The 286,190-nt window shown below is 44.6% G+C and overlaps 4 protein-coding genes, 1 non-coding gene and 2 pseudogenes across 15 annotated transcripts; 4 read left to right on the top strand and 3 right to left on the bottom strand.

Moving 5' to 3' along the window:
- Positions 1-7,865: 7,865 nt before the first annotated feature.
- SEC11A (SEC11 homolog A, signal peptidase complex subunit) lies at positions 7,866-60,518 on the bottom strand. Of its 4 annotated transcripts, XM_061181753.1 has the most exons (7): positions 60,357-60,518; positions 28,733-28,842; positions 24,039-24,188; positions 15,484-15,603; positions 14,931-14,968; positions 8,578-8,635; positions 8,348-8,389 (listed from the first exon to the last, which is right to left on the bottom strand). In XM_061181753.1, the coding sequence occupies exons 1-6, from the start codon at positions 60,405-60,407 to the stop codon at positions 8,610-8,612; spliced, it is 495 nt and encodes a 164-aa protein (XP_061037736.1). In that variant the 5' UTR covers positions 60,408-60,518; the 3' UTR covers positions 8,348-8,389; positions 8,578-8,609. The 4 variants fall into 4 exon arrangements, with proteins under 4 accessions (XP_061037735.1, XP_061037737.1, XP_061037738.1 ...); XM_061181752.1 differs by lacking the exon at positions 14,931-14,968 and having other exon boundaries at positions 7,866-8,389; XM_061181754.1 differs by lacking the exons at positions 14,931-14,968; positions 60,357-60,518 and adding an exon at positions 41,063-41,177 and having other exon boundaries at positions 7,866-8,389.
- Positions 60,519-77,536: 17,018 nt separating this feature from the next.
- TRNAR-CCU (transfer RNA arginine (anticodon CCU)) lies at positions 77,537-77,609 on the top strand. The gene has a single exon. It is a non-coding gene; the product is annotated as a tRNA-Arg (tRNA).
- Positions 77,610-83,962: 6,353 nt separating this feature from the next.
- On the bottom strand, positions 83,963-84,452 carry LOC133084933 (large ribosomal subunit protein uL23-like; annotated as a pseudogene).
- Positions 84,453-91,346: 6,894 nt separating this feature from the next.
- On the top strand, positions 91,347-146,131 carry ZNF592 (zinc finger protein 592). 5 transcript variants are annotated; one of them, XM_061179889.1, is made up of 12 exons: positions 91,347-91,433; positions 104,749-104,859; positions 108,774-108,815; positions 109,136-109,219; positions 118,530-120,792; positions 135,426-135,604; positions 141,366-141,542; positions 141,823-141,982; positions 142,096-142,383; positions 142,611-142,723; positions 143,395-143,530; positions 144,753-146,131. In XM_061179889.1, exons 5-12 carry the CDS (start codon positions 118,549-118,551, stop codon positions 145,251-145,253), a joined length of 3,798 nt encoding a protein of 1,265 aa, XP_061035872.1. In that variant the 5' UTR covers positions 91,347-91,433; positions 104,749-104,859; positions 108,774-108,815; positions 109,136-109,219; positions 118,530-118,548; the 3' UTR covers positions 145,254-146,131. The 5 variants fall into 5 exon arrangements, with proteins under 5 accessions (XP_061035872.1, XP_061035873.1, XP_061035876.1 ...); XM_061179890.1 differs by lacking the exons at positions 108,774-108,815; positions 109,136-109,219; XM_061179893.1 differs by lacking the exons at positions 104,749-104,859; positions 108,774-108,815 and having other exon boundaries at positions 91,349-91,433.
- A 12,382-nt stretch (positions 146,132-158,513) lies between these two features.
- Positions 158,514-207,175, top strand: ALPK3 (alpha kinase 3). Of its 4 annotated transcripts, XM_061179884.1 has the most exons (14): positions 158,514-158,729; positions 163,855-163,893; positions 167,451-167,572; positions 177,873-177,990; positions 178,577-179,804; positions 194,731-196,822; positions 197,473-197,620; positions 197,996-198,123; positions 198,278-198,313; positions 200,531-200,811; positions 201,370-201,458; positions 202,262-202,485; positions 204,860-204,908; positions 205,516-207,175. In XM_061179884.1, the coding sequence occupies exons 1-14, from the start codon at positions 158,587-158,589 to the stop codon at positions 205,859-205,861; spliced, it is 5,043 nt and encodes a 1,680-aa protein (XP_061035867.1). In that variant the 5' UTR covers positions 158,514-158,586; the 3' UTR covers positions 205,862-207,175. The 4 variants fall into 4 exon arrangements, with proteins under 4 accessions (XP_061035867.1, XP_061035869.1, XP_061035868.1 ...); XM_061179886.1 differs by lacking the exon at positions 163,855-163,893; XM_061179885.1 differs by lacking the exon at positions 198,278-198,313.
- Positions 207,176-207,278: 103 nt separating this feature from the next.
- Positions 207,279-281,014, top strand: SLC28A1 (solute carrier family 28 member 1). The gene is given in 23 exon segments (XM_061179888.1): positions 207,279-210,558; positions 215,782-215,870; positions 216,941-217,110; positions 218,732-218,847; positions 219,730-219,841; positions 220,670-220,687; positions 220,690-220,760; positions 222,714-222,805; positions 226,844-227,027; positions 234,311-234,458; positions 235,121-235,234; positions 236,891-236,959; positions 247,444-247,524; positions 248,918-248,998; positions 251,598-251,723; positions 258,087-258,205; positions 259,254-259,427; positions 259,548-259,699; positions 262,848-262,925; positions 263,668-263,766; positions 263,929-263,943; positions 263,946-264,039; positions 280,285-281,014. Coding segments are annotated over 19 exon segments (2,085 nt in total). The 5' UTR covers positions 207,279-210,558; positions 215,782-215,870; positions 216,941-217,110; positions 218,732-218,847; positions 219,730-219,745; the 3' UTR covers positions 280,559-281,014.
- Positions 268,691-269,129, bottom strand: LOC133084932 (small ribosomal subunit protein uS19-like; annotated as a pseudogene).
- Positions 281,015-286,190: the final 5,176 nt, after the last annotated feature.

Here is a 286,190-nt window from a genome sequence, read left to right as displayed (position 1 = left end):
CTTCCCATAATAATCATTCCCTTTTCAACCCCCTCCCTCTCCTCTGCATCAATCACAGCACCCATCCTATCTTCTCTGGTCCTCGGTCATAGAAATTAGGAGGTGGTACTGAGTGCTGCCTCACTTAAATGCTTGAAGGAATCTTATTTGGTAGGTTTATCTCTCCTCATTTTATAGCTGGAAGCTGGCTCAGAGGTTGAGTCACTTGCCCAGACGTCACACTGGAATCAGGCTTCGGGTCAGTTCAGATCACTCTGTCACGCCCCCAGAGTCATCAGGGACACATGCTGCTTTCCCTAAACCACACCCACTCCCGTTTTACCTTCCCATTTAAATATCAAGTTGGTTTAGATTTCTCAAGGGGGAGATGGAGCAGGCACTGACTGAGAGTTTCACCTCTCTTCTGCAGGTGACCCTGGGACCTTGGTTCTGCTCTGACAGGTTCATTTATACTTAAGCAAGCCTCCTCTGACATAGCCTGCACTCGCAGCTCCAACCACAGCTGCGAAAATGACCCCAGATGCCCCTAGGATCATTTTATCTGTCAGCCTAGCACAGGAAAAAAGGGGCCTCCGAGGACCCAGGAAAGAAGCAGGGCAGCAGCTCCACAGCCAACTATCAAACACTGTCCCAGGAATGTGAAGCATCAGGCACTGCAGAGAGGCGGGCTTGCCCAAGACAGCACTTCCAAGTCAGATCCCTCATGGAGTGCTGGGCTGAGTTTAGAATGAGGATCTCAACTGCAGACTGCCTGTTCCCCAAGTCCTCTCTCCCACCGGGAAGAATGACAGTGAATCACATGCACGTGCATAGAGAAGCTCTTCAGAGCTCACTCTTTTTAACAAATTTATTTATTTATTTAATTTTTGGCTGCGTTAGGTCTTCGTTGCTGTGCGCAGGCTTTCTCTAGTTGTGGCGAGCGGGGGCTACTCTTCGTTGCGGTGCGCAGGCTTTCTCTAGTTGTGGCGAGCGGGGGCTACTCTTCGTTGCGGTGCGCGGGCTTCTCATTGCCGTGGCTTCTCTTTGTTGCGGAGCACAGGCTCTAGGCACGAAGGCTCAGTAGTTGTAGCTCGCGGGCTTAGTTGCTCCGCGGCATGTGGGATCTTCCCGGACCAGGGCTCGAACCCGTGTCCCCTGCATTGGCAGGCGGATTCTTAACCACTGTGCCACCAGGGAAGTCCCCAGAGCTCACTCGTGACCTTCTGAAGTTTCTACAACATTCAAGGACATTCACAGATGATGTAGAGAAGATTCAAAGGACAACCCAAAAGATGATTAAGGGATGAAAGATACACGGCAAATCCTCTTATAACCAACACCAACAAAACATTTAAACTGCACCATGTTTTTAATTAAAAATTGCTCGAAATAAAGGACATATATATTATTGTTTGCTATATTTCATTAAATTGGAATCAATTACAAATAATGTCTTTTCACAGCTGAATCTGTTTTGTTATTGTTTTCCAAAAGCACTTACATGCATGCTCCTTTGATCACCAACACTATTTTGATGTGGTAAAGACTAGTATTATGCCCATTTAATAGATGAGTTAACTCAAGTAAAAGCAAGTTAGCTGCAGACAAACTAAACAAATGGAGAAAACCAGAGTGTAGACATCAAACACATGAAAGGTACAGAGGACAAAAGAGAAAACAAAAAGCAGAAATTTAAATTAGACATAAATGAGCCTAGAGAAAAAGGATGACAAACCTATTAGAGCTGCTCAGAATAGGATGGTGTAAAATCACTCTTCTGGCAAACCTCTGAGCACAGATCCCATCTGTATGGGTTGCGGAGAGAAACAGAAATATCCTGGGGTATCTCAGGTCCTGCTCTTTAGTTTCAGAAAGGGGAAGGGGCTGTAGAATCAGGAGAAGAGTGTAATCTTTAAGAGAGGAAGAAAAGAATCAGGGATATTTGATGCAATTTCGCAAAGTCAGAGGGAACACATAGGAACTAGCTAGAATATCAGAACATTAACCATTGATAAGGAACTATTTCAGAAACTTAAATCGCCAAAATACAAAAAAAAATTTTAAGGCAATATTCAAAAGAAAAGAGAAGATACATCTAATGAGAAAGTGATGACGATGCCAACAGTGGCTAAGAAAGCTAAGCAGCTGCTGCTCAGCTAAATGGCACAGACACTCAGGGAAGTTATGAAAACCTAACCAAGTGAGAAGCCCCAGGCCCAGCATTCATAAGATTATTTGGGTTTAACAGTCAGGTACTTCAGGGGGCATTTCCGTAACTGAAAGATATAATCTTTAAACTCCAAAGAGGTTTAAATGCTTGGAAATCTGCCTGAGAATCTCCCTATTTCTAGGAGATTTACTAATCTGAGCAAATCCATGAAAGAACAACCTAGGGCTTCTGAAGAAGAATACCCAAGGGCCTTGCAATTGTGGGGTTTATTCCAAATAAAAGAGTCTCATTAGATTTTATAAAGGTAGAAGAACTGGGTATGACACCCAGCATTGTGAGGTGATAAAAGCAAGGCTTCTGGCTCTGCCATCCATGGACAAGAAGATCCTGGGCAAATCTCTTAACTTCTAGTTTCTCTCTTTTGTAAAATGGAGTTATTCTGACGACTAAAGGAGAAAAAATAAAAATCTGTTATAAATTCAAAAGCATTTAGCAGAGCACTGGAAAATTCTAAGTACTCAGTATTATTAGCTGGATCCTAGGAAAAGCAAAGCCTGCTTTAAATCTGAAGCCCATTACAGGGAAAAAAGATTCCCTGGATAGCAGCTAAGACCATGGTGTTGACACAACAGTCAACAAAATGCCTTGGCAAAATGCCTATTACATTGTGACTTGTTTGATAAACTAAAATGCTGGCGTATCTACCTCAACTATTGACCAATTCCAAGAAATGTGTTCTATACAGCACTCTCTCTTTTCTTGCTTAAATAAGTTGTCAGGCTGACAACTCTGATCAAAGCTTCATGCCAGCTGATTTACTTCCTTGTCTGATCTAAGTCCTGAGTACAAATTATTTTAACTAGACTCCTTGAATTAAAGCTGGGATGCAGCTTAGCAATCTAAATAAACCGGCCAATTAAAGTAAGGGTTCTACAGAAATGATTCTTGATGGAGAGTAGGTAGCATTCCAGAAACTCCTAAGATTAGTAGAACAAGGATCTATAATTTGAAAGTCATATTGAATATAACTGTATATGAGAGATGAGTAACTAACGTTTTTATAATGCATACTTAAGAAAAAGCAAGGTAAAATATTCTTGGCTGCTAAGGATAAGAGGTTGGATATAACAGACCTGAGAGGAGGTTTATCAGAATGGAGAAGAGGTATGAAACTTTGTTTCTTATAAAAGACCATGAGTTTTTAAAGATTAAGGAACACTGTTCTACAGGAAAACTAACTGAAGGTTCCTGGCTGATTAGATGGGTAGCTGATATTTTGTGAGGTGGCTTTCTGCAGAAGTAGCCAAACTATACCTATACTAAAGGAACATTCTCTGAAACAGCTCTATGAAAATCATTAGGCTAATTAATATAGAGATTATTGCATAACATTACACAGCGTCCTTGCAGTGAGGTCCCAGAAGAGAAATTTCTTGATCTTCGGGTATCATTACAAGTTTTAAAAAATTTCCATTTTATACCCATTCCATGAAGCATAGAAATGATTATTTCCCTCTTCACATTAGCCCCTAAGGAGTTGAGAACCGATGCTATGGATCTCCTCCAGCAGACAATAGAATCTTTTGATGTGTCTTGTAGGTACTAACCTAACCTTCGATTTTATCCTTTTCTCCTCCCATGCTTATTTCAACACCAGATTCTTCAGTTGTTTTATATTTTACCACGTAGTACTGGATGTATCTTTATGAGCCACTCCAAATCCTTTTTGGAACAAAGCAGCATATAAATAAATCTAAAATGTATAAAAGCACTATGATAGGGACTAAGGGATATACAAGGATGAATTAGAGGCTGGCCCTGTCTTAATGCTTTCAAGGAGCTAGTTGCGGAGCAGGACACAAATAAGACAAACCACTCTGAGGGTGATGAACAAAGTACTGAGTAGGCAGCACCGAGAAGGAAGCACTATATACTTGAGATCTTGTTTGAGAATTAAAAAAAAACCCTCTTTGAGCTCCCTGTGAATCTCTAACGTTACACTTACGATCCTATGTGGAAAGATTTGTTTACATGTTGCCCCTATTAAGGCACTGAGTTCCTGGCAGAGGAGGGACCCTGCCTTACTCATCTTTGTATCCCCAGGACCTGGCCCAAAATCTGGCACAGAGTAGATGCTCAATAAATGTCTCCTGAATGAGAAAGCTTTTAGCAAGTAGAGAAGTGAGCAGGCACTCCAGGCAGGGAGACCTAGCATAAGCAAGACTGGATGTCTGTATAGTGAGACCAATATCAAGGGTATGAGAACCTGCGGTCTGCTGGGAGCTGAGGTTGGAAAATTCCTGAGGGCCTAGAATGCTACATAACTTGGAAGGCAATGTCCTCACTATTTTTTGATAACCCCTGCATATTCTAGTTCCTAACACCTCTTGGTTACACAGAATTCTTTCTACATCCAGACTCATCATAATTACCTGTGAAGGGTCATATTTGTTTATTTCTGAAACTTCTCTGTTATTATTTACGGTTATAGTAAGGGAGAATAGTGACAAAGATATACCTGGCCAGAAAACAGCTTGAGTAGGCCATCCCGACTAAGGAGCATCTTGAGGAAGGAGGACAATCCAGTTAGCCAGCTAGAATTTCTGAAGCTCAACAGAGTGATAAATGTCATACCAAAGGTACCCTCAGAACCTGGGGTAGCTCCCACACCTGAGGAGTTATTAGGACTTGGTAACACCCTTATGCAAATGACCAAGAAATGCACTCAGGGATAACAGAGCCTTTATTCCAAGCCTAGGCTCTTTGAGAAGCCTGTGTGACTCCCTAAGAAAAGTGACAAATGCCAATATTTTTCCCACTGAGAAAGAGAACACAGGAAGAGACCAAGGACACACACACAAAAGAAGAAAACAGGGTTAACATCAAAAATTCTAGAAAGGCAACATGCTGTTTTAGATGGAACCATAGGGAGATAAAGTTTTTAGATTTAAATTTGCCAAGACCAAGATAAGATACTTACTAAATAACAGGCAAATACGCATCACTTTAATGATTCATATGCTCTGCTCCAGAATAACAGCACAACAATAATGCTACCCTTAGTTACTGCCTCTGGTTCCAATGCATGATTATACTGAACATTTAGTATATGCTGCTAGATGCTACTGGGAAAACAGAGTACAGTGTCTATAAAACGGGGCTCCTGCACTGGAGAAACTTACAATCTGATGAGGAAACTTGAGTCCAGATCCACAAACTTAACACAAATAGCATAAGTCTGCAAACGCTGAGTGACAGAGAAAGAACAATTACTTTGTGAAGAAAGTGAGACTCAGACAAGCAGAAATGAGAGTGTAAGATAATATAAAGGAAAACATAGTGGTATAGCACAAGGCTGCTTCATGTTAGCTGAATTCAAAGTTTGAACTTCAAACGTAGGTAATATGTAGGGTAAATACAAAATTTATGGTCCAAAAAGAGATATTTTTTAAAGGTGAAAGGGGTAGTAAAATGAACTAACAGGTGGAAATGATCTAAAATAGGTACAGACTGCCATGTTACAGGAAAACTGGGACATAAAGTCACACAAGCAACAGGGAGCCCCTGAGTATGTTTCTGGATTCGGGTGATGGCAATGAGAATGGAATGACAGGAGTAGATGTTGGCTTTTAAGTGACTAAATATGGTAAGAAAATGAAAAAATCTAGGTGAATACTCCTTCAAAGGAAAGTGGAAATTTGGAGGGGAAGCTTGTAGGAACTGCTATGAGCTTAAGTTTAAAAACAGGACAATCAACTGGAAGTGTCCAGTGGGAACAGACAGAATATAACTGAGGATAGGCACTTGGAGATAAGCTGTAGAGACTAACGAGAGTGGATGACTAACAGCCAACAGAGAATCCCATTATTATGTTCTCATTTGAAGTTTTATCAATTCTCATCTCTTCCATTCCCTTCACTCACAATGGTTAAACCCTCCTAACTTCCCACTTGCCCTGTGAAATCTCAAAGAGCTTATAATTCCATTAAAACACCAAATTAAACATCTCTGGCATTTCTTACATTTCCAAAGAGCTCTGAAATACATTATATTTACTGGGACTTCCCCAGCAGTCCAGTGGTTAAGACTCCGCACTTCCACTGCAGGGGCACAGGTTCAATCCCTGGTTGGGAACTAAGATCCCACAAGCCGCATGGCATGGCCAAAAAAAAAAAAAAAACAACCCACAAACAAATACCACATTATATTTACTAATAAAATCTCCCAGTTTTAAGTCTTATGTTTTAGCACTAAACTAGACAATATAAAAACTGGGAACACAGTACCTCTCTCCACAAATAATCTTTCTATTTTTGGCTATTAGAGTGATTGAAATATTTTTAAATGATCTGATTACTTTTCAGAGAATTTAGCTGTTGCTTCAAACTAGAGCATCCAGCAAAGGAGGAAAAACAGTAATTTTACAAAACTGGGTGTGAAAATATGCAAGTGAGGAAAATATTAACATTTCTCTCCCAACAAGTGTAACAGGAGGAGAAATCTGGACAGCGGAGGATACAAGCACAAGGATGTTTACCCTCTGGCAAGCTAGGATCACAAAGAACTTTGGGATCCCAACCTTTGCCAACAGAACACACACTGCTTCTCCCCCAGAGAAGTCTCTGAAAGGCTGGTACAAAAACAGCCAGGGCACCATTTAGGCTGAACAATTAACCCCGTCATCTGCAGGTTACTAGGAGGGGAAAATGGAGGAAGCAGCAATTTTCGGCCACACACGGAGGTGGGAGCAGGGGGCATTTCAGCACTCTCCTTGGCTCATGAGAAAACATAAGCACGATACAGGCCTCAAAGACAGGTTCAAGAAGCACCTGCCAGCAATAATTTGCCAAGTTTCATACTCTGTTGATATCATTAAGAGCCCATATCCAAAGTTTGAAGGCTAAAGCCTGGATAATGGATTTAGGATGGCCCATCTCTACAGGGGAGGGTTTCAAAAGATTAACTGTCCCTATTCTCTTTCCATTAGCATTAAAGTATGGGCTGATTTCCACCTCAGTTGAACAAATAATAGAAACCATTCATTTAGCCCAACATTTTGCTTACTTTGAGATTTTACACTAATACAAAAAGAGAACAGAAAGGATTAAGAGTATTTTGTGCTTTAAACACATTGAGTTACCCCATGCTCCCTATTTCCCTGTTTCAATATTAAAAGAAAAAAACACAGGTGGGCTTTGCCTTTACTACTTTAAACCTTCCCTTCTTTAAGTCTGCATTAGAGAAAAGCAAAGTCAGTCACCTACAAGAACAGGTTCAGGCAAATTAGAGTCTAAAGAAAACAAGTAGCACACTTGCCCTCCAGCACCTTCCTCATGCCTCCCCAGATGCTAATACTCACTACCATCTTGTAGAAAGAGCTGAGAACGTCTCAAGTGTAGAAAAGGTTATGAGTCTACAGCAAAGTGAGATTTTCTGAACCTCTCGGCAACCAGCAGGGTTTATACACATCTGAGATCCCCTAATGAAGAATCAATTTTATGACTAAGAGACTTCTTACGAATATCAACAGCTACTTTTGCTTCACAAAAACAAAAACAAAACAAACAAACAAAAACCAGTTGTTAGTATTAGGACAACCTTCTTGGCTGAAGAATTGTTCACATCAAAGCCTGTATCTCCCCAAGGGCGTTAAGAACCAGCACAGGAAAGCAAATATCAAAAGCTTTCCCAACAAACACAAGTCAGGGATAAGGGGTTTCGATATGCAAAGTCTTTTATTTAAAATTTTGAAAAGTTAAGACGACGACCACCTCAGTATATGCCATTCCCATTATAAGGAGGAATGACAGTTTCAAACTCGTGCAGAGCTGCATTTTCATTTACAGAACTCTGTAGGCACTTCAGAAGTGAAGCTTGGCTTCAAAATACAAACACTGGGGGCTTTGGCTCAACCTTTTAATATAAAAAATTCACTGATGTACAAAAATGCGAAAGTGTGACAATGACAACATATGAAATTCTGTGATTGAAAGTCCCCTCGAGTGCACGCTGTGGTGCACATGCACCCGCCCACACGTACTCTGGCGTGGAAACATAAACTAATGCAAACCAGTGCTGCCAAGAAGCGCCAACATGTGTTCTCCATTCCACCAACCACAGATTGATATCTACTCCAAACATTCAGGAACAAAAAGTACAGCATCTTCCAGGAACAGCAAGGCAGACTTCTTACTCACGATGGACCAGCACAAATAAACCCAGCAAAAATAGTACTGCATACTAGAAAACAAACACAGAACCACAAGTCAGAGAAGCTTTTAAAAGTTCACAAATCCTCAGAGTTAATTAACAAACTGGCCTTTGTGACCATGATAAATCACTAAACTATCTAACTGGTCTTCCATCTTTTAACTGTAATCCATTTAACGGTTTCCAAAATTAATGAAACATATAGTACAGGATCTTACCTTAAATTTAGGATAGTCATTCATGAGGATCGTCACAATCCCAATGTAAGGAACGAATCTAAACAAACAAACAAAAAACTGATCATCACAGAACTTTCTAAGTAGCTGTTATCATTTACTGAACATTCTCAATATCTTCCATAGAATACTAATTTTCAGCTCACAAAATCCATTTGTATATACTGTCCTATTAGACCCTTTCAACAGCCCATGTAATAGGGAAGTTAGGGGTATAGCCATTTTATAGATGAGGAAACAGTTGCTCATGCGCAGGGTACATGGTGGAACCAGTATCAGATCTGAGGTCTCTGACCTCTAGTTGGTGACTCTAATGCCACATACTGATTCAGTGTTAGGGGTTGGGTTTGTTGTTATAACCTGTAGAGAGCTGTCAATCTAGTTGGGGAGACAAGGCAAACACAGCCAGAACATTACAAGGTACTTCATGTTAAGTGTCCAAAAAGTGAGTGTACAGCTCATTATAGTACTTAAGATTTCACCACCCTCTCATTTTTTAACCACCTGTAATCTGGCTTTGGCTCTCTTAATCCTGAAACTTCTTCGAGAACAGTTTAAATCACTGTATGCAGAAGACCAGTCTCAGCTCCTATCTTCCTTTTCATCTCTGCAGCACTTGACTTTGATGACCAGAAACTTGCCCTTGAAATCTTTCTCCTTGGTTTCTGTAACATACCAGTCTCTTTCTCTACCTACCTCTTGGCTGCTACACCTTTGTTTTTTCACTAGCTCTTGCTTTCCTCTTGTCCCTAAAATTTGTCCCCTCAAACTAGGTAAAACCACTTGTTAAATAATCTCATATCACCTCATATATTTCCTTTGAAGTCTTCATCATGAGTTTAATTACAGAATTAGTTGCCTAACTAGCTGGATAGTGTCTGTCTCCCCTACTAGACTCTAAGCTCTATAAAGGCAGAAACAGTGCCAATCTCTTCCCCACTGTATCTTCAAAGCCAAACTTGACACTTGGCACATAGCAGGCATCCAGTAAATACTGCCTGATTGAATGCTGGAATATCCAGGCCTCTTCTTTTCTCTTTCCCTTGGGGATCTCACTTCCTCCCAGGACTTCAATTCTCCCCTCAAAACGAAAGACTCTTCAACATCGTAAGAATTCAGGGTAGAGAGAGATGTGGGAGGAAATAGCAGTTAGAAATGTACAACTTTCTTCTTTCTCTTCCTCTTCTACTGTTGGATTCCAGAGTGGACTGGGTGATACCATCCTAGAGCCTGTCCTAGAGAAGGGAGGTTGACCTTTGCATACTTTAAAATATCCCAGATACTTTTATTCAGGGCACCCACAACCTCTGCACACACCAAAGGTACACAAACAGAAATTACCTCCCATATAACACCTCTAACCATCAGAGGCTTAGGCAATCTTGAAAAACAGAAGTTTTGTCTTTGGTGCATTTTACTTCCTTTTAAGAGCTCCTCTTACTTCCTGTCTCCTGTCCTCACCCCATCCTGCCCCTTCCCCTCTGGCAGCACTACCCAGACTCATCTCTCTCTCTCCCCATCCCCAAACTCCCATTCGCATAAGTTGATGTTTCTTAAAACCTACACCTCCACTGTGAGAATCTCTTGGACAGCTCGTTAAAAATGCAGATTGCGGGGCTTCCCTGGTGGCGCAGTGGTTGAGAATCTGCCTGCCAATGCAGGGGACACGGGTTTGAGCCCTGGTCCGGGAAGATCCCACATGCCGCAGAGCAACTGGGCCCGTGAGCCACAGCTACTGAACCTGCGCGTCTGGAGCCTGTGCTCCGCAACAAGAGAGCCCGCGATGGTGAGAGGCCTGCGCACCGCGATGAAGATCCCACATGCCACAGAGCAACTAAGCCTGTGCGCCACAACTACTGAACCTGCACTCTAGTGCCCGCGAGACACAACTACTGAAGCCCACACTCCTAGAGCCCGTGCTCCCTAACAAGAGAAGCCACCACAAAGAGAAGCCCGCGCACCGCAACGAAGAGTAGCCCCCGCTCGCCGCAACCAGAGAAAGCCCACGCGCAGCAACGAAGACCTAACGCAGCCAAAAATAAATAAATAAATAAATAAATATTTTAAAAAGTGCAGATTGCTCTACCTTCCCAGATTTACTGAGTTAGAGCACCTCTGGAAGGTCAGGCCCAAATGACGCTTCTGCACATTAAAGTACAAGAAGCACAGTTCTAGCAAGCAAGATGTACGAAACAGGCATGTGGTGACAAATCATATCCCCTTTTAGGGCCCATGCTTTAGTTTCAACCCCTGGGACCTCTAAGAGCTGAAAAGTAACAGTCACTACAGAATGGCCTAGCTAAGCTCTAGGAGGGTAGATAAAGGTTTTCTATATTTTTAATACACATATTTTTTCTTTTCAATGCAACAACTCTATTTCTTTTGTCTCACTTATAACATCTTCATAAAAGCAACAGTTTCCAGTCTTTCAGAAGGAAAATCGTCTAAATTTAAGAACATAAATGCAGTAAATCTGCAGTAAAATGCAGATTAAAAGCTATAAAAGCATCTGTGATTTCTATTAAAACAACATCAGGGGCTTCCCTGGTGGCACAGTGGTTAAGAATCCGCCTGCCAATGTAGGGGGACATGGGTTCGAGCCCTGGTCTGGGAAGATCCCACATGCCGCGGAGCAACTATGCCCGTATGCCACAACTACTGAGCCTGTGCTCTAGAGCCCACAAGCCACAACTACTGAGCCTGTGTGCTACAATTACTGCAGCCCACGCACCTGGAGCCCGCGCTCCGCAACAAGAGAAGCCACCGCAGTGAGAAGCCTGCGCACCGCAGCAAAGAGTAGCCCCCACTCACCACAACTAGAGAAGGCCCACGCATAGCAATGAAGACCTAACGCAGCCAAAAATAAGTAAATAAAATAAAAATCTAAAAATAAAAAAAATTTTTTTTTAATAAATAAAACAACATCAGACTGCTAATTCTGGCCTGATGATCAATCAGCAGCCATGCTCATGGGTAGAGACTTTCACTGTTACCTCCATACAATGATATCTATGCTCAAAGAACCACAATGATCACATAGTCTGCTTATGGGTTATCCATGGAAACATTTTCCCCCCCTTAGATGGTTGTTCCTTGCCCACCCTAAGTGTGAAATAGAAGCAACTTGATCTTTAGGAGTAATAGAAGCAAAACATAAGGTTGCCAGAATATGACAGGCAGTCCAGAGTCAAACAAAAGATTTAATTATATATACCACTGTTTTCCTCCATGGACAGAGACAGTCAAGAGTTGCTAATCAAGGGCATAATGCTGCTATCATCAGTCACCTTAAATTCAAATCAGTTGCACTTTTTTCCTACTAAGTTCAGATAAACTCTGCTAAAGCAGAGTTGATAATAAGCAGAGGTTTAAAATAAGTAAAACAAATGCCACCCACAAAGCCAACCTCAACACCAGCCTGTGGCAAGTTAACATCTAGAAGGTACAGTAGGGGTAAATACGTGTCCCTGGGAGTTCTTGGGATCAAAGGTGCTGCTAAGAAAGGAGCCTCAGAAGGAAGAACTATCTGCTGATGCTCTGGGTGAAAATAATCTGTCAGATGTCAAAAGGGATCTATGTCTGGGAAGTTTGGACCCCAGTAGCTGCCTTAAAAAGGATCATTGTTTCTATCCTGGAACCGTCTGTTTCAAGCGAAGTAAAAAGTACATTTTAAAAGACTCCTCCAGGACTTCCCTGGTGGTCCAGTGGGTAAGACTCCATGCTCCCAATGCAGGGGGCCTGGGTTCGATCCCTGGTCAGGGAACTGGATGCCACATGCATGTCGCAACTAAGAGTTCAAATGCCACAACTAAAGATCCCACACGTGGCAACGAAGATCCCGTGGGCCGCAACTAAGACCAGACGCAGACAAAAAAATATATATATATTAAAATAAATAAATAAATAAAAGCCTCCTCCATAAAACTGATTTCAGTCAACAGAGAGCTCAGTTACTCTGCTCCTTCCTTTATTTTTATTCTTCTTTTCGCTGTCAATATTTCTCTATTCCCTGATCTTCTGCCAGGCTTTCATCCTTTTCTCCTGTAGCTTTCTACTCGTCTTTGACTAACAGGTTCTCTTGTGTTTTTCAACTACCTGAATTTAGAAAGAATCACCCCTATTCTTAGTTGGTTCAGTATTAGTTTCACTTTCTAAAAGTGTTTTATTACATGCTATAACATGAATGAACCTTGAAAACATTATACTAGGTGAAAGAAGCCGGACATATTGTAAGACCACATATTGTAAGATTCTGTTTATATAAAATGTCCAGAACAGGCAATTCATAGAGACAGGAAGTAGATTAGTGGTTGCCAGGGGCTGCAGGGAGAAGGGGATGCGGAGTGACTGCAAATCAGTACCAAGTTCTCTTTATGGGGTGAGGAAATGTTCTGGAATTAAACAGTGGTGATGGTTTTACAACTTTGTGAATATAATAAAACTCGCTGTACTGTACACTTTAAAAGGGTAAATTTTATATCCTAATATATGTGAATTACATTTCAATAAAAAATTGTTTAAACTTGTTTTTATTTAGGGCTTTAGGCTTCAGTGTAAAATTTTTTAGTGTGCAGCTGTTTGAAAAAAAAAATTCCAAGGTTTGGGTACAGTCTGACTCTGAAATATAGTTTAGCATTTTATAAACACAATTTTCACAAAAGGAGGTGATGTGCCTCATTATGTGTCAAGGTAAGTGGTGACATAATCAACGGAAAGTGAATTTGTACAGTTAAGATTCTGTGCTCCTGCTGTTCATGTCCCAGATGTTTACACTTCATGGAAAGTTATTTAATTCAGACAGTACCAGACTGTAACATTTTTTTAATTAACAGCCAGAAAAAGGCCTATAACTTTCAATGTTGGGATTTTAGAAATAACACTGTACATAGTTTGGGACTTTTAAAAAATTCTTTAGAAAGACAAGTTACTTGAGTAAAAGAAAGCCTGGTTCCTCCACCCTTCCATAGGATGATGCATTTTTTTACCCAAACAGGGGGCCAGAATGAGCAGACAGAGCTGCATTAAACACCTAAGAATCAAGATCCAGATAAAGGGACACCCTGGGAGGAGTACAAATAAAACTGCACAGCAAAATTTGTCCAAAGCCTTAAAATATGCTTATGTTTCACCAGGTCATTACAAGTCTAAGAATTTACTGTGAAGAAATGATTGGGCAGAGGCACTGAGATACATGTAACAGGGATGCTCATCATAACACCGTTCACAATCAAAGGCATCTGACAATGGGAGATTGGCTAAATAAAAATATGGTCTTTCCACAGTGGAGTAGCATACAGCTTTGAAAATGATGATATGAAAATAAATCTTTTGATTTATAGATACTAATAACATTGGAGGATAAAAAAGAGGTTATAAGCAGTATGACCATTCTCTCCCCACACACGAAATGTGTTTATGTATATACACTTACACATTAAGATCTGCATCTTTACACATATCGGCTAAAAGAACACAAACCAAAAAATTAAATATTTATGGAGGAACTGAAAGGAAAGAAGTGACTTTGCTTTTTGATGACTGTTATTTCCTTATGTTTCTACAAGAATCTGTACATTTGCAATTAAAGGAAAAGCAAAAAGACTCTAAGAGGCTGATATTAGCAGCACCTTGGGAACTGAGGGAAATGGGGACTATCACTTCTCAGAAGCACTGATAACCTAATTTGAATTATAAAAGTATGTTTAGCTCCATCATAGGAAATCAAGTTCCCTTGAACTGGAGGCGTGCACAAAAAACCAGGTCTGCCGAAGACAAAACACAATGGTGCCTTTTCTGATCTGATCTCTCTGGCCCCAAACTGAACATCTCTTCTGCTGTAACTGAGGCAGCTTTTAGTTAATAACTTGAATTTATTTCTTTATGGTAACACAGTTCCTCAGTTCCACTGTTCCACTGTTCGCTGGTGGAATCACTGAATCCACAGTGTCTGTTCTAGGTTAGAAGGAGCAGATGTTCTGACAGTGGATAACAGTGCCATGTGGCATCTAAAGAGTGAGAACAAGCAGCTACCCATCTCAGAAGCGTTATACCAGTAATTTTGCTATGATGGTTAAAAGGTGGGCTCTGGAGTCAGCCAGCCACTTACTATCATCAGTGTGACCTTAGATAAACAACCTAACATGTCTGTGTTTCCTCATCTGTAGAATGGAAATATTAGGGTTGTTCTGAGGTTAAAATGAGGTAATACTTGTAAAGAAAGCACTTAGAATGAGTCTCTGGCACAGAGTAAGCACTAATAAATGTGAGTTATTGTTAATAGTATTAATAACATGAAGGTAGTAATAATCCCATACTTCCTCATACCAGTAACTTACAATTCCTGTCCTTCACTGATCTGTTCTCCTGATAAAATCTGAAATAAACAGGCTTAATATAACTTTTAAATTTCATTTGACCTCAATAATTTCAAAACTAGAAATAAAACAATATGGAATAAATCAACATGATGAAATTAATCTAGATGAACACTTTAAGTTGCTGACTCAATAAACACTTAAGAAATGTAAGTTTCAAGAAGCAGGATTAATACCGCTCTGGATCCCCAGAGCCTAGCACGGTATTAGACGTCAGAGTACATGGAAGGTGCCCAATAACATTTCTGAAATGAATTAAACAGACAAATGAATTTTTTAAATTGTCACTCTAATTCATCCTCATCACTAATATTCTGTTCTTCTATAGCACCCCATATCCTCCCTTCTGGAGCAGTAAACCTGAAGTTTCAGATGCATTTTAAGAAGCATACTTTTTCAAAGGACACAAGGTGATTTGGCTGAACCGGGACCAAACCATTATATTCAATTGTGTATGATCAGACAATATGATCGAGAGAGCCAATGTTTCAGTAAATCTCCCCTCTATACTTACCCCCTCGCTCTCCCCACGACATCTTTTTTCTCTAGCCAATGTTGTCCTTGTTTATAGAGGCCTCGGTCATCAACCGCATTATTATCTCCTTTGGTCAAAAACTTGATATGTCCATTTTGTCTTAAAAGAGTAAGGGAAACCAAAGTCACCAAATACCTTCATGCCATTTGAAAGTACAAAATTTGTTCATGTTAACTGAAAATTCCTGTGGAACTGTGGCATTTTATCATCATTCCCAATATCAAAATAATTATTTATTTAGCTAAAAGGATGTTCATAGCTATATTGTTTACAACAGGGAAAAACTGGAAGCAAACAAAGTCTAACAGGAGTTGAAATCTATGCAAGCATTAAGGACGATGATACAGAAGAAAATTTAATGACATCAGAAGATCATACAAATTTTATTAAGTGAAAAAATATTACAAAATAGCATGTACAGTATAATCTCATTTTTATATTAAAATAAACACAAACCACCAATATTTTGGAAATACAAAGCGCAAAGGAACACATTAAATTACTTAGTTTGGATATAATCTGCCAAACGAAGACTGTGGGAAACTAAAGGATGACCCAGTTTCTTCAACCAATAAATTGCAAGGGACAAAGAAAGTTAGAGAAGGAATTTACAGATATAAATAAAAGACATTATAAAGCCATATCAGCCAACTGCAATTGAGGACCTTCTTTGAATCTGGATTCAAGCAAATTGTTGAAAAAAGTTAAGACACAATTGGAAATTTGAACAAAGATTGGAAACTTAATGATACAAAGGAATGATTGTTCATTTTTTTTAGGTGTAAGAATGCTATTTATAGTTATACTCTTTAAAACCTCACTGGTTATGTTTTATAGCTATTTATTGAAATATTTACATATGATACCACATGATATCTAGGATTTGATTCAAAATAATACAGGCAGGAGAAGGGGAAGAGGTGGTAATGTAGGCAGAATTGGCTATAGATTAATAATTATTGGAACTAGGTGACTGGTACATGGAAGTTCATTATACTGTTTTGTCTACTTTGTGCATGTTAGAAATTCTCCATATGAAAAAAAAAGTAAAAAAGAAAAATATTAAACTGGGTCTAAAATGATAGACCAAGGTGTAAACAGCAGCTGTCTATGGCTTTTTTTTAGCTTAACTTTAGCTTCTCATTTTTTTTCTCCAACAAATATGCACTACTTTTACAAGCCAGGGTCTACAGAAACATCATCTTACTCGATCAGATAATTATTAATTTAATTCTACTAAAGAACCATGAGGCTTCTAGTAATCTTAAAATTTAACTGAAAGCAAAGTACATTTTACAGCTGATAAAGACTGTCTTAAAATTAACTCAAGTGAGTTTGGGTTAACAGCTACACTAGAAAGAAGAAAAATAGCTTTAACTCCTACTGGCTAATATCCACTTAGATTCTAAGCCAGAAACTGGCTCTCTAGACACTAAATCATCTGCAGATAAAACTAAATTGGGAGCTGCTGCAAACACCAAAAACAGTCAAGTGCAAACAGTCTCATTAAAAATGAGATTCCAATTAGAAAAAATGCAAATATATACAGAGAAAAATAATCTGTAGCTGACAACTCAGTAAGTGAAAGAATGTCTGAAAAATCCTGGAGGGTAAAAGAGGACAGGTGCCAAGCGGGGGCTAGCTGCGGAGTGAAAGTCAGGAGCAGCAGGAAGAAGAGTCCATTCAACCAGGAAATAACACCAAGAAAAGAGGCAGAAAAGTAAAGTATGAGGAAAGAAAAGCTGGGAAATGGGAAACTCCCCAGGAAAGGAAAGGGATGCTATGAGAGATCTGAGCTATTCCCAAAGACTTAATTTGTCAACAAAACAAACAAACAAACACAATTTCCCCACCTCTGGGATGCAATCAGGACCCACTACAGCTGTTTGAAAAAGCACAGGTTTCCTTCATCTACTTAATAGCGCAAGAAATATTCTCTGGTGGCAACCAGCTCCTATTAAGCCTACTATGAAGACCTATTCTAGCACTTCACAACCCACAAGCACAGAATCCTGATTGACAACACATTTATATGGGACTTTTCCCTCGCTAGCATAGGGACCAAATATTTAGTATTATCTATCTCCAAGGAGCTCAAAGCACTTAAAATTTAATTCAACCATCACAATACTGTGATGTTAGGAGGGAGGAAATAACTTAGATAAGATAAAGTAAGACCCCAAGAGCCAAACGGGTACAAAATAATCTATCTATCTGCACAGAAAAAGCAAAGCAAAGGACTAAGCCACCCCAATGGAGAATTCTCCTTCTAAATACTTGATCACATGCCAGTATTCAATATCATCAAATTATAATACTACCTATAGGCTGAACTTACTAAATACATATTAGAGTAGGCTATAAAATAAGATAAAGTAAGAGTTTATATATGGGAAAAATGTAAGTATTACGAATTGCTGACTAACAGGCTAATATGAGGAGCTATCCACGAAAATTAAGTCAACTGATAAACATTTAATAGCTATCTCACCTTTTAAATTAAAAAACAAACTTCACTATCTCCGCTTTCCTAACTCGTCCATTTTGGAAGAAAATGGAAAGCAAGAAATAGGCGAGGGGAGAGGATTCAAAGGAGAAGTTTTTTGCTGTTTGCCACAGTACATATAACCTTACCTGCATGCATATCTCATAGCCCTCCTTTTTTTTACTTAATTAAAAATACAGTATTAACTATAATCAGTGCAGGAGGTGGTTAAGTCTTTTTTTAAAAAAAAAACAATGCCGGGGGGAGGGATAAATTGGGAATTTGGGATTAACAGATACACACTACTACGTATAAAGTAGATAAACAACAAGGACCTACAGTATAGCACAGGGAACTATATTTAATATCCTGTAACACGTTTAGTTTAAAAAAACAAAAAAATAATTTTTGAAAAGATAAAATGATTAAGGGATAACACAATCTCCAAACAAAAACAAAAACTCCAATGCCAACCACTTTCTCACAATTTCCTATTGTCCCCAAATATTGGAAATTACTTAATGTTTCTGTTAAGGGAATTTTTCCTGAGCTCAGTAGTGCATTAGAGAGAAGCCCTTGATAACGCGCACTTTTCCACTGCCTAGTCAGATAGTTCAGGACACAAAATTAGTCTCATCTGGATAACAGGCAGGACTAGATGAACAACTACACTGGGCACAAAGAACAGATTCAAATTCATGGACCTAGTACCATCGTATTAAGTAGTACTTGGCAAGGTCATCTTTTAGTTCAGGGATTCTTTGCATATGTGGTAATACCAGGTATATTCTACCATATGCTCATGAGATAATCATGTTACAAAATAGTATTGAGGACACAGCTGACTCCAAGCTTCTGGGAAACAACTGAGGCAAACATCTCATTGTTTAGGTTATGTGCTGCTTGGAGGGCAGATATTCTACAGCTGGAGAACATGGGAAAAAGTCAAGTATGGATTTTTCCAGATAGTTGCAGAAATAAGTTCTGATGTCATATCAGAGCTTTTCCCAGGTAGCTGAAGTCGTGCCCACAAACCTTGCCTGCCACGGTCACGGTGATGGAGAGCCAGTCAACGCAATGCCGTGTGGCTCATAGGGTCTTGGTGCTCCGGCCTGGTGTCAGGCCCGAGCCGCTGAGGTGGGAGAACCGAGTTCAGGACATTGGACCACCGGAGACCTTCCAGCCCCACGTAATATCAATCAGCGAGAGCTCTCCCAGAGACCTCCATCTCAACGCTAAGACCCAGCTCCACCCAACGGCCAGCAAACTCCAGTGCTGGACGCCCCATGCCAAACAACTAGCAGGACAGGAACACAGCCCCACCCATTAGCAGAGAGGCTGCCTAAAGTCATACTAAGTTCACAGACACCCAAAAACACACCACCGGATGCAGCCCTGTCCACCAGAAAGACAAGATCCAGCCCCACCCACCAAAACACAGGCACCAGTCCCCTCCACCAGGAAGCCTACACAAGTCACTGAACCAACCTTACCCACTGGGGGCAGACACCAAAAACAACGGGAACTATGAACCTACAGCCTGCGAAAAGGAGACCCCAAACACAGTAAGTTAAATGAGAAGACAGAGAAATATGCAGCAGACGAAGGAGCAAGGTAAAAACCCACCAGACCAAACAAATGAAGAGGAAATAGGCAGTCTACCTGAAAAAGAATTCAGAGTAATGATAGTAAAGATGATCCAAAATCTTGGAAATAGAATGGAGAAAATACAAGAAACATTTAACAAGGACCTAGAAGAACTAAAGAGCAAACAAACAACGATGAACAACACAATAAATGAAATAAAAAATTCTCTAGAAGGAATCAATAGCAGAATAACTGAGGCAGAAGAACAGACAAGTGACCTGGAAGATAAAATAGTGTAACTAACTACTGCAGAGCAGAATAAAGAAAAAAGAATGAAAAGAATTGAGGACAGTCTCAGAGAACTCTGGGACAACATTAATTGCACCAACATTCAAATTATAGGGGTCCCAGAAGAAGAAGAGAAAAAGAAAGGGTCTGAGAAAATATTTGAAGAGATTATAGTTGAAAACTTCCCTAACATGGGAGAGGAAATAGTCAATCAAGTCCAGGAAGTGCAGAGAGTCCCATAAATAAAACTCTTAGAGGAAAACATAGGCAGAACATGCTATGACATAAATCACAGCAAGATCTTTTTTGACTCACCTCCTAGAGTAAGGGAAATAACAAAAATAAACAAATGGGACCTAATGAAACTTGAAAGCTTTTGCTCAGCAAAGGAAACCATAAACAAGACAAAAAGACAACCCTCAGAATGGGAGAAAATATTTGCAAACGAAGCAACTGACAAAGAATTAATCTCCAAAATATACAAGCAGCTCATGCAGCTCAATATCAAAAAAACAAACAGCCCAATCCAAAAATGGGCAGAAGACCTAAATAGACATTTCTCCAAAGAATATATACAGACTGCTGACAAACACATGAAAGGATGTTCAACATCACTGATCATTAGAGAAATGCAAATCAAAACTACAATGAGGTATCACCTCACACCGGTCAGAATGGCCATTATCAAAAAATCTAGAAACAATAAATGCTGGAGAGGGTGTGGAGAAAAGGGAACCCTCTTGCACTGTTGGTGGGAATGTAAATTGATGCAGCCACTATGGAGAACAGTATGGAGGTTCCTTAAAAAACTAAAAATAGAACTACCATATGACCCAGCAATCCCACTACCGGGCACATCCCCTGAGAAAACCATAATTCAAAAAGAAGCATGTACCACAATGTTCATTGCAGCATTATTTACAATAGCCAGGACATGGAAGCAACCTTAGTGTCCATCGACAGATGAATGGATTAAAGAAGATGTGGCACATATATACAACAGAATATTACTCAGCCATAAAAAGAAACGAAATTGAGTTATTTGTAGTGAGGTGGATGGACCCAGAGTCTGTCGTACAGAGTGAAGTAAGTCAGAAAGAGAAAAACAAATACCGTATGCTAACACATATATATGGAACCAAAAAATAAAAAATAAAATGGTTCTGATGAACCTAGGGGCAGGACAGGAATAAAGATGCAGACATAGAGAATGGACTTGAGGACACGGGGAGGGGGAAGGGTAAGCTGGGATGAAGTGAGAGAGTAGCACTGACATATATACACTACCAAATGTAAAATAGATAGCTAGGGGGAAGAAGCTGCATAGCACAGGGAGATCAGCTCAGTGCTTTGTGACCACCTATAGGGGTGGGATAGGGAGGGTGGGATAGGGAGGTGCAAGAGGGAGGGGATATGGGGATATATGTATACATATAGGTGATTCACTTTGTTATACATCAAAAACTAACACAACATTGTAAAGCAATTATACTCCAATAAAGATGTTGAAAAAAAAAAAAAAGGTAGTATTAAGCAGATCCCAGTGTTGCATGGGGAGGAAAACGTATGTTTATAAGACAAAAAGAGAATGACCCCCAACTTAACATTTTATCTCTGGATGCTAGGATTACAGGCAATTTTGTGTTTTCCAATTTCACACAGCATCATGTGTAAGAATAATAATGTAATAAGAATGTTCATAAGATGGAGATTCAATATATGAAAAAAAGAGTTTTATGTTATATTTACAAATTTACAAAGTTACATAAACAGCAGATGGAACTTTTAACCTGAGGGCCCAGGGTTCAAGTCCCTGTCCAGGTGCCAAAAAAAAAAAAAAATTAAATAAATAAAATTTATTAAAAAAAAAAGTAGATGGAGAAGGAAAGGAGGAATGAGACAAGAGAGAGGTTAGCTGAACAATTCCTACCTCTATTCTTAAAGCTCAGGATTTCACTTCTTAAAACAAGGTTCAGATGACAGAAACGTGTTAACAGTGCAAAAACCAGCTTGAAAACGTTCAGGACACATTTACTGCAAAAACTTAATCCATTTTGGTTGTCATTCGGTCCCATATTTAAGAACAATGTTAATACTATTAAATCAAATGATTATTACAACCAGGTATTTTAGTCTTCCCCCCACCCCAAAAAAGGAAATTTGAAACTTCAGAAGATTAACAGGATCTGTTATTTTAACAGGCCTGCTAATTGAAGGCATCTCAAATGTTTAAAGTAAATGACCAATAACGTCAGATTACAAATACCATACAGTTTAAAATATTCACAATTCTGTTAAATTTAAGGAATCTGTAATTGATATATCTGTCAGTGAACCTGTCCTGAAACAAGATAATTGTTTTAAAATAAAAGACTCGGGACTTCCCTGGTGGCACAGTGGTTAAGAATCCACCTGCCAATGCAGGGGACAGGGGTTTGAGCCCTGGTCTGGGAAGATCCCACATGCCACGGAGCAACTAAGCCCGTGAACCACAACTGCTGAGCCTGCACTCTAGAGCCTGCGAGCCACAACTACTGAGTCCACGTGCCAAAACTACTGAAGCCCATGCGCCTAGAGCTCCACAACAAGAGAAGCCACCACAATGAGAAGCCCATGCACCGCAACGAAGAGTAGCTCCTGCTCGCTGCAACTAGAGAAAGCCCGCGCGCAGCAACAAAGACCCAACGCAGCCAAAAATAAATATAAGTAAATAAATAAATTTATATATATATATAAAAAAGCCTATTCTAAAATAAATAAATAAATAACTCAATTTCAAAGGATCACACATAAAAATGGACAACTTCTGCTCTACCCAAAGCAGGACATGATTTTTTCTGATAAATTCAGGAGAAAGTTGGTGAGAACAAACAACACAAATATACTTTGAGAATATGGAAAACACTACCTGTACTGAATAAACCTTCACAATAAATAAAAGTAAAATAAAAAAAAACTAAGTTATTCCTTCCTAGTCACTAATAGAATGCAATATAAAAATTATAATCTTCCAATATACTGAAGTATGGAAAAAAAAGAGCAGTAAGATCTTTATTTTATCAGTGAAGAAAGAACTCTTCTAAGCTAGAATGTTTACAGAGATTTTTCAAAAAGCAACAGTTGACAGTTCCCTCTTCTGGAAGTGGAGAATGTAAACTACTTGAGAGGGTGGTAAGCATGAGGTAGTATCTATTTAGGGCTTCCTCATACTCAAGAACCTACATCACTCCCACTGTTTTACTTCCCTCTGTATGTCCTCCAGGACACTCCCTTTTCCTTCATTTCTTTCTTTCCTTCCTTCTGAAAGTTTTCCTTAACTAGAAATATTACAGACTTGGAATGGAGGGAGTGAGGAATATGTAGCTGCACAGGGAGGCATAGGCTTAGAGCCCAGAGATCTTTTTTTTTTTTTTCCTGCATACTTTATTTTATTATTATTTTTTATTGAGGTATAGTTGATTTACAATATTATATTAGTTTTCAGGTGTACAACACAGGGATCCAAAATTTTTACAGATTATACTCCATTTGAAGTTATCTTAAAATATTGAACCCAGAGATCTTATAGTTCATCTTCCTGAACCTCTTTCTACTACAGACAGGGAAACTGAGACCCAGAGAGGTGATATTTTTTGCTCATTGTTATGTCCCTCCTCCACACCAGGGGATTCTCAAGGTTTTACATATATCTTTTTCAATTCTAAAATGCAAGAGTCTATATTTACAAGAATAACTTAGATTTCAGAAATTTTCTTTGGAATTTGAAAAAGTTGACAAATTTATTCTTATTTAAAATATCTGTGAGATTGCCTTAAAGGTTTGTTTTTGAAAGGTTAGGGCTACCTCGTCCATTATATCAGAAGATTCTATTTGGGATCAACCTTTGTGTCATGTTTTTTCTGGGGCTATATACAGACAGGGTTACTGATCTGGTTGGGAAGTGGAAGGGAACCAAGAAAACCCTCCAGAAAAGCCTTCAGGGAAAAATGAATTACTAAATAAGTATTTAGTCTTCCAAATGTTCACCAAACCTTCAGACATTCATAAAAATGGACTGGAAGAAGGACCTAGGAGTTCCCCACCCTTTCTTAATCTTTAGGCTATCAAAATTAAATGCTGCAAACACTAAAACATAAAAATGTTTTAAAATAGAGAAGATAAAGTTTGCACATACTTTTCATGAATCTTCAAGACTCGGTGAACTATAGGAATCTCTCTTCCTTCTATCCTAAAAACAACAATTTCTCCCACTCGTATGGGATCTTCAACTCGATTTGTTAGAAAGAGAAGATCTCCTCTATGAAATGCAGGTTCCATGCTGCCACTGGGAGGGAAAGAAGAATATAATAGCAAAAGAAAGCCTGAGATTAAATTTACTTTCAAAGTTAGATATGCAACAAACAATTAAAAGTATCACCTTTGGAATATACTTAATATCTTAACAAATATATCAACATAAAATGTGTCTTGTCCTCCAAATATGGTTTCCTCAGACTAGGTATACTAAAGGTTTCCTTTAGTTAATAGCCTTCATTAACTAGTTCCATTTCAACCATTACTATTCAAAGGAGCTTAAATTTTGAAAAGGGCAATGTTACTAATTCTTTAACCTTTTAAAATTTCAAGTGACAAACAGAATATAAAAGAGTGAACTTTATAATCACTGTCCTTATTCTCACTTCATCTGAAAATGCTAAAGATATTCAGATGAGAACTGGATCATCTTTTCCTGCCATTTATAAAGATACAGACCAAGATGACCTTATGGTTTCAACCCAACAAGAAGGAAAAACAGCTCATCAAGTCAAAGAACAGTCAGCGACAGAGATAATGCTTGTGCTATCAATTTATTTATTTAAAAAAGAGAAACAAGAAACAAAACCAAGGACAAGAGCAGAGATTTTTGCCTAAGAATTTCAGAAACAAGAATTCAATTCCATGGTAATTACTGATGACAAACTTCTAGAGTGCCTTCTTACCTTTCACCTGTTCTACCTTATACCAAGTTCTTCAAAGGTCCTAAGATATTTGCACTAATTAATGAAACTTTTCTTTCTATAAAGAAGTAGCCCATCAGTATTGTTTTCAGCAACTCAAGCTCCAGTTTTCATTAACAATAAATTTAATAAGAAAAAATAGATGACAAGCAATAAAATTCAATACAGCAAAAATGACAAAGTCCAGACACTTCTGTTTGAAGACTCTGGTCCCTCTACATACATAAGGGAATATGGTGGTGGTTCCCAAATTTTGGTGCACACAAGAATCACCTGGGAAACTTAAAAATCCCCACGCTCAGGTCATATCTCAAACCACTTAAATCAGAATGTCTGTGGATGAGAGAAGCAGGCATCAGTATTCTGTAAAGATCCCAAGTGATTCTAATACGACCAAAATTCGGGAACCACTAGAAATATGGATTTTCAGTACATGTTTATTCTTAAAAGTTTTGTTTAGGTTCCTCTTGGGGCAATGAGTTCCCTTTCTCAGAAGGTGTTCAGATAAAAGATAGAACATGTGCTTGGTGAAAATATTACATAAGGTATTCTAGACATGAAATTTTCAAGTTTTTATTTTGGCTGATTTTTAAAAATCAGTGACATCCTTTGTTCAAATAAAACCTTGCTTGAAAATGATATAAATGAAACAGATAAAAGCTGAGTTGTTCTGGGTGAATGACTCATCTTTATCGAGCACTTATTATATGCAGAGTGCTAATTTTAAGAGTTTTTTTTTAAAACAATCTTCAGAACAACTCTATGATGTAGGTACTATTATTATCCCAACTTTATAGATAAGGAGACTGAGGCTTAGAATGGCCTAGAGTTGTAAATTAAAAAAATGATAAAGGTGAGATCTGAACCAAGGGGGTTCACTCTCACTGTGCTAAACTGCTTCTGAGATACTCTAGAATTTTAGCAGGGAGTATCATTATCATATTTGCATTTAAGAAACATCCCTTCAGAAACTACAGAGTATATAGAAGACATTCAAATATTTATTGAATTGTTGAGTAATCTGGAAAAGATGAGAAGGTAAATTGGGAGACCAGTTGTCCAGGCTATTACTTACAAGTGAATACTTGGTAATTATTAAAAGTGTTATTAAAAACATGGACACTGGAGAATGATAAGGGGAGAAGATTGAGAAAAGGATACACATACAGAATTACCTCAATTATGTAAGAAATAATATATATGAAAAAAGAAACTAAAATGTTAATAGTGATTATATCCCAGAACTATGGGTGACTTAGTTTCATCTAGATTTTTTTTGTGTTTTCAACATTTCATATAATGAAAATATATTAACTTTTTTCTGATTATAAAAGCATTTTTTTTAAAGGTCGCTACAACAGCCCAGGCAGGAAATGATGAGGGCTTGAAATAGAATAACAGCAGGGAGGACAGCTAAAAAAGGGTAGAATAGAGAGAGGGAAAATAACAAATTCAATGGCCAATAGGCTATGACAGAAGGGGGGATCAAGAATGACTCCTAGGTTTTTAACATTGGCAATTGAGCAGATGGCCATGACAGTCACAGAAATAGGAGGAAGAAGAACAGGTTTTTGGGAAAAGGAGATGAATTTTACTTTTATTAGGTGGAGTTTCAAGTGCCTGGTCAACATCCAGATAGAGATGTTAGTGTAGGATGAAAACAAGAGTGTAGATTCAGGGAATAAAGTTGGATTAGAAAAAAAAAAAAAGATTTAAAAATTCAGATACAGATGGCAATTAAAAACAGATAAAAGCATGTGGTAAGAGGATCATTAAAGAAATAACCAGGGGAAACTTTTTAAAAATTGAATAAATTATTGATAAACTTCTGTTATCTGATTAAACTATACTTTTAAATTTAATACATCAATCATGATCAATTTTATAAGAAGTTATATATAAATTAAACTGGGGAATTCCCTGGTGGTCCACCAATTAGGACTCCGCACTTCAACTGCAGGGGGCCCGGGTTCGATCCCTGGTGGGGGAACTAAGATCCCGCAAGCTGCGCAGCTTGGCCATAAATAAATAAAAATAAACTAAACTGACTTCAGCTTCACAAAGGGGGAAAAAAATGTTTTCAATGTTCCCTGAAACTTCAGTTAATAAAATAAATAATAAGGAAGTATTTTTGTCTTTATCCCCAGTGGTTTCACGAAAGTCCTAAAAGTGGATTCTCAGTTGGCCTGAGTCCTCTGAGGCACATTTGGTTCCAGGTAAAAATTATATTCCTTGAAGTTTTATGAAATCACATAAATAACACCCAATCACATAAATTACCTTTCTCTAATGACTACTCCCTCCAGTCTTGACCAGATTCTCTTCTAATATGACCTGGTCTCTTTTCATTTTTTTTCTTTATTCCACACCAGCAATCAGAAAAGTTTAGTATACAAATAACCTAGCTACCAAATAACTTATCCAAACACTCCTTTTAAGCCCCAACTGATATTTTCAGGACCACCAAAATGTTCCACAGGTGCTTACTCTAATCCCCTATTCACGCCATCATTCCCAGTTTAAAGGTCATTAGATTGTACTTAAACATCTCCACTGAACAGAACTCAATCTGAAATAATTCCAGAAGAATCTCCAAAGAAGCCTCCCTGGGCCTTCTCTCTACAGCTTTTCCCCACAGTGCCAATTAGTGTGGCTTCTCCTTCTGTTAGTGTCTGAACACTTCACAAATTGAAGCTCTCCACTGAGTTCAAGACTGGGAACTTAGGGCCACATAATTTTAAAACTGGAAAAGTCTTCTGACATCATCTAGGTCTAGCCTTCATTTTATAGATGAGGAAACTATGGTTCAGTCTATAAATGACTTGCTCAAGGCTGTAGTTAGACAATGAAAAAGCTAGAGACCCAAGTCTCTATACCCCTAGAATAGTACATTAAATGCTTTCCCAGGTAATAAACTCCAGACATTTCATTGGATCTCTAAAATCACAGTTGCATTTGATTACTAATAAATTCAGACCGAGGGTATGGGTATGAGTAAGGGAGGAGTAAGATACTGGAGACCCAGTGCTTCCAACCACTTGTTGCTGGAAGTATATCCTAGTATGACAATGAAAGAGTCAAATTCATCTTGTTAAGAATAATGTACTATTATCTAGACTTTAGGTAATGTTAATGATTCAATTTATTTTATATTTATACTCCATTATCTCCAGAAAAGACTTGAGATAGCTTACATAATTAAGCCCCAAATAAGACAGAACTACAATGATTCAATTAAATAACCAAGTGGTAATTCTCCAAAAATGAGTTGCTAAATTAGGTTTTTAAATCCCTAAGAGTACGAGTACAAGGATAGGGAAGGAAGACAGTGGAGAAAAAAAAGTCAGTACTATTTGTCACTTCAAGAGATGGCATTAATATACTCAGAATTCCTGAAGTCTATTTAGAAGTGATATTTAAAGGTCAGCAGGAAACATGGAAATAATTAGTGATGCTTCTGTACTGACACTGAAAACATGCTGCAGAAAAATTCTTAATTTGTAAAGATGATATATAATCTTGTAAATTAACAACTAAGTATCAGCCCTGATATACCAAAGTAAAGAATGTAAGAAGACAGAAGGATTTCAGGAAAATAAAGTATACTGAAACACTTTCTTAACAGATGTGCCAAAAATAAAGCTCACATAAACATTTCATAGAAAAGTCATGAGCCCTTTGGGATCTGAATGGAAAGTGCCTAACAAGGTTGAGAATTTCTCACAACTGAGAAAGACTAACAAATTTTCTTCCAGGCTCTCTTCTGGGAAAGAGTAGTGTCTAAAGGAATGATATATCAGTTATTCAACATTTCAATTTTTCTCCCAAGTAATGCCATGCAATTCCATGCCTTGAAAAGAAAAACTGTTACCTGAGCACCACTACAATTGGACTTTCACTTCCAGTTATGACCATTAACCCCTTCCAGATCATTAGTGCCGAGGAGACAATCATTCCAAAATTTAGGACTTGATAATAGAGCTGTAAGAACAAGAGAAGAGATCAGATCCATAATTATCCTCGCCTAGGAAAGCACTGAGTAGTATCAATTTTAAAGTTTTAAGTAGTACTATTAGGGCACCTGAAGTTCTAAGAAACTCTTTAAAATACTGTAATAATTACACCATCAGCATCCCAGAACATCCCCACCCACTCACCCAAAGAACCCTGCCGTTTTGTTCGCTAAAACACATTACATTTATATAACATTATTTTCAGAACTTTTCACATAAATTATTTCATTTGGGCTTCACGATCATTCAGCTTAAATTCAATCACATACATGACACATACCAGCCAACAGCAACATACCTCTGCTTCTAAACTCTAATACTTACTTTTCTACAATACTTATCCCTTGATAATTATGGGCTATTCAATGACATTTAACTTGACCCCTCATTTTACAGCTGAGGAAACTTAGTCTCAGAAAGGAAATGACTTATCAAAGTCATACAGCTTGTCAGTCACATCGTTAGGACTTGAAGGCCAGCCTTATGTCCTACAAAACTTACACTGCTCAACAAATTGTAAAATTCTATGACTTAAATAAGCAAATATAATACTAGAAAGGTATTTCAAGTGAGGGAAATATATGAGCTAATTGTGTTGGACTAATGCTGGATAATGAATAAAAGTAGAGAGGATGAGTGGACACCATGGCAGATAGTTCAGGGGAGGAAAAGATGGTGCTGGAGAGCAGTGACAGAAATCTGAAAAAGCATATTAAGCTCAGATTATGAAGACCCTTGAATGTACGACCGAAAATGTGAACTTAAAAAGACAGTCATAAAATAAAGTGAAAAAATAAAAGTTTCAAAAATATGTCCAATGTAAGTTCACTTCTGTCATTTTAAAAAATATATATGCTGGGACCTCCCTGGCAGTCCAGTGATTAAGACTCCACGCTTCCACTGCAGGGGGCACAGGTCACGGGTTCAATCCCTGGTCGGGGACTAAGATCCCGCATGCCGTGTGGTGCGGCAAAAAAAAAAAAAAAAAAAAAAAAAAATTTATATATATATATATATATATATATATATATATATATGCACATACACATGTATATATGAGCATATGGGCATTCTACAGGACAACTGTTACAGTCTTCAAAAATTCAATGTCATGAAAATAAAGGTGGGGGACTGGAATAAAGAGACATAATAACCAAATGTAACGCATAAACTCTGGTTAGATCTTGGTTCAAAAGAACAAAATGCATATAAGAAAAAACCCTAACTATAAAAGACATTTTGGGGTCAATTGGGGAAACTCAAGTTATGACTTAAATGATACTAGGAAATTAGTGCTAATTTTCTTACATATGATAATGGTATTGTGGTATGTAGGACACTGTCACTCGTAAGAGATGCATGCTTAGCAGTAATTAGCTAGTAGTAGTAGTTAGGGGTGAACTGTCATATCTGCAATTTGTTTCAAAGGATTCAGAAAAAATTATATATATATATATATATATATATATATATACGTGCACACACACACACCCCCCCCCCACATACACATAAGTACATACAGAGCAAATATGGAAAAATGTTAAAAACTGTTAAACCTGTGATAGCTTACAGGTGTTTGCTGTACTATTCTTTCAAGCTTTCTTTTTTTTTTAGCTTTATTGAGGTATAACTGACAAATAAAATTGTTAAGATATTTAAAGAGTACAATGTGATGATTTGATATACCTTGTGAAAGAATTCCCCCAAGTTAATTAACACATTCATCACCTCACGTATTTACTTCTTTTTTTTCTTGGGGGAGGGGGTGATACCTTTCAATTTTTCTTATTTTTTAAAGTATAGACAAAACTGGAAGAAAATAAACTGGTTACACCTGGGGTTACAATACCAGGCAATTTTGTTTCATTTGTTTATCCACATTTTCTTCTTTTCTCCTTTTTAAATTAATTTTTATTTTTATCAAAAGATTACATACACAGTCAAGAAATATATATAATTAAAAAAAAACCCGTGCATATCCTGGCCATGGCAGGCCACCCCCAGCAATCATTTTCATCTCTTTTAGCTATTTTACCCTCATCCTTCTAAAAATTAATTGCTTCTCTTTTCATAAATTTGGAACATCATCTATAAACTATTTATTATGATGAGGATTTTAGCTCTCTTATACCATTTTCTATTTTTTCCCCTGCAATTAACCTGTTTTTCCTGCATACTCTAAAAAAAGATTTCAGGTTGCATATTATTATAAACGTATAGTTAATCTCTGGATGCACACACAAGAAACTGGGGACAATGGCTGCCTTTGGAAAGAGGAACTGGAACTCAAGGTGGAAGGAAAATTCTTTCCAATATATATGCATCATGTTTTTTAAGTTCTTACTAAAGGCAAGTATCACCTATTCAAAAATAAGTTGTTTAGGTTTTTTTTCTTAAGTCCATGTTAATGGCCAGAACATATTTCCAATGAAGTATGACATACTCTATCAACATAACATCATGCACACAGGAAGAAAGAAAATATGGACGTTTTCTTACGGACACTCAGAAATACCTGCTGTTCTTTGAGTAATATAGTAATATGAGTACACAGGTGTGATGTGAAACCTAGTTTGACACTCCCATTTATGGTAAGAAAACTGAGGCACAGCGAAGCTAAGTGATGCACTCATGGCTGCACAGCTCTTGGCAGGCAGAGGAGCAACTAAAACTTAGATCTCCTAAATTCCATCTCAAGATGGTAGCTTTTTTGTTTTTTTTAATAGATCTTTATTGGAGTATAATTGCTTCAAAATACTGTTAGTTTCTGTTGCACAACAAAGCAAATCAGCCATTTGCATACACGTCTCCATATCCCCTCCCTCTTGAGCCTCCCTCTCATCCTCCCTATCCCACCCCTCTAGGTCATCGAAAAGCACCAAGCCGATTTCCCTGTGCTATGCTGCTTCCCACCAGCCAACTATTTTACATTCCGTACTGTATATATGTCGATGCTACTCTCACGTCACTCCAGCTTCACCCTCCCACCCCATGTCCTCCAGTCCATTTTCTATGTCTACCTCTTTATTCCTGCCCTGCAACTAGGTTCATCAGTACCTTTTTTTTTTTTAGATTCCATATATATTTGTTAGCATATGGTATTTCTTTTTCTCTTTCTGACTTACTTCACTCCGTATGACAGACTCTAGGTCCATCCACCTAACTACAAATAACTCAATAACTCTTTTTATGGCTGAGTAATATTCCATCGTATATATGTGCAACATCTTTATCCATTCAGCTGTCAATGGACATTTATGTTGCTTCCATGTCCTGGCTATTGTAAATAGTGCTGCAATGAACACTGTGGTACATATCTTTTTCTGAATTATGGTTTTCTCAGGGTATATGCCCAGTAGTGGGATTGCTGGGTCATATGGTAGTTCTATTTTTCGTTTTTTAAGGAAACTCCATACTGTTTTTCATAGTGGTTGTATCAATTTACATCACCACCAACAGTGCAAGAGGGTTCCCTTTTCACCACACCCTTTCCATCATTTATTGTTTCTAGATTTTTTGATAATGGCCATTCTGACCAGCGTGAAGTGATACCTCACTGTAGTTTTGATTTGCACTTCTCTAATAATTAGTGATGTTGAGCATCTTTTCATGTGCCTCTTGGTCATCTGTATGTCTTCCTTGGTGAACTGTCTACTGAGGTCTTTCGCCCATTTTTTAACTGGATAGTTTTTTTGATATTGTGTTCCATGAGTTGTTTGTGTATTTTGGAGATTAATCCGTAGTCTGTTGTTTCATTTGCAAATATTTTCTCCCATTCTGAGGGTTGTCTTTTTTGTCTTGTTTATGGTTTCCTTTGCTGAGAAAAAGCTTATAAGTTTAATTAAGTCCCATTTGTTTATTTTTGATTTTATTTCCATTACTCTAGGAGGTGGGTCAAAAAAGATCTTGCTGTAGTTTATGTCAAAGAGTGTTTTTCCTATGTTTTCCTCTAAGAGTTTTATAGTGCCTGGTCTTTCGTTTAAGTCTTTAATCCATTTGGAGTTTATTTTTGTGTATGGTGTTAGGGAGTGTTCTAATTTCATTCTTTTACATGCAGCTGTCCAGTTTTCCCAGCACCACTTATTGAACAGGCTCTCTTTTCTCCACTGTATGTTTTTGCCTCTTTTGTTGTAAATTAGGTGCCCATATGTGCACAGGTTTATCTGGCCATTCTGTCTTGTACCACTGATCTATATTTGTTTTTGTGCCAGTACCATACTGCCTTGATTACTGTAGCTTTGTGGTATAGTTTGAAGTCGGGGAGCCTGATTCCTGCAACTGCATTTTTCTTTCTCAAGAATGCTTTGGTTATTCGGGGTCTTCTGTGTTTCCATACGAATTGTAAAATTTTTTGTTCTAATTCTGTGAAGAATGCCATTGGTAGTTTGATAGAGATTGCACTGAATCGGTAGATTGCCTTGGGTAGTATGGTCATTTTCACAATATTGATTCTTCCAATCCAAGAACATGGTCTATTTCTCCATCTGTTTATGTCATCTTTGATTTCTTTCATCAGTGTCTTATACTTTTCTGAGTACAAGTCTTTTCGCCTCCTTAGGCAGGTTTATTCCCTAAGTATTTTATTCTTTTTGTTGCAATGGTAAATGGGAGTGTTTCCTTAATTTCTCTGATTTTTCGTTGTTGGTGTATAGGAATGCCAGAGATTTCTGTGCATGAATTTTGTATCCTGCAACCTTACCAAATTCACTGATTAGCTCTAGGAGTTTTCTGGTGGCATCTTTAGGATTTTCTATGTATAATGTCATCAGCAAACAGAGACAGTTTTACTTCTTCTTTTCCAGTTTGTATTCCTTTTATTTCTTTTTCTTCTCTGATTGCTGTGGCTAAGACTTACAAAACTATGTTGAATAAGAGTGGTGAGAGTGGACATCCTTGAATTGTTCATATGGTTTTTATCCTTCAGTTCGTTAATGTGGTGTATCACACTGATTGATTTGCATATATTGAAGAATCCTTGCATCCCTGGGATAAATCCCACTTGATCATGGTGTATGACCCTTTTAATGTGCTGTTGGGTTCTGTTTGCTAGTATTTTGTTCAGGATTTTTGCATCTATGTTCATCAGTGATACTGGTCTATAATTTTCTTTTTTTGTGATATCTTTTTCTGGTTTTGGTATCAGGGTGATGGTGGCTTCGTAGAATGAATTTGGGAGTGTTTCTCCCTGTGCAATTTTTGGGAAGAGTTTGAGAAGTATCAGTGTTAGGTCTTCTCTAAATGTTTGATAGAATTCGCCTGTGAAGCCATCTGGTCCTGGACTTCTGTTTGTTGGAAGATTTTTAATTACGGTTTCTATTTCATTACTTGTGATAGGTCTGTTTATATTTTCTAATTCTTCCTGGTTCAGTCTTGGAAAGTTGTACCTTTCCAAGAATTTGTCCATTTCTTCGTGGCTGTCCATTTTATTGGCATATAGTTGTCTGTAGTAGTCTCTTATAATCCTTTGTATTTCTGTAGTGTCAGGTGTGATTTCTCCTTTTTCATTTCTAATTTTATTGATTTGTGTCCTCTCCCTTTTTTTCTAGATGAGTCTAAGGGTTTATCAATTTTGTTTATCTTCTTAAAGAACCAGCTTTTAGTTTTATTGATCTTTGCTATTGTTTTCTTCGTTTCTATTTATTTCTGCTCTGATCTTTATGATTTCTTTCCTTCTACTGACTTTGGGTTTTCCTTGTTCTTCTTTCCCTAGTTGTTTTAAGTGTAGAGTTTATTTGAGATTTTTCTTATTTCTTGAGGTGAGGTTGTATTGCTATAAACTTCCCTTAGAACTCCTTTTGCTGTGTCCCACAGGTTTTGGGTCGTTGTATTTTCATTGTCATTTGTTTCTATGTATTTTTTTATTTCTTCTTTGATTTCTTCAGCGATCTCTTGGCTATTTAGTAGCACACTGTTTAGCCTCCATGTATTTGTGTTTTTTACAGTTTTTTCCCTGTAATTGATTTCCAATCTCATAGTGTTGTGGTCAGAAAAGATGCGTGATACTATTTCAATTTTCTTAAATTTACTGAGGCTTGATTTGTGACCCAAGATGTGATCTATCCTGGAGAATGTTCCAAGTGCACTTGAAAAGAAAGTGTATTCTGCCACTTTTGGGTGGAATGTTCTATAAATGTCAATTAGATCTACCTGGTCTATTGTGTCATTTAAAGCTTGTGTTTCCTTATTTTCTGTTTGGATGATCTGTCCATTGGTGTAACTGGGGTGTTAAAGTCCCCTACTATTATTGTGTTACTGTCGATTTCTCCTTTCATGGTTGTTAGCATTTGCCTTATGTATTGAGGTGCTCCTATGTTGGGTGCATAAACATTTATGATTGTTATATCTTCTTCTTGGATTGATCCCTTGATCATTATGTAGTATCCCTCCTTATCTCTTGTAACAGTCTTTATTTTAAAGTCTATTTTATCTGATATGAGTATTGCTACTCCAGCTTTCTTTTGATTTCCATTTGCATGGAATATCTTTTTCCATCCCTTCACTTTCAGTCTGTATGTGTCCCTAGGTCTGAAGTGGGTCTCTTGCAGACAGCATATATATGGGTCTTGTTTTCGTATCCATTCAGCCAGTCTGTGTCTTTTGGTTGGGGCATTTAATCCATTTGCATTCAAGGTTATTATCGATATGAATGTTCCTATTACCATTTTCTTAATTGTTCTCGGGTTGTTTTTGTGGGTCTTTTTCTTCTCTTGTGTTTCCCGCTTAGAGAAGTTTCTTCAGCATTTGTTGTAAAGCTGGTTTGGTGGTGCTGAATTCTCTTAGCTTCTGCTTGTCTGAAAAGCTTTTGACTCCTCCATCGAATCTGAATGACATCCTTGCTGGGTAGAGTAATCTTGGTTGTAGGTTTTTCTGTTTCATCAGTTTAAGTATATCCTGCCACTCCCTTCTTTTTTTTTTTTTTAATTTTATTTATTTACTTGTTTTTGAAATTTATCTATTACTTTATACAGCAGGTTCTTATTAGTTATCCATTTTATACATATTAGTGTATATATGTCAATCTCAATCTCCCAATTCATCACACCACCACCACCCCCCGCCACTTTCCCCCCTTGGTGTCACCCCCTGCCACTAGGACTTCTAAAACTATGTTGAATAGTAGTGGTGAGTGGACATCCTTCTCTTGTTCCTGATCTTAGAGGAAATGCTTTCAGTTTTTCACCACTGAGGATGACGTTTGCTGTGGGTTTGTCGTATATGGCCTTTATTAGGTTGAGGTAGGTTCCCTCTATGCCCACTTTCTGGAGAGTTTTTATCATAAATGGGTGTTGAATTTTGTAAAAAGCTTTTTCTGCATCTATCGAGATGATCATATGGTTTTTATTCTTCAATTTGTTAATATGGTGTATCACACTGATTGATCTGCGTATATTGAAGAATCCTTGCATCCCTGGGATAAATCCCATTTGATCATGGTGTATGCTCCTTTTAATGTGTTGCTGGATTCTGTTTGCTAGTATTTTGTTGAGGATTTTTGCATCTATATTCATCAGTGATATTGGTCCGTAATTTTCTTTTTTTGTAGTATCTTTGTCTGGTTTTGGTATCAGGGTGATGGTGGCCTCACAGAATGAGTTTGGGAGTGTCCTTTCCTCTGCAATTTTTTGGAAGAGTATGAGAAGGATGGGTGTTAGCTCTTCTCTAAATGTTTGATAGAATTCACCTGTGAAGCCATCTGGTCCTGGACTTTTATTTGCTGGAAGATTTTAAATCACAATTTCAATTTCATTACTTGTGACTGGTCTGTTCATATTTTCTATTTCTTCCTGGTTCAGTCTTGGAAGGTTAAACCTTTCTAAGAATTTGTCCATTTCTTCCAGGTTGTCCATTTTTTTGGCATAGAGTTGCTTGTAGTAGTCTCTCAGGACGCTTTGTATTGCTGTGGTGTCTCTTGTAACGTCTCCTTTTTCATTTCTAATTTTATTGATTTGTGTCCTCTCCCTCTTTTTCTTGATGAATCTGGCTAATGGTTTGTCAATTTTGTTTATCTTCTCAAAGAACCAACTTTTAGTTTTATTGATCTTTGCTATTGTTTTCTCTGTTTCTATTTCATTTATTTCTGCTCTGATCTTTATGATTTATTTCCTTCTGCCAACTTTGGGTTTTGTTTGTTCTTCTTTCTCTAGTTCCTTTAGGTGTAAGGTTAGATTGTTTACTTGAGATATTTCTTGTTTCTTGAGGTAGGCTTGTATAGCTATAAACTTTCCTCTTAGAACTGCTTTTGCTGCATCCCATAGGTTTTGGATCACCGTGTTCTCATTGTCATTTGTCTCTAGGTATTTTTTGATTTCCTCTTTGATTTCTTCAGTGATCTCTTCGTTATTTAGTAATGTATTGTTTCGCCTCCATGTGTTTGTGTTTTTTACGTTTTTTTCCCTGTAATTGATTTCTAATCTCATAGCGTTGTGGCCAGAAAAAATGCTTGATATAATTTCAATTTTCTTAAATTTACTGAGGCTTGATTTGTGACCCAAGATGTGATGTATCCTGGAGAGTGTTCCATGCGCACTTGAGAAGAAAGTGTAATCTGCTGTTTTTGGATGGAATGTCCTATAAATATCAATTAAATCTATCTGGTCTATTGTGTCATTTAAAGCTTCTGTTTCCTTATTTATTTTCTGTTTGGATGATCTGCCCATTGGTGTAAGTGAGATGCTAAAGTCCCCCACTATTATTGTGTTGCTGTCGATTTCCTCTTTTATAGCTGTTAGCAGTTGCCTTAGGTATTGAGGTGCTCCTATGTTGGGTGCATATATATTTATAACTGTTATATCTTCTTCTTGGATTGATCCCCGGATCATTACGTAGCGTCCTTCCTTGTCTCTTGTAACAGTCTCTACTTTAAAGTCTATTTTATCTGATATGAGTATTGCTACTCCAGCTTTCTTTTAATTTCCATTTGCATGGAATACCTTTTTCCATCCCTTCACTTTCAGTCTGTATGTGTCCCTAGGTCTGAAGTGGGTCTCTTGTAGACAGCATATAGATGGGTCTTGTTTTTGTATCCATTCAGCAAGCCTGTGTCTTTTGGTTGGAGCATTTAATCCATTCACGTTTGAGGTAATTATCGATATGTGTGTTCTTATTACCATTTTCTTAATTGTTTTGGGTTTGTTTTTGTTTTTGTAGGTCCTTTTCTTCTCTTGTGTTTCCCACTTAGAGAAGTTCCTTTAGCATTTGTTGTAGAGCTGGTTTGGTGGTGTTGAATTCTCTTAGCTTTTGCTTGTCTGTAAAGCTTTTGATTTCTCCATCGAATCTGAATGAGATCCTTGCCAGGTAGAGTAATCTTGGTTGTAGGTTCTTCCCTTTCATCACTTTAAGTATATCATGCCACTCCCTTCTGGCTTGTGGAGTTTCTGCTGAGAAATCAGCTGTTAACTTTATGGGAGTTCTCTTGTATGTTATTTGTCGTTTTTCCCTTGCTGCTTTCAATAATTTTTCTTTGTCTTTAATTTTTGCCAATTTGATTACTATGTGTCTCAGCGTGTTTCTCCTTGGGTTTATCCTGTATGGGACTCTCTGTGCTTCCTGGACTTAGGTGGCTATTTCCTTTCCCATGTTAGGGAAGTTTTCGACTATAATCTCTTCAAATATTTTCTCTGGTCCTTTCTCTCTCTCTTCTCCTTCTGGGACCCCTATAATGTGAATGTTGTTGCGTTTAATGTTGTCCCAGAGGTCTCTTAGGCTGTCTTCATTTCTTTTCATTCTTTTTTCTTCATTCTTTTCCACACCAGTGAATTCCACCATTCTGTCCTCCAGGTAACTTATCCGTTCTTCTGCCTCAGTTATTCTGCTTTTGATTCCTTCTAATGTATTTTTCATTTGTTATTGTGTTGTTCATCTCTGTTTGTTTGTTTTTTAATTATTCAATGTCTTTGTTAAACATTTCTTGCATCTTCTCGATCTTTGCCTCAATTCTTTTTCCAAGGTCCTGGATCATCTTCAGTATCGTTATTCTGAATTCTCTTTCTGGAAGGTTGCCTATCTCCACTTCAGTTAGTTGTTTTTCTGGGGTTTTATCTTGTTCCTTTATCTGATACATAGCCCTCTGCCTTTTCATCTTGTCTATCTTTTTATGAATGTGGTTTTTGTTCCACAGGCTGCAGGAATGTAGTTCTTGCTTCTGCTGTCTGCCCTCTCCTGCCACTCCCTTCTGGCCTGCAGAGTTTCCGCTGAAAAATCAGCTGATAACCTTATGGGGTTTCCCTGGTATGTTATTTGTTGCTTTTCCCTGGCTGCTTTTAATATTTTTTCTTTGAATTTAATTTTTGTTAGTTTGATTAATATGTGTCTTGGTGTGTTTTTCCTAGGGTATATACTCTATGGGACTCTCTGTGCTTCCTGGACTTGGGTGACTATTTCCTTTCCCATGTTAGGGAAGTTTTCAACGATAATCTCTTCAAATATTTTCTCAGACCCTTTCTTTTTCTCTCCTTCTTCTGGGACCCCTATAATTCGAATGTTGGTGCGTTTAGTGTTGTCCCAGAGGTCTCTGAGATTGTCTTCAATTCTTTTCATTCTTTTTTCTTTATTCTGCTCCTCCGCAGTTATTTCCACCACTTTGCCTTCCAGCTCACTTATTCGTTCTTCTGCCTCAGTTATTCTGTTATTGATTCCTTCTAGTGTATTCTTCATTTCAGTTATTGTGTTGTTCATCTTGGTTTGTTTGTCCTTTAGTTCGTCTAGATCTTTGTTAAACATTTCTTGTATTTCCTCAGTCCATGCCTCCATTCTATTTCCGAGATTCTGGATCATCTTTACTGTCATTACTCTGAATTCTTTTCCAGGTGGATTGTCTATTTCCTCTTCATTTATTTGGTCTTGTAGGGTTTTTTTTTTTTTTTTTTTTTTTATGGCTGTGTTGGGTCTTCGTTTCTGTGCAAGGGCTTTCTCCAGTTGTGGTGAGCGGGAGCCACTCTTCATCGCGGTGCGCGGGCCTCTCACTGTCGCGGCCTCTGTTGTTGCAGAGCACAGGCTCCAGACGCGCAGGCTCAGTAATTGTGGCTCACGGGCCCAGTTGCTCCACACCATGTGGGATCTTCCCAGACCAGGGCTCGAACCCATGTCCCCTGCATTGGCAGGCAGATTCTCAACCACTGCGCCACCAGGGAAGCCCGGTCTTGTAGGTTTTTACCTTGCTCCTTCATCTGTGACATATTTTTTTCCATCTAATTTTTTTTTTTTTTTTTTTTTGTGAGTGGCATTGTGTTCCTGTCTTACTGGTTGTTTGGCCTGAGGCTTCCAACACTGGGGTTTGTAGGCTATTGGGTAGAGCTGGGTCTTGGTGCTGAGATGAGGAACTCCATGAGACCTCACTCTGATGAATATTCCCTGGAGTCTGAGGTTCTCTTGTTAGTCCAGTGGTTCAGACTCAGAGTCCCACTGCAGGAGCTTCAGCCGGACCCTGGGCTCATGAACCAAGATCCCGCAAGCCGCCTGAGGCGTAGAAAAAAAAACAAAAAAGAAACAAACAAAAAACCGAAAAACAATAACAAAGTAAAAAATAAAATTAGACTAGGAACCTAATAGATACGTTAGGAAGAATATAAAAGTAAAAGTATAGATGAATCAACAACCAGAAGGTACATCAATACCACAATAGTAAAAAAGAGGAGGGGAAAAAGAAAAAGGGGGGGGAGGCCTTGGCTGTGGAGGGCAGGGCCTAAGCAGGGGCGAGGTTTGGGCGGTGGGTGGGGCCAATGCTCAGGACCCACAGGGCTGGAAAAGGCCCTGGGGGCTGTGGGGGGTGGGGCTCAGGCTCAAGGAACAGAAGGGTCCCAGGCGTGCCCCCACCTCTGGTCTCAGAGGGCAGGGGCCTCACCTGGGAGCCCAGCAGGCTCCCTGGGCTTGAGCGGGTAGGGCAATTCCCCTCCGCTCCTCTCTTGCTCCTCCTAGAGGGCCCCTCCCACCTGCCTCTCCTGATCTCCCGGGCCTCCCTCATATGCCCTCAAGGACCCACGTGGCCTGGAGGGGGCTTTGGAGAGCAGGGGACCGGCCTGGGAGCTCAGCAGGCTCCCTGTGCCTGGGTGGGCAGGGCAATCGCCCTCCACTCCTCTCCTGCTCTCTCCGGGGGCCCCTTCTGCCTGCCTCTCTTGATCTCTCCAGCCTCAGGGGTGCTGATCCTGTCTGGCCTCCACTTCTCCTCCCCCCTCAGTCCCCCTACATCCTACCGGTTCACTTTGGGGTTCCTTCCGTCTCCTTGGGCATCAGAGTCCCCCACCAGCAGCTGGCAGGCACCCTAGTTGTAGGGAGATGCTAACTCCACGTCTTCCCACACCGCCATCTTGACTCCACCTCAAGATGATAGCTTTTTAAAAGACAAAAAGTGGTCTTTTTATTCCAAAGACAGAGTTGAGGAAGTAGAGTGGCAGAGGCTAAAAGTAGGAAAACTAGCTTCTAAGAAGTGATTATGGTCAACCTGTGGATCAGCAGTCAGGAATTCAGCTAAAGGCTCTATTTTCCAAACTTCCCATGCTAAAAAAGCCATCTACAGTACTGGTTAGGACAATAGATTATGGGCCCCGATCTAGAATCACTGAAGGAAGGGCTGTGGGATTCCATAAAAACTACAAAATATAGTTTCATGATTCCTTATTTAACATCCTTGGGGGTCAGAAATGCTTCGTAACTCAGAATTGGCCAGATTTTGAAAAGGTAACATACCATATAGCACATAACACCCCAAGCAGGCAATATCCCATAATCAACCATATTAATATTTCTCCAGCAAAACATAAAAAATTCACAGTGAAATAAATACAACCAAAAATAGCTACATGTTGGCCAGTTCAAATCTGTTTCGTTGAGGAAAATCTTTCCATTTTCAGAAGGGCACAGATGTAGCATTGTCAGAACAGGTGTGCGATACCTAATAAAAATAACTGTTCTTTTTTTTTTTTTGGCCGTGCTATGCAGCGTGTGGGATCTTAGTTCCCCAACCAGGGATGGGACCCGTGCCCCCTGCATTGGGAGTGCAGGGTCTTAACCACTGGGCTGCCAGGGAAGTCCCTAAAATAACTGTTCTTTAAAAGAAAAATGAAAGACTTAAAAATCGTGATTTTCTCTGTCCCTGCAAGGAGGTCACTATAATTACCCCTCTCTTTTTCTTCAGACATGTAATACTACTTTTTGCTATAGAATCATTGTTGTGAAATGCATCTAATCATCAAGATCATCCTCATCATTCTTATTAGAGAAAGAGGTTAAAAGTCCCTCAATACATGTAACTGGCAAATGTTCCTTAAAAGGTGCCTGTTTGCATACTGCTAAGTCAGTCTGTGAGCCAAAACCTAGACAGAAGCACACTATTTGCTAAAACAAATATTCTACCTGAGCAAGTTTGAAAATGTCCTATTTTTCTCTTTCTTTTCTCCCCTTTTTCGTGACAAAAATCTTTACTGAAAAGACAAACATATTGCCTCCCTAGCCCCTGCTTTCTTCGCCACTATATCTGAATGCTAATGAATATACAGAATCAATGTACAGAAAGAAGTGCTTTTTTGGGTATTGGCAGAAATAAGGTGGCAGCTACCTAACCTTCTCATACCATTTGGCCACATCAAGCTAACTATTAATAAGACATTGTGACATATGTAGAATAATAACCACAGAATTGAATAGCCCCATTATTTTTTCTAAGAAGTGACTGGAACATTATATCTCTCAGTGTTCAAGGTGTAACTAGAAAAGAATGTTATTAAAAATAGTCAGAGCTCTATGTAATATCTTTTGGTAGCTATGGTATAGGGAGATCTGTGTGTGCTATTTTTCTTTTGCACTTTTAGGAAGTAGTGTGTGGAGACTTCCCCCAAAAGTTCCATCACTAGAATAATCCACATGACAATTTAAAATACACAGTAAGTAATAAATAACAAGAATTTAAGAAAAACCTACAACAGAAAATTCAGCAAAATAAAGCTGATAGTAAGTTTAAATATTATAATTTAACAAGCCATAATCTGGAAATTATATACTGTGTATTTATCCTTTAGTTATCAAATATATCATTATATTTCCTGTTCTTGTAAGAGATACTTGAAGTTCAACATATAAGATATTTCCATAGAAGTCAGACTTCTAGCCATCTCAAGCAAAGACAGAAGTGACCATGGAAGCAAAACTGTGTCCCAGAGCTACAAAATAGCCATTGGCCTAAGTCTTAAATTCCACTTACCTTGCGACCTCAAACTAAGAGACTCATTAATTCACAACCACAATCCCCCTGGTTTCTAACTCACAGAAGAAGCAGCAATAGAAGCTAGGGCATTAGAGGCAGATACACGGACAGCAGGTACAAGTGAAACAGATGGTGTTGGAAAAATTGAAGTGCATTCAGAATAGACACGGTTATTATGGTCCAATAAAGTCACTGATAGTCCCAGTGAGGATCTTAAAAGATTAACAACAATAACAAAAGTTCCGGAATAGTCTAAACAGGCATAATACCAATAAGATAATTTTCATTTTAAAAAATCCATTAAATCTTTTAAAAATCTGACAAATGAAAACACAACACACGTACAGCAGTTTCATTTGTAACAGCCTCAAATTGGGGAAAAAAAAGACAAAAACCCAAATGTCCATCAACAGGTGAATAAATAAATTACAACATTTCCAAGTAATGGAAAACTACTCAGGAATAGAAAACATGAACTATTGAAACACACAACATAGATGAATCTCCAATATATGCTATTCAGGCCAAATTGGAGGAATAGGGACCAAATTTACCTCCCTGCCTGAAATAACTAAAACACTGGACAAAGTATATGAAACAAAGGTTTTCAGACACTGGACATGTGACTGTGTCCAGGTAGCATAGGACTATGAAAGGAGAAACAAGGTGAGCCCTACAATTGCTCAAATTTACAGAATGGATAGTTTCCAGGCCACAGGGCAAAACAGAAATGTAGCCAGAGCCTAGAAGTCTCCTTGACTTGAGGATAAAGAACTGGGAGTTTGGGGAAGGGAAGGCAACTTAGATTGTAGGGCAGTACAGAAACGAGAACTACACAAAGATCTACAGAGGGTCTCTCCTCAAGTCTTCAGCTAAGTGATGATCAGCAATGATCAGCACATGCATTTCAGGGAAGTACCAAGGATGGAAAAAGAACCAACTAAAAGGAGCAGACAGGACAATTCTAAAAGCTCATATGGGGCAGGGATAATTTGTTTCCACCAGCCAGAGTGGAAATGTTCATAACACATGGGCTTTGGATAGCATACTCAAAAGTTATTGTTCAGTTGTGGTGCAAAATTAACCTTAGACTGAAGGCTACTCTGGACTTGCCTAACAAAGCCTTTTAAAAAAGCCTTGAAACAGGAATTCCCTGGCAGTCCAGCGATTAGGACTCAGTGCTTTCACTGCCGTGGCCCAGGTTCAATCCCTGGTCAGGGAACTAAGATCCCACAAGTTGTGTGGTGTGGCAAAAAAAATAAAAATAAAAGGTAGGGGAAAGACTGAGCACATTAAATAGAGATTCAGATGATAGAAAATATATCCAAGACCCAACCCAAACCTCTGGAGATGAAAAAGAAAATGCCTGAAATGAAAACCACACAGCATACCACCCTGAAAGCACCCAATCTTGTCTGAAAACCACACAGAATGGAATAACAGCAGATTAGACATCACAGAAGAAAAGTTCAGTGAAACTGAAGTCATAGCAATAAAAAACTATTTCAGGATGCAACTAGAGATTATCATACCAAATGAAGTCAGTCAGAAAGAGAAAGACAAATACCATATGATATCACTTATATGTGGAATCTAAAATATGGCACAAATGAACCTATGTACAAAACAGAAACAGACTCATAGACATAGAGAACAGACTAGTGGTTGCCAAGTGGGGGAGGGGGAGGGAGAGGGATGGATTGGGAGTTTAGGGTTGGTAGATGCAAACTATTACATTAAGAATGGATAGGGGCTTCTCTGGTGGTGCAGTGGTTGAGAATCTGCCTGTCAATGCAGGGGACACAGGTTCGAGCCCTGGTCTGGGAAGATCCCACATGCCGTGGAGCAATTTGGCCCGTGAGCCACAACTACTGAGCCTGCGCGTCTGGAGCCCGTGCTCCACAACAGGAGAGGCCACGACAGAGAGAGGCCCGCGCACCGCAATGAAGAGTGGCTCCCACTCGCCGCAACTAGAGAAAGCCCTCGCACAGAAACGAAGACCCAACACAGCCAAAAATAAATAAATAAATAAATAAATTTATATATAAAAAAAAGAATGGATAAACAACAAGTTTATGTATAGCATAATGTATACCACAGGGAACTATATTCAATATCCTGCGATAAACCATAATGGAAAAGAATAGGAGAAATAGACAAATCCATAGTTACAGTCAGAAATGTCAAGACCCCCTCTCAATAACTGATACAGCAGGAAGACAAAAAAATCAATAAGCATAGAGAAGATTTGAACAACACTACCAACCAATTTGACCTAACTGATATTTACAGAACATTCTGCCCAACAACAACAGATACACATTCCTTTTAAGTACACACAGAACATTCACCAAGATAGCCATATTCAAGACCACAAAACAAGTCTCAATAAATAGAAAGGGATTTGAATTATGCAAAGAGTATTCTCCAATCACAATGGAATGAAAATAGAAATCAGTAACAGAAAGATACCTGAAAAATTCCCCCAAATGTTTAGAAATCAAATAACACTTCTGAATCAGCCACGGTAAAAGAAGAAATCAAAAGAGAATAAAAATACAACATTTCAAAATTCGTGGGATGCACCTAAAGTAGTACGTAAAGGGAATTTTATAGTAGTAAAGGCCTATGTTAAGAAAAACAGAAATGTCTCAAATTATATGTTGTGTTTTTGTTTATATTCAGTTCAAAATATTTTGCAATTTCCCTTGTGATTCTCCTTTGACCCATGGGTTATTTAGAAATGCACTGTTTAATTTCCAAATATTTGTGGATTTCCCAAATTAAGCTTCCACCTTAAAACACTAGGAAAACCAAATGAAATCTAAAGTAACTCACAAAAAAAAAATACTAAAAATATGAGTAGAAATAAGTGAAACTGAAGACAGGAAAACAGTAAAGAAAAGCAAACCAAAAGTTGGTTCTTTGAGGAGATCAATTAGCCAGACTAATCAGGAAAAAAAGAAAGAAGATATGAATTACTGATATCAGGAAGGAATGAGAGAGGTGACATCACTAGACTAATACTTATTAATTTGTATTAATATACAAATATCAAAAGGATAATAAGTATTGTGAATACCTTTATACCAATATATTAATTTTTGAAATACACACGCTACCAAAGCTCACTGCAGAAGAAATAGATAGAGCTGAACAGACCTAAAGAAACTGAATTTACGATTTAAAAACCTTCCCACAAAGAAAAACTCCAGGCTCAGAAAGTACTCACTAATGAATTTTACCGAGCATTTAAAGAAAAAAATCATAATAATTCTATGCCAACTCTTCTGGAAAACTGCAGAAGAGGGAATACTTCCCAACTCACTTTATGAAGGTCAACATTACTGATACCCAAATCAGATAAAGATGTTACAAGAAAACCACAGAATGGTATCACGGATATAGACATAAAAAGTATCTAACATTTTAGTAAATGTTTAGACCAAACAATATACACCTTATGACCAAGTAGGATCTATCTCAGGATAGAAAGTTAGAGACTTCAACATCCTCTTCTTAATAGTTGATAGAATAAGACAGAAAACCAGCAAGGATATAGAAAACTTGAATACCTCAACCAACTAAACATCTATAGAACACTCCACCCCACACAGTAGAATACACATTCTTTTCAAACAAACATGAAACATTCTCCAGAGACCAGGCTCCAGGCAAATTTTAAAAGGGGACTCAATTTTAAAAGATTGTAATCATACAAACTATTTTCTTCAACTACAACAGAACTAAATTAGAAATCAGCACTGGAGAGAAATTTGAAAAACCCACAAATACATACTTATAAACATTTTTTCCCAAATAACCCATGGTTCAAAGAGGAACCACAGGGAAATTACAAAATATTTTGAACTGAGTGTAAACAAACACAACATGTCAAAAATTCTGTAGTAGCTAAAGTACTGCTTGGAGAGAAATTTATAGCTTTAAATACATATATTCGAAAACAAAGACCTTAACCCAATAACCCAAGATTCCACTTTAAGAAACTAGAAAATATAGCAAACTAAACACAAAGTAACCAAGGAAGTAAATAAAGTTTAAAGCAGAAATCAGTGAAACAGAAAACAAATAATGAGAAAAAAATCAATAAAAGCCGAACTCACAGAGACAGAAAGTACAATGGTAGTTTCTAGGGGCTGGGGGAAGGGGAGAATGTGGAGTTTTTTAATGAGTACAGAGTTCTAATTTTGCAAGATAAAAAGAGTCCTAGAGATGGGTTGTTCAACAATGTGAATGTACTTAACACTACTGAACTCTACGCTTAAAAAATGGTTAAGATACAACAAGGAAAAAATGGTTAAGATACAACAAGGACCTACTGTATAGCACTGGGAACTATATTCAATATCTCATAATAACCTATAATGGAAAAGAATCTGAAAAAGGATACATATACATATGTGTATAACTGAATCACTTTGCTATACACCTGCAACAAACACAACATTCTGATCAACGACATTTCCATTAAAAAAATAAATTAATAAAGTTTAAAAAATGGTTAGGATAGAAAATTTTGTTATGTGTATTTTACCACAATTTAAAAAAATCATGTGAAATGAAAGCAATCAGGGACTTCCCTGGTGGCACAGTGGTTAAGAATCCACCTGCCAATGCAGGGGACACAGGTTCGATCCCCGGTCCGGGAAGATCCCACATGCTGCGAAGCAACGAAGCCCATGCCCCACAGCTACTGAGTCTGCGCCCTACAGCCTGCAAGCCACAACTACTGAGCCCATGCACCTCAACTACTGAAGCCTGTGCGCTCTAGGGCCTGCGTGCCGTAACTACTGAGGCCATGTGCTGCAAATACTGAAGCCTGCACACCTAGAGCCTGTGCTCCACAACAACAGAAGCCACTGCAATGAGAAGCCCCGCACACCTCAACGAAGAGTAGTCCCCGCTCACCGCAACTAGAGAAAGCCCGCGTGCAGCAATGAAGACCCAACACAGCCAAAAATAAAAAGCAAGCAAGCAAGCAACCAGCTACAAATGACTACATTTTTATAGGATTCCATTTATATAAAATGATTTAATAAAAGCTAATTGTTGATAAAAATAAAACAAAAAAATAAAATGTCTAGTAAAGGCAAATCATAGAGATACAAAGCAGATTAGTGGTTGTCTGGGGCTGTGAGTGGAAACAGGCATTGACTGTAAAAATGCACGAAGGATCTTTCAGGGATGATGGAAATGTTCTAAAACTGGATTGTGGTGATAGGTGCACAACCCTATAAATTTACTAAAAAACATGAATTACACACTTAAAATGGGTGAATTTTATACTTTATACCCCAATAAAGCTGTTTTTTTTAAAGCATATATTCACAAAAGTAATAGAAGAAAACAAAGTAGGCAAGGCCTTGAAGTAAAGAGGTTTTTTAAACTGACCTGAAATCCAGAAGCCATGAAGAAAAGACGGGTAAATTTGACTACCCAAAACAAAATAAAAGAGCAAATAACCAAAAAAATCCGACAACTATGCATGGCAAATTATACTATAAGCTAAATCAAAACACAAACTGGGAGAAATTATTTACAATATATACGACAAAAGACTAATCTTCCTATAAAGAGCTCCTAGAAATCAATAACAACAATCCAAAAGGAAAATAGGCAAAGGATTATGAACTGCTAGTTCATGGAAAGTGAAATAAAAACAACTTCAAAATCATATGAAAATATGTTCAACCAAACTGATAATGAGGGAAATACAAAGTAAGACTGTCCTGAGATACCACTTTTCATTTATTAGAATGGCGAAAATCTAAAAGTCTGAAAACACACAATGCTGGCGAGACTATAGGAAAAAGTTACTCTCACTTTTTTGTGGGGGTTGGGGAGAACAATGTAAATATATTACCTATTTAAACTATTCATTAAAAACCAGGAAGAGGGGGACCTCCCTGGTGGCGCAGTGGTTAAGAATCCGCCTGCCAATGCAGGGGACATGGGTTCGAGCCCTGGTCCAGGAAGATCCCACATGCCGCGGAGCAACTAAGCCCATGCGCCACAACTACTGAGCCCACGTGCCACAACTACCGAAGCCCGCGCGCCTACAGCCCGTGCTCTGCAACAAGAGAAGCCACTGCAATGAGAAGCCTGTGCACCGCAACAAAGAGTAGCCCTGGCTCACTGCAACTAAAGGAAGCCTGCGTGCAGCAACGAAGACCCAACACAGCCATTAATCAATCAATCAATCAATCAATCAATAAGTTAAAAAAAAAAAAACCCGGAAGAGGGAGTTCATGAACTTATTTTAACTACCTTGTCTTTCTGAGTCACTTGACTTGATTAACTTTCTTCTAACTCCCTCATCCCTTGGTTTCTATGTCACCGACCTCAGACCCTGACCTGACCTCTTCTCTGACATCCCATTAAATACAAGTGTTCTAGGAGTCCAACCTTTGCCCTTTTCTCTTTCCGTTCTGCACGCAATCTTGTCTATTCATGGTTTCAATTACAACATATATGCTGATGACACCCAAATCTCTTCTCCATACCAGACCAATTATATCCAATTGGTAAGTATATCCAATTACTTACTGAAAATCACCTAGATGTTACACAGACACCTTAAATTCAACACATCCAGAGCTGAACTCAATCCTTTTCCTCAAATCTTTTCCTCCTTCCACATTCTCTTGGTGATTAGTATCACCATCCACCCAAGTCCTCTAAATTTTATCTCCCCAACATTTCTCACATCCATCCCATTGGCTTTATTTCTATGACTATTGCCTTACTTCATGTCTCGTCTCCTCTTACCCAGACTACTGAAACAATCTGAGAGTCCTACCTCTAGACTTGTATCCTTCTAATTCATCCACCTATATATAATTATTGTTCACAAAGTGAAAATAAAATTATTGAGGTGTCTGCTCAAAAACTTCTCTATCTATAGGATAAATTCTGAACCTCTGAGTATACAGGGCCTTCCATGATCTGGCTCTTGCTGTCCTCTCCACTCCTATTTCTTGCTACAAGTGATATTCTAGGCTTAAACCATAATTCAGCTTGTAATGCACAATATCAGTCCTTAACAATGCTACTACATGTAGCAATAACTGCATAACCAATCAAAACTAAAAGTTACATATTCTTAATAAGTCTAGATGATTAAAATAAAGTTAGGTTCCCTGTCTTAGTAAGACAATCATCAGCTTCTAGCAATTCCAACTTAGAAGAGGCTCATTCTGCGTTTTTGACAGTTTCCTATCCCTGAGGACTCCTGTAGCAAGAGGAATAAGACCACTAGAAGCAGTATGCTTTTGGTGGCAGGGCCTACTTGAGGGCTCAATTAGCTCTAGAGCTTTCTATCATAAAGGTCCATGGGGACCTTGATTGGCCCAACATTCACAGAGTAAACATGTTCACTATATTGATGATATCACAGTGACTAGACTGGGTGGTTGAACCTCATGACCTAGACACCTTGGTAAAACACATATGTGACCAGAGTGTGAGAAATAAATCCCACAGAAATTCCTATCCGCATGAAAATTCTTGGGGTTCAGTAGCCCCAGTCATGTTAAAATATCCCTTCCAAGATGAAGGACAAGTTGCTGCATCTGGTTCCTGTTACTACTAAGAAACTTAAAGCCTAGTGGACCTCTTTGGATTTTGGAGGCAACATATACCTCATTTGGGTGTGCTACTCCAATCTACTAACCTAGTAAACCAATTTTGATCCAGTTTTGAGGAGGGCTGTGCAACAGGTCCAAGCTCCCATGCAAGCTGTTCTATCACTTGGGCCATAAGACCCAGAAGATCTCATGGTAACTGAAATATCTGTGACAGATGGAGAGCCTCTGGCAGTCCTCTACGGGTGAACAACAGCACAGGTCTTTGAATTTGGGGGCAAAGCTATGCTATCCTTTGGAGAACTATTCTCCTCCTCTGTAACAGCTTCTAGCTAGCTGCTGAATTCTAGTAGAGACTAAACCCTAGACCATGGATCACCAAGTTACCATATAACCTGAACTCCTCAGCATGAACTGGATGCTGCCAGATCCACCAAGTCATAAAGTTGGGCATTCACAGCAGTACTCCATCATCCATTGTAAGTAGTATATACAAGATTGGGCTCAAGCAGGTCCTGAAGACACAAGTAAGTTGTATGAGCAAGTGACTCAGATACTCATGGCTCCTACTTATGCTACATTGCTTCTTCTCTCTCAGCTTACACCTCTCGCCCCACGGGGAGTTCCCTATGACCAGCTGACTAAAGAAGACTTTAGGCCTGGTGTTTAGATGATGGTTCTACATGAACCATCTAGCACCAACTGAAAGTAGACAGCTGTGCCATGACATCCCCATTCAGGGTTCACCATAAAGGATTATGATGAAGGGAAATCCTCCCATGGGCAGAACTTCAAGTGATACAATAATTGTTTGCTTTTCCTGGAAGGAGAGATGGCCACAGGTGTGGATTTACACTGATTCAAGAGTGACCAGCAATTTGGCTGGATGGCCAGGGACTTGGAAGAGACATCACTGGAAAGTTAGAGACAAGAGGTTTGGGGAAAAGGTATGTGGATGGAGCTTTCCAAGTAGGTACATAGAATGTGAAGATATTTGTGTCCCACCAAAGAATTACCTCAGCAGAAGAGTATCTTAATAATCAGGTGGATAAAATTACCTGTTTTGTGGATGTCAGCGGCCTCTTTCCCTAGCCATCCATGTCTTACCCAATGGACTCATGATCAAAGTGGCTGTAGCAGCCAAGATGAAGGTTAGCAATGTGGACTTTCACTCACCAAGACCAATTTGGTTCTAGCCAATGATGAGTGCCTAGACTGCCAACTGCAAAGACCAACAATGCCACCATTCCTGATACTGGATCACTTCCATCATGGAAGGGGCAGCAATTTCTTCTATCTAGAATAGACTCTGTATATGGATCTGTCTTCCTTGTCCTCAGTATTTCTGTCAAAACCACCATCCATGAACTTACAGAATACCTTATTCCGCATCATGGTATTCCATACAACACTGCTTCTGACCAGGTAACTTATAGGTAATTAAAGCACAACAGTGGGCACATGGTCATGAATTTCACTGGTCTTACTGTGTCCTCCATCATCTTAAATGGCTGGCCTGAAAGAACAGTGGAACAGTATGCATTATCAATTTATTGTCTCTCAGCACCAAATCCATCCTTCTTTGTGTTACTAGGCTGAGCCTATAAACAAGGGCACCTTTTCCAGTTGGCTCAATGATGTTAGGTTTTATTAATAAAGGCACTGCAGGGCCACTGCAAGGTGATAGAGTGGGAGGGGCTTCTCTTCCCATGGAGTGTTTTTATTTCACCCAGTAGCTAGTGGATCTGTGTACTGGAGGTCTGCTAGTACTCACCTCAGAGACCATCACAAACTGGCTCCTGCCCACACGCACTCTGGCAAATTTCTCAACCTCCCAGCAGGCCACTTCTATGAACCAGCTCCAGCCCACTGCTCTGGTAAATGTCATTGCATGTCCCTGTGACAGCCACACCCTCCCCAAAGAGGTCTACATCTCAGGTTAAGAAGGGGTGAAGGGGGTTGGCGGGAGGTATTTTGCTAGTTCTTTCTTTGTTCACTCCCTTATCCTAGAAGGTAATAACTGTTTTCTGCATACGCTATTTCTGAACACCTTAAGAGTCCTCTTTTACACATTTTAGTGGTTGAGCATCTTTTACCAGTTTACAATTCTTTGTATTTAATTTTTCCCTGTTCAATTACTGGTGTTGTTTCTATCTTCTGAGTGATACAAATGGCCTTTTGAGGACAGCTAGAGTACCAGCTAGACAGCAGCAACACTTTGTTGGGCTGGGATAATGTCTAATGTCCTCCAGTATGTGGTATATGCTCTTAATCAGCAACCAATTTCTTCTGTAAGTAGGATTCACTAGTCCAGAATTAAAGGGTGGGAATGGAAGTGACTCCTCCCACTACTACCCCTAATAATCTGCTAGTGAAATTTCAGCTTCCCAGCCTCATAGTTTTGGGTTCTGCTGGTTTAGAAGTTTTCATTCCTGGGAATTCCCTGGCGGTCCAGTGGTTAGGACTTGGCGCTTTCACTGCCATGGCCCGGATTCAATCCCTGTTCGGGGAACTAAGATCCCACAAGCTGCCCAGCGCAGCCAAAAAAAATAAGTTTTCACTCCTAAAGGAGATTTCCTTCCACCAGGAGACACAGTGGTTCCATTAAACTGGAAGTTGAGTCTGCCCCCTTGCCACTTTGGGATACTCATGCCAGTGAACCAAAATGCAGGGAACGGGGTGGTTACTTACTGGCAAAGGGGCTTGACCCTGACCATCAGAGAAAAACAGAGGTTTGTTACTACATAATGAGGGAAGTGAATATACAGGAATATAAAGAATACTCTGAGGCCTTTCTTAGTACTTCCATGCCTTACAATAAAAGTTAGTGAAAACTATAACAGTCCAGTTCAGGCAGGACTCCTCATGACATTACCCTTTAATAATCAAGGTTTGGGTCACGCCGTAAGGCAAGAAACTATGACCAACTTAGGTTCTTGCTGAGAGCAAAAGGAATGTGGAATGGTTAAGAAGAAAGATGACAGCTACAACCATGTAGCCAATTACAGAAACAAAGGGAAGCTGCATATTAGACAGAAGTATAATCTTGCTTTTATCTTTATTTGAAAAGTGAAATATGATTAAAAGAGGTGTGTAAATGCCGAGCTGACAAAGGGTAGACTATAATAGTTTTGAAAACTACAGTAGTTTTGCCAAATTGGCTTAGCTAGAACTAGGCTTCCCCAAACCCCCCTCCATGTATGGTTCTGATTTAGATTTGGCAAAAGAGAAATCTGCCCAAGACCTAGAAGGTGAAAGAGAAGCAGCTGCTATTATGCTGAAGGTCATTGTGGTTAGACATGGTGAGAGACAGACATTAAAGGCCTGGCAGAATCCAGTTTGTCCTCGCATTCACCTGCTCCACATCCAGAAACGAGCTGTAGAGGCAACAGTCTTCCACAGACTTCATCTACTCTCCTTTGGTGTGATTCCACTCCATCAGCCAGATGTGGAATCTAGTCCCAGATTCCATGGCAAGCTTCCGTCTACCCATAACAGTGCTACAGAACTGGTTAGTGACATTCTGATTCTGCATCTCTGTTTTAGACTCCTGACTCATCCAGCTTCTCCTACAGTTGTATAAAATCTTATTCCTATAATAAATCCCTTAATTCTAAAATATTCATAGTGGTTCTGCTTCCCAGACTAAACCCTGACCGATAAGCCATATTTTTCAGACAAAGCATTCTATCCCCATGAACATTTTCTGTGTTTGGATACTCTACCTCACCTCCTTCCTTGAAGTCAGAAAAGACAACTCTTTTTTTGGCTACGCTGCGTGGCATGCAGGGTCTTAGTTCCCTGACCAGGATTCCAACCTATGCTCCCAGCAGTGGAAGCACAAAGTCTTAAACCACTGGACTGCCAGGGAAGTCTCAAAAGACAACTCTTTTGAAGAAGATTTATGGTCATAATTTCTGCTTAAGTGGAATTTGTCTTTATTGTTGGAGGCTTGTGCCATCTGGCATGAGAATAAATAATCATGCTTGTCTGTATGTCCATGGAGAGAATACTATGGGGAAAAAAAAAAACCCTAAAAAATATGAAGTATCTAAGAGCCATAACAAGTAAATGCCTAATCCTTACTATGGTACTGTATTCTAGATTTGCTCAAAGTTATACAGGATGAAGAATGATTTTTGGATGCTCAAGAAGAATATACTCGAGGACAGTAAGTGCAGTTTTTAACATAATTTTACTTGTGATTTCCTTGTGTGTATAATGGAGACTGATATTTCTACATTGAAACTTGGCAGTTTATTACTGAATTTTGATACCCTGCCAGTGATAAAGAGTTTCCTGATCCTAAACAAGACCAGATTAGTTTTCAATAATCAAAAAAAGTAATGGATCTGTCCTCTGCGCTGTATATACCTCCTATTCGCAGCACACTTACTCATATTAGGTCCAAATCTAGGAAAAATCTAGGCTTCTATGTGCTTCACCTGAAGGCCAATTCATTAAAAAAAAGTTACCAAAGATATCCGGAATTCAATCAGGTATCACTACAATAGCCATTAAGAGTTAAGTGAGCAGGACTTCCCTGGTGGCTCAGTGGTTAAGAATCCACCTGCCAATGCAGGGGACACAGGTTCGAGCCCTGATCTGGGAAGATCCCACATGCTGCAGAGCAACTGAGCCCATGCGCCACAACTACTGAGTCGGTGCTCTAGAGCCATTGAGCCACAACTACTGAAGCCCGCATACCTAGAGCCCATGCTCTGCAACAAGAGAAGCCACTGCAATGAGAAGCCTGCGCACCACAACAAAGAGTAGCCCTGGCTCGCCACAACTAGAGAAAGCCCGCGTGCAGCAACGAAGACCCAATGCAGCCATAAAATAATTAATTAATTAATTAATTAATTAATTAATTATTTTAAAAAAAGAGTTAAGTGAGGGACTTCCCTTGCGGCCCAGTGGGTAAGACTCCACACACCCAATGCAGGGGGCCACGGTTCAACGCCTGGCTGGGGAAGTAGATCCCACATGCATGCCACAGCTAAGAGTCCGCATGCCACAACAAAGATCCTGTGTGCCAAAATGAAGACCCAGCACAGCCAAAATATAAAATAATAATAAATAAATTAAAAAACAAACAAACAAAAGAGTTAAGGGATCCTAAGAGACTGAAAAACATAAAAAGAGGGACTTCCCTGGTGGTCCAGTGGTTAAGACTCAGCACTTCTACTGCAGGGGGCAGGGGTTCGATCCCTGGTCAGGGAACTAAGATCCCACATGCTGTGAGGCACAGCCAAAATATTAATAAATAAATAAATAAATAAATAAATAAAAAGAAAGGATCGTGCCAAGTCCTAAGGTCTTCAGATTTAGGTAGGAAAACATACAGATAATTAAAATCCAAAGAAATGCAAAATTCAATCAAGTAATGCAAAAGGTCTAAGGAGGAGCTAATAAAGCAAATTCTGTGAAAGTCAGATTAGTCCCATCAGGGCTCAAACATGGATCTAGTCACATGCTGGCCAATATCCTCTGATCATTAAGAATTCTCAGCAAGCAGAGAATTACACATGAAAGTAATATAAAAATTACTTGGCATGACATACTTATTGAGTGAATAAGCATCTTTTCACTCCAGGAAAATTCATAATTAAGAACAGAAATGCTTAAAGGAAATTATGTATAGTATTAATACTTTTACGTTAAGGGTGCTGTGCATATTTGGTATCCTAAGTTTTTGTAAAATGTAAGAGAATTTGGAATATTAAAGTAATAGGTCAGATTTGTAATTCCACTTTAAAATGTACAATCAATTGTAGATTTATTATTTTATTATTATTTTTTTTTTTAATATAGATGCCAAATAATGGCATCCATTTTTAAAAAATTAATTAATTAATTAATTAATTTTTGGCCGTGTTGGGTCTTCGTTTCTGTGCGAGGGCTTTCTCTAGTTGCAGCAAGCGGGGGCCACTCTTCATCGCGGTGCGTGGGGCTCTCACTATTGCGGCCTCTCGTTGCAGAGCACAGGCTCCAGACGCGCAGGCTCAGTAGTTGTGGCTCACGGGCCTAGTTGCTCCGCGGCACGTGGGATCTTCCCAGACCAGGGCTCGAACCCGTGTCCCCTGCATTGGCAGGCAGATTCTCAACCACTGTGCCACCAGGGAAGCCCAGATTTATTATTTTAATCAGAAAGCTTACTATTTATACCTTATATTCAAATGTTGAAACATTTAGGAGAACCTAAGCTCCAGATTTATAAAAATTATATAAGTATGCAGTGGTGTTTGTTGAATAATCGATGTTTTTAAAAAGGAAATTCTTTAAATTTACAAGTTAAATTTAATGTTTTAAAGATGTCTGTTTATAAATTAGCCCAAATATTCAAAGGCCCTTAAAAGTGATTGTTAAAATTTGCTAGACCTGGGAATTCCCTGGCGGTCCAGTCTGGCGGTCCAGTGGTTAGGACTTGGAGCTTTCACTGCCGGGAGCCTGGGTTCAATCCTTGGTTAGGGAACTAAGATCCCACCAGCTACTAGACTTTAAATAGGATAAGATTTGAGAACTGATTCTGAAAGGTTTAAGAACTTGGTTTTAAAATTTTAGCTTTTACAAATTGAATATTATGTTTTTAAATATAAGAATTCTAAACAGGCTTTTCTGCACACAAAGGTTACCTCAATGGGCATCAAGAAACTAACCTACAACCAGAGGTGTGCTGGAGCCAACCTGCTAAATTTTCAGGACTCTTGCAAGCTGGTTGTTAAACACAGTGTTACTAAAAATTAGTACAATTAAATTACTTTAAAAACAAAGTCAATAAATACTCTAAATCAGTTTCTAACTATTTTACTACATTTTACTATTATCTGTGTTCTTGAGATTATTTTTAAAATTTTACCTGTAAGGTGGAAATTACAGTTGCATGCTACCACATTTCTTCCTAATTCCACATTCAGTGATGTCATGTTAGCAGCTTGAAATCAACCATGTTGGAAGTATTTACCACAGAAACAGGCAAACTACAAATCAGGGCTTCATGGATTAAGAAAAGCCTCAGGAACACTGTGCTCTGACACTACAGTAAAAGAGCCACACTGCAAAGGGGAGAAGACAAATAGAATAGTACATAACAGCTGAAAGGGCTTTAGAGATCACCTAATAGTCTAGGGAGGTCCACAAAGACTCAGAAATAATACAAGGGGAGTTCTGAAGACAGTTAAGTACACAAAGCTTGAATAGAACAATGTTCATATACACAGTGAAATGAAACAGGAAGAGTAAACAGGAAGAGTAAACTGGGACAAGACTGAAACAGTGAGAAACGGCAGACTGTAAAATGACTGGGACTTACTTCAAATGCTATTCTAAGGGGTTTGGACTTAACCTACAAGGCAGTGGGATCTACTGAAGGTTGGAGGGCAGGAGAGAAGACATTAATCTGGCAACAGTGTATTGGATGCCATGAAAGTAGTGAAACACTTTAATTTTGAAAACTGGGAAGCAGACAAAAATAAAAATTACATACCGTAAACAAAAGTCTTGAGTAAGGTGTTAAAAATCAATTAAAACTTGCAGCTCAAAAGAATACATACTCTGTGATTCCATTTCTATCAAATGCAAACCAGGGACTTCCCTAGTGGTCCAGTGGCTAAGACTCCATGCTCCCAATGCAGAGGGCCCGGGTTCGATCCCTAGTCGAGGAACTAGATCCCACATGCCACAACTAAAGATCCCTCATGCCGCAACTAAAGATCCCACATGCCGCAATGAAGATGCCGTGTGCAGCAACTAAGACCCAGTGCAGCTAGCTAAATAAATAAATAAATAAAATATTTTTTTAAAAAAAGCAAACCCATCTATACTGACAAAAAAGCAAATCAGTGGTTGCCAAGTGCTAAAGAAATGAACTACAAAGGGATCTTGTGGGTGACAAAAATGTTCTGTATCTTGATTGTAATGGGTGTATATAACTGTAGAAACTTATCAACTGATACACTTTAAATGGATGGAGGTTTGTTTTTTTTGTTTTTTTTTTTGGCCACGCCACGCAGCTTGTGGGATCTCAGTCCCCGGACCACGGATCAAACCCAGACCCCATCCAGCGGAAGTGTGGAATCCTAACCACTGGACCACCAGGGAATTCCCCTGGATGGAGTTTACTGTACTAAACTATTCCTCTATGAACCTGATAGGAAAAAAAAATTACAACTCAAATTAATCAGACATTTGATGAAACTTCTAGTTTCCCTCTTTTCATCTAATTAGCTCTCGGTACCTACAGTATCAATTTTTTCCCCCAGATATTATGTGCAGGTAAAACCTCATTTCTAACTTTCTCTCATCCCATCCCCATGCTATCCAATCCTTCACATCCCTTCCTAACAATCTCTGGGAGGTTGCTCATTTTCTTCACTTGTATAATGGGAATAACATTATCTACCTCACAGGCATATAAAGGATTTCACACATAGCAAGAGCTCAAAATAGTTATTGTTTTGCCTTAGTCATTTTCTACATATTTATGATCCTTGAAGGCAGAATCTGTCTTATCTATCTTTGCATTTCTCTAATTGTACTTAGCACAGGGTACAATAAACAGTAGGCCCAAAAGAAGAGTTTCTTCAAAGCAATGTCTCTGCACCTAGAAATTCAGATATGGATGAAAAAACACTATACAAGTGAGAATCTGAAACGTTTTGTGCAATTTGGGGAAAAAAATGATCAATTATGACTGAAGGAATTAGGAAACATGTCTAAGAAGAGGTGGCACTGAGCTAGCTAAGGTCTGAAGGGAAGTAAGGGGAAGTTGTATATCTTCTTCCCTAAATGGTAAATATAAATAGTGCATAATAGAAGTCCAAGAGAAAAACCTTTAATAGTGACATCAGGACAATTCTTAACAGCAAAACACTGTAAAAAGGTCCGAGGCAAGCAAAAGTGGGCTCTACAGACACACTTGGTGTAGAAGACAAAAAGGAGCAACTTTTTCCAATGACTAAATAATTACAACAGTATTCCCAGTACCATTTGGAATATGATCTGTAAGTTCAAGACGGAGTAAGGTTTAAGGACAAAATCAGGAGATGGAAGTTTCAGGATCCCTGTACCACTAACACTGGGAGGTATACCCGAGGATCCTGAGGTATACCTTAATGCTAAGCGGACTAAAGGGCAAGGAGAGTAACTGTTTCAACTCTGAACTCGGAGGTGGTTCAAGTAAGTCAGGACAGCCCGCTGAGACCCAGCTGTACTAGAAGGGTTGTAACGGGCTCAAAGTAGCCAAACGGCTTTTGTGGGGCCTTACAACCGCCTTCCGGAGCATCCCAGAGTAGCGGTGAACTGCTAAACCTAGCTGCCGGAATCCATCGGAAGTCGCTGCGACTGGAGAAATCACGAGTTTGCCACCTAACTAAGCCTAAAACAATAAGCAACCCCAACTCCCACTTACAAAGAGCCCTACGGTTTCCATTTGCTTCCCCGCCTCAGAGGGGGCAATGGAACGTGAAGTCCAGGCTTCCCGCTCCGCCCTTATAAGGCCCCGTATCAGCTAGCGGCTAAAAATAGGGGGCGGATAAAGCTACCTCTGGACACAGACCCCACAAAGAGATGGAATAATCCAGGCGTCCGACCCGCTCTGGCCCTCACACTAGGGCCCAGAGGTCCGCGGGGCACCGCAGTGGCAGCGTCGAAGGGACAAGGGGAACAGTGGGCGGCCAACCTCACCTGCCGCTTGTTCATCCGCCGTACATCGTCCAAAAAATCTAGAGACAGCATGGCGGGGCCAGCGAGGGGACACGGGTAGAAAAGACGGCGAGATGCGACCGGCGGGAGGAACGGCTGGCGCACGGGCCAAGCTCTCACTGGATAGAACCCCAGGGTGCCCGCACTTCCGCTTCCGGGGCGGAACCGGCGCGGCCCCGCCCCTTCGCCGGGGGGAGCAGACAAAGGGTCTCGCGACCATCCTAATCCAGCCTCCTGGCCTGACCTCGCTGTAGGAGGGCTCTCGTACCCCGAACCTCGTCTGCTGAGAACAGAATGAAGCCCACTTCCCTCTCTCAGCCCCGTGGACCCACAAGGAGGCCGCCACTCGGGGTTAGATAGGAGGCCGCCCTGCAACTTCCAGAAGGCGGGCCCTGGTGCACGCCTGGCCAATAGGGAGCCGTGTTTCTGGAGTCTGAGGGCAGAAAAGGCCCCTGAGCGGCCGGCGCGTTCAAGCCCCGGTCGTGGGTCTGGGTGTGGCCCTGGATGTGTCGCCAGGCCTTGCCTCCTCTGCTGCGGCGGGTCTCCTGCGCTACGGGAAACTGACGGCTGAGGTGTTTAAATAAGTGCTGTTGGGTAAGGGCGGAGGATGTGACTTTCAAAGCACTGCCTGACGCTTTCAGGAGTTTAAGAAACTCTTGGCTGGAGAGAAAACAGCCCGGTAGGATTAGAAAACTACCAAACCATGCAACCGTGTGATGAGACCACCAGTAGTGCGGGTTGTGAGGTAGTCCCTTCCTCCCCGAAATTGACCTTGCTAACAGGATCTGATTGTCTACTAGACGAAAACCTGGTTTTGTTACCTCGGGCACCATAATGTGACCCTCTTATCGCTGATAAGGGTCACATTCTGTCTCTACACAGATCTCCTTGACTTACCTCCCAATAAACCCATGGTAAATTGAAAATACCGTAAGTCAAAAATGCATTCAATACGCCTAATCTACTGAACATCGTAGCTTAGCCTAGCCTACCTTAAGCAAGCAGAGCACACACTAGCCTACGGTTGGGCAAAATCATCTGACGCAAACCGTTTTTTGTTTTTATTTTTTTGCCGCACTGCTGGGCATGTGTCACTTCCCGGACCAGGGACCGAACCCGTGCCCCCTGCAGTGGAAGTGTGGAGTCTTAACCACTGGACCACCGGGGAAGTCCTACACAAGTGTATTTTATAATAAAGTGTCGAATATCTCATGTAATTTATTGACTACTGTACTGAAAGTGAAAGACAATGGTTGTGTGGCTACAAAAGGTTGTAAGTATACTGGTTGTTTGCCATCTGTGCTCATGTGGCTGACTGGGAGCTGTGGCTTGCTGCTGCTGCTGCTGCTGCCCACCATCAGAGAGTATCATACTGGGAAAAGAAGTACAGTTTCTAGTGAATGCGTATCACTTTCACACCATGGTTAAAGTAATACAAAAGTTGTAAGTCAAACCATTTTAAGTCAGGCACGTCTGCATATAAATAGTCTTTGCTTTGACTGGCAGAAGCTCCTAACACCTAGGACAAGAAAAACTAGAACTGGTCTCTGGCTATTATTTCTTTCTTTTTCAAAATATTGATTATCTCACACCAGGGGAAGCTGAGTGAGGAAATAGCACTGGAACTCTTTGTACTATCCTAGCAATTCTTTAAATTGAAAATTATTTCACAATAAAAAGTTAAGTATATTTGAGGATGGTTATAATAAAAAAGACAGTTTTTATTATGAGTTTGGGGGAGGATGGAACACTTGTGGTGGGTATGTAAAATGGTGCAGCCACTTTAGAAAATAGAGCAATTCCTCAAAAGGTTAAACATATTAACTATATTACTGTAGTTACTATCTTGACCATATTAACCAGCAATTCCACTCCAAGGTATATATCTAAGAGGACTAAAAACATATGTCCACGCAAAAACTTGCACATGAATGTTCATGACAGCATAATACATAATAACCAAAAAGCGCAAATAACCCAAATATTCATCAACTGATGAAGGGATGAACAAAATGTGGTATATCCATACAATGGAATATTATTTAGCAACAAAAAGAAATACTACAGCACAGATGAACCTTTAAAACATTAGGTTCTTAAAACATTTCTTCTTAATGAAAGAAGCTAGTCACAAAAGACCATGAATTATATGATGCCATTTATGTAAGATGTCCAGAATAGGCAAATCCATAAAGACAGAAAGCAGTGATTGCCTAGGGCTGGGAGCGTTGGGAGAAATGGGAAGTGATATTAATGGGTATGGGGTTTCTTTTTTGGTGGGGTGTTGAAAATGTTCTAAAATTGATTGTGGTGATAACTGTACAACCATGAATACACTAAATTGGTGAGCTGTATGGGATGTGAATTATATCACAATAAAGCTGTTACAAAAAAAGAAAAAGAAAAAAGAACCATTGATTTCTTGTTTGTTGTTAAATTCCCAGTGGCAAATGTACAACCTGACAAGTATTGGGCACCCAACAAATATTTGCTGAATTTAAAATACGTGTGTTGCGGGGGTGAGGTATCCCTAACTGTTCCCCATAGGTAACCCACACTTACTGAGTTGAAATATGAATTCCTGATTTCTCCAAATTAGGAAGGCCTGTGGAGGAAAATACACATAAACTCTGTGAGGGCAGGGACCTTTTCTACCCTTCTATCCCCAGCTTTCTTAACAGTACCTGACTCTTTTCTCCATATGTTTTAAATTACACAAATAATACATGAGTACATTCTCACCATAAAAGATTAAAACATGACAGGCAACCTAGACATTCCACTGCTGGGTATATACCCAAAAGAATTGACAGCAGGGTCTTGAAGAGGTTTTTGTACACCCATGTTCATAGTAGCATTATTCACAATACCCAAAATGTGGAAGCAACCCAAGTGTCCCTCAATGGATGAATGAATAAACAAATGTGGTATAAACATCCTATGGAATATTATTCAGCCTTAAAAAGGAATGAAGTCCTGACATATGCTACCACATGGATGAACCTTGACGATGTTATGCTAATTGAAATAAGCCAGATACAAAGGGACAAATATTGTCTGATTCCACTTATATGAGGTACCCAGGATAGTCAGATTCATGGAGACAGAAAGAAGAACAGTGTTTAAGGGGTTAGGGAGATGAGATGGGTAGTTACTATTTAAGGGATACAGAGTTTCAATTTTTCAAGATAGAAAAGTTCTGGAGATTGGTCGCACAGTAATGTGAATGCACTTACACTGCTAAACTCTACACTTAAAAACAGGTAAGATGGTACATTTTTTGTTATGTGTATTTGACCACAATTTGAAATAAAAAAGATAAACATAGGGACTTCCCTGGTGGTGCAGTGGTTAAGAATCCACCTGCCAGTGCAGGGGACACGGGTTCGAGCGCTGGTCTGGGAAGATCCCACAGGCCACGGAGCAACTAAGCCCGTGCGCCACAACTACTGAGCCTGTGTTCTAGAGCACGTGAGCCACAACTACTGAGCCCGCATGCCACAACTACTGAAGCCCACGCGCTTAGAGCCCATGCTCCACAACGAGAAGCCACCACAATGAGAAGCCCACGCACTGCAACGAAGAGTAGCCCCCACTCGCCGCAACTAAAGAAAGCCTGTGCAGCAACAAGGACCCAACGCAGCCAATAAATAAATAAATGTTCCTTAAAAAAAAAAAAAAAAAAGGATAAGCATATATAGAGTAGAATGTGATGGGTTCCCTTTGCTCTCCTAGTCTCTCCCCTCTCTAGACTGATCACCACTACACACTTTTTCGTTCTAGTGCTTTTTTCCTATGTACTTAAAATTTACGCTCACTTTTTAACATAAATGGGATCACACTGTACATTTCCTTTTAGTTTTTGCTCTCCTTTCTCTTTTCCCCTTCAATGAGTCCTCTAGTCATGTGACTGCAACTTTCTCCCAATCTACCAGCATTTTTCCAACATGAGGTGCCTGAACCAGTGATCTATCAAGTTATCTACAGGATATTTTAGTGGGATGAGAAGCTTTTATTCACATCTACTTCATAAATTTTAAATGTGAGATTAATCATGATTTTCTCAAATCATGTAACATCTCAATAGTCGTGTCACTCTTAAAGTTTAGGTTGCTCTATAGTTTGTCTCAGCTAATAATGTTCAGTTGATATGATGCAGTTAATCTAAACTAATGTATTTTTTCATAATATGTGTTATTGTTTATGTGTTAAATTTTAAATTTCATTGTGTTACATTTTATTTTCAATTCACAAAAATGGACATTAATTCAAATCAGTTAGTTGAAAGTTAAATCAGGACACTGAATACTTTCAAACTCAGAAAAAAGTTGTAACTGAAACATTGCCCAGGAATACAGTGCAAATACATATACTGGGTGAATCTGACTGTGCTGGGGCTGGGTAATCCACAAGTGTAATGAATTATGATGAACAGCTGAAAAAGAAAAGTGCTAATTATGGGACTTCCCTGGTGGTGCAGTGGTTAAGAATCCAACTGCCAATGCAGGGTATACGGGTTTGATCCCTGGTCCGGGAAGATCTCACACGCGCAGAGCAACTAAACCTGTGCGCCGCAACTGCTGAGCCTGTGCTCTAGAGCCCCCGAGCCACAACTACTGAGCCCTCGTGCCACAACTACTGAAGCCTGCGCACCTAGAGCCAGCACTCCACAACAAGAGAAGCCACTGCAATGAGAAGCCCATGCACCGAAACGAAGTATAGCCCCCATTTGCCGCAACTAAAGAAAGCCTGTGTGCAGCAACGAAGACCCAACGCAGCCAAAAAAAAAAAAACACTCTGTAATGACCTATATGGGAAAAGAATCTAAAAAAGAGTAGAGGGACTTCCCTGGTGGTCCAGTGGGTAACACTCCATGCTCCCAGTGGAGGGTGCCCAGGTTTGATCCCTGGTACGGGAACTAGATCCTGCATGCATGCTACAACTAAGAGTCTGCATGCTGCAACCAAGATCCTGCATGCCACAACTAAGACCCAATGCAGCCTAAATAAATAAATAAATAAATATTTTAAAATGTATACATTAAAAAAATTTTTTAAGTAAATAAATAAGAGTAGATATATGTACATGTATAACTGATTCACCTTGCTGTACACCTGAAACTAACACAGCATTGTAAATCAACTATACATCAATAAAAAAATTTTTTAAATAAATAAAATAAACTAGTAGTCTATTTGCCCCTGGTTCCTAGTACACTACATATGTTTCATTACATAGATTATGAAACTTGGTCAAATAGTGTCATAAAGTCAATGAAGTTTTAGTGCCATTTTTTAAAAAGCACAGTGGCCAATCCGATAATCAAAATATTTTTTTTCTAGAGGAAGAAAAACCCACAAAATAATGCTTCCTAATGTAACTTTGATAAAATTCCTTCCTAAAGATAAGAGAAGGGATCAAAAATATAAAACTATCCTTTAAAGTTACACTTTTTGTAGCCGAAACAGTGACAGGTCACATTCCGGCCAAAAAGCTTTTAAAGTCAGTCATAGTGTTAATGATTAATAGCTCAGTAAGAAAGCGAAATACGATTTTGGCAAAATTCCTTTATCAAAAGATATTGTTGAAAAAAAAGATACTGTTGGACATTGCATGATATCAGTGGCATATGAAGTAGACAAACACATGGTCTGGAGTTGTCTAGGGCTGCTGGAGAAGTCATCCAACCATGCTAGGTCCTGGAAACCTATCACACCACTTTCCCCTCATTTTCATTGATCTGATGATTAGTTATCTATTTCTGTGTAAGAAATTACCCCAAAACATAGCAACTTAAAACAAGAAACATTATCTCACAGTTTTTGTGGGTCAGAAATTTGGAGCTCCCTGGTGGTTAAGGTTCAAGGTCTCTCATAAAGTTATAGTCAAGCTGTCCAGAGGGGTTGCAGTCTCATCTGAAGGCTTAACTGAGGGAGGATCTGCTTCCAAGCTCACTCATGTAGTTGTTGGTAGGTCTTGGTTATTCCTGGGCTGTTGGACTGAAGCCTCGGTTCCTACTTGGCTGTTGCTCATAGGTCTCCCTCAGTTTCATGTGGACCTCTCTTTTGGCAGCTTATAACATGGCAGCTAACTTCTATCAGAGTGAATGATCCAAGAGAGAAAAGAACAGGATCAAGCCTAGGATAACCAACTCATCCTGATTTTCCCATAACTGTCCCAGTTTTTGCACTGAAATTTCTGCATCCCAGAAAATCCCTCAGTCCCAGGTAAATCAGGATGGTTGGTTACCCTATCAAGACAAAAGTTGCAGTCTTTTTTATAGCCTAATCTCTGAAATGACATATCATCATTTCTTTCATAGTTTATTCATGAGAAATGAGTCTGGTACAGACTCAAAAGGAGGAGATTAAATTCCACCTTTTGAAGGGAGGAGTATCAAAGAATTTGTAGGCATATTTCTAAAACCACCACATGTGTAGTCCAGTTTCATGGGAAAAGAAAGTATTAAAGAGAGACTCAACTTACTACCTTACTTCCTATCCAACTTATCCACTTCCATAAACATTCCTTCTTCCTCATTTCTTCCTCTATCAGTGAAAGAGGAAGCCCTCTTTCTAAAGCTAATCCCTTGTCTAAAGCTAATCCTTCCACCTGCTCAAAGCTTCTCTCTTCCACCTCCTCAGGACCTTTTCCCCTTAATCATCCCTTCTCTCCCTTAATTTCTTTCCCTCAGTATGCTCTTCTCCCAGCATATTTGATCACGTTCAAATTTTCTTTCAAAATATTTATGCTGAGTGCTTTATTGAGGTACAATTTACATACAATAAAATGCATAAATAATATGCATACAGCTTGATTAATTTCAACAAATATACATATCCATTTAACCATCATTTACATCTTTCTTCAATTCACTAAAAGCTCATTCTTGGCCCCATCCTGCGGCTAAAAGTCATAAAATAACTGATTGAAACCTCAAGGTCCATTAGGTCCCCTTTTCCAACTTGCCTCCTATCTCTCTGGCTTGTCATTCTCAGCCTCCACCATGGACTCTTTCGCTCACTCCTTTTTTTTTGGCTGCGCTGTGCAGCATGCGGGATCTTAGTTCCCTGACCAAGGATCAAATCCGTGCCCCCTGCGTTGGGAGCGTGTAGTCTTAACCACTGGACCGCCAGGGAAGTCCCATAGCTCGCTCCTTAAATGGTGGAATCCCGCACCATCTTCTCACCCTACACTGCCTCTGAGTGATCTTATCTGTTCTCATGACTTCAACTATCTTCTCTATGCATTCAACTCTCCAATATCTACAGCTCTGATCTCCTCCTGGAGGTCAGGCCATTATATCAACTGCCTCTAGACAGCTCCACTTGGACGTGCAGCAGACACCTCAAATTCACTATGTCCAAATGTCTCCATCCTCACTATTCTCCATAAAACAGCTGTTCTTCCTTTTATGTTCCAAGTCTCCACAGAGGCACCACCCAATCACAGAAACAAGAAATCGGATAGTGGGACTTCCTGGTGGTCCAGTGGCCAAGACTCTGTGCTCCCAATGCAGGGGGCCCGTGTTCGATCCCTGGTCAGGGAACTAGATCCCACATGCCTCAACTAAGAGTTTGCATGCCGCAACTAAAGATCCCACATGCCACAACTAAAAGATCCCGCATGCCAATGAAGATCCCTCACCTGGTAATGAAGATCCCGGGTGCCACAACTAAGACGTGGTGCAGCCAAATAAATAAATATTTTTTTAAAAATAAAAAAGATCACAGTTTCCGTTTAAAAAAAAAAAGAAATAGGATTGTGATTCTTGATTCTTCCCTCTCCCTCAACTCCCAAATCCAATTAGTTACCAACTCTTATTATTCTACTTTCTTGATCTCTCTCTTATCCGACCACTTTCTCTATTCCCACTGTCACTAGTTTGGTTCATGCTACTGTCACTTATCCTAATTATTGCATTGAACTCCTACTCAGTCTTCCAGCTGCAGTCTTGCTCCATGTCTTGCCTCACTCCAGTCTACTCTCTATACTGCAGCCAGAGTGATTTAACCAAACCATTAACTTGATGATGTTACCTGCTTACATAAAATCTTTCAGTAGATCCTCCTGACTTGCTGGATAAGGTCAAATTCCTTAGCATGCTACAAAAGGCACTTTGTGATCTGGCCCCTGCCTACCTCTCTGACTGGTCTCATTCCTCTCGCATTTAAGAGCGTGTAGTTCCCTGAATGCTGCATACTCTCACTTTTGTGTAAGTTGCTTCCTCTTCCTGAAAAGACCTCCATCTCACCCCAGCACTTTTTAGTCTTCCTTGCCTTTCAAATTCAGCTCATGCATCACCTTCTCTGGGAAGCCTTCACTGCACTTCTCCTACCTGCATACTTACCATCATTTGTGTATTGTGTATTGTGTAGTTGTGTATTGTGTATCTGTTGCTCTCACCAGAATCTGAGTTTCCTGGGGGCAAGAGCCTTATTACTTATCTTTTTACTCCCCAAAACTTACATGAAACAAACACACAAAAAAAGTTGTCAAATGAATGAATGAAGGTCTTAAAGCCGAGGAGGCCCAGACCTTCCAGAGACAGATGGATCAAGAATGATTCTTCTTTTTTTTTAACTGTTAATTTTATATTGGAATATAGTTGATTAACAATGTTGTGATAGTTTCAGATGTACAGCAAAGTGATTCAGTCATACATATACATGTATCTATTCTTTTTCAAATTCTTTTCCCATTTAGGTTGTTACATAATATTGAGCAGAGTTCCCTGTGTTATATACTAGGTCCTTGTTGGTTATCCATTTTAAATATAACAGTGTGTACATGTCAATCCCAAACTTCCAGTCTATCCCTCCACCCACCCCCCGACCCAAGAATGATTCTAAGGATAGGATTATCCTCACTCAGATCCACAGGGATAGTGGCCCACAGTGTGTGCTCTAGGCTGAAAATGGATTTATCAAAGTAAAAAGCAGAAGATATAGCCCTAGTCCTTGAAGAGCTTTCAGTATCACTTGCAGCAGAAAAAAAAAGGTATCTTTATGAAAGAAAGCTAGTTAAGGTATAACTGCTAGTTTATACATGCTATTGAAACTTAGAGAAGAAAAGAATCTTTCAGGCATGCCTTAGTCAAAGGAGATTCCTGAGGGAAGCTGGGCCACAATTGGGCCAGCTCTGCACTGTAATAGAGGAAGCATAAGCACAGATTAGAAATGGGGTTAGGTATGGGGAGATGGCTAACAACCAGGCTTCGTTCCTTGGAGCTTACAGTTTTGAAGAAAAGATAGGCTGAGTAAGAAATAATTGGGCTGAAAAGAATTAGTTAGGAAGGAATAGGACCTGGAGAGATTCATACAAACTGGGTGGATCTGGAAAGGCTTAAGGAGGTTTCCCTGCAGTGCTGGGGTGGAAACAGTATCTCTTATGAAAATAATTCAGATATTTAGGACAGGTGATCCCACACTAGATAAAGATGTAAAGCCTAAGGAATTAACTTTTCCGAATGTGGGACTCTAACATGCTATTTTCTCTGTTCACTGGACTGCCAATCTTTCCAAACACATAAGTCTTTTGGACCCCATCAATCACAATGGCATGCCTAGTATTTTCCTTTATATCAATATATAGGCCTGCTTGAAGGAAGCATCTTATAGAGTGTGTCAGGTCCAGGTGACTTTGAATTACATATCAACCACTCACTAGCTGTGTGACTTGGGCCAGTCAGTTAACTCTTTTTATCCTCAGTTTTTTGATGTGTAAAATGGGAATAAAAATCATTTTCATCATTCGAAGGTTAAACAAGATAGTACATGTTAGTAAAGCCATTAGCACAATGGATGACAAATGGTAAGTGGACAATGAATGATAATAATTATTAAAAATAGGAAGTGGGTTCAAACTGATGTCCAAATCCTCAGGCCTGTCATTATATAACTGAGCCCCGGTTAGTCACTTCTATACAAATCAAGGGTGTCTACAGCAGAAGCAAAGTTGACTCTATTTTTGAAAACCCTATTCAAAAAAAACTATGACCTCACCAGTTTCTCCTTGACCTTCCCAATGAAGGAAGTGGTGGGTGGAAGGAGAAGGACTCCTTATGACCCTGACAGGAAAGGAAGTGGCCCAGGCATATCAGGGCAGGCCAGTGCACAGACCACACTGGAAGCCTAGCTCTTCCCCGGTGCCACCTCCCAAAAGGATCTATCTGGGTTTGCTGGGAGGACCCATCCACACAGCCTCCCCAAGGTCAGGTCAGGGGCTCAAGAGATGAGACTTTCTGCCCACCAACCCAGTGGCTATGGTCATCAGAGACCATGGTTTTAAAAGATGCTGTAGTTTGGGACTTCCCTGGTGGCTCAGTGGTTAAGAATGCAGGGGACACGGGTTCGAGCCCTGTTCCGGGAAGATCCCACATGCCGCGGAGCAACTAAGCCCGTGCGCCACAGCCACTGAGCCTGCGTGCCACAACTACTGAAGCCCGTGTGCCTAGAGCCCGTGCTCCGCAACAAGAGAAGCCACTGCAATGAGAAGCCTGCACACTGCAATGAAGAGTAGCCCCCGCTCACTGCAACTAGAAAAAGCCCGCGCAGCAACGAAGACCCAACGCAGCCAAAAATAAATAAATAAATAAAAGATGCAGTAGCTCTGTATAACATGGGGCGTCAGGAAGAAATATCATTCCCCCAAATCAAAGGTGCCTTCTGTGCAGAGAGATTACTAGAGTCACTCAAGTTTCCCTGGAAGATTTTTGGAGCGCTCTCTTTAAAAAGTCCTGGACAGCTGCAAGGGCAGCTGGGAGAAAGAAGCACAGGCTTTCCGGGTTGGTATGTGTGTACAAGGGGGCGGGGGGTGGAGGGCACCAGTTTCCTGTTTGGCCATTCTACTTTGGCTAAAAGGAGAAAGGGGCCTTGCTGTTTGTTTTTTAGTTCTTAGAGAGGAGAGAGCCGTGTTGTGAATGTGGAGGTCCTGTGGGTGAAGGACCAAGAGTGGGGGCAACCGTAGCCTCTCCCCCTAACTGGGGCTTACACCTCCTCTGTCACTGATGAGTTGCCTTTTGAGCTTTTGCATCTTACAGCCAATGATAGGGGTTGGCTCTTCTTGATAGCTTAGGGATCCTGTGGGAATCTGTTGAGGCAATGAATCACCACTCGAAATGTGGTTTGCGTAAATCTGGATTTGAATATAATGTTCTCTTAATGTAACTACATTCAAAGATATGATCATTAGCAATCATTTATACTTTCACTGAAGTAATAAAAAACATTAACCTGAAGGCTACTATGAGCCTGTCTTCAAGGTGCTCATGCTGAAACTCTGCATGGTTTGGCCACTGCCTCTCTCATCAGTTTGATCTCTGATTCTTTGTCAACGCTTCGCCACACAACCCAGGCATATGCAAACACCTGCAGCCCCAGGATGTGACAGAGGGGTTAATGAAGAGTTCTGGACCAAACTGCTTTACCCTTTACAAACTGTGTGACTCTAGACAAGTTATTTTACTTCTTTGTACCTCAGTTTCTTTATCTGTAAGCAGGGATTGTGGTATCTAAAGTTTTTATGAAGATAAAGTGAGCTAAGAATGTAAACCACTAGAATGGTACCTGATACTTAGTAAATAATGGCTATTATTATTATCAGAATGTCCTTCCACATGGAGGCCTGAGAAACTCCTACTTCTTCCAGACCCTGTTTAAGTGTCATCTGCTGTGTGAAGCCTGCTCAGACCTCCCCTGGGCAGGATTAACACTGCTTCATTAGTTCCACTCCTGAATTTTATATGTACTTTTATTTGTCCTTTGGTACATGGAACTTCAATCATGTTCAATTGTCTGAATCAGAAATACAGTATCAAGGCCTGACATAATCTGAAAAGAGAATAATCACTGTAGGAGAAATTCTTGCTTTTATAAAGAAGAGCTAGTTAACCCACTTGAGGCTGTAACTAGTAAAGTTGAACTGAACTGGTGAAGGAATACTGTTGGGGTGGAGTACTTCCTGTGCTGGGCCTGCCTATTCCAGATTTGTCAACATCCTGCCTTCCAGCTCCCACTGTTAAATAGGCTGACCAGAGAAAAATGCATGATACCAGCCTTACCTCTCACCCTGGGGGCCCCAATCGCACCAAGCTTCTTTCAGTTCCACAGAAAGCTTCTGGGCCTTCCCTACCTCTGCTCTTTCTGCCTCGAGCATTTTCCAGCCCTCCCTTCTCCCTTTTCTTAGCCACTCTTTAGGCAATCTTCATTCCCTCCTCCTCTCCAAAGGCCTTCTCTTATCTCTCCAAGATGGGTTAAATTATTCTCCTCAGTAGCCACTCAGCCTCTCATATTTCCCCTATCACAACACTTACTACATTTTATTTTACTTATTTGCCTGGCTTTTCTGCTAAATTGTAGGTTTCACAAGCCAGGGAATATGCCTGTAAAACTAGCCCTAGGTGCAACTGACCCATGGTTGGTGTTTAGTAACTGTTGTTAAGAGGAAAAAAATAAACGAACAAGTGAACAGAAGGAATGAACATTTGGTAGCAGGCATCACATTCCCTGTGATGCATCACATTCCCTGCCTTTTTAGCTTCCCAAGCGATTCTGTGCACCGTGGAGCTAAAAACAAATAAACAAACAAACAAAAAAAGCCATTTCTCAGGGATAGAAAGAAAATCGACTGGGAGAGCTGTACCTGAAACATTTAAAACTTCAAACTGGAGACTCTTAGAATATGAGAGTTTTCATCCACTTCTTCATAATTCAATCCTACCCAATTCAACATGTTTTGAAAGAAAGAAAGAAAAAAAGAAAGAAGAGAAAAATATTTAGACAAAATAAGTTAATTTTTCTTAAGCTTGGGCTGCTTGATACATGGTCCACTGAGCACTTGAAATGGGGCCAGTCTGAACTGAGATGTGTGCTGCAAGTATAAAATACATCCTAGATCTGGAAGACGTAGGATGAAACAAGAAATGTAAACTATTGGCAATATTGGTTAGAAGTTGCAATGATAATACTTTTGATATATTGAGTTAAATAAAATACATTAAATTTAATTTCACCTATTTCTTTTCATTCTTTTTAATATGGCTATTAGATAATTTAAAATTGCATTTGTGGGCATGTAGAGGTTAATTTGCAAGCTGGGTCAGGTGGCTACCTCTTTTCTGCTCAGATCTGCTTTTTCAGTCCTTTCCTGGTCTACTAAATGCCCATGAACCCTGGCATTTTCTCCACTGCCTTTGTTGTGACCTCTGGGGCTGAAACTTTGGTGTGGCAACAGGGTCTGCCCCCTGTGTCCTGACCTTGGGTCCTAGTTGCCCAGTTTGCTCACCAAAGCTCTCAGTTTCTATCCCTGGCCGGAGCCTGTGACCTGACCATAACACTACACAGTTCCCTTTGGACTATGGTTTGGTTTTGGTTTACTCTGTGTTCACTGCACGTGGGAGTTTAGCAAAAAGAAATGAGATCTGTTCTTTAGGCAGATATTTTGAAGTCACCTATCAGAAAACATTCATAGATGAGAATATACCACAAAAGGTCTCAGGTTGATAATTGTAATAAACAATTTGTCAATATGTGCAAACTCTTTTCCCCTCCATTCCCTTGAATTAGGAGATTGATGCTACCATGAAGCAACCATTTGGGTAGAGGGTTGGGTGAATCAATTGACTACCCAATTGTCCTGCGTCTTCAGCTGTAACTTTTTGGACCATGCCAACAAATCCTCTTACTACAGAAAGGTCACCTCAGTTCTCTGGCTTGAATTTTCTCCTACGTAAAGCAAGGCTTTCTCAATAATGCCAACTTCAAAAGTCCATACGTTTACATATGTGAGCGGGAAGGAGAGTAATTCTAAATAAACACAAATCATTAGTACACTCGTCTCTCCCAACTCTTTCTTCCTTCCCTCAGTCCCTCCTCCTGAGTAGTGCCAGCTTTTCTGCTTATCTGTGGTATACGAGTAGACAAGCATTGGTGCTTTAGAGCCATAAGACCTGGTTCACATCCTGACTCTGCCCCATACTAGCAGCATGATTTGGGGCAAGTGACTTCACTTTCTAAGCCTCAGTTTCTTCCTCTATAAATTGGTGATAACGTCGTCTTATGGAAAACAACTGGCTCAGAGGAGCTGTTTATTACCATGTTATGCTTGTATCATACCCCTGCTGGCTTTGGGGAGCCCTATTCCTGCCAGCATGTACAATTGCTGCCTTTGCCTTATTAAAAAATAATAATAATTAGGGAATTCCCCTGCGGTCCAGTGGCTAGGACTCCACGCTTCCACTGCAGGGGGCCGGGGTTCAGTCCCTGGTTGGGGAACTAAGATTTCTGCAAGCTGGGCGGCGCGGCGAATAAATACATAAATACATACACACATAAATAAATAAATTAATTAAATAATTATGTATACAAAGCTTTCCCGACCTTTAGAAAGAAAAATACACCTCACTGACTTAATTACTTTCTTTGGTTAATGTCTTACTTTGCCCTTTCATTTCACAGTCAGTGTTCTTGGAGTGCACTTGCTTTACTGCCCTGCCGTTCTTTCTCTCCTTTCTTCTCTGCCATGTGTCATCTGCTCTGACACTACAGTGACCCTCCAGACCCTACTTCAGTAATGCCCAGTCCACTGGCAAATCCAGCGGTCCCCTATCCGTCCCCATTCTCCCCAACTTCACCACCATTACATTTGGCACTCACCACCCCTTCTTTGGATGCTTCCCTCCTCCTGGAGTTCCCAGGACCACCGGAAGTTACCCAACAAGGCAGATCAGTACCCTTGTAAATTTACCAGCTCCTGGCAGTCTAGTCTGCTTCCTCTAGTTTCTGACCATCCCATTTTTAAATAGTATGGCACAATTTTTTCTTCTCTCTCCTCAGACCTCCCACCAGCCGCCGCTCCTCGCCCCTCCCCCACTGGTGAGATTCCTTCTCGCTTGCCTGTGTTACTTCAGAGCCAGCACCTGCAGCCACGCAACGTTCAGCACCACTCCTCCAGCTCACAAGCGGAAGTGGCTTCCTAGCTAAAGCTGGGCCTTTCACCTTTGCCAGAGAGCCCTCCCCTCCTGCCATCTGGGTACCCTCAGCGGGAAGGAACAGACCATCAGTGATGTGTCTTTAGCCTCTCCCACTCTACTACATCCTCCTTGTGAGCATTTAGGATATCTTTCATCTTAAAAAACAACACAAACAAACAAAAAAACCTTCCTTGCCCTCACTTCCCCTTCTAGTCTTCTCTCTCCTCTATTTTAACAAAAGTTCTTGAAATAAAGCCCATGCCCTCTGCTTCCTCCTCTTGCTCTCCACTCTGGTTTCTGCCTTACAACTCTGCTGAGGGCTCCCTGCATGTTGTGAATTCTAAGTGCTTTATACAGATGTAGGACCCCCTTAATCACGAGGGTGGTGATAGTACTGTCTCTGTAAAACACCTGTGGGATGTAGATGACTTCAGTAAATTAGCCAAGGTCCCAAACCTCTGGCAGGGGTTTGCAATCAGACCGTTGGGCTCAAGAGTCTATGCTCTTGGCCACCATGCCATACCATACTCCACGCCTCAAACTGTTCTCAGCACTCAGCCCAGTGCCTTGCATGTAGCAGGAGATGGATAAACATGTCTGAATGAATGAACACATCCTGGCCCCATGGTTCAGGTTCTTATTCTCTCACTCTTAGAATAACCAACCCAAGAACAAAGGGTTCTTAAAAAGTGCATGGGCTTGGGTTTATGCCTATTTTTCTGACAGAAACATAGTTCTCATGTTTTTCATGGGTGCCTATGTCCCCCCAGAAGTTAATAACTTCTTGATTCATTCATTTTTCTGTCTTCAGTTTCATTTTCCCCAACCTCCTCCGCTTTACATCCTGTACATTGCCATTAGATGACTGGATTGTCAATGTTTTGTTCTAATTCTGTTGCTGGTAAAAACATAAGAACAAATAACCTCCCTCCACCTGAAAAGTCTTGAATGCCTCCCTGGCTGACTGCCTCCAAGATAAAAATCAAACACTTTTGCCTAACGGCCAAGACTTTTGGTAATCAAGCCCTAACACATTTTACCAGTGCTATCTCCCACTTTTACTTGAATCCTCTGTTCCAAACTGAAGTCTTCTTGTAACTTTAAAATTTCTGTTCTAACCCAGCTTGCAGCAATTCATTCAACAATAATGTACTGCGTTCCAGGTCTAAACCAGGCACTATGCCTGGGCCTGAGGATACAAAGATGAATACAACACAGTCCTTACCCTTGGGAAATTATCAGTCTAATCTGGGAGAGAGATGTGACAACAAAATCCTCGAAATATGGGATGGCAAACAATTCATGGGAATTATTCCTGCTTGGAGGTGGGCTGGAGCTGACAGCAAGGAAGACTTTCTAAGTTAAACATGTCTGTATTCTTTACATGTTTCTTTTACAACAAGCATGCATTAATTTTGTAACCAGGAAAAGGGTAATATTCAGTGAAGATTATGGTTAATTTGATTTTGAGCTTCTGAGTTTCAAAGGAGAATAACCATAACTGTAAAAGAATTTGTAAAATTAATGAGGAAAAGACAGTCAAGCAATGGAAAAATAGGCAAAAGCTTTGAAGAGACATTTCCCAAAAGATGAAACATTTATGGTCAATAAATATATGAATACATGTTCAACCTCATTAATCATCAAGAAGTACAAATTGAGACCACAATGAGATTCTATTCAATATCTATTTGAGAGGCGAACATTAAGAAATCTGACAAAACCAAGTGTTGAAGAGGATTTGGATCAATAAGATCTTGTATACAATGTTGTTGAAACTGTAAATTGGTAAAAACCACTTTGGTTAGCAGTTTGGAATTATCTTGTAAAGCTGAAAGTTCACTTAGTCTTTGACCCAACAAGTCTACTCCTGTATAAATATGCAAGAGAAATTCTTGCACTTGTGCACCAGTGGGTTTTATACGAATATTCTTAGTAGCACTTTTGCAATAGCAAAAACCTGCAACAATTCAAATGCTCATTATCAGGAAACTGGTTGTATTAGTTTGAAGTCCCCAAAAGCAGAGACTGGGATGAGGACTTGGGTACAAGTTGTTCATTTGGGAAGTGATCTCAGGCAGCAGGGGTGAATAAGAGGGAGAGATTGAGGCAAAGTAGCAGGAAACGCCAACATACGGAGTGTGAGTCCATGGAGACCTCTGAGAAATATACAAAATGCCTCCCAGGGACTTCCCTGGTGGTCCAGTGGCTAAGACTCTGTGCTCCTAATGCAGCAGGCCCGGGTTCAATCCCTGGTCAGGGAACTAGATCCCACATGCTGCAACTAAGAGTTCACATGCCGCAACTAAGAATTCACATGCCACAACTAAAGATCCCGTGTGCCGCAACTGAAGATGCTGCGTGCCACAACTAAAAGCCCTCATGCAGCAACTAAGAGCCCGCATGTCGCAACTAAGATCCCACACACAGCAAAAAAGATCCCGTGTGCTGCAACTAAGACCCAGCACAGTCAAATAAATAAATAAATAAATATTTTTAAAAATCCCGTATAAAAAAAAAAAATGCCTCCCAGAATTGTCCATCTGAAGAAAGGGAGCTTGGGGCATTTATCCCTTGGCTTACATCCCCCATTGGTTGAGGGTTAATGCTCTTTACTTTCAGTCTGTGTTTGGGAGAGGGCTGAGAAGGCTCTTGTGGCTTTTGAGAAGGCCTTAAAGCAGAAATTGGAGAGGCCCACAGCCTAGCACTTGAGGTGTGCATTGTCAGTAAATGGGAGGCCCCACAAAACTGGCTACCACATATTTGGCTAAAACCAGTTGTGGGCCAAAGGGAAGAACACAGGGTACCAAGAGCCTTTGCTGCAAGCAACAAAGTAATATTAGCATATTTACACATTGAAATAGTCGACAGCAGCAACCATAAATAAACTCAGCTCCAGGCAACAAACCTGAGATGGATCTTAGCAATAAAACATGAAAAGTGAAAAAGAAGTCCCAGGACACACCACTATGTATAAAATATCAATAGATAAAGAACAAGGATTTACTGTATAGCACAGGGAACTATATTCAATATCTTGTAATAACCTATAATGGAAAAGAATCTGAAGCTATACACCTGAAACTAACACAATATTGTAAATCAACTGTAGTTAAATTTTAAAAAAAAGGTCCCAGGTTATTATGTAGGGAATGATACTACTTTAATAAACAAAACAACTAAAATTAATAATATATGTTTTGGAAATATGTATGCATGTTCACACACACACAAATATATACTTATGTATGTATGTAAATACATAGACATATACAAAATTTTAAAAAATTTATTTATCTTTGGCTGCGTTGGATCTTTGTTGCTGCACGCGGGCTTTCTATAGTTGCGGTGAGCAGGGGCTACTCTTTGTTGCGGTGCGCAGGCTTCTCATTGTGGTGGCTTCTCTTGTTGCAGAGCATGGACTCTAGGTGCACGGGCTTCAGCAGTTGTGGCAAATGGGCTCAGTAGTTGTGGCGCATGGGCTTAGTTGCTCTGCAGCATGTGGGATCTTCCCTGACCAGGGATCGATCCCATGTCCCCTGTACTGGCAGGTGGATTCTTAACCACTGCACCACCAGGGAAGTCCCTCCACTCTTTTTTATATTCTATTCCCATGTAGGTCATTATAGAGTATTGAGTTCCCTGTGCTATACAGTAGGTTCTTATTAGTTATATATTTTATATATAGTGTTGTATATATGTCAATTCCAATCTCCCATTTTATCCCTCCCGCCTCCCTCCCTTTACCCCTTGGTAACCATAAGTTTGTTTTCTACATATAGGACTCTATTTCTCTTTTGTAAATAGGTTCATTTGTACCATTTTTTAAGAATCCACACACAAGCGATATCATATGATATTTGTCTTTCTCTGTCTGACTTACGTCACTCAGTATGACAATCTCTAGGTCCATCCATGTTGCTGCAAATGGCATTATTTCATTCTTTTTAATGACTGAGTAATATTCCATTGTTTATATGTACCACATCTTCCTTATCCATTCCTCTGTCGATGGACATTTAGGTTGCTTCCATGTCCTGGCTATTGTAAATAGCGCTGCAATGAATATTAGGGTACATGTATCTTTTCGAATTATGGTTTTCTCCAGATATATGCCCAGGAGTGGGATTGCTGGATCATATGGTAGCTCTATTTTTAGTTTTTTAAGGAACCTACATACTGTTCTCCATAGTGGCTGTACCAATTTACATTCCCACCAACAGTGTAGGAGGGTTCCCTAAAGAAGCAAGACTTTTTAACTTTAAATTTTTATAAAGCTAGGACAATTTTTTAAAATAATTTTTTTGGAATTCCCTGGTGGTCCAGTGGTTAAGGCTCCACAGCTATCACTGCTGAGGGCGTGGCTCCGATTCCTGGTTGGGGAACTAAGGTCCTGCAAGCCACATGGTGCAGCCAAAAAAAAAAATTATTATTTTTAATAAAATGTTTTTTGTTTTTTTTTATTTTTAAAATTTTTTTAAATTTTATATTTTTATTTTTGGCTGTGTTGGGTCTTTGTTGCTGTGTGCGGGCTTTCTCTGGTTGTGGCGAGTGGGGGCTACTCTTCGTTGCGGTGCACGGGCTTCTCATTGCGGTGGCTTCTCTTGTTGTGGAGCACGGGCTCTAGGTGCGTGGGCTTCAGTAGTTGTGGCACGCGGGCTCAGTAGTTGTGGCACACGGGCTTAGTTGCTCCGCGGCATGTGGGATCTTCCGAGAACAGGGCTCGAACCCTTGTCCCCTGCATTGGCAGGTGGATTCTTAACCACTGTGCCACCAGGGAAGCCCTAAAATGTTTATTTTTTACATAAAAATATTTTTAAGAGCAAGAAAATGATAAACACAAGATTAAGCAATGGGGTGGTGATCATTCTGTAATGTATAAAAATATCAAATCACTGTGTTGAACACCAGGAACTAACATAGTGCTGTAGGTCACTTATACTTCAAAAAACCCCAAAGAAACAAGCAAACAAACTCTAAGAAAAAGAGATCAGATTTATGGTTGCCAGAGGCAAGGGTATGGGGAGGGAGATGGGGAGGGGAAGGGGAATTGCACGAAGGTGGTCAAAAGGTACAAACTTCCAGTTATAAGTACTAGGGATGTAATGTACAACATGAGTAATATAATGAACACTGCTGTATGTTATATATGAAAGTTGTTAAGAGAGTAATCCGAAGAATTTTCATCACAAGGAAAACAATTTTTTTCTCTTTCTTTTATTATGTATCTATAAGAGATGATAGATGTTCACTAATCTTATTGTGGTAATCACTTCATAATGTATGAAATTCAAATCATTATGCTGTACGCCTAAACTTACACAGTGCTCTATATCAGTTATATCTCAATAAAACTGAAAGAAAAAAAGATTAAGCACTGGATGGGGGGATATATGTAAGTTGTCAATTCTAGTTTTTAGGTTGAATAAGTAACAAAAGATGGTCACACATGAACAAAAGAATATAGGGTCCCTGACCCATGGAACATATTTAACTCCATCATGTACACCTGAGCCCCAAGCAATAGAATTATATGGTATGATAAGTACATTTAGACGTACCTATACAGTAAGATGTACTGATAACACAAAGGTGGGAACTGGAAGATACTCCCTCACACCAGGGAAGGTCAGGGAAGCTTGACCAAAAAGGTGGCAGTTAATGGGCTTAAAAGAATAAGAAGATTGCCAACCTTGGGAGGAGGTGGGGAGGTCCTGGAGAACGTTCCAAACGGAAAGAGCAGTATGGACAATGGTACAGAAATGAGAGACAGGGCAGCATTCAATAGACTACAGACAATTAGGGTTGACAGAAAAGGAGAATGAAAGAGGTACATGCAAGTGATGGATCCAGAAGATAAGGTCCATGATAAGGAGGTTAGGCCTTATTCCACATGGTAAGCAAATAAGAGCATTGGAGGGTACTTTTTATTTATTATTTAAACAATCTTTTTAAAAATAAATTTATTTATTTATTTTTGGCTGCATTGGGTCTTTGTTGCTGTGTGCTGGCTTTCTCTAGTTGCGGCGAGCAGGGGCTACTCTTCGTTGCGGTGCGTGGGCTTCTCATTGTGGTGGCTTCTCTTGTTGGGGAGCACGGGCTCTAGGCGCGCGGGCTTCAGTAGTTGTGGCTAGTGGGATCTAGACTGCAGGCTCAGTATAAACAATTTTTTAACATTAACATTCTTTAATTTAATTAAATTAATTTATTTTATTTTTGGCTGTGTCGGGTCTTAGTTGCAGAGTGCAGGCTTCTCTCTCTAGTTGTGGAGCTCAGGCTTCTCTCTAGTTGTGGCGCACAGGCTTCAGAGTGCGTGGGCTCTACAGCTGAGGTGCGTGGGCCTGGGCTTAGTTGCCTCACAGCATGTGGGATCTTAGTTCCCCGACCAGGGATCGAACCTGTGTCCCCTGCCTTGGAAGGCGATTCTTAACCACTGGACCACTAGAGAAGTTCCTGGAGGGTACTTTTTAAAGCAGGGTACTGACAAGATTTGTTTCAGAAAGATCCTCACAGCAGAGTGGAGGACTGGTTGGAGTGTGCTGCAGGCGGGAAGATCAGTTAGGATAGTCTGATCTTAGGTCAGGTGAGAGATATCAAAGTCCTGATTTACTCAGGAGCTCTGCTGTGTGTAGGCATGTATGGGCTTTTTTTAAGAGGTAGAATGGGCAGAATTTTAGTTCCATTCTCTCCTGTGCTTTTCTTTATAGCACCTATCACCCTTGACTTATATTTACTTATCTGTTGTCTCTTTCCCCCCACCAGGATGTAAACTCCAGGAGAGCGAGGATGTTAATTTTGTTCCTTCCTCAATCCCCAGGGCCTAACAGTTCCTGGCACATAATAGGTACTAAACAATTACTTGTTGAAGGCAAGAAGTTTAGCTGGGAAGGAGACATGGCTGGGTAATAGCCAATAGGGGAAGAATTTCTAATGCTACACTCTGATTTAGCTCTGTATCTCCTATTAATCTCTTCCAGAGCTCAGACTCTAGCTCGGTATTTGACCAAACAATAAATCATTCCCGCGTCTGGCTCTCATCCTTGTCTCAGCCTGAGTTAAATCTTTCCTGCCCCCTCTACCCATCCTACCTGTTCTCTAACTACCTCCACTTTTTATCCCTACAAACCCTGATTTTCCAGGTTCCCTTAAGGTCCTCGACCATATGTTTAGATGGTTCTCACATTGCTATATGATCACATACCTGCTAGATAATCTGCTTCCAGATCCACTCCTCTCCATCCTTCTCTAGAGGCTGACCTCGAAGGGCAGCGTCATCTGGGGTCACTTGCCCTTAGGCTTCCTCTTGGGTTCAGCCAGTGGGAGGTACCACAGGAAGAGAGAGAGAGAGAGAGAGAGAGAGAGAGAGAGAGAGCGCTGTATTCGTCAAAGTTCCTATTGGCCCTCCCTCTCCTTCATCTGTCGCTCTAACTGAGCACTGGTTCCATCTCTTTGCCCCTTCAGGCCTTTGGTTGATAATGGCTTCTCAGCATTAGCCCTGGGGTATTTCATTATCCCTTGCTGGTTTCCCTCAACCCTGCCAGCATCTTTATACACTGTCCCTTCATTAACTTTCTTCAGTTACACACATCGAGCAGGCCATCTGTTTTCTGCTGATCTTGGCTGACACAAAAGTAAAAATGGAGAATTTTATCTTTTTAAAAGAAATTGATATGATTCACAAAGTTCACCCTTTTATTTTTTTATATTTTTTTGGCCACACGGGGATCCGACCAGGGATTGAACTCAGGCCCTGGCAGTGAAAGCGCAGAGTCCTAACCATTGGACCACCAGGGAATTCCCAAAAGTTCACCCTTTTTAAAAAATATTTATTTATTTATTTTATTTATTTATTTTTGGCTGCGTTGGCTCTTCCTTGCTACGTGCGTGCTTTCTCCAGTTGCGGCGAGCGGGGGCTACTCTTCTTTGCGGTGCATGGGCTTCTCATTGCCGTGGCTTCTCTTGTTGCGGAGCACGGGCTCTAGGCACGCGGGCATCCGTAGTTGCGCGGCTCGCGGGCTCTACAGTGCAGGCTCAGTAGTTGTGGCGCACGGGCTTCGTTACTCCACAGCATGTGAGAACTTCCCAGACCAGGACTTGGACCCTTGTCCCCTGCATTGGGAGGCGGATTCTTAACCACTGCGCCACCAGGGAAGCCCCACCCTTTAAAAGTATATAATTCAGTGGTTCTCAGTATAGTTGAGCTAATTATATCTTTTTTCATTTAATATGTAATCAAATGTTTTCTGTTACATACTCAGTGGTAAGTTATACAATGTTGCATGCCATAAGTTACTTATTCATATGTTTCAAACTTTCACTATCACAAATAAGGTTGTAGTAAATATTAGGCATGTGGCCATTCTCTTTTGGGTAGGACTCTTTCTTTCTTTCTTTCTTTCTTTCTTTCTTTCTTTCTCTCTCTCTCTCTCTTTCTTTCTTTCTTTCTTTCTTTCTTCTTTCCTTCCTTCCTTCCTTCCTTCCTTCCTTCCTTCCTTCCTTCCTTTCTTTCTTTCTTTCCTTTCTCTCTCTCTCTCTCTCTCTCTCTCTCTCTCTCCCTCTCTCTCTCTTTCTCTTCTTCTTCTTCTTTTTTTTTTAGTGAAAACTTTTATATTGAGAATTAGCCAGCTGGACTCAGTTTAGGTGATCCCAATTTTGTTGGCAGCATCCAAAGCATCATAGTCAGGAGCCAGGTGAACATATGCCTTCTTTTTTCCATCAGGCCTGGTCAAGTTGTTGACCTTGGCCACGTCAATGTCATAGAGCTTCTTCATAGCCTGTTTAATTTGATGCTTATAGGTCTTGCCATCTACAATGAACACAAGTGTGTTGTCTTCTGTCTTCTTCATGGCTGACTTGGTGGTGAGGGGGAACTTGATGATGGCATAGCGATCAAGCTTATTTATCCTAGGGGTGCTCTTTGCAGGATATTTGGGCTGCCTCCTGAGCCTCAGTGCTTTGGGCTGTGGCAAGGTGGGTGACAGCCGAATCTTTTTTTCTGTTTTCTGGCCGTGGACACATTTCAACTCTGCTTTCTTGGTCTTCAAAGCCTTTGCTTTGGCTTTGGCTTTGGGAGGGGCAGGGGCTTCCTTCTTTGCCTTCGGTCTCATCTTTGTGAAAAGGAGGGAGGACTTTTTCTTAAGGAAAAGTTTCTAGGAGTGGTACTGATGAGTCAAAAGAGAGTCACGTCTCTATTAAGGCTCTTTGGAAGTACTGTCAAATTGCTTTTTAAGAGGATTATACCAATTCCCATTGCCACGGCTTTCTCTGAATGGACCAACTGCATCATCTCATTAGCACTGGAAAGTACATAAGGTGTATATATATGTGTATATATATATATATATATATATATATATATATATACTGTTAATGTAGTAGGTGGTATTACCATGGGGATTTCTGTGATAGCCATGCCAATCCTAAGATATTTAAAGCCATTTTTTAGCTAAGTGGGAATGGAGGGACAGTGATTTTGAGGGGATGGAGTAGAGAGAAGGTAAAGGGATTTGCTCCTTAACATTCCTCCTTCTCCATCCTGCCTCTTCATCCTGTTTACATACCAGTTTCTTCCTTTTCAGTGAGCTGTGCTTCTTCAGGGCCTAGTATAGTGCCTGGCACTGTCCTGAATATCAATAAACATTTATAAAGTGGATACATAATGGAAGAAGAATGTTAAGATATATGCACCCAGAGTTGGTTATACTAGTATATGAGCATTAACCGGTTTTGTTTTAATGAACTCTCTGGAATCAACACTTTCCATTCCCTCCAAATAAACATATTGACTAATGCCCATGCCTGCTGAATGCTTTGGATTAGTGAGTCCATCTCTGGAATATCTACATACTTCTTCCTACCAGTTTTGTTAGATGCCTAATAAGAATCTGTTGTGTTTGATCCCAAAATTGCTTATGACAGCTGTTTGCCAGAGTATAATTAATTTAATTAAAATTACATAAACTGATGACACATAAGCATGAAAAAGAAAGAGTTGTTTCTATGAAATGTCAGTTGAATGCTTTGGAAATATTAGAGACCAGTTGAAAATTACTGTCAAACCAGACGTGAGTGAGAGAATTAAGAAGGATTTTTTTTTTTTTTTTAAGAGGGAGCCTCTAGTTATATTGCTTTGCAAGAAGCTCTAAGTCCTCAGTCAACTTTATTTTTTTAATTTTTTATTTTTGGCCATGCTGCGGGGCATGCGGGATCTTAGTTCCTGGACCAGGGATCAAACCTGTGGCCCCTGCAGTGGAAGCGCGGAGTCTTAACCGTTGGACCGCCAGGGAAGTCCCCCTCAGTCAACTTTAAAAAAACGAATTGGAAAGCATAGAAAATATATCATGGATATGAATTATGTAAGAAAAACAACTCAAGAATTCTAATTGCCACTGTTGCTCACATAAAAGTTTTGACCTCACATCAAAAGATTCGCAAGTGGGTGTTCCTCATAGGTTTGAAATGAAAATGAAATATTAAGGTTTGTATTTGTCACTTTTTATAATTCACTGCTTTAATATACTTTTCCAATTAACTGACCAACTACTGGGCTAGGTCCAATTTGTTTGGGCAGGGATAAATCCTTATTCCCCATTCTTTTTTTTTTTTTTTCCCCATAGGAGGTCAGGTAGGAGAATTTGTCCTGGTTCTTCCAGGTGACCTACCTAATTGGTGAATTTGGATCTGCCTGCCCTTATAGAGAGGGCAATCTTCTCTAATCATACATGGTTAAAGTTGCTAGACCTCTGCAAGTTGTAGGTTGGAGTTTTGGGGGAGATTATTTTAATTCAAAGAATAGTAAAAAGCCTATTGGTCATCAACCAGAACATTCTTCAGTTCAGCTTTATTGGTAATAAAGTTGATATTTTCAGCTTTTCACTGGTTCCAAACTTCTAAGTAAGGGATAAAATTTACTGTCCCTATAGTACTCCAACAGCGTTGGATCAGATGGCTTCTATGTATTGTCACAATCCAGACATATTATTTTCCCTTTTATTTTAGTCCATGATTCTGTTCATTCAAATAAATAGTTGTCTCTGGTAGTCTGCAGGCAGGAGTCTAATCTTGTTTGAAGTTCAGTCTATATCTCAAGCTAGACAAAGGAGAAAACATTTATGCCTCCTGAGAAATATTGATATCAGGAAATATTTACTGAGAAGGGAAGAGAAACTCAAACATGGCTCCTGCCAATCCTTCTATTCTCTCCCCCACCACATCCTGAGAGAGTCTTGCCTGTCCTGAGGCTTTCTGGGACATGTAAACATGGCAAACTTAAGGTCACTGCCTGTATGGATATTTAAATGAGAACTGCAAACATACGGAATAATAGTCTAGCCTTTTTTCAATGTCCTTTAAGGCATTTTGGAGCCCTATAATGGGTCATAAGATCAATGACCACTATTTAAAAAGAAATAAAAATAATAAAGTTGAAAATATCAGAATGCATTGTATAAAATGGTAATATTTCATGAAATGTTTTGTTTCAGAGGTGTGTGTGTCTGTGTGCACATGTGTATATATTCTGGGTTGAGATGTGGAATATATTTCTTATGGAGGTTCACAGTCAGAAAAGAGTGCAAAGAATATTATTCAGCCATAAAAAAAGAAGGAAATCATGCCATTTTTGAAAACATGGATGGATCTTGAGGACATTATGCTAAGTGAAATAAATCAGAGAAAGACAAATACTGTGTGATTTCACTTATATATGGAATCTAAGAAAAAGCTGACCTCATAGAAAGTTGTAAAAAAAAAAAAAAGTTTTTGCAAAGCATTGGTTTAAAATGCACATTTCTTCTTCCTTTCATTTTCACTCTTTGCTAATTTGATCTCTGAAACTGCTGCCTTGTGAATAAAAATTGTAGTAATGAATAACCAGAGAAGCAAGAGCCAGTTCTCACTCTGTGAACAGCTGGAATGCAAAAACTGTTGCCCCTACCTCTTCACTCTGAGTCAATCAGATGCCCAGATATCATTAGGGTATAAGGGCTAAAACCTAGAATCTCATTAAGGAAGAGGATACAGGAACATTTATTTTAAAATTTATCACCTGCACAGTTCAAGCTCCAGGGTTCTCCCAGCTGTCAAATTACAAAGGGTTCAGCTTGGCATTCAGGACTATTGCCCTACTTGTCCAGACTGATTCATCTAAATTTCTTCCACATGAATCTGTGCTCCAACCAAACTGACCTCTTGGTGTTTGCTGCACTTCTTATTCTGTATCATTGTACTATTCCTTCTGCATAGGGCAGCCTCCTCAACTAGCCCGTCTCTGCTTGCCAAAGTCCCATCCATCCTTCAAATATCCATTTCCAATTTCCTTTCCTGATTCCTAATATCTTTCTTCTGAATTCCATAAATATCTTTAAAAAAATACCTTTCATAAAAATACACTTTAAAATATCATTTTTCCTGATTTCAAGATAAATATTAATGTACTACTGTAAAAATAAGAAAATAAGAAGTCACAGAAGAAAATAAAAATACCATTTAAAAATCTATGTGTGATATTATTTTATATTACGTAGCTCAAAAGTACTATTGCCTCCATCTTACCGAAGAGGAAAGGGATGATCAGAGAGATGAGGTGACCGGTCCAGGGCAGCACAGAGAGTTGGTAACAGAGGCTGGACTTGAAGCCAAGTCTCCTGATTCCCTCTGTGATGCTCTTTGATGGACACCATGCAGCCTCTGGGCACGGGAGGGGACTTTGGAAATAGCTAGGCCTGGGACTTCCCTGGTGGCGCAGTGGTTAAGAATCCACCTGCCAATACAGGGGACACGGGTTCAAGCCCTGGTCCAGGAAGATCCCACATGCCACGGAGCAACTAAACCCGTGCGCCACAACTACTGAGCCTGGGCTCTAGAGCCTGTGAGCCACAACTAATGAGCCTGTGTGCCACAACTACTGAAGCCCACGCGCCTAGAGCCCGTGCTCCACAACAAAAGAAGCCACCGCAATGAGAAGCCCGCACACCGCAAAGAAGAGTAGCCCCCGCTCGCCACAACTAGAGAAAGCCCGCGCGCAGCAACGAAGACCCAACGCAGCCAAAAATAAATAAATAAATAATAATAAAAAAAAAAGAAATAGCTAGGTCTGCTGTCCAGAGCCCTGCTTTATTTTCCTGTTTATACCTGGTGATCCAGAACACTACTAAAAAAGTATATGCATTAAAAAAAATTAAATTGCATTTATTTGTTCTTTATTGGTAAAGCACATGGTATAAAATTCAAAGAGCACAAAAGGGCATACGGTGATAAAAGGTCTCCCTCATGCTCCTGTCCCCCAGCCATCTAGTTTCCCTCCCCAATCTCATTTGTGTCCATCAGATATGTGCTATGCCTGGATAAGCAAATATATATGTGTGTAAATATTAATTATATATATAATTTTTATAAAAAATGGAATTATATTCTACCCTGCTCTCCACCTTGCACTTTAAAAAATTTGAAGGGGAGGGGCAATATGGGGGTAGGGGAGTAATAGGTACAAACTATTAGGTATAAAATAAGTGACAAGGATATATTGTACAGTATGGGGAACATAGCCAATATTTTATAATAGCTATAAATGGAGTATAACCTTTAAAAATTGTGAATCACTATATTGTACACCTGTAACTTGTATAATATTGTACAGCAACTATATTTCAATTAAAAAAAAGAATGAGCAGATTCTGGGATTAAAGATATTCAATATGGTGTTATCCAATAAACCCAATGCAAATAAATGTAAAAAAAAAGTCTATGTGTGATACACATTTATGTATATTTATATATTACAAGCTGGTATCATATCTTTAAAACAATATTTATTTATTATTTATTTATTTTTGGCTGCGGCATGTGGACTCTTAGTTGTGGCATGCCTGTGAGATCTAGTTCCCCCACCAGGGATTGAACCCGTGCCCCCTGCATTGGGAGCACAGAGTCTTACCCACTGGACCACCAGGGAAGTCCCGGTATCACATCATCTTATGATGTGCTTTTTAATTACAAGTATATACTATGTCATTAATCTTTTTCTTCAACATGATTTTTAAAATTTTTAAATTTTATATCGGAGTATAGTTGATTTACAATGTGTTCAACATGATTTTTAATGGTTACAAATGAACTATAATTTAACAATCATATAACACTGGGCATTTTGCTTGTTTTCACAAGCATGGTACTGTATTTTGGGGGAATATAAATGGAGTGGTATCCAGGGAGTAGTGACAAATTTCCTAAAAGAGCACAATGGAGTATATTTTTGGAAATAAGAAATTGGGGCCAGTGATAATTTGAAGAAATGTAAGTTCTCCCGTGAATCTTTGGAAATGTTGGCAGGTATGCTGGGTTTCCCACTCTAAGTGGAATAGGGGTTTGAGCCAATTGCACTTAAATTTTAAAGGGCAGTGACCCCCCAGCAGAATTATGGTTGACTTTGGGGGGCATCCAGGCAGCTGACCCATGGAAACATGCAGGACTGAGTATGCATGCCTCCCCGCCTCAAAATATTTCTATCTTTGTGTATCCTTTAAATCTAGCAGGAAGAGGTGTGCCTCTTCTCTGATTTCTTCCTCCCCCTTCCCAGCTCTATTTCCTTTTTCTTTTCTGAGATCACGCATCATTAATTATCCTATCTCTTATCTTTTATTCTCCCCTCTCAGCTCCTTTGATAGCTCTTCCTCAAATAGGAAAAAATAAAAATCACCTCTCTCCTTTACTCTTACTACCCCTGGAGCTATAGGCTTACTCTTTTCCCCCTCTTCCTGCCAAACTTCTGGAATCATCACCCTTTACTGCCTTCATCGCTTCACTACCACACACCCCCTACCCAAGTGGTCAACTCAGCTTAGAGCCTGGCCCACAGCAGGCCCTGGCTGAAAATCAGTTGCACCCCTCGAACAAATTGGCGTCTCTTTCCCGGTTCTTCAGAGGGCATTTCTCCGTGGTTAGCAGTGGGTGCTCACTGCCAGACACCAGGGCCTCATCTCCGTGCTCTCACACCCTCAACCTAGTTGCCACCTTAACGCCGCCAGTTTCCAGGTACTCTGGGTTCTTGGAAGGTCCTGCGCTGGCCATCTGCCCGCCTCTCCGAGTTCTCACCTCGCACAGTCATAGCTTCCCCTGTAACTCAGAGATGTTGCAGTCTACCCCTGGGAGGCACCCGTTGCCAGGCCTCCAACTCTGTTCGCCGCGGGTCTCACGGTCACCCCAGAGACAACATGTCAGAGCGCCCAACACCTCCAGGCCTGCTTGCAAGTCCCTAGATCCAGCGATGACCGAACATTTAGGGCGCACCTACTAAGTGCCACGCCCACACCACCTCTGCTACCTTTCACTTAACAGCCTACTAGGCCCCACTAGGTGCCAGATCTGAGGGAAGAGGACGCCGTGCCGGCTCCAGAGGCGCTCGCTGTCCGCTGGGGCGAGACAGCCGCGTAGGCAGATCGTGGCCCTCTAGTGGGGGACCTCGGCCCTGACCGAAGGCCCCTGCCCTGGAGGCCGGTCAGAGAACGAGAGGCCCAGGTTGCAGGGAGCGGCCGCCGGACCGGAATCGCGCCGGGTGCTCGGCGGGGCAGACGGGTCAGACGAGGGCGGGGGCCGGGCCTGGGTCTGCGAGGTCTAGGGTCCGGCTCTGCCCGGCCCCGCCCCCGCCCCGCCCAGCCCGCCGCTGTCGCCACCGCCGGGTCGGTGCCGCGCAGCCCGCCTGGGGCAGGAGGCGGTAGGCGGTAGGCGGTAGGCGGTAGGCGGTAGGCGGTAGGCGGTAGGCGGCAGGCGGTAGGCGAGAGGCGAGAGGCGAGAGGCGAGAGGCGAGAGGCGAGAGGCGAGAGGCGAGAAGCCGGGCCCAGGCCGGGGCAGCCCCTCAGCCGCACCGCCCTGGGCGGGTGCCCAGGTCCGAGCCGCCTTCCGCCTGCCCCCCCCGCCCCCAACCCCCGCCCGCGGCCCCAGCCAGGTCCCGCCGCCAGGCCGGCTTCCGCCCCCGCTCCGCCCCCGGAGCCGCAGCCCCGCCCGCCACCGCCGTCGCCATGTTGTGGCTCCCGCAGCCGGCGCTGGGGACGCGCGCGGCCGAGCCCGGGGCCTGCAGCCGCCGCCGCCGCCAGGTAAGCGCCCCCCGCGGGCCGGGCCGGGCGGGGCTTGTGGGCCGGGGCCGCCGCCGAGGCCGCTCCAGCCCGAGCCGGGGCTGAGCGGAGCCAGGGCCGAGGCCGAGCCCGCGCCCGCACCGCGGCCCGGCCCTGCAGCCAGGCGGACCCTGCTCGCTGCCTGAGGCGGCAGCCACTTCCCCTGACCGCCGCCTGGCGGGCCCCGGCCGCCACCCCACCCCGCCCCCGGCGGACGGGCAGCCTGCCCCTTCCGCCACCCCGACCCGCTGCTACCCCGCCGGGCGGGCACGCTGCTGTCCTCCCGGCGCGGGACGGACGGCCGCCCTCGGCGTCGGCCCGCGGCCCCCCGCCCAGGCACGGATAACGGTGCCACTTTCCCCCGCTGGGGCGCCCTGTCAGCCGGACCGTCCCGGTCGCCCGAAGAGCTGGCGTCGTCACGGGACAGACACTTGGGGGATCGACCTTTTTTGGCGCCCCTCAGTCCCTCCCCCCACCTCCGCCCAAGTTCTGACCCTGGGGGAGGTTTCTTCGGGAGCTGACGGGTATTCCTGCTCCAGAGTTGGGGGCCCAGGGGGTGACCAGGCCTGTTGATCAGGGTGGAGATTGTCTTTCTGCAGGGGCTCTTCCTGCCAACCCGGGGGGAAAGGCTCAATGTGACCCGAGGGAGGACGGGTAGCGTCTGCTGGACAGATGGCCTCCTGGCCTTGGATCAGCGCATGTGAGGGGGAGGGGTCCGTACGACCTTAGGTATGTCTGTTTCTGAGAACCCCAGGATTATTCGAGCTGCTCAGGGATTTTTAACTTTTTTTTTCTTTTTTGAGTAGGCCAGAGGTGGCATTAAAAATCCTGGATTGGAATAAATCCACGGGCCCACCCAGGGCAGCATGTCTGGCACCCAGGACTAGCCTAGAATAGGACTGGCAGTCAGAGAATGGGACTTGGGGGTAAGATGGTATTTGGCTTAGGGTTGGCCCACTTGCCTTCAGCTCTGTGTTCTGGAGGACCTGTACAGTGCATCTGTTGGTGTGTACAGTGTGGCTGAGGATACAGGATGTGGACAGATAGATGCCTGGCAGGTGCTTGGTGGGATTTCAGGGGTCTGTTTCCTCAAACTCACAGGTACATTATACAGTGAAAGAGAAGAGGAAGCAAGGTGCTAACACATATTTTGACCATTTTCCAATTTTTCCACTGGTCATGGCTTTGATTCATTTAGTAAAATTTTCTGAGCACTTATTATGTGCTAGGCACTGGACTAGGTGTTGGGAGTACAGTGGGAAACCAGAAAGACATGTTTTAGCTTGAGCTCATAGACCAGTGAGAAGGCCCGATAATAAATAATCTTGAAATTTCATTCAACAACAAATATTTGTCAGCCAATATGTGCCAGCCATTGTTAGATGTTGTGAAGAAAGCAAGCAAAAATAACTGCCCTTGTGGAGCTTTCATTCTAAAGGGCCAGACAATAAAATATATAATAAAAATATTGTCTGTTAATAAGTGCTAATGAGAAAAAGAAGATAGGGAAGGAGGATATGAGTTATTGGGTAGGGACTGAATTTATATTTGAGTGGTCTGGAAAGGCCTTCTGAGAAGGTGTCTTTTGAATAAAACTTTGAAGGAAGTGGTAAACTAATCATTTCAAACTGTGATGAGTACAAGGAAAGAAAGGTGAAGAGAGTGGTAAGAGATACGGGCCTTGATTTGGGTTGGGGGCTCAGGGAAGGCTTCCCTTGAGGAAGTGACATTTAGGCTGAGACCTGAAGGAGGGTGTAGAGTTAACCATGTGTGGAGCAGCAGAGAGCTTGGCAAGTTGGAGGAAGTGAAAGAGGCCTGTATGGCTGGAGGGGGAAAAAGAGAGGGGAGATAAGTTTATAGAGAGGTGTGTCAGATCACTGGGGGCCTTGGGGACCGAATGCCTTCCCTCCTTAGTTTGGATTGTATCCCCGGTGTAATTAGGAACCTTTGAAAGGTTTTAAGTGAGTGACATGATGATATTTACATTTTAAAAGGACTCTGGTATGGACAGAGATAAACAGGTAAGGCAAGGCTTTCTGTGTTGAGTGGCCACACTACTTGATCTGCTTCAGAAAGCCTCAAGCAGTCTGGGGGAGGATCCTTTTCCTCAGAGAGACTATTTTGCCCAGCTTTTGTGAAGGGAAAGGAAAATAAATGAACATTTATGGAGTGCCTGTTAGATGGGAGAATCCATTTTAGAGACTTTTGCAAACATTATCATATTTAACTTAATCCTCCCTGCACTCTAAGAGAAAGGGGTTGTCCTGCCCCCTTTACATATACAAGCTCGGAGGAGTTAGATTTCTTATCCAAAGCCGTATTTGTAACATAATCTGTATTAAAACCTAGATCTTCCTGATTCCAGAGCGCACTGGCTCTGGAGCCAGACTACCGAGTTTGTGTCTTGCTTTTGCCACTTACTAACTGAATGTTTTTGAGTTATTTAACCCCTCTCGTGCCTCAGTTTCCTGTTTGGAAAAGCCTCAAGCTTTTCTCAGCTTAAATGCAGAAAAATGTACCTACCTCCCAGGGTTGTTGTGCTGATCAAATTAACTTAGTACAAATGTTAGCTGCTATTATTACTTAAAATTTTAAAACACCCATGCTGCCTCCGTGCCCTGTTGTCATTTTGGATGAGATTAAGTATATAGATAATTTAATTCTTGAATATTTTGAGACTCTTTTCCTCTAAATAACTTAATGCCAATGTTCCATGTGATCAGTCCTTCAAGGTTGATCTCTTATTTCAGTCTTGACACTGTGCTAGGGCTTATGGATACAATGTGAGTTCCTTGCCTCAAGAAGCTCAGGGTATCCAGGGGAGGTCAGATAATTAAAAGAATAAGCTACAATGTATTTAACAAATTCTCTAAAGCCTTTGTAGTTAGAGAGCTACAGTTGGGGGCAGTAAGAACTAAATGCCTGGGGAAGTAGGGAAGGCTTTAGGATGAGGTGACTTCTGAACTGGGCTTTAGAGGAAGAACAGAAGTTTTGCAGGCAAGCAAGACTGGGCAAAGGGCAGTCTATGAAGAGAGAGTCATGTGTGAAAGCATGGAGCCATGAGAGACTTGGTTTGTCCAGGGATGAGGCTGGGAAGCTGAGTTGGGCTTGTGAAAGGCAGGTCAAGTTTGGATTTAATTCTGTAAGTCACAGGGACATATCAGAGACTATTGGATACATCAAATACATATCACGTGATGGGTGTTGCTGTTAGAGAGTGGAGACAGATGTCATCCTGGGAGGTGACTTTAGTTTGGTGGGATCTCTGTGCTTCAGGATCTTGTTCTCAGTTTCATAAACCTGAAATTCAGTTTGTAGGGCACGCAGAGCTGATTGGATCCAGGGAGACTGATTAACCAAACTTGGAAGAGACTGATGCATAAACTCAGGGTATTAACTAGCCTTGAGAAATGAAACTGCAGAATGACAGATGTTTCTGTCCTCTGGCCATGGCCCTCCCCACCCCCACTCCCTGACTTCTGGCCAGGGCTGGGACAGACTAACAAACTCTTGCTTCTCAATTCCTGTTTGTTTTTCTCAGGCTCCATGAAAACTAACCCTTTTTGTTAACATAATCTTTCCTCAAGCTCTATACAGTGTAGTTAACTATGATTATTTAATTGATAGAATGAATGATTCTGTACCGTTAGGGTGGGATCCTGTGTTTGTGAAACTTAAGGAAAAGGAGGAATAACTTTTTTAGAAATGAAGTATTGGAAAAGGGGATTACTGGAGAAGGTATGCAGATACCAAGTGGTGTGGGTAATTTTGTGGCCAAGGGGTGGTTGTGGACAGATGCATTGGAAATTGTTCGGAGAGCAGAGGTCTGTGAACTCTTGGAAGAGGTGGGGCAGGGGTGGTTTCTTTTGGTTGCACTTGAAGGAGAGATTGGTTTAGGATTTTCATCTTCCCTACACATTGGAGACAGAAAAGAAGGTAATAATTCTTGCCCTCTACTCAGCCTGGTCATGGTGAGCTTTCCTGTTGGATTGCAATCTTCATGAGGTTTGAGCTTCGTCTTAACACTTCCTTCTGCTTCCACAAAACTGGGACGAGTGGTGGACCCTCTAGAGTTTTGAATCTGTATTTTTCTACAGCAAAAAATAAAATCCAAATAGACCAACCTAGATTATGGATTAATTATTTTTCTTTTAAAACTCTAAAGAGCATTCATGTAGAAAATTTAGGCAATTCAGATAGGTATACAAATGAAATAAAACTGATAAATCCTATAACCTAGAGCTACTGTTTTAATATTTAGTGTTTTTATTAGACGTTTATCTCCAGCACTATCTTTATATGCGTTTGTTTTAACTTTTTCTTTTCCTACAAAAATAGGAGCATCCTGAATAGGAGAGAGTTCCTAGTGTTGATGCCTGTGAGGTGGAGCAGTTGCATGTACCTACAGTCTGTGTATGTTTCCATTTGTGGGCATCTGGTCCATTGTTCTCCCCCTTCATGCTTTAGGAGTGTAGGATGGGATATCCATTAGCTTATTAATTTGGGGAAATGTTTTTAGGGATAAAAGTGCTACTTCAACCAACCATTCATTTTTATTTGACAGTGGGAAGTGTTTATGTATGTGTTGAAATGGCACATTGGATCCTTTTTATGACTGAAAGAAAAGTTAATGAACACCTTTTGAGTTTGGTGTCACCACAGAGTCATTCCTCAAATCCATCGGCAGAGAATAGGTGTCCTCTGTTCGCTGTGCGACTTTGGGTAAAGTCACATTTACCCAAATACTCCATTTCAGATTCTAAAGGTATTGTATCAAGAGGTAATGGTGTCCCCCTTCCTCTCACTTACATGCTCCAGGAGATGAAAAGGATAATGATGTCTATTTATGTGATTGATTGTAGAAAGACTTCTGCTATGTTGAGTGAAAAAAAGGGGTATGTCTGCTGAACAGATGAACTCCTGGCCTCAAGTCAGTATGTGTGTGGGGCAGGGAGTCTGTATGACTTTGTTATGTCCATTTGTGAGCTCCAGAAATATTGGTGACCCCTGAAATTTTTTCAAGTAGTTCAGGGGTGGCATTAAGGGTCTTTGAAAACAAATCCACAGACTTATCCAGAAAAGCAAGAGCAACACCCTAGGTTTAACTCAGAATAGGTTCACTTCTTCTGCAGAACAGAGTTTACTGTCGGATCTTACCTCTGAGTGGTGGGATTAGAGTGGTTTTTACTTTTTTCTTTATATTTTTGCCTGTCATTTGAATTTTCTATAAGCTTATATGTCATCATTACAAAAACAATGGGTAAATCTATTTTCAATTTTAGAGACAAACATTGAATGCCCTAAAGCAAAAACTCAAACTGCCCAGAAATATGTCCCTCTAGAAGAGGTATGATGTTGGAACTGGCTATCCCTCCTTGGTAGGCAAGGAGGCTTGCCTTTGGTAGATGTGCAGTAAAGATAGCTCTCCCCAGCAGGTGAATTAGGCTAGAAACTCTGATCGGGATAGTTCCTGAATTCAGGGAGCCACGGCTGCACCCATCTGGGAGGAGCTGATGAGCAGAATGAATTGGCTTCTAGCTTCATTTGTTGGGTGTTTTTGGGGGGCATGCTTCTAAAGAAGTCACTTCTTTTGGGCATGGCCCTGGACCCTCTCCCATGGACCACAGGGCTCTTAGTCTCCTACACATTGACATGGGGGATGCTAAAGAGAGAGGTTCCTATGTATAAACCTCACATACATTCCTGGAATTTCCCTCCTACTGGAGGTTCAGCCCGTCCTGGGAGTGAGGCAGGGAGCTGCTTCATCCTTATATCCATCTAGTCATTGGGCATAGGAACGTTTACCCACACTGCCCTTGGCAAGCTGGAGCTGAATGTGAGCCAGTGGAGTGGGTTCTGGCTCCACTTTTATTCCCCTGGTTTGCTGCAGTTTACAGCATTCTACTCCTATCTGCCAATTCAGTTCTGAAGTTAAAGTTGTTCTTTAGCAAGCCAAGGACAGAGTGAGACCAGAGAGAGAGGTCTTGAAGGTAGGTGACCTTCAAGGTGACCACTGTAACTGCAAGCCTCTCAAGGCTATTCCAGGGCCTGAAAACACCTCTGAGGCAGAGCTTTGGCATTTTTGGAGGAGAAGGGAGTCCAAGGGTGGGCAGCAAGCAGCTGTTCAGATTCTTCTGGGGCTTGGCCCAGCCGAGGCTCGGGTGTGTGTGGACAAGGGCTGTTCTCTGTCTTTGCCTTGTTAGACAGACTCTCCAGACCTGAACTGAGCTGGCTGAGGTCGTAAAAACTGCTTCACTGTCTGAGACTTCATTAAGGCTATAAATCTTCAGGACCTTAAAAATATTAGGTGTGTGATTAATACTACTGTTGTTCTTAGTTAGAATGCTTATGTGTATTTAAAATCCTTTGGAAAAAAAAATCCTTTGGAGCCTTTTTACAACTGGGCCATCAATGATCAATTATCTACAGTTGTTTATGAAAGGCCCACCCTGGGCCCAACTCAGAGCTGGATGCTCTGTGGAGCATAAAAGAATCATGTGAGATGAACTTTGCCCTCAAGGAGTTCCCCCACTGAAAGCAATTGGAGAACAATTTGCTTCCAGACCAGAAGTGTCTTAAGAGGGCTTTTCTTTCTGAGGGTGGTGGTTACTTTCACACAAGTCACCCCTCTGAGATGGCTGGGGTTACCTCTGGGGAACATTCTCTGGTACCCAAAATGGATTGAATGGCCATTTGGGAGGAGGGAGGTGGTGGCAATGATGTAATCTCATCTTTCATTACTTCACTTGTCTCCCTTTTACATTGCTTTTGTAAGCACCTGTACCCTTTAGGAGAAGGTAGCCACCTACCCACAAACTAGGCACCCCAGTGCCTATCGGTCCAACATTATAGCTGCATTCCTCTGAGGCTTAAGACATTTGCATTTCCACTTAGTGTCCCCTTTTAAAATATTTACACCCGGGACTTCCTTGGTGGCGCAGTGGTTAAGAATCCGCCTGCCAATGCGGGGGACACGGGTTCGAGCCCTGGTCCGGGAAGATCCCACATCCTGCAGAGCAACTAAGCCTGTGCGCCACAACTACTGAGCCTGTGCTCTAGAGACTATGAGCCACAAATACTGATCCCGAGTGCCACAACTACTGAAGCCCGTGTGCCTAGAGCCTGTGCTCTGCAGCAAGAGAAGCCACCACAATTAGAAGCCTGCGCACCACAACAAAGAGCAGGCCCCCGCTCGCCGCAACTAGAGAAAGCCTGCGCGCAGCAACGAAGACCCAGTGCAGCAATAAATAAATAAATAAAATTTATTTTAAAAAACTGTATGAAGAATTTAAAAAACTGTATAAAGAATAAAAAAAGTATTTACACCCCTTGGGAGAGGTCAGTCTTTTAGCAGTTCATCACTAAACTGTAACTTTAATTACCAGGAATTAATTAAGTTAGTGGAGAGAAAGACTGGGACCCAGGCAGGCACTTGGGGCAAGAGTGTCCGAAGGGACATGTTCCTGCATGACAGGAGAGAAGTGAGGGCAGCAGAAGAAACTTTCATGAACATTAGTTGCTGTAGGCAGGTACTGCTAACACTGGGGCCACCCTAGTGGTCCTGATGGCCAGGGTCTAGGGTACAGCATGGCCTAGCACGGGTACAGGGGGCTTTGAGTGGAGGTGGAATTTGGGCTCAGTCTTAAAGGATTAGGAAGATTGTTTTTCCTTCATTTAAAAAATATAGTATGGCTACTAGGGGGTAAGGGGGTGAGGGGGAGGGATAAACTGGGAGACTGAGATTGACATATACACACTATTATATATAAAATAGATAACTAATAAGGACCTACTGTATAGCACAGGGAACTCTACTCAGTACTCTGTAATGGCCTATATGGGAAAAGAATGTAAAAAAAAATGGATATACGTATATGTATAACTCATTCACTTTGCTGTACACCTGAAACTAATGCAACATTGTAAATCAACTATATTCCAATAAAAATTAAAAAAAAAAAAATGGGGAATTTCCTGGCAGTCCAGTGGTTAGGACTCCGAGCTTCCACTGCCAGGGGCCCAGGTTCGATCCCTGGTCAGGGACCTAAGATCCCACAAGCTGTGTGGTGCGGCCTTAAAAAAAAAAAGAAAAAAGAAAAAATATATATATATATATTCAGTTTAGAAAATTTTGGAACATTCAAGAAGAAAATAGGTCCCTCATAATTTTACTACCTGATGATAGACGGCAGAGAGGAGTGATCCTTTTACAATGAAAGTCAGAGCATGTCGCTCCTTTACCCCAGGTCCCCCTATAGCCTTCAATCTAAGAGTGAAAGTCAGTCCTCACAGTGGCCCTCCATTATTTGCTTCCTGCCCCCATCTCCTGTGACTGCCTCTGCTCTGGTTTGGGTTCCTTGAATGCACCAAGCATTTCCCTGCTTCAGGGCTTTTCTGCTTGCTCTTCCCTCTGCCTAAAACCTCTTCTCCCCTGTATTCACATGGCTTGCACTCTCACTTGCTTCAGAATTGAGAATGTAGTCGTTCCATTTTCTGATTTCCTACTGAACTCCTATTGAGACAATAGGACAGTTGAACTCCTATTGAGAAAGGCTATATGACTACCTGACATATCATGAATTTGCTTGTTTGTGTCCATTTGTCTCCTAGTGGAATGTCAGCACTGCATCGGGAGGGACTTAGTCTGTTCTGTTCACTGTGGTATCTACAGTGACTAGGATAAGGCCTGGCACCTAGGAGGTGCTCAACTAATATTATCAGTTGAATGAGTGAGCATGCATGTATGTGTGTAGTGTGTGTGTGTGTTGTGGAAGTCGAGTGGAAAAGGACAGTGTGGCTAGAAGCTCTTGTGGGGGGATGGGTATGGATGGTGTGGAGAGTGAGGATGCTTTGGGCAGGAATGGAGGTTGGAGATGTGGTCCAGTCTGTTCCAGGCTCTACCGTCTCATCTCTTACTGGTGCTGTTGAAGGTGACGGCAGTGATTTGGTGCTTTGAAGCAGGTGAAGAAGCAGCTGCTGAAATTTAAAGTCTAGGCCTAGACGACGGAGGTTCTCAAAAGTCTGGCCCTAGGGTTGGAGCTGATGTGATTGGCTATAGGAAATTATTGTAAGTTTTTGAGCAGAGTGAACGACCCGTGAAAATGGTGATGGGGAAGATTGGTCTTAGACGTATAGGATGACTGTGGGGAGAGACCAGAGGTGGCGAGGGAAGCGGTAACAAGGACAAGGATGGAGACATGGAGCAGAACAGATGACATCTGTGAGACTTAGTAACGGCAGAATTCTCCCCAGCTGCTGTGTGGCCTTGACAAAAGCTTCTAGTGCTCCTGACTTGGTAGAGCTTGAAGTACTGTCCATGGTTTCAAATGAGTTTTGGAAGCGGGTGGGGATAAGCGGGCACAAGGGAAAGAGGAAGGGTCCTCTCCAGGTTCATTAGGTTGATGGATCTGGTGGGAAGCGGGCCGTCGTATCCTGCACTGGGCCTGCATCTCACCGACTGTAACCCTGGATGGGAGCCTGTCCTTTCTAGTCCACTGGAAACTTTCCCGTGCGAGAGTAGCTGTAAGTGCTCTCGGGTTTTCTTCTGAACCTACTCATATACCAGGACAGTATCTGAAATCCATTTGTTCGATTACCTTCTTTCAACTCCATTTTCTGTCTCCATAGTTTTATCTGTTCCTCAGAACAAATTGTCTTTGACTCACAAACCCATTTGGATTGGATTAATTGACGGGAAATACTTATTTCTAAATGGCTTCTGTTTCATTAGGCCTCTAGCCTGTTTTTAAAAAGGCTTCTGCCAAGATGAGATCAGTGGAGAAGTGATTTTGGTATAATCAGCTTCTTTATGATCTTTTGGTACAAGTTATGTTTTGAGATTGGTCTTCCTGATGTATTAATTCCTAGAATAAATATTTCAGTGCCTGCTCTGTGCCAGGCACCATAGGCACTGGGACTGTAACAGGGAACAAAATAAACAAAAATCTTACTTTCATGGAGCTCGTAATCTAGTGTGTGAGGTCTTATAGATAATAAACAAGTAAAACATAAAGTATGAGAGATGGTGAAAAGTATTACAGAGAAAAACAACAAAGCTGGGATGGAAGATAGAGAGGTTTGGTGAGGAGGCAGATTTTCTGCTTTAAATAAGGAAGTCTCACTGATAATGGACATTTGAACAGAGTTCTGAAGGAGTAAGAGAGGGAGCCATGCATTTATCTGAGGGAAGAGCAATCAGGGTGGAGAGAAAAACTGGAGTGAGGAGGAGGAAGGTATGGGAGAGGAGGCCAGGGTGGACCCACTGGGCTTGGAAATCCTAGTGGGGGCCTGAGCCGTAGCTCTGAGAGAGATGGAAAGCCCGAGGTGGCTGTGTAGAACCACGATGGACTCTACCTCTCTTTTTGAAAGGTTTGTCACAGCTGCTGGTGATTGAAGCAGTGGGGCTTCTGCAGGGGCTCTTAGCTTAGAGTGGGCACCAGAGTCTGAATCATCTGGGAACCTTTCCCAGGCCAGCTACTGGGGCCATCCAGGACTCCAGGGTCAGCTGGAACACAGGTGTGACTTCTAAGACTCACTCAGTGCCAGTGCTGTTGTTCTCTAACCACTGGATGACTGTCACAGCTTCAGATTCCTGAGACCCACTTTATTTCTTTTTTTTTTTTTAATTTATTTAATCTATTTATTTTTGCTGCATTGGGTCTTCGTTGCTGCGCATGAGCTTTCTCTAGTTGCGGCGAGCGGGGGCTACTCTTCGTTGCAGCACGTGTGCTTCTCATTGCCGTGGCTTCTCTTGTTGCAGAGCATGGGCTCTAGGCACGTGGGCTTCAGTAGTTGTGGCATGAGGGCTCAGTAGTTGTGGCTTGCGGGCTTAGTTGCTCCGCAGCATGCGGGATCTTCCCGGACCAGGGCTCGAACCTGTGTCCCCTGCATTGGCAGGTGGATTCTTAACCACTGCGCCACCAGGGAAGTCCTGAGACCCACTTTATTTCTATTGAGTCAGTCTGCAGGTGGACTCAGAAGTCTGCATCATTAACAAGATTTTGGGGTGATTTTTGAGGCCAGTGGTCCCTGGACTATACTTTGGTCTAAAGACCGTGGTTCCCAGCCCCAGACAACATCAGTCCTCTGGGTTGTTTTCTAAAAAATGCTCGGCCCCACCCCTAAAGATTCTGATTTAATTGGCCTGAGGTGGGGTTAGGTATTAGCACTGCTCCACAGGTGTTTCTAATGTGCTTCCAGGGCTAGAATCACTAGTCTGAGGGTTAATAAGCCTTATACTGGGTGTTTGATGGAGAGATTTGAATGGGTAACTGTGAGTAGGAGACTTCAGGCCCTCTGGGAAGCTAAGGCAGGGCCAGTCACCTTGCCAGGAATAACAGGAATCTTTCACAGTAATAAAAACTCTTCAGTTTATGTACTTTATCTCATTTGATTACCTCACCTCTCTGGGCCTTCATTTCCTTGCTTGTAGAGTTAGCAGCTTAAATTTAATGGTTTCCTAGAATCTCTTGGGCTCTGACAGTTCTTAATCTTTCTGGTGTTGGAAGAACCTCTAATCTAGAACAGCGTTCTAGTACGTTGTTTTCTAATCTTGGTCTTACAACACCCTAAAGTGTGTCATAATTGTGGCAAGGGCTGTAGTGAATGTCTCAATACCAGTTGAAGGAAAATGTGTGCCATATACAGTAGCACCTTGGAAAGATGAGGATGTTGGGAAACCGAAATGTGAAGTCAGACCTCCTGGTTCAGAGTTCCTGAGTGGAAGGGCAGTCTGGTTGTTGGAGCCAAGCAGGAGCCTCAGCATTAGTCTTGGTTCTGCCACTCAACTGGCGAGTTCCCTGTGAAGTGGCAATAGTGTTATATAAACTGTAAAGTTCCTATAAATCTACGTTTGTGTATGTGGTAGGGTGACCTGAGAGAAGCAGCCAGCCTGGGTCGATGGAGCCTGATGCTCAGGTTTGCCAGCCCCTCTCTGCAGCCAAACTGTGTTATTGGGCACCAGAGATGGTCTGAATAACCCTAAAGAATCCAGTGTCTGCAGGAACTGAGGTTACCCTGGAATAAATAATCAGGCACACTCATTGGAGCATCTCAGAACTAACTTATTTTGGACATCAGATCTAAGACACTCCCTACCCCATCCCCTGGTTTCTGACTTTATCCTCATCTGGACAGCACGGTGTCTGCTTGTTAGTTTATGTTTTGAAATGTGAAGGTCCAAATAAGAAAAGAAAAAAAAGTTTTCTGTATTTCCCTTCTATAGAATTGGAATAATGAGTTTCCTTCCATTCCCTTATAAGTTTTTCCATTAATATTGTCTATATCTCTATTTAGAATCCAAACTAAATGCTGGTCTGTCAAAGTTAAGACAGAAATGAAGTCAAGCGAGGGAATGCAGAATTAGAGTGAGAGTCAGCGGAATTAGAAAAGAGACTTTTTATTCTGTCATTTGTGGGTACATGCACCTGATGGACTGTTAACTAGTTTCTCCACACGGGCCTATAAAATTGGAATCTTGGGAGATTGTGGCCAAGCATTAGTAGTTTCCAAAGTTCCCAAGGTGATTCTGATGTCCAGTTACAGTTGAGGACCACTTAGATTAAAAAAAAAAAAGGGTCTGCCAGCTTTTCCCATGTCTTCTCTTATTCTCATCCCCTGCTTGGTGCTTGTCCCTTCCCTGCCTCACCCCCACCTGTGACTTTCCCCCAGCCTACCTGTCCCCTGGTCCCCTTGCTCACTCCTTGATCCTCTGCTTCCTCAGCCCTCCTGAGCACTGGAGGATGAGCTGCGAGGAGGGGTAACCGACCTTCACTTGCCCTGTCTCTGTCCCCTGTGCATGCATCCAGTCAGCCTGACGTTTAGGGAGTCAGTGGTCTGCAGGGGCACTCTGAAAAATTATGAGGTAAAGCTTGCTGGCCACTGAGGTTGGTGGCAGAATACTTAACAAACACATGTATTTGCTATGTTTAAGGCAGTGTTGTAAGAGCTTTACAAATATTAACTCATTTAACCCCTATAACCCCCATTTTACATACGGGGAAACTGAGACACAGAGGTGAAGAAACCTGGCCAAGGTCACATGGCTAGCAAGTAGTAGAACTGGGATTTGAACCCACATAGAGTCTGGGCTCTGAACCAGCACACTATGCTAGGCGAAAGGGAGAAGATCTGGGACTGGGGATAGTTTTATCTTTGACTACATTTGAGGCCTGCTTTGAATTAGGTTTGGAGATTCTTCTCAGGGTCTGACCTACACTTTATTATTATTATTATTAACTTACTTTAACATTTGCCTTCAGACCTATTAAAAAACATTTTATTTTTCTTCTTTCCTTAGGTGGTGTTTGGAAACTAGACCATGTGCCTATAGGTAGAAGTTATTCCTTTCTCCACAGCTCTACACTCCCAGCAATACTCACCACACCCTTGTTTTGAGAACCTCACTGAGGTATGATGTCTAGGCTGACCTGAGCTGGCCTTGAAGAGCTGAGAGTTTGGACACAAGTGATTTTTTTTTTTTTCAATGTTCCTTGGTAGTTATCATTATTTTAAAAAATTGTGGTAAAACATACATAAGAAAATTGACCATTTTAACCATATTTTAAGGGGATCCAAGAATTTTTTATTAGTGTTTTTGTTATTATTTTTATTGAAGTATAGTTGATTTACACCATTTTAACCATTTTCAAGTGTACTGTTCAGTGGCATTAAGGACATTCACATAACCATCACCACCATCCATCTCTAGAACCTTTTCATCATCCCAAACTGAAACTCTGTACCCATTATATAACAACCCCTTTTCCTTTCTCCCCTTTATCCCCTGGTAACCACTGTTCTACTTTTTGTCTCTATGAATTTGACTGCTCTAGGTACCTCATGTAAGTGGAATCACACGATATTTGTCCTTTTGTATATGGCTTATTTCATTTAGCATAATGCCTTTAAGGTTCATCTATGTTTTAACATGTATCAGAACTTCATTCCTTTTTAAAGGCTGAATAATATTCCCTTTTATATTTATGTCACATTTTGTTTATCCATTCATCCATTGATGAATACTTGGGTTGTTTTCACCTTTTGGATATTGTGAATAATGTTGCTATGAACATAGATGTACAAATACCTCTTTGAGACCCCTTTCAATTCTTTTGGGTATATACCTAGAAGTGGAAGTGTTATATCCACTATGTGTAATTTTTCTTAGGAACTGCCATGCTGTTTTCCATAGTGGCTACAGTACATTCCCACCAGCGATTCACAAGGATTCCAGTTTCTCCACCACATTCTCACCAACACTTGCTATTTTCTGTTTTGTTTGATCATAGCCATCCTAATGGGTGTGATCTTGGTGGTAAGCTAGTTGCACCCATAGAGTCCACTATCCAAGAGTCTGGTTCCTAGTGTGCTGAGATGTGCATATGTAGAGAAAATGATATGATAAACTCCCATGCACTCCTCATGCAGATCCAACAGTTATCATTTCATGGCCAATCTTGTCTCATTTATACATGCCCTCCCTGCTCTCTTCCTCCTGCCCTGTGCTATTTTGAGGCAGATCCCAGATATCACATCATTTTATCTGTGAACATTTCACAGATAATATCTTAAAAAGATAAGGACTTTTAATATTCCATTTTTTTCTGATGGTGGAAGGGCACATAGGGATGTCCTTTGAACACATTATTTTCTATCATTCCCTTGGATCACCAGGGACATATACAGTGGGCATACATGCGGACACCTGGATGTTGGGTCCATTGCCATGCTGGGTTGTTGGTGAAAAGCTGCCTTGGGTGGCGCCCTGCTTTCCTGCAGGAGGCTGGCTGCCCTTGGGTCTGAGCAGCCATGGTGAAAGAGCCCACCCAGATCTCTTTTGAGAGGGGAAGGAGAGAAGAGGGAGGAACAAGGGGATAAAGAAGAACATCTGTGAGGGAGAGAAGAGGGGGGAAGAGAGAAAGGGACGGAGGGATGGAGAGGGGCATGTAGGAAGGAGTAGGGGGAGAGAGAGGAACGGGAAGGAGAAGAGTGTGTGTGTGTGTGTGTGTGTGTGTGTGTGTAGGTGTGAGAAAAAGAAAAGGGGAGTGAGAGTAGAGTACCTGGGAGAGGCATCCTTTACCAGGCCCTTGACTCACCAGCTCCTAAACTCCTTAGTGACCTAAGGGAACTGAAGAGACACTCCAATACTAATAGTCCATTTGCCCCCCACCCCAACCTTTTAATTTCGGGATCTTTGGGACTGTGGTTTGCCTGTGGTAGATGAGATTGGTGGCACACCCAGAGCCACCAAACACAGGGGTACCAGAGCTGGGGAAGGAGTGATCTGCGGAATGGCCACTTTTTCTTTTCTGGGGCCCTTTTATTCAGGGAGTGGAGGCTTGGTTCCCAGCAGGTCTGAGGCTACTGGCTTCTTACCTAAATTTGGGGATCCCTACTACCAAGAGATGATGCTTTTACAAAGTTCAGTGGTGGGGAACTCCTCAAGGATGGTGTGTGAACAAGAGGAGTCCTGTCTCTCTTTTTTCTGTCTCTGGGTCTTGTTCCCTTTTAACAAAGTGCAGTGTCCCTTAGTGCTGAGATCTGTTTCAAGTAATGAAAGGAAAAGGGGGTACTGGTTACAAAGTATCAGTTTTTATCTCAGTTCTTAGCTCTGCTTAAACTTTGTTGCCTATACCTAGTTTCCACTTGTATCATCCCAGTCAGTTGTAGTCTCTTATAATCCCGGTTCCTTTCGGTTCTATCCTCTTTTCTTCCTTTTTATCTTTTCTAAAAATCTAACAGCTTTATTGAGATATAATTCACATGCCATACAGTTTACCCATTTAAAGTGCGTAATTCAATGGTTTTTGGTATATTCACAGAGTTGTATCCTCTTAAGACTCAAGACCACCTTGTGTTCTCCTCTTCCCTGCGGTTCTGAGAGCTAGCCTTCCCCCTCCACTGGCGTCACACTGATCCAGACCTCAAGACAGATGACCTTATTGTGGGGACAATGGCCAGTAGGCACTTTCCACCAATAAAATATAATATTTAACTTAGCCCTGCAGGGGCCCAGGGTTCATAGACAAGTGCGACTTCAGATAGACCCTTTCCCCCGGCAAGGCCCCATCACCACTCAAGGTCTCTCTATTTATAAAAAGTTTTAAAAAGCTAAATACAAACAATGTAGCAAATTTGCCAGCTGCTTGACTGGTAATAAACTTGCTTAGGAATCTGTGACTATCCTTGAACAATCTTCCTTCTGGACAGATGAGCCTGTCACATCACTCCCCCTTTCTAACGGTGGATTACCATCTAGTAAACATAGTGGAGCTTACACACAGACAATAAATAAATGAGCAATTATATAATGTGTCAGATGCTATAAGGGCTGTGAAGGAAAACAAAGCAGACTAAACGGACAGAGATTGATGGTGAGGGTGGGGATTGGTATCTTATGCACAATGGTCATAGAAGGCTCCTGACAAAGTGGTGTTTGAATAAAGACCTGAAGGAAGTGAGGAGTGGGCCCACAGAGATCTGAGGGGAAGAACATTCCGAGCAGAGGGGATAGTAAATGTAGAGGCTCTGAGCAGGAGTATGCCCTGCTTGGTTGAGGAGCAGTAAGGAGTCTGGAGCAGACTGGCAACAGAGAGAGGTGTAGGAGACAGAGGGCAGTTAGATCATCCTGGCCATGTAGGCTGGGGTGAAGACTGGATTTTACTCTGCGCGAGGTGGGACGGTATTGAAGGGTTTTAAGGAGAGGAGGAACATGATCTGGTGGATGTTTTAAAAGCAGCACTCTGGCTGCTGTGTTGAGAGTGAGTAGTAGAGGCAAAGAGGAGAGGCAAGGAGACCAGTCATCAGGCTTTTCTGGGAATCCAGGAGAGAGAAGAAGATGGTTGGAGGTGGTGAGAAATGGTTGGATTTGGATACATTTTGAAGGTAGAGTTGACGGGATTTGCTTATGGATTGGATGAAGGGTATGAGGGAAAGAGAGGGCTCAAAGATGCCAAGGTTTGGCCCAAGCAACTGGAAGGACTGAGTTGTCATTTACTGAAATGAGAAAGAATGTAGGAGGAAATCAAGAGTTAGATTTTGGACATATTAGATTTGAGATGCCTATCCAAGTAGAAATCCAAGTCTAGAATCGAGGGATACCAATTAATTAATGATTCAGTGAGTGCCTGTTGAGGGGCTTACGAAATAGCAGAAGAGAGAACATTTTACTGGTAAACTACATTAAAGGTAGTTTAAAGGTACTACATTAAAGGTAGAAGATTATGAGGAGAAATAAGTGAAACAAAAGGGAGCACAAGGGAGGATGAGATGACTTCTGACAAGGGTAGTCAGAGAAAGTCCCTCTCCCTTCCTTGCCTATAGGAAGCCTGTGTCCCCTTGATGAGCCTTTGGTGGCACTCACAGGTATGTGGTTGCGAGGTGTTTTCAGTGGGTTGTGGAGGGGAGGGCACTCAAAAACAGGGTCTGGGCCTTCCCTTTGTGTCCTCAGTGCCTGGCATAAGTCTTGGCATTTGGTAATTATTTGATGGATGAACTTCCCCTTTCTGAGCCTCAGTTCTTCATGTATAAAATGAAGAGTTTGGACTAGACCAGTGCCCTGGAATCAACTGGGAAGCTTTTTAAAAAAATGCAGGGATCCATCCCAGGCCTACTGAATCAGAATTTCCACAGTGGAGCCTGGGATTCTGTGTTTTAAAGTCACTCCCCATGTTATTCTTTTGCAGTCAGTCCAGCAGCAGTCTGCAGACGGGCATTTGGAAGCCACTGGACCAGGTCATTTCTGAGGTCCACTTCAGCTCTAACATCCTGTGAGTCTTGTTAGAATGCTTGCAATGCAATTCTGTTCTTGGGAAATGGAATTTTTGGTTGGGGTGGAAGGGCTGAGACGGGGAGAAGAGAAGCTGCCTCTGGGTGACGGACATCTTGGGCAGGGCAGGCAGGGACAGGTGTATCAGCCAGGGTTTGGAGAGGCTTCAAGGGATGGTTCTGGGAGGGGTGGGAGCAGTGACAGCCCCCATACCATTGGGAACCAGGTGTGTTAGGCCCTGGACATAAAGGTAAAGGACATGACCCCAATTTTGGGGAGACTCACAGACTGATGAGAAAACTCCGGATCCCAGCCTACTGTGGGAAGTGCTGCCATAGAGGAAGGGAGGAAGGGAGGAAGGGAAGGGCAGAGGACTCAGAGAAGGCATCCAGGAGGAGGGGCCCTGGAACAGGAGCTTGGGGATGAGGAGGAGTTCTCGGGCAGATTTATGTTTGGGGCCACTCAGGAGGAACAGCTCAAGCTCTGACACCAGTGACTGAAATGTACCCTGGGAAGTGGCTGGAGAGGTGGACACAGACCAGATGGGAATGGCTTCTGCATGCTGGAAGAAGAGTTTATTTACTGAAGGTGATGGGGATTTTGAACTGGGACGTCTCTGTGATCAGATAAGTGCTTTACAGCAACCATTCTGGCAAAATATGCATTGGCAGGACTAAGACCAGATAGAGGAAAAGACAAGTGAAACGCTTTGTTGTTTTGCCTGGGTCTGTTGGGGCACCTGTTTTCTTGTATACTGCTGAGAATCTCTTTGGGCTGTTGTTTGCTAATGATTAGAATGCCAGGTGCCTCATGAAATGAAGCATTGGCCACTGATTGACTCAGAACGTCTGTGACTTGGGATCACTTAGACCTGTAAGAAGGCCTCAGAAGTGTATTCAGGAGGGCAGTAGTATATATGTGGTAGAGAGTCTGCTTGTCTACTTTAGGACTTAAGTTTTATGTAGAAATCCAATAGTTCTAGATTAATTTGCCCAGCCGTTGTAGCCTAGCCTGTTCAAGGTCTCAGAGACCCTTCAAGTTAGTTTAATTTTACATATTAAACCAAGGCTTGCCTAAGATCCTTACATAGGTAATTGGTGACAGCATAGGGGTGAAAGCTAGTTCTCTGTGGTTCACAATTTCTTATTCTTTTAGCTCTACTATTCCCAGTCTGGGGCTTCATTCTGGGTCCAGGAACATGGAACTCTTTTTTTCTGTTTCCTTTGATCCAGCTAAAGTTTCACTGAGCTCCCTTCTCTACCACCCATAGAAGCAGTGTCTCTTTCTGATGAATGTTCCAGCCAGAGTCCAGATTGAAGTTCCTGCGAGTCATGGGAGTAGCAGCTTGCTCTTGTGCTTGCTTGCTCATTCTCTCTTTCCCCTTGCCCAGTTTCCATTCCTGGTACAGAAGTTCTCCCACCTGGGAACCAACTCAAGTACTTTCTTAGGGTCTGCTAAATAATCTCTCTCTCTCTCTCTCTCTCTGTGTGTTTCATACAGTTTGAGTTATTTTTTGCTTTGTTATCCCCTGGGATGTTCTTTCTGAAATAGAAAGCTGAGGGAAATTTTATTTATTTTTATAAATTTATTTTTGGCTGCATTGGGTCTTTGTTGCTGCACACGGGCTTTTCTCTGGTTGTGGCGAGCAGGGACTACTCTTCGTTGTGGTGCACGGGCTTCTCATTGCGGTGGCTTCTCTTGTTGTGGAGCACAGGCCCTAGGTGTGCAGGCTTCAGTAGTTGTGGTACGCGGACTCAGTAGTTGTGGCACGTGGGCTTAGTTGCTCCACGGCATGTGGGATCTTCCTGGACCAGGGCTCGAACCCGCATCCCCTGCATTGGCAGGCAGATTCTTAACCACTGCGCCACCAGGGAAGCCCCTATTTATCCATTTTTAAACTCTTAACTGTTATAACAATAATTGAACACAGTTTATGTCAATATCTATGCCATATTCAGTCATGTGGGGCAGTAGGGTAAAGAGTTCACCTACAGGTTGTAAAACATACATACATTCATCCTTCCTTCTAGTCCTCATCCAACAAGGTGGCAAATAAAAGGAAACAATTTTGTTGTCTCACAGCCCAGTGTTCCATAAATCATGTGGTCTTTCATTTTCATCGTGTAAATCTGTGATGTTACCTTGTTTCATTAGACAGAATATACTGAATAGAGATCAGACTTTTCTTAAATTTGGAGTGTCTCTGCCCCCTTGATGTCCTGTTATTGCTGAACTTAATATTGTTAAGAAAAACAGGTGATCAAGTTTAACATTATTTGAAATTCAAAGGCTTCAATGCTGAGGGAAAGAAAGCTCATGGATTTAGTGACAATTCCTCGTTCTTAGTTTCTCAGAGCCTTTTAAAAATAAAATTCTAGATTTGAATAAGTGTGGATGTTACTACATTTATATATTTTACCTTTAACAATATCAATATATTTTCTGACTAATGGATTAAGTTGTTGTTGTTGTTGGTTTTGGTCTATATCTTTTATTTACTTCAAACTTCAAAAATGCTGCCCTCTGCTCTCTAGTGTTTGAGGTTTGATGAACAAACCTATACTTAATTATGTTCCCCCTTTCCCCTAAATCTTCATCTCTCTAGAATAAAATAGAGTTCTAATTTTTAGGCTCTCATTAGAAAGCTCTTCCATCTACTCAGTCTCATTTCTCAGGACCTTTTCCAACTCCGGTACATCTTTCTTAAAGTGTGGGGAGCCAAAACTGCTCAGCACATCTCTCTGTGGACACTGAGTGGTTGTGAATAAGGGCAGGATCACAAGTTTTGTTTTGTTTCCAGTGTCCTTTCTGATAATGCCCAGTGTTTTCTGGGCCTTTTGTGATGAAACATGCAACATGGTGTCTTAAGGGAACAGTCTAAGCTGATGCTTCTTTATTGAACAGTTTAGCTTAGAACCCATTATTCTAACCATAACCATATACATTCTAGTATAATTGGAATTGCTTTTCCCTAAACATTCCTTCACATTTGCTTTCACTAATGCTCCTTTGCCATAATTTCGCCTATTCATACAGCCTCCTGAGAACTTGTCTTTTAATTTCGCATTTTCATTTCTGGAACAGCTTTTAGGCCATTTGCAGTCTTGAAGGTTTCATTTTATTGCTTCAGCAAATATTTATTGACTGCCTAATGGAGAATGCAGTGGTGAACGAGACAGATAAGCCTCTTCCCTCATGAATCTTACAGCCTAATGTTTTTCTGCTAGATTATTGGTTCCCAAAGCATTGAGACCTCCTTTTCAAATTAATTTTTTCATGGACTCTCATTCAGTAGTGGTGTTTTTAATGGCTGGTCATTGGGAACACATCTGTGGATATGAAGTTGGGTCCCCATTGGGTTGGGAACTATCATTCCAGGCAATTTATGAAAGCATCAAGCTCCAGTCCAGAACTGGTCAATGGGTTAAAAAACACCGTCGTTCATGGTTTCCCATAAATGACAATCACATAAAGACAAACATACATGCAACATGGAATTCAGTTTGTTGTTTTTTGGTGGAATTTTGGCATTAGAAATTCTGCCTACTAGTTCTGCCATAATCATATTGTTTTTATCCCCTCAAAGAATTCAAATAGGTTAATTAGGCCTGATGAGGCCCTTTTAAAATTAAGGTGTTCTTCCCTCCCTCTCACCTAGTTTATATGTTTACTTAACTGTTTGGCAAAATTTCCTGGACAGCTAGTAGACCCTGCAATGAAAACTGGGTATTTATATTCACTGTAACTTTTGTTTTAGTTTCCAGATCTTCCCTGAATAGAAACTTACCCTGAGAGGATACAGGGTCAGTCTGCTGGTTCATCCCCAAGGGGGCTGTATGTATCATAGCATGGTTCCACCTTCTCACCTTTGAGTGAAATTTGCTCTCGGCCTAGGGCTCAGAGAACTGGGGAGCCTGCCTTGCCTGTTGACTAGGCCATTCTAGATCACTGGGTGAGCTCACCATGCATGGATCTAGCTTGTTCAGATGCTTCAGGGTGAACCCTGCTGAGTGCTCTGCAGGGTGAGCCATGGTTCCTAGGCTGGTATTTGTGGACATGGGGCAGGGGCCATCACCTCTGGGTCCTGAGAACTGCCCCCAGGCAAGGTAGGCAGGCAGACGTCTGTGGTTTGCTCTTTCCAACTTTGGCTGCTTGCAACAAGTTGCAGACATTGGTGTATGCTGAAGCTTTTTATTTTGACTACACCTTTAATTTTAATTAAGTTACTTCACCGATTTTCTAGCTGGCAGTCCCTTGCTGAGTCATGCCAGATGTGCTTAAAGAGTTTTATAGTAGTGATTTTTAGAGTCCTCTGTAAGAAGCTCCTCAAATTTTTTTTTAATATAAATTTATTTATTTTATTTTATTTATTTATTTTTGGTTGCGTTGGGCCTTCGTTGCTGCATGCGGGCTTTCTCTAGTTGCGGCAAGCGGGGGCTACTCTTCATTGCAGTGCGCGGGCTTCTCATTGCAGTGACTTCTCTTGTTGCGGAGCTCAGGCTCTAGGCACGCGGGCTCTAGAGCACAGGCTCTGTAGGTGTGGTGCATGGGCTTAGGTGCTCCGCGGCATGTGGGATCTTCCCGGACCAGGGCTCGAACCCGTGTCTCCTGCATTGGCAGGTGGATTCTTAACCACTGTGCCACCAGGGAAGCCCCAAGCGCCTCAGATTTTTTGGCCTGCCTAATTTCTTCTTCTTTTCATGGGTTAAAAATATAATTTAATAAAATTACTTAAGCAATAAAATTTGAAATAAATCGTTTGAATAAATAATTTGAAAATGTAGATAAAAATGAAAGAAAATAATTTCATTATCTGTTGAGATATTTTTGACATTTTAGAGTATTCCTCTGGCCTTTTTCATAAGAATTATGTATAGTAAAAAAATTTTTTTGTTTTAAATAGAGATTGTACTGTGTATACACTTCAGTATCTTTTTTCCTCATTTTAGGAGCATTTCTCATAGTCTTAAATATTGATCTATAATGATGCCTAGTGTTTAATTGTGTAAATAGACCATAATTTATTGAACCAAATTCCTATTGTTGGGACTTTAGGTTGTGTCTCATTTTTTGTTATAAAATTATTTATTTATTTATTTATTTAATTTTTTAATTTTTGGCTGTGTTGGGTCTTTGTTGCTGCATGCGGGCTTTCTCTAGTTGTGTCGAGCGGGGGCTGCTCTTTGTTGCGGTGCGTGGGCTTCTCAGTGTGGTGACTTCCCTTGTTGCAGAGCACGTGCTCTAGGAGTGCAGGCTTCAGTAGTTGTGGTGCAGGGGCTTAGTTGCTCCGTGGCATGTGGGATCTTCCTGGACCAGGGCTTGAACCCGTGTCCCCTGCATTGGCAGGCGGATTCTTAACCACTGCGTCACCAGGGAAGCCCCATAAAATAATTTTGTTATAAATAATTCTGTAATGATTATTTTTGTCACATGCATCTCTATTTCCTTAGGATAAATATCTGGAAGTGGAATTATTGAGCCTTATGTATGTATTGCTAAATTGCTCTTTAGACAGGTTGTATCAATTTCTATTACTTTCAAAATGCTTATTTTGCCACATCTCTGGCAACACTGGGGATTATTAGTTTTTTAAAACTTTGGTCAATTTAATAAGCCAAAAATGTTTCTCATGATTTTAATTTGTATTTCTCTAATTTTTTGTGAGGTTGCAACTTTTGTTATGTATGAATTGTCCATTTGTGGTTGTTCTTTTTTTAAGTGCCTGCTCATCACTTTTGCTTATTTTTCTAATATGTTGATTATCTTTTACTAACTACTTTTTAAGGACCTTTTACATATTAATAAAGATATTAATGATAGTAATTATCATATGTTGCAAATATTCCTTTTGGTTGTTGGCTTTTTAACTATGCGTTGGCAGGTTTTTGATGAATAGAACTTTTTATTGGTAGTCTTTTTCTTTGCAGTTTCTCCTTTGCTTTTTTTTTCTACTTTTTTGGCTGCGTTGGGTCTTTGTTGCTGCGCTCTGGCTTTCTCTAGTTGCGGTGAGCAGGGGCTACTCTTCAGTGCGTGGGCTTCTCATTGCAGTGGCTTCTATTATTGCTGAGCATGGGCTCTAGGTGCGCGGGCTTCCGTAGTTGTGGCACGCGGGCTCAGTAGTTGTGGCTCATGGGCTCTAGACCGCAGGCTCAGTAGTTGTGGCGCACGGGCTTAATTGCTCCGCAGCATGTGGGATCTTCCCGGACCAGGGATCAAACCTGTGTCCCCTGCATTGGCAGGCGGATTCTTTTTTTTTTAACATCTTTATTGGAGTATAATTACTTTACATTGTTGTGTTAGTTTCTGCTGTATAACGAAGTGAATCAGCTATACGTATACATATATCTCCATATCCCCTTCCTCTTGCATCTCCCTCCCACCCTCCCTATCCCACCCCTCTAGGTGGTCACAAAGCACCGAGCTGGTCTCCCTGTGCTATGTGGTTGCTTCCCGCTAGCTATCTATTTGACATTTGGTAGTGTATATATGTCCATGCCACTCTCTCACTTCTTTGGCAGGCGGATTCTTAATCACTGCGCCACCAAGGAAGTCCCTCTCCTTTGCTTTTATAACAGGGTACATTTTGATTAATTTCTACTTTCTACTTATAAACAATGCAGTACTTACTTTAGAGCAGAGTTTAAAGAAGTACAGACACTTGGGCACACTGTGAGTCTTTTTTTTTTTTTAATATTTATTTATTTATTTATTTGGCTGCACCAGGTCTTAGTTGCAGCGTGCAGGATCTAGTTCCCTGATCAGGGATCGAACCCGGGCCCCCTGCATTGGGAGCGCGGAGTCTTAACCACTGGACCACCAGGAAAGTCCCCCACTGTAAGTCTTTTAACAGTTATCGATTGCTGCTGATTTTGGTTGTCATTACTAGGGCTAAATAGAAAACAGGATTTGATCTTTGGCTTTTAAAAGTATCAGCCTTGGTATTTAAAATTCAAAGGTTATAAAAGTTTTTCCTGCTGCTGATGTTGAGCTACCACACCATTTATTAACTCTGATTTTCCTAGCAAAAGATACTTTTTGCTCTGACCTCTGACCATTCTCGGCCAATCCCTGAGATTTCTCTGTGTGGAGAACGTCATTACTTTCATGTTGTATCTCTCTGCTTAAAGCCTCTGTGACTTGGAGTTAAACAATAGTAGACTTCTCGATAATCCTTGCACACACTGCCAACTGCTACCCCTCCTCCCCCACAGGCTTTTCCCAGCACCTTAAAAAGACCAATCTATTCCACCCTTCTCCCTCAATCTTTTTTTCCTAGACTGAAGGGGGATAGGGGGGAGTTGGAGATAAGCTTATAAAGCAAATACCACATAGGTGTTTCCTTATAGTTGGGATCAGCCTGCATAGTAGTTCACTTGGTATTGGGATGCTGATTGCTTCCACTGATATCCAGTATATTCCCCTCGCTTATGGGCTCCAACACTTCTATTCCACCAGACAATCATTTGTTGTCCAGAAACTTTACATCTCGTTTCAGCGAGATATTCTGCCAACTCATATTTAGTTAACTGGTATTTCACTTTATTAGTATCTACCATAATTAGATATCTTCCCAATGGGGCAGTCTGTTTCATTTTCCGTGAGCACTCTTAAGAAGGCAAATGTGTTTTGTTGGGGCTTGGTGGGGTGGGACAAGAAACCAAACCTGGAAGCCTGTTGATCCCATGGGATGGCAATAGATATATCTCTGCCAGCTGTTCCCCTGTGGTTCTAATTTTTGTTTTTTTTCTTTATTTTCCCTTTTTAAAATTATAAAGGCAATCTACCGGCACACACACACAAAAGTTGTGAAAAAATAACCCGCCAGTAATCCCACCACCCTGCATAAATTACTTTTCTCTTTTAATCTTGGCTCAAATGCATACTTAGTTTTACATTGTCATAGTTTGACAACATTTTTGTATTTGTTTTTTATTTTAATCTTAATACTAAGTAATTTTCATGTTGCTACATAGATTTCATAATTGGGATTTTTAATAACTACATAATAGTCTATCCGTTACTTAACCATTCCCTGTCCTTGGACATTTAGATTCTTTGTGTGTATGTGGGTGTCTCCTTTTTGTGTTGTTTTAATAATGCTGTATACTTTTGCATATAGCTTTTGGGAATTTTTGTTCTTAGGATAAATTTCTGGCAGTGGGGTTCCTGGACCCAAGGATTTACCCCTTATCTGGTTCTGTGCAGCTACTGTACTGCTTTCTAAAAGAGTTGTGTCAATCTGCATTCACAGAGGCTTTCAGTACAAACATGGTGTAGGAAATACTTAAGCAAATAAGGCTCTGGGATGCTGAAGCAGTTGCAGGATTTATGGGCTGAACAAGGGAGATAGTGGGGTTTTTTCTTCCTCTTTCCAGCAGGTTTGAGCCAGGCAGCTTCATGTCTTATCTAAGTGTGAGTATTTTAGTAACTTCCTAAGGGAAGGCCTCTTTCGTAGGATCTTGGGTTTCCTCCTTTGCAGTAGTTTTGTAGCTCTGCTTTTCCAGATCATGAAGGAAACAGGATTTTCTTTCCTTTGTGTATTAAGTTAAAATAAAATTTAGGACTTCTCTAAAACTATTCCCTGGCCAGTTTGATAACTGTGTGCTTCTTTGAGAGTCACCCTGTCCCTCAGGTTTAGTGATCCATTCACCAACCAATAACAGATTTGGGGTGATAATTAAGGAATCAAGCAGACACTGACTAGAGAAAAAACACCTAGGGGATGATATAATCTGCTAGAGTTTGTTTAATCCTGGCAGTGGCAAATCATTTTGGATTTGCTTGAATTCATGCAGCAAAAAACCAAGTTATACAAAGTTAATGATTAATTACTAAGAGTAAATTAGCAGAAGTTATAGCCAAGTCTCATATATGAATCAGAAGTTTTCTAAAGAACGGAGGTGCTGAGCCATGCTTTTTTTTTTTAAAGGGCTGAGTGATTGGTTTTTTGCTAATGCTTATGATCATGGAGTGATGATATTCCCTGAGAAATTGAGGGAGTGTGGTGTGATTGTACCCTCTTTTTGGCTATGCAACCAACCAGGAATTTCCACGTATTAATGTTTAGAGCCTGCCAGGCAGGCTTGTCACTACATACTAACTTTTCTTCCACTCCTCCCCCAATGTCCCCAGCATTTTGGAAACCTGTTGGGGTAAAACTCAGGTGTGTGACTTCCCATAGCATGGGGATTTGTGCATGTGCGTGCTGGCTGCATGTGTGTTAGCGAGATGGGTTTGTGATGAAGATGATGCTGGGCAGAGCCCAGTGGGATCCTGGTGATCACTGATTCTGTTCTCTGTTTCTGTTACAGCCCTTGCCAGCATCCAGCCATGGGGGATATGAAAACTCCAGATTTTGATGACCTTCTGGCTGCCTTTGACATCCCAGACCCCACCAGCCTTGATGCCAAGGAGGCCATCCAGACCCCTAGTGAGGAGAATGAGAGTCCCCTCAAACCTCCAGGCATGTGTATGGATGAGAATGTGTCCTTGTCTCACTCAGGATCAGCCTCAGATGTGCCAGCCGTGAGTGTCATCGTCAAGAACACCAGCCGCCAGGAGTCATTTGAAGCGGAGAAAGACCACGTTGCTCCCAGCCTCCTACACAATGGATTCCGGGGCTCGGACCTGCCTCCAGATCCCCACAACCTAGGCCACAACTGTGGGAAGTTTGATTCCACTTTCATGAATGGAGATAGTACCAGGAGTTTCGCCAGCAAGCTGGAACCTTCCAAGTCAGAGCCCTTACCAACTTTTAACCAGTTCAGTCCAATCTCCAGCCCCGAACCCGAGGATGCCATCAAAGATAATGGGTTTGGGATAAAGCCCAAGCACTCTGACAGTTATTTCCCACCCCCTCCTGGGTGTGAGTCTGTGGGGGGCCCGGTCCTGGAGGCTCTGACTAAGTTTCCAGTCCCAGAGCTGCATATGTTTGATCACTTTTGTAAGAAAGAACCCAAGCCAGAACCCCTGCCCCTGGGGAGTCAACAGGAAGACGAGCAAGGTGGGCAGAAGGCAGTGGAACCTCACAAGGAGCTGGATACCAGTCGATTCTTTGGGGAAGCTTTGGAGTTCAACAGCCACCCCGGCAACAGTATCGGAGAGCCTAAGGGGCTTGCCTCGGAGCTAGGTACCTGTTCGTCAGTGCCCCCTAGGCAGCGTCTTAAGCCAGCTCATTCCAAGCTGTCCTCTTGTGTTGCAGCCTTGGTGGCCCTGCAGGCTAAACGAGTGGCCAGTGTCACCAAGGAGGATCAGCCTACCCACACAAAGGATCCCTCAGGGCCCACAAAAGAGGGCTCCAAAGGCAGCCCCAAAATGCCCAAGTCACCAAAGAGTCCCCGGAGCCCTCTGGAGGCCACTAGAAAAAGTATCAAGCCATCAGACAGCCCTCGGAGCATCTGCAGTGACAGCAGCAGCAAAGGCTCCCCTTCTGTGGCTGCCAGCTCCCCACCAGCAATTCCCAAAGTCAGAATCAAAACCATTAAGACATCATCAGGGGAAATCAAACGGACTGTCACAAGGATCCTGCCAGACCCTGACGATCCCAGTAAGTCCCCTGCTGGGTCACCTCTAGGAAGCGCCATTGCTGAGGCCCCGAGCGAGGTGCCAGAGGATGAGGTCACTGCCCTGTCTGGGGCGGAGCACTTTCTTGAGGTGGGCACAAATTCAGGGAGCCCCCAGGGTGACAGGAAGGGGGATGAGAGCATGACAAAAGCCAGTGAATCTTCAACTTCCTGCTGCAGCTCTGGGTCCCAGGGCCCAAAGGGGGCTGCCTCGGGCTCACAGATGGGCAAGAAGCAGCAGCAGAGCACAGCACTGCAGGCATCCACCCTGGCCCCTGCCAACCTCCTGCCCAAAGCCGTGCACCTGGCCAACCTGAATCTGGTCCCCCACAGTGTGGCCGCATCCGTGACGGCCAAGTCCTCAGCACAGAGGCGGAGCCAGCCACAGCTCACGCAGATGTCGGTGCCCCTGGTCCACCAGGTGAAAAAGGCCGCCCCACTGGTTGTGGAGGTCTTCAACAAGGTCCTCCACAGCTCCAACCCCGTGCCCCTCTACGCGCCAAATCTCAGCCCGCCTGCGGACAGCAGGATCCACGTGCCGGCCAGTGGGTACTGCTGCCTGGAGTGTGGGGATGCGTTTGCCTTAGAGAAGAGCCTGAGCCAGCACTACGGCCGGCGGAGCGTCCACATCGAGGTGCTGTGCACACTGTGCTCCCAGACGCTGCTCTTCTTCAACAAGTGCAGCCTGCTCCGGCACGCCCGTGACCACAAGAGCAAGGGGCTCGTCATGCAGTGCTCTCAGCTGCTTGTGAAGCCCATCTCTGCGGACCAAATGTTCGTGTCGGCCCCCGTGAACTCCATGGCACCAGCAACCCCGGCTCCCCCCTCCTCCCCCAAACACGGCCTCACTTCAAGCAGTGCCAGCCCCCCCCTTCCAGCTTTGCCGCTCTACCCAGACCCTGTGAGGCTCATCCGGCACAGTATCAAGTGTCTCGAATGTCACAAGCAGATGCGAGACTACATGGCTATGGCTGCACATTTCCAGAGGATGACGGAGGAAACCGAGGGGCTGGTAAGCAGACCCTCTCTGTGATAGTTGTCAGGCCCCTGGTTCGCACGGTTCCATGACTGGGCATGGAGAGAGAAGCTCATTGATGTGGGGCAGTGTGGCATCTTAAGAGTCCTAGAAGAGGAATCTGGCTTGCTGGTTAGCGACCCACCTGGATATTTAGTGCTTGGTGTTTATTGGGAAAAGCGTCCTGCCCACAACTGAGGGGAGACCCTGAAGATTTAACGAGTGTATTTATGGACACTCCGCTCCCACTCCAGTGGGCTCTCAGGGTCCATTGTTGGGCCGGGGCTAGGGCTCTGCTGGATGGTCCCCTGGTCTCTGGCAGCTGTCAGCACAGTCCTTGCACGTGCCCAAAGAACTTGGGGGCAGACGTATGTGCATCACTGCCCTGCGCCTCAGTCTGTACTTCTGAGAACCTTGTATTTACCAAGTTGTTGTGCCCCACGGTGGACATAACTGTGTTTGCAGAATCCCTTTGGGGAAGCTGTCGTAGGGCCAGTAGCAGGGTTGATGGGGAAGGAGAGTAGACTGACATGTGGGCCCCGAGTCAAAGGCTTTGGGGCCTCTTCCCTTCATCGCTGTTCTCACCACTAAGAAAGCAGCTGCCCTTATCTCTTGTTCTGATTCTTGGTTATTCTTGATGAGAACTTGATGAGTGTGTGTGTGTGTGTGTGTGTGTGTGTGTGTGTGTGTGTGTGTGACTTAAGGCATTCCATGCTGAAAACACCCTTTGGCACCTTGTGTGTCAGTGGTTGTCTGTATTAGCAAGGTGCTCTGAAGAAGCAGGCCTCCAGAAGGCTCTTCTCTTCCCTCTCCAGGTGGCTCCCTTAACAACTTAGCCAAGCCCAGCCCCTCACCAAGCCTCCCTAAGCCAGGGCCACAGAGGCCTGGAAGGAAAGCAAACCAGCTCTTTTTACTTCAGTTCACAGTGACCCACGCACCTGTTGGTGTCTTGATGAGCTCTGCCCTTGTTTATCGAGTGTCCCCCGTGTGCACAGAGGCTCTGTGTCAAGAGCAGGGATGCCTGTAGGAGGAAGTCGCACCATTCTTCCAGGAGCTCACGATGGCTCAGCAAGGGCAGGGCTCCCTACCCGAACTGCTAGAGTGTGTGGCAGGCTAAGACTGGGCTGAAAACAGGCTTATAACATAGTTGCATAGAGTTCCTCAGAGGGACTAATTCCTCGTGGTTCCAGACATAGGGAGGGTGCCACGTGGACATGACATTTGAGCTGGACCTGCAAGGATGAGTTTGGAGGAGGGGGAGGGGCAAGGGGTGTTCCAGGTATAGGGAACAAAGGTATGGGAAAGTGCAAAGTGGTTTGAGGTACAGGGAGTTGTTGGGAGTGAGACCAGCCTTGGGAGTGTTGGGCTAGAGACAGGAGGTGGAATTCAGTAGGCAGCCCCTGCAAGGGGCCAGCAAGGTGCCAGCAAGGTGCCATAGGTCACTGTTGCCTCTCATCTTCACCTTCTCTCTTTCAGTTTGCATTTTCTTTCTAATGAGTCAGGTGGAGTGTGGGCCCCCCAGGCCCTTTCCTCTGGGGCTTCAGGTATTCCTGCTGTACCAGCATGGTTGACTTGGACAGGATCACTTCTTCTGGGTCATCTGATCAGAACCTTTGCCAGTGAAGGTCTGATGCCTGTGCCTGTGGTTTTTCCCCCACACTTTTCTTCACTCGCCTTTTAAAATCTGAGCAGGCTAAGGTCTGGGTGTAGGATCCCAGGCTGGCACCCTTCTCATCCTGCATCTTCTCTGTGTCATTCTCCTTCAGTGGGAGCTGGACAAGAGGGCCCCCCAGAGGGAAAGGGAGGGACTGCTGTCAGGCTTCTCTCAGTCCAGCTCTGTTCTCTCACAAAATCTCCTGCCAATAAATGTGGCCTCAGAGTCTCAGGGAAAGGGGAAGGCTTGAGTTCTGGGATCAAAATCTAACCTTGATGGCTGTTGGCTTTGGGTTTCCCAAGATGGTATCCACGCTTTAGGCCATATGAGGGGCAGGCAGTGGACCAGTGGCGTGGGGTTGGGCTCCACTCTGCTGGAGGGACTGTAGGACAGCATGTTTGGGCCTTTGACTTCTTCCTGGGAGTCTGAACCACTTATGCCTCCCTCTGCAGTGGCTGGAGGGGTCCTTCCCCTTACATTCCAAGCCACCTTGTTGGACAGATGTCAGCACAGAGAGGTTATTTCTTCTTGTTCTTGAGCTTTTGTTTAACTATGTCATTATCACACCTAACAAAATTAATAACAATTCCTTAACATTGTCTAATACAATTCATATTCAAATTTTCCCTTCATGTCAAAATTGTCTTTTTACAGTTGAGCTTGTTTTGAATCAGAAACCAAATGTGGACCAAGTGTTGTGTTTGTTTGTTATATCTTTGAAATTTCTCAATCTAGAGCAGTACCTCTTCCTACTCCACCCAGCAAGGGCCCCCCGCCCCCCCTTATTTTTCACATCATTACTTTGTTGAAGAAACTGGTTCGTGTGTCCTGAGAATTTTCCAGGACAATTCTGGGTTTCACTGATTGCTTCCTGAGAATTTTTCAGGGTAATTTTGAGTTTGACTGATTGCTTCCTCATACAGTTAATTTGTTCTATACCCCATATTTTATCTGTAGACTAGAAGTTAGCAATGAAGACTTGATTAGATTCATCTTGAGGAGTGGGAATACTGTGTTCTTCATAATTCATTACTTCAGGGAGGCACAATGTGCTTGATTGTCTCCATTTTAATGATGCTAAACTTGATCAGTGAGTTTAGGTTGGTGATGTTCAGATCCCTTCCTTATAAAGTTTCCTATCTTTTTACCTAATGATTTTAGCAGCTGTTAATAATTGCTGCTTGAGTCAGTAATTTTATTAGGAGTTGCAGGAGGTTGTTTTAAATTTTATTATTTCTTTCTCATTTATTAGCTGGAATTCTGTATAAAATCTTTTCCTCTTCCTTGAGGGCTATTAGGTTACCCTGAAATACAGTTTATGTTGGAAAATTGGATAAATTTGTTTCCCTCAGTTAACAGTTTTCACAGTAGTGAATTGATGCCCCAACAATCTTAAATGGTGTTTTATGAGTCCCTCCTCTATTATTTTTAAAAATTGTGGTAAAATACACGTAACATAAAGTTTACCATCTTAACCATTTTTTAAGTGTACAGGTTAGTAGCGTTAAGTACATTCACATTGTTGTGCAATCAGTTTCCAGAACTCTTTTCATCTTGCAGAACTGAAACTCTAAACCTATTAAATAACAACCCCCTATTCTCCCCTCCCCTTTCCCCCTGGCAACCACCATTCTACTTTCTGTTTCTATGAATTTGACTATTCTAGGTACCTCACATAAATGGAATCATACAGTGTTTGTCTCTTTTTGACTGGCTCATTTCCCTTAGTATAATATCTTCAAGGTTCATACATGTTTTAGCATTTGACAGAATTTCCTTTCCTTTTAAGGCTGAATAATATTCTATTGTTGTATATACCACATTTTGTTTATCCATTCATTCATTGATGGACACTTGCGTTGCCTCCAGTTGTATCATGAATAATGCTGCTATCAACATGGTGTACAAATATCTTTTCAGGACCTTACTTTCAATTCTTTTTTTGTGTGATCAAATATTTTATTTTATTTTATTATAGCTGCTGTACAATATTATGTTAGTTAGAGGTGTACAATATAGTGATTCACAATTTTTAAAGGTTATACTCCAAAATTTATAGTTATTGTAAAATATTAGCTATATTCCTTGTGTTGTACAATATTAGTTCTTTTGGGTATATATCCAGAAGTGGAATTGCTGGATCATATGGTAATTCTATTTTTAATTTTTTGGGGAGCCCCCATACTGTTTTTTACAGTGGCTGTACTATTTTACATTCCCACCAATAGTGCACATGGGTTCCAATTTCTCCACATCCTCACCAACATTTGTTATTTTCTGTTTTTTTCATAGTAGCCACCCTAATCGGTATGAGGTGACTTCCTCTATTATTTTTAGTGGTAGTGTTATAATGAACTTATTGGTTTCTATATATTCAGTATGTTTATGTGTTCAGTCATTCTTTTTTTCTCTTTTCCATTATGGTTTATTACAGGATATTGAATATAGTTCCATGTGCTTGCTATACAGTAGGACCTTGTTGTTTATCCATTTTTTATGTAATAGTTTGCATCTGCTAATCCCAAACTCTCAATCCATCCCTCCTTAATCCCCTCACCCCCTTGGCAACCACAAGTCTGTTCTCTATGTCTGTGAGTCTGTTTCTGTTTCATAACGAGTTCATTTGTGTCATATTTTGGATTCCACATATAAGTGATATCATATGGTAGTTGTCTTTCTCTTTCTGACTTACTTCACTTAGTATGATAATCTCCAGGCCCATCCATGTTGCTGCAAATGGCATTATTTCATTCCTTTTTATGGTTGAGTAGTATTCCATTGTGTGTGTGTGTGGGTGTGTGTGTGTATGTGTGTGCGTGTGTGTGTATGTGTGTGCATGTGTGTATGTGTGTGCATACAAACATACCACATCTTCTTTATCCATTCATCTGTCCAGAGACATTTAGGTTGCTTCCATGTCTTGGCTATTGTAAATAGTGCTGCCATGAACATAGGGGTGCATGTATCTTTTCAAATTATAGTTTAGTCTGGGTATATGCCCAGGAGTGGGAATTGCTGGATGATATGGCAACTCTATTTTTAGTTTTTTGAAGAACCTCCATACTGTTTTTCATAGTGGCTGCACCAATTTACATTTCCACCAACAGTATAGGAGGGTTCCCTTTTCTCCACACCCTCTCTACCATTTGCTATTTGTAGACTTTTTAATGATGGCCATTCTGACTGGTGTGAGGTGGTACCTCTTTGTAGTTTTGATTTGCATTTTTCTAATAATTAGTGATGTTGAGCATCTTTTCATGTGCCTACTGGCCGTCTGTATGTCTTCTTTGGAGAAATGTCTGTTTAGGTCTTCTGCCCATTTTTTGATTGGGTTGTTTGTCTTTTTGTTATTGAGTTGTATGAGCTGTTTGTATATTTTGGAAATTGAGCCCTTTTTGGTTGCATTGTTTGCAAATATTTTCTCCCAGTCTGTAGGTTGTCTTTTTGTTTTATTTATGGTTTCCTTTGCTGTGCAAAAGCTTATAAGTTTGACTAGGTTCCATTTGTTTATTTTTGCTTTTATTTCTATTGCCTTGGGAGACTGACCTAAGAAAACATGGGTACAATTTATGTCAGAGAATGTTTTGCCTATGTTCTCTTCTAGGAGTTTTAAGGTGTCATGTCTTATATTTAAGTCTTGAAGCCATTTTGAGTTTATTTGTGTGTATGGTGTGAGGATGTGTTCTAATTTCATTGATTTACATATGGCTCTCCAGCTTTCACAACACCACTTGCTTGAAGGGACTGTCTTTTCTCCATTGTATAGTCTTGCCTCCTTTGTCAAAGATTAATTGACTGTAGGTTTGTGGGTTTATTTCTGGGCTCTCTATTCTGTTCCGTTGATTCATATGTCTGTTTTTGTGTCAGTACCATGGTGTTTTGATTACTGTAGCTTTGTAATATTGTCTGAAATCTGTGAGGGTTATGCCTTCTGCTTTGTTCTTTTTCCTCAGGATTGTTTTGGCAATTCTGAGGCCTTTATGGTTTCATATAAATTTTAGAATTATTTGTTATTTCTGTGGAAAATGTCCTGGGTAATTTGATAGGGATCGCATTAATTCTGTAGATTGCTTTGGGTAGTATGGCCATTTTAACAATATTAATCCTTCCAATCCAAGAGCATGGGATATCTTTCCATTTCTTTGAAACATCTTCAGTTTCCTTTATCAGTGTTTTATAGTTCTCATCATATAAGTCTTTCACCTCCTTGGTCAGGTTTATTCTTAAGTTGTTTTTTTTTTTTTTTTTTTGATGTGATTTTTTTTTTAACATCTTTATTGGAGTATAATTGCTTTACAATGGTGTGTTAGTTTCTGCTTTATAACAAAGTGAATCAGTTATACATATACATATGTCCCCGTATCTCTTCCCTCTTGCATCTCCCTCCCTCCCACCGTCCCTATCCCACGCCTCTAGGTGGTCACAAAGCACCGAGCTGATCTCCCTGTGCTATGCGGCTGCTTCCCACTAGCTATCTATTTTACATTTGGTAGTGTATATATGTCCATGCCACTCTCTCACTTTGTCCCAGCTTACCCTTCCCCCTCCCCATATCCTCAAGTCCATTCTCTAGTAGGTCTGCATCTGTATTCCTGTCTTGCCCCTAGGTTCTTCTGACCATTTTTTTTTTTTAGATTCCATATATATGTGTTAGCATATGGTGTTTGGTTTTCTCTTTCTGACTTACTTCACTCTGTATGACAGTCTCTAGGTCCATCCACCTCACTACAAATAACTCAGTTTCATTCCTTTTTATGGCTGAGTAATATTCCATTATATATATGTGCCACATCTTCTTTATCCATTCATCTGTTGATGGACACTTAGGTTGCTTCCATGTCCTGGCTATTGTAAATAGAGCTGCAATGAACATTTTGGTACATGACACTTTCTGAATTATGGTTTTCTCAGGGTATATGCCCAGTAGTGGGATGGCTAGGTCATATGGTAGTTCTATTTTTAGTTTTTTAAGGAACCTCCTTACTGTTCTCCATAGTGGCTGTATCAATTTACATTCCCACCAACAGTGCAAGAGGGTTCCCTTTTCTCCACACCCTCTCCAGCATTTATTGTTTGTAGATTTTTTGATGATGGCCATTCTGACTGGTGTGAGATGATATCTCATTGTAGTTTTGATTTGCATTTCTCTAATGATTAATGATGTTGAGCATTCTTTCATGTGTTTGTTGGCAATCTGTATATCTTCTTTGGAGAAATGTCTGATTAGGTCTTCTGCCCACTTGGATTGGGTTGTTTGTTTTTTTGATATTGAGCTGCATGAGTTGCTTATATGTTTTGCAGATTAATCCTTTGTCAGTTGCTTCATTTGAAAATATTTTCTCCCATTCTGAGGGTTGTCTTTTCGTCTTGTGTATGGTTTCCTTTGCTGTGCAAAAGCTGTTAAGTTTCATTAGGTCCCATTTGTTTATTTTTGTTTTTATTTCTATTTCTCTAGGAGCTGGGTCAAAAAGGATCTTGTTGTGATTTATGTCATAGAGTGTTCTGCCTGTGTTTTCCTCGAAGAGTTTGATGGTGTCTGGCCTTACATTTAGGTCTTTAATCCATTTTGAGTTTATTTTTGTGTTATGGTGTTAGGGAGTCTTCTAATTTCATTCTTTTACATGTAGCTGTCCAGTTTTCCCAGCAACACTTATTCAAGAGGCTGTCTTTTCTCCACTGTATATTCTTGCCTCCTTTATCAAAGATAAGGTGACCATATGTGTGTGGGTTTATCTGTGGGCTTTCTATCCTGTTCCATTGATCTATATTTCTGTTTTTGTGCCAGTACCATACTGTCTTGATTACTGTAGCTTTGTAGTATAGTCTGAAGTCAGGGAGCCTGATTCCTCCAGCTTCATTTTTCTTTCTCGATTGCTCTGGCTATTTGGGGTCTTTTGTGTTTCCATACAAATTGTGAAATTTTTTGTTCTAGTTCTGTGAAAAATGCCAGTGGTAGTTTGATAGGGATTGCATTGAATCTGTAGATTGCTTTGGGTAGTAGAGTCATTTTCACAATGTTGATTCTTCCAATCCAAGAACATGGTATAGATCTCCGTCTATTTGTACCATCTTTAATTTCTTTCATCAGTGTCTTATAATTTTCTGCATACAGGTCTTTTGTCCCCTTAGGTAGGTTTATTCCTAGATATTTTATTCTTTTTGTTGCAATGGTAAATGGGAGTGTTTTCTTAATTTCACTTTCAGATTTTTCATCATTAGTGTATAGGAATGCAAGAGATTTCTGTGCATTAATTTTGTATCCTGCTACTTTACCAAATTCATTGATTAGCTCTAGTAGTTTTCTGGTGGCATCTTTAGGATTCTCTATGTATAGTATCATGTCGTCTGCAAACAGTGACAGCTTTACTTCTTTTATTTCTTTTTCTTCTCTGATTGTTGTGACTAAAACTTCCAAAACTATGTTGAATAACAGTGGTGAGAGTGGGCAACCTTGTCTTGTTCCTGATCTTAGTGGAAATGGTTTCAGTTTTTCACCATTGAGGACAATGTTGGCTGTGGGTTTGTCATATATGGCCTTTATTATGTTGAGGAAAGTTCCCTCTATGCCTACTTTCTGGAGGGTTTTTTATCATAAATGGGTGTTGAATTTTGTCAAAAGCTTTGTCTGCATCTATTGAGGTGATCATATGGTTTTTCTCCTTCAATTTGTTAATGTGGTGTATCACGTTGGTTGATTTGCGTATATTGAAGAATCCTTGCATTCCTGGGATAAACCCCACTTGATCATAGTGTATGATCCTTTTAATGTGCTGTTGGATTCTGTTTGCTAGTATTTTGTTGAGGATTTTTGCATCTATGTTCATCAGTGACATTGGCCTGTAGTTTTCTTTCTTTGTGACATCTTTGTCTGGTTTTGGTATCAGAGTGATGGTGGCCTCGTAGAATGAGTTTAGGAGTGTTCCTCCCTCTGCTATATTTTGGAAGAGTTTGAGAAGGATAAGTGTTAGCTCTTCTCTAAATGTTTGATAGAATTCGCCTGTGAAGCCATCTGGTCCTGGGCTTTTGTTTGTTGGAAGATTTTTAATCACAGTTTCAATTTCAGTGCTTGTGATTGGTCTGTTCATATTTTCTATTTCTTCCTGGTTCAGTCTCAGAACGTTGTGCATTTCTAAGAATTTGTCCATTTCTTCCAGGTTGTCCATTTTATCGGCATATAGTTGCTTGTAGTAATCTCTCATGATCGTTTGTATTTCTGCAGTGTCAGTTGTTACTTCTCCTTTTTCATTTCTAATTCTATTGATTTGAGTCTTCTCCCTTTTTTTCCTGATAAGTCTGGCTAATGATTTATCAATTTTGTTTATATTCTCAAAGAACCAGCTTTTAGTTTTATTGATCTTTGCTATCATTTCCTTCATTTCTTTTTCATTTATACCTGATCTGATCTTTATGATTTATTTCCTTCTGCTAACTTTGGGGGTTTTTTGTTGTTCTTTCTCTAATTGCTTTAGGTGTAAGGTTAGGTTGTTTATTTGAGATGTTTCTTGTTTCTTAAGGTAGGATTGTATTGCTATAAACTTCCCTCTTAGAACTGCTTTTGCTGCATCGTTGTTGGTTTTTTTTTTTTTTTGATGTGATTTTGAAAGGGATTTTTTTTTTCTTTCCCTTTCTGATATTTCATTGTTAGTGTAAAGAAATGGAATAGATTTCTGTATGTTAATCTTGTATCCTGCTACCTTGCTGAATTTGTTTATCAGTTCTAGTAGTTTTTGTGTGGAGTCTTTAGGGTTTTCTCTATATAGTATCGTGTCATCTGCATATAATGATAATTTTACCTTTTTTTTTAAAAAATAAATTTATTTATTTTATTTATTTATTTTTGGCTGTGTTGGGTCTTTGTTGCTGTGCGTGGGCTTTCCTCTAGTTGGGGTGAGCGGGGGCTACTCTTCATTGCGGTGTGCGGGCTTCTCATTGCAGTGGCTTCTCTTGTTGAGGAGCATGGGCTCTTGGCGTGCGGGCTTCAGTAGTTGTGGCACACAGGCTCAGTAGTTGTGGCTCGCGGGCTCTAGGGCGCAGGCTCAGTAGTTGTGGCACACGGGCTTTGTTGCTCCACAGCATGTGGGATCTTCCCGGACCAGGGAATGAACCTGTGTCCCCTGCATTGGCCCGCGGATTCTTAACCACTGCGCCACCAGGGAAGTCCCAATTTTACCTTTTTTAAAAAACATTTTTATTTATTTTTAGTTTTTGGCTGTGCCCTGTCGCTTGTGGGATCTTAGTTCCCCAACCAGGGATCAAACCCATGCCCCCTGCAATGGAAGCATGGAGTCTTAACCACTGGACCACCGGGGAAGTCCCTATCTATTTCTTCTTGATTCAGTTTTGGTGAGCTGTATGTTTTTAGAAACTTGATCATCTCTTCTATGTTGTCCATTTTGTTGGCATATAGTTGTTCATAGAATTCTCTTATGGTTTTTTGTATTTCTGCAGTATCAGTTGTTATTTCTCCTCTTTCACTTTTTACTTTGTTTATTTGGGTGCTCTCTCTTTTCTTCTTGGTGACCCGGGCCAGAGATTTGTCAATTTTGTTTACCCTTTCAAAGAACCAGCTCTCGGTTTTATTGTTTTTTTCCTATTTTTTTTAAATCTCTATTTTATTTATTTCCTCTCTGATCTTTATTATTTCTTCCCTCTGCTGACTTTAGGTTTTTTTGTTCTTTTTTTAATTCTTTTAGGTGGTAGGTTAGGTTGTTTATTTGAGTTTATTCTTGTTTTTTGAGGAAGGCCTGTATCACTATGAACTTCCCTCTAAGAACTGCTTTTGCTGCATCCCATAGATTTTGTATGGTTGTGTTTTCATTGTCATTTGTCTCAGGGTATTTTAAAATTTCCTCTTTGATTTCATCATTGACCCATTGGTTTTTTAGTAGCATGTTGTTTAGTCTCCATGTAATCATTTTTTTCTCATTTCTCTTTCTGTGGTTGATTTCTCGTTTCATGCCCTTATGGTCAGAAAAGATGCTTGAACTAATTTCTATCCTCTTAAATTTGTTGAGGCTTGTTTTGCATCCTAGTATGTGGTCAGTCCTAGAGAATGTTCCACGGGCACTTGAAAAGAATGTGTATTGTGTGTTTTTTGAATGTAATGTCCTGAAAATATCAATTGATCTACCTGTTCTATTGTATGTCGTTTAGGATCTCTGTTGCTTTATTGATTTTCTGTCTGGAAGATCTGTCCACTGATGTGAGTGGGATGTTAAAGTCTCCTACTATTATTGTATTCCCATCAGTTTCTCTCTTTATGTCTGTTAGTATTCATTTTATGCATTTGGGTGCTCCTGTATTGGCTGCATATATGTTAACGAGTGTAATATTCTCTTCTTGTATTGATCCTTTTATCATTATATAGTGTCCTGCTTGATCTTTCATTTTGGCCTTTGTTTTAAAGTCTGTTTTGTCTGATATGAGTATTGCTACACCTGCTTTCCTATCATTTCCTTTTGAGTGAAATATCTTTTTCCATCCCCTTACTTTCAATCTTTGTATGTCCTTCACCCTAAAGTGGGTCTCTTGTAGGCAGCATATTATAGGCTCTTGTTTTTGTTTTTTTTTTTTAAATCAACAGTCTGCCACTTTGTGTCTTTTGATTGGAGCATTTAGTCCATTGACATTTAAGGTAATTACTGACAGATATGTATTTATTGCCATTTTAAACCTTGTTTTCCAGTTGATTTTGAATTTCTTCTTTGTTCCTTTCTTTTTCTTTTTGTTTTTCCTATTGTGGTTTGATGGTTTTCTTTTGTGTTATGCTTGTGTCCTCTTCTTTTTGTTTTTTTGTGAATCTGTTGTATGTTTTTGATTTGTGAGTCATTCTTTTTTTTTAAATATCTCATGAGTATTTATTTTATTTTATTTTTTTATAAATTTATTTATTTTTGGCTGCATTGGGTATTCGTTGCTGCACGTGGGCTTTCTCCAGTTGTGGCATGTTGGGGCTACTCTTCATTGCGGTGTGGATGCTTCTCAGTGTGGTGGCTTCTCTTGTTGTGGCACGTGGGCTCTAGGTGCACGGGCTTCAGTAGTTGTGGCACGTGGGCTCAGTAGTTGTGGCCTGTGGGCTCTAGAGCGCAGGCTCAGTAGTTGTGGCACACAGGCTTAGTTGCTCCGTGGCATGTGGGAACTTCCCGGACCAGGGATCAAACCCGTGTCCCCTGCATTGGCAGTCAGATTCTTCTTTTTTTTTAATTGTTGTACACAACATTTATTGTTTTTGCATTTGCTGCCAGGAATGTTTGCCACGAGTTTGCGGCCAAGTTGTAGATAGTGATCTGTGACTCTCAAAGCATGACGGTGTCCACTGTTCCTGAGTCCATACCTGGACTCAGTCTCCACTTGGCTTGTTTGGGTTGGTTTAAGCTGTAAGCTGATTCACACCTTTCTACACAAGCTGTGTACACATTCCAAACACAGACCATCTATCACCCTGGTGGTGAAATGACAGGAACAACATAAAGTGGTTTATAGCACTTACTGATTTTAACTTGGCTAATGTCCCAAACTAGTTAGGAGATAAGGCAGTACTCAGCAGGCAGGCAGATTCTTAACCACTGTGTGACCAGGGAAGTCCTGTGAGTCATTCTTTTTGATGCTCAATTATCCCATCTTTGATCAGTGGGAGCCCCTTCAAGCTGGCTCCTGTGTCCTTTTGATATGAACTCATTAAACCTTGAGAAGCTTTCTTACTTTGAGCCCCAACAAGATGTCCTGGGCACATTTCTTGTGCTAAACCTAGAGTCAGTTGTTTTTCCAAGAAGCCAGGGTTTTTTTTGTGTGTATGTGTGTGAGAAATGATATTTAGAGACCACATTCTGGGCACCAGAGATGCTTATTCTGCTGGATATATCTGTTCCTAGGCCTTTTCAGTGGTCAGAGCTAAAAAATATATTTTTAAAAAGAGGAAAGGAAGATCATGAGTTTATGCTGGTATTAAAATGTAAGATTATCCTTTTTGTGTAACTGATTTTATACTGAAAATCTTGGTTTCTAAGCTTTTCTTACTACACACACACACGCACACACACACATACACACCAATTTTAAAATATCAAAATCAATATTATTTCTAATGTTAGGACAACTGCATAAAGTTGAGGGTGTATTTGCAGTTCTTTTTGTCCTTAGAATATATCATATTAAGAATGTATAAGTCAAAATACTGTTTTAAAAGTCACTGGGGATAATTTTTTTCTCTACATGGTTATGTCACCTACTTGATACATAGGTAGTTTCTGTTTTTCAATTTTAGGGAATGCTTTTGTTTATTTAGTTTAATTTTGTATATGTATTTGAAATTATGTAAAACATTTATGTGATTCCAAAATTACATAACAAGGTATATTCAGAAAAGTCTTGCTTCCATTCCTGTCCGTTTCACCCTGCTCTCTCCTTCTCCATAGGTAACCATTTTTATTGACTTTTGGTTTATCTCTCCATTGCTCCTTTTTTGCAAATATGAACAAATGTGTGTGTGTATGTATATGTGTGAGAGTGATTATTTCCTCCTTTTTTACACAAAAAATAGCATACTTGTTTACTGTTCTGCACCTAGAGCAATAGTGAAACAACAACAACAGCAAAAACTTTTATTATGGAATGTCCCAAACATATATAAAAGTGGAAAGAACGGTATAATGAACCTTCTTTTAACAGTTACCAACTCAGTGGCCCATCTTGTTTCATCTATGTTCTTGCTCACCTCTCCCCCAGTAGATTGTTTTTAAACAAATCCCAGCATTATAGTATCTATTTCAGTATGTGTATATCTAAAAGATAAAGCTTTATCCTCAAAAAATACCAAAATATAGACATAATATCATCACATCTCAAAATTAATAATAATTCCTTATTATCAAATCTTAATATCAAGTGGCAAATGTCTCAGTATTGTCATCATTAAGTTAGGGTTAAAGTATCTGATTGTCTCGTTTCTTTTTACACTTGGCTTGCTTGAATCAGGATCCAAATAAGGGCTATACAGTGCAGTTGTATACACTGAAAATGTCTTTTAAGTCTCTTTTAATCTGTAAATTCCTCTTCCCTTAATCTTTTTTTTTCCATTGAAATTTTTTTTGTTGAAAACACTGGATTGTTTGTCCTGTAGAGGCCCTACATTCTGGATATTGCTGCTTAAAGCAGAGATCTTTTCCTGGCCTCCCTAACAACTTATCCCTCTGAGCACTCCTCTGACCCCAGGTCAGTGGCCCCCTCAGTGAGTAGTACAGTTGTCCCTTTTTTACTAAGAAGGGCCTCTTCAGATGCAGGCACCAGCTTAGTCTCTTGCTTTCCCTCTCTGGGCTCTCCCCATTAGAGAGCTTCAATGACTCTGCCTGTAGGACTTGTTAGCCTCTGGTTCTCTCCTGGGGCTGAGAACAAAGGAGCTGCTACCTATCCTGTGCTTTCCTGTGGGTGTATGTGGTCAGTTGTGGCTCAGGGCACCCCCCAGAGTGGGCTGAGGATATGGAAGCTCAGTTAGTCTGCACTGGGGCTTCTGAGCATTAACCAGGGTAGGCTCAGGTCTACTTTGGAAGTCCCTGAGCCAGCTGACTAAAGCTGTTGAGTAGGAACCTGCTGAGCTAGGGTAGAGGCCCTGATGAGTCTGGCAGTGTAATGAGGTCTTAGAATTCAAGAAGTGCCTTGGGCCTCTGAAAAGGAAAACGTGGTCCTCTGCTAAGCCAGGGGAGAGAAGTACTCACAGTCCTACATGTAGGACTAATCTTTGGGAAAATACGATCAGGTCTGTTTTTGATTAATAAGGTGAGAGGCAAAGCTAGCTTGGGTGTCAGTGTCAACACTTCGTGAGGCCTGGGGATTTCACTAGTGTCCTAGGAGAGCTGGAAGAGAGAATGGTTGGGGGAGGAGGTCATTCTGACCCATGTCCTAGGAAAGCCAGACAGCTCTGATTGGAGAGCTACAGGCCTGTGGCTCCTGCGTGAACTGCTTTCTTGCTGTTCTTTCCTAGACTTGCCAGGTGTGCCAGATGCTGCTGCCCAACCAGTGCAGTTTCTGTGCCCACCAGCGGATCCACGCCCACAAGTCCCCCTACTGTTGTCCGGAGTGTGGAGCCCTCTGTCGCTCTGCCTACTTCCAGACCCATGTAAAGGAGAATTGCCTGCACTATGCCCGCAAGGTGGGCTACAGGTGGGTGCTACCTGACTCACTGTCCTGGGCTTGCCCAGTGGCTGGTTCTTTTTCTGCACCAGAGCTCATTTAAGACTTGAGTTTTTGGAGTTCCCTGGTGGTCTAGTGGTTAGGATTTGGTGCTTTCACTGCTGTGGCCTGGGTTCAATCCCTGGTTGGGAAACTGAGATCCTGCAAGCCACGAGGCACGGCCAAAAAAAAATGAGTTTTGGTCTTAAGAGGCCTGGGCTCCAGCCTAATAAGAGAAGAATGTTGATTGGTATGTGGACAGACATTTTTATCTTGTAGGGAACCAGAAGAGCAAGGGGAAGAAGAATAAGGAGTTAAAAAGTTAAACATTAAAAAAAAAAAAAGCTTTGGGACTTCCCTGGCTGTTCAGTGGTTAAGACTCTGTGCTTCCACTGTAAGGGACGCGGGTTCGATCCCTGGTCGGAGAACTAAGATCCCACATGCCGTGTGTGGCACAGCCAAAAGATAAAAAATAAATAAATTAAAAAAAAAAAAAAAAGAAAAAAGCTTTAAATGTGAAGATTTGGGGGAGATTAGAATATATATAACATGCACTTTGTCAGTTTGTTTTTTAAAAGTATATAAATTTGTTCACAAAGTTATGTTTGGCATATTAATTTTAAAGTACTATTTCAGTCATAAATTTACAACTGTCAGTACTTTCAAATGTTCTCAATTTTTGTTAACAAATGGCAAGATGCCAAACTCAAAGGACTCTAGTATCTTTGTGTTGATTAGTTTTTGTCAGTTTGTGAGAAGCAAAACCTGAGAATGGAAAAAAATCATCAGCTTCATGGTAAAACCGAGAAAACTCTATTTTAATTAAACTGAATCTTCTCCATTGTGTCGAACAAATATAAGCAAGAAGTCATTTTCAGGAAAAAGATCAAAATGAAGGAGAACACTCCCTCCAAAACTCATTGATCCATCATTTTACATTGACTCAATCAGGTCTCCTTTACTGGTTTACTGGTTGCTTGGGAGTTTCTACATCTTCTCATGCTTTACTTGATCATTTTTACTTCAGAAATATAATTTTGCCCAAATTTATTAAGGTTTTCTTCTCTTTGGTATTAAATTTTTTTATTGATTTAGTTCATTTAATAAACATTTTTTGAGTACTTACTGTTGTCTTTAGCATTGTGCCAGACACTCAAGATACAAAGATGATTAAGACCCAGCTCCTGCCCTCAAGGGGCTTCAGTCTGATAGGTTACAGACATGCACACAAGTAATTACGATTCAAAGTGGTAAGTCCCATAGTTGAGGAATGGTCAGGAAAGCTTCATAGAGGAGATATTAGGAGGTTTTAGGTAGAAGAAAGGGGGAGAGCGTATCTGGCAAGAGCATAGGCAAGGGATACCAGCACACATAAAAGGGCTTACAGGAATGATGAGCATTTCAATAGATGTAGGTCAGGACGAACTGGAGGAAGGGTGAGAAATGAGACTAGGGAGTTGGTAGAGGCCAGGCCATGCAAGACCTTGTATTCCTTGGCAGACGTTTGGACTTTATCCAGTGGACAGTGAGGAGCTACAGAAAGATTTGCAGCAGGGGAGTGATCCAGCTGGATCTGTGTTTTAGAAAGATCATTCTGGAAAGGTGACATGTATATTAGAGGGGAGAGATTAGAGACTGGTTGTGTGACAATCCAGATGAGAGACCGAGGGATTCAGCTAAGGAATGGTTGTGGGGATGGAGAGAAGGTAAATTTGAGAGAGATTAAGAAGTAGAAACATTAGAGCTTGATGATAGTTTGTATACTGGGGTGAGGGATGGGGAGTGGTTAGTGATCACTTCCAGGTTCCTCTCTTGGTATAAGCATTTCCAAATGTAGACTGATTTCTTTTACATGTTATGGAGAATGGAGAAGCTAAAGTGTGTGGGAAGAAAATAATCCAGAGGTGGGGTTATACAAAGCCCTTGCCACTGTGTTGCAGAAGAGCATTGCTGGGCAGCACCCCAGGCTACATTTTAAAACCAAACACCTGAACCTGTGTTTTTTGCAGTATTCATAAAGTTTGAAAATACCTTTCTAACTTTGACTTAAGTGTATGCTGCTTGTTTCAAGATCAAATCGAATCCAATAGCAATGCAATCAACACTTTAATTTTTGTATTTGAATCTTGAATCCAAGAAATTTTCAATAACACAGATGGATTAATAGCGTTTTTTTGTCTTATAATTAAATATTTTACTTTCTTCTGTAAGAGTAGAAAGAAACCTAATGTCTCAAAAGGAATTTAGTTTATCAAGCCTTTGTAAGAAATGTCAGACAAAAAAGTATTCTGATTCAGCTAGAGGGATTACTGAAGATATTGACATTAAAATTTTCAATGATCTATGGTTGAACTCAGAAGATATACACACTAATACAGTATTCATTATACTTAAGATCTTCAACTATTAATATGTTTTTTTGGTAGCAGCTTTATTCAGATGTAATTCACGTACCATCCTATTCACCCATTTAAAGTGTCCTATTTGGTGGTTTTTACTATATCCACAGAGTTGTACAATCAGTCACCACAATCAATTTTAGAATATTTTCATCACCCAAAAAGAAACCCTTTATTTGCAATCCTCCGATCCCCCCAACCCTAAGCAACTACTTTCTGTCTCATAGATGTGTCTCCTTTGGACGTTTCATATAAATGGAATCATATAATATGTGGTGTTAGCATAATGTTTTCAAGGTTCATCCATGTTGTAACATATATTAGTATTTCATTCCTTTTTTTGTTTCTACCTGTTGGCTATTATGAATAATGCTGCTAATGAACATTCATGTACAAGTTATTATGTAACACATGTTTTCAGTTCTTTTGGATATATACCTAGCAGTAAAATAAGGAACTACCAGATTGTTTTCCAAAGTGGCTATACCACATTTATATTCCTACCAGCAGTGTATGAGAGTTTTGATTTCTTCACATATTTGTTATTGTCTGACATTTGCATATAGCCATTGTTGTGGGTATAAAGTTGTATCTCATTATGATTTTGATTTGTATTTCTCTGATGGATAATGATGTTGAGCATATCTTCATAAATTTATTGGCCATTTGTATATTTTCTTTGGAGAAATATCTATTCAGGTCCTTTGCCCATTTAAAAATTGTGTTATTTGTCTTTTTGTTGTTGAGTTCTTTATATATTCTGGTTACAAGTCCCTTGTCAGATGTATGATTTGCTAATATTTTCTCCCATTCTCTGGGTATTAATGTTTTTTAGGAAATTCTCAGAAGGTACCTATGTTCCATTTCATTGAGCTCTACTACAGAGTTTTACAATATTATATTTTTAGAATTCTATAAATTATTCTGCTCTTTGTTGAAAATTTGGAGAGTGACCAGTGTCGTAAGGGAGCAAGTTTAGACTGTTTAATAATGTGTTATTTTCTTATTATTTGTGATTATTGGCAAAGCTAAATATTTTACTGTTCTTTATCTTTTCTAAAACTTTATATGTTTGACAGCATATGGTTCTATAATTGTCTGTTTTCTCTTAAACAGTTGGTAAAGAGCTGTGTCATAGGGTTGGATTTCTCTTCTGCAGAGTTTTTCATCAGTTTGTAAACCCTGCTTGATTCAGTCCTTCACTGAGGCTACTTGGCACATGTTCTTTTACCCCTTTATATTCTTACTTTCCGTGAGGTTTCTTCCAAGAATGTCTGCTGGGTAAATAGAATGGATTTTCAGTCGCATTTACATTGCTCCTGTAGGAGTTTGGTCAAACTGCACAAATAAAACCACTTAAGAGATTCTTTACACGTCAGGTGTATTTGCCACTTTGGATGAATTTGGAAATATGTGGATTTTTTTTCTCCTCATAATTACTTGTGGTATGGATGTACTTCTGTGTGCTAGGAGTTGGTCACTATTTTGTTTAGCAGGAGAGAAAAGAAAATATAATTTAAGTGTAAGTAGTTTGTATAGTTGCTGTAACACATGTACACATTTAGTAACGAATGCTCATAGGCCTCAGTTGCGAACAGGCTTTGGGTTCTGTACACTTCTCCTCGTTGCTAATTAAGTTTGCAAAAGGTGATTCTGTCCCCCACCCCCACTCCCCAACACACACAAAAGGAAGAAAAACAAAAAGGACTGGTCAGGATTCTGTGATGAGTTATGTGGATTGCAAAAATGGGCTAATGTATTAAAATGCAGGCTAATATTTGGCAGTCAAAGAATTCTTAAGTGAAGGGATGTCCTTTCAGTAAAGCAACAGCCTCTCTTCTAGCCTCTATCTAGCCTACTGGGATGTCAAGGTTATAGGAGCAAGCAATGTTGCAACAAACGGAAAATAATAGTTGTCTCCAGAGGAATAGCTGGGAGCAGGGAAGGTGTTTTCTCATGTAGGGAAGACCTGTGTGTGTTCATAGGCAGGAAGAAAGACTGAACACATGAGAGGGTCTAGGAACCTGAATAGATGCAGGTTAGCCTGGAGGAAGGTCACATCATTTTCTGATACTGAAGGAAGGAAACACAGTGTTTATAGAGAGATATTTTGAAGTTGAAAGAAGAGTCCAACAGACCTCAATTTCAGAAAAACGGTTTAAGACAGTTGATACTTTACAAAAATGATGTATGCACTAAACAAAACTCAGAAAATACGAATTGGTAGGGAAAAAAAGAAAAATGTTATCCATAGTCCCACCAAGGAGACAGTAGAACACTTATGAGCTGCATGGTCCAAAATGGTATCAGGGGGACTTCCCTGGTGGCGCAGTGGTTAAGAATCCGCCCGCCAATGCAGGGGACACGGGTTTGATCCTTGGTCTGGGAAGATCCCACATGCCTCAGAGCAACTAAGCCCGTGCGCCACAACTACTCAGCCCGTGCGCCTAGAGCCCGTGCTCCGCAACAGGAGAAGCCACTGCAATGAGAAGCCCACACACCGCAATGAAGAGTAGCTCCCGCTCGCCGCAACTAGAGAAAGCCCGCGCGCAGCAACGAAGACCCAACACAGCCAAAAATAAATAAACAAAAAAATCAATAAATTTATAAAAAAACAAAAGAAAACCCAAAATAGTATCAGGCACATGCGACTACTGAGCACTTGAAGTGTAGCCAGTGCAACTGGCCATTTTATTTTATTAACTTAAATTTAAATAGTCACATGGACAGTGCAATATAGAACATGTCCATCATCACAGCAAGTTCCATCAGACAGTGCTTCTCTAGAGCATTTCTTCTTGGGCTTCAAGGGCTATTTATTTTAATGTGGTTGTTATGGCGAGTGTAGCATTCCGTAATTGTACATTTTATTCAGTGAACATCCCTGCCTGTTCGGCTCCAGCTTGCGGGAAGGCACAGGCTTTCTGCAGTCTCCTTCTAAAATTCCTCTTGGACTCCTGCAGTTGTTATCACACTTAAATGGATACTGTTGATGTCATTTTTGAACCATTCTCCACCCTCTCCACTCCCACCAGATTCTCTTGGCTGGGTTCAAGTTTTTGGTTTGCAGAAGAATATTCTCTGGCCAGTGAGGGGAGGGGAGACTCTCTTCCCCCTTCTCTACCAGGTTGGGTGTTGGGCTTGGGGGACCCTGGGTGACTGCATTGTGCCAGGCGGCAGCAAGCAGGCTCTCGAGGTGTACATGTGGAGGATAGAAGACTGAGTGCACAAGGGAGGGGGAGAGGGAGGGTCCCTGAGATGGCTCTGTTCCTGTCTTCTATTCCTCCTTTTCCAACACTACTTCTTGGTCTGACATGCCTACTCCCCCCGCACCCCCCACATCTGTTATCCAGGTGCATCCACTGTGGGGTAGTCCACTTGACCTTGGCCTTGCTGAAAAGCCACATCCAGGAGCGACACTGCCAGGTTTTCCACAAATGTGCATTCTGCCCCATGGCCTTCAAGACTGCCAGTAGCACCGCGGACCACAGCGCCACCCAGCATCCCACCCAGCCCCACAGACCCTCCCAGTGAGTGCAGCTCCAGGGCCAGCAGGCCTGTGGGAGCAGAGCTGATAGCTTGGGTGCTCTGTGGGGAGGTGTTGGGATGGACTGGGAAGCCTGGGCTAGTGGCAGAGATGCCTGGAGTCCTCTAAAGACATCCTGAGTCTGCGGAGTATCAACGTTGGCTCAGAGTATTGCTTTCCCAAACCTGACTCTGGTTCAGAGAGATCAGAGATGGGGTGGAGGGGCCTTGTGGTTCTGCCAGCGCAGCCTTGGTTACCTCACACGCTGGGGCTTGTCTCGGCAGGCTCATTTATAAGTGCTCCTGTGAAATGGTCTTCAACAAGAAGAGGCACATTCAGCAGCATTTTTACCAGAATGCCAGTAAGGCGCAGGTGGGCGTCTTCAAGTGCCCTGAGTGCCCGCTCTTGTTCCTGCAGAAGCCAGAGTTGATGCAACATGTCAAGGTGGGACGCCTTGGGGAAGGAGGCTGGGGAGAAGGGCACATGCCTCAGGCCGGGGGTCTGACTCTGTGCATCTTTCCCCTTGCCCAGTCAGTAATCGCTCTCCCCATCCCCAGAGCACCCACGGTGTTCCCCGAAACGTGGACGAGCTGTCAAGCCTCCAGTCTTCAGCAGACACATCTTCAAGCCGCCCTGGCTCTCGAGTTCCCACTGAACCCCCAGCCACTAATGTGGCTGCTCGGGGCAGCTCCCTGCCCTCTAGCCGCTGGGGCAGGCCTGAAGCCCATCGCAGGGGTGAGGCCAGGCCCCGGCTGAGGAACACTGGCTGGACCTGTCAAGAGTGCCAGGAGTGGGTTCCTGATCGGGAGAGCTATGTGTCCCACATGAAAAAGAGCCACGGTCGGGTAAGTGTAGCCACACGGGCACAGTGCAGCCCCAGATTCTCTGGACTTCTGTCCTGTGGGGTCATAGCCCCCTTATGTGGACGACTTCCTGGTGCTTTGGGCATGGTGGGTACTACAGATCTTGAGGTCTTGGGGCATCCTCCTTTCTGCCTTCATCATCTGAGAAGAAAGATGCACCCAGAACTGTCTTATGGTTCTGATGCTTTGCATCCTGTCATCTCCCATAGACGTTGAAGCGGTACCCATGTCGGCAGTGTGAACAGTCCTTCCACACCCCCAACAGCCTGCGCAAACACATCCGCAACAACCATGACACAGTAAAGAAAGTCTACACTTGTGGGTGAGTCCCTGGGGGCAGGAGCCAGGAGGCCTGAATTTATCAAGACTGTCCATAGTACCACTGGGGCTTTTCTCTGCTGTGAGATTAGGGCTCAAAGGCAAGAGATAAGCAGGTTTCTAACGGGAATATGCTATGGCTAGGTCAGAAATGAGGGCATTCCAGAAATAAGCTTCTAGAGCCTGGTGGCTCTGGAGCCCTCCCCCTTCCCAACTCCCTAACCCCAGGCTGGCCTGCCAGTCAGCAGTGGAGGGCCCTGAGGTTTGAGAGGAGTGGTGGCAATGTGAGCATGTGCCCCGTTCGGCTGTGAGGCTTCAACACCATCTGTCCGAGCTTTAGGACAGGACAGACCACTCTTTCAGGCTGACTACTAGCCCAGCACTTGGGTCTCTGGACCCTGATATCAGAGAGTGGAGAGTGCAGTCATAGCTCAGGGCCAGTACAGATACTCTGACTTGCTGTTGTCTGCCACCTTGGCTGGCTTGCTGGCTAGATTTCTCCGGGGAGTACCCAGCACCACCCAGCCAGCCTGAGGACCACCCTGCCTGCTCCAAACTCTCTCCCTGCTGGAGCCAGAAGCAGTTTTGCCTCTGCCTGCCTGCCAGACCTGCCTGGCCCCACTGGGCCCTGGAGCCTGTCATCTTACATGACCTCTTTCGGCTGTACTTTTGCAGGTATTGCACAGAGGACAGCCCCAGCTTTCCTCGGCCCTCCCTCCTGGAGAGCCACATCAGCCTTATGCATGGTATCAGAAACCCTGATTTGAGCCAGACGTCCAAAGTCAGACCTTCGGGTGGACATTCCCCTCAGGTGAGTGTGGGACCCCTGCCCACTGGAGCAGCTTGCCCAGTGAGGCTGGAGCTGGAGGGGCACTAGGAAGGCTACAGGGAGCCCATTTGTCCTTGTGGCCATGGAGTAGCCAGCAGTGACAGCGTCCCTCAATACCAGTCACTCTCTAGTCTTGTGTGACCTGCCTGGGGACTGCACACAAAGAAAGGACAGGAACAAAGACCCACGAGGCAGCCCACTGACCGTTTTTTCTTTTTGTTTCCCTGTCACTGCGACCCCATTCCTTGGGTGTATGCTGCATTCTGTGGCTGTCGGAGTACTTTCACACATACCCTCCTGCTTCTGCCCCTCTGCAGTCCTAGGAGGCAGGAGTGGGCAGGGCTGACTGTTAGGTGAGGGTGGCCATGCTTGGCTGAGTCACCTCCTCACCCCCACCCCCAGTTACAGAGGAGCCAGACCTAGACTCCTGCTATCCTGGACCTTCACCCTATGGCCTCATCCCTATTTCGTGCCCTAGTCCCTTTCTGGCCAGCCTCTGGAGCAGCCTCCTCACAGTGGGCTCTTCCCACTCCACGGCAAGGGGGCTGCTCCTCAGAGGGGCAGGCATGTCTGGGAGACTGCCTGGATTTTCAGGAGTTTCTTTAATGGCTATTCAGAGAAGGGCCCTGGTCTGCAAAGGCCCTTTCACACACAGCAGGAAGGGTGTCAATGGACATTTTGGCAACATCTGGCTATGATTAAAATGCATACCCTCCCTTCTCTGCCAAATGCATCCATCCTCTGATCTAGCAGTTCTGCTTCCAAGATTTATCTGTCAGATATCTTTGGCCTTGGGCATAAAGAAATGTGTCAATATATGTCTTTAAGTGAAAAAAGCAGGGTGAAGAAAAGTGTGTGTGTAATGCTATCATTTCGTAAAATGCAATAGTTTTATTTCTGTGTATGGATAGAATATCTTTTGGAGGAGCCACAGAACCCAGGCAATACGGTGTTCTCTGGAGAGCAGGGCTGGGGAGCTGGGTAGGAGGGACTTAATCTTTTCTACACCCTTCCCATATCTTTGGAATGTTGTGCCACATGTATGTGTTACATTAAACAAACAAACATAAGAAACAAATCAAACCTAAACCAGAATTTAGAGCTGGGGTGAGCCTGGCCTCGGTGGTGATTCTGTGAGTCCTTGGGCTGCGTTTATCATGTTTGGGGGGCTCATGTCTCGGGCTCACATCGTTTCCCCTTTCAGGTGAACCATCTGAAAAGACCAGTCAGCGGAGCAGGGGATGCTCCAGACACCAGCAATGGCGCGACTGTCTCTTCCACCAAAAGGCACAAGTCCCTTTTCCAGTGTGCGAAATGTAGCTTTGCCACAGACTCAGGGCTCGAGTTTCAGAGCCACATACCTCAGCACCAGAAGGACAGCTCCACAGCCCAGTGTCTCCTCTGTGGCTTGTGCTACACCTCTGCCAGCTCCCTCAGCCGCCACCTCTTCATCGTCCACAAGGTGAGAGACCAGGAGGAGGAAGAGGCAGAGGCGGCAGAGCCAGAGGAGGGCTCTGGGGAGGAGGTGCCCGTGGAGACCAGGGAGAACGGACTGGAAGAATGTGCCGAGGAGCCTCTGTTGGGTGACTCAGAGGCCAGGAGGTCACTGGGCCTGGCCCCTGACGAGGATGGTGCCCAAGATGCTCAGAGTCAACCACAGGCCTCTCAGGACCGGGACAGCCACACACCGTCCCCGCAGGTGTGACTGGAAGCTTTGCAGTGTGCAGTCGGGGTGGTGCCGTGGCGTCCTCCACCTGCTGTGCGGACAGTGGGAAAGAGAAGGCTCCGCCCCGGTGTGAGTGTGGCTGGCTGGGCCCTGGAGCAGTGTCTGCCCTGAGCTTCTGGGGGCTGGGTGTCCCCCGGCCCCAGGAGATGGCGGGGTCGCCCAGGACCCTCACAGCTCTGAATTTGCTTCTGTTATTTATGGCTTTGTGCTGCTTCTTGGTACCCCAACTTTTGTCTGCGTCCTTCCAGCCCCAGGCTGCTTAAGTGGCCCAACCCCGATGCTGTCACCTCAGCTCGAAACCCCTCGGCGGCTGTGCTCTTCTGGGAGGGTCCCCGCTCGCTGCCTTCAGCCAGGGGCCTCCTGACAGCAGCTCTCTTTCTTGCCACTGGAGCCTGGGAAGGGGGATGAGGGTGCTGGCGCAGTCCCTCTCAGAGAGCTCGCCCAGCCTGGCTTGCAGAGGGCCCTTGGTCACCATGCCCTTCCTTTCTGTCTTCTCTGATTCGTTCCACCAAAAAGAGTCCTGGAGAATTAATTGTCACACTGGCCCATCCTGTCTGTGTGGGGGGGAGAAACTTCTGCAGCACACCTCTGTCTGGCACCCAGGAGAGCAGGAAACGCAGGCAAGGCAGGCAGGCACCGAGAGGCAGACCCCCTTCAGAAGGAGCTGTGCGTCCTTGTTCTGCTGCTGTTCTGCCTTTCCTGACAAGCGGGGTTTGGGGCACAGAGACATTGGGATATTTGTACTCTTGCTCCTGTGCCATTAGAGAGGCTGCTGCCCCAGGCAGGCCAGCCCCTCGTCCTCTCGGCTGCACCCGTGTTGCTCAGACTATATTTCAAATAAAAAAATCTTCTTACCATGCAGGTAGGCTCTTGTATTCCTCTTCCAGTGAGCCTGGCCCTACCCTAGTCCACCTCAGACTTCCCTCATTGTCCCATCTCTGAGGGAGAACAGTTGTTTCCTGCTGCCCAAGGACCGTCCTCTCTAGACCTTGGAGCTGTGGTGTGGAAACCAGGAGCTCTGTACTTCTGAAGGGGTGAGGGGAGGGCCTTATGCTGGTCGAGAGTCACCTCCAAGTTCTCCCCTGAGCTAGCAGCCTTGGTTTTTAGGGCCTATTGAAATTTTCCTGGGCACCTCCATCTTTCCTACAAACGGTTTTTCAAACTAAGAGAACCCTTTACTGGTGAGAGGAGGGGGAGGGATAGAAGGGAGGAATTCTGTACTTTTCTTGCACCGTTCAAGAGGCCTTGATATCACCCCTGCCACAGGGAACTCGGGTGTGGCAGAACTGGGATTAGACATGGGAGGCTGGGCTGTCTTTTCACTGATGGCAGAGTTAGGACCTGACCGAGCGCAAGGAGCCGGCTGTGTGGAGGTGTCCTCTGACCTCTGCTCCGAGTAGCTGCTGCAGCCCTGCGTGGGTGGGATGTGGGACTGGGCCCGGCAGGATCTAGTACAGCAAAGGGAAGTGGGTGCTGACTGCATTCTTAGAGGCGATCCTTCAAGGAAGACATTGAATATCGATGATAAATTATTAAGTCAGGTAAATATGCCTGACCTTTTCACAATTGAAAAAAAAATTTCTTCCTCTATCAAATGCCAGATTTTTAGTGGAAATGCTAATGGCATTGGGAAAGGTTAGTGCTTGTTTCAGTTTCAGAGAAACAGTGCTTTTTAATGATTGCCATACCTGGCAAGGCCACCTTGTCCCTGCTTCCCAAGCAGGCAGCGAGGGCAAACCGGGCCTGATTCCGGCTGCATGCAGAGCCAGAGCTGGCCCCAACTCAGCTGTCATCCCTTCCTAATTCCAGTTGCAGGGTGCCCACCCTGCACCCGGGGCCATTCGCAAGAACAGATTATAGAGGAGGCTGATGGAAGCGTTTGAAATGGATGGCGGAACCACTTCCTGCTCAGAGACAGTATAGCTGGAGCCGAGGGAGAGGAGGTGGTGAAATCACAGGTTTGACCTGTCCTGACCTCAGATCTATCTCCTTCCTGGGAATGGCATGGAGTGGAAAGAATGTCGAGCCACTCACCAAGAAACCTGGGTCACAGCCTGGGTTCTGCCCTCAACCAGCTCTTAACAAACCCTCTTAACTTCACCAGCCCCTCCCCTTCAAGATAGACCTAGTATTTCGCATCCAACTCGATTCACAGGCTTTCGTGAGGTGATAAGTATGGAAGCATTTTCTAGTTTATGAAACACTGTCAATGTAGTATGGAAGCATTTTCTAGTTTATGAAACACTATCAATGTCAGGGATTATTGACTTGACTATGAAACACTATCAATGTCAGGGTGGAGTGTACCGTGCCGGCTATTCAGACTTGGATGCTGATGGTCAGTTATGATTGGTCTGGGACATCTCTCCACTGTTTAGTAAGAGTGGTGATTAACAGCACTTTAAGTCCTGCTCGTGGGCCCAGCATCTTTCTAAAAACACTTTGCAGTGATTCTCACTTTGTCCTCACAGTGATCTCACAGTTATCCTCCATTTTACAGAGAAGAAAACTGAGGCTCAGAGAGGTTAAATAAGTTGCTGGGTGACCTTGTAAGTCAAGCCCATCTGGTTCTAAAGTCCATGATGTCAACTGCTGTGTTGCCTTAGTGACCCGGCTACTTTGGCTGGCTGCCAGCTTATCAACAGTTTGCAGCCATCCAGACATCTGCTTTCCTACCTCCCCTGCAGTTGGGGTGCCCCACTGAGCACCAGGTTCTCTTTGGAGTCAGTCTGTGCCTTTTCACCCCAAGGAGGGCCCTGTGCATCACATTTGCTTGTGGCGTTCGGAAGCACATGCAGTGTCTCTATGACCTTTCATTCTCATTGGGATTTATCTTGCCATTTGAAGATCATCATTTTGGTGAGGCTATTCCAGAAAAAGTGGCCCAGCCCTCACAGGGAACATGGTTCCCTCAGGGTCCAATATCTTCTGATTTTTTTTTTTTAAGATGTTTTAAAAGAGTTGTGCTATCATTTGTTATCAGAAAATGCTTGCTGTAACAAGCACTTATCTGCTGGAGTGAATGCTCTACTGATCAAGTTAAACAGATAAGATCCCCACCCTTGTAGAAACTACAATTTAATACACTCTAAGGCTTGACAAATGACTAGTATTTATTTTCCAACTCCTTTATCTCTGTAAAATGATATGCCGAATTACTATAAGCTAATTGGTGTAGAAAGAGCTCTTCCCTTAACTTATGTAAACAGTCTGGCTTTTGAAAACAGCTGTGGTTCAGCAAGTTCAACACACTTTGCCTTCCCCGAGACTGCAAAAAAACCCCTCTGCCTGCCCTGGTCATCACTGTGTATTCAGCTCTGGGCACACTTTCTTTTACTTGTTTTTAAATTTTTTTTTCATTTTTTGAAAAAATTAATACACATACATGGTAAGACATCCAAACAATGCAAAAAGAGAATACAATGAAAAGTAAGCTTCCCAATGGAGGTCAGCCTTCAGTTCCACATCCCCCTCTGCAGAATTAATCACTGTTTCTATATCTTATGTATCCTTCCTGAGCAATTCTATGCATTTACAAGTTTTTAAATATGTATATTTATATATCTATTTTTAATACAAATGGTAGCATTCTATACACACAGTGTTCTGAAGCTTGCTTTTTTTTTTCACTTATATAATGGAGATTGTTCTAAATTCATCCAGTGGGTGAGTCTAATACATTAAATGCTCCTAGTACAGTTCCTTGTATACACTAGTGGTTCAAAGAATGTTTGAATGACTGAATTAATGCATGCATGCGTGACTGAAAGAATCTGATTCAGCCGGTAGCTACAAAGTTCTCTCAGGGTCTGATCTGAGACAGAATCTTCTGGATTCTGGAACATTTCTCCCTGTCTTTTCCAGGGGATTCAGGCTGTTGTCCAAAGCCTGACCTTTTCCACCAACAATTGCCACAGCAGTCTTAGAAACTGGGAGCCTTCGGTCCCTCTGGAGGAAAGAGCAGACTAAGACTCAAGTCCCAGTATGAGTTTGTTTTTTTGTTTTAGGTCTCTATTTAAAATGCTTTTTTCTTGGGGAATTCCCTGGTGGTCCAGTGGTTAGGGCTCCACGCTTCCACTACAGGGGTCTTGGGTTTGATCCCTGGTTGGGGAACTAAGATCCTGCAAGCCGCGCGGTACGGCTGAAAAAAAGAAAACAACACCTTTTTCTTATTGGAAAATGATATAGCATTATTAGAGAAATAAAAAACATGCATATTTATAATCCCATCTTTGCAGTTGTTTTCATTTTTGCATATCATTTTCCAGTCCTTGTTCTGTTCACAGCTGAGTTTATGGTATAATTATGATAATAACAGTGGTTAACATCAAACATTTCTATATGACAGACATTATTCTCACATTCCTTCTCCTGTTTAGTCTCATAACAATCCTATGAGATAAATATCAATACTACTATTATTCTTTTGGAGGTTCAGAGTGGTTGACCCTAAGGTCATGGAACTAGTAAGGGGCAGATCTGAGATTACTCAGGTGTGACTAGCACTGCACTGCCTCTGATTTTGTACCCTACTTTTTTCTACTTAACATTATGTCTGGACATTTTCCCTGTTCCTACATAGCCTTGAGAATAAACTCACTGGCAGTGTAATAGAATGAAGAAATCCAGTGACTAGAAATCAAGAGCCCTAGGTTCCAGTCTGGATTCTGTAACTAAGTCATTTGATCTCTCTTGGCCTCAGTTCTTGCATCTGTCAAATTGGGGGCGGGGGGAGTTTTAAATTCCTGGGGATCTAGAATTGAGCCTGGCTAGATTTTATCTTCTTGATCCTGTATATATTTATGTAAAAATAGAGGGGACTTTCCTAAAGGCAAGATCTCTTATTGAATTTCTTCCTTCGTTTAATTGTTTTATTTATTTATTGACTTTTGGCCTAGATATATACAAAAATGGAAGACCCCCCTCACTGGCCCCCTCCCCCAAGGCAATATCACTTTTATTTGCATTTATTTATATTTCAATTTGCATCAGGTTTCTGCTTTTTCAATTAGAATTCTAGTTCTTTTATGAGTAACTACTTCTTTTGGCTTTTGTCAAGCCTTTCCAAGTTTGAACTGTTTACTTTGTAATTCCAAAGCATCTTCAGATTCTTCTGTTTCCCAGGTATCTATTCATTAGAGACCTAGGTCCAGATGAATTCTTGAACTAGTTCATTGTGTCATGTATTGGTCTTTTAACATGCTCTTATTTTTTATAATATTTACTATTATTTGCAAATTGAAATTGAGTTTTTAGTGCATGAATACTGAAAACTCAACAAATGTGTAATTGATTGTATGGAAAATGTGTCAAAAGGATACGATAAAGCCATTTAAGTCAATTCTAACTGGGAAGAACATCCACCATAGTGAGTGCTCATGTGACAGTGGGTCAGTAGCACCATCTCGTTTCATGGGTGGGCATGGTATTATTTATAGATAGATAGATATAGATAGACTAAAGTCTACTAGATATTACTTCTAAAACTTAATCCCATAGTCTTTGCCTCTATTTTCTGTGAAAACGGAGAAAGTTGATTATATCTTTGATGCTTGAAGTGAGTAATTTAGCTGCTCTTTGATATTTTAAACTAGGATGCTCCACTGTTTCCAGGCCTCCCTTTTCAGTTATAGCCCAGGGCACACTGTATACAATTCCTATTTTCCTCTGGGGTTTTCTAGTCCTTAGACCAAGTTGCTTGAAATTTTGCCCTAAGACCCGTTGTGCATATAGACATGGTTGCATATTTTTGGTATCTGAGGAGGAAGGTGAGTTCTGCTTTCTAAGAAGCTCTTTGCCTGAGAAGGAGGTGTCGCCTTTTTCCCCTCGGCTGGATCTGAGGAGGGTTTTGAATATGATTTTTAAATGGGGAAAAGGAGAACATGAGGTGAGGGGAGTGGGGAGGTGATGGTAAGGAAAGGCACAGAAAGTTGTGAAGGAGCAGGCAGGAGAGTTAGAACAGGTAGAGAGTTTAGAACCTGGAAATAACACTTGACTTTTAGGATGGGTGATGATGGTGGTGGTGGGGTTAGAAAGTAGGAGTAGCTGATTAGGAGGAAGTGTGGCAGGTGCTAGCAAAAATGGAGGCAGTGGCTTGGTTTGTCAATGGCATCCCTTGGGTTGAGCAGTAATTGCAGCAACTATTGCCAGGAGGTATTAGCATGTTTTAAAGAATGAGAAGATGTAGCTGTTGTGGAAAAGGAGGGCTGGCTGAGATACAGAAGGACCCTTAAAAAAAGACTTGAAAGGAAGGAAAAGGACCAGTTCACTCTGCAAGAAGACCCGGAGAGGCCTGGGCTGGGATGGTGTCTTTCTAAGAATGTGGAGTTTGTGTCCTGGGCCTGACCACCTAATTGCTGCCCCCTGACCACAGAGTCACCCTCTCATGTAATGATAACTTTATTCTGGAAAGGACCTACATTTGACACAGAAATTCCTGGCCCCTCTAATCGGATGTTGAATCAGAATAGGTGGACTGGGGAGGGCACCTGGCTAGGGCAGCTCTACACTTGAGTCCCAAATTCCCTGTCCAATCAAACCAGAATCAGGAGTGGCTTCTTGTTGCCAGTAATCCTTTAATTGGTGTCCACTTACCCCAGCACAGCTGTGGCCACATCTCCAATCCCTGGAGTGCCAGAGTGGCCAGCTCATCCCAGAGCAGCAGGACCTAGAGTCTCCACCCTCCAGGATTAGGGACTCAGCTGCCTTGAGCTGGGAGCTGTGGGAGCTCTCGGAGAGCGGTCAGACAAGCAGTCTAGAGCACTGCAGATTGGCTGGCAGGAAGGGCAGCTTGCAGCAGAAGGGCAGAAGTTTCCTACAGTAGGGCAGGGCCAGCAGAAATCTAGGGCTTCGTTGAGCTCAGGGCTGAGACCTTTAAAATGAGTGGAATCAAGAGAAGGAAAAATAGAGCAAACTGGGGGGATGGACATGTGTTTGATTAACTTACTATGCTACTAATGACTTGCACTGAGATGGGCCATAGGTCTGGGGAGCTTTGATAACCGGTGTGGAAGCTGATGATGCTTCATAAGGAAGGTGTCACTGACCTCTGACCTCAATTCCTGTGCCATAGCTTGTGGAAAAGGGTACTTCAGCCTGAGTCCACATAGGTGCCAGAAAAGCAAAATAAGATCTTGAAAGTCTACTGACCAGAGTGAGGTTGATGATAGTTGTACTTTCCCTTGAAGAGCTCACCTGTGAAGTGTGACATTCATGGCACAGTAACTTAAGGTGGACATTGGCAAAGTGGACATGTTCAGAGGGGACCATCCAGCTTGGTGCGGGACCCTCAGTGCCATTTCACTCAAGATGCTATTGAAGGAACTTGAGGTTTCATCAAGAAAAGAGATGTTTCATGATCACTTTTTTCATACCTTTGCAGGACTATTATATCAAAAAAGAGTCGAGATTTCCTCTGTGTGGCCTCAGAAGGCAGAACAGAATTAGACTCCATAAAAGGAAGATCCTCCTAAAAATAAAATGGGCCACCTGGAGGAGTAGCATATTTCTAATCCCTGGAGATGTCCATACACAGGCTGGGGGGACCCCCAACAGAAGTGTCCTAGAGAGTGCTGAGGCTTCACAGTGTCAGGACAAGGCTAGAGGTGGAGGCCAAGTTCTCTTCCTGCCAACCCTGAGTGGTCCCTGCCCCCATTTCCTCCCCTTCTCACAGCTGGGGCCACATGTGCTTCCACTCAGACTTCTTCCTACCCCCGGCCAGGGACCTCTTCTGACCCCTAGGAGCTCCATGGTGACACTCAGGCACTGGCATCTGGCCACTCTTGTTGGGCAGGCCTGGCTCTGACATCTGCTTCAGCTCTGGTCGTGGGGACGCTTCTGCTTTGTTCAGGAGGCCAAAGTTTGCACTTTATCACCCAATTCTGGTAACCCATTACTGCTTGAAAACACGACTGGTTTCCTTTGGTCTCTTTTGAGAAGTAAAGGTAGTAAAGGGAAGTGAAAGATAAGGTAAATATTTCAGGGAAAACAAACATTTGATCATCCTCACAGGTTGTGAGGAAGGAGGCTGGGCAGGGGAGGACAGGAAGAGCTGATAGAGCAGAAGTTTGAGCGCCTTGGAAGGAACAGTATACGTTTTGAAGCAGAGGTTAGTGCAACTCAGGAATGATATAGATAGCCTGTCCTCCTTCAAAGTGGAAGTTCTCACCAATGGTCTCACTTTTCCCTGTATTTTGAAGGAACCGTTGACCACTGCAAGCGGGGAGGGCGAGGGGAGGTTGGAATCTTGTTTGGAACAGTTGCTATAGGGAAAGGAAAAGGTCAGATTGGGGAAACGTAAGAGGATTGCCAAGCTGCCTGAGATCGGACTCTGGTTGGAAACCAGAAATGTTGGCCAGCCTCAGAGCGAGAAGCCCACAGCCAGACTCCAGGTTAGGAACCAGCAAGGCAAACTTAGTAGAAGGTCAAGGGGCAAGTGAAATGAGATCCCTGAGGAAAGTACAGTTGTAGTTGAAGTTACTGTCTGCTCTACACTGTGTCTGTGTGTAGACGGGGATGCGATGGGCATCATAAAGAAGTCAGGAAGGAACTCATGAGCGGAGAAGTTATGGGGGAGTTGGAGTCTGGAGTTGCCCTAAAGCTGAAGGCAGGCTTGGTACATGGAAGGATAACAGGATGGCATTTTAGAGGTGGAGAATTTCCTCTGACGAGGTTCAAGTGGTGGACGTTTGATTGGGTTGCTAAAGGGAGGGGGGGTGAAGGTCTCTGAGAGGATGAAGTCAATGGACCTGCTGTCAGGTTGTTGTCTCAGTTATTAGACAGGCAGGGGACCAGAGCCTGCTGCACGGTGGCACTCAATGTGAGGTGGCCTGAATTCAATAAGTTCAGGTAGAAGATGATGAGAAATGTGGAATGGTGTCCTGATAGCTAATAAATATGAGGTAACGTATGCCCTTGGCCAGTGCTTCAAAGGAGGGTGGATTGTTCCCTTGGAATTTTGTTAGTATTAGAAGAGAGAGAGCTGAGTAGGAAGGGCAGGGATGGGACAAATTCAAAATAAAAGTCATGTTCAAACTCATCCAGACCTTGATGAGAGGAGCTAATGTAGTTGAGTCGCAATGTCCTGGGAGACCCTGTCGTAGTCTGAGAGTAGCTTCCCTTGTTACACTGAGCTAAGGATGTTAATTAACAGTAGCCTGAGATTTTCTTACCACGGGCACCCAGTTTACTTTGGGGCCCCAGGAAGTTCAAAACAATCGGGAGAGGGCATCCTGGCACCAGTAGCAACTTCCTATAACGCTTCATCAGTACTTCTATTTAATAGCAAACACTGACTGCCTTGTATTATGGTTATTTCCAAACACAGAACCACAGCACGCGCTCCTCTGTGCTCTCATGTGCAAACCTCTATTAGAGAATTGATGGCGATTCTGTTTTAATTTTCTGTCTTTCTTTCAGGCTTGAGAGGTTCTCAAGGGTAGAGACTATAACATTCATTTCTGCACCCTCAGTACCGCCATAATGCCTGGCGTGTAGTAGTCAGCAGTGAGGCTTAATAAATATTTGCTGAATCAACAGCTATGACCTTCAGGATCATAAAGGGTCATGACCTCACTCCTGTTAACAAAGGAGAAAGATAAAGCTCAGGGATGGTGAGCCACTTGCCCAAGGTCACACAGCCACTCAGTGGAAGAGCAGGATTACAACCTGAGTCTCTGGACTTCTAGCCTAGTTCTTGTTAAACAACACTTTACATATCCTCTCTCTCCTGCTAGGCAGTAAATCCAGGAAAGAGACTGTGCCTTTTCCATCTCTTCATCCTTGAACGCCTTGACACTCCTTACTCAGCTGTGCCCGTATCATCATGAAAGTCTGCTTGTTAAATTGGCATATAGCAAGAAGCTGGGAAGGATAGATTATACAATGGATGACAGGAGCAGAATTCAAAAAGAGTCAGATAAGAAGGAAAGGGAACGTGAGATGAAGAACATGAGATTTAACTTTAAAAAACAAAAGGTGAAAGTTTGCACTTAGGATAAAAAAACACTTTACAAGCAGGAGTGGGAAAGACTTAGAGGAACAGTGGTTCATGTTGAAAATTTACAGGCTCGGGATCAGTGAAATAATTTGGCTGCCAGAAAAGTTGTTGCTGGGACTTCCCTGGTGGCACAGTGGATTAGAATCCGCCTGCCAATGCAGGGGACACGGGATAGATCCCTGGTCCGGGAAGATCCCACATGCTGCGGAGCAACTAAGCCCGTGCACCACAACTACTGAGCCTGCGCCCTAGAGCCCGTGAGCTGCAACTACTGAGCCTGCAAGCTGCAACTACTGAGCCCTCGTGCCACAACTACTGAAGCCTGCGCACCTAGAGCCCGTGCTCCACAACAAGAGAAGCCACCGTAATGAGAAGGCGGCGCACCACAACGAAGAGTAGCCCCTGCTCGCCACAAATAGAGAAGGCCGGCACACAGCAATGAAGACCCAAGTCAGCCAAAGGAGAAAAAGAAAAGTTGTTGCTAATTGTGTGGAGCCCAGACCCAGAGAGGTGCTAATTCAATCGTGGGCTACTCTGGTTTGACCTCTGTGGGGGTATGTGTGTAACATTTTCAAAAGGAAATTGATAAATTGGAGAGTCACTGGGGTAACTAGCAGCACCATATCCACTGTCATGAGAAATGGCCTAAAAGGGAATTCTAGGTTCTTCATTGTACTAGGCAAGGCCTTCAGGATCTGGCCTCTGCCTAATTCACTTCTCTCTCTGTTTGCTCAAATCCTTTACACTTGAGTAACATGAGTGCCAAGCTGCTTCACACCTCCATATCTTTGTGCATACTATTCCCTCATCTGGAATATTCTGTCCACCTGCCCCCACCCACAAGAGTCTATTTGTGAGCGCCTACGCAATTATCAAAACCCTTCTTCAGCTTTAGTTTCTTCCTTGTAAACTGTCCTAACCAAATCCCCAGACACAACTAACCCCTCTTTCTTCTATACTTTATGCTCCCCTATGCATGGCTTTATAATTGTACATTTCACCTTGCATTGTATTTTGCTTATATTCCTGTCTCCCCTATGAGACCATAAGATTCTTGAAGGCGCAGATCCTGTGACCCTTGCCTCTAGCACATGTGCTGTAGCCTGATACATGGGTAATCACTTAAAAAAATGAACCAAAACTCCAAGCAGGCTTTCAGATATGTGCAGGACTGTCCTGTAGACAACTGAAGAGATTTTAATATGCCCACCTCCAGAGAGCCAAGAACAAGGATGAATGGGGGCATGTGGTCAAATGTGGCAAATTCGGGCTCATTAGAAGACAAGGCTTTAGTGTTGGTTAGGACTCTTAGATTCCACTAATAGAAGCCTAACTTGAATCAGCTTGAGCAAAGGGAGAACTTTTTGGGTATGGATTCCAGGAAATGGTTGAACTGCCAAACTGCAGGAAGGCCATGGACAAAGGTGGATCACAGGAACACTTGCAACAAGGCACCTGAAAGCCATCAGGACGCTGTACCCCTTGCCTTTGCTTCTCTCTGTGTCAGCTTCCTTCTTCCTCACTGCAGACTGGCCTCCTCCACACAGCAAGAAACATGGCTGCTAAAAGCTGGGACCTTGCAGCTCACAGCTTTCCACCACAGAGGGACAGGTTTTCTTTCCCAATTCCAGGTGAAAACATTTTGGTGAAGAACCTTGATTGACACAGCTTGGGTCTGATGCTTGCTTCTGTGGTCAGGGAGATGGGTACCATGAATAGATTGGCTTGAGTCAGAAGGGAGGGTGCGGGGAGTGGGGGGAAGGGAACATGTAGGATCAAGGCAGTTGCCATTGGAACCACACAGTGAAAGTGAAGGAAGAGCCATTTCCAAAAGGAGTGGGGATGTGAGTGTAGCTTCTAGAACAGAGGGGTTGTACACCTTTGCTCCAACTTTCTTTTTCTTTCTTTCTGGCTGCGTTGGGTCTTTGTTGCTGCGGGTGGGCTTTCTCTAGCTGCGGCGAGCAGGGGCTACTCTTTGTTGTAGTACGCAGGCTTCTCATTGCGGTGGCTTCTCTTGTTGTGGAGCACGGGCTCTAGGTGTGTGGGCTTCAGTAGTTGTGGCACTCGGGATCAGTATTTGTGGCTCATAGGCTCTAGGGCGCAGGCTCAGTAGTTGTGGCACAGGGGCTTAGTTGCTCTGCGGCACGTGGGATCTTCCCGGACCAGGGCTCGAACCCGTGTCCCCTGCATTGGCAGGCGGATTCTTAACCACTGCACCACCAGGGAAGCCCTCCAACTTTCTAATAATTATAACCATTCCAGCTCCAGGTACTTTCTGGATGCTCTCAAGGATGTAGGAGATGAAAGAATGGGTAAACAGACTGTGGTCATTCCCAATATTTACAACCAGGTTTACACAGTGCTTAGAATTTTGCTCTCAGAAATTGCTGAATGATTGTTTTTCTGGGCATTAGGACTCAGCCCATTTCCCCCTCGGGTGCTGGGAAATCGAGACTGAACAGGGTGGAGAAGGGGGTTCAATTATTCTAGAGGTGTTTACTGAACCCCTAATCTACTAGATAATGGAGAGGAACATTCTGAGGAGTACTGGCCTCCTCTGGAACTGAGGTCACTTATGCAGGTATGTGGGTTTGGGTTTGTCTAAGTGCTGGATCAACAGCCACTGGCAAGGCCAGGGTCAGTCAGGGCTGCTGCCAGCAAGAGGGGCGGGTCCCTGGCTCCCTGGTCTCCCACTGGATCCAGGCCCGCAGGTTCCGAGCAGCTTTTCCGCCCCCTCGCCCCCGGCTTCTTTGGCCTTCCAGGGCTTTGGGTCGCACACCCCACGCAGCTCCTTGGGTACTTCTGCACCTTCCCCTTGGCAAAGGCCGAAGAGCCCGAGCTTCCACACCTGCGAAACGGGGCGCGAGCAGGGAAGGAAGGTTGGCAGGAAGCCTGGGTCCTAGGGACCTGGTGAGGGGCATATGCTTGCTCTCCTTTCAAGAACCGCACCCCCCTTTCCCCTCTAGCTCCGGGAGGCCTCCCCGGGCGGCTGGCCCCGACGCCAGGGCGGCTGCGGACGCGGAGGGGGCGCTCCACACACGTCGGGCGGTGGGCTGAGGGAAGGAATCGACGGACCCTCAGGCAGGGCCTGGCGGGGCTGGCGAGGCCCCCGCGGCCCGGCGCCCCCCGGCGCCTCGGAGGCCGCGCTGGCCGGGCCGGGGGAGGGACAGCAGCAGGTGACGACGGCCGGGCCCGCGGCTATAAATAGGGGCGCGCGTCTGCCGCGGGCGGGAGCGGCGGCCGGCGGCGCGGGCCTGGCGGGCGGGGGCCTGGAGAAAGGGCAGGGGCCGGCGGCGGGCGCTGGCCGGCAGCAGCATGGGGTCGCGGAGGGCCCCCGGCCGCGGCTGGGGCTCGGGCGGACGGTCCGGGGCGGGGGGCGACGGCGAGGACGACGGGCCCATGTGGATCCCCAGCCCCGCCAGCCGCTGCTACCTGCTCAGCGTGCGGCCTGAGACCAGGTGAGTCGCGCCCTGGGGGCCTGGCCGGGCCGGGGCGGCGCGTCGGGAGGGCGGAGGCCTTCGGATGGGCCCCTGGCGCGCCGGCCCGAGGCCTGGGGATATGGTCAGGCCGGACCGGCCCTCACGGCCCCTCACGGCTCCCCTGACCTCTCATGGCCCGTGGGCCTCTAGCCTCCGGCAATGCGAGGCTCTGGGGACGAGGAAGGCCCTACTTTGGGGTGATTTCACAGGGGCCTGAAGGCTCTCCTTATCTCCCCTACCTCACTCTCGCCCCTCGCTCAGCTACTCCCGGGCCTCGGATTCCACAGCACAGCTCGAGATAAGGAAAGCCAGAGAGGCTGACATTCCTGCCGGCTGGAAGGGAGGGGGAGAACATTCTCGGGGGTGGGCAGGGGAGAGGGGGAGGTGGGGGGCGCTAGGGGCACTGCCCTGAAGGGGGCTGCTTAGCTGCGGATTCAGCAGAAAAAATAAACTCTGCAAAGAAGGGTCTTCCTCTGGGCCCAGGACTTTGGTCTTCCCCGGGATCTTGGTGGGGGCTGGTGAGGTGAAGGGGTGGCTCGAGGTGCTGGTCGGCCCTGCCTGAAGATTCAGAGCTTGTGGCTCTGAGGAAGCCAATTGCCCTGCCCAGTCTGGGGGAATGGGATGCCAAGGGAAGGGGCCGAAATGATGAGCCATTTACTCCCCTTCCAAGAATTAAAGAGGTGTGGATGCTTTGTTTTAGGAGCTAGGCTACCCACCCGTGTAAAGACTTGCAGACAATAGAGGGGCATTTTGGCACTCAAAGGCACACAGACACACAGGGACACGTGCATTAACATGGAGACGGACACTTCCTGTCCCCTCTGGGCAGCTTAGTTTCCCTCCAACTCTGGAGTCTATTCCAAAGGGAATTGTGATGGTTGGCTATTGGGTTAGTGGTTGTGTCCCAGCCCCAGAACTTGTCTTACCGTAGGTTACACAGAAAACAGCCAGTCCTCTGAGAAGCTGTCTGGAGACTTCTTGTCCTCCGTTCTTAAAACGGCACAAAAACAGACATCAAGGACATTCAGGAAAAGTCCCAGGCACTTCCTCGTGGATTGGCTGAGTTCTGTTGACCTTGGAGTTGGAAAAGTTCAAATGTAACTGGAACCGGTTTCTGCATAAAACTCGTCAAATGGTGTCACATGTCTGGGGCAGGGCTGAGGGCTGGTGTTAGTGACTGAGTCAGACTCAACAAGGTCCCTGGCTGCCAGGAAAGAATGCCCCTTCCTCCTAGCCACTGGCTCTATGGAAAAACTGGAATGACATTTGTGTATTTACTCCAGTCCATGGTGAAGCTGACTGCCTTCCAGGAGCCTCACGCTTGTCTCATACTTGTCACGGTGATTTGTCTGGGCTTTGCCTCCTGTGTCTGGCCTTTGTCAATACCAGTGGAACAAGGAGAAGCGGGAAGCAGGGCCCTTCTCAGAGACAGCATTGGGGTGGCTTGAAAACCAGGCAGAATTGGGAAGGCAGGGGATCTGGGCTGTTAGGAAAAAGGCTGGAGAGTGGACACATGTCCACTCTCCAGCTGCCACCTGAAAAGTTGTATGGTAGATACAATTGCACGTGTGATGAGCGCAAAGCAGTGTGTCAGCCTGAGAACTGCAAGTGGGTTAGAAATGTCTGGCTTAAGTCCCTTTGGACCTAAGTGAGAATGTTCTTAAATGGAGACTCTTTTCATCAAGTGTTTGGAGGGGCAGGGCTGGGGCAGTGGGAGAGAGGGTTTTCTAGCCCAGGACTGTGGGCTGTGGTTTTGCCTCTGCCAGCTGGCCACAGACTCCCGCCCCGCCCCCAGTCCTGAGGGACAAAGAAGGCTAGGTTTCTCTTACCTCTGGAAAAACCTCTGGCCAAAGAGGGGAGACTGTGAAAGTGAATGGGGCTGTGTTGGGTACTTGGGGCGGAGGCAGTTCACAGCTGTCTATCAAGGCCTGATTCCTGTGTTAGAGCAGGCAACCATATAGTCTTCTGTCTCTCAGAGCAACCTGACTGCCTGTGGGGGTGGGAAGAGGGCCCAAGAGATGGAGGAGAAAGAGGGTCCCTTGAGGACTTTGCCAGCTAACCCTGGCTCCAGCCTAGATGAGCCCTGACTATCCAAGAATTCTGATCGAGAGGCAGGTTCTGTCCCACTTACTCTTGACTTCAGTGTTTTCAGGTCTACCTTGATACACACCTATCACGGAGCTTGTGAGTCATCATTCTCATGGGACCTTGGGAGGGTGGGCTGCCCCTGGGAGCCGATGGACAGCTGTGCTGTGAGCCAGGCCACCAGAAGCCTTGGCCCAGGTCTAGAACCTGTCTTCCTGTGCATACCTTTCCTTCTTCCAACCCTGGAGGGATTTCCAGTCCATAGACAGCTCAAGGATATTTCCAGTACCCCTGGGGTCAGAGGTCCAACATGCAAGTAATCCCCCCAAACTGTAGGCCCTCCCTCCTAGGGCAACCAGCCTCTAGGACCTCACCCCTATAGGAAGGTGGGGCCTGGGTAAGCTAGAGTAGGTTAAGGAACCACAGTCGGGTGGATGCAGTTATAACTAAGTTGCTTCTGAGGGACACTTAGAAGTTCCAGAAATCTCTGACCCCTCATTTCTTGGACGCTCTGGTCCAGGTGGGCTCGGAGGAGCAGCTTTGTGACACCTCTTCTATTCTGCTTGGGTCAGGCAGGTTGTCTAGGGCTTTCAGGGAAACTGAGGCATCAGGCCAGGACTTTCTGAGGGCCTTTTATGTCCCAGAATATATGAAAGCCAGGAAGAATGGGAGGTCCCAGCTTCCAGGGCCAGTCCTGGTGCCCCGCGCTGCCGCCCCCTCTCCCCCCAGGCCTACTTTTCTCCTTTATGAAGAGACCTTTCCTTCCTGGGCCCTGAATTTCCATTCTATAAAATGAAGGTATCATTAAGAACTCTTTTAGGCCTTTCTACCCCAACTTTTGATGCCTCTAATTCTGACCCACTCACAGTCAGTAAATGGAGAGTTCCCTTCCTGGGTGAGAGCCCTGAACCTACCTCTGGCCCAGTCAGCAGCACACAGGCACCTTCTGAAGACAAGGTGCCTCCACGGCCCAGGACTCCTCCTGACATGGCTAATTATGTAAGGGTGAGGCCTAGAGAAAGCAGGATGATGGGGCCAGGGAGCAGAGCATCACAACCAGCCCTAGAGAGAGCCAGGGAGGGGGCACTATCACAGTTCAGGTCCTTGCCCACTTGCAGGTGAAACCTATCATTTTCTGTCTGAATTAGAGAGCTGATTCTCTCCCTCTCCTTCCTAGGGAAGAAATCCAGACCCAACATAGGAGAAATCTCTCCATTCTGAGGAGAAAGGCAAAGGAAGTTCATGGTCAGGAAAGGATGGAGTTGGCCAGTGCCTTGAAACCATGGGAGGTGTGCCCTCTTGGCCTCCAGAGGATTTTTAAAGCTGTGAGCAAAGGCAGCTGCATTCTGGAGCAGCAGCTCCCTCTGGGGGGCAGGACCCTTCCAGGCTGAAAGATATACTTCCCTTCTCTCCCTCCCTCCCCTTCCCTCTTTCTCGCTCTTTCTTCCATAAAACAGAGGTTGAAGACCCACTGTATGCCTAGCACTGTGCCAAGAGCTACAGAAGCTACAAGAGCTAGGTTTGAAGGCTGGGTAGGCAGGATTTAGAAGAGCAGAAGGAAAGAGGGAGGGCTTTCCAAGCAGAGAGGACAGAAGTGAAGTCTCAGAGACCAGGAATGGACCTGTCCATGCCAGTTAGGCGACAGGTCTGGTTACAGTGGAACCTGAGTATTGGGAAGTAGAGAACTGTGTGTGATGGAGTGTGAGTAGGTGAGGGAGGGCCTTAAGTGCCCAGTCAAGGAGTTGAGACTCAATAAAATACACAGTGGGGGGATTGTAGCTTTTTTTTTTTTTTTCAGAGAGGTGGTGTGATGAGGGGTGAAGGAGAAGGGGATTGTGTGCTCATCCAGTATGGAGCCATGAGGGTCTAGATCAGAACAGAGCAGCAGGAATAGAAAAGGAGAAAGAAGGGCCTAGAATTATTGACTAACTGGACTTGGGAGGGAGAAGGAGGAGTCCAAAATGGCAGATTTACAGCTTCGGGAGAGTGCTGGTAGTATCCACAAACCCAGGAGCACTGGAGTGGAAACCATGTTTTGGGGTAGAGGATGAGTTTGGTTTTTTTGGTTATAAAGATACAGGCTGTCAGTGGTTAGAGGCGCAGACAGAGTTCCATTGAGCAGACTGGACTGCTGATAACGAAGGGAGAGCTATTCTCATGGTGGGGAGAGACTGAAGGCAGTGAGTGCGGTTGGGTGGCCCCTGAGATCTCCCAGAGAGCAGTGGAAGATCGTGGCCCTAGACTCCACTGGAGATATTTGTGTTAGGAAAAGTGGAGGCAGCGGCAAAAGTTGACTCATATCAAGTGGGCTGGATCTCCACTAAGGGGCAGCTCTGTGTGAGTCCTCACCCCCCAGTGGCCTACACAGCCCCTAGCTGGTGTCCGCTTTCAGCTGCCCCGGGGCAGGAGGGATGATCAGGGCCTCTAAATGTAAAGGGCCTTGTGCTGGTCTGACCGAACTGGGTGCCTCCTAGCTCCTGCTGAATTAACTGCTTTGTTCTTCTCCTGTTCTTCACTCTCCCAGCTGGTTTGCCTTGCGTGGTCAACCGTACTTTAACATATTAATGGGTGTTCTCCAAGCCACCTGTCTCCTTCCCAGCCTGTGAAGGGATTTCCAGGAACCGGGGCTCTTCTCCCCAAAAAGGCCGAGGGTTGAAGCAGGAGCTGCCCCCAAGCTGGCGTGCTGCGGAGTGGGGAACCGTGCCAGGAAGCCATAAGTGATTCAAGGACCTGGGACACACCTTTCTCAAAGCTCAGCCCCTGGGGGCCTCCTTCCTGCCTAACCATTTCCCTGGACTCTGTTGCATTTAACGAGCTCTCGGTTTCAGATACATTTGTGTCGGGTGGTAAGGCCACTTGCTAACTGGAGCAGGCCAACTAAGACAGCTGGTCCCTTTTAATAGAAAAGCCCTTGGGCCCCAGATGGTGGCCGATTAATACTTTGCCGACTGTTGTTGATTTCTCCTCCTCCTCTCCTTGCTTTTTTGGCCTAATGATTCCATTTGCTGTTTTTGCTTAGCTTATCAAGCAACCGGTTGTCTCACCCCAGCTCTGGAAGGTAAACGCACCATTGCATTACATTTCTCTGACTGCTTTTTTTCTTGGGTCTGGGCATTGAGGGGCCTCTGGGTGACTGCTTTTGCACTAACCAGGCTGCATGGGGTGAGGGGAAGGTGGAGGGTGGTTGGGGAGGGTGTGAGAGGGCACTCACGTGAGCATGGGTCTCACAGGGGCTAGAGTTGATGCCTGCATGGACCATCTGAAAGGGGTGCCAGGACCCAGAAATAGGCAAGGGTCCCTGAGATGCCTGCAACTGTATCTCTGTGCCCCTGGGAGAGGCACCATGGGACCAGAACAGAGAACCACCAGTCATGTGCCCCATTTCTCCCCCATCCTAGGCTTTCATGGTTTTTGTAACCACATATCTAGGTTTGAAACCTTATTGTTTATCTTCTAACCATGGCTGCTTCCTTAAAAAAAATTTTTTTTTCTCAGTCCCTTAAGTTCTCCTTCTGTCATCTCTTTCTCCCAATTTCCCTTTCCTTTGGCTCCTCTCCACCTCTGCAGGCTGTGAACCCTGTAAGGTCAGGGAATACCATGTTAGTGTATTCCTGCATTAACTTGTTCTCTGAATCTGTTTCAGAGACAGATCGGGGCCTGAGCAGGCCCACGGTCCGGGTTTGCCTGTTGAATGACTGTCTTCTTGCCTCCTTAGCTGGGGACAGCTCTCCACCCCTGGCTGAACTGACAATTATGATCAAAATGGGAACGTTTCCTGGCTACTTCCAACCACTTGGGCCTCATCCCCGACTCTGGTAGATTTGGGGAGAGTTGGCTGCAGTTTCTTTACACAGAGAAAGATTTCTGCATAGCTAACTGGTTTCTGAATACCTAATAATTAGTGTCTACCATGTATGTTTCCTGTGATAGGCAAGAATACTGAGAGACCTTTGTTCTGGGTGGCTCACTGTCTGAAGGGGTAGAAGAGAGGGTATCACAACTAATTCAAAGCAGAGTGTGGTAAGTGCTAAAAGAGAGAGGGTCTTGGAAGTCTATTTAAAGCAAGGTAAATAACCAAACCTAAGGGCAGGGTTAGGTTCCTTTGAACATGTTGAAAACCAGTGATGATTCTGGTGTTCTATAGAGACACATGATTAGGCTGTGATAGCCTCATGAAGTCACAGAATCGGAAGGACCTGGAGGTGTCAGGGTGGGACCAGACCATTTTCAGATGCATGGACTTCCTGGCTTTCCAGGGGACAGGAAGCAGCAGACTCAGAGTCCATCCCATGTCTGAGTGGTTTGGAAAATGGGAACAGAAAGTGGGTGACATTCCGTAGAATATGATAGTATATGCAGTGACTCTCCCTGTCCCCCCAAATGTACCCCCGATCCACTCTCCTAGAGGGCATTCTTCTAACTATACTTTTCAGCAGTTAATATAGTTAATAATATAGTTAGGACCTAGTCTGGAAAGTTTGAGAAGATAAGCATTCTTTCTTATTCAAAAAAAGTAATGAAATAACATAACTACCTGTTGTTGAATATCTAGTGTGAGCACTTGTCTCTGCAGATTTTCTTAAAGCCTAATTTTCCTGTTTTCTCACTTACCCAGTAGCTTATTTTCTTAGATTTGCCCAAGCAGCTTCATCCCTAAGAGCCTAAGCTGAATATGAGATCCAGGCTCATGTTCATGAGTAGGGTAGGATTCAAATTATGTAGGGAGGACATAATTAGGTATGTTTTGAATTAGTTGCAAAATCATAGAAGTCTGATTTCTTTTGGCATGGCAGTTTCCTTTAGAAACTGTTGGTTGGGATTTGGTATTCCCCAAAGTCAGAAATTGCTGCTAGTATGTGAGCAGCAAGAAACGTTTTCAGATGTAATTCCCGAGTGTCAGGGAGTTGATAGTCTAGGTTCTGAAGGACCCTCTATTTTGAATGGATTAAAAGGGAAAGGAAAGGACGGTAAGTTCTTACAACAGTAAGTTGTAAGAAGACAGTTCTTACAACCGTCTAATAAGTTACTTAGGTTCCAGGTGAGAGTGTGGCAGGGAGTGTTATGGCAGCCTTAACTGCAGTCCCAACTCAAGCGTTCAGGCACCTGAGAAGTTGGGATCCCCTTTCTGGGTAGTCTTTGTGGGGGAGGACTCCTGTCAACTGCTCAAAGGCCCAGGCATCTGCATTCCTGTATAGAAACCATGGCTGGACCCCCTCAGTCCAGAAGTCTTACTTGATTCCAGATACTCTTCCTGGGATGTGACCTTTCTCCTCAAACTCAAGTCCAGAATGATAACCACAGAAATGATAAATTGAATGTGGAGCCCTCCCCACAAAGTAGGGTTTAGCTCCTATTTGCTTGTGTTCCCACAGACTCTTACCTGCTCCTGGTGGAGAGATTACAGGCAGACATACACTGCCCGTGGGCGACCACCCCCTCCTCTGAGGCTCAGAGAAAGGCAGCTCTGAATGATTTGTCTTCCCCCCCAACACAGTTCCTCCTGCTCCTCTTCACGTTACCCCTTACAGTCCTCCCTGCTGCTCACAAGAGGGTGTGTGAGTTGGGAGGGGGAGGAGGGCTGGGCACGGCTTGTGCACCACACAACCTGGCTATGTGGTTACACGTCATGCCTAGGGATGCATTGTGTCTCTGCTGGCCCATGAAAGGGTTTGGCATGGTGGTTTGCTCGTGTGTGCAGGCAGGAGAGGACTGTAAATGCTGAGCAGTGCTGGTGAGTCTGTGCTGGACTCAGTGAGCCCACAAATGCCCCTGAGTCCTGGAAGATGGACTATCACGAGGGAACTAAAAGCCCTGGCTTGCAGTGGTGGCTCTGTTTGTGATTTGGCGGTCTTGCTGGTTGGTCCTGGAGCTGCCAGCCATGTATTCACTTGAGCATGTGGATCTAAGGGGGGAGCAAGGGAGCCATGACTGGCTTTCCACTGGAAGTCCATAGCCCTCTTTAGGCTGAGAATTCATTTGAGTCTTTCTTTTCTTGTACTCCTAGGAGCTAGAGGCCACCATTGTGTCTAGACCCCTGGTATTGGCCAGCTTATTCTTTGTCTACTATAAGTCTATGCTCACAAATGCAGGGGCTTTTCTTCTGAGCCTAAGCTTTAGGAGAGGCCCCTGAGCTCCTAGGACCTATGTATACATGGGGTTGGCTGGCTTTTCCCTCTGTGGCACGAATGGAGGCTCTGCTGTGCTGGGGTCTCCATCTCTGAGGCTGGGCCTATCCATGTGTGTGTCTCCCCCATGCACGAGCTTCCCTGGAGATGAAAGGTGGAGTGTGAAGCAAGACTTCCCAATAAGGACGGAATGGGGATGCCAGGACTGGTGGTCTGGCATGCTCAGGAGTCTGGTCCATGGTCAGATGCTGCCTACTGTAATGGGTCTGGGTCAGGATCCCATTCAGCCCCTTGGTAACTTCCCTGCTCCCAACCTGGCCAAGAGGCCTAGGCTTTCTTGAGGAAAGACTTGCCCAGGTGCTGGAGCCATGGCCACGAGATGACGGATGGACATGGTAAGATTTAAGCTGCCTTGGGCAACACCAGGGTGTGGCATAACGCGGTGGAGGTGGGAGAAAGGCTGCTCTGAATAGTTCTTTGCCTTTCCTAGGAGCACCTTCTGCTCCATCATTGCTCAGCTAACAGAGGAGACCCAGCCGCTATTTGAGACCACGCTCAAGTCCCGGGCTGTGTCCGAGGACAGCGACGTTAGATTCACCTGCATCGTCACAGGTAATGAGGCCATCTGTATGATCCATGCCGGGGCTGCTGCACAGGTCAGGGTCTAAGGGGGCTGTGGGGACAGGCATGGAGAGGGGTTGGCTGTGTGCACAAAACTGTGCAAGTTGACATTTGTCTTCTTAGCTTTCTGTCCAGTTTCATCTCCCTGTGTGGGGTGGGGTCCCTTTCTCCTCCCATTCTGGAGCCACATATACACCCTGCTCGTCTTCAAAACCTGTCTTCTGTAAAGGTTCCTCACCCTCAGGCATACATACACGACTGATGAATCTTATTCCAAGGAAAGAAGCTCTCCAGTCGAAAGAGGTTTTCAAGGCTACTCCTCAAATATCCCCATTTTACAGTTGAGTAGTTTGAAACTTGGGAGTCTCAAGCCTGAGAAACAATAATGTATAGTGATTCTGACTGCAGACCCTGGAGACAGACTGCCTGGCTTGGAATGCTGGCTTGTCCCCTTTCCAATTATGTGATGCCGAGCACCTCACCTGCAAAGTGGGGATGATAATAGTATGAATACATGAAAAGCATTTGGAATAATACCTGGCATACAGTAAGTACCATATAAGTGTTAGAAGTGAAGACTATCATGTGTGCATTTCACTGAACTCCGTGGTGGAATTTGAAGCAACAGTTTGGCAGACTAGGAAGCAGAGAGATACTCCTTGGAAGGGGAGAATAAAGGGGTGAGGGTACTGGGAAGCTGGCCCTGGGCATTGTATCCCTCCCCCAGACCTCCCAGCAGAGGCTCCATTGCACTAACCCGACCTGCTTCAGGGCCTGCAGGACTCACCAATGGGTGCCTACCTCTCCCAGCTCTGCAGCCACCAGGTCAAGATTCCCTCCAAGAGCCCATTTTTTTCAGTAAATCAAGGGCGTTGGTGGTTTCCAGCTATGACATGCCCTGATTCTGGGGGACCTGTCTGCCCCAGCCAGCTAAACATCTTCTCTGGGACTGGGTTCCCCTGGGCAGTTTTCACCTTGCCCAGAACCCTCTGTGCTAAAAGCTGAGAACTCTTCCGAGGGACGCAGAGATGCGCCTGCATCCCTTAACTTTGTACAGGGTAATACCTTTTGCAACGTTTATCTGTTTCCATTGTTGTCAAATTCTTGCAAAACCCTGTGAAGTCAGTGCTATTATTAGTCAAATTTTACAAAGGAGGAAACTAGAATCGGTTAGGTGGCTTGCCAAAGCCCACAAACCTGGTGAAGAGGAGAAGCTGCTTTTGCTCTCTGCAGCATCTGATGCTGCTTGCTTATGCCTGCATCTGCTATGTTACTGTGCTTCTCTGCTTCCCCTCACTTATCTCCTTTATTTATTTATTTATTTATTGGGTCTTCATTGCTGCACACGGGCTTTTTCTAGTTGCGGTAAGCCGGGGATACTCTTGGTTGTGGTGTGCGGGCTTCTCATTGTGGTGGCTTCTCTTGTTGTGGAGCATGGGCTCTAGGCACGCGAGCTTCAGTAGTTGTGGCACGCGGGCTCAGTAGCTGTGGCTCGCGGGCTCTAGAGCGCAGGCTCAGTAGTTGTGGCGCACGGGTTTAGTTGCTCCGTGGCATGTGGGATCTTCCCAGACCAGGGCTCGAACCTGTGCCCCCTGCATTAGCGGGTGGATTCTTAACCACTGCGCCACCAGGGAAGTCCCTCTAATAGCCTTTTAAAATAACTTTCCACAAGATCAATGCCATCAGTACCCTGTCAGTTACTTTCCTTAGAGACATCCCTATTCTTCTATGTGAACTGGTGGCCTTTTAGGCCTAATACACAGCTGTTATACTGGGTCTTCCCTTTGCCTTTCTTCTGGGTTTGATTCAGTTTCCTGGATCTCATGTCTTCCTTTTTCTTGGCTTACTCTCTGGCTTTATTGAGCTACATCCTCCAGTGGCTTCATCAGGTCCCAAAGATGGTACAATAGCAGGAGGCATTATGATGACAAGATCTCAACCTATCTCTCCTTTGAGTCATTCTGCTCCAGTATGACTTAGTTGTTCTCTGCGTCTGGTACACAGTCATCATCCTAGGATCTCCCTTCATCATCATCCTGTGGATTTCCTTTACCCCTTCTGTAATGGATTTCTTGTTTATTTGTATTCCACATTTGTCTCTTTCTTGATTTACATCCTTGTTTTGGTAGCTTCCTAGGAGGAGTACATGGTAAGTAAATGTTAGACAACTTGTGTCTGAAAATGTCTTTTTTTCCTGCTTTACTCTTGATGGAGAGTTTGACTAGGTATAGAATTCTAAGTTGAAAATAATTTTCCTTCAGAATTTTGAAAGCATTACTACACTGCCTGCTTCCAAAGTTTCTGTTCAGAGCAGGAAGACAGTTTGATTCCTGATTCTGTGCATGAGACCAGTTTTCTCCCTGGAAGCTTTTAAGAGTGTTTTGATATTTCATAATGATGTATCTTGTTACGGGTGTCTTCATCCAGGGGCATGCTTGGACGCTTTCAGTCTGGAAACTGATGGCCTTTAGTTCTGAGAAATTTGAGATTATTTTGATGTTGATTTCTTTCCCCTGTTTTATCTGTTCTTTCTTTCTGGAACTCCTGTTATGTGCATATCTGCTCCCCTGGACTCATTCTCTTATTTTCTTATCTTTTCTTCCCTTCATCTATTTGTCTTTTTGTTCTTTCTGAGATTCCCTCAGTGTTATATTTCAACTTTTCTATTGGGTTTTTAATTTATAAGAGCTCTTTTTTAATCCTTTTCTAAAACATCCTGTTCTTTTCATGAATGTAATATTTTCTTTTAACTCTCTGAGACTAGTAATGATAGTTTTCTAAACGTTTCCTGCATGGTTTGTGTTTCTTCCAGTTTGCTTTTTTTCTCTTTAATTGTTTTGGTCCTTAATCTCCTGTTTATAGGCTTTCCTCAGATATCTAGGAATCTTTGGTTGTCAGATAATGAGTAAGAGTAGGAGAGTAAAAAGCTGATTGGAAGTTCTGAGCAAGTAGGAGGGGCCTGAAACCTTGGGTCTTCACTCTAGGGTGATCTGGCCACCACTAGAGTTGGGAACTGACAAAGTGAGTTTCATTAGTTCCTTCCTCTTGGACTAGCCAGATTCCCTAGTGAGTATTCTTCTAGTGTCTTGCCTGAGTTTTCTGGAAGCTATGCAGATGAGAGGATTGGGTGGGCTCTCACCATAAAGCATTTATTTTTTTTTATTTTTTAAATAAATTTATTTATTATTTATTTCTGGCTGCATTGGGTCTTTGTTGCTGCGCATGGCTTTCTCTAGTTGCGCCGAGTGGGGGCTACTCTTCGTTGTGGAGCTCGGGCTCTAGGCGCGTGGGCTTCAGTACTTGTGGCTTGTGGACTCTAGAGTGCAGGCTCAGTAGTTGTGGCGCATGGGCTTAGTTGCTCCGCGGCATGTGGGATCTTCCCGGACCAGGGCTCGAACCCGTGTCCCCTGCATTGGCAGGTGGATTCTTAACCACTGCGCCACCAGGGAAGCCCAAACATTTATTTTATAGATTCGTTTTTCCATAGAATATTCATGCCCTCCACCGAGCTGGCTTACCCTCAGGGCAAAGTTTTACCTTTCCAGGTGCTAAACTGCATCTTTGGACATGGGGGGAAGGAGCAGCTAGTTACACAGTGGTATGGAGTGGGTGAGGGGATCCAGAGATCTGACTGTTTTCCACACCTCTTTTTACCTTTCCTTCTTTCCCTTTACCCCCAGTTCCAGAGGTATCTGGTTGCCAGTTCCCATGCCCTTTGAGGATTTTCTGGTGTTCAAAGGGTAGTTCTCAGTTTCTCATTGGGTTAAGCTGTCTTGGGTCTGCTAAGTCAGTTTCTACTCGTCCATCTGCTTTCCAGCTTTCCAAATGTTGTTGTTCCTGTTGCTCTCCTTGCCCTTATTCTCCCCTTTTTTAGTGGCTATATATATACACACACACACACACACATACATACACACACATTTTTTTTTAAATAAAAAAATCTCAGTGTAGCTTAGTGGGTTTGGGTGAGAGAGTGAAAATAGATGGTATGCTCATGCTGCCTTTTTACCTAGAAGCCTGGCAAGTTCCTTATCATCTTTCAAGGCCCGGCTCAAACAGCTTATCCTCCAGGAGGTCATCTCCAGCATTTCCACAGAGAGCTCTTGCTCTGTCTTTCACAGTACAGCTTCTTGGTCCATACATCTCTCTCCCCAGTGAGACCGTGAGATCTGGGGGATAGAGCACACACCTGACACATCGTGCCTCTGGAGCAGGCACGAAGAAGGCGCTCAGTACATACTTGCCAGTATGACCACAGTGACCCTGACTGTGTGGACAACAAAATCAGAATCTTTTCCACTTTCCGCATTGCCTGTTCACTGCAGCTGCAGCTTCGGTGCCTTGACAACAGCAACTGCTGTGGGGGCCTCCCTCCTTTCCTTCTTCCATTCTGTCCTTTGTAGCCATGGACTCTGAGAGCAACATGCTGAAGCCGACATGAGTCTGACTTACAGAGTCTTGGGCTATTTTACTGGATGCCCCCAAGGTCATCATGGGAGTAAGCTTTTCCCTGTCTCAAGCCCAACTCAAAGGAACAAACTTTTATCCCCTCAATTGCCATAATACCCATGTCTCATGATGACCAGCCAGGGCCGTGGTCTTCTGCTCAGGAGCACCTGCCATGATGAGATCTACGACTCTGCTGAGTAAGGCTGTAAGATTTCTAGGGCTCTAGCTATCTCTAACATCCACACCTTAGTCCACTGTCGTACCTAGTTCCCTCCTCCCCCCTCCTCATCCCCACGTATATAAAAAAAATCTCAGGTTACCTGAGTCTTTTGTAGCAGATTAAGAAAGAAGTCTCTGTGATCACCATAGTACACTGTAAATAAGCCTTTCCCAATTAACAAGGAGAAAAGGTAGACTGTAAGAGAGGGGCCAGGGGGAGGGGAAAGCATTATGCAGAAAGATCAGAGAACAAAGGAAACAGGGCTAGAAACTGGGTCTCCCCTCCGCCCCCATCTGGAATGGAGGATGGTGGATGGGTGTGTGGCTCAGACTGGCCTTTGTATGAGACTGGTGTGGTGATCCTGGCTCGTCCCGTGGAGATAGAGTGACCACACTCACCTCACTTCCTCCCCCCCTGCTGGTAGCACTCCTTGAATGAGGTTGTGATGAGTCAGTCTAAGCAGGGCCCTGCCAGGAGTAGGTGATGCTTTCGTGGTGGGTCAGGACTTAGACCAGGTGAGGAAGAAGAGTCTGTGCCAGTGCCCCAGCTGGCTGAGCTCTGAGGGAAGCCCTTCGGGACTTGGAGAAGTGGTATATGACCCTGGGGTTCTCCCCTCTCAGAGTGGGCATATGGGGGATAGCAGGCCTTGACTGGACCTTCTGACTCCTGTCTCCCCCAGGGGCCTCTCTGGCCAGAGTGCAACTGTCCTCCTTGAGGCTGCCCATCTCTGTCCAGCATGGTGACCCCTTTCCCCCACTCTCCTCAACTCTGTTGTAGATTCTATGTTAGCCTGTGTGTGTATGTGTGTGTGTGTGTGTGTGTGTGTGTGTGTGTCAGGCCAACTAGACAGAGGGACTTAGCCTTTACACAGAACCAAGTTCTTGAAGAAACTCTTTTTAGAGAAATAAGTCTAAGATAATGACTGCTGGGGGCAGAAACTTACATATTAGTCCCAGAGTCCCCAGTGGAAAGAGCAGTGGAATAAGGAAAAGGACACCAAGGGCTTTGTCATGTGCCAGCTGTGTGACCCTGAGTAAGTTACTTGATTTCTCTGAGTCATCTTCCTTTTGTGTAAAACAGGGATTCAGACACCTGCCTTACCTGTTTTATAGAAGAGAGGAATTTGAATTTTGGCTCTTCTGTGTACCAGCTGGATGACTTTGGGCAGGAGCTTTAATTTCCTCTTCCTTAAATTGAGGATTAATAACAGTACATTCCTCATAGGATTTATGAGAGAATTAGATGAGATAATACATGAAAAATGTACAGGTCAGTATCTGGCATATAGTAAGTCTTCAGTAAATGTTCACAATTGTTTTCACAGGTTTGTTATGAAGACCAAATGAAATTTTATATTTGAAAGCTCTTTGAAACCTCTAAATTTACATTCATCATTATTCTTCTCCTGAATCTGAGCTTCTCCAAAATGGGAATGGTTAGGATGAGGCTGTAAGCCTCCGAGCTGAGTTCTGGACTCAAGCATGCTGGCTGTGGAGCAGAGGTGTCAGTGTAGGAAGGGGAAGAGGGAAGGCCTCAGGCTTCAGTACTGCTGTGGGCTCTCCTGGTCAGGGCCAAGTGTGTGTGTGTGTGTGTGTGTGTGTGCGCGCGTGTGCATGCCAGCCTTTGGGCACACATACGGGCACACGTGTGTGTGCAGCTGGGAGTGAAGGACCTCCCTTGCTTTTGTGTGTTTCAGAATACAGTTCATATTACCCAGGGGACAAAGAAATGTTTTCTCCCCAAATAAAGTTGTTTCCAGAATCCATTGCTGCCGTGAAGCCCTAAGCTGTCAGGTTGGCCCCCACCTAGTGAAGAGGCACCAAAAGGTGGCATGGGGGCTGAAGCCCCAGCCTTGTGGCTGTGGGGTTCGTTCAGCGTTCCCTTCTTGCCCCATCCCTGCCCTCTCGCTACAGCCTGACTGCACTCAGATGCCCTGGAGGCTGAGGCCTGACTGGGCAGATCATGGGGCAGGGAGGCTCTGAGCCGGGCCCTCGTAGGGATGAGATCACCCTATGGGATGGTGAGGACATGCACGGTGATGTAACCAGGGGCTTTAGCTCACTGTGGAAACATGGGGCTCGCTTTACAGTCAGGGCTGCCCAGAGTTTGTTCCTGGCTGACCCAGCTGCAGCCTCACCTCCCTTGCTCCCTACTCCTGTACACAGTTCCCCAGTGTGCCCTCTGCTTTCCACCCCACACTCTACTGTTGTGGTTCCTTTGTCAGGCATGCCCTTCCCACTCACCTCCTTGTTTGCTCACTTATTCCCTTCCTCATTTACTCACTCATCCAGCAGATTTTTATTTTTATTAAGTAACTACTCTGTGCCAGGTGCCATCTTAGGTGGTAGGGATACAGAAGTGATGGAGAGATGATGCTGACTCACATGGGACACACATCTAGGAGGGGAGACAGACAAGGGGATAGTCAGTTACAGTATTGTGATTAGCTCTATGAAGGGGAAGTACAGGCACTGAACCCACGTTTTCTGAAATTCTACCCACCCTCATAGCCATTTCAAATGCCGCTCATGCCATAAAGCCTTTCCTGATTCCCCAGCCAGAGGTGCTTGTTCCCTTCTCTGTACCCTGAGCCGTTAGTGCATTGCTTCATTCATTCACCTATAAATATTTAATGAGTGTTGATTCCATACCAGGCACTATTCTAGGAACTGGGGACATAGCACGAAAAACACGGACAAGTCATGGAGCTGTTCTTTCCCCAGGGAGTTGGAGAAGATTGATGTAAACCAACAACCTCATCGGGGTATAATATGTCAGGCAGCCATGCATTCTATGAAGAAAAAGAAACATAGTAAGAGGGCTAAGAATTTCCAAGGAGACAGAGTCGCTGTTTCACACGGGGTGGTAGGGAAGGCCTCTCCAAGGAGGTAATGTGTGAACAGAGGTGGGAGGAATCCAGATGTGATTCTCACCTGCTGTTAGAGGCCAGCCAGCAGGGCCATGTGGCAGGGGTACCGCAAGCAAGGCAGAGAGCAGGAGGAGCTGAGGCCGGTGTGCTAACGCGGCCCACGTCATGAGGGCCTTAATGACCCGGGAGCTACTAGGGTGTTTTGAGCAGAGGAGTGCTATCACTTGACTTTATTTACTTCATTTTAAAAGGCTCACTCTGGCTGTGCTGAGAATGGGCTGAAGAGAGGCCAGGATGGAAGTAGTGAGATCAGCAAGGAGGTTGTTGCAGAAACTGAGGTGTCAGATGATGGTGATGGACCAGGTTGGCGGCGGGGAATGGCAAGAAGTGATCAGATTCTGGATACAGTCTGGAGGAAGGGCCCATAGAATCGTCTGATGGAGTGGACGTGAGGAAAAGAAAAGAATAAGGGATTGCCTCCAGGTTTTTGGCCTGAGCCAAATTAGAAGGATGAATTTGCCATTTACTGATATATGTGGGACTTGGCTTGGAGAGGGGAATAAGGAGCTTGGTTTGGGACTTGTTAAGTTTGATACCTATTAGACCTCCAAGCGGAGATGTCAGGTATGCAGTCAGAAATAAGAACCAGGAGTTCAGGGGAGGTCTGGGCTAGAGATACAAATTTGGGAGTCAGGAAGATATAGCTATTTAAAGGCTGCAGGACAGGATTAGATCCCCTAGGTTTTATGGCTAGAGAATGGAAAATGGGTCTGAGGCCTGAGCCCTGGCCTAACACTTACAGCCTTAGGTGGTGACGGTGGGGGAGCAGTGGAAGAAAGAGATTAGGAAAAGTGGCCAGTGGAGTAGGAAAGGCACTCAGAAGGAGTGGCATCCAGGAGCAAGTGAAGAAAAGGTTTCAAGAAGGGAAGGTCAGTGCTGATAGATTGGGTAGACGAAGCTTAAGAAACGCTAGTGGATTTGGCGATGTGTGACTCATGGGTGACCTTGCCAAGAGCAATTCTGGTGCAGCGGTGGGTACAAAAGCCTGATTGGAGGAGATGGAGTGAAGACAGTGAATACAGACAACTCTTTCAAAGAATTTCTCTATAAAGGAGAGAATAGAGAGATGGGGGCAGGAGCTAGTGGGGGATGTGGGGTCAAAGAAAGTTCTTTTAAAAGAAGGGAGACAGTACAGAGGCTTGTATGCTGATGGGAATGATATAAGAGAGGAAAAGCTTGATGATGCAGGAGAGGAGGAATGATTGTTGGAGAGATGTCCTTGATGAGGCAAGAGGAGATGGGATGCAGTGAGGGTGTCTTTAGATAGGCATGGGGGTAGTTTATCCATAGACAGTAAGGAAGACAGAGAATGTGTACCCAGATACAGGTGCATCCCTCCCTTGTGTGGAGACCTGTCTTATCTTTTCTGTAGTACAGTCGGTTCCCTGAGAGCAGAGAGCTGTCTGTCAAGCTCCTATATCTTCCTAACCCTTGCTTGGCAGTCAGCACACACCTAATATATATGTGTTTAAGGGAATATATGTTAGGAGTCTTTAATTTCTAATAAACATTGCAAATTAATTGGAGTCAGCTTAAGAAACGAAGCAGAATTTTTTGGTAAGGCTTAGATGGGCTTCTTATGGAATTGACAAGTAGGAATGTAGCCGTGCCCAGGCAAAGAATGGAGCCAGTATTTGGAAGGATATTGGGACTCTCTCTGTCTTCTTTTTTTAATTTTGGCTGCACTGGGTCTTCGTTGCGGCGTGCAGGCTTCTCTCTAGTTGTGGTGTGCAGGCTCAGTTGCCCCGCGGCATGTGGGATCGTAGTTCCCTGAACAGGGATCGAACCCACATCCCCTGCATTGGAAGGTGGATTCTTAACCACTGGACCACCAGAGAAGTCTCTCTCTCTTTTTTCTTATTCTATCCTGAACATCAACTTCATTTTCCATCTCACTGTCGACCAGCTTTGTCTGCTTCTCAGTCCATGTGGCAGAATATGGCTGTACCCCTTCCAAGTTATTTCCAGACACTAGGGTAGACTGTCTCTAGGTTCCAATTCCCAAATACTAGGTCAAAGAATTGGATTAGATTAACTGATTATGTGTTTATTACTGGACAAATCAGCCAAGTGGCCAGGGAGGAAGGGACATGTGACTTTTACAGTTGGAAGCTCTTTGTGAGTAGGGCTGGAAGTCCAGAGAGGAGGGGCTGGGAAAATACCTCAATCAGTTTCACAGTAGTGAATGGATGGGAAGGTAGGTGTGGATGGTTGGATGGATGGATGGATGTTTTAGCTGTGTCATCAAATAATACTAACAGCTCAGGAACCTGGAATGAAAGGAGGAGGGCTCTTGGCAGTGGTGTTGATATTGGGTATTGGTGAGAGACCTCCAAGGATAGAGCTGTTACTACTGTTGAGGATGTAGAACGGGCCACTGAAGAAAGGAAGCTTATTATTACCAGCCAAAGCTTTCTGGAAACTCCTTGCTTCCCTTCTTACCAGAAGCTAGGAAGTTTCTCCTCTATATTTGCCTTCCAGCTGCTGAAGGGGAACAGTTTTAGGCTTTGACAGAGCCTAGCTTCTAAAAATAAGCTGAGCCATATGATAGCCCTCTTCTTCCTACAAGCCCCAGGGCAGGTGGGCCAGTCCAGTCTCTTCAGGTGGTCTGGGGAAGCCATGGCATCCTGTTCTCTCCTCCCACTACTTTGGAACTGGTCTCCCTGCAACCCAATCTCCTGCTTCCCTCTTAGGATACCCAGAGCCAGAGGTGACCTGGTACAAGGATGACACAGAGCTGGACCGCTACTGTGGCTTGCCAAAATACGAGATCACTCATCAGGGCAACCGCCACACACTGCAGCTCTACAGGTGAGGGAGAAGGGCCTGTTCTGCTCTCTCTGCCCTCCTGAAGGTCCTATGGCCCAAGTCTGCCCTTAGAAATGGAGTCAGCTGGATGAAGACGCCCAGGCAGGATCTGGGGGCGGAGGCGGGGTTCTGCGGCTAAGCTGAGCCACCTGCTGAAGCCTGTCTGTCTGCCAGTGTCTGGGATCTCCTAAGGCCAGGGCGGGAGTACTTCTGACAGCCAGAGAGCTGAGTGCAACCAGAGGGGGTCCTGACCCATAGCAACATTTTCCATGAGGTCAGCTTCCCAAAAAAGCTCCTGTGTCATCCTTACTTCACAAGGGGCTGTGTGGGTCACCTGCTTCTGAAGGGAGCTCTCCTGGGCCCCAAGTCTAATCTGTCCTGGAACAGCATGACCTTGGCCAGCTCCCACCCTCTTGCCAGCCTCAGTTTCCTCAGCTGTAGTGGGGAATTTTGGAGTTGGTGCTATCGGAGGTGGGGCGTGGCACTCGGGGCAGGGCTGGCAGGGGGTGGGGCAGGGCACTCAACTCTTCGAGGCTCTGGCTGCGGGGATTGGGGGCTCTCACCTCCCATCTCATGCTCCTGCCTCTAGGTGTCGAGAAGAAGATGCCGCCATCTACCAGGCCTCTGCCCAGAATGCCAAGGGAATTGTGTCCTGCTCAGGGGTCTTGGAGGTGGGCACCATGACCGAGTACAAGATCCACCAGCGCTGGTTCGCCAAGCTGAAGCGCAAGGCTGCGGCAAAGATGCGTGAGATCGAGAAGAGCTGGAAGCACGGGAAGGAGGCCGTGGAAGAGGCCGACACCCTGCGCAAGCTCAGCCCCGACCGCTTCCAGCGGAAGCGGCGGCTGAGTGGGGCCGAGGTGCCAGTCCCCTTGGCCCCCACCCGGGAGGTCGAGAATGGGACACCGGTGGCTTGGCAGGAGGGAGAGACGGAGCCTGGTCAGCACCCAGGTTTGGGCCTGATCAACAGTTTTGCTTCCGGAGAGGTGACCACCAACGGGGAGGCTGCCCCTGAGAACGAGGAGGCTGGGGAGCATGGCCTGTTGACATACATCTGTAAGGCCATGGAGCTGGGGCCTCAGAGAGCCCCCAGAAAGGAGTCTGGGGCCAAGAAGAAAAAGAAAGATGAGGAACCTAAGCAAGGTGTGCGAAAGCCAGAGGTAGAGAGGGCAGCTCGAAGCCACCGTTCCTCTGAAAACTGTGTCCCCAGTTCAGACAAGCCTGACTCCTGTGGGATACAGGGGCCCAGGGACAAGGAGCAGGTTCAGACCCGGCCCAGAGTCAGGGCCGTCCAGGGGCCTGGGTCCTCTGGAGCAGATGGCACCAGGAAGCCAGCCTCTGCTGTGGGTACTCAAGACCAGGCCCAGAAGGCCCCTGTCCCAGGCCCAGACCAGGAAGTGTATTTCTCCCTGAAGGACATGTATCCGGAGAGCACCCAGGCAGACAAGCCTCAGGGGGAGGAGGGGGCCCAGACCCCCAGTGGCAGGACACCTGGAGAGATGCCCTCAGGGAAGGTATCCAGCAAAGCCAGAGGTGAGAGGGAGCCTGCTGTCCCTGGCCAGCCCACGCCCTCAGCCCCCCAGCAGACTAGGCCCTTCAACAGGAAGAGATTTGCTCCTCCGAAGCCCAAAGGGGAGCCCACCACCAGCTGCAAGCCTGATTCTTCCCCAAGTCGAGATCCAGAACCTGGGGCTCAGAGCTCAGGGAAGGCCCCGCCTCAGGCCTCTGCCCAAGTGCCCACACCCCCCGCCCGGCGGAGACACAGCCCCCAGGATAGCCCGCTGCAGGGGCAAGCAGGCCACAGGACTCCAGGAAAGGTAAGTGTGGGTGTTGGGTGGCTGGAGGCCGCTCGGGAGAGATGACCTCATGGAAACTGTTGCTGCAACAGCTCGGCAGCCAGTGAGCAGTGGGGTATTTATAGAAGGGGGTGGGGTGAGGTGGAGTGCTGGCCAGGAGCAGGGGACCACAGGCCTGGGCCTCGCCCCAGGCAGTCCCCAGATGCCAGGCATGTGGGCAGCACAGCCTGACTGTGACCATCTCCTCTGACAACATGCAAGTTCACTTCCAAGGGGACTGTGTCGCAGAGGGGGGTGGAGGAAGAGGATGTTCTTTGGGGAGGAAAGACAATGGGGAGACTGAGGAGTGGTCTGTAGTGTGCGGTGGGTCTTGACCTGGATGCTTATTAGAAGATTTAAAAAATATCCACTGTCCAGAAAATTCTGACTTGATCTGGGGTTTTATCCAAGATTTCGGAGTCAGGTATACCTATGTGCAAATCTGACTATCCTTAACATTGTGTGATCTTGGGCAAGTCATAAAACCTTAATAAAAACAGTGCCTACTTCATAGAGCTGCTGTGAGAATCAGAGTGCTTGGCCCAGGGCTCGGTGCATGCTAAGAACGAAATAAACGGCAATAGGTCTGAGACATTACTGTGGTGGGAGGTAGAGGCAAACTGTTTTCCCTGAGAACAGGAGTGCTGGCATTCTTCTGGGGATCAGGTAGCCAACAGAGGACAGAGGTTTTGTGTGGAGAGGGGGGAGCGTGGGGCATCCAGGTGGCAGCATTAAGGAGTTTGATGGGGGGAGGGGGCAGGGGAAGAGGGAAGAGAGGAGCAGGATTGAGAGGATTAACAGAAGGGAAACAGTTTATCCCGTTTGGTCAGTGTTTCATGTTTCAGGGGCAGAGGGCAGGCAGTATATCACAGGAGTTTAGAGAGAAGGAGTGTTTTATAGTGGGGTAGAAAGAAAAAGTGTATCAAGACTGGGGGTGGGTTGGATAAAATAGATGGGATATACTTATACTAAGAAATGATTGGTTGTTTGTCTGAAATTCAAATTTAACTGGGTGTCCTGCATTTCTCTTTGCTAAATCTGGCAACCCCAAGTGGAGACAGCATTTTGGCGGGAACTAAGATGAAATTGTTTCTTGGGGCAGAGGAAGCAGGAGCATGGGTCCCAGGAGACAGGAGGAGCAGCTGAAAGCAGTGTTTCACAGGGGTCAAGGCAGAAGACAGACGGCTTCTTGGAACAGTGAAGGGAAACATGAGGGACAAGCTGCTGCAGTACCTCCTGGAGGGCAGCGGGAAAAGGATGCTTCGTGGAGAACAGGGAGGGGCTGCCTTTCCCACAGAGAGAACTTTCATGGGGGCAGGAGGGAGAGACCAGTTTCAAGCGTGGCCAGGGGAGATGGTTTTATTTCAGTGTGTGCTGAGGGTGCTGGGGTTAGTCTGTGGGGATGGTAGTTCAGAGGTCTTTGGAGTGGGGTGAACCTCAAACCAGACTCTCTGAATCTGTTCATGACTCTCAGCCCCTCATGCCTGGTCTCAGGAGATTTCAGCAGCGGGAGTGGTGAGTTCCTAGGAGCCCAGATGGGGCCGCTCCACATGCCTGACAGCCCACAGGCTGGACAGCAGGGCATATGGTAGGGATGGCCCTCATGGGCCCCTAGGGAGCACATTTGGGAAGAGATCAGGCTGGCGGCCAAGTCTGTGAGTGAATCTGGCTTCTCTGCCCACAGCGGCGGGGAATACCACAGCCAGAATGGCTGCATCCTCCTGGCAAGGCCCTCCTTGCCTCTCGCAAGTGGGACGAATGGGCTGGGGCACTGCAGGCACAGGAGAGGCTGTCTGTAGAGGTTCTGCTGTCCCTGCAAAGAGCTTGTGTGGCTTTTTTTTTTTTTTTTTTTTTAGTACTTAAAAAAATTGTGAAATGTATCATACATGTGAAAAATGCATTTAACAGCTATATGTATTTTTGAAGCTGTTGCTTTTTAGTAGCTGAATTTGATTGGTTTTTCATATTCTCATTCTACCAAATCTTTTTTAAAAAATCTTATTTTTTGATTATGAAAGAAACACATGGCCATAGTAAAAAATATGGGGGAAAATTCTAAAAACTGAAAGGAAAAAGTAGAAATTCACCTATAATTCTACCATCCAAAGACATCTTGATATATCTACCAATCTTTCTGTATATGTATTTTATTATTTTAAAATTTGATTTACATTGTTATTCTGATTCAGTTTTATATTCTGCTTTCGTTACTTCTCATTATTTCATGAGCAGTTTTTCATGGTTCCTAAAAATTATCTGAAAAACTTCATTTGTAGTGGTTATGTAAGATGCCACAATATGCATATTTTAACCATTTCTTCAATAGTGTTTATGCTTTTCTTCCTTATTCCAAGGTTAGTTAAATATGTATCTGTATTTTTATAATTTTTGTTGTTTGAATTCTTTCATTTGACTTTTAAATTAATCTGGAATTAGTTTGGGTGTATAGCATAGTATCAGTCTCTAGCTCAATTTTTGGTTAATAAGTAATTTCCCCCAAATTTAACCTTTTCCTATTAGTTTGTGATTCTTTCTTTATACACTAATTTTATACCCACTAAAGCCTATTTTAGTTCCCATATATACATCTATCATAATCCATTAATCTGTTTGTTGATTCTTACAACAGGATGATCTCATTTTTTTTTTTTTAATTTTATTTATTTATTTATTTATGGCTGTGTTGGGTCTTCGTTTCTGTGCGAGGGCTCTCTCTAGTTGCGGCAAGTGGGGGCCACTCTTCATCGCGGTGCGCGGGCCTCTCACTATCGCGGCCTCTCTTGTTGCAGAGCACAGGCTCCAGATGTGCAGGCTCAGCAATTGTGGCTCACGGGCCTAGTCGCTCCGCGGCATGTGGGATCTTCCCAGACCAGGGCTCGAACCCGTGTCCCCTGCATTGGCAGGCAGATTCTCAACCACTGAGCCACCAGGGAAGCCCCAGGATGATCTCATTTTAATTGTTGTAGCTTTCATTTCTGGCAGAGCAACCCTCTTATACTTCTTTTAAACATGTTTTAGCTATTCTCTCTTGTTTATTCCTCTAGGAAAACTTTAGAATCATTGTTTGAATTTTTCCAAACTCCCAGATAACATTGTTTTTTACCTTGTATTCTTATATTCACCATTTTAAAAAACTACATTTTCAAAAAAGTGATGAATTATTTTTAACAAGATCAAAAGCATATTAAATCCTTTCATGGAAGACTAGTCAGATTTGAATTTTGAATGGTCTTTTAGTAAAATTTGTTAGGTTTATATTTTTAAACAGCTTGATCGAGGTATAATTTATACACCAATAATAGTCACCTATTTAAAATGTACAGTCCAATGTACACAATTCACAGTTGTACAGTCATTACCACAATCCGGTTTTAAAACATTTCCATCACCCTGAAAAGATCCTTGTTCCTTTTTTGCAGTTAATCCTTGTTCCCACCACCACGACCAGGCAACCACTAATCTGCTTTCTGTCTCTATACCATTGGTATTTTGATTGAGACTGCATTAAGTATCTTTACATATAAGAATTAATTTGGAAATATCAATATCTTAATATTTAGCTTTCTTATCCAGGAGCATGGTATTTTTTTCTATCATTCAAGCCTTCTTTCTTCTTTCTTTTTTTATTTTTAAATTAAAAAAAATTTTTGGCCACACCACACAGCTTGCGGGATCTTAGTTCCCTGACCAGGGATTGAACCCAGGCCCTCGGCAATGAAAACGCAGAGTCCTAACCACTGGACATTCCCTCTTATTTCTTTTTAAGCTCTGTTTTCTCCATGTGGGTCCAGCATGCCTCTTGTTAGCGTTAGATATTTTAAAGGCCTCTGCTTCTGGGATATGCTGCTGCTGCTTCCCTACACTGTCTTGATTTCCTTTCCTGGAAATAAGGGGTATCTCTGACAGCTCAAGTTAGGCTTTCATCTTGGATATGGATGAGGAGCAGATGCTAAAACTGTGGCCTCTTGGGTTGTTTAAGAGTGTCCAGAGACCGTCTCCTTGAGCCCAGCCATGCTATTCAGGGAGCTCTTTCCCTGGGCAGAAGCAATCTTGCCTAAGGTACTTGGTGAATGAGAACTAGCCTTCAGTGTCCTCAAAGGCTGCTTTTTAGTGCCCTAACCTGAGATCTTCTCTGAGACAGGCTCAGATCTCTGGAGCTGAGGTACAGGAGCGTGGGGATATGGTGGAATGCCCCATCTGCCCAAATCCTCAGAGTGGGTGGTATAGACATGAGAGGGCTCTGCTGAACGCCTTGAGACCTCACAGGTCTTTACATCCTGTACGTCCTGGTCCTGAGGATGATCATCTCAATATGTGGAAACTCCCCTTGCATAATTAGGGTGCTTTGGTTTTCAGAGACTACGTGAATATAAGTATTTTCTGAGAGCTGTTGAAGGGAGGGGGGCTTGAGGAGAGACATGATCGTTGCCTTAAGAAATTATCTAATGAATCCAGGGGATTAGACTTGCACCAAACCATAAGCGCAAAGAGGCTGTGGTGAATGTTATTGCAGTAGGTTTCTAGGGACGGAGAGTGGGGTGGTCTGTAGTCACGAGAGAAGGCATCTGGGAAGAGGCTGGTTGGCAGCATGTATAGGGTTTATTACTGTAAATACCATAGTAGAAAAACATCAAATATAATTTTTTTAATATAAAAGAATGCCCATAATATCCCCAGATAAAAAGAAATTAGATAGGTTAAAGAGAGGAAGGAAGACATTCTGGGAAGGACAAATAGCATGAAGCAAGGATAAGGTGGTAGGTAGGAATGCACACCTGCCTGTCCTAATCTTTTTTAAATTTTTTTTAAAAATTTCTTTAAAAAAAATTTTTTTTTTTTTTTTTTCCCATACCGCACAGCACGTGGGATCTTAGTTCCTTGACCAGGGATCAAACCCATGCCCCCTGCATTGGAAGCACAGAGTCTCAACCACTAGACCACCAGGGAAGTCCCCTGCCTATCCTAACCTTAATGCCTAGATGCATTTAAAGCCTCTCATCACTTTTTCTTCTCTTCTGTGTCTTGTGTTCTGCTTTGGTTTGTTTAGCACTAACTGTAACATCATCCAGTCTTGGGAGTGAGACAGAAAGGGGAGAGAACTAACATTTTTTGAATATCAGCTTCCAGTAATGCTGGGCTAGATAATTCCAACCAACTTTCCTACTGAGGGCAACTAATAAAGCTGAGCAAAATATAAAAATGTCTGCTTGAAGACACTGGAGAGCTAACAAAGGGAAGAATCACTTGCCCAGGATCTGGGAGGAGATGGAAATCCAGAATGGTGAGCTCAGCATTTGGCATAGCTTTTGTCCTGGGGTTGTTTGCCACTCCAGAAGGGGAGAATGAGAGACTCAGCAGTGTTGTAGACAGCCTCAAGGGACTTGGGAGACCAGAATTGGAGCCCATGGTCTCAAGAATGGTAGCCCTGGCAAACCCCCTGGTCTTTGGGTTGGGAACCCTGAAGGTTTGTACCATAGGATTAAGGGAACCAGAGCAAATTACCCTCATGGGGACTGAGGCTTAACTCTGAGTTACCTGGGTGACCAAGAAATATCTCAGTCCTTGAAATCAGATTAAGGTGGTTCAAGATACCTTGCTCCCAAGCATCTGGAGGATGATAACATCATCTTAAGCCTCAAATTATTTTTGAAAAATGTTTCAAATGTAATATTCAGCACCTAAATGAAGACAAGCAGGCACACAAAGAGAGGAAAACATGAAAAAGGGGACTTCCCCGGCAGTCCAGTGGTTAGGACTCAGCACTTTCACTGCTGTGGCCCTGGGTTCAATCCCTGGTTGGAGAACTAAGATCCTGCAAGCTGCGCAGTATGGCAAAAAGAAAAGAAAAGAAAAGAAAAGAAACATGAAAAAGAACTAGCAAAACCAGCGGACAATATATTCCAACTTTTGGAATTATCAGACATGAACTATAAAACTAAAACTGTATATTCTATATTCAAGAAGATAAAAAGGCAAGATTGAAGATTTCAGCAGAGAACTAGAAACTATAAAAAGTGGCAAAGACTTTAAAATGAACCAACTAGAAATCCAGAACTAGAAAATACAGTAACGAATGTTAAATTAGTTATCACAGTTATGGTAGTTCCAGTTCTGGATAAGATGGAGTAAACACCATCCACCCTGTATCTTCCACTGAATGCAACTAAAAACTTGGGCCAAATGCATGGTGCAGCTACTTGATGACTTTGATAAGCAAATAGTAGCAAACAGACTGAGGAATAAGACCAGAATTAAGTACCACTGATTCAGCAGTATTTACCCTTAAAAAAATCTAGTATTCCCTGGCCTGGTCTTAATGCAATCAGAAACTCAGAAATAAGTATCAGGATGAACAGAGAGAGCTTTAGGAGAAGCCCTTTTGAGCAGGCTTGAGGAATAGGAGAGGAATCTCCTGGTAGTGACAGTAGCAGAGGCCACAGGGGTCTAAAACTTTGAGGGAGGACTGGAAAAGGGAATCCTAGGGGCCCAGAAAGTAAAGGATAGATCATGCACAGGAAGAAGTTTGGGAAAGTGACTTTATAAGCTGTTTATAAATTCCTGGGCTTATTCTCAAGCTGTTCATGCATGGATCTGGTTCTGAACATTGTATCAAAAAGAACTAAGAGACCATCATCCAAGTCCCAGACTGGCCACTGGGTGGCACGCACACAGGACAGATCTGAATAGCACTGCAAAGACTTTGAAAATGGAACTGACATTGAAACTACAACCTCAGAATGTTGAATGGAACTTGCAGCCTGAACACAACCAAGTAGATTGTCTGCTCAGACAAAAATATTAACATTCTCTATAGGATTTATACAAGAAACCAGAATCTCATAATATTCAAAATGTGCCAGATATAGTAAGTATTATTTGGCATATGAGAAAATCAGGAAAATCTCAACTTGCATGGGAAAAGGCAGTTAAAGAATGCCAATGTCAAGATGGCAGATATGTTGGAAATTATCTGACTTTAAAGCAGTGACAAAAAGTAAGGTTGAACACTCTGGAAATAAGTGGAAAGATAGAAAGTCTTGGCAAAGAAATACAAGATATAAAGAACAAATTGTTCATTTTAGAACTGAAAAATAAAATAATTGAAATAAAAAAGACTTGCTTGTTGGGCACAACAGCAGAATGAGGACAATAGGGAAAAAGTCAGTGCACTTTGAAGATAGGTCAATCAAAAGTATTCAATCTGAATAACAGAGAGAAAAAGACATGAACAGAGCTTCAAGGATCTGTGGTGCAATATCAAAATGTCTAACATTCATGTCATTGGATACCCAGAAGGAGAGAAGAGAGTGTGGTGCAGATAAAATATATGAAGAAATATGGCTGAAAACTTCCCAAATTTGGCAAAAAACCCCCCACAAACTTACAGATCAAGAAGTTCAGCAAACCGCAAATAAGAAACGCCCACAGAATTCCAGGCCAGGGAACAGCATAGTCAAATTGTTGAGAACTGAAGACAACAACAACAATAAAATCTTGAAAGTAGTCAGAGAAAAAACGACGCACTATTTATAGGGGAACAGTAACTCGAATGACTACAGATTTCTCATCAGAAACAATGGAGGTTAAAAAAGGAAGTGAAATAATATTTTTTAACTGCTGAAAGAAAATACTTTTCAATCTATAATTCTACATTCAGCAAACATATCTTTTAGTATTGAAGGTGAAATAAAGACATTCCAAGATAAAGGGAAACTAAGAGAATGCATTGCTAGCAAACCTGTTCTAAAAGAATTGCTAAAGTAAATTTTTCAGACAAAGGGAAATGATACAAGGAATCTTGTAAATACCTGGGTAAACATAATAGATTATTCTTCTCTTCTTGAATTCTTTAAAAAATGTTTGAAGGTAAAAAGTACAGATTATAACATTGTCTGCTAAAGTTTTTAATGTATGTAAATGTAACATATAAAGAGGGAGAGGGTAAAGGGACCTATGTGGTGGTAAGATTACTACATTTCACTTGCAGTGGTAAGGTGTTGACTCTAAGTAGACTGTGGGAAGTTAAGTGTATGTATTGTAAGCCCTAGAACAATAATTAAAATACAAAGAAATATAGTAAACATCACAATATGTAAATTAAAGTGGAATACTAAAAATTTTCAAATAATCTACAAGAAAACTGGAAAGGGGAAACAGGAAGAAATAACAGACGGAACAAATAGAAAACAAATAATAAAATAATTGATGTAAGTTCAAACGTATAAATAATTATATTAAATATAAGTGGTCTAAACACATGAAGTAAAAGAGATTGTGAGACTGGATCAAAAAAAAAAATCCCAACTCTATGCTTTTTAAAGAAATTGACTTCAATTCCAATGATATAGGTAGGTTAAAAGTAAAATAATAGAAAATATATACAATGCAAACACTAATCAACTGAAAACTGGACTGGCCATATTAATATCAGACAAAGCAGACTTCAGAGCAAAGAAAATCACCAGGGAAAAATAGTGAAGTACATAATGATAAAAGAATCAATTCAAGAAAATGAAAATGAGTTTGCCCCTAACAACAGAGCTTCAAAATACATGAAGAAAAACTGGCAGAACTGAAAGGAGAAATAGACAAATCAACAATTATAGTTGGAGACTTTAACACGCCTCTCAATAACCAATTGAACTAGTAAACAGAAAATCAGTAAGAATAGAAAAGAACTGAATAGCTTTATCAACTAACTGGATCTAATAGACACATAGCATACTCCACATAACAACAACAGGATACTTATTTGTTTCAAGTGCATATAAAACATTCACTAGAATAGATCATATGCTGGGTCATAAACAAACCTTAACAAATATAAAATATTTGAAATAATACAAAGTATGTTCTCTGACAAAAATGAAATTAAACTAGAAATCAGTGACAGAGGATAATAGGAAAGTCTCCAAACACTTTTAAATTAAATATCACACTTTTATGGGTCAGAGAGGAAGGTCTTAAGGTCAATTGGGAAATATTTTGAACTGAATGAAAGTACAACATATCAAAATTTTAGATGCTGCTAAATCAGTGTCTTGAGGAAAATTTATAGCATTAAATATTTATATTAGAAAAGAAGGTCTGAAATCAATACTCTAGGCTCTCATATTGAGAAACTAGAAAAGGAAGAATAAAACTAACCCAAAGCAAGCAGAAGGAAGGGAAAAATAATAAAAGAGCAAAAAATGAAATTGAAAACAGAAAAACTATGGAAAAAAATTAAACCAAAATCTTGCTATTTGAAAAGATCAATAATATTGATAAACCTCTAGCAAGACTCACAAAGAAAAAAAAAAAATAAGAGAAGACACAAATTACCTGTATTCAGAACAAAAGAGGAGCTTGATTGTGGTGATCATTTTACAGTATATAGATATATCAAAACATCAAGTTGTACACTTTAAATGTATACTGTTTTGTCAATTATACCTCAATAAAGCTCTTTAAAAAATGAATGAAAGGAGATATCACTAGTGACCCTGCAAGCATTAAAAGGATAATAAAGGACTATTATGAAAAAAAATGCACTCACAAGTTCAACAACTTAGATGAAATAAAACAATTCTTAAAAAAAAAAAAAAACTACCAAAACTCATGTAAAAATGAAACAAGATAATATGAATAATGCTATGACTGTTAAGGAAATTGAATTTGTAATTTTAAATCTCCTCCCCAAAATCTTTAGGACCACATGGTTTCACTGGAAAATTATACCAAACATTTAAAGATGATGAAGCCTCAGTATGAGCCCTGGGTCTGGGTTTCATCAAGGAAGTAGATTCCAGGTCCTTGACAATGCCCTGCTCCATCCCTGTTAAGCCCCTGGCTTTGTATCCTGCTTCCCCAAACCAGCACTCTCTCCTCTTAGAGTGTTACAAGCCATAATACTTGCCATTCAGTGGTTCATTCCTGTGAACCTCCTATGTGCCTCGGTCTGTGAAGGATGCAAAGGTGATTCAGATTGGTTCCTTAATCTCAAAAATTTTACAGAGAAGACAGAAAGACAGGATGGCAAATTAAAACTACTAATGTTCTTTGTAATGAAAAAGCCCACAGAGAACCAGATAGGTTCACCCCAGCTTACACAGTTTTTTATTTTTAAGAAATACATGACATTCCTCCTCACTTCTCCATACAGTTCCAGATGCAGACACACACCCCCGCCCCCCATAGTGTTTAGAGAGGTCAATCTTTATAGTTATTGCACACCAAGTCTAACCCTGGGCCTGTGCTGGGCCCTCTTTGAAAGGGAAGAGTTCACAGATCAGCAGGTGACACGTGCATAACTGCCGCAGAGAATGAGGGTATAATAATAGAATTAGGTACATTTGCCATGGATACATAGGATAAGAAGCCTCTTAACATTTTTTGGGGTGGAGAAGGGAACTCAGAAGTCTTCTAAAATGAGAAGAAACCTGAGTGAGGTCTTCAGGGAAAAGAAGGAGTTCTCCAGGTGAGCAATGAGAAGGCTGAGAATGTCCAGCAGAGAAAAAACAAAGTGGTTATAAAATAGCACAGTAATCAGCATGGTACGTTAGTGTTGTGGGATGGAGTGACCCAAGAGATGAGCCTGGAGAGACAGACCTGGGTCCCCTGCTGAAGGACAGGCCTCACTGATCACACAACGGTCTATTTACTTATTCATTTTCATTCTTAATTGGATTTTGTTAAATATGTGTCATAGGCTCATGGTATAAAATCCAAAAAGTATAAAAAGTATTTAGAGAATATTAAATCTTCACCCTTTCCCTACCGCCACCACCCCATCCCTCTTCCTGAAATAAGTTGCCATAACTGGTATCTTGGGCATCCTTCCAGAGCTATCTTCTGTACATTTACAAATATGTGTCTCTGTATTTTCCACATAAAGGTGGCATATGATACTTTCTGTCCTATACCTTTCTTTTTTATTTGGGTATTTATTTTATTTATTTGGGGTGTGGATGTACCATAATTCATTGGATCAATCCTGTATTGATGTAATTTAGGTAATTTCTAGTCTTTTGCTATTATAAACTATGCTGCAACGAGTATCCTTGTATATATGTCAATTTGCACATGAAAGTATATCTATAGGGTAAATTCCCAGGAGTGGAACTGTTGGGTCAAAGAGTATAAGTATTTTTAGTTTTACTAGATAATGCCAAATTACTATCCATAGAGGCTGTGCTGATGCCTGTTTCCTCATACCCTGCCGGGCAAGGAGTATTCTTTAACTTTTTGCTCTTTTAGGCTAGGGCCTTTAGGCTTTAGCCTGTAAGTGATGATAAGCTGCTGAGAGGCTTTTAAGGAGGGGAGTGTCACAATCAGATTTATTTTTTATTTTTTTATTTTTGTATTATTATTTTTAATTTATTTATTTTTGGCTGCGTTGGGTCTTTGTTGCTGCACGCAGGCTTTCTCTAGTTGCAGCGAGCTGGTGCTACACTTTGTTGTGGTGCATGGGCTTCTCATTGCGGTGGCTTCTCTTGTGGAGCTGAGGCTCTAGGAACACAGGCTTCAGTAGTTGTGGCACGCAGGCTCAGTAGTTGTGGCGCACGGGCTTAGTTGCTCCGTGGCATGTGGGATCTTCCCGGACCAGGGCTCAGACCCGTGTCCCCTGCATTGGCAGGCGGATTCTTAACCACTGCGCCACCAGAGAAGTCCCCAGATTTATATTTTAGAAAGATCACTTGGGCTGCATATTTGGCAGAGGCAAAGACTAGAGTCACAGATACCAATTAGGAGGCTTTACTATAGTCCAGGCAAGATAGAATTGTTGGCAGCTTAGATTAGGGTGTTGGCAGTGGAGACAGAGAGAAGGGAACGGATATTGAGATACTGAAGAAGCAGGTTCAGTAGGACTCAGGGACTGATCAGTCTGCGAGTGAGGGGGAGTGAAGACAGCTTTAATCGAAAGTTCTGTTCACATGAGCCTTGTGTGTAAAGTCAGCATTTTCTTTGTAAATTTATAGATCTCATGTCCATATTCATATTTTCTAATCCTGGGACTTCCCTGGTGGTCCAGTGGTTAAGGCTCTGCGCTCCCAATGCAAGGGGCCCAGGTTCAATCCCTGGTCAGGGAACTAGATCCTGAGTGCCGCAACGAAGATCCCACATGCCGCAACTAAGACCCAGTGCAGCCAAATAAATAAATAAATAAATATTTTAAAAATATTTCTTAATCCTAGAATATCAGAAGTTAAAAGAAGGTTCTAATATATTCCTAAGTGCTGTTTGTTGGCTCCAAGGTTTTTTTTGTTTGTTTTTTTTAATTTTATTTTTGGCTGCATTGGGTCTTTGTTGCTGTGCGCGGGCTTTTCTCTAGTTGCGGTGAGCACGGGCTTCTCATTGCTGTGGCTTCTCTTGTTGCAGAGCACGGGCTCTAGGCGCATGGGCTTCAGTAGTTGTGGCACACGGCCTCAGTAGTTGTGGCTCGCAGGCTCTAGAGCGCAGGCTCAGTAGTTGTGGTGCACGGGCTTAGTTGCTCCGTGGCATGTGGGATCTTCCTGGACCAGGGCTCGAACCCGTGTCCCCTGCATTGGCGGGTGGATTCTTAACCACTGCACCACCAGGGAAGCCCACCTCCAAGGTGTTTTTTTTTTTTTTTTTAATTTGTTTATTTATTTATGGCTGTGTTGGGTCTTCGTTTCTGTGCGAGGGCTTTCTCCAGTTGTGGCAAGCGGGGGCCACTCTTCATCGCGGTGCGCGGGCCTCTCACTATCGCGGCCTCTCTTGTTGCGGAGCACAGGCTCCAGACGCGCAGGCTCAGTAATTGTGGCTCATGGGCCCAGCTGCTCCGCGGCATGTGGGATCCTCCCAGACCAGGGCTCGGGCTCGAACCCGTGTCCCCTGCATTGGCAGGCAGATTCTCAACCACTGCGCCACCAGGGAAGCCCCTCCAAGGTGTTTTTGTCTGTTCGTGTCTCACTGGTTCTCAGAGAAGTTGGAGGAGCCTTTTTACTAACATTCTTCAGTCAGTCAGACTTACATTTGACGGCTTCTGTTATTTACCAAACTCTTCTATTTTTTTCGTATTCATACCATTCATTCAGAATTCCATATGCAGTAAAGTAACTTTAAATTCTATACTTAATTTAAATATAATTTAATTAAATACATATTAAGGTCTCATACGTTCTGTTTGCTTTGGTTTTGTGTGTGGTTCTTCTGATCCTTAGAAATATTTGTACGTAGTAATTTATAATTTAAATTTTATGTAATATCATCCATAATTTTATCCGTTTAGTCAGTGTGTTTTACTTTTTTATGATGAGCAGTGATTGTGTTTCCACTTCCTCCCTACCTTTTTTCCCTTTCGTTTTCTATCTCCTATTATCCCAAAGTTTTATTTCTAAGTGACTATCTTTGTATAGTTGAATATGCTGTATTTCTGTTACCTGGGTTTTCAGCTTTGAGTCATGCCTTTGATTCCTGGCTTGTATAAGTGATACAATTAAGGCACTTAACTCCACTTGTCATCTTCTTCCCCTTTCCCCTTCTGTGCTAGTTGTATCGTTTCTGCATTGTCAGGGCATAAACACTGACATTCTGATCTGCCACTCTAAACTTTTTTGGTTTTAGTCTTGGTTCTATGGTTAAATATATGTTCAGCGTTCACCATCAATTCTTTTGCTGTGGTTTCCCCAGTCATCTTTTGGTTGACCAAAGTTTGTTTTCCGGTAGTTTCCTCCAGGGCCACGGAACACTATTCCTTAAGTTCTTGTATGTTCAAAATCTATTTTCTTAGCAATTTTCGTGTATTTTTGCTCATGTTTTTTGAGATCTGCCTCCGGTAGGCTGCTCCACTGTTCTTTTCCTGAGTGTTGGACGTCTCCCTTGTATGTCTTCAGCTTGATTTCCACCCAGTCCTCCATGATCCTACAGCTCTTGCAACCTCCCAGGGTTTCATCTATCTGCTTTTGGCAATCCTTACCCATTTTTTTTTTTTTTTTTGAGACTGTAGGTTTTATTAGCCTCCATTTCCACTAACAATGGAATTTGCTTTGTTTTTTCTTGTTTACTTAGTTGGTTTTGATTATATCCAACAGGAAAAGAGGCAATTTACTGTTTTATGCCAGTATGTTTAGATAGACGGTCCTTTAATTATATTTAAATGTGTGACCATATAGTATAACAACAAAGAACATGAGATTTGAAGCTAGACACACCTGGCTTCTAAACTAAACTCTACCGCTTACTATCTGATAATGGACAAACCATATTCCTTCTTTGACCATCAGTGTTCTTATCTCTAAAATAGAGATGATTTTTGCAACTATTTGATATTGTTGTGAGGAGTGAAGTAATACATATGTGATAAATAGGGGCCTAGCATAGTGTTTTGCAAATAGCGGGTGTTCAGAAGGGTAACCTTATAATGTTTCATGGATCTCCTGGCATAGGTGTCATTCATAATGACTTTAACCCTCTCTGGATGGCATTGTGTAATTACCACTCACTCAGCATTAATAATGATGCTGTCCCTGATGCTGTCAAGGAGACCCTTTAGCACTCTCCCACTTCACCCCTAATTCTATCCAGGGCAGTTAGTGCCACAAGAGAGGGACAGATTGACTGCTCGGAAGCCCTGGGGAGAGGACACTCTCCTCTGAATGGCAGGGTTGAGGGGTGGGGTAGCATGTGATCAGGGGCTGTCAGGAGAGGCAAAATTTCTTCAGGGAGAGATGGGGAGGGCCAGAGCTAGACCTGGATTCTGGGTATTCCCTGGTCTAGATTCTGGGATCAGGGATTGAGTAGGTGGGCTTGGGACTCTGTCACCCCTAGCAGGCCTGAGAAACCAGGTGGCAGGATTCTCATCATGGCAGTTCTGGATGAGGTCAGAGGAGGGTGGGATATTGGATTGGAAAGAGATCCTAAGGCATGTGTAGTTAAGTTCTTGCTTCTGTCTGTGTGTTCTCAGGTCCAGGAGTCCCAGGCAACCATGGCTCCTACCACATTGGCCAGCAGCAGCTCTGATACAGTCTCTGCTGGTTGCAGCACCTCCAGAAGTCAGGACATCATTGAGCCCATGGACACAGAAACCCAGGAGGACAGGAGAGCATCTTCCGATCAGAACATTGGAGGCAAGAAGAATACAGAGGTGGATAGGAAGATGCAGGTGGATGGGAGGACGCAGGGAGATGGAACACAAACCACCCAGAGGACACAGGCAGATAGGAAGACACAGGTGGATGTTGTGACACAAGAAGGTGAGAGGTCAGAGTCAGGCAGGAATTCCCAGGAGGACGTGATGGCACGAGGAAAGGTGGGGACCCAGGCAGATGAGAGGACACAGGCAGACAGAAGGGTGCAGGAAGACAAGGGGGCATGGTCAGAGGGGAGCATTCCCACAGCCATGAAATGTTGGTCAGAGAAGGTGCCCATGACCGGTATCAGCCCACAGTCCAGGGCCCCCAAACGCCCACCTTCAGAGGATCCTAGGTCCCCTCAGATTATTGAATGCTTTGAACAGACCCCAGAAGAGTTCTCCGTCCCAGACAAACCTGATTTTATGCTCAGATCTGACGAGGCAGCAGGAACAGCCTCCGGGAACCGTGAGGAAACTGTGCCGGGTCCCCTGGTGGGGGGCCTCACGCGCGGGGCACAGCTGCCTCCTGAGGGCAGTTTGGAGCAGGTGGGAGGAGAGAGATGTCGAGGGCCAGAGCAGTCGGGTCCAGTTAAGGACAAGCCCGAGGAGGGCCTGTCCCAGGGCCCCAAGCAGGAACAGCCAGGAGAAGTGCCGCCTGTGGATCTGGGTGGCTGTCCTCCAGCGGGCCTGAGCCCCCAGGTGCCCACTCTGCCCTCTCTTCCTGGGGCTGGCCTGACTGATAACTCACAGCAGCAGCTGCCCAGCACCCCGGCTTCTCAGCACATGAACACAGCTGCCTTCCTACCCTCTGGGGACCAGGCCTCGCTGAGTTCTGCCCCCCCACTGCACCTGGGGCCGGGCACCCCCAGCCAGAGTCACCCGCCAGGAACCAGGGCAGCAGACACTGTGGGGGCCTGCGCCAAGGTGCCCGGTGTGGAAGGGAGGACTTCAGGCTCCCGGACCTGTGACCCTGGCCTCATAGACTCCCTGAAGAGCTACTTGCTCCTGCTGCTGAAGCTGTCCAGCTCAGAGACGAGTGGCAGGGGCCCCGGGGCCCAGGGGGAAGCTGCCGCTGGGGATCAGGCACCCTCACCCTCTCTGGCCCCCACCGTGGAAGTGGCCGGTCTGAGTCCCCGGACGTCACGGCGCATCCTGGAGCACGTGGAGAACAACCATCTGGTGCAGAGCGCGCAGACCCTGCTGCTGAGCCCCTGTACCTCCCGCCGCCTCACCGGCCTCCTGGACCGCGAGGTGCAGGTTGGCCGTCAGGCCCTGGCTGCTGCCCGGTGCCCTGGCCCCAGCCCCCTCTCTATCCCTGCCATCGTGGTAGGTGAGGAGGAAGGCCCTGGGCTGACCTCAGGAGGATCCAGTGAGGGTGAGGGAGAGGTTTCCCTTGAGGGGCCTGGCCTCCTGCCGACCTCCCAGGAGAGCGGCATGGGTGGGCCGCTGGTGGGGGTGGGTAGGCAGGCAGCCCCTGGGCAGGGACTGCTGTCAGCAGAGAGCAGAGCCCAGGAACCCTTCCAAGAGGAGGAGATCCCAGGGGAAGCTCTGACAGATCTCCCCGCAGCTACGCCCGAGGAACTGGCTCTGGGGGCCCGGAGGAAGAGGTTTCTCCCTAAGGTCAGAGCAGCAGGAGACGGGGAGCCAACCAAGCCCGAAGAAAGGGAGAGCCCCTCGGGTTCCCCCCGGGGGCCCCGGAAGGGCCTTGCACCTGGGCCCCCGGGGAGTCCAGGGCGGGAGAAACGCTCCCCTACTCAGGGCAAAAAGGCAGGCATGCTGGAGGTGCCGCGGGCAGAGGAGGGGCCGGCAGCAGGAGCCCTGGGCTCCAGCCCCAGAGCCAGCGACCTGGAAGCAGAGCTGGCCCTGGAGGAAGGCAAGCAGGGCACTCCGGCCAAGCCAAGGAGAGCCAAAGACCTGCTAAAAGGTGAGCAACAGGTACGGCTTCACAGGAGCGGGCTGCCCGGAACAGGGCCCTGCTGGGATAACCCTGCCTGCTAGAGGTTTAGCGTACCTCTGTAAAGGGTATTCTTACGTAATAATCCCGCAGGCTTTGGAATCAGAAAGGCCACTTGGAGTTGGAAATAGTACCAACTTTGTAACATTGTGAGGGTTACATGGGATAGAATAAATCAAGTACTCAGCACAGGGCCTGGCTTCAGTAGTATCCTAGCTCTATCATCATCATCACCACCATAATCGCCTCTTTGCAGGCTTGTCCCGCGAGTACAGAGTGGTATGGACAGGATTCAAATGCAGGGTCCTAGGTTTAGGAGCCTAGGCTGCAAACTGAAGTTCCTCTCTTGACTGCTGTCTGCGGCCTCAGCTGTGAGGCTCTCCCTGGCCTGGAGTGGAGGTGCCATACTATGTTCTTTCTAGCTAAGATGTGTGCTTTGAAGTCAGGGCAAAAGCCTTAGAGATACAGGTGGGACCCAAGTGAGGGCTGTGTGGAGGCTTAATCCCGTTTTCTCTCAGCCTGTGCCACCAAGGACACCCAGGGAAGCAGGGGTAGGGCCAGAGAGGGCACACGATGGAGGGGAAGTGGCTTGTTCCTCTCAACTGTGCCCCTGCTTCCAGCCCCACAGGTGATCCGGAAGATTCGGGTGGAGCAGTTTCCTGATGCCTCGGGCAGCCTGAAGCTCTGGTGCCAGTTTTTCAACATTCTTAGTGACTCAGTCTTGACATGGGCCAAGGATCAGCGCCCAGTGGGCGAGGTGGGCAGGAGGTAAGCCAGCTGGGTACCACCTCCACCTGACCTGGCTCCCTAATAAATTACAGCAACAATACTGTGGGGGGCATTGTCCCAGCACTTCGGATCTACCTCCTCATTTAATCCTCACAAGATCCCTATGAGGGAGATTCTAGTATTCCCATAGTGAAGAGGAGAACATTGGGGCTCAGAGGTATTAAGTCACTTGCCCAAAGTCACACAGCTAGTGTAGTCCTGACCTGTGTGATGCAGGCCCAGCTCTTCCCAGAGCTCTGAGAGACAGGGCTCACAGCATTCTCTGAGAGCGGGGTCTGCGAAGCCTCAGGACCGCAGGGTGGCCCTGGGCTCTGCCATGGTGATGGCCTCACGGAGAGGGTCTCCTCTCTGCAGTGCAGGGGATGAAGGGCCAGCGGCCCTGGCCATCGTGCAGGCGTCCCCCGTAGACTGTGGCGTATATCGATGCACCATCCACAACGAGCACGGCTCGGCCTCCACTGACTTCTGCCTCAGCCCCGAGGGTGAGTGTGAGCTCTGCCCCCCCTCCCCGGGGTCTCTGCCTGGCCCCCACTGGGTGGGGGGGGCGGCGGGGAACAGTCGTCTTTGCAGAGGTGGAGCTCTCTCTGGGCAGACCTGCCTGAGGATAGCGGCTTTCTCTTCTCTTTCTCCACACAGTACTGTCAGGATTCATCTCCAGAGAAGAAGGTCAAGGTAGTGCCCCTCAGGGGGAGGAATGGGTGGGCCTGTGTCCCTACCCTGCTATCTGCAGGGGCTTCTTTAAAGACTTGGAATCTGTTCTAAATGCCATGTTTATCTCCACATACAGCTACCCTTTGCCTCCTAGTTTAGGATATGGTTTGTGGAGGAGGATGGGGGAGGACAGCTGTTTCAGAAGATGAGGGGGGAGGAAGTGGCTAAGGGGACGTCCTACAAGGAGTTCATTCAGCCTGTGCCCTTTGCCCATGTCAGAGCCCTTGATCAAGAGCAGGACTGGCCACCAGGGTACTTCTCACCCTGCCAGCTCCCTCCCCGGAGTTTCTCACAGTGGTCTGTGGACTCCTGCATTCGATTCACACAGGGAGCTTGCTGAAAATGCAGTTACTTGAGCCCTACTGCAGATACTCTTAATCACAATCTCTGGGGTAGGACCTAACACAATTGCATGTCAGTAGATGCCCTGGTGATTGTGATACACCCCAAAGTTTGATAAGCATTTTAAAGGCTCAAATATTAGGGGAAGAGATGTATTGCTCCTGCAAAAGACACACTAAGGATTAGGACCGTGAAGGCGGCTGGTGATGGAAAGGTTTCTAGAGCTTCATTTGCCAACTAATACATTAATTCCTTCCTTCATTCACTTATTTACTCATTCATTCAACTAGTGCCTTTTGTTCAGTTATCAAGTCAAATTTAATCAATATCAAATATAACCTCACCTAAAAACTAAAAAAGCCCAAAAACTTAGTAATAATACTTTATTATCATCAAACATCCAATCAGATTTCCCCAACTTTCTCATAAGTGTTGGTTTATTTGAATTAGGAACCACTCAGTGCTTTTGGCTAACATAATCCCTTAAATCTATCAAATGTATACTAGTTCCTCCTCCCTCATTTGTTTTCCCTCCTTGCCATTTATTTGTTGAAGAATTTCTTACATTTTGGATTTTGTTGATTATATCACCATTTAACATGTTGCTTCATTGATGTGCTTCCTCTAAACTGGTAATTAGCTTGAGATGCTTGCTCCAATTCAGGTGCAAATTTTGGGGTGTGTGAACATTTCACAGATGTGCTGTGTATTTCCTTTTGCATCCTATCTGGAGGCATGTGATGTCTGATTGTTTTAGTAATGTTAAGAGTGATCACTGGGTTCATTCAGGTGTTTTCTGCCTGATTTATCCCTTTTAAAATTTAAAAAACGGTATCTGGTACAACCCCTGTCATCATCTAGGGGTTTTAGCAGTCACTGATTATCACCTAAAAGTCCTTTATTTCATTAAGGTTTGCAACATGGAGTATTTTAATTCTGTCATTTCTTCTTTATTCATTAGCTGAAATTTTTTGGAAAAGAAGAAATGGTTATTTGGTAATCCTGATACATATAGGTCCAACAGAAAATGAAGGAAAAAATACTTTCTTTTCCTCCTTGCTCTTATTAGATTTCAGAATAATGAGTTGGTGCCCTAACATCCTCCAAAGGTCATGAATGAGGGGTTTTTTTTTCCCAGAGGGAAGGTTTTTTTTTACTTATAATTATGAAAGTATGGATTTTTAACACATTTGAATGTTCAATACTTTGCAATTATTTTGCTGTTGTTGTTGTTGGTAAGATTGTCTCATTTTTTGCCAGTAGAAGCCTCTTCAGGTTGGCTCTTGTGTCCTTCTGACAAGTTGCCAATTGTTTATGATACCTTACTTGCTTTCTGGTCCAGAGATGTTTCAGGTCAGTCTAGGACACTTCCTGCCCTAGACTGGGAATCAACCATTTCTTTAGGGAGTTCTGGTTCCTTTTAGTGGAAAATGGTATTTAGTGATCCCAATTTGAGCTACTGCTACTGGATTTGTCTCACAAACTTTTTGTTTCAGTCAAACATGTTGGTTGAGATGGAGTCATTTATTCATTTGATCAAAACACTGAATTCTAAAACAAAGTAATTCTGATACTCTGTATTGATTGCTGCTTCCTCAGAAAACCCCGGCCTTCCACAGACACTGGCTGAGCCCTTGCTCTGTGCACACATGAGCACTGTTGAATGACGGCGGTTTTACCAGATACAGTGTCTGCCCTCAGGTGGTCATAGTCCATAAGGCCCCCCCCAAGTGCACACCCAAAGAGCAGTCATGGACAGAGTGGTGGGGTGCTATGGGTCCCACAGTAGTCAGTGGGGAGCTTCTAGTTTTCCACATTTCTCCTGTTCCCCTTCAGTTGGAGAAGAGATTGAGATGACCCCCATGGTGTTTGCTAAGGGTCTGGCTGACTCTGGCTGCTGGGGGGACAAGCTCTTTGGGCGCCTGGTGAGCGAGGAGCTACGAGGGGGTGGACACGGTTGTGGCCTTCGGAAGGCCTCCCAGGCCAAGGTCATCTACGGGCTGGAACCCATCTTCGAGTCAGGCCTCACGTGCATCATCAAGGTGTCCAGCCTGCTTGTGTTTGGGCCCAGCAGTGAGACTTCTCTCCTGGGCAGAAACTATGACGTCACCATCCAGGTACTGTCCCATCCCCCTGCCCCATCCTTCCACTCTCTCATCCCTCCCCTTCCCAGCCTGGGTCCTATTGGGAAGCCCAGTATGGAGGAGGAAGCCACCTTAGTCTCAACTTTACCTCGACGAGAGCCTGAGATGTAGTCCAGGCTACATCTTTGGGGCTATAGTTTTCAAACTGTATTTTTCAGCAGAAAACTTTCTTCACTGCCCTCAAAGATATCTTTCACAGAAGCCTTATTTGGGAGTTAAAAGGGGAGTGACTGTGGGCGGGGTCGGTAGCTTGCTCTCTGCAGTGTGGCCCCTGGGGCATTGCCATCTATCACTAGGGCTCCAGGAAACACACTTTGGAAACCACTTTGAAAACAAGTCCAAAGCCTCTTGTTTTACAAATGAGAAAAATGAGGTGCAGAGTAGGGAGGAGGGTAGGAATGAACCCCACCTCCCCCAGGGCTGGAATCCTCCCTGCAGCCTCTAGCAGATGGCCTTCCCACTAAGAGCCAGGCACGATAGAGAACCGGGATGCTTCCTTGCTGATCAGAGTTGGTTCTCTTCAATCCACAGGGGTGCAAGATCCAGAACATGAGTCGAGAGTACTGCAAAATCTTTGCGGCTGAAGCCCGGGCTGCACCTGGCTTTGGGGACGTGCCTGAGTAAGTGCACAGGGAGGGGGCCATGCAGTGTGCAGACCTGTTGACTTGAGCTTCTGCAGAGAACCATGATTTCACAGCCTCCTGGGGGCCTTCTGAGTAATGGCCATGTGCAAATGGGCCCCCAGCTAACCCCATGCTCAGGTCAATGGTTCCACAAAATCTAGAAATAAAGACCTCAAGATTCACTGCCCACTTTAGAAGAGCTTCTGCTCTGGTCTTCAGTCTCCTCCCACCCACCCTAATTCCCCACTCCTTTGCCCAGTTTTTGCTGATTGCAGAGTTTGGGCACAGCAGGTTCTGGGCCTCTCTGAAGGTGATGGGGTAGGCTAAAGCTTCCAGGCAAACTGGTCAGGATTCTAATGTGGTAGCTGGGCAGGGTCAGTGTGGATTTTTGTAGGAGTCAGCTACACATGGAAATTGTTTTCATTTTGAGACTTGGAACTTCAACTCTTGAGTATTAGGGTCTAGCTGGCATTGAGCACAGTCTGGTTGAATCCTCTCAGAGGTATTCCTTTCTGTTTGGCACATACAGGTCTTAGTCCCTCACTCAAGCACAGAGGCCTCCTGGGGCTATAGCAGGGTTCAGTTCTAATCCCACTGACCTCAGAGAATGGAGGAGACCTCCATTTCCTTTCCTGAACTCAGGGTGGAACCCCCCTTCCTTGCTGTCCTTCAGGCTTAGAGCTGAGAGTTCTCTTCTTGGAAGGGCCTTCCTTTTGGATCCAAGATTGTAGAATTAAGGTGGAGGGAGGAGCTCTCTGGGGCCATACTTCCTGCTCACTGCAGGGTGACACTATGTTTAGGATCATCCCACTGTATCTGATCTACCGGCCTGCAAACAATATCCCATATGCTACCCTGGAGGAGGACCTGGGCAAGCCCATGGAGTCTTACTGTTCCCGGGAATGGGGCTTCGCTGCGGCTCCAGCAGCATCTAGCAGCTCTGAGGCCGTGCAGAAATGCCAGGCCTTCCAGCACTGGCTGTATCTGTGGACAAATGGCAGCTTCCTTGTCACAGATTTGGCAGGTACGAGGGTGTGAGGTGTGCATGTACATGTGCAGGAGAGCATGCGGAGGGGCAGGGTCACAGTTCTCGTTTGCTAGTGTGCAGCGCACTTTTGCACGTATTCTCCTTTGCTTTCACAGTAACCTTGTAAAGTGCATTGGACAGGAACCACTTTGTATGCAATGCTAATACATATCAGGGCCTCATGGAGCCTAGTCTATAACTGCAGTTGTATTTAAAGGAGTACACTCCAGGCTTCACTTAAAATTAAAAAGGAATTTACTTCAAAGACCGTTACATGGGATCTAATTCAAACCCCACAACCGCGTTTTCAAAATCTCCCTTTCCTTCTTCCCTGCAGCTCTGCTCTGAACTTTCTTACTCTCCAACTTCCTAAACTCTCTCTTCCATCCCCGCACACATAGCTTTGCAGTCTCCTCCTTCCCCGCTCCCCCCTCTGTCTTTGGTAGCTTTTTATTATGTAAACAAACTTAGTCTCTCTTGCTTCTTTTTAGTTTATTTCTATTTCTCTCATTACTCAGATTCTCCCCAACAAAGGAAGGCCAGCAAGCATGAATTCTCCTTCCTTCTTTGACCACGCCTCTCCAGGCCTACTCTCTGTAACCAGACAGGGCAGGGGAGAGGAAAAGAAAAAATTCTCTCTACAGTGAGAGGACTGGAATGCTGGGAATATCACACACTATTACATTTTATCCCTGATGTAAATAAGTGAGAAAACCAAGGGCCAGAGATAGAAAACTGGCTTGAATGTGCTTTGCACTGGGGTTAAAGAATAAATATTAATACAATAAATATTGTATATACAACTCTATATATTGAAGGGAGGGGGGCTAGTAACACATTAAACCATTATCATTCACTCTATTTGTTAACTCATAAATTTTTCTTTCCTTCCTTCCTTCCTTCCTTCCTTCCCTCCTTCCTTCCTTCCTTCCTTCCTTCCAACATTACTAAATATTGGGAAGATAAAAAGGTGAATTAGGAATAGCCATTGTCCTCAAGAAGCTATGATAAGTATACCAATTTCTACAATGAGATGATAACATAATATAGTAGAAAGACTTGAGAGTCAAAGACATTCAAGCCTAGGTCTCATCATTTACTAGCTGGGTCTCTGTTTTACAGAGAAGAAAACAAGCTCAGACAGGTTAGATCATTTAATCTCTCTGAGCTTCCGTTTCCTTTCCCTCTCTAAGAATAATCATATCTTCCCTGCCTATCTCTCAGACTTGTTAAGAAGATTAAATGAGACTGTATTCATGAAAGCCCTCTGCAAACCAAAATTCTGTGCAAGTGTAAGGGATCATCATTATTATAATGCAAAATGGAATGTGATAAATGCTGAAAGAGAAATGACAAAGAAATTAATATTTATTGCATAACTACTGTGTTTCAGACACTAAGTTGTAGTCCTACACCTACTGTGATCTTCTCAATTCCCCTTCAAGATGGGCAGCATTATCCCTACTTTTACTGTCGAGGATTAGAGATAGTAAGTGACTGGCCAAGCACACACAGCTCCAAAGTGACAGAGCTGAAATGTAAATCCAGGTGTGCCTGGTTCTCAAGCCCACATTTGTGCCACTCTATTATCCACGGGTACTCAGGCCTGTTAGTGAGAGGTAGGTTCCTGGAGGAAGGCAACCGGACAGTGTACAAACAGGGAAGGAGAGTCACAGGCCTGACGCATGAATGCTAAGATGCTGGGGTGGCCTGGCCAGGGTGGGAAATGTCTCCTTTGTCACCACTTGCCTGGATCTGTTCTTCAAGGCTGTCTTAACCTAGGAGCCCATCTGAGCTTCTTGAAGTGCTTGCTTCCTGCCTTTATGAGTAGGTGGAAGCCAGTCTTATCCAGTGTTAACGTTTCTGCTGGCCCAGCCCTGAAATACCTTCACATTTCCACCTTCTCCCTCTTGCCCAGATGGGCTAATCTGTTATGAGGAAGGAGAAAGTTTTAGCTCAAAGCCGGAGGCCAGCTCAGTTTGTGACCTAATCTCATCCAGTGGAGGCAGGATTGCACAGCTGGAAGACTTTTGGATCTAGGAGTAAGAAAGACTGAACTTTGATTCACGGTGGTCATTGCACACAGACAGTGTTCAATTATTAAATGAATGAATAAATGTGACTTTGCTGCAGTCACTTAACTTTGAGCCTATCTCCTCACCTGTGAAAATGGGAATATTATTACTACTAATAATACAAAGATACCCACACTGCCCATGAGACAGGCCAGGGTGATGCCCAATGAGAGGGTACCTGAAGATGTGCCCTGCAATCTGGCAAGTTCCCATCTAAAGTGATATCCATCTTGGAGACATGGGGGCCCTAGAACCAGTCCAGAATGCCATCAACTCCCCACTCTCTCTCTTTTCAGGGGTTAACTGGAAAATGACTGATGTGCAGATTGCTACCAAACTGCGAGGGTGAGTGCTTCTTGGGGACAGAATGCCCTCTGAGAGTCTGCTCAGGGTGTAAAATGTCAAAGTTCTTCTGGTTCTCCATCCCTGAGGTGCTAGACCTGTGACCAAAGAGTCGCACTTGCACCCGTGGCCATGTAGTAATGTCTCAGGGGCCACTGATCCCCACCTGCTGTGCCCCTGACCCCAGATCTGGACCAGTAGCTCTTGACGCCCATGCACAGGACCACCTACGGTCCTGGGCTCTCAGTGTACCTGCTCCTCTTCCTTCTCACTTGTGAAAGCTCATCAGGATGCAGATAAGCAGGGCCCTGTGAGTAGAGTGGTGAGCTGGAGTCTGCTCTAATTTATGTTAATAAGGCAGATCATCCTCACACCGAGTGATGTCCCACCTGATGAATTCCACAGGCCAGGGTATAATGAGACCTCAGTTTAGAACTGAGGTTTTGGATGCTGCCATCTGAGGTGGCCCCAGGTGGACTCCCCAGCACCCCGAGGTAAGGTAGGGTGTACCTTGGGCACAACACCCTGGCTGTGGCCACCCCACAGTCTGTCCCCCAAGGACTCTCTCTCTGGGTGGGACTCCTACTCAGCTCTTACTATTTGGCTGCAGATACCAAGGCCTCAAGGAGAGCTGTTTCCCTGCCCTGCTGGACCAGTTTGCCTCTTCCCACCAGTGCAACACCTTCTGTGAGATGCTGGGGCTAAAACCTCTCAAGGGCCCTGAGGCTGCCCACCCCCAAGCCAAGGCCAAAGGCTCCAAGAGTCCATCTGCTGGCAGGAGGGGCCCCCAGCTGAGTCCTCAGCCCCAGAGGAAAGGCCCCCCCAGTCCCCAGGGCACCCGGAAGAGTGCCCCAAGCTCCAAGGCCACCCCTCAGGCCTCAGAGGCAGTCGCCACCCAGTTACTGGGACAGCATCCCATCCAAGATGGAGACTCCAAGGCCCAGGGCATGCGGTAGCCCCCACAGGAGGCTGGGGGCCTCCACCCAGCAGCAGACCAACAAGGAAGCAGCTCGAACCGATGGAGACGTTCCCAGTACAGGACTAACTGGAGCAGGTGCACTGAGGAGGCACCACTCGGGGCCTCTGCCCGCAGCCTCTCCTCACTCAGCTCCTCATCAGATGCTTGGTGCATGACACCCTGCCCGGTGGACTCTCCTGGTGCCCTCTCCTGGTGCCATTGTCACCGCGGCTCCCAGGGCCTACCTCCCAGGGCCTGGCAGCCTAGCCCTCCTTGAAGTTTACACTGGCCACTGCTGGAGGCTCCCTGAGTCCTCTGCATGAGTTCTGCAACCAACCCCTTGCCCCAGGCCCTGCCGTGAATGTTGTACTCTGGGGGCACACAGGCCAGCACCTGCCCTTTCCCCTTCACTTGGCCCTGATCCCTCCCTGTCCTCAGGGCTCCAGACTTCCTCTGCGGTGTCCGGCCTGGTGACTCTCAGGGTGTCTTTTCCTTCGAGTAATTTTGCCTCATTCATCCCAGCTTATCTTGCAACTAACCTGTCCCTGAGCCCGAATGGGGCTCAGGGGCCTTCCAGAAACTGTCATATCCTTGTGCAGTGATCTTTGGTGATGTGTGTTCATGCTCTTCCTTCCCCCATCACTCAGGCACTCAGTCACCTGCTTCCCATGCTCCCTTGCACCCTGTCCCCCATCCCTGGCTTTGAGCCCAATTGCAGCCTGTTGCCTGCCTTTCACTGAGTTCTGTTTGTTCCCCTGCCCGAGGGCTTCCCTAGCCTGATCCTCACCCTACCCACCATACCTAGGTGAGGAGCAGACCCTCTGTCTCTCAGCCCACCCCAGGACACTCCTCCCCTACTTCTCCCAGGCCCTCTGCCCGTGAGGTGAGAGCTGGCATGAGGGTTGCATCAGCAGCTGTGGCCAGAGGGAAGGTGTTGACTTTGTGGGACCTTGTGCTCCGTACTGAAAGGAGGTGGGGTCACAGTGAATTTCACATCCCCTCTTGACCAGGGATAGAGGGCTGGGACTCTTCTCCAGAGGGTATGCACCTGGGAGGTGTAGGAAGAATGCAATCCACCCATGTGCAGGGTGGAGGAGTGTCTCTGTGCCTGGGAATTAGGACCCCTGCCCCTAACCATTAGCTCTTGACCCTGGAACTCCAGCTCTGGGCCTCAATATAGGTTCCCAAGGAATTGCTGTGCTCGGCCCAGCACCCTGGGCCCTTCCTGAGAACCTTTCCTTGAGGCCTGGGATGGGGTGGGTCTGGAGCTAGCCTGCTCCCCTTGGAATGCAATAAAGGCAGCAACTGTGTATCTTGCTCGCCCTTATCTGGTGTGGTTGTAGGTATATGGGGTCAGGGTCCCATCTCCCCAGGCAGTTCTCTGAAGGCGTCCTACAGTCCCTGGACCCACTGGAAAAATGAATCCATGTTTTGGATCCTAGATCCATGTTTTGGATACTGAGGCATTCAGCCTCAGCCTTCCGTGGCCACAGCTAGACAGTCTGTGCTTCTTGTACTAATGGAATGATGGCTTGTGCCCCTTACGAGGGCTCTTAGGCCTTTGGAATTGCTCATTCATTTGGAAGAGGAATGCAAAGGAAGGAACCCAGGAAGGAAGAGCAGAGCTGGGGCTCTGGGGAAACGCCCAGTGTCTTTGGCTGCCTCCACTGGGACAAGACCAGCCCGGGGGACGACCAGCTCCTGCCTCTCAGCTACTCACTGACTGTTTCTTGCCTCCCAAGCTGCAGAGGCTTCTCATTCCCAGCCCCACCCCATCACCCAGGCCTTTCCTTGCCTGATCTTTACCCCCCTCCATTTGACATTTCTGACTTCTCTACCTCCTCTTGTGCTCAGGTGACTCTGCCCACTTTTTCCTCTTGCTCCCAACTCTCCCAGCCTGCATATCCAGATTGCCTTGGTGAACTGAGAGCTGGAATATTGTTGATTTATTTATTCATTCATCCATTCATTCGGCAGACATACTGAGCAGACTTACTTTATGCCAGACCCTGAGCTGACCACCGTTGGGAGGCAAAGATGCATGAGGTGGTCTCAAAAGAGGCACTTTCCATTAGGTTTCTTGCGTTTTGAGCAACAGAAATGGACTTGGACCTTCATGGGAAGGGTGTTGGGGGTAGTTCACAGAACCAAAGGAATAGCTGAACAGTTGGTCTTTAGAAGGGCAGGAGCCAGGGTAGCTCCAGAGCTTGCCTCCCAGGAGCTGCTGCCGTTGGCTCCAGTGGGTCTCCCTCCACTCAAGGTTCAAATTCCTGTCCTGGAGCTCAGGGCATCGTGGACTGGGAGAGAGGTCGTTTTCCAAAGGATGGGGATTCTTACCAGAAGAATGGTGGAGGGTGGAATGGTAGAAAGGGCTTGGCAGGCAACCACAGAAGATACCCTGACACATACACACACACACACGTTTCTTCCCATCTGATGCACTACAACTCTCTCACAACCAAAAGCAAATCGCTTTCTGCATGAGGAGACCATTCAAGGTCATAGTCAATGACTAAGTCCAGGGATAATGACCAAGGCTACCATTCTCCAAAGTCCAGTGTCACTAATGATACTCTTCCCTCTTTTATCACAATCTCCTTTTGAAATTCTGCAACCTGTGGAAATTATATAACCCAACAAAAAGGGAAGTATGAGTAAAGGCTACGGTCCATTTCTATAACTGGTTATGAGAACTAGTATTTATGACTAGGGATTTTTTTGCCCTTTGGAGTGACCCAAATCTTCAGTTCCAAAGTCCAGTTCCTAAGCAGTCCTGCCTGTGTGGCAGACATTAGCCACTGGACATGGCAGTACCAGGAAGCACTTTAGGAAACCCCCACGTCCATCTGTACCCTGCCCCCTTTTAAGTAGCCGCAATCATATTTTCCCTTGATAGAGTTAATCATCCTAGCTACTCCTACGTGTCACTATATTTACTTGTATCCTAGATATACTCCTATCCTAGCTATGTGTGGCTCAGAGATACAAGCAACCTGAGATGGCCAGGTGCCTAGGCTTCTAATTCACTTGAATCATTACTATGAATTTTTGAAGATATGTTTTCTTGGGAACTAAAACCTCTACACCAGTCTGGTCCTAAACCTCAGATATGAGAAACGCATTGAGATGTAGTGATAACATGCCCCTCTTCACCCTGCTTCCTAGCCTGTAGGAGAAATAGCACCATGAATTGGTCGCCGGTTTGGAGCTTATGCTACATCTTGCAGGCCTTACCCAACCTTGCAAGGTATTGTTTTCAGCTGGTGCCGTAGCTGAGTTTTCAACAAACCATTTCACCATATTATCAAGCTAGCTGCTTCTAGACTGTGGGGATCCTGACAAGATGAGCAAAGGCCATAGGCATCAACCCATTACTTTGCTATAAAGTGTATTCCCTGGTTGAATGCAATATGTGGGGATACCAAAATGCTGTTTACAACAGTTGATAATTCCATGGATTTTGATGGGAGAGGCATGATGGGTAAGGAAAGCAAATCCAAATCCAGAAGAAGGGCCCATAATGGTCAAGGTAAGTTCCTGCCCTGTTAAAGCCACAGCATAAGTGTAGATTGAGGCGAGCTCAGCCGTAGGACAGGAGGAGGCGTTATGGGAGAGTGAGTGACGCCCACACACAGCTTGCCTGTGCCTCCAGAACCCTATCCTGGAGCATTCACCTAATGCTGGTGGCCATGCCTGATTTTGGCTGGGTGGATCCGACAACCCCTGTTCATAAGGGTCAACATGGCCACCTGGTAGGCTGTAGCCAAGCAGTTAGACTCCCCAGAGCCCAGTGGCAAGTCAGAGGGCTGTGTGTCAAAAGGATAATAGTTACTTGTTGGCCAGCGTATCACTTGATTCTAAACTGTGGGTTCTCCTGCCATATTTTTAAAATCAAGACTTGTCACAATCTCCATGTGGCTCCCCAATATGCCACAGACAGATCCCTCAAGCACCACTGGCTCTGCCAGGTCATGTGGCCTGGTGGCAGAATCATTTGTGCTAAAGGCTTTTCCTGCTGGAGAGCCTTCACTTGCTCTGCGCCCTGCCCAAAGCTGGCAGTCTTCTGGGTCAGTCAGTAAATGGGTTGGAGCAAGGTGGCCCAAACTGACAATTTTGCCTGGAATTGGGCCTTAGAGGTAAGGAATTCAAAATGTAGGAATTTGTCCTACATTAATGGAGGATCTATTCTGACCTCAATAGACCCCTTGATCCCCAGGAACTTTATCAAAGGAACAGACATTTGCATTTTCACATGCTTTATCTCCCACCTCTTGACTCACATATATATTTCTTACCAAAGCATCTAGGGAAACTGTTGATCTCCAGACCCTATCAGCATGATGCCATCAGCATGCTGGAACATTGCATTGCTGAGGTCAAGGTCCCTGTGAGGCAGTCTGTGGCACAGAGCTGGACAGCTAAGATAATATATATCATTCAGCAGGACAGCAGTGGAGTACTGCTGCCCTGCCAGCTGAAGACGAATTGCTTCTGATGTTCTTTGCTCATCAAAATCGAGGAAAAAAATGAATTCACTAGATCAAAGGGTTCATACCAAATGCCAGGAGCTGGATGAATTTGCTTTAGCAAGAAGACCATTTCTGGAACAGCACCTGCAATTGGAGTCATCATGTTTTAAAGTTTACAACAATCCAAAGACCTCCTGGTGTTTTGCACTGGCCAGGCTGAGCTGTGGTAAGAATCACTATGACTTCACTCTCAAATCTGATAGTAACACTAATTTCTACAATTCCCTCACAAATACGGAATCACTTTTGATTTACCATTTCGGTCGGGAGGGGGAATTCTGATGGCTTGTGCTTCTCCTATCCTATTATAGTCATTCTTACCCCGCTAATCAGAGCCATTGTGGGGGTTATGCGTGTTTCAGAATATATCCATTTCAACTGTACACTCAAAATAACCTTTCATTGGCTTTGAGATTCCACTGGGTCTACTATGGCGCAAAATTTAGTCTATTAAACATCTCTATGGATTGGCAGACCACATGCTCTTCTATTGTACCCAGAAATTGGACTTGGCTTGGAGCCAGTGTCCTACAAAACCCCTCTCCCCAAGTCTGAGTACTTTCCTTTCCTTTCGGTTCCCAGATAAGTGAACACAGATCCCTTTGGGGAAGGCTGCAAGGAAGGTTAACAATATGCATCTAAGTGTTAAAATAAGGTTTTTCTTCAAAGATATTTGACTTCCTCTCCATTGAAAGTCTGGAAATTAAGTGGGAGATTTTGACTCTACCTTGGCAGCTGAGACAGACCTCTTTGCCCAATCAGAAACCTTTGGTTACAGTAGTAACTAGCTGGTATCTTAGGCACTGTCTGGTCTTTTTCATTCCTGTGCCCCAATGATTAATTAACCACAGCTAGGGGTCTGGTTTCCACGCCCATGTCCATTATGATGACTCCTCTACTGTGTTCCTTCTGTCTATCTCTGCTGCTGAGATCAGGAAGTTCATTTCATAGGAGCTCTTCCAACCAGAATTCCAGGCCTAGAGAGGAAAGCCAGCAGAGCCTCGCCAATTTCTCATGGCAGGGAGTGAGACCATCTTCTGGGTCATGTCAGAGGACAGAGGGCAGATGGGCTGGATGCATGTCAGGGACCCAATAAAGCATTCTTGTTTCCTGAAATCTGTGAGTTCCTGCCTTTCTTGGAATTTTGGTCTTTTCTTATAATTTAGCATGGGTCAGTATTTAGTCCAGATTTGTATTATCCACCCCCATCTATAGCCCCCCTCCCCCTGCCCAAATGGTAAGAACTGTATCTGGCTGTATGAGCTTCTATAGAATCTCTGGTGAGTGAGAACATATCAATAAACAAAACCTGAATCAAAATTCTGTTCTGCTATCTTGGTCAAACAGCCTTAAAAAGTTTCCATAAATTTCCTCTATATTTTTTGGCAATGTATATTAGCTAGCTCATACAGTTTCTTCTGGGAGTAACTCTTCTTTTTCCTGATTTGATTCTGCCTCTCATCCCCTGGGTTATGTTGACTGTGGATTCTGGTTACTGGCAGACCAACAGTGTTGTGTGGGACAGGGTCTGGGTCTCAGTTTTGTACCTTGATGTTGTCAGTACCCCTGAGCTGATCACACTCAGGGAGCGTTTCATTCATTAAACTTACAAGGAAGTGGAATTTTCACACTAAAAACCCACCTTGCTAATTTTTTATGAGACATGTAACCATCCAGAAGACTGGACACTTTACCTGACAAGGGAATTCTTCCCTTCTTCTGAAAGGAGAACTTCAAGGGAAGCCAAATTATCAGAAGGTTGTTTGAGCTGAGAACAGTCAGACAGACCTCAGTTCAAATCCGCCTCTACTATCCATGTGAGCTTGGGCTTGTTGCTTAAGCCCTTGGAACTGAGATGCACGTGAGTGATTGGAGCTATGATTGGAGCTAGCTCTAGGTAGGAGTGTTAAGAAAATTCAGCTGAGTAAATTTAAAGATCTAATTGGTCTTATTCATGAATTGGGCAGCATCGCATCTGGCAAGCATCAATAGAAAGGAGCTCTGAGGAGGTGTACAAAGTGGAAGGTTTTTAAAGGCAGAAAGAGGGTGGGACCATAAAGTCATAAAGGAAAGAAAGGATTATTTCAGGCAAGGTCACCTTCCCTTGGGGGAAAAGGAGAAATCTATCATGCAGATGAGATGACCTCACTGTGCTCATCAGGTAATTCCAGATTGATTGGTTAAAGGTTGCATTCCTGGGAGTGGCTGAAACTGTAGTAGAGTCTTGGTTTGCTGTCCTAGGGACAAGTGACTCCATTTTGTGCCTGTTGTTCCTTTTTTTAATAGAGGCATCGCCTACTGACACCCAGGGGTCCTGGAATCCATGAGGCACTGTCCTCAGACCTCAGAACTGATGTGGTTCAGAGATGGCTCTTTCCTATTATTTCCAAAGGGCAGCGAGAGATAGCAGCTATCGTCTACTCAGCCTCAGGGGATACATCACGCATGAAGATGAAGGACCTTCATGCGTGATGTATGAAGTAAATCACTTGAACGAGAATCCCCATCTCAGGCTAAGGAATCTGCTTAAGATGCATCAGGTGTCCTACTGTGTAGACTGTGTCACTGGCAGAGAAATTTCATTAGGGCTCTTGTTTTCTAACAGGGCAAAATGTATATTCTTGGAGCAGTTGGAGTCAAATTATTCAGATTATGTGGCTGAGTGCCCATTAAATCAACCCCTGTAGAATTTGTGCTGGGTCTTACTCAGGAAGTTGCTCAGAGACACAGTATCCCTGGTTTCATGGAGTCTGACTGGAGAATACAATTCACAGCCATTCGGTCTAAGTGTGGGCCCACAATCCATCCTGCCTGCCAAGCTGCAGGTGAGATAGAAACATGGGGTGGACACCTCAAACGCCAGCTCAGATCTCCCAAATAAAAACGCGTGGCTCAGTGGCCTGGGGTTCTACCCCAGGCTGTTCAACTTCTCAATAGTCGCTCCATTTATGGTACCGGGTCCTCCATCACACACCTCGGTGGAGGACAGGTTGGGGGGGAAATGGTGACCAGTATCTATTTCATGGCGTTATCATGAAGGTTATCTGAGATAGTGCAGGGAAAGCTCTTAGCCACCTCCTGGCACATGCCAACCCATCAGCTGGTGCCATTGTTGTCACCATCTCCAGGCCCACTCACATGCTGCTCTTCTCCTCCAAGCTGGGAGACCCTGGTGTTTCTCCCTTCCTTCAAGGTGGGGTGGTTAACAACATCTCCACCCCACCCCTGAAAACCATCTTTCCAGCTCTCGTCCCATGGGAAACAGTCAGTACTGCCTCCTGACCCACAAGCTGGTCAGTGATTAGCCCCTGGGCTGGGTCAGGCTCTCCACGAGCCCCAACAGGCATGGAAGTGAAGGGACTGGGACACAGCCTTTGGAAGAGGGAACCTTGCTCCTAAGGCACAGTGGCATGGAAAGCAGTGTCTCACAGCGAGGCATGATATGGGCTTGGCAGGCCCATGCAGGAAGGAGAGTTGGTGCCAGTCAGAGAGGAGACCGTGCCTTGCATCCTGTGGCACGATGTTACTGGTGGAATCCCACCTGGGTGGAGGGAAGCAAGCTGCACCTGGAAAGTCTCAGTGTCTAGATGTGACACTCAGAAGTGTTCATTTTTGTTCTTCCTGACCATTGTATTTAACTTGTGATGCCCATTAGTCAGCACCTCCCCTATGACACTACTGGTCTGTGGTAGATTCATTTGACCGGCTCCTCCCAGGAGGCCTACAGCCCTCCTCACGGAAACTTTTATAAAAATAGCTGGCTTTGCTCTAAGTGGATGCCACATCAGATCACTGCCCTGACAGAGGGAAAAAATGGAACAATCAAGGAACTATCTTTGCCTATATAATTAACCAGCTTATCAACTGTGACTCCGTGTCAGGCTCTGGGCCAACAAGGCAATGGAGATCCAAATTAATAGCTCCCACAGCCCCTGCCAATGGCTGGCAGGAAATACTGTGCCTCCCAGAGGAGGATATAGCCTTTGGTATAAAACCCACAAAAGCCACGGATATCATCCTTGAATCACGTCATTCACAGGATGACGTGAATTAATAAGACCTACCTTTGTGGAACATCTTAACCTGCTTCAAACTGAAAAAGGAAGCATCTCAACCTCTCATTATATAAAAAGCTAATATGAGATGGAAAGGCAGGAGGGATAGAAGGTAAAACGAAAACAGAGACAAGGGAAATACATTTCACATTGTAGCAGCCAGTTAAATATTTGGAAAGAGTGATCTCTTAGCTGTTTGGGGAAAATCCCCCTGCCTGGTGGCCGTGGGCCCTCATGGGCATGGGACCAGGCATCTTACTTTACCAGCCCTTCACTGTTGCTGAGATAGATGAACCCCCAGACCCATTCTTTCATCTTGTACTGGATAATGGCCGTTTGTGCCCATCTGTTCCCAATGAATAGAAAGGGTCAAGGGGTGGACTCTAGCAGGAGATGCTGGGATAGTCACGGCCAGTAAGCTGGGGCAGGGGAGTTTGGCCTTTTGGGTGTTTGGAGTATTTCCTTCCTCTGTGAACACCTGGACTTGCTGTATAGGTGCTAGAAGAGCACTGTGCTCTCAGTCTCGTGAGGGTCCCTTCTTACGGAAAGTGTGTAAGAGTTACAAGCAGAGGGCATACACGTCTAAGATATTTCTTCAGTTTTTTTTTTAAAAATAAATTTATTTATTTATTTATTTTTGGCTGTGTTGGGTCTTCGTTGCTGCGCGCGGGCTTTCTCTAGTTGCGGCAAGCAGGGCCTACTCTTCGTTGCGGTGCACAGGCTTCTCATTGCAGTGGCTTCTCTTGTTGCGGAGCACGGGCTCTAGAGCGCAGGCTCAGTAGTTGTGGCTCGCGGGCTTAGCTGCTCCGCGGCATGTGGGATCTTCCTGGACCAGGGCTCAAACCTGTGTTCCCTGCATTGGCAGGCGGATTCTTAACCACTGCGCCACCAGAGAAGTCCCCTTTCTTCAGTTTTTGTATTTTGCTCTGTGTCATCAGAATTTGTACACGCTTTCTAGTTTAGCATATTTCTACTACGACTATAGGAATCCCATCTTTCAATGCCCCAAATGAGAAAGGGACCATTGTATTGAATGTCCTTTCTGCTAACCGCCCAGGTGTAAGAGAGAGAGAAGCAGGTTTAGGAAAGAGGAATGACAAGCTCATGCTCATGGAACTTGACCAGGGAGGAGCCTCTCTTTTTAGTCACTGCTTGGACACATGAAGAGATGTGATGAAAAAGACCTTATCTATGAAGAGCCAAGAGGTGAGAGCAGGCAAAACTGTGAGAAGAAAATAAGGGGACTGTTGAACGTCCCTTCTGACGAGGTCTGCCTCTTACAGTTCTGAGTGTTTCACTCACCCCTTGTAAAAATATCCTCTTCATTATATCAGAGTCTGGCAAGGAGAAAGGACTCTCTACCACTCAGACCAAGAATTCCCCTGAAACAGGAGTGACCCCAGAGAACTGAAGCCAGAAACAGGTAAGGGGTTGCCTCTGAGGAATGGGACAGGGATGGGAGAGGTGGAGCAGCCTTCTCATTATAAATCCTTCTAAGTGCTTCTGTTTTGTTTTGATTGGAAGGGGGGAAAGATACACGATACACACACACACACACACACACACACACACGTTGCTATATATATATAGCAACGCGCAGGCCTTTCTGTTTGTTTGTTTGCAGTTTCACATATTTATTTTTGGCAGGAAGGAAATCATTGCAAACCTCTTGACTGACAATGTTCGCCCCCTGGAAACGTGCACATTCCACATGTAGTATTTCCCCAGTGATGCTGGATTGTTTATCACATTCAAATGTCCAACAGAAAACCATGACTACCCAGATACCGGCATCTCCACCACTTGGTGGGTGGTGGTGTTAGTCTACAGAGAAGCTCCCTGGAGAATGGAACAGGAACAGACACTATCAAATTTACAGTAAAATAGGAACAGAGGCAGCCACTTGATTTTGCACAGGTAAAGGCAAGCACTTCAAACCATCCACTCTTCTCAAACCCTGGCATGCCAACTGTCCATCACAGCACCTTTAAAAGCAGAGGCACAAACATCACAAGTGTTTGACCATAGGGCTGTGTGGTTCTGGATTTCTTGAGAAAGCCATCTTTAATATACAGCGTTGTAAAATGTTGCCAAGTTATAGATTTACAGATTTCCTTTTTATACAACAAGTTCAAATGCTGCAACTGTGACAAGTCTGTGTCATTAGATATATATATATTCCTTGCCTCGCCCTGCTCTGGACCCAGCACCCCAGCCCTGGCTCAGTTCCAGGCCTCACTGTACCACCCCAGTGAGATCATCTCCTCAGGAAACAGGCCACAGGGAGTCAAGTGACACGCTGAGATCACACAGCTGGATGGGGCTCAGCCAGGACCCCTGAGGTCCTCCAGCTCTTGTTCTTTCCCTGGGGTCTCATCCCAACCCACCCAGCCTCCCAACAGCCCAGCCTGTGGCTCTCAGCCAAATTGCACCTGAAAAGAACACTTGGTTTCTGGGGGCCAGGATCACTGTTGACTGCCCTTCCATGAGCAGGGGAGCAACACAGGGTCTCATGGCCTGGAGGAGGAGAGCAGTGTGTCAAGACAGCCCTGAGATGGGACCTGTGACAGCGATGACACCTGCCAGCCTGATGGTGCCAGCCTCTCTGCCAAACACCTCACCTGCATTCGCTCATTGAATCCCCATCAATATTTATTTATGAGGTAGGTACTATTACCCACCGTTTTACAGATGAGGAAACCAGTTAACTTTCAGAGCCAGGACTGAATCTAGACCTTTGGGCTCTAAGCTCCGGGTTCATTTCAAGACACACAGCCTATTAAATCCTTGTTTGAGAGATCAGGGCACATGAAGATGTCAAGGCTCTAAGGTGCAGTGTAGGGAATGTCTTGGAACAAGTTTGGCTGCTCCTGGATGTGTTGTGCCTCCTGGCTTCTCTCTGGGCACCAAGAGAAACCAAGAGAGGAGGGGGAGGAGAGAGGAGAGGACTGATGAGGAAGGGGGAAGGGGAGGGGAGAGGGAGCAGGAAAGGGGGGAAGGAGGGGAGGAAGAGGTTAGAAGTGGGCAGAGGCAGAGGAGCAGGTACAGTCCGGTCTGCCCTTCACTGGGGCTTGATGAGGCCCCCTGCCAGGGCAGCTGCAAGCCCATCCCTGTGGAGGCTGCCCATGGTGGCAGGTGTTCTGCTCAGGATAAACCAGATGATGCCACAAACGTTTAGTTTATAATCGAGGCAGCACACAAGCCTCCAACAGAGTGAGTGGGGCACAGTGTGGATCTCCACCCAAAAGAGCAAATTGCAAAAAAGCTGGTGTAGTATAAGCCTCTTTTGTAAAATGAATAACCTAAAAGAGTATTCACTGATGAAAAATGTCTGGAGAAAAATTCCACAAGCTCAGTGGTGGTCATATCTGGAAGGCTCAGATTAGAGGGATTTTTAACTTCCTGTGTTTTGTATATTTCTATAATGTTTAAATGTTTGCTGATGCATGTGTAATACTTTGGTAATCAGAATGACAAAAAAATGTTTTTAAAGAGAAGGGGTACCCCCCACCCTTCATCCATCATGGTCCCCAAACTTCCAAAACAACCAGCATGTGCTGGTAACTCCGCCTCTGTGTTACCAGGAAGTGTTTATGCATCATAAAGGATTTTGTCCTGAGTGTGTATGATTAATTATTAAGGAGATGTTGTCAATCCTGTCAGATAAGTTTAATGTTTAGTTTGAGGATTGAAATGTTAAAGGTTTTGTCCATTGACTTTGCACGCTGTTGCTTAGGTGTCAGTTAAAAAGCAATGGAGCCAAAGGGCAAGCTGTGATTTGGTTTTGTTTTCAAGACCACTTAGACCTGAAACACTTTTACTATTTATGGCACTACACTGCTTTCCTCATCTTCAAGCTCAGGAAAATAGGTTGCTGTTATAATTACTGATCCAGTGAGAAAAGGGAGACTGTGTAAGATGCAAAATGAACGATAAAACACATGATCCAAAAAACCGAGTAGCACTGATGGCAGGTGGAAAAGGAGGCCCCAGGAGGGGATATGGGGAGAGTGAGAGTAATAAAGCTGAGCTTCCTGGAAGAGGTGGGCCTGTTTGGGAGCAGGAAAGAGTGGAGAGGAAGGCGTCATTGAGGAGGAAGGCAGATTCAGTTATGAGGCAGGAGTTCCGCAGGCCAGGCCTAGAGTGGGGCCCACTTGCCCCGTTTCCTCTTTTCCCTGAGAGAGGCTGGGGTCCCTGCCCCGGCCGTGGTCCTGGGCTCTGGAGACCGTGCTGGACAGAGCCAGGTGGGAGGCCCAGCCAACTCCAACTCTGGACTCTGCCCAGGAATTTCCACTGAGATGAGAAGACAGGCCAAAGCGAAAGCAGGTTGGATCCAGCCCGTCCCCATGGAAACGCGCGCTTCTGTCTGTCCCTGAGAGGGACTTGTTGACCACAAATATGTGAGTAGGAAGGGGACCCTGCCCCTCTCCGTGCAGCTGTGTGTCTGTGTTTGCGTGTGTGCATGGGTGGCTGGGCTTTCCCAGGCTCTGCCTGTGTGTGTACTTCCCTACATGGGCCTGCTCATGTGTGCCCTTGCGTGTGTGCTCCTGGGTATGTGAGCTTAGCCAGGCTGGCGCTTGGACAGGGTAGGGTGCTACCCAAGGGGAAGAAAAAGAGAGGGGACAGGAGTGAAGAGAGATGGCGTCTTCGTTAGGGCTCTTATTTACAGATGAGTTTAGGCCTATGAACTGAGCTTTAGCAAAGAAAAAAAAAAAGAAAGAAAGAAAGAAAAAGAAAAAAAAAAAGGACTATATTGGCTCCTGTAATTGAAAAGTCCAGGGATAGTACTGGTTTCAGGTATAGTTGGATCCAGGGACTGGAATGTTGTCTTCAGGATATTGTCTCTCCATCTTTCAGAGATGGGAGAGTGTAATACAATGAAAATATCACTTAATGGCAATGGTTTTAACCTGTTGCGGTGAGTGATGAAAGCTAAGACCTGTCTTCAGAAAAATGCCTTTCAGATACATACACATGCTATGCATAATTCCTTCCTTTCCTTCTCTATGAAGTGGGCAGACCTTGCCCTGTTTCTGCCTGACCTCCCAGATTTACAAGGACTTGCCTCTCACAGGTTCAGGAGTGCAGGAAGCGGGGGCCTTCCTCTGTCACTGGGGCCCCTGGCACAATGAGGGTTGAGCTCTGGGACAGGAGAGGCTATGCCAAGCCACTGCTCCCCACTCCCCGCCTCCTCCCTTCCATCCTCTGCCCTTCGCCCAGCCCCTCATCTGGGTCCTGCCTGGCCTCCCCTTTCAGCTTTGGGCCCTGACTTTGTCTTTCAGCTGCAAGGTCTGGCGCATGGAGGACGACACACCGAGACTAAGAGAGTCCAGCTCTCTCACATCAGCGGCCGGTGGTTTGGAGAACATGGGGGCTGAGCTGTTGGAAAGCCTGGTCTGTCCCCTCCCCCACGCTGGTTTGGCCCCTCCTGGTGGGAGGGGCCTTTGTTCATCATCTTCCTCCCACCCCCACCTCCTCCTCACCTCTTTGCTTGAACACTTAGGACCCCCCAGTGTGTTGACCCCCTCCACACAGAGCAGCCCCCTTAATCACTCATTAAACATCTGTGCACACCTATCATGTGCCAGTATAGCCTGCCCTCGTCAGAAAGGTCAGGGAAGGGCTCACCCAGGAAGTAACATTTCAGCTGTGATCTAAATGATAAGGAGGAAGGGACTTCCCTGGCCATCCAGTGGTTAAGACTCTGTGCTTCCACTGAGGGGAGGGCGCGGGTTCGATCCTTGGTTGGGGAACTAGGATCCCACATGCCTCGCCGCACAGCCAAAAAAAAAAGAAATTAAAGGATAAGTAGGAGAACCTTCATGATGGGGGAGGATGGGGACTCTCTGGGGAGCTGGCAAGCTCATCCTTGCTCTGGAATGGCCAGGTTGAGGCCCTCCACCCAGAACTTTGGAGCCCAGAACTAGGGACCCACTTCCCTCCCAAACTCCCCTGAAGCACAAGTATCCCTCCTTCATGCAGACCATGAGTTCCCTGAGGGCAGGATGTGTCTAGCACAGAGCCTAGCACACAGTAGGTGCTCAAATTTTGGAATTTAAGTTCCCTCTGGTTACTTCCTGTGCCCAGTCCCCACCCCAGCCCACTCCCGAGGTGACTGTGGGCACACTGGTGGCAGCCTGGGTCTCTCCGCACTCCAGGCCCCCAGCTGTAGTTCTCACGTGAGGCGGGAGGCACACTCCGGTCCATCTCTGGTGGCTTTAGGAGGAAGGCCGGGACCCTGGAACAGTGACTCAAGCCCTGCAGGAGTCAGGGACAGCGGGAGCAAGGCTGGCCCGGAGCCCTCCTCAGGATGGTAGGTCGTCTCCGGGAAGAATGTGGGCTGGCCTGGGGAGGAGGCCCCTGTGGGGAGGAGGGATGGGGACCCTGGCCTCCTGACAGGGAAGGGTCTCCCTGGACCTTTGCTGAAGAAAAGAGTAAACGTGTTTTAGCCAACAAATGAGTTCTGCTGACCTCTGCCTCAGAGGTGAGCCAGGCCAGAGGTTCCCAATCTGCTTTGAAGCAGCCAGAATGAAAATCCCATGGGGGACACCAATTTATACTGAGGGGCCTGCTCTGGTTGAAGTTGGATGGGGGCCCTGAACCAGCCTGGTCCCCTCTTTACTCCCCATCTGCCTTCTAGCCCATTCGGTCTCTGGGGCACCTCAGGGAACCTTGAAGCTTAGTTTGAAAACCCCTAGACTGGGCCAGGCCCCTCCTTTCACATGGGGAGGCTGAAGCCCAGAGAGGGAGAGAGATGGACCCAGGTCACACAGGCAGCAAATCGAGCCTAGAGCTTGGCCTCCTGACACCCAGGCCTACTGGGGGGTTCCTGACTGGCCAGATCCTCAGCTAATGAGAGCGTGTTGCCAAAAACTTGGCTTCTGTGCACCAGTGCCAAATCGAATCTCGGAGACAGAGTTTTGGGTGAAGTAGAAAAGCATAGCTTTATTGCTTTGCCAGGCAAAGGGAGACACAGCCGGCTCCCGCCCTCGAAAACTGTGTGTCCCCACCCAGGAGGATTTGGTGAGGATTTTTATAACAATGGTTCAAGGGTGGGGTTGCTGACAAGACTAGGGTGTGTGCAGGGCCTGTACCCCTTTAATTTTGTTTCAGGTAATCTTCTTGATGAGCTTCTCTGGTTCCTTTAATCTGGCCTCAGGTGGTCTTTTCTGGAATGAAGAATGCTGACATTTCCCATGTGTTGGGTTTTAGCTCTGTAAAGAGCTCAAAGATATTGTTATGTGTTTCCCTTGAAGGGGACCCAGGACCCTGCCCCAAGGCTGCACTATTGTTTGTTGGCTGCTCCTCCCTTGTCTCTGCATCCCTTCCCTTCCCTGATTAACAACTGTTTGAATCTGCCCTTTGGGACTCAGGGAAGGTCATGGAGGCTGGAATCTGTTCCCTACAAACAAGAAACGGGGGGACATAGGCTTCTGTGCCCAGAAGCCCCATAGGGTCCTGCTCGGTCTCAAGCATTCAGCTGGGTGGGGTTGCAGATTCCATCTGTCTGCCTTGGGACGAGATTGAGGGAAAATGCCTCACTTAGGAGGTGGCCGGTGGGGACAGAGAGAGGGGAGAGAGTTTCCTTTAAAAAGTGACTGGTGGCTGAATGAGTGTGAGTGAGCATCTCCTACGTGCTCAGCCAGGGGAACCTCAGAGGTATTCAGGTACCAGCCTTTCCTCCAGGGACAGACAAGTGACCAAGTGACCAGACAAGAATTGGCATTTGCACTGGGTCCGGAAGGCAGTGGGGCTGTGTGATGGCTGCCAGTGGACTGTTCACACTTCCTCTCTCTGGGAGGTGCTGTTGACTCAGAGGATAATGTCCCACAGGAGTAAATGCAGAGCTGGGAGCCTCCCCACTTTGCTCCTCAGACAGTTGGAAATGGGACAGGGGAGGGGAGGCAGCCATCGTGGTTTGTGCATTTCTGTATGTTGGTAAGGTTCTTCCTTATTGTCTCAGTTTATTCCTTCCCAAACCCGGGAGGCAGGATTATCACTTGGGTAGTGGTGCTGCTTCAGGCTGAGACACAGCTGGTACAGACAGAGGCCGGAAGGAGTGGACGGCCTGAGCCATTCCTTAGTTTACTCTGGGCTAGGGTTGCCCTGTAACCCTGTGGGATGTCAAGGCCAGTGCCTGGCTTGCCCCATGTTGCCATTTTACTGGGGACGTACCTGAGTGGCTTCTACCTGGAGGTGTTGAGAATCCCCACAGGGGTGGGAGTCTGGGGGCGCCACTTGTAGACCCTGCTGGTCTTCTCCCCAGGAGGAGGCTGCAGCCAGCCCTGAGGGTGAGACGCTTCTGCAGAGGGCACGCACAGCTGTTTCGATGGATCTGCACAGGCCTGCTATGTACTGGTGAGCTTGGGGCCCAGCCCCACCAGGGAGACAGTCACTCCTGCTTAGCCCCATGGTTCCCACCACCCAGGTTTCAGCCACCTCCACCCCAGCTATCCATGTCTCAGGGCAGGGTCATTCACTTACCCAATAACTCAACAAAGGTTTGTTGAGCACCAACTCAGGGCCAGCTCTTGTTCCAGAAACTGGGGAATGAGAATTGAACCAGACCAGATCTCGTTCCCAAGGTACTCTCTGATCAGTAAGGGAGAGGGGAACAAATATTTCCACATAATGCCGAGAGCCATCTGGGAACACCAAGGAAGGATGTGGGGGTGATCAGGGAGGACTTCCAGGAGGAGGTAACATTCCAGTCTCACAGGTTGAACAGGAGTTAACCAGGTAAAAGGGGAAGGACAATAGGAGTGAGAAGGCAGAGGAACACATGAGCAAAGGTGAAAACCTGCAGTATGTGGGCAGGCAGCTGATAAACATTCAGGTGTGGCTGGAGGGTAAAGTTCTAGACCAGGAGTGCCAGAGGATGAGGCTGGAGGGATGAGAAGGGGCCAGGTATTGGGAGGGAGTTGGAGAAACTTGGATTTTACCTCCAAGGCCAGAGAGAGCCATTGAAGGATTTAAACCGGGAAGTGTCAAGTTTGGATTCACATTGTGGAAACCCAGAAGAGGCAGGCGGGAAAGACGGGAGAAGGAGATGTTGAGGACCACATTCCATATGGGAGAAGATGAAGTGCTGGAGGATGGAAGGGGGTGGATTTGAGAAATCTTCGAGAAGCCACACCAGCCAGACTTGGGAGCTGATCACCTGTGCAGGATGAAGGAGGCCCTGGAATCCAGGATGCCTCAGGGTTCTGCTTGGACCACGGGGGTGGGTGATGCTGCCCGCCAGAGCCAGGGAACAGGAGTGGAGGAGGGGGTCTCAGCAGGGAGGGGGATGGCGAGTTGTTTCGGACAGTGTGTTGGAGGTAACCGCTGCCAGGCCCTCCAGAAGGAGAAGAGGTTTCCCAGGGGTGCTTGGAGAATGAATTGAGAGGTGGTTCACGGATGGAAACCTGGGGACCAGCCACACGGAAGGAGTTAGAGAGGAAGAGGAGTCCTGAGACAGCCTGAGAAGGCGTGCAGGTGGGGGCAGCAGCAGGACACCAGGAGCAGAGTCGGTGCAGAAGCCCAGGGAGCAAAGGGTTTCAAGAAGGAGGGGAAGATCACCAGCATCTCTGCGGTAAGGGGACCAGCGGGCCAAGGATGGAGCAGTGTCCGTGGGATTTAGGGGCAAGGAAGTCATGGTGACTTAGGGTGGACTTGCAAAAGCTGGATGGAGAACAGGAGGAGAGACAGTGTAGACAGTAAGTCTAAACAGCTCTTGCGGGAAATTTTTTAACGAGAACTGGGCGGGAATATTAAAAGAAGGGTGTGGCAGTGTCAAGGAAGGGGGTGTGTTTGTGAAGGGAGACACTTTGACTGTGTTTATGAGCTGAGGCAGGGAGTTTGTAGAAAGAAGGGGAAGAGCGAGGAGGTGGAGATGACCGGTGGAGCAAGGTCCCCTGGGCACGGGAAAGGAAGGGTCCAGGGCCCAGGCGGAGAGGCGGGTCCTCACAGCTGGAGGCTCGATTTGGCTTGGCAGGTGGGAGATCGACAGGGGAGGTGGGTGTGGATGCAGAGGCCTTTGTGGGGACTACACAGGGGAGAGGACATGGAGGCATGACAGCAGGGGCCCCAGTCTTCATGATGAAATCAAAAGCAGGATGCCCTGCTTAGATGGGGCTGGTTCATGGCCCTGGCAGCTTCCTCCTCGAGATGTCGGACACCGCGAAGTCTTCCTTTGGCAGGAGCTGAGCAGGGCCGTCTTGGTTCCCCTTGTGTCCACCTTCACTCAGACTCAGATTTGTTTCTCTTGAAGAAATGATTGAATTCCTTCTAGCAGATAATGGAAATGACCTACCATATCCTATTTCCACTTTTGTCTTGGCTGTCAGGAACTCAGTCTCAATCATTAAATCCTCCCTTACTTTCTCCATGTTTGGGATTTTGAATTCCTCCAGCTCTTTGATATCTTTATTGTATCACGTCTTCTACGCAAGGCTCTTCACGTACTTCCTGAAGTAGGTGTGGTAGAGAAATGAAGCTCATGTTCTCAGCACTTAGTCTGAGCCGTAGCAATGGCTTCCTCGCCTTAGGTGGGCTTTCTCCATGGATGCAAAGATAACACTGGAGGCTGACTGACACGGAGGGCCTCAGCGTCCCCAATCTCAGAAGAGTGTACCTCTTGCCCATATTTCCAGCCAAGTCCCTGGAGGCCTTTGATGGGCCTAGCGTGGGTCATGTGCCCATCCCTGGGCCCAGGGGATGCTGTGGTCTCCCACCCCTGAAGTGGGTCAGACACTGCGGGACCACATGGGCTAAGAGTAGGGAGGGGTGCCCAAAAGGAACAGAAAATCCTATCACCGGAGAGGTGAATGGATCCTAGAAGGATGAAAATACTTCCTAATACATGTTTCTCCCGTGTCCTGCCTGGAGGACTTGTCCACACAGCGCCCCCTCTCCTGCACGATGTGCCAGTTCCTGCTGGCCACAGACAGACCCAGGTTGGAATTCCAGTCCAATTTCCTCCCTGTGTGAGTCACTTCACTTCTCATCTCTAAATGGGGATCACCACAGTACCGACCCGTGAAATGGGTGTGAGGAGTAATTCTGGCAGTGCTATAAATAGTGCTGACCTTGGAGCCTGTCTCCCACCAGCTCCCCCTCCTCTGACTTCCCACAGCCCTATGCCTGCATCCCTGGCACTGCCCTGCAGAGCCTCACCTGTGTGCTTCTAACTAACCCCCATACAGGTGTCCCAGCCCACAAACTTCTGTGTGAGAGAAAGGTAACTTTATTTTCCGTAACTCGACTTATGGAAAATAAAGTTTCTATTTCAATTTCATTATTCCAAGTGAGGCATAGGAACTGAACATCTGTCAGTTTGGAATATCCCTTCACCTCTTTCCTCAGGAGTCCCTGGGGGTGATTATCCACGATCAGTTCTCAAGTGTCTGCTAACCTGTCCACTTCCCCAACTGGTCCTGGGTTCTCTGCCACTGCAAGTAGCCATGGAGACACCCCCATCTCCATCGTAGGCCTATTCTGGTCTCCTTTCTCTCTGAGCCACTCATAGAGATCATTTCCTCTGCTTCGGTGCCTGCTGAGGTGTGCGGAACCTCAGAAGCCTTCTGTGACTCTGCCTGCCCATGCATTCCATGCGCATTCCTCTCTGTGACATATTGCTGCCTCCCTGGGGCAGGACGCCTTTGCTTGCAATGCCACAAACATGCCTGGGCTTTTGCCACCTCCCCTGGCTCAGAGTCCTTTTCTCTGGGACCCACGGGTATCCTCTAACTCGTTTGGCAGCAGAGGGGGAGGGGGAGGGATTACACTTGCTCAAAATGTTCCATCCCACATTTTTTATCCAATGGAAAGGTTATAAGTCCTTTCCGTTCTTCAAGGGCTCTGGCTCTTGAAATTCATAAGCCAGGGAGAGATAGTTCCCCTCTGCTATCTGCTATCATATTCCTCTCTTGAGGTATAGCACAGACTGGCCTAGCTGCTCAAATGGGGAGAAGGGCAAAGGGGGAAAAGGAAATTCCAGGAAGAAAAATGGTCACTGATGAATATTCAGAACAGGATCCTGACACACACAAGTGAATGCCTTCCTGGAGCAACTGACTTATCCATCTCTGTCCTCCTCGGAACCTAGTGTGGCTCTGGAACATAGCAGGCGCTCCGTTGATGCTCAGAGATTCATGCTGTCTTGCCTCCTCCTTAAACATCTCCCTCAGCACTTTATAGTTTGCAAAGCCCTTTTACACACATTCTGTCAATTAACTTCATAATGACCCTCTGACAAAATAGAGACAATGGTGCTCATTTCCAGACGAAGAAGCTAAGGCTCAGAGAGCTCTGGCTGGAGTAAGGTGGAGCTGGAGGATAGGGCTGCGGGGTCCTGCAGACGCCAGTGTCATTATGGATGACCCTGTCTCTGTTTCATCCTCCACCTACTCCCAGCATTTGCTGCCTTCCTGCTGATTGCCTGCCTCCTGGATTTCCAGAGGGCCCTGGCATTGTTTGTCCTCACCTGTGTGGACCTTGTCTTCCTGGCCCACAGCCTGCTGAAGAGGCTGCTGGGGCCAAAGCTGCTGAGGTGTGTCAAGCCTCTGGGGCATCCCCGCCTGAACCTCTGGTTTAAGAGGTAAGTGAGGCCCCAGGGGAGTATGGGGGTGGGCAGGCACATTGGCAGAGGGCCTCTGAGTCAGCTGCGGGGTCACAGCCAGGGCTGGGTGGGGAGGTCCTTTGTCCTTGTCGCACCAGAGGGCTCCTGGGCCATGGGGAGCACATGTTACTTGCCTGCCTCCTGGGAGCCCCGGAGCAGGTGTTGCTGGGTGGCTTCAGAGGCATCTTTGTGCCATCTTTGTGGCATTTCGCCAGTTCCCACCTGATTCTCTGCTCCAGTTAAAACAGGTGACTATGATACCTGAGGACAGGAATCAACAGTTCTCTAAATTCAGATATCGCAGCCCATTCAAGCAGGGAGGGCCCATATCAGTGCCTCCTATCAGATCACCTGGAGCATGCGTGAGACATACAGCTGCAGGGGACCACCCCTGGAGTCTGATTCAGCAGTCTGAATTGAGGTCCAGGAATCAATTTTTTTTTTAACTTTTTATTTTATATTGGAGTATAGTTGATTAACAATGTTATGATAGTTTCAGGTGTACAGCAAAGTGATTCAGTTAAACATATACATGTATCTATTCTTATTGAAATTCTTTTCCCTTTAGTTAATATTTTTAGTTAGCCACCAGGGGATTCTGATGTAGCCAGCCATGTTCCTGAACACAGTTTGGGATCCCCTGGTTTTTAAACTGGGTTCCTTAGAGCTCTGGAAACCTTGGAGGTACCGTAGGGCAGGTGAGGGAGATTGGAGAGGGGAACATCAGACACCCTGCCTCCCAATCTCCATTTCAACCAGACAGCTCTATTTTATCTGTTTTATAAACAGGTTTGCAAAAAAAAAAAGAAAAAATTTAGCTGGAAAAAAATGTTTCTATGGCTTAAAAAAGGTACTCTTTTTTTTGTTGATGAAGAAACTGGTGCCCAAAGATAATCAATGACTAAGCCAGGCAGGTGTAGGGAATAATGGTGTTTCCCAAAGTGAGACCCCCATACCACAGCAAAATGCTTTGAGCCAGCCTATAAACAAATTTTTAGTTTTATTTATAAATAGATTTGTTTTTACATTTGCCTTCTCTTTATTAAATAGATTTATAAAAGGATTTATTTTTACAGTCATCTTCTGTTTATGACAAATCACTGATACTGGTTTTCCATTTGAGGTATTGTTATAAAGTTTCCTTTAAAAAAATACATGCAGGTAGGGAGTTCCCTGGTGGTCTAGTGGTTAGGATTTGGCGCTTTCACCGCCATGGCCCCAGGTTCAGTCCCCAGTTGGGGAACTGAGATCCCGCAAGCCGCGTGGCATGGCCAAGGAAAAAAAGAAAAATACATGCAGATAAACTAGGTTGTATAAAAACTAAAATTTTTTGATTCAGAGGACACCATCAACAAAGTGAAAAGACAACCCACAGAATGGGAGAAAATATTTGCAAATGATATACCAAAAAAAAAAAAAAAATCACAGCAAGATACCACTTCCCATCTACTAGGATGGCTATAACAAAAAAGATAAATGATAGCAAGAGTTGGCAAAAAATTTGAAACCCTCATACACTCCTGAAAGAAATGTAAGATGGAAATGTAAGTGGAAATGTAAGATGGGAATGTAAGTGGAAATGTAAGATGATGCAGCTGCAATAGAAAACAATGTCAGTTCCTCAAAATGTTATACGTGGAGTTACCATACCCAGCATTTCCACTCCTAGGTATATACCTAAGAGAAATGAAAACATATATCCAAAAACTTATATGCAAATGTTCATAGCATCATTATTCATAATAGCCAAAGTGGAAACAACCCAAATGCCCATCAACCATTAAATGGCTGAATAAATTGTGTCTATACATATAATGGAATATTATTTGGCCATAAAAAGAAGGTAGTACTGATAAATGCTACAATAATGACAAAGCTTGAAAACATGCTAAGTAAAAGATGCCAGTCACAAATAACCATATACTGTATGATTCCATTTATATGAAATGTCCAGAATAGGAAAATCTATAGAGACAGTAGAGTAGTGATTTTTTAAAAATATTTATTTATTTATTTGGTTGTGCCGGGTCTTAGTTGCGGAAGGTGGGCTCCTTAGTTGCGGCTCATGGGCTCCTTAGTTGTGGCATACGAACTCTTAGTTGCTCATGCATGTGGGGTCTAGTTCCCCGACCAGGGATTGAACCCGGGCCCCCTGCATTGGGAGCTTGGAGTCTTAACCACTGCACCACCAGGGAAGTGCCGATTAGTGACTGACTAGGGCTGGAGGGGGATGGGAAGATGGGGGTGGTGGGTAGAGGTGTGGGGTTTCTCTTTGGGCTGATGAAAATGTTCTAAAGTTGATTGCAGTGATGGTTGTACAACCCTGTAAATATACTAAAAACCATTGAACCATACTCTTTTTTTAAAAAATTAATTAATTAATTTTCATTTTTGGCTGCGTTGGGTCTTTGTTGCTGCACCTAGGCTTTCTCTAGTTGCAGCGAGCAGGGGTTACTCTTCATTGAGGTGTGCAGGCTTCTCATGGCGGTGGCTTCTCTTGTTGCGGAGCATGGGCTCTAGGCGGATGGGCTTCAGTAGTTGTGGCACGCGGGCTTCAGTAGTTGTGGCTCGTGGGCTCTAGAGTGCAGGCTCAGTAGCTGTGACACACAGGTTTAGTTGCTCCGCGGCCTGTGGGATCTTCCCGGAACAGGGCTCGAACCCATGTCCCCTGCATTGGCAGGCGGATTCTTAACCACTGCGCCACCAGGGAAGCTCTGAACCATACTCCTTAAATGGGAAAATTGTATAGTATGTGAATTTTGTCTCAATAAACTGTTTTTAAAATACATGCATTTGATTTCGGCTTCCAAAATCAGGTCAAGATGGAGTAACAGAGACCAGCTTTATCCTCTCACTTGAAGCAACTAAAAAACCAGAACAAATAGTATATGGCTCTTAAGAAATTGGGCATCAAGCAACAAAGGACAGTGATCCTTGAGAAATAGGAAACAAATGAGATGAGCTCTATGATTGCCCCAACTTACTGCATTGAGGGGGTTTCCAGGCCACAGTGCAGGAAAGGGGCATTAAGGTGGGGCCAGTAGATTTCCTGAGTTGAAGAGACAGAGCTTGGACTTCAGGAAAGCCAAGGTGGCTAGAGTTCACAATGCAGAGTACCAGAGGGGAGAGATCTGCTCCCGGGATCTGCAGAGGGTTCTCCTCCAGTATTCAACTGAGTTCTGATCAGTGAATACGTATGAGGAAACTATGCAAGGCCTAGAAAAGAACCACTGAAAAGGATTAGAGAACAGTGCCCAGAGATCACACAGGGTCAGGAATAGTGTTTGCTCTCAATAGTCAGAGTGGAAAAGCTCATGATTCACCAGATATTGTTTAGAGTACTAAGAAAGATCTTGGGTCAGTAATAGGGAAAAATTAACCATAGAATAAACCCTGCTCAGGCTCTACCTAACAAATTTTTAAAAAACTTGAAAGAGTCAAACAGAGCATCAGTTAACCATGGCACATTAAGTAGGCAAACAGACAAGTAATTGAAATCTCCAAAGGAGAAGGAGGGAAGAAAAAATACTTTAAGAAATTATATCCAAGAAATTCCAAATCTGATGAAAATTATAAACCCAAACATCCAAGAAACTCTACAAACCTACATCACAAGAACATGAAGAAAACCACACCAAAGCACATCATAATCAGAGAAAGCATTTGACAAAATTCCACTCCCATTTCTGATAAAAATTCTGAGCAAACTAGGAATCGAAGGGAACGTCCCCAATCTGATAAAGGCCAGCTACCAAAAGTCTACAGCTAACCTCATACTTAATTGGGAAAGACTGAGTGCTTACCCACTGAAATCAAGAACAAGGTAGGAATGTCCATTCTCACCACTTTTGTTCAGCATTGTACTGGAGGTTCTAGCTTGTGCAGTCGGGTAGGAAAAAGAAATAAAAGGCATGTAGATTAGAAAGGAAGAAGTAAAGCTGTCTTTATTCACAGACAACAGGACTGTCTACATAGAAAATCCTATGGAATCTACAAAAAAACTAGTATAACTAATAAGTGAGTTTAGCAAGTTTGAAGGATACAAGCTCAACATACAAAAAACAAAAGTATTTCTATATACTAACAACAAACAATCATAAATTAAAATTATAAATGTTATTTAGAATAGCATAAAACATATGAAACACTTAAGGATAAATCTGACAAAAGACCTGCAAACCTGTGCATGGAAAACTACAAAACATTGCTGAGAGAAATTAAAGAAGACAAATAAATGGAGCAAAATACCAAGTTCATGGATTGAAAGAGTCAATATTTTTAATATATCAATTCTCCTCAAATTAATCTATAGATTCTAAGAGTATTCAATCAAAATTCTAGCAGATTTTTGGGATAGAAATCAATAAGATGATTCTAGAATTCATATGGAAATGCAAAGAACCTAGAATAACCAAGACGACTTTGAAAAAGATGAACAAAGTTGATGAATTTACACTACCTGTCTTTAAGACTTATTATAAAGCTACAGTAATCAAGACAATGTGGTATTGGCATCAAGACAGACAAATAGATCAATGGAATAGAATAGAGAGTACAGAAATAGACCTACATATATATAACCAATTGATTTTTGACAGGGGTGCTAAGACAATTCAGTGAAGAAATAATAATCATCTCAACAAATTCTTCTAGAACAATAGGATATCCATATGTAGAATAAGAAGGAGGAGAAGAATAGGAGGAGGAGGAGGAGCAGGAGAGAGAAACAAAGGAACTTTGATCCATGCCTCACATTATATTAAAAAATTAACTGAAAATAGATCATAAACCTAAATGTAAAGCCTGAAACTATAAAGCTACTATAAGAAAACATAGGAGAAAAATCTTTGTGACCTTGAGTTAAGTAAATTTTTTAGATACAGAACCAAAATCACAATCCATTTTTTTAAATGATAAATTAAACTTCATCAGAATTAAGGACTTTTGCTCTTCAAAAAGACTTGGTTAAGAGAATAAAAACATAAGCTATGATTAGGAGAAAAGCTTTGAAAATCATATACCTGACAAAGGACTTGCATCCAGAATGTATTAAGAACTCTCAAAACTCAATAATAAGAAAACCCAGTTTAAGGGTGGGCTCAATATTTTAACAGATGTTTAGTTAAAGAAGATATATAAGTGGCAAATAAACACATGGAAAGATGCTCAACATCATTAGTCATTAGGGAAATGCAAATTAAAACCACAAAGAGATACTGCTATATGTCTGCTAGAATGACTAGAATTCAAATGATTAACCATACCAACCATGTTGGCAAAGATGTGGAGGAACTGGAACGTTTACATACTGCTGGTGGGAATGGAAAAATGTACAATCACTTTGGAAAACAGTTCGGCAGTCTCCTAAAAAGTTAGATCTACCATATGAGTCACCCATTCCACTTATAGTATTTACCCAAGAGAAAAGAAAGCGTACGTCCACATAAAGACTTGCACATGAATGTTTGAATGTTCATAGCAGCTTTATCCGCAATAGCCCCAAACTGGAAACAACCTAAATGTTCATCAACAGGTGAATGTATAAGCCAACTGTGGTATATCCACACAATGGAATACTACTCAGCAATAAAAAGAAATGAATGCATGCAAAAACATGGATGAATCTCAAAATAAAATAATTACACTAAGTGAAAGAAGTCAGACAAAAAAAATAGGTACTGTATGATTCCATTTCTATGAAATCCTAGAAATTGCAAACTCATCTAGTGACAGAAAACAGATCATTTGCTGCCTGGGGATGAGGGAAGGAATTACAAAGGAGTATGAAGAAGCTTTTGAGGGTGATGGATATAATATGCTCATTGCAATACTGGTGATGGTTTCATGGTGTATACATATGTCAAAACTATCAAATTATACACTTTCAACATGTTCTATTTATTATGTCAATCATACCTCTAATACCAGGCGGGGAAGGGTGGAGGGAAGGGATAGTTAGGGAGTTTGGGATTGACATGTACACACTGCTATATTTAAAAAGGATAAGCAACAAGGGCCTACTGCATAGCACAGGGAACTCTGCTCAATGTTATGTGGCAGCCTGGATGGAAGGGGAGTCTGGGGGAGAATGGATACATGTATATGTATGGCTGAGTCGCTCTGCTGTGCACCTGAAACTATCACAACATTGTTAATTGGCTATACGCCAATATAAAATAAAAAGTTAAAAAAATCATATCTCTAATAAAGCTATTAAAAACAACCCCTTTCCAAAAAAAATAAAACCCCAAACATGCATTTCAGTTTTTATAAAATGAGTTAAGTTCAAGGAAAATAGTACAGGTGGCACAGAGACAGGGCAGAAATCGTGCCAATGGAACTGGGATGATAGGAGTTTGGGAAACACACCAGAAATAAACAGTCAACTCTGGGGCTAGCCGCTGGATTTCAGGTCCTGGGTCCTCCTCTTACCGGCTGGTGACCATGTACAGAACTAGTTAAGGGAATAGATTTGCTGCCAGAGTGCCTGGGCTAAGATCTCAGCTTTGCTACTTTCTAGATGGGCAGCTGTGGGCAAGACATTTAACTTCTTGGGCCTCCGTTTCTTCATCTCTAAGATGAGGACAGTTACTGGAGGTCTCTCAGCACCCAGCATAGTTCCTGGCACATAATAGGTGCTCAGTGAAGCTTAGCTGTGGTTATAGTACCCAGTGAGTTGAAGACTGGGTTGGGGCTAGACCTTGAACAGCCAGTACCCAGACCTGGGCTCTTGAACATTTCAGGCTGCCTCCTGGACAAGCAAATCCCAGCCCCAGGGAGGGAGGTGTTGCTGTAAAAGTTGCATCCAGCCCTAGGTCTCAGGTGCTCAACTCTGCATTCCAGACTGACACTACTGCTTCTGGGCTTTGTGGGAGCAGAGCCCATGGTCCATGGTGCTGAGTTCTAGCCCACACAGACCCCACCTCACCCTGGCAAGGTCAGAGGCTGGGCTGAGCTGAGCATCATTGCAGCTTTGAGAATTCCTGCCTCTTGATGGAGCCATGTGCTTGGCACCATGATAAGCTGAGTACACACATCCTCTGATTTAGTCCTCTCGGCAACCTTGAGAAATGGGGTGTCTTTGGCTTCGTTTACCCAATGAGGAAACTAGACTCAGAGAGGCTATGTGGTCTGTCTGAGGTTACACAGCGCTCTCTCTCTCCCCCCACCAGCCCCGAGTACCCTTTCTCTGGGGCCCTGGGTGCTATTGTGTGGGGGTGAGGAGATGCTGACAGTGATGACTTTCTGCCCCTCTCCTGCAGGGAGCCCTTTCTAGCCCTTGCTGCTTTCCTGGGCCTGATCCTATGGCTGGTTCTGGACACCTCTCAGCGGCCTGAGCAGCTGGTGTCCTTTGGAGGAATCTGCATGTTCATCAGCCTCCTCTTTGCCTTCTCAAAGCATCACCGCACAGTGAGTGCTTAGCTATCAGGTCCAGAGTGGGCTGCAGTCCCTTCTCTCTCTGATATCAGGTCCCCCCCTCCATTTCACAGTGTGGTTAACACCCTCCCCCAGACTCCAGCCAAGCCTCCCAGAGATCCTGATGCACACCTGGGTGTAGGGATCACTGCTAAGGAGTCATTAAATGCTGAGAGGTAGCAGCAGCCCTTAGGAGTCCAGCTCCCTTCTACTGGGGGTGGGGGAGAGTGCATTGAGGGAGAGAGAGTGGGGTCAGGGTGGCTGGGAGCCCTGACTATGTAGGAGGGATGGGGGAGGATCCAGACAGACAAAAGTTACATGGAAGCCGGACACTGACGCCACAACTCCAGCTCCACCTACCCCGTGATGACCCAGGACCAAGTGCCGTGGCACACTCCAGGCTGGTCCTTGGTTAGATCTTGCCCTACCCCTGCCTACTGCCCAGGCCCATTGCTGCCAAGTGTGGCCTATTCTGAACTCCATGGGGAATTTGACCATTGGCAACTGGCCCAGAGTTCTGGTCCAGCCCTCATCCTACAGACTGGCCAAATGTCCCATAGCCCCTCAGCAGTGCTGTGCCCTCTGCCCTCACCCAACTGTTCCCTGTGGATCTCCCGAGGAGCTGAGCTCACCAGGACCTTTCTATCGGGTGGCAGGTATCCTGGCGGGCTGTGTCCTGGGGTCTTGGACTACAGTTTGCACTTGGACTCTTCGTCATCAAAACAGAACCAGGATTTATTGCATTTCAGTGGCTGGGCGACCGGATCCAGGTGTGTACATGGGGTGCAGTTGCCCAGGGCGTGTTGGGTTGCCAGGGAATGGAGGAGAAGCCTCTCTGCTGGAGGGAGGTGGGCTGTGAGGCCATAGGGAGGGACTGTGACCAGGACGGTGGGTGTGTACGGGGCCCCAGACCAGCTGGGCAGCTGGGGGCTGAGCATTGCAGCTGCTACTTCTCTCAGGCCTGGTACCACCTGCCCAGACAGAGCAGTCCTTTCAGAGGCTGGGTCTGATGTGGAAGAGAATCTCAAAACAGGTAGGTGCCTTGTGGGAAGGCCCACAAGGCATGTGGCCCTCAGTGGTCATAACAAAAGGAACTTATAATAGTCAAAAGTGCTTTAAAAATTGCAAATGATTTACTTTGTATATGTATATGTGTGTTTAAAAATAATGTTCATTTTGTTGAAGTTATACTTTTTTAATTCCTTTTTTTTTTATTGTGATGAGTACACATAACACAAAATTTACCATTTTAACCTTTTTTTTTTCATTTTAACCATTTTTGAGTGTCATTAAGTTCCTTCACATCATTGGGCAATTATGATTTACTTTTTTCTTATAAATATGTTTCATATTTATTTATCTTTTATTTATTTATTTATTTAGGCTGTGCAGGGTCTTAGTTGCAGCATGCAGCATCTTTAGTTATGGCATGCAGACTTCTTAGTTGTAGCATGCAGACTCCTAGTTGCGGCATGCGAACTCTTAGTGCGCCATGCGAGATCTAGTTTCCCGACCAGGGATCGAACCCGCATCCCCTGCATTGGGAGCACGAATCTTACCCACTGGACCACCAGGGAAGTCCCATGATTTACTTTTTAAAATATAAATTATCAAGGACACAAGGTTGATCCTATACTCACCCCTCTCTCGCCATCTCGAATTTCCATGCGAATTTCCATTTCAATTCATGTAGAGAGAATTTCCTTCTCTCTACAGGGAGAAGGAGGGGTGGGGCAGGGAGATCCCACATATCTGGGCTCTGCACACACCTGCTGGCCACGCCAAGGGTATCTGCGTGGGTGTCGTGCAGGAAAAGACAGTTGCTGCTCTGGGCACACCCCTTATTTTATAGATGAGAGCACTGAGGCCTGGACAACTGAAGTGACTTGGCCCTGCAGTCACAGTGCTTGTTCTGGTCCTAAATACAGGTCTCTTGTAGAAGCATAGCCAGATTGCAACACCAAGGCCAGGAGCCCGGGATGGCGACAGGACGGGGCTGTGCCATCGGTGGGGAGGGCAGTGGGCAGACACAGCGGGCACCACTTTTGACAGCCTTCTCCAGGCAGCTCACTGTTTGCTTCTTCCTTTGCCTCTTCTTTATCGTTCTTGTCCCAACAACTCTCATCTCTGAGTATTTCTTTACAATTATTGAAAAGGTGTCTCTTCTGGAGGACGTGCTTAGAAGGAGCAGGCGCCCATGAGTGTGGCTTTAATGACACACGTGGTGCCCCCGCCCCTGTAAAGCCCACGACCTGGGCGGACTAGTCCTGCAGCCTCCATGTCCCTCTCTCCCCCTGGGCTGCAGGGAAGGCCCGCGGAACAGGCAAGGCTCCTCCAGTTCACCGCAACCTGGTTCCCTGGGTCCTGTTTCCTCCTTCCTCCCTTTTGGCCTCACTCTGGGTTTTTGTTTTGCTTTCTCCTTTCAGATCTTCCTGAGCTACAGGTCCAGCTTCTTGTCTGGGGAGGCTCTGGTCAAGGATGTCTTTGCATTTCAGGTCAGCTTGACTCTTGGCCCTTAAAGCCTTTAACAGCCTCTGCCCTCCCCCTCCAGCCCAGGTGGAGGGGGAGGGCTCCTGCAGGCAGAGCCCGGCTACTGGAAGCTAATGAGGCTTAAGCCTCGGGGTCCTGAGAGGGGCCCCGGCAAGGCAATCACCTGGGGGTATGTTTTCAGTATATTTTGTAAAACTTGCAAAAGTAAGATATATCTGTATTCTTTTCCAAAAAAAATGAATCCCCAAATCATAGAATTGCTGGGAGGCTGAGGACAAGAAGAGAGGGTGAGGACATGGGGATAGCACCTGCTATAACCTTAGCCCCTGACATGCTGCAGGGACTTAGAACTGTAAAGGACAGTTTCCAGGAACCCTTATGCTCCAAAGATCCTCTCAGGATTCTCCTCCTTCAAGGCCCCTCACAGGTTACCTCTGCCAGGAAGCCTGCCCTTATTAGTCCAGCTGCAAGTTCTAAGTCGCTCCTCTGGACTCTCCTAGACCTACAGGCCCTCCCTCCTTCCTTCCCTCTTTCCAACAAAAATGTATTGTGTGCCTTCTGCAGTGCAAAATATTATAGGGGAAATTGAGATAAAGACTGAAAGACTTTATTGTGTACTGGTAGAGCCCTAACTGTAATTTAAAACAAGGCAGGCTGTGCTGAGTAGGCGATGGTGTGACTGCTTCACTGTTCCGGGGTGGAACTGTGGTTATATTTCTTCTTTCCCCAACTGACCACCCAAGCACCCAAGTGCCTCCTTTAGTAAGATCTCGAGTGTAGCTCCTCTGCCTGCCTCACACCCAAATTGTCTCAGGACCCTGAGGCTGCTCCAGGCTTAAGTTCTACTTCCAAATGCCAGGTGGAGAGAGAGGGAGACGTGGGCCCCACTTACCCATTAGCTCGCCCCAGTTTCTGCCCTGTTGCCATAGCAGCACAGATGGGAGTTGGTGCTGCCCACTCCGGCACGTCCTGGACCACAGTAACCATGGGGCTGCCGTGCAGGATCCCATGCGTAGGTTCCAGAGATTTCTGCTTTTCGCCATTACTCAGCCATTGTTCCCAGAGCCTCCCCACCCTGCTTGGGGGTGTTGGGGGCCAGATGCTTCCAGCCCAAGCCATGGGTTTGGCATGGACTTCCGGGTGTCAAGCCAGTTCATGAGTCCAGACACCTCCAGCCCACCCCCAACCCTGAATCATGGTGAGGTCCTCTGGGAGCTTTGGTCTCTGTTTGCGCCAGCAACTCTCTGGGAAACATCCACTCCATCCAAGGGGTTCCAATAATGTCAGCCCTAGGAGGAAAGGGGGAGGGACCAGGTTCCTGTCCTCTCAGGAAAAATTTGTCCATCATGTTTTTCTGAGATCACTTCAGTGTAGGGAGAGGATCACTTCTGTGTAGGCCTCTGTCAGCCCCTCCAAAGGTTCCCTAACACCATTCTTGTAGGGCAGAGGCGGGGAGGGGCTGCTCCCTTTACATTTGCATTTCCAAGTAGGGGCCACCAAGGTTTCAGGGAAAAGCACTGAAGTCCTGCTCCAGGGTGACTTCTTATGTCCACCAGACAGAGAAATAGCGGCGGTGGCTTCTCACACTTTACAAGGCAAACATACAACACTGTGATTCGACCTCCCCAGGCAGCCAGGTTCAAGTGTAACAGGCACAAAGGAAAGTGCCTGGGGAGTCCATTTAGGGAGACATTTTTAAAAATAAAGACAGTGAGGATGCCCCCTTAAGGAGGTGGCATTTGAATTGGAGCCTTAGGACAGGAAAAAACTGGAGGCACAGAGATAGTCAGGAAGAAGAAATGCCTGGGCAAAGGCGTGGAGGTGAGAAAGTGCTGGGCTGTCTAAGGTACAGGGCGTAGTTCAGTTCAACGGGCATGTAAGCTATTTGAAGGAAAGGATGGATTGGAGGATAAACTGCAAGTGTGGTGGGGCTGTCTCTTGAAGAGTCTTAAATGCCAGGCTGAGGCACCTGGATTTGGTCCCCAGGAAATGAGGAACTATTGAAGATTTTTGAGCAGGGAGGGACTTGATTGGCGCTTTGGGACAGTTGTGATTTCAATAGTAGGTAGGAAGGGTTGTAGCCAGGATGCTTGGAATAGGGGACCGGTGAGGAGGCTGCCTCACACCCAAGTGATGACGCAGGGACCACCAGACTGCCACAGTCCAGAAGAGAGGTCACCATGGGGAACGAAGGGGGGGGTGTGCGGCTGAGAGACCAGCTCTATGAAGCTCATCACTTAGCTCCACACGTTGCAGCTGTTACTTTTAGCTGTTTGAGGACAAAGCCTGGGTCTTACTCATCCTGGTGTTGGTTAACTGACCCTGAGCCCTGCAAAGCCCTGCCCGGTGCCTGGTACTCTGCTTTTTGCTGAATGAATGAGATGGATAAATGATGGTTCTTCTGTGCAAGTGGGAAGTCCCTCTGCCTGCTGGGAACGTCTGGCTCTTTGAGCCACTGGCTGTGGGTTGGGCTCCCACACAGCCAGCCTCCCCCTGGCTGGGCCACCATTCCCATGACTGTGTGGTCCTGAGCAGCTTGTCCTTTGGCCCAAAACCAGGGCTGAGCTTTTCTTTCTCCAAACCTCCCCAGCAGAGGCCAGAGCTTCCCAACCCTCTAGAGCCAAAAGCTACACACAGGCTTTGCAGCAAGATCCAGGGCCCCTAGAAACAATTTTGTCCCCCCTCTGACCTGAGATTCTGGTGGAACAGAGAAGAAAAGCTTAGGGAGAAGGAAGTCATAGTAACAGCTACTAGTTATGGAGCAAGGACTATGTGCTAGGCACTCACTTCACCTTTACAACCCTATGGGGAAAATAATATCATTATCCCCTTTTTGCAGGTGAGGATACTGAGGCTCAGAGTGGCTGTTGCTTGTGCAAGCTCATAAAGCTAGAGAGGATTGGAATCAAGATTGGAATAAGCCTGATGCTCTTGCTTATTCACTTCTGTGCCTTGATATCAGAGCCCTTTCCTAGGTAGACAGTGGTAACGAAGGGGCCTCAGACCTTGGATCTTTGTTTTTCCCTTGGTTTAGAAGAAAACAGTATTTCTTAGGTTCATGTGGCTGAAAGGGACAGAAACCCCTTTGAAACTTGCTTTAAAGGGAGGAGAGAGGGAGGACTGTTTCTTGGCTCACAAACTGGAAGGCAAGTTAGAGCTGCTGCCAGCTGGAACCAGGGCCCCAGAGCTGCCAGGCTCATGGCCCTCAGCCTTGACTCTCTGCTCATCCCAGGGTGCTAGCTTCATTCTTTCGTACCAGATCTTCTCCTGGCCCCCAGCAACACCAGACACTCATCCTTACATGCATGTCACCCAGCACAGGGGAAATTCTTCTCTGCCTGCTCAAGTTAAAAAATCCCAGGGTGGGTTTTGGATTGGTCTGCCTTGGGTCATGTGACCATTCTTGGCCCAATCACTAAGGCCAGGGCAGGGGATACTGAAGTTGGAGGGACCGGAGTCTCATGTTCCCACCCAAAGCCGGGGAGTCAGTTGCTCTGATTGAGTGGAAGCCACCCTCTGAAACTCATCATTTGAAGGATTATTGCCTAGGACAGGCAGGTACTATTAACCTCCCATTATAGAAAACAAGGCAGACAGCTCCTTATAGGACCTGGATTAGCTCTGTTTTCAGGGTGCCCTTCTGTTCTAAGTGAGCATCTGTGGTCTAGTATAGGAGCTGAGCACACGTGGCAGATAGCATACCTGCCGGGAGAAACAGCAATGGCATGGACCCTTTGATCTGGAGTCCCTCCCAGCTGTAACGTGGGGCCACATTTGGGAGTCTAGGCTATACCTCCTGATCGGGGTGCTTAGCTCCTGAGTTCATCGGTTGTAAACGACAGAAACACAACTCAAATTGATTTAAACCAAAAGATTAAACAGAAAACAAACAAACATAAAGATTAATTCTGATAACTGAGAAATCCAGAGGCTTCAGGTCCTGCTGGATCCAGGTATGCAACATCACCTGGGATTTGCCTTGCTTATATCCTGGTTCTATGTTCTTAGTCTTGGCTTTAGTCTTAGTCTTAGTCTTGGATAGGCTCTCTTGAGGTTGTGACAAAGAGGTACCAGGCTTACATCCAACCAACTTAGCAATGCTAGCAGAGAGAGAGAGCCTGTTTTCCACTAGCTCCAGCAGGAAATCCAAGAGTAGACTCCTTTTAGCCTGGCTTGGGGTATATGCCATCCTTGAACTGTAGCCAGGGAAGATACCTCACGCTGATGGGCCAAACCTGGAGCCTCTGGGCTGAGAGTAGAGGAGGGGTGGTTTCCTAAAGGAAAGTCAAACTTTTTTACCAAAAGAAGTGAGGGAAGGGGCATCCAAACAGCTGCTGTCCACCAGAGCCACCACTCAACTTCTCTCCCAGTTCAGCAAAGAAAGTATCACCTGGCTTGCTGCTCTGTCCATCCCCTTGCCAGTGTCAGTTGTGTGTCTCTCCTCCCTTTCTAGAAGAATATGTACACACCTGCTACTTGCATCTCTCCCCGAATCACCCTTCAGAACCATGGATTCATAGACCGTTGGGCTAGGAGGGAGCTCATTGATCTTTGGGCCTCCTGTTTATATTACAGATGGTCAAACCATGCCCCAGAGAGGATCAGTGACCTGGGCATAACTGCGCAGTGAGTTAAGGTAGAGGCAGGGCTAGAACCAGGTTGTCGGACTTCAATTAAGTGATGTTTTCTTCCTCATACTCTAAGTAGAAGTCAGTGACATCAGGTCTCCCTTCCAAATACAAAAAGCATCCCTAATAACAACAATGATAAATTTAAAACCAATTAATAGTTGCTAAAGACTTTGAGATTGGATGTTCAGTCAAGAGAATAAAAACAAGAGAGGTGAGTTTATCATTAACCAGGCTTAGCATTTCCTAGTCAAACACCAACTATTCCCTGGCCCCTGGGAGGCCCTGTCCTCTGCACAAACTCCTGGCCAGTGTATTATTAGCCAGTGGTCTCCTTAGCAAAGGCATGCTGGAATGAGGGAGGACTTAAGACAAATGCTCCATGGCCACAGAACTCCCTTTCTCAACAAGATTTACTAATCACAAAGTTTCATTCACACCCTGCCCCCCTGCCTATCCCTCCCTCTCTCTCTCCCTCTCTCTCTCTCTCTCTCTCTACACACACACACACACACACACACTTGCCGAGCTTGGGGCTTATCTTCAAGCTGGGGGTAGCTTTGTTAGTGCTGAGTCGAATGGAAGACTCAAGAGTTTTCTTTCCGTCCTTTCCATGAATCATGTGGCCCTAGTCCAAGGCATTTGGCCATGTCAGCCTGGGGAAATCTCTGAGCTCACTCAGATTTTCAGAATCCAAGCTGCTTCCTGCTGGGCCACGGTCCAGCTCATTGCTCCTCCAGGAAGCCGAATCTGCCTGGGACTCCTTCAGCCCTCCATCTCCTCTGGCACGGTCGACGTGGCAGCCACCTCCTGGCTGTATGGTCTCGATTAGTCATTCCACCTTGGCTCCATCTCCCTTCTAGTAACTTTCCACCCACACGATTGCCTCCCCCCAGACTCCCGCACCTTCCTGGGTCTGGCCGACCTGGGAGCACATGCTCACTCGCTCAGTCGTTCCTTCACTATCACTCCAGCCTCTGGAACACGCACCCACTCACGAAGCTCAGCAATGCTGATGAAATGTTCTCCCCGAGGAACCCCTAGGGAGAAAGTGTTTTCATCTCCCAAGGGTTTCGGGGTGTCTGCCTGATGCAGCCTCTGCAGTCCCCAGTGGTCATCAGTGCCAAATTTGGCCAGAAAAAACACATCAAGTAAGATAAGGACTGACAGGTGCCATTGGATTTAGTCATTAAGGGGTCACTGGTAACCATAGTGAGCGCGATTTCCAGAGGAGGGAATGGAAAGGAAGTGGAGACAGGGTGGGTGCTGAAAGGAGGGGGATGGGACGATGGAACTGGAGAGATCTTATGAGAATGTGGCATCTGCAGAGGCCTCTGAAGGAGACTTTGACAGGCAGAGATAGACAGGCATGGGGGCAGACTGGTGAGGTCATTCTGGGTGAAGGGAATGGCATGAGCAGGAAATCAGGAGGCATGAGCAGGAAATCAAGAGGCATGAGCAGGAAATCAGGAGGCATGAGCAGGAAATCAAGAGGCATGAGCAGGAAATCAGGAGGCATGCGCAGCTTATCTGGCCTTGGAGTAAGTCCCTTCCGCCCTTCTGCAATGTTGGTGGTGGGGCGGACATTGCAGCAGTGTCCTCCGAGGAATTTTCCGGCTTTGGGTTTTTTTGGTTTGCCGGGGCCTGGGGCTGGTGACAGGGCTTAGGCCTTGGGGGCTGGGGGTTTGGGAGCTGTTGGGACAGCCTCAGGAGGGCGTCAGCAGCCCTGGCTCAACTCCCTCCATAAAGAGGAAGTGGCAGGGCCAGGCCCTGAGTGGGTTTAGTCCTGCCTTCAGAGCCTGTTTCCTGGGAAGAAGATCGCGTCTGCTCGGAGAGTCTGGTCTAGACTCTACAGCAGTTGTTCTTAGAGTGTGGTGTCCACACCAGCAGCACCAGCAGCATCTGGAAAGGCCAAACTCTCAGGTGTGCCCCAGATCTACTGAATCTGAAACTCCAGGGGTGGGGCTCAGAATGCGCGTTTCTGACAAATTCTCAGGTGATGCTGCTGGTCCAGGGACCACCCTTTGGGAACCACTGGCTTAGAGGCGCTCTACTTTCCTTTTCCCTCGAGTAAAGGTGAGTGCTGGTACTAGCAGGACCGACCTGCTCTGAGTTTCCACAAAGTGGTGGTCAGGACTTACTAGAGGCTGCTACACCCTGGGCTGAGGCTCTCCCTGGGAGGGGATGCCTCTCCTGAAGACAAAGAAATGAGGTTCCAGGACTGGCGCTAGGGCAAACCTCCTCAGGGTCATGGCAGGTCCTTGGCAACCTGCTTAGTGGCCAAGGAGGTACTCTGTCTCTTTGCAGGTGTGTAACCTTGGGCAGGTAACCAACATCTCACAGCCTCAGTGTCCCCACTGTGAAGTGGATTTACATCGACCTCAGCTGCTTTGAGGATCCCTGAGTCACCACACGTTGCGTACCTGGCTCCTAGCAGGACTGCATAGTGCACGAGTGGTAGGACTTAATGGCACTTTCCTCCCCCTTCCCACAGCGGCGCTGTCCAGCTGCCTGCCCTGTCTTCCGCCATCTCACATGCTACAGGGCCCGAGGGTATTTCCTGGACTGGCAGATCATATTGGCCTCAGGGCCCTTATTTAGTATTAAATGTCCCAGCTTCTCTTCCACCAAAGATCCCCACCTCCCAGCTAGAAAATGTCTCTTGGTTGCTGCCAGGAGAAAGTCCCAATTCTGCAGTCGGGTTCCGCTGCCCGGGGCCCTCTCCTTCCTGGCCTGAGCCATCTGTGCTAACCTGCAAAGCTGCCGAGTGGTCCCTCGCATGATAAATTGAACAGGCAGTCTAGACAGTACGTGATCCTCTCTGCATTTTTCTACCAGGGAGAGCAGGATGCTGTCACCACCCTTGTGTTGGGGGGTGTGTCCAGCCCCAGGTGGCCTTCGGGAGTCACAGGGCAGGAAAAGCGTTACTCCGCCCAGTGCCTGCGTTCCCTGTCAGGTGACACTCCCATGCAGTGAAGCTGGTGACAGGGATGGCAAGTGGAGCAGATCCAGACAGAACCCGCGGCATTCATCTGGGAAGGGAAAGGGAAAACAACCTCAGCAGGGCTTGTTTCTCTTCTCCAGGGGAGCTGCCTGGGGCAGAGTCTCTGTTCTCATCAGGGACCACTCTGTAGTCCCGATTCATTTTGAACCAGAGCTTGAACTTGATTGCTCTACACTCTCCCTTCTGAACAATGAAAACAACTCTTCCTCCACCCCTCACCCCTCTCCGCAGCCCCTCTTCCTTCCAGCACAGCTAAGCTTCTCCTGTTGTCTCTACTTCCTCATGTCCCACTCCCTCCTTGGTTCGCTGATACCCGGCCTCTGTGCCCATCTCTCCTGACACTGCTCTCACCTAGATCACCAGGGAGCCCTGAATCGCTAGGTGCCAAGCATCCATCTCAGTCCTTACTGAGTTCTCTGATGCCTCTGGCACAGCTGACGGACCATCCCTTCTAGAAAAGCTGCCCTCAATTTCCATCGCACTCCTTCCTGGAAGTCCTTCAACCACTCTGTTTCTTCTTTGTCTCCACCACGCACTCCTCCTTCTTCTCTCACCCTTCAGGGATGCTGACCCCAGGGCCCTGTCCTCAGCCACTGCTCTTCTCTTCCAGGGCCATTTCCTCAGTGAACTGCATCTGCCCTGTGGCTTCAACCTGCACTCAACCGAGCCCTGGCCCAGACCTCTCCTCGGAGCTGCTGGCCCCTCTGCCCATCTGCCCAGTCCACAGTCCAGCTGGATGTTCCACAGGCATCTCAAACCCAGCAAGTCCAAAACTGAGCTGACGAGGTTCCCCCAAAGCTCTCCTGTGCCCGTGCTCCCCTCCCTTGAGAAGCGTCCACCTCTTATAGAAAATTATAGGAGCAGATGAGAAATTAGAAATGGAGAAAGAAGAAAACAAAGTTTCCACAGTCCCAGCACACAGAAGCAACTACTTTGACTATTTGGGTGTATGCCTCCCAGCCTTCCTTCTATGCTTTTTTTTTTTTTTAATATTTATTTATTTATTGGCTGCCTTGGGTCTTCGTTGCTGCTCGCGGGCTTTCTCTAGTTGCAGGGAGCAGGGGCTACTCTTCGTTGCGGTGCGCGGGCTTCTCACTGCGGTGGCTTCTCTTGTTGCGGAGCATGGGCTCTAGGGCGTGCGAGCTTCAGTAGTTGTGGCGCATGGGCTCAGTAGTTGTGGCTCGCGGGCTCTAGAGCGCAGGCTCAGTAGTTGTGGCTCATGGACTTAGTTGCTCCGCGGCATGTGGAATCTTCCCGGACCAGGGCTCAAACCTGTGTCCCCTGCACTGGCAGGCGGATTCTTAACCACTGCGCCACCAGGGAAGTCCCCTTCTATGCTTTTAATATTCCATTTTCCCCACTTAACATTCTAGCATAAGAATGCTCCCATGTTATTACTAATTCTGCATAACTTATTATTTTAAAGCTATTTGGAACAGACAGCACATTCCAACTGTACAAAAGGGGATTTGGTAAAAAGTAAATCTCCCTCCCACCCCTGACCCACAAGTCATCCAGTTCCTTCCCCAAGGCAGCTGCCATTCCTGGTCATTTGCATATCTGTCTAAGGATATCTGTGCCCACACAAGAGCACCTGCAATGCCACCTGCACCTTTTTTACTCATAAACTAACACACCATGCACCCTGTTCTACACCTTCTCTTTTTTCATTTATTTTTTAAATTTTTAAATAAATTTATCTATCTATCTATCTATTTATTTATTTGGCTGAGTTGGGTCTTCATTGCTGCGCACCGGCTTTCTCTAGTTGCGACGAGAGGGGGCTACTCTTCGTTGTGGTGGGCGGGCTTCTCATTGCAGTGGCTTCTCTTGTTGCGGAGCATGGGCTCTAGGCGTGTGGGTTTCAGTAGTTGTGGCGCACGGGCTTAGTTGCTCCGCAGCATGTGGGATTTTCCTGGACCAGGGCTCAAACCCATGTCCCCTGCATTGGCAGGCGGATTCTTAACCACTGTGCCGCCAGGGAAGCCCTCTTTTTTCATTTAACAATCTATCTTGAAAATCATCCCCAAACTGCTCATAGTGAGCTTCCTCACTTGTTTCCTGACTTTGAGTGCACCACTGCACAGCCACACCATAGGTTATCAAACTAGTCCTCCACTGAGGGACATTTAAGTTGTTGCCAGTCCTTGTTATTATAAGTCAGACTGTAACAAGGAAGTATGGGGCTGGGAGGGGGAGGCCCTGGGGAGAAGGAAATGGACATGAGGAAGCTTTGAAGGAGAAATTGAAGAGGCTTGGAGTAAGTGAAAAGCAGTCATAAGCCTGGTAATAGGAAACAGGGTGACAGGAGGAAATGCAGGTGGCTGGTCCACAATGAGTATCATTCGGAGCTCACTGGCACTTAGTGGAAGTAGAACACTAGAAAGATGAGGGCCTCTGATTCAGGCCCGAAGCATAGGAGGGAGGTTAAGGCCAGCATCATGGGCCAAGGATTGAGCTCAGAGTGGAGGACGGACCCTGTGCTAGGAAGGTGCTGGGCCCTGAGCCAGCTCCCAAAACCCTCACAACAACCTGAGAGGTAGTCACTTCCTCCCCATTTTACAGACAAAGAAGCAGGTGATAAAAAATGGTGGACTCAAGTCCTGCTTCTCTACCACAGCCCAAGGGATGGCTGGGTGGATGGTTAATGTTTAGAGGGGAACAGAGAGGACAGCTGCCTCCAGAGAGGCCCCATATGTGATTTCATGCACTGAATTCAGAGCTTCTTCCCTGACCCCGTCGGGTCTCTGAGTGGCAAGCCCTTGGATGAAGTGGCTGTCTGGGGTCTCCGAGGCCCTGCGTGGTACCCTGCCACCTATCTGCCTCTAACCCCAGGGTCTGTGCTCTTTGCTGGCAGGTTTTGCCCATCATTGTTTTCTTCAGCTGCGCCATGTCAGTCCTCTACTATGTGAGCCTCATGCAGTGGGTGATCCTGAAGGTGAGTTCTCAAGGTCCCAGCCTGGGCCCTCCCAGAATCACAGGCTGACAGGAACCACACTCTCCCAGAATGCCTTGCTCCCAAGCCCACACCCTCCCCAAACCCCCTGCTCTGAGGGCCTGGACCTTCCAGCATCCCCTGCTCCCCAGCCTCCTCTCAGAGTCTACTACCAACCAAACTTCTTTTCACAGAGTCTCTTGTCATGCTACTAAGGAGAAATGGCACCAAAATCCAGTGGGGTCTTTGGGGGAGGGAAGTTTACAGAACTGGGGCTGCATTGAGGAGAAGTGTTAGGGGAAAAAATAATTTATACCAAAAAGATCTTGAGAGCAGTGGGCCACGTGGGCCAGACTTAGCTGATATAAATGTCAAATCCTGTGCTTATGTTCATAAAATCTGCTGCACAAAACCAGGATGCAGGAGACAGCACTGGACAAGAGATTCTGAGGTTTTTAGCTGATTGAGCTCAGAATAAACCAGTATCATCAGGCAGCTGCCAGAAATGCAGCCTGTGGTTATGTTAAGAGTGCACAGTGCATGGCGTAAGGGAGACAATTATCCCCAAATCTGGAGAATGTGTTCAACCAAGGGGCTATGACAAACTAAACCATCAGTGGGTTAAGTTTGAAAGGGACTGAGACCATACCTTCCATAGAATGGCTGAAGGAAGTAGGGATGAAGGGCTGAAAAAGAGAAGGCCAGGGTGAAGAAGATTACGGGTAGGATTCTAAACACTTATAGAAGATTAGGGAAAAGGCAGCCTGAGAGGTACCTGCGGTGGAGAGAAATTCCAGGGAAGCAGATTTCATGTTGATTAAAAGAAAGAACTTTTTAATACAGTTTCCCAAAGCCTTTTCACAAAACTCTAGTTTCACAGCAAGTTAATAAATGCTACTAGGTAAAGGGATCCCATGGTCAAATTATTTATTTTATTTTATTTTTGGCCATGCCATATGGCCCAACCAGGTATCAAACCCGCACCCCCTGCAGTGGAAGTGCAGAGTCTTAACCACTGGACCGCTAGGGAAGTCCCTTGGTCAAATAATTTTATGAAGCTAAGCTAGACACCAAGGTAAACAAATTTAAACAAGTTTTGTGCAGGACTTCTCAGAGCCTTTAATAAACTAGTAAGTATTGGTCATCTCCAAGGTGTGCGTGTACAGCAATTCTCAAATATATTTGACCAGGGAATCCTTTTTTCATGGGTGGTAAGCCCCCATCAATGGAGGTGTGGAAGGAGAAGATGAATAGACCTTTGGGGAAATGTAGGTGAGGGAGTTCTACCTGGGTTGGGAGTTGGAAGGAAGACTTTTAAGGTACTTCCACCCCTGACCCTCTCTGTCCCTGGGGCTTGCTGATACCAATCCGCAAAGAGCACCCTGCTTCCTTCTAGATCTCCTGGCTGATGCAGGCCACCATGGGCCCCATGGCCACTGAGACCCTGAGTGTGGCTTGAAACATCTTTGTGAGCCAGGTCAGTATTGCAGCCTCCTGCCCTCAAGGAGGGCGGGTGCCCTGGGTCCCTAGAGCTCTGATTCAGTCAGCAGAAGAGCCAATCAAACCTTCTTCCAGGGTCACCAAAGGCTGCTGCCCTAGGGATGCTCCATTTGGGGATACACTCCTTGCCTGGGTCATGCCAAGGAGGATAGTATCTCCCTGGCACCTCCTACCACCCTAGGCCTAGGCTGTTTTCATCAGCTTAGAGACTCACAAGTCCTACAGATGGAGTCCAATGTTCTCCTTTTATACATGCAGAAACTGAGGCTCAGGGCTGGGAATGCCTTGCCAAGATCCCACAACATAAGCCAGGACTTAGAATCCAAGTCTTCTTCTTCCTGGCCAGGGTTCCTTCCACGACATCAGTTTGTCTTTTTTTCCCTCCTTCTTTCTGAAAATGTGTTTTCCAATATAAGTGTGACTCTGAAGGGACTATCAGTCCTGAGTCCCTTTCAGAAGGCCCAACCCTCCTAGGGGTGAGACTCTGGTGACTGTTCCAGAATCCTGGCCCATCTGCCCAACATGTAAGTCACCAAAAAGACATACTTGCCAAAGTATGCCATATTTCACTGGGCAGTTTAGGAAACTTTGGAGAATATTTGCATCTTTTTTGCTATGATGCAAGTGTGTTTAAGCCAATTAAGACAGATGTGCTCTCAGATAAATAGTCCAAAGTCCCTTAGTTGTTCAAAATGAGGCAAAAGAGAAAAAAATATTTCAGTATCAGCATTTATTTTATATAAAATGCTGCAAATGTAATCAATGGTTTTTGCTGAGAAAATACAAATCTTAGGTGAATGTGACACGATAACCGGAAGGGCTCCAAAGGCGAATTAACTTTTGGGGGGACGGGGAGCCTTCAAGGATTAGTGGCATCATTTCAAGCTCAGTGTTGGCAGGCCTGGGCCCTATTCTCTTCTCTGGCCACAGTCTGTCCCCAGGGGATTGCCCCAGCCCCATGGCTTAAATACTTCCTCTCCCCTAAACTCCAGTCTGATATATATCCAACTGCCCCCTTGACCCTCCACTTGGATATCCTTAGATAATTTACTAGGCAAGTCCAAACAAGCAGAAACCTTGATTCCCTCCCTCAGCACACCTGCACGTCTCCAAGACTTTCCCTTCTCAGTAAATGGCAACGTCTTCGATGAGGTTGTTAGACAAAAATCGAGGAGTCATCCTTCCTTCCTTTGCTTCCCTTGCTCCCAGCTGCATCCAGTCCATCTGCCCCACATCACATCCCAGACATGCCCTGCTGCCCTTTTTCTTTTTTTTGCTATGAGCCACACTTGTCTCTCACCTGGACACCACAATCACCTCCTCTCTGTTCTCCCTACCACCATTGCTGCCCCTACCCATCCTTCACACACAGGCTGGAGTAGCCCTTTATTTATTTATTTATTTTCATTATTTAATTATGTATTTATTTTTTGGCCACGTGGCATGTGGGATCTTTTTTTTTTTTAATTTATTTATTTTTGGCTGCATTGGGTCTTCATTGCTGTGCGCGGCTTTCTCTAGTTGCGGCGAGCGGGGGCTACTCTTCGGTGCAGTGCGTGGGCTTCTCATTGCGGTAGCTCCTCTTGTTGCAGAGCATGGGCTCTAGGCATGTGGGCTTCAGTAGTTGTGGCGTGCGGGCTCAGTAGTTGTGGCTCGTGGGCTCTAGAGCACAGGCTCAGTAGTTGTGGCGCACGGGCTTAGTTGCTCTGTGGCATGTGGGATCTTCCCGGACCAGGGCTCGAACCTATGTCCCCTGCATTGGCAGGCGGATTCTTATCCACTGCGCCACCAGAGAAGCCCAGCATGTGAGATCTTAATTCCCCAGCTAGGGATCGAACCTGCGCCCCTGCATTGGAAGAGCAGAGTCTTAACCACTGGACAGACAGGGAAGTCCCCTGGAGTGGCCCTTTAAAAACCCAAGTCAGATCATGCCTCTGCCTGCTGAGGTCCACTGCTTACCCTGCCTTGTCCATCTGCCCTCCACCGCCCCCATCTCTATCCCTATTCCATAGCACAGTCTGGAACATAGTATGTACTATAATTATTTATTGAATGAATAAACGAATGGCTCCAGGCTTCCCCACGTGCCCTGAACTAAACACGCCATCGAATGCCCCAGTTCCTTTCTTTCTGGCAACTCCCATGGCTTCATTAAACGTTCAGGCTTGGAGTTACATCTGCTTCTGGTCCTTTGCACGAACAGAGGTAATTCTTTGAACCTCTCTGACCTTCTGCTCTCCTGGAACGTGGAGACGACCACTTCTTTCCTAGAAGGTTGTAAGTGATGAGTGTGAGGGGCTTAGCTGGGTGCCTGGACGTGGGAGGCACTTGACACAGGGGAGCATTGTCAGGCCCAAAGGAAGGGCTGGGGGTCCTTCCACAAAGCTGGGCTGATGCTGAGGTTCAGAGAGGCTCAGCCAAGTACAGACTCTGGTCCTCACCCCACCCTGCTGTCTCTTCCCCTGGGGTCCCCAGCCCTCACTGTGACCTGCTCACTCTCAGGTGGAGGGGGTATGCCCCAAGTGCCCGTGCTAGCCTGACCAGCTCTGCTTGTTTGACATCTTTCCCATGTGCAGACTGAGGCTCCTCTACTGATCCGGCCCTACTTGGCAGACATGACACTCTCTGAAATTCACGCTGTCATGACCAGAGGCTATGCCACCATTGCCGGCAGCCTGCTGGACGCCTACATCTCCTTTGGGGTATGTAGAGCCCTCCTTCTGCTTGCTGAAAACCAAGAACCTGAAACCCACCTTTGTGGGAGCCCCACACAGCTCCAGGCCAGGGCGACCTGGGGTCTTCTCTCGTGGGCTACGCCCTAAACCAGGGCTGCTGTGATGGTGGGAGGAGAAACTTCACCTGAGTAAGGCAAGCCAGGTGGGCTGGACCATTTGGGCTTCTCACGTGGCCAGTGGGAGCAAAGGTTTCCAGTGTTCTGCTTACTGAGGCAAAGTGCTAAGTGTTTTAATATCCCCATTTCAAGGATGAGGAAATTGAGACTCAGAGAGTAAGTGAGATGCCCAAAGCCAGGATTTGAGCCCAGACCTCTCTGACTCCAAAACTCAGACACACAGTCCCCCACCTAGGCCATCCCTGGAGCTTTGTCCTACTCTTCCTGCACCCCGTCCTCCCACCTCCTCTCCTTTACACCCTCTCTGGGCACAAGTCCTTCCTCTACTCCTAAATTATTACTTGTGCAGCTTTCTGAGCACAGTACATTTCTAAACCAAATTCCAGTGGTATGAATCGGGCCCTTAAACCAATCACAACACTAGTGCATGGCAAGCAGAGATGAATCTTCAATGTGTCCCCTACAAAGTGCCTGGTAATAATGCATTACATTTGTGTAAAACACTGTACTTGTTTGTGTTTTCACATGCAAGTCTTTCAAGATCTTATTTTTTTCCCCCTTAAATATCGAAGAAATTCTTGCTTCTTACAGAAGTGAATAAAGTAAAAAAAAAAAACAACAAAACTTCACTCCCACTTCCCATGGATAACTGCTCTTACTAAATGAGAACAGCAGCGCTCAAGTGTCCTCAGTGGGCTGGCAGCAACACCTTCACCTGGGAACTTGTTAGAAATACAAATTCTTGGGCCCCTCTGTAGACCTGCTGAATCAGGAATGCTGGGGATGGGGCCCAGTATCCTGTATTGTAACAAGCCTTCCAGGTGATTCTGATACTCGCTCAATTTGGGAACCACTGACTTAAAATATGTCATTCCAGATATTTCTGTGTAAAAAGTCATTTAAGTACATATAACTGAATATACATATACTTGCTTTTTTTTTTTTTACCAAAGATGAGGTAATTCTATTCACACTTTTCTGCAACTTGCCTTTTTCTTATAAAATTCTGAGCATGACACGAAATCCGAAAGTGTAAAGGAAAAAGTTGACAGAGCTAACTAATAAAAATGAAAAACCTCTGAAAGGTAAAAAATCACAATTTTTAAAAAGTTTAATGATTGATCAGGAAAGAAAAGTTCATAAATTATAAACAGATATTCAAGCTCACTGATAAATTAAAACAATAATAACTTATATTTCTTCTCAAGGATATGCAAAATTTTACATGCCTCTAAACGGCAAGGCTGCGGGGCATTCATATACTCTTTCTTTTTTCTTGGCTGCGTTGGGTCTTTGTTACTGTGTGCAGGCTTTTCTCTGGTTGCGGCGAGTGGGGGCTACTCTTCATTGCAGTGCAGTGGCTTCTCATTGCAGTGGCTTCTCTTGTTGCAGAGCACGGGCTCTAGGCACGTGGGCTTCAGTAGTTGTGGCACTCGGGATCAGTAGTTGTGGCTCGCGGGCTCTAGAGCGTAGGCTCAGTAGTTGTGGCACACGGAGTTAGTTGCTCCGCGGCATGTGGGATCTTCCCAGACCAGGGCTCGAACCTGTGTCCCCTGCATTGGCAGGCAGATTCTTAACCACTGCGCCACCAGGGAAGCCCCATATACTCTTCATGGGAGTGTAATTTGCTCTAACCTTTTTGGAAAACACCTATCAGTCAATTTAAAAATACTCCTCTTTGATCCAGTTAGGAATATTATGATACAGAAATATTTTCACAAGTGGTCAAAAGATGCAAAATTCCAACATTATTTGTAATAGCAAAAAACCTAAGAAACATAAATGTAGAGCAGTAAGGGAATGAGCTGCGTAAGTTCATCCGTGCAATGCACGGTCACTCAGCCCCTAGGGTGAGGTGGGCCTCCGTGCGCTGGTTTGGAGAAGGGCAGCCTGTCTCTCCCAGGGCCCAGGCTCTCCTGATGCTGTGTGTGAATGGGTCAGGGGATGAAAGAATGACCAGCACTGGTCTCAAATTCCACCTGTCTTTCTCATCTCTGTCCTTGAGGATGGCCAAGGGTATGAGGTAACCTGCCCCTCAGTCCCTCCTTCCCTCAGGACACCTGGGCCACACCAGGAGGCTCAGCTCCGCATACCCATAGAGCTGTCTGGGCAGGATAGCTGCTGCCTCGTGACTTTTCAAGAAGGCCCCTTGCACTCTGATGCTTTGTCCTCTCCGCCCGGCACTCTCCACCTAGAATTTTAGAGGTCATCTGGTTTGCACCTTTTCTCACCAAAGCCTAGGAAGGGCCCATCAGAGCTGATGCATGCCATCCCCCTCCCCCGTACCTCACCACCAGTTGATTTTGGAAGGAATTTGATATTTCAAAAATGAAAACTTGAAACTTTGTTCCTGAAACTTTTTTCATGGTGGCGTATTGGGAAAGGGGTTGCCCTGCTATCTTCGGGACTTAGAGCCTTTGAATGTCTTAACCTTGCTTTGGGTCCCACAAACCAGTTTAAAAAATGGTATTCTTTCTATCGCATAAGCGTCGTTGCCATTACTTAAGACTAAAGTACTGGAAGAACTCTCTCCCTTTTCCACAATCGCCTTACAGCTCAGCCTCCTTTCCTTCCCTGTCTCAGGCCAGAGTCCAGGCCCAGCCCCAGGCAGGCGGGCCTTCCCACTGAAGGGGCCTGGTACCCACTTCCCTTTAGCTCTACAGAATGTGCAGAGGCCACCAGGATCAGCCAAGTGGCTGCGGGTCTCCATCCACAGCCTCTGGTACGGAAGCCCCAGGCTACCACCGTAGCTGGCCTGGTGAAAGGCACCTAGTCCACCTTCCTCCCCTCCTCCCCTCCCGCTTCTGGATCTGCCCCCAGCCTGGTCACAGAGAAGCTCTCTTCTGCCCCCGCCTGGCTCTTGGCCGCCACTACAGCAGCCCCCAGGCTTCCTCACACAGCCCTGCCTTCCCACCCTCTCCCCTCTCTCCTTTCACGCCCTCGTCCAGGCAGTTCCTCACTGTATCTTGGGCTCTGCCCTTAGCCCCTGAATTCCAAAGAGAATCCCCCCTTTCTCTCTCCTCCCTTCTCTTTGATGCTCAGCTTCTGGCTGCCTCTTCCCTGCACCCCTCCTATTGCTAAAATCTGGATATTTCTAGACCTGTGCTGTCCAGCACAGCAGCCACTAGCCACACATGGCTATTAAGCCCTTGAAATGTGGTCGGTCTGAAATGAGATCTGCTGTGACACTTAGTATGGAAAAATCAATTAATATATTTTATTGATGTTTTACATTGATTACAGGGGTAGAAAGATAATATGTTAGGTATATTGGGTTAAATTAAGTACATTAATGAAATTAATTTCATCTGTTTCTTTTTACTTTTTTAATTGGCTGCTAGAAAACTTAAATCACAGTTGTGCTATATTTGTATCAGACAACACTGGTCTAGACTTTCTCCCTGGTCTGAGGTCCCAAGTGTCACTTGACTGAATCCTTTCACTGTGACCTCCACATACATGTCCCTTTTCAGTGTGTTTCCCAAAAGCTCTAAGGTAGGCACAAGCGCTCTCTGCTAAAACCCCAGAAACTGGTCTCCCTACCCACCCCTTTGGTTCGGGATCATTGTGAGAAGAGATCCAGATGTGTGCCTCGGGCTGTGAACACAGGATGGGTTGAGGGGATGGCCACTGATGTTTCTCAATCAATTGTGCAAGACTGGGAGCCCCTGGGACAGGGTCTGGGAGGCCCAAGCAGGGCCAAGTAAGAGTCAACCACATGCTTAGTTTCTACATCTGTAAAATGGGTGGAATTACTGCCCACCTCACAGCAGTCTAAGAATTAAATGCCATAATAAACAGAAAACACCTGGCAAGGGACTTCCCTGGTGGTACAGTTGTTACGACTTTGCCTTCCAACGCAGGGGGTGCGAGTTCGATCCCTGGTCCGGGAGATAGGATCCCACATGCCTCATGACCAAAAAACCAAAACATAAAACAGAAGCAATATTGTAACAAATTCAATAAAGACTTTAAAAATGGTCCACATCAAAAAAAATCTTAAAAACAAAAAACAAAAAAACACCTGACATGGTGTTGAAAAGTGGTCGTTCTTTCTCTGACATATTAGGGTCAGAAGTCCAGCCTTCTAAAACTGGCCCATTTTATGCTTTGGAGTGTCTGGATTTATTTCCTTTCTCAGTAAAGACCTTTCTGAAAGTTCAAATGGATGGCTCCTAACCTCTATCCCTCTTCACATAGGACACCTTTGGGTAGAGGAAGGAGGGCCTTGGGCAGGAGTGGGCCCTGTCATGCTGGGACAGAAGGCATTCCTGACCTGGTGTCTGGAGGCAGCGCTGGGGAATATCATGGCCCTGAGGCATAACTGGCAGCAGGGAGGCCGTGTGTGGGCTGACCCAGTGCCCCCGGGAGCTCTGCCAGTGCAGGACTCAGCCTTTTCCAAGATGAGCAGGAAATGACTGCCTGGGGCATTTGAGGCAGTGGCCACGACTGGCCCATTCAAAGGGCAGTGTCCAGGAATGTGCAGGGTGTGCTCCCCACTGAGACTCGAGTTGACAAACCAGATGTAGCCTCCAAGCTGGAGGAAGGGGGAGGGTCCTGGCTGGTGGAAGGAAAAATCCCAAGATTCCAGATGTGGTATTGTGCCCGCTGGAGCTGGGCAGCCAAGGAGGAGGCCAGCAAAGTCCCAAAGCTTGGCCTGGAAAGTCCAGAGAGGACACCTGCCTGAGGCTGGCTATTTCCATGAGGAGCAAGGCCTGCACACCCAGTGCCTGTGATGGGGGCGCGTGGGAGGTGGGTGCTGGAGCTGGTACACATCTTAAGGGGTTCCTGCTTACCGCTGAAAGGAAACAAAGGGGCTTTAAAAGAAGAAGGAGGAGGATATTACAAGGGTTTCAGAGCCTCAGAGGGTCTCTGAGGCCTGGTTCCTCATCAGTAGTTCCTGGTACTTCCATGGGCTTCTTTGGCCCTCTGCTTTATTCGCCTGAACATGTAGCTTAAACTTACCTCCCCTCCTTTTGTTCCTTTTTATTTAAAATTTTAAAACAGCAGTTGATTTATTACAAACTTTAAGAAGAAGTCTATTTTTACATTTCTGCTTATAAAAACAGTATATATCATGTGGACATTTAGAAATACACAGAAAAGCTGAAAGAAAAGAAAATCACTCTGGCCCCACTAGCCAGGGACAGAGAGTTGGTTGACATTTCGGTGTATTTCTTTCTGATCTTCTTTTTATGCATAGTTGTGGAGTTTGTTTTTTTCCCTATCATTGTGGTTATGCTCTATATGCAAGTATGCGGGCATTTCTCCACATCATTGTGAAGCCTTGGTAACCATTGTTTTTGATGGCAGCTTGACAATGCATAGCCATCCCCCCATTGTCAGATGTTTGGGTTGGTTCTAATTCTCCCATTTGGTAAATAACACAGTGGTGAAAAAGTGTTCCATCTCTGTGAAGAGAACAGGGAAGCAAAGGGTTTGGGACCACAGTGAGGATGAAAATTCAGGAAGGGAGAATCCCGGGGGCTCTGGTAGCTCCATCATCTTGCTGTGAGGGCTTCTATAGCGTGGCTCCAGGAGACCGACCCAGGGTCAAAGGGTGGGTGTTGTATGTTGTAGGGGCAGATTTCCTTCGAAACAGCTCTCTGACCACAAGAGTAGAGGTGATGGGCTGCCTTGAGGTGGTGAGTTCCCTGCCACAGTAAGCGACAGGAAGGATCCTCTAGAGGGAAGACTTTCCTTTACTACGAGGTCAAATTAGGTCACATCTTGGATCCATTCCAACTCAGGTTCTGTGAGCTTTGTCTGAAACCATCACAAATCCCTCAGCCAATGATGAACCACCCCTCAGATCAGTGGTCAAAGAAAGACAGCCTAGAAGGGAAGGAAGAACCTTGAACTTGGAGCCGAAAGACACGACATGTCTAATTCCTTCCCTTCCTTTATTTTGGGCAAGTCATATTTAACCCTTTGGGGCCTCAGTTTCCTTGTCTGTCAAGTGGGATAACAGTACTTGCCCTGCCTAACTTCCTGAAGTCCTGGGGGAGGTGTGGGAATAGAAGGTTCTGTGCATACAGCCTGTGACCCTCTACACATAAAATGTATTACTATTATCAGTGACAGTGACAGCAGTACCGATGATGGTGATATACCAGCGGGGTAGAGTACCATGTCCCCCTGCTGCCCTGGGCCACACTTCTTGGCCTCCACATTTCCTGACATCTCTCTATAACCCTCATTCTCACTCTTGCAGATCAATGCTGCCTCCTTAATTGCTGCCTCTGTGATGGCTGCCCCTTGTGCCTTAGCCCTCTACCCGGAGGTGGAGGAGTCCAAGTTCAGGGGTGAGGAAGGAGTGAAACTGACATACAGGTGAGCACAGCAGGAGGGTCTGCAGAGAGGGGAGTGGGGGGGAGGGGCAGAGACAGGAGCAGAGGTGGGGGCAGCAGCAGGTCCTATTTTCTCTGCCCATCTCCGTCTTTCACCAAGCCCAGCCCACCTCCCCTCTCTCACTGCCCTGGTCGCAGCTTCACTTGTGAAGATACAGACTCCAGTTCTCGCATCTTATTTTCCAGTCTCTGACCATCAGGTAACATGGACTAGTCAAGGCATGGGCAAGTGACCTGGTTCTTGGGGATGTGCCTGGTGTGTGTGTGTGTGTGTGTGTGTTGAGGAGGGTCGTGAAAAGGTTCCACACCACTTTCTCTACATGCCTTGAGGTCTGATCCCCAGTGTCAATCGCATTGACATGTTGAGCGCCGTCCTTGATTTCACTCACCTCCTAACATCTCTTTATCATAGTCTTAGCAACCTTTGTGTAACATTTAATTCTTAAAAAATGTTGAAAGACACAACTTTTGACAAATGTGCTTGTGGATACAACGGGCATCCCCAACCGCACAACTTCCTGAAGGTCTAGAGCAGCACTGCCCTAGAGAAATATGAGTCACATCTATAATTAAAATTTTCTAGTAGTCAGCTTTTAAAAAGTAAAAAGAAGCAGGTGATTTCAATAAAATGTTTTATTTAACTAAATATATCCAAAGTATTGTCATTTTAACATGTAATCAATATAAAAATTATTAATAAGGTATTTCATATTCTTTCTCTTTTTTTGGACTCAATCTCTGAAATCTGGTGTGTATATTTGCAACACATTTCAATTCAGATCAGCCTCCTTTCAAGTGCTCAAAAGTCACACGTGGCTAGTGGTTTCTGTCTTGGACAGCATCTGTGCTAGGAGTCTGGGTCTTATCCTAGTGCTTGGGCCAGCCCCTTTCTCTCTCTGGTCTCAGAGGGAGAACAAGGACCACTGGCTCTGAAATGCTCTGTCCAAGGTTCTTCTTTGAGCCTGTAGGGTGGGGAGCCCTGCTGTTTGTGGAGATAGGACAATAATGATGGCTCTTGATCCCATCAACAGAGATGCTCAAAACCTCTTAGAAGCAGCTAGCAGTGGGGCCGCCATGTCCGTGAGGGTCGTGACCAACATCGCAGCCAACCTGATTGCTTTCCTGGCTGTGCTGGCCTTCATCAACGCTGCCCTCTCCTGGCTGGGCGACATGATGGACGTCCAGGGGCTCAGCTTCCAGGTACAGTTCCGGCCACCCACGCAGCCTGTGGAGGGGGTGGTCCTGGCCGGTGGGTGATGGTGGGTGGACACCCACAGAGCCCAGGCCAACCCCCGTCCCAGCCACTCCTCTTGCCTCATGCCTAGGCTCATCTGCTCCTACATCCTGCGGTCAGTGGCCTTCTTGATGGGCGTGGCCTGGGAGGGCTGCCCGGTGGTGGCTGAGCTGCTGGGAATGAAGCTGTTTCTGAACAACGGGCGCCGAGGAGTGGGCCGGTTCCAGGAAGCAGTAGATCTCTGTGAGTGTCCCCGTCCCCCACCTGGGGCAGGGCGTGATGCAGCGGCTCCCCTGTGGGCCCGGCTGAGACACACTGTAGGGCTGCTCAACCTCCCACATCCCTTTGCCCTGGGCAACAAGACAGCTTCAGAGGCCATCTTTCTCAAGGCCTCTTAGGAGGCTGAGGTTGAGAAAGAGCCCCGTTGGAGGTATCTGAGCTCCAGCTGTAGACAGGCCACCATCCTGTGCGGCCCTGGGCCAGCCACTGCACCTTGCCTCTTCTGTTGGAAAACAAGTGTAGAACCTGCCACGCCTACCCCGAAGGAATGGATGTGAGCATCTAATGAGCTAAGAGAGTAAAACAGGGAGACCTCACCACCACATTCATCTTCAATATATTGGATTCAGTTCAGGGGTTGGTTTCTTCTGTTAAGACTTATTTACTTGTCTATCTATCTATTTATTTATTTAGTTGCAGCACGTGGGATCTTCGTTGCCCCGTGCAGGATCTTCGTTGCAGCATGCGGGATCTTTTTCTTTAGTTGCAGCATGTGGGATCTTTTAGTTGCGGCATGCGAATTAGCATACAAAGTCTTAGTTGAGGCATGTGGGATCTAGTTCCCCGACCAGGGATCAAAACGGGCCCCCTGCACTGGGAGTGCGGAGTCTTAGCCACTGGACCACCAGGGAAGTCCCTGTTAAGACATTAAAAAAAAAGAAAAAAACTATAAAAGCTTTCTAAAATGAAACTCTCTAAAAGAATAACAGCTGTATGTAACATGATTGAGAATGACAAAACTACCCATCATCTTATCATCCCAAAATTACAGCTATTATAATATATAATATAATTATAATTAACTATAATAAATATAATAATATAATATATAATTCCATTATTTGGCTATTACACACAATGCTGAAATGAATAGCTTTTTGCACAGAACTTCTCCCTCCTCTCCGAGCATTTCCTCAGGAGCTTTCCCAGATGTGGGATGACTGAATCACATGGCACAAATCCTCGTGTGGTTGCTGCCAGTATCTTTCCCAAGAGGTTGTAACAACTGAAACCGCCCCAGCTGTGCCTGTGAGCATTGATTTTACCACACACTGAACAGGGCTGAGTAGCCTCTTAAAAAAAAAAAAGTTTTATTACTTTAAGGGACAAATAATAGTTCGTTGTTTTCATTTGTTACTGGGTTACTAGGAACTTTTAACATAAAATTTTTTTCTTGCCTTTTAAATTATTTTTTTAATTGTAAAGGAATGTACTCTTTAGTTTAAAAAAAAAAAAAGTTTGTATGGAGTAAAAAGCCCAGGTTTCCCCTCACTCCTCATTTTCAGCTCCAGTAACACTCCCTTCTCTAGAGATAGTGGGTGGTATGTGCCTTCAGGATCTTTTTAAATGAACTTCATTCCTTCAGCAAGTATTTGTTGAGACCTCTGAAGTGCCAGGCCCTCTGCTGGGTACCAGGGATAAAAAGGGGAATTCGACAGACATGGTCCCTGGTGACATGGAACTTACACCTGGTGAAAGACACGAGCAAAATGCAAGAAAGCAAAGGAATAAAAAATTTTAAAACCACAATTTGTGGTAAGTTCTATGACAGAAACAATAAGAGGAAACAGGGAGGGGGTCTTCCTTGACTGGGCTGGTCAGAAAAGGCCTCCCTGAGATGTGGTTATTAGGCCAAGACTTGCAGGGAGGAGCAGGGGCCAGGAGAAATTGGGAAGAGCATTCCAGGCAAAGAAAGAGGCACATGCAAAGGCCTTGAGGTTGAAAAGCACTTGTTTGGAGAACTGAGAGGAGAGCAGCGAGGTTAGAACAGGTGGTAATTGTAATAGAGAGTGACACAGGCCGAGGAGCAGTAGGAAGTTACTGAAGATTTGACTTTTGACATTTTAAGATTACTTGGGTGGCTTGGGAGGGTGATTGTAGGTGAGTAAGCAGAATGCAGGTACCTTAATATTTTTTCATCAATTTGTATAAACTCTGTATGTTATAAAGATATTAACCCTTTTCTGTTACATATATTTTTCCTAGTCTTTTTTTCTCCCCTTCATTCTGTATTCAGGGATTTTTTAAACACAAAATTTACACCAAATCTTTGCATTTCTTCTATAATATCTAAATTTAGAAAGTTATCTCCATTCCAAAAATCTGGCAAGGGTTAAATTCCTGAAACAATATGGTGAAGTAGTTAAAATCATGCGCTTTGGAGTCAGACAAAACTGAGTTCCAATTCTGACACAGCTGCATTTTTGCTGTGTGAACTTCCTCAGTCACTTCTGTGAGCCTCAGTTTGCTGCTCTCCAAAATGAGAGTAATAATATTATTTTGTAACAATAATAATTATTCTATATTTCCTATTATTTGATGTTTAAAATATTCATATTTATCTGCTTCAGTGATTTAGAATTAATTTTTTATATGGTGTGAGGTATGGGTCTAAGCCAATCTTTTTTTACAAATTGTTCCATTTTGGCTCTTAACACTTCTAAGAAATTACACAACCGTTCAGAGCAAAAGGGAAGGAGAATTACCTTGCTTAAATACCTCCTCTGTGCCTGGTACTTCCTGTACATTAGATGATCTTTATGACAGTCTTTCCAGGCAGCTACTATTATTCCTACATTCCTGATGGAGAAACTAAAACTTAGGAGGCTATCGACTTGCTCAACCTGATATAGGCCGTGACAAGCGTGGAACCCAAGCCGACTGGGCTCCAAATCCCTCCCTCTCCTCACTGGGCCACCATCCTGCTCTTTGGGCATGACGGCACCTCAAAGGACCTCAGCCTGAGCTCATTCTCCGTAAACAAAGGTGCGGGGCTGCAGCATGTCGGGAAGGGCCGTTCGCCCACTGCTCCTGGGTACAGAGCTTAGTAGGGCCAAAGTGAGAGGACTGAGCCAGCCTGAATCATACCCAGAAAGGCTGGTAATTAAAGAGATTCAAGGGCAGATGAGAAGGGGGCTATGTTTGTGAGGTGGTGCAGCTTGAGTTGACTTAGAGGTAGGTGTGCATGGCTGGGAAAGGGCAGCACCGAGCGCTTCAAAGCTCAAAGGCACATAGGCAGTGGGTGAAATTAAGGCCAGGGTACGGGGTGGTTTGAGCAAACTCCCATTCCATCTGAGGGAAGCCCCTCCCCGCTCATCTTCTGTCTTCTCAGGTCAGAGCAGAAATACGACGTTTGCCCTCTGTGGATTTGCCAACTTCAGCTCCATTGGGATCATGCTGGGAGGCCTGAGTGAGTCCTATAGGGGCCTCTCGGCATCCTGGAGAGTCGGGGATGGACACTAGTCCTGGCCCTGAGACACTTCTTGGGGATCTGTAGGTCTCAGTTCTCCCATTAGTCTAAGGCAGAGCCTGAACAAGGCGGCCGTGGAGCTTCCTCCCAGCCCTGGCATTTCATGATTTCTCTGCTGCTGGGGTAGCCCAGGAGGTTAGCACCTTGGCCTTGTAGGCCAAGCCTGGCTCAGGGCTCTGGGGAGGGTCGGGAGGTGCAGTGGTGACCTGCCCCCTGAGGCTTTAGTTCCTGTACCCACAAGGGACAGGCAGGCCTGGTGGGGCCTAGGGAAGAAGGCTCTGCACAGCTCTCAGCTCTTTACAAAAAACATTTCCACCCCCTGCAGTTCCCTGCCTGGTGGTGTAACCATCTCGTTTTGCTGAGTCTTGCAAAAGTGAATGATGGCCCAAGTCACTCAGCTAATAAGTGGCTGAACCTGTGTTTAATCCCAGGTCTGCCTGACTCCAAAACTCACGTTCTTTTCCTACACTTGCCACTGATGACATGTGGGGAGGTGTGGAGTGCTACCTAGGGGCCCGAGTCAGGCCAAGGAGGACTCCCAAACTCAAAAGCATCAGGAGGACAGCGTCTGTCCCTCTGGCCACCCAGAAGAGAAAGGGGTGTCAGCAGATGCAGCCGGAAGCAAGATATAGGCAGAGAGGCATGCTGAGTCCTGGCCCTGAGCACTCCTGTCCTCTTGCAGCCTCCATGGCCCCCCAGCAGAAGAGCAACTTCTCCCAGATCATGCTCCGGGTGCTCTGCACGGGGGCCTGTGTGTCTCTGGTGAATGCCTGCATGGCAGGTGAGTGCAGGCCTGGTGGGCTCAGGACTCAGAGCCCTGATTCTCCAGCTGGCCCTGGTCCAGGGCCAGGCACTGGGGCTCTGGCCTCTCTGGAAGTCCTTGGGTGGGGTTGGAGGGTAGTGAGGGGCTGGGCCCTGCCCACCAGCTGCTTTCCCTGCACAGGGATCCTCTACATGCCCGGGGGGCTGAGGTCGACTGTGTGTCCCTCCTGAACACGACCCTCAGCAGCAGCAGTTTTGAGGTGTACCAGTGCTGCCTCCAGGCCTTCCAGAGGTGAGAACCTGGGCCGTGGGGCGGAGGGACCCTGACAGTGACGGGGTGCAGGAGGCCCGATTTCCCGGCGGAGGCCTTTGGCACCAGGGCAAGGGGTAGAAATGTCATGGCTGTGGCTGATGTGACCAAGGGAGGAGGAAGTGGGGCTTGAGGACCAAACTTAGAGATGAAGTTTGGACCAGAGACATGGAGCAACTTCCCCAAAGTTGCACAGCCTTTAGTGGCCAGCAGAGCCAGGCCTAGAGCTCAGACTGCAGCCTTTGCTTCTTTTCAGCACCGACCCGGAGTTCACCCTAGAGGCCCTGGACAACTGCTGTTGATTTTATAATCGCACGATCTGTGCATAGCAGGGACAGAACATCTCTGTGCCTTCTGGAGGCTATTCTTCCCCAGGAAGCAGCTGTCCCTATCTCTCTCTCTCCAGGCCCACCCCCTTGGGGAAGCCGCAGGGCTTAGACCCACCTCAGTCACAAATTGGGAAGGGTGACAGGATGAGTGGGCAGAGTGAGTACATAAGTAAATGAGGGGTGCCCCACTCGTCACCACCTTTCTGCTCTCCCATTTCCTACCTCCCCAAGTGTGAATTCTCAGGGTCACCTCTGCCTCTTCTCTCCTCTCTATATCCAAACAGCTCCCTGCTCTTCCCTATCCCCCCTGCCCTGGGTCTCCCCCATTCACCCTTCCTTTCTGCTCCAGGGCCCTCAGCCCTGGTATTTCAGCTGATTCCTTCCCCCTCCTCTCTGGGCGCTGGAATCTTGCTGTGGTTTAGCCCCTGCCAGGCAGCTTCTCCTGGAGACCCCTTCCTCTATGTTCAGAGACTCCCCACTGCCTTCCTCCATAGCACTTCCCACACTGGTGTCCTGTGGAACACTGTCCCACAAGGTATGCAGAAGTTTCCATGATCCACTGCATTTGGGAAACACTAAGCTAAATAAAGTTAGGGGTTTTTTGTTTGTTTGTTGTTTCTTTACTGTGGACTCATCAGTTTGATGTGGGTATAATAGGAGACATTTTCCAAATTTGGCTATAAGAATCTTTTCGATAGAAGCATCTCTTAGTTGAGGATTCCATGGAAAACAATTTGGGAAATATTGGTTAATGTTCAGACTGCTTTACGCTACATAACTGTAACACTTGCAAATGTAACACAGCACTGTGTGTCAGTGCAATGTTCTCAGTGCTTCATACTTTGTAACTCAGTCCCTACAATAACCCTGTGAGTCAGATACTATTATTATCCCTAGTTGAGGAATCAGAGTCCCAGAGAGGTTAAGTAACTTGCCTAAAGTGGCACAGCTGGGAAGAGGAAGAGGCAGGACTTGAATCCCCGCCATCCAGTTCCACAAGCTGTGGTGTTTCATCTCTCTGCTAGGCTGCTAACGTCCAAGGAGCTCGGTTGTGTGACTTGCTCTTACCCCCTCTGCTTGCCTTTTCTCCCCAGCCCAATCCCTCTGCTCCAGTAGGTCAGGCATCTGATGTGTTTTCCCTGCCTGTGAGCCTTTGTTTCTGGAGTTCCTGTCACCCAGCACATCCTGCCCTATGTTCCTCCCACCTCTATCCTCATTTCCCCAGCAGCTTTGGCTGTGGTGAACTGCAGTGCACCTGTCCCTGAGGCCACAGGGCCCCTGTTCCCTCACCCACCTCTGTTGGATCAAGTTTCCCAGCTGGGGCCTGAGGCATAGGGAATATGGAGCCTGGTCGGCAGTTACCCTGCTCGGTCAAGGATTTGGGCTCTACTGGGCGCTGGTCTTGCTCCTTGTGACCCCCACAGTCTGGCCCTGGGTCCCTTACTCAGGGCCCGAGTCCTTGCCCTTAGCTCTGCACAGCAGAGTCTTGGCCTGACTCCCATACCCCATGGCTAGCCTCTTGCCTTGCTCCCTGCAGCCCCCCACTCAGCTCCTATCCCTGCCCCAACTCCCCTTGAGCTGTCACAGGACACCCTCCTGATGTGGACTGCACAACTGTCTCCTAGTATCGGGTGCCAGCCCCTGCCCTGCCTGTCTGTTAGGGCATGGAGCCACCTAAAGACTCACCCTGCCCTCCTTCCCTGGACCACCTGCACACTCATCACCTGGCCAGTCTCATTCCCTGGAAGACTATAAGCCCCTTGGAGACAGGACTCAGAATGCTTCTGTTTTCTCTCATGGTACTCAGCATGATGTTGGGCCTGTGAAAGGTGTTAAATAAATGTTTATGGAATTGAATTGCAACTTCTCTCAGAGGCACCAGCCTGCATGCCATGCTATACATGTACAGATTGCTTTCAGCTCAAGAGCTGTTCTGATCTTGAGATCAGACACAGGGGGACAGGCACAGAATTAAGGTCTCCTTGGTCTCGAGCAGCAGACTCTCATCCTCTCCTGCACCCACCATGCTCCTTCTTCCTCTTTTGTACCTGCAGAAGCTGGGAGCCCCTTGAGGATGGGACTGCATAAATACACTGCTTAGAGAAGGCACTGATGCTAGTACCAGGTGCCTGTGCTTAAATGCATCCTAAGCAGCAGCTTCTGAGTCAGGATTGGCCCAGATGCCTCCACTCACCCCGCCCACAGCCATGACAGGCATTGCTAATCAATCACAGCAGTCCTTGCACTGAATCCAGAAGGGGCTTCAGAATCCATATCAGCTCAGTGCTGGATGAGCCCACCACCAAGTAATTCTAGGTGCCTTTTCTAGGTGGCACACTATTTGCCACTCCTGTGCTAAGAAACAGACCCTAAGAACCCAAACTGCCATTGATTTTGTCTCGCTGGCCTGTGAAGGTCTAAGGTTTTCGTCAAAGACTAGAAATCAAAGGGGGTTGAAGCAAAGAGGGATCCTTTCAAAGAATGAATCCTGTGTAAGTGGTTTGTCCATTCTGGGTTTATGTATTGTTTATTTATTCAATCAAGGGGTATATATTGAGTACCTACTTTATTACTTGGCTTGGGCCACCATAACAAAGTACCACAGACTGAGCAGCTTAAACAGCAGAAATTTATTTTGTCACAGTTTTGGAGGCTGGAAGTTCAAGCTTAGGGTGCCAGCATGGTCGGTTTCTGGTGAGGTCTCTCTTCCTGGCTTACAGATGGCCACCCTCTCACTGTGTCCCTATATGGCAAAGAGAGACAGCAACTCTCTGGTGTTTCTTTTTATAAAGGCAATAATCCCACCCATCATGGGAGCACCACCCTCCTGACTTCTTCTAATCCTACTTACATCCCAAAGGCCCCATCTCCAAATACTGTCACATTGGGGATTAGGGCTTTAACATATGAATTTGGGGGGCACACAATTCAGTCTGTAACACCTACTATGTGCTGGACTCTGAGCTAGGCAGGGGGACAGCAGTGAACCAGACTCTGTAATGAGCTAAAGAACTGGAAATTTCCTTCAAGAAGAGGGTCAACTGGGGAGGGAAGCCCCAACAGAGACTGGATGGAGGTGGCTCCTGGCAAGGATTGCTTGAGAGGAGGGAAGGGGAAAGTGACTCCAGCATGGCTTGTGGGGCACCCATATGTGGCCTGGTCAATGGATTTTTTGAGGCTCTTAGTAGATTAGAAAGTGAAAATAATGCCAGAATAGGATTATACAAATTGCCATTTAAACTGTCGTATATATTAACACAGAATACACTGTAATATCAGGTTATCCACTAGATAATGAAAAGATGTTTTTTTTAACTAAAGCCCAGTTCAATAATTTAAAAAGCCATTTTTATTCATATTTGAATATTTTAATTTCATATTTGAAAGCGCCAAATCCTAGTCACTAGACCACCAGGGATATATCAAATATTTGAATGTGACTGCGTGTTTTTACATAAATTAGTTTTCTTGAAATACGTAGATTCTATGTTCTTCTATATTTAGTGTAATAACAATCAACATAAAAGATATATTCATCATTTTTAAAAATTTTATTTTATTGAAGTGTAGTTGATTTACAATGTTGTGTTAGTTTCTGGTGTACAGCATAGTGATTCAGCTCTACCTATATATATAATAGTTTGCATTTGCTAATCCCAAACTCCCAAACCATCCCTCCCCTACTCCTCCTCTCCCTTGTTCTCTATGTCTGTGAGTCTGTTTCTGTTTCATAGATAAGTTCATTTGTGTCATATTTTAGATTCCACATATAGGTGATATCATGGTATTTGTGACTTACTTTTTTTTTTTACTCTTTCTGACTTCACTTACTATGATAATCTCTAGGTCCATCCATGTTGCTGCAAATGGCATTATTTCTTTATATTTTATGGCTGAATAGTATTCCATTGTATATATATGCCACCTCTTCTTTATCCATTCATCTGTTGATGGACATTTAGGTTGTTTCCATGTCTGGCTATTGTAAATAGTGCTGCAGTGAACATAGGGGTACATGTATCTTTTCGAATTATAGTTTTGTCTGGGTTTATGCCCAGGAGTAGAATTGCAGGATCATATGGTAGCTCTATTTTTAGTTTTTTGAGGAACCTCCATACTGTTCTCCATAGTGGTTCCACCAATTTACATCCCCACCAACAGTGTAAGAAGGTTCCCTTTTCTCCACACCCTCTCCAGAATTTGCTGTTTGTAGACTTTTTTAAATTAATTAATTAATTAATTAATTAATTGATTAATGTATTTATTTATTTTTAGACAAGTCTCTACCTTTATTGGCCAGCAAGCTACTTGAGGGGGATGAAGCAGGAGGAGTGGGTGGCCCCAATGCTGGGCCGGCCCTGCTTCACAGGCTTGTAGGTGATGGAGAACTCGCCTAGTCATCTCAGGCTTGATTTCCACCTGGTTGAAAGTCTTGCCATTGTAGACGCCCACCATGCTGCCCACCATCTCGGGCAGGATGATCATGTCGCGCAGGTGCGTCTTCATCACCTCGGGCTTCTCCATGGGCGGCGCCTCCTTCTTGGCCTTGCGCAGCCGCTTCAGCAGCGAGTGCTGCTTCCTCCGGAGGCCGCAGTTGAGCCGCCGCCGCTGCCGCGCGCGGTACAGCTGCATCAGCTGCTCACAGGACACGTCCAGCAGCTGGTCAAGGTCCACGCCGCGGTAGGTGAACTTGCGGAAGGTCCGCTTCTTCTTCTGGTCCACTTCCGCCATCTTGTCGGCTCTTCAGAACTATTTTATTTTATTTTTATTTTTGGCTGTCGGGTCTTCGCTGATGCACGCGGGCTTTCTCTAGTTGCGGCGAGCGGGGGCTATTCTTTGTTGCGGTGTGCGGGATTCTCATTGAGGTGGCTTCTCTTGTTGCGGAGCACAGGCTCTAGGTGTACGGGCTTCAGTTGTTGTGGCACGTGGGCTCAGTAGTTGTGGCTCGCAGGCTCTAGAGCACAGTCTCAGTAGTTGTGGCGCACGGGCTTAGTTGCTCCGCGGCATGTGGGATCTTCCCGGACCAGGGCTCGAACCCGTGTCGCCTGCATTGGCAGGTGGATTCTTAACCACTGAGCCACCAGGGAAGCCTGTTCGTAGACTTTTTAATGATGGCCATTCTGACCGGTGTGTGGTGGTACTTCACGGTAGTTTTGATTTGCATTTGTCTAATAATTAGTGATGCTGAGCATCTTTTCATGTGCCAATTGGCCATCTGTATTTATCATTTTAAATTAAGCCCTGGCGGGATGGCCTGGTCATGGACTCCTTTCAGTCACATGACTATATGAATGACCTCATTTGGAGAGATTAGTAAAAGTCTACATTGGAAGCCCTTTCTGGATTGGAGACTCCTGTCCCCCTCTTGCTGCCCTCTGCTGCCCCCTGCATGTGCCTGACCATGCGCAAAAGGAATTGAAAGGGCTTCACTCATGGAAAGGGCTGGATGCCCAGAGCATGGTGAGAGCAGGGCTGGCTCTTTCCCAGGTAGGGCTGGCTGTGGCTGCCCATGGAGCTGACCACAGACAGGCTCAGAGCAGCCAGAGATGCTGCCCCTGGGGGCACCGCAGAGGGGCTGTCCTGCCAGGGGGATGGGGGGAGGTAAGAACAGTATGCCCTGTAGGGAAGGTCACTGTCATGAGCTCAGTGGAATGAGGCCCAGACAGGAGCCCATTGGTGGGTCTGGGCTTCACTCTGATGTCTGGGAGTGAGGGGTGCATGCAGAGTGGGTGTGGAGAAGGGAGCAGCCTGGAACACCAGAGCCTGTGTTAGGCCACACCCAGTGGGGTCCACTCTGTGCTGAAGACCATTTCCCCCCCAATTCGTCCTGGACCAATACTTGTATAAAGGACAATACAAGTGAATTACTGGGATAGTAATAATAATAATAAAGGCATCTTTATTGTTACATTCAACACACATGAGATTACTCTGTCAAATTGCTATGCAGTTTCTGAATGTCACTTTCAATATCGATACTTACATTATTATAGATCTAGAAGCAGATGTGGACCACACCAGTCCATGCTGTGAATAGCTCTGTCCTATAGCATTTTCTGTTAATGAAAACTCTTCAGAGAATTGTTTCCTCAGATGATTTGTCCTGCATTTCAGATTCTCTAAGGGGAATTGGGAAAAGGCCATGGAACTCTGGTTGGAATCCATGAAACCTGCCTTTCATATGAGAGAATGCATGCAAAATTGCAAGGACAATAGCAGAATTCCAAATAATTTATTCAAATGCTCCCCACTCAAGGAGTGAAGCATAACTCCCCATCTCGTAAGTGTGTGCTATGCTTAGTAACTTTCTTCCAAAGAGTACAGTATGGAAGTGGGGGAACAAGAAAGGAACTTTGCTGTAGAGAAGTCTGGTAAACACTTCCTTAGCCAGGTGGTCATGGTTAACCTCATCAGTGGTAAGTCCAGTTGATAACACATACCCTTGATATGTTGTGTTGAGAAGGGCACTTCACCTCTGTGGTCCTCCTCCCCGAAGCCCATAACCCCAGTCTAACCATGAGAAAAACATCAGGCAAACAAATTGAGACACAGTCTACAAAATATTGATCCTCAATAATCCTCAAAACTGGCAGGGTCATTAGAAGCAAGGAAGGTTTGAGAAACTGTCACAACCCCAAGAAGCCTAAGGAGACATGATGACTAAATGTGTATTGTAGGGCTTCCCTGGTGGCGCAGTGGTTAAGAATCCGCCTGCCGATGCAGGGGACACGGGTTCGAGCCCTGGTCCAGGAAGATCCCACATGCTGCGAAGCAACTAAGCCCATGCGCCACAACTACTGAGTATGCACTCTAGAGCCCACGAGCCACAACTACTGAAGCCTGCGCACCTAGAGCCCATGCTCCACAACAAAAGAAGCCACTGCAATGAGAAGCCCGCGCACCCCAACGAAAAGTAGCCCCCGCTTGCCACAACTAGGGAAAGCCCGCACGCAGCAACGAAGACCCAACGCAGCCAAAAATAAATAAAATAAAATTTTAAAAAATGTGTATTGTAGTGGGTTGAATTTTGTCCCCCCAAAAGCTATGTCCATGGAGAATGGACTTGAGGACACGGGGAGGGGGAAGGGTAAGCTGGGACGAAGTGAGAGAGTGGGATGTACTTATATATACTACCAAATGTAAAATAGATAGCTAGTGGGAAGCAGCCGCATAGCACAGGGAGATCAGCTCAGTGCTTTGTGACCACCTAGAGACGTGGGATAGGGAGGGTGGGAGGGAGATGCAAGAGGGAGGAGATACGGGGATATATGTATATGTATAGTTGATTCACTTTGTTATAAAGCAGAAACTAACACACCATTGTAAAGCAATTATACTCCAATAAAGATGTTAAAAAAAAAAAAAAAAAGCTATGTCCAAGTGCCAGCCCCCAGTACCTGTGAATGTAACCTTAGTTGGCAATAGGATTTTACAGATGTAATTAGGTTAAGGATCTCAAGATGAGATTATCCTGGATTTAGTGTGAGCCCTAAATTCAATGACTGGGTGTCTTTATAAGAGAAAGGAGAGGGAAATTTGAGGCACACAGGCACAGAGATGCACAAAGAAGGCCATATAAAGATGGAGGCAGAGATCAGCATTATCAGCTCCAAGATATAGCCCACCCCATGGTGACAAGCCAAGGAGCACCTGGGGCCACCAGAAGCTGGAAGAGGCAGGAAGCGTCTCCCTTGGAGCCCTTAGAGGGAGTGTGGCCTACACACTTAGGACTTCTGGCCTCCAGAACTCCAGAGAGAATACATTTCTGTTGTTTTAAGCCACCAAATTTGTGGTAATTTGTTCCAGAAGCCCTAAGAAATGAATACAGGTATCTTGGATGTGATCCTGGAATGGAAAAATGACATTAGGGAAAAACTAATGAAATCCAAATATAGTATGGAGTGTAGTTAAAAACATATTAATAGAGGTCCATTAGTTGTGACAGTATACCATAGTAACTGGGTGAGGGATCTATAGGAACTCTGTATTATTTATGCAGCCCTTCTGTAAATCTAAAACTATTCTAAAATTTACAAGTATATTTTAAAAACTGCATGGGGAAAAAACCCTGCCTTGACACAGGTGCTGTGTTACTTGTAAGTCAGCCTGTGGGTAGCTCTGTCCTAGACAATGCACGTCCCGGTAGGCAACCCACCAAGTCTGTGAGTTGATCAATGAGCCATATTTACTCCCTTTCCACCGATTCTTCCCACGGCGCTGATCTCATCTCTCCCGACCCCTCACTTTATTTCAATCATGTGCCTTCAGCTGAATATGAATTAGTCCTGGCCTCTTTACAACCCCATGAAAAACATCATCTGCTTGAAATTACTTTTGACTCAGAATTAGTGAGCCCTGAGTTTGGACAGGAGCCTTTATATCATTTTGAGGGTGTCTGCCCCTCCCAACTTTTCTGAGAATTTTTATACCCACTGCATGGATGATCTCTGTCATCATGCTTTTTTTTTAAAATTTTATTATTTATTTATTTATTTATTTTTTGGCTGCACTGGGTCTTTGTTGCTGCACGCGGGCTTTCTCTAGTTGCGGCAAGTGGGGGCTAACTCTTCATTGCAGTGCGTGGGCTTCTCACTGTGGTGGCTTCTCTTGTTGTGGAGCACGGGCTCTAGGTGCCCGGGCTTCAGTAGTTGTGGCACGTGGGCTCAGTAGTTGTGGCTCACGGGCTGTAGAGCGCAGGCTCAGTAGTTGTGGCACACAGGCTTAGTTGCTCCGCGGCATGTGGGATCTTCCTGGACCAGGGCTCGAACCCGTGTTCCCTGCATTGGCAGGCGGATTCTTAACCACTGCGCCACCAGGGAAGCCCTGTCATCATGCTTTTATGTTTGAATCACAAGACTCCACCCCCATGACCATCGTTGATTGAACAAGTACTGAATACCTGACTCAGGAGAAGCAAAGCTACAGTCTTGCCAATGGTCTTTCAGATTCTTGGGAAAGAGTTCAAACTGAAAAAAAAAAAGAAAAAGAAAAAGAAAAAGAAACAGAGCTGAAAGCTGAGTCAGCACAGTGGGCCTGGCTTGGAGCTGATCTCATTCCCACCCTTCCTACAGCCTAGTTGCTCAACTTTTCCTCTGATTCAATGAGAGCTGAATTCTTTCCAGAATCCCCTCTAACTTGTGCTAATGTGAGAAGGTTCCTTTTACTCTGCAATCAATAGGATGCTGCCTAGGAGAGCCACATTGTCAAACTCCCCATTCTGCTTGGAATCAAGTGGTCATCATCATTTACTTGAATACCATCCAAACAAGAATCTCATTACCTCTCTGTGCAACCCATTTCATACTGGACAGCTCCACTTCTTAGAAGGTTCTTTTTGATTTTGCATCAAAAAACGTTCGCTTTTGATCCCATTCTGGGATACTCAGAACAAGTCCAATCTCGTGTTTGTGTCTTTTTTTTTTTTTTTTACCAAAGTAATACTTGCTCATTGGTTTTATTTATTTATTTATTTTTATAAATTTATTTATTTATTTGTTTTTATTTTTGGCTGTGTTGGGTCTTCATTGCTGTGTGCGGGCTTTCTCCAGTTGCGGCGAGTAGGGGCTACTCTTCATTGTGGTGCACGGACCTCTCATTGTTGTGGCTTCTCTTGTTGCAGAGCACGGGCTCTAGGCACGCGGGCTTCAGTAGTTGTGGCACGTGGGCTCCGTAGTTGTGGCTCACGGGCTCTAGAGCACAGGCTCAGCAGTTGTGGTTCACAGGCTTAGTTGCTCCGTGGCATGTGGGATCTTCCCAGACCAGGGCTCAAACCCGTGTCCCCTGCATTGGCAGGTGGATTCTTAACCACTGTGCCACCAGGGGAGCCTGCTCACTGGTTTTAAAAAGTCAAACTTTGGGACTTCCCTGTCCGTCCAGTGGTTAAGACTCTGTGCTTCCACTGCAGGGGGCATGGGTTCGATCCTTGGCCAGGAAATTAAGATCCCGAATGCCGTGTGGCGTGGCCAAAAACCAAACAAACAAAAACAAAACAATAATAAAATAGCATTAAAAAATAGTCAAATTTTATAGAAACCTTGTGGAAATGTTCTACTCCCTCTTCCACAAGACAGCCCCTTCAACTGTTAGAAGATGGCAACCATCCAGTCTTCCTTTCTGTGAGCTGGGAACCCTGAGTTCTTTTAGTTGTTACTCACATAGCATATAATAGTTTCAAAAATTGCCCCAGATCTGATCCGTAGTTGTTCTGTACTCATATACAGGCAGTTCATGAGTCATGAGCAAATCCAAGGTTGAAGCCAGAACACAGGGTGGTAAATATGATCTCATGGGTGTAACCAAGATGGTGTGTTAGGACTAAAGACTGGATATAGCCTTGGGGAGGTATTTAAAAGAGGCAGACCTATTAGGAAGGAAGAGTGTTAAGAAGTTACATGCCTGCTTTAGAAATCCTCAAAGCTGAGGGCTTGCGTGTTGAGAGTGAAACACCAGGAGGAGTTGTCATGGATGGAGAGAATGGAAGAAAGTCCTGGCCTAGATCACAAAGGGGACCAGAGATAGGATAAGAATGGTGTGGATGGGACTTCATCTATTGGGACATCTATTAGGACTCCTACTTACCCACCATCAAGGGTACAACAAATTCCTAACTTGCCTGGGAAGTGATTTCCATTCCAGACGTGGAGGGGAATTGCTGCTTTGGACCAAGTTCTGACAAAGATGTGGAATGGTGAAGTGGGAGTAACCATGCCAGCAGGGACTTTGTGAGTGGAAGTGAAGGAGAGGCTGACATAGCCAGGCACTTATTCCACACTTGAAAGTACAGGCATTCAAGAAGAAGACTCTGAGTGGAAAGTCAGAATGGAACTCTAGTTCTGCTGTAGTAAAATATCCCAATGAGGAAGGGAAGGCAGAGATGACAGAAGAAATCAGCACGGTTATAAGTGAATATCAGGAACCTGGCTTACAAGAATTGAATTTCAATATAACAGGCACCAAAATCTGACTGAAGGACACATGACCCAGCGTAGGAAATATAGTTGGTTGTCCTCCAATAGTCATTCTCCCCTTTTTCCCTTTAGTTATAACTACATATCTAACTGAGCCAATGGCCTACCTTAAAGGCTACATTTCTCAGTCTTCCTTGCAGCTAGGTGTGGCCATGTGACTAAGGTCTAATCAATGGAGTGTGAGAAGTCAAGCAGGCAGCTTCCAGATCATGCCCTTAGAGAAGGGGCCAGCAAAATTTTTCTTAAAGGGCCAGATAGTAAATATTTTGGCCCATATTATATCTTTTGCAACTACTCAACTCTGCCCTTGTAGTTTGAAAGCAGTCATTAGACAATATTAAACAAATGAGAGTGGCTATGTTCCAATAAAACTGGGTTTTCAGAAACATGGCCGACGTGCAGTCTGTAGTTTGCTGACCACTGCCTTAGATGAAGGGACTCATCCTCCATGTCCCTGGTACATTTCATAATTTTGCTCCATGCCAGTTGGAGCACAGATGGGAAGGTGAGCCCACTTAGGCAATGGAAACAAAGGCAACACTCTAGGGACAGGGCACTCACAAGTTAGAAGGAGCTTGAGCCCCAGAGGTCTTTGTAGAGCAATGCTGCCGTGACAATGCAGACTTTATGTGAGTGAAGAAGAATGTCTGTCTATCTTGTACATATTATTTGGGAGCTCTGTCACACACACCCTGCCAGTGAACAAGAAGAGCAAGACAGGCAGGTAGAAAGAGCAGGTTTGCTGCTCTGTGGGGTTCTTGATGAACAAATGGGAAACAACGAATGAGAACCAGCCATCAACCCTGGCTGGTTCTCTGGCAGTGTGGGGCGGGTGCAGTCCACTGGAGCCTGAAAAATGACCACTCCCTCCAATAAAGTCCAAGTCTGAAATATAACACTCACTGGCCACCAAGACTTAAAAGAAGAAAGAGAGAAAAGAAGAAAGAGAGAGTCCTGATACACATGTGAGAGGAAATGGAGAGAGAGCCACGTGGCCAAACTGTAAAGTTTTCCAATTCAGCTTCATGACAGGAGAGCACGAGAAGGAGAGAGAGAGAGGGAGAGGGAGAGGGAGAGAGAGAGAGAGAAGAAAGAAAGAAAGGAAGGAAGGAAGGAAGGAAGAAGGGAGGGAGGGAAGGAGGAAGGAAGGAAGGAAGAAAGAAAGAAAAAGAGAAAGAGAGAAAGGAAAGAAAGGAAGGAAAGAAAGAAGGAAGGAGGGAGGGAAGGAAGGAAGAGAGAAAGAAAGACAGGAAGAAAGGAAGAAAGAAAGAAGAAAGGAAGGAAGGAAGGATGGAAGGAAGAAGGGAGGGAGGGAAGGAGGAAGGAAGGAAGAAAGAAAGAGAAAGAGAAAGGAAAGAAAGGAAGGAAGGAAGAAAGAAAGAGAAAGGAAAGAAAGGAAGGAAAGAAGGAAGGAAGGAGGGAGGGAGGGAAAGAAGGAAGAGAGAAAGAAAGAAAGAAAGAAAGAAAGGGTCGTGGTAGGGTCATACCAACTCTGCGCCTCAGGCTTCGGGAAGCAGGCAGTGGAAAAGAGGCCAATCAGCTGTACAGAACCTGTGAATGTACAGTGACCTAGCCCACTAGTAAACGTGGCCTGATCCATAAGGTAGACTCAAACCAAATAGACCTGCGTTCCCTCCTCTTGGAGAACAGCAGGATGGAGCTAGAAGAAGGGCGTTCCTCCCCACTCCTCAACCAGCTCCCCTCCTGCCCGCCAAGTGTTACAAATTGTGTATAGAGCTTAAAAGAACAAGGAAGAGGTAAACTCACAAGGACTGTTTGGAAGAGATTTCAAATTCTCATACAAGTTTATGCTGCCATCTGACTTCTCTCCAGTCACCTTCCATGTCTTTTCAAGATGGGGCTCATTTTTCTATTTTCTTTTTTTTTTCTTGGCCACACCTCGTGGTTGCGGGCATCTTAGTTCCCCAACGAGGGATTAAACCCAGCCGGCAGTGAAAGCACTGAGTCCTAACCACTGGACCAGCAGGGAATTCCCAAAATGGGACTCATTTTTCATCTGTAAGTAAGATAGGTAATAACTGACAGATCCCGACTGGCACCCAGAACGCTGCAGCTCTCCCAGAGGTCAGTACACTCTTTGCATCCAGTGACTGCATGTGCTTAAACCAATGTGAGTGAGTCTGATGAGGCTTGGGAAGCTACCACATGGGCTGCTTCTGTCATTTAGCTCCAACTGACAAAGGACACGTGTTTTCCCAAGCAAAAATTTTGTTTTTCTTTCCAAGAAAAAAAGATAAGTCATTTAGGGTTGGGATAGGAAACTCACTTTGTAAACTAAAGATTGCTTTTATCTCCTGAAAGTTAGTTTCTCAATAAGATTCTTTTCTACTTTTAGAGGCATCACTTATTTATATTTTAACCAACTGTTTTTTTCAAAGCCAACTCCTCAATTAGAGGAGAAATAAACTGTATCAAAGCACACAGCTTTCAAGGGATCTTTTCTTCCCAGTGCCCTGAGGGCAAATATCTCTAACCTCCTCTAATCTCCTTTGTTGGGGCCTGGGGCAAGCTGGGTTTTGCAATGTCAGCTGCTCTGAGCCAGAGTGTGGCCAAATGCCGGAGGCAGGGACCAGGGTCATGCTGGTGAGAACAGAACCCATAGGTGAGAAAATCTGGTGGCTGGTATGGGAAAGGAGGTGGCCCTCCAACTGAAAAGTTTCATCATTCAGTGAATCAATTTCATCTATCTAAGCTGGAATGAATTGCAGGAAGCTCAAGTCAGCAGCTCTCAACACACTGGTAGGTTTTATCACTTGGGAGGTGTGTCACAGTCATTTATTTGTTTCCCTATAGCAGCGAAAGTACTGGAGTTTATGAACAATTTAACTTTTTAATAAAAAATATATAAATCAGAGTGGTATTTTACTTAGAATTCTTTTGGTTGTAAATGACAGAAAACAAATCAAATAGTTTAGGAGAAAAGGAAATGATGGGCTGTCTAACCAGGAAGTTGCAGGGGGACAGCTCCAGGCAACGGGACTCAGGGGTGGATCCAGGACTCTCTCTGTACCTCTCAGTCCCTGCTTTTCTTTGTATTTGTTTCTTCCTATGTCCACGGTGACCTCCTGCTGTTGAACTGGCTTTCTCCATAAGGCTGGGATCCTGGCCATCAGAAAATCATGGATTCACATGGGAGCTCACTTCCCTGACAGCTAGTTGGGAAAAAAAGGGCAAATCTTCAAGAGTGTGGTTGATCCTCCGGGGTCATATGCCCTCCTCCAGAGCAATCACTAAGGCCTGGAAGGTGGGGGTGTGATAATTGGTCCATTCTGGCTCTTTTGTCCACTCCCCGCTCTATCACTGTGACCCAGGAGGCAGAAGATGGCAGCTCCTGTTGGACAGCATGGTTGGAGACAAGGGGTTGGACAATTCCCTCAAAGAATGGGGGTGTTGTCCCCTGAGGAAAGGCAGCTATTTTTTCCATATATCTGTAAAGACTTGCAATGGTAGCACATCTTTAAAAAGTTTTGAGATAATAGAAATAATGGAAATTTAGCTTTTGAAATAACCTAGAGAAAAGGGACTAACATTTTCTGAATGCTTATTGTGGCATAAGTTATTTGCATATGCCATCCTGTGTAATCCTCGAAAACAAAAACAAAAACGAACACAACCTATGAAGGAGATATTACTCTCCTCATTTGGCCAGCGAGGGAACTGAGGTGTAGAGGAGTGAGGTGGCTTGCTCCAGGACACACAGCTCAATGGCTGAGCCAGTTTTTGAACTCAGTTCTGTTTGACTTTAATCCCAGACTCTTAACTATCATAATGCTTTGGCTTCCTCGTTAATCTACCCAATGAACAGATATATGTGTAAAATACTTTAAATTATTCTTGTTCTGATTAGTAGTATTGGACTTCTGTGGCCGTTTACAGAGATGGCTGCAAATTCCCTTTCAGAGGCCACTCTATGTCCCCTCTCCTTTCATCTGGGCAGGCTTGTGACCACTTTGACCAATAGAGTCTGGGGGAAGCAATGCTGTGGGACTTCGGAGGCTGGGTGTCTCAGTCAGCTTGGGCTGCTATAACAAAATACCACAGACTGGATGGCTTAAGCAACATTTATTTCTCATAGTTCTGGAGGCTGGGAAGTTCAAGATCAAGATGCTGGCAGATTTGGCGTATGGTGAGAGCCCTCTTCCTTGTTTACAGATGGCCACATTCTGGCAGTGTCCTCCCTTGGCTGAGGCGGGGGGCGTGCTCTGGTCACTCATTTGTCTTCTTATAAGGTCACTAAACCCATCATGGGATTCTACTCTCATGACCTCATCTAAACCTAATTACCTCCCAAAGGCCCCACATCTAAATACCATCACACTGGGGATCAGGATTTCAACAAATGAACTTCAAAGGGACACAAACGTTCAGTCCATAGCACTGGGTCATAAAAGGACAGGCAGCTTTGGCCTTGTTCACTGGGATATTCACTCCTAGCACCCTGATCTACCAGGTAAGAGGTTTCACTACTCTGAGACTACCATGCTTTGAGGAAGCCCAAGCCACAAAGAGGGGTCACATGGGGGCACTAAGCCAGCCATCCCAGCTGAGCCCAGCCTTCAAGTCATCCAGCCGAAATGCTAGATATGAGTGAAGGAGCCTCCAGGTGGTTCCAGCCCCCAGCCATTTGCATCTTCCCAGCTGAGGCCTCAGACATCATGGAATAGAGAGACAAGCCAACCCTGTGGAACCCCATCCAAATTCCTGACTCACTGAATCCTAGAGCATAACAGACAGTGGTTGTTTGGTGTGACTAGGTTTGGGAGGGTTTATTATACAGCAGTGGATAGCTGGAGCAGCTCCAGAGTAGGAATCAAAGATGTTTGGTCACAGAGTGTTTGAATTAAGAGGAAGATGAAATTGAGGACTAGTTTGTAACAACCAAGTAACAAAGTAGTGGTTCTTCCCAACAGGGAAACTGTTGCAAAAATCCTGGGCTCCGGGCTGCAATCTCCCTTCCTCCACCAGGTGGAGTGGATGCATCTGCTGCTCCCTCCCGGCCGGTGCCCAAGGCACGGTGAGAGAACAGGTTGGTGCTGCCAGCCTGTGATGACCCCACCCCAGCCTGGATCCCTGGCTCCAAGGCTGCAGAGAGCAGAGCCCCAGGAGGGCCTGGGTGAAGCCGCTGCTGGGAGCCACCTCCTTCTTTTGAAGAAGTCAGCGCCTCTAAAGGAGAGCAGGACCTGAAAACAAAATTCTCCTGGCAGGATCTACCATCCCACTACAGGAGGGTTCAATCTCCCCATAATGGGAGCCCCTTCAAATTGCTCAGTTTCCCCTCCCATCAATCGGTTTCATAAAGGGGCATCATCCCCAGACGTCCTGATTCAAGGCTGGGATCCATGGAGAATTCCCGATTTACTCCCTCCTTCCCTCACTTCCTTTTTTCATTCCATCCAAACCAGAGTACTCCATATACATGATTTAAAATGCCAAACAGTACCATAAGGTTTATAACAACAACAACAGAAAAAAATTCCAACAATTCCCTACCCCACTTTCCCCATCCCTGAATCCCTCCTTCAGACTCTCAGTTGCTTCTTCTGGTATTTACATACATATTTCTAAATAATGTACTCATATTGCTTTTTTTTTTTTTTGAAGTATTGATTTTAGATGCTGTATTTTTACTCCCTGTTATGGAAGATGAATCATTGACTATTTTATACCACTCATGCCCTACTTCTCCTTCTTTCATCCTCCCAATATGGTAATACCACAATTTTTGGTAAGACCATATTCCATTAATGCTTATTTACCTCATTATGGCTATATGTCTTGTTCATTCATGAACCACTATAATTACATTTCCTTCCTTGCACATCTTTTTATCCTTCTGGAGATATCACTATAATTCTCCTAATCTAATATTGTAAGATGCACCATTATTTATGTACCACCAAGAAACTAAACTGTGACACTCCATTGTTTGCAGGATGCATCTCAGTATCAGAAATGTTATAATGTGTACATTTTCAAGTTCATATAATACAATGTTTGCCTCCTCTTTGTTGCCGAGTTTTCTTTGTACTTATTAATTCTTCCTAAATTTTTAAAGAATACTTTTTTTTTTTTTAAAGCCAAAGACCTTGAGACCTAGTTTCTGTAGGGTCAAACACATCAGACACTATATCTGATTCACTTTTTTTAAAAAATTTATTTATTTATTTTATTTTTGGCTGCGTTGGGTCTTCGTTGCTGCGCACGGGCTTTCTCTGGTTGGCGCGAGCGGGAGCTACTCTTCGTTGTGGTGCGCGGGCTTCTCATTGTGGTGGCTTCTCTTGTTGCGGAGCACGAGCTCTAGGCTCGCGGGCTTCAGTAGTTGCAGCGTGCAGGCTCAGTAGTTGTGGCTCGTGGGCTCTAGAGCACAGGCTCAGTAGTTGCGGCGCACGGGCTTAGTTGCTCCACGGCACGTGGGATCTTCCCGGACCAGGGATTGAACCCATGTCCCCTGCATTGGCAGGCGGATTCTTAACCACTGCGCCACCAGGGAAGTCCCTGATTCACTTTTTTCCTGGAGATATTCCTTTTGCAGCCTTCCATCCACGGACTCCGGCCTGCTGTACAGCTGTCACCTGGGACTTTCCTACACCTCCCTCCGGTGTGGATCAACTATTTTCTTGTCTTTCTCATTTTGGTGGAGAATGCATACACAGGAGATAACATTTTCTGAGGCATTGCATACCTGAAAATGTCTCTCTTCTATCATTACACTAGGTTACTAGTTTGGCAGGGAATGGAATTTAAGTTTGGAAATAATTTTCTCTTACAGTTTTGAAGACTTTATCCAACTGTATTCTGGCTCCCAGTGTTGAGGCTGAGAAAGCTGATGCCATTCATTCTGATTTTTGATCATCTGTATATGAATGGCTTTTTCCTTCCTGGAAGCTTTTAGAATCATTTCTTTATCCTTGGTGTTCTAATGTCATAATGAATCTTTTTCCATTCATTGTGCTGGGAATTAGGTGGGCCTTTTTTTAATTGATGTATAGTTGATGTAATAAGTTACATGTGTACAATATAGTGATTCACAATTTTTAAAGGTTATACTCCATTTATAATTATTATAAAATATTGGCTATATTCCCTGTATTGTACAATATATCCTTGTAGCTTATTTTATACCTAAGAATTTATACCTCTAATTCCCCTACCCCTATATTGCCCTTCCCCCCTTCCCTCTCTCCACTGGTAACCACTAGTTTGTTCTCTATATCTGTGTCTGCTTTTTTGTTATATTCACTAGTTTGTTGTATTTTTTAGGTTCCACATATAAGTGATATCATACAATATTTGTCTTTGTCTGACTTATTTCACTTAGCATCATGCCCTCCAACTCCATCCATTGTGCTGCAAATGGCAAAATGTCATTCTTGTTTATGGCTGACTAGTATTCCACTGTGTGTGTGTCACACACAGTGGAATACTAGGTCTCACATCTTCCTTATCCATTCATCTATTGATATGGGTACTTCCATAACTTGGCAATTGTAAATAATGCTGCGATGAACATTGGGGGTACGTGTATCTTTTCAAGGTGGGCCTTTCAATCTGCAAATTTGTGTCATTGAGCTCTGGGAAGTTTTGTTTTGTTTTGTTTTTAAATTTATTTATTTATTTTTGGCTGCATTGGGTCTTTGTTGCTGCAGGTTTTCTCTAGTTGAGGTGAGTGGGGGCTACTCTTCGTTGCAGTGCGTGGGCTTCTCATTGCGGTGGCTTCTCTCGTCGCCAAGCACGGGCTCTAGGCGCACGGGCTTCAGTAGTTGTGGCACACAGGCTTGGTTGCTCCACGGCATGTGGGATCTTCCCAGACCAGGGATCGAACCCATGTCCCTTGCATTGGCAGGCGGTTTCTTAACCACTGCACCACCAGGGAAGTCCTCTGGGAAGTTTTTTTATCATTCCCTGATAATTTTCTTTCACTTCCTCTATTCTTTTTTTCTGGAACTATCATTTGACTGTTGGACCCTCTGGATTTATTGTCTACTTTTCTTACCTTTCTTCTGTGGTCTCTTTGTTTGTGATTTTGTTTGCTTTCTGGAAATTGTCCTTAAACTTATCTTCCAACTTCTCTCTCAACTTTTTTCCTGCTGCCATGATTTTAATTTTCAAATGTTTCTTCCTTATGATTAGATTTTCTTTGTTTTTAACATCTTGTTTCTGTTTCATGGGTGTAATACCATTTCCTATGTCTCTGAAGATATTAATCATTCTAAAGCATTTTTCTCTGTCCATCTGTATTGTCTCTGGGCCCTCCATTCCTTTTTGTTTTGTTTTTTAATTTATTTTTATTTATTTATTTATTTATTTATTATTTGTTTATTTATTTTTGGCTGTGTTGGGTCTTCGTTGCTGCACTTGGGCTTTCTCTAGTTGCAGCGAGCTGGGGCTGTTCTTCATTGCGGTATGCAGGCTTCTCATTGTGGAGCACAGGTTCTAGGTGTACGGGCTTCAGTAGTTGTGGCACGTGGGCTCAGTAGTTGTGGCTCGCAGGCTCTAGAGCGCAGGCTCAGTAGTTGTGGCGCACGGGCTGAGCTGCTCCGCGGCATGTGGGGTCTTCCTGGACCAGGGCTCAAACCCCTGTCCCCTGCATTGGCAGGCGGATTCTTAATCACTGCACTACCAGGGAAGCCCTTGTTTTGTCTATTTTTACTTCTGTCTTCCATATTAGATGCTTTCTTCAGATATCTGGTGATCCTTTGTTTTTCATTCATACTTTTTTTTCTTTCTTTTTTTTTTTTTTTTTGGCTGCTCCACTTGGCTTGTGGGATCTTAGTTCCCTGACCAGGGATCGAACCCATGCCCCCTGCAGTGGAAGTGCAGAGTCCTAACAATTGGACCACCAGAGAATTCCCTTTCATTCATACTTAACAATGAGACCCTGAAGAGTTGTTTGGATACTGGGGGCTGTGAGGAATAAAGCTTATCAATTGGTGGGGCTCACTGTGGGGTAATTGGGCCAGGATCAGACATCTCACTGGGGGAACTTCGAAATGTCCTTACTTATAGATCCCTTTCCTGGGGTCATTGTGTTTCTCTAGAGAAGAATGTTCCAGGGTCCTGCCTGAGGTGTATCCATCGGGCAGAGAGAATTCTGGAAATGGAGTGGCACAAAGAGGGAGGAGGTGGTGCTCACCATTTAGTTTATAAACTCTCACTTAATCCCTCTTGTAAAATACAGAACCTCGGGACTTCCCTGGCGGTCCAGTGGTTAAGACTTCACCTTCCAATGCAGGGGGTGCAGGTTCGATCCCTGGTCAGGGAGCTAGGATCCCACATGCCTCATGGCCAAAAAACCAAAACATAAAACAGAAGCAATATTGTAACGAATTCAATAAAGACTTTAAAAATTGTCCACATCAAAAAAAAAAATCTATTAAAAAAAAGTACAGAGCTTCATCCCTTCCACTCTACCTGTTTCCCTGATTCAACCTCTCCTCAGAATAAAACTCCAGTTTCCTGTGTGTGCGTTGGGGGCTGGGGCAGTCACGGGGCTGCATGGGGTGGGCTAGTGGCCTGGGGCTCTCACTTCCAACATGGCCCCTGTCTTCGGCCCCACCTCCACTCCCACCTTCTGCGGGAACAGGTGCCTCTGATTCCTCCTTGGCCCACCTTCTCATCTCTGCCACCTTCTCCTTCTGCTTCTCATCTTCCAAAACTTTAACATCTCTTCCCTCTGTTGTTGCCGCTCTCATTCTCTTTGTCCTTACCGTTTCATCAATATCTTATTTCTCTCCTGTATTTTTAGTGGGGTTTTGAGAGAAAACAGCTGAATGCATGTGCTCAATCCACCACGTTTAGCTAGCAGACCGGAGTCTACTCTGCAGGGGCAGAAGAGCAGAGTGAAGTGAGAGTGTGGGCTCCAGAGCCAGGCACACCTATGGTTGAGTTCTGGCTTCACTTCTTCACATCCCTGTGTGACCTTGGGCAAGATAATGAACCTCTCTGAGCCTCAGATTTCTTATCAGTAAAATGTGACTAAAATCACCTCTTCACTCACAGAGGTGTTGTGAGCACTAACTCTGATAAGGCAGGATTTTCACCCAGCCCTGTTTGAGTGCAAGGCCATGCTCTGAGCCATCAAACCAGCCTGCTTCCCTAGAGAATGAGTCAGAGACGGGCTTCTCTTCCAGCCTGGGCCCCACGATGAAGAAGACACATGGAACAGAGCAACCCCCAAGCTGACTTATGTTGTGAGTGAGAGAGAAATCTTTTTTTTTTTTAAATTGTGAATAGTCTATTTAAGAAAAAAGTCTTTAACAAATTGAAATGACAAAATTAATCTATTACAACTCCAAATTGCATGTTTAATTTGTAAGAGAGTTCATAGCAATGCCAAATCCCATATAAACATTGTGTTCACACTATGTATTTGTTATGGTAACAACTATTGGGTTAAAAATGTATTCAGGGACTTCCCTGGTGGTCCATTGGGTAAGACTCTGCGCTCCCAATGCAGGGGGCCCAGGTTCGATCCATGGTCGGGGAACTAGATGCCGCATGCATGCCGCAGCTAAAAAAAAAAGATCCCGCATGTTGCAACTAAGACCTGGCGCAGCCTAAATAAATAAATAACATAAATAACATAAAATATTAAATTAAAAAAATAAAATAAAAATGTATTCAGTTAGCATTTTTGACTTAGTGGGTGACACAAAGCAGAGTCAATAATCATCAAGCTACCTTAATCTTTATCCTCTGACAGATTAGGTATACTTCCACATTCAAATGGATGTTTGTTTTTTATAATTCAAGTTGCAAAGTTACATTTACATACGTTTTGTGATTGCAGTCCATTAGGAGTCATTTAATTTCATAA

The sequence above is a fragment of the Eubalaena glacialis genome, chromosome 2, assembly GCF_028564815.1.
Source record: "Eubalaena glacialis isolate mEubGla1 chromosome 2, mEubGla1.1.hap2.+ XY, whole genome shotgun sequence".
NCBI lineage: Eukaryota > Metazoa > Chordata > Mammalia > Artiodactyla > Balaenidae > Eubalaena > Eubalaena glacialis.
This window is presented reverse-complemented; position numbering and strand designations above follow the sequence as displayed.

Bases quoted from the DNA above. Each gene is read 5' to 3' on its own strand.
- SEC11A (XM_061181752.1), bottom strand. From the start codon at position 60,407: ATGCTGTCTCTAGATTTTTTGGACGATGTACGGCGGATGAACAAGCGG. The intron at 28,843-60,356 runs GTGAGGTTGGCC...TTGTTCTTACAG, and splicing joins GGCGGATGAACAAGCGGCAG to CTCTATTATCAAGTCCTAAA. The intron at 24,189-28,732 runs GTAACAGTTTTT...TTTCCCTCCCAG, and splicing joins CCAATTGTAGTGGTGCTCAG to TGGCAGCATGGAACCTGCAT.
- ZNF592 (XM_061179890.1), top strand. From the start codon at position 118,549: ATGGGGGATATGAAAACTCCAGATTTTGATGACCTTCTGGCTGCCTTT. The intron at 135,605-141,365 runs GTGGGTGCTACC...TCTGTTATCCAG, and splicing joins GCCCGCAAGGTGGGCTACAG to GTGCATCCACTGTGGGGTAG. The intron at 142,384-142,610 runs GTAAGTGTAGCC...CATCTCCCATAG, and splicing joins TGAAAAAGAGCCACGGTCGG to ACGTTGAAGCGGTACCCATG.
- ALPK3 (XM_061179884.1), top strand. From the start codon at position 158,587: ATGGGGTCGCGGAGGGCCCCCGGCCGCGGCTGGGGCTCGGGCGGACGG. The intron at 158,730-163,854 runs GTGAGTCGCGCC...GTTTTTGCTTAG, and splicing joins AGCGTGCGGCCTGAGACCAG to CTTATCAAGCAACCGGTTGT. The intron at 196,823-197,472 runs GTGAGCAACAGG...CCCTGCTTCCAG, and splicing joins AGCCAAAGACCTGCTAAAAG to CCCCACAGGTGATCCGGAAG.